This window comes from Spea bombifrons, chromosome 6 (assembly GCF_027358695.1).
Source record: "Spea bombifrons isolate aSpeBom1 chromosome 6, aSpeBom1.2.pri, whole genome shotgun sequence".
NCBI classification, from domain to species: Eukaryota; Metazoa; Chordata; class Amphibia; order Anura; family Pelobatidae; genus Spea; species Spea bombifrons.
The window spans coordinates 39,323,249-39,604,559 of NC_071092.1; the positions used below are offsets into that span (position 1 = coordinate 39,323,249).

The 281,311-nt window shown below is 41.1% G+C and overlaps 18 protein-coding genes across 21 annotated transcripts; 12 read left to right on the forward strand and 6 right to left on the reverse strand.

Moving 5' to 3' along the window:
- Positions 1–20,689: 20,689 nt before the first annotated feature.
- SSBP3 (single stranded DNA binding protein 3) lies at positions 20,690–40,862 on the forward strand. The gene is made up of 18 exons (XM_053469223.1): positions 20,690–21,121; positions 23,085–23,157; positions 24,686–24,747; positions 25,246–25,330; positions 36,027–36,116; positions 36,770–36,850; positions 37,249–37,308; positions 37,530–37,593; positions 37,674–37,750; positions 38,080–38,159; positions 38,255–38,303; positions 38,723–38,758; positions 38,942–38,996; positions 39,440–39,510; positions 39,630–39,708; positions 39,881–39,909; positions 40,056–40,157; positions 40,613–40,862. The coding sequence occupies exons 1-18, from the start codon at positions 21,066–21,068 to the stop codon at positions 40,640–40,642; spliced, it is 1,179 nt and encodes a 392-aa protein (XP_053325198.1). The 5' UTR covers positions 20,690–21,065; the 3' UTR covers positions 40,643–40,862.
- A 2,625-nt stretch (positions 40,863–43,487) lies between these two features.
- Positions 43,488–48,543, reverse strand: MRPL37 (mitochondrial ribosomal protein L37). The gene is made up of 7 exons (XM_053469489.1): positions 48,174–48,543; positions 47,294–47,477; positions 46,860–46,975; positions 46,266–46,451; positions 45,439–45,593; positions 44,222–44,425; positions 43,488–43,631 (listed from the first exon to the last, which is right to left on the reverse strand). Exons 1-7 carry the CDS (start codon positions 48,505–48,507, stop codon positions 43,554–43,556), a joined length of 1,257 nt encoding a protein of 418 aa, XP_053325464.1. The 5' UTR covers positions 48,508–48,543; the 3' UTR covers positions 43,488–43,553.
- On the forward strand, positions 48,463–55,060 carry LOC128500367 (NADH-cytochrome b5 reductase-like). The gene is made up of 7 exons (XM_053469490.1): positions 48,463–48,568; positions 50,857–51,030; positions 51,544–51,692; positions 52,989–53,076; positions 53,379–53,483; positions 54,090–54,293; positions 54,725–55,060. The coding sequence occupies exons 2-7, from the start codon at positions 50,860–50,862 to the stop codon at positions 54,926–54,928; spliced, it is 921 nt and encodes a 306-aa protein (XP_053325465.1). The 5' UTR covers positions 48,463–48,568; positions 50,857–50,859; the 3' UTR covers positions 54,929–55,060.
- Positions 55,061–55,553: 493 nt separating this feature from the next.
- Positions 55,554–60,879, reverse strand: LOC128500951 (dynein light chain Tctex-type protein 2B-like). The gene is made up of 4 exons (XM_053470324.1): positions 60,787–60,879; positions 58,562–58,678; positions 58,349–58,423; positions 55,554–55,906 (listed from the first exon to the last, which is right to left on the reverse strand). The coding sequence occupies exons 1-4, from the start codon at positions 60,877–60,879 to the stop codon at positions 55,559–55,561; spliced, it is 633 nt and encodes a 210-aa protein (XP_053326299.1). The 3' UTR covers positions 55,554–55,558.
- A 4,410-nt stretch (positions 60,880–65,289) lies between these two features.
- CDCP2 (CUB domain containing protein 2) lies at positions 65,290–71,481 on the forward strand. The gene is made up of 6 exons (XM_053470325.1): positions 65,290–65,365; positions 66,166–66,513; positions 66,796–67,137; positions 68,526–68,879; positions 70,260–70,438; positions 70,860–71,481. The coding sequence occupies exons 1-6, from the start codon at positions 65,290–65,292 to the stop codon at positions 71,172–71,174; spliced, it is 1,614 nt and encodes a 537-aa protein (XP_053326300.1). The 3' UTR covers positions 71,175–71,481.
- A 2,178-nt stretch (positions 71,482–73,659) lies between these two features.
- On the reverse strand, positions 73,660–76,253 carry TCEANC2 (transcription elongation factor A N-terminal and central domain containing 2). Its single transcript, XM_053469260.1, has 4 exons — positions 76,115–76,253; positions 75,018–75,159; positions 74,360–74,553; positions 73,660–73,910 (listed from the first exon to the last, which is right to left on the reverse strand). The coding sequence occupies exons 1-4, from the start codon at positions 76,217–76,219 to the stop codon at positions 73,722–73,724; spliced, it is 630 nt and encodes a 209-aa protein (XP_053325235.1). The 5' UTR covers positions 76,220–76,253; the 3' UTR covers positions 73,660–73,721.
- Positions 76,254–76,411: 158 nt separating this feature from the next.
- Positions 76,412–82,259, forward strand: TMEM59 (transmembrane protein 59). The gene is made up of 8 exons (XM_053469463.1): positions 76,412–76,575; positions 77,307–77,412; positions 78,322–78,416; positions 78,581–78,733; positions 79,453–79,534; positions 80,174–80,267; positions 80,546–80,654; positions 81,195–82,259. Exons 1-8 carry the CDS (start codon positions 76,438–76,440, stop codon positions 81,348–81,350), a joined length of 933 nt encoding a protein of 310 aa, XP_053325438.1. The 5' UTR covers positions 76,412–76,437; the 3' UTR covers positions 81,351–82,259.
- A 4,071-nt stretch (positions 82,260–86,330) lies between these two features.
- On the forward strand, positions 86,331–90,826 carry LDLRAD1 (low density lipoprotein receptor class A domain containing 1). The gene is made up of 6 exons (XM_053470013.1): positions 86,331–86,430; positions 88,688–88,751; positions 88,947–89,069; positions 89,222–89,359; positions 89,929–90,057; positions 90,456–90,826. The coding sequence occupies exons 1-6, from the start codon at positions 86,410–86,412 to the stop codon at positions 90,599–90,601; spliced, it is 621 nt and encodes a 206-aa protein (XP_053325988.1). The 5' UTR covers positions 86,331–86,409; the 3' UTR covers positions 90,602–90,826.
- An 871-nt stretch (positions 90,827–91,697) lies between these two features.
- On the reverse strand, positions 91,698–96,564 carry LRRC42 (leucine rich repeat containing 42). The gene is made up of 7 exons (XM_053469690.1): positions 96,119–96,564; positions 94,902–95,033; positions 94,491–94,609; positions 94,118–94,206; positions 93,356–93,463; positions 93,088–93,172; positions 91,698–92,437 (listed from the first exon to the last, which is right to left on the reverse strand). Exons 1-7 carry the CDS (start codon positions 96,562–96,564, stop codon positions 92,181–92,183), a joined length of 1,236 nt encoding a protein of 411 aa, XP_053325665.1. The 3' UTR covers positions 91,698–92,180.
- Positions 96,565–97,547: 983 nt separating this feature from the next.
- IFT25 (intraflagellar transport 25) lies at positions 97,548–100,112 on the forward strand. The gene is made up of 5 exons (XM_053468963.1): positions 97,548–97,743; positions 98,268–98,374; positions 98,856–98,924; positions 99,337–99,380; positions 99,848–100,112. The coding sequence occupies exons 1-5, from the start codon at positions 97,643–97,645 to the stop codon at positions 99,938–99,940; spliced, it is 414 nt and encodes a 137-aa protein (XP_053324938.1). The 5' UTR covers positions 97,548–97,642; the 3' UTR covers positions 99,941–100,112.
- Positions 100,113–101,073: 961 nt separating this feature from the next.
- Positions 101,074–106,158, reverse strand: DIO1 (iodothyronine deiodinase 1). The gene is made up of 4 exons (XM_053468962.1): positions 105,559–106,158; positions 104,978–105,121; positions 101,649–101,848; positions 101,074–101,369 (listed from the first exon to the last, which is right to left on the reverse strand). Exons 1-4 carry the CDS (start codon positions 105,905–105,907, stop codon positions 101,304–101,306), a joined length of 759 nt encoding a protein of 252 aa, XP_053324937.1. The 5' UTR covers positions 105,908–106,158; the 3' UTR covers positions 101,074–101,303.
- A 12,918-nt stretch (positions 106,159–119,076) lies between these two features.
- YIPF1 (Yip1 domain family member 1) lies at positions 119,077–124,996 on the forward strand. 2 transcript variants are annotated; one of them, XM_053469257.1, is made up of 9 exons: positions 119,077–119,145; positions 119,713–119,864; positions 120,451–120,531; positions 121,080–121,167; positions 121,415–121,531; positions 123,043–123,209; positions 123,533–123,715; positions 123,967–124,062; positions 124,530–124,996. In XM_053469257.1, the coding sequence occupies exons 1-8, from the start codon at positions 119,115–119,117 to the stop codon at positions 124,054–124,056; spliced, it is 909 nt and encodes a 302-aa protein (XP_053325232.1). In that variant the 5' UTR covers positions 119,077–119,114; the 3' UTR covers positions 124,057–124,062; positions 124,530–124,996. The 2 variants fall into 2 exon arrangements, with proteins under 2 accessions (XP_053325232.1, XP_053325231.1); XM_053469256.1 differs by lacking the exon at positions 119,077–119,145 and having other exon boundaries at positions 119,471–119,864.
- A 6,051-nt stretch (positions 124,997–131,047) lies between these two features.
- On the forward strand, positions 131,048–139,249 carry NDC1 (NDC1 transmembrane nucleoporin). Its single transcript, XM_053469255.1, has 18 exons — positions 131,048–131,211; positions 131,781–131,901; positions 132,049–132,150; positions 132,646–132,820; positions 133,093–133,234; positions 133,580–133,688; positions 134,003–134,054; positions 134,950–135,082; positions 135,388–135,477; positions 135,578–135,659; positions 135,906–136,064; positions 136,177–136,413; positions 136,799–136,917; positions 137,204–137,254; positions 137,394–137,457; positions 138,013–138,113; positions 138,188–138,348; positions 138,862–139,249. Exons 1-18 carry the CDS (start codon positions 131,188–131,190, stop codon positions 138,923–138,925), a joined length of 1,986 nt encoding a protein of 661 aa, XP_053325230.1. The 5' UTR covers positions 131,048–131,187; the 3' UTR covers positions 138,926–139,249.
- A 2,786-nt stretch (positions 139,250–142,035) lies between these two features.
- On the forward strand, positions 142,036–186,070 carry GLIS1 (GLIS family zinc finger 1). The gene is made up of 10 exons (XM_053469579.1): positions 142,036–142,180; positions 165,989–166,166; positions 167,606–168,569; positions 176,890–177,051; positions 177,690–177,800; positions 179,107–179,278; positions 179,633–179,771; positions 182,852–183,024; positions 183,432–183,542; positions 185,705–186,070. Exons 1-10 carry the CDS (start codon positions 142,144–142,146, stop codon positions 185,833–185,835), a joined length of 2,178 nt encoding a protein of 725 aa, XP_053325554.1. The 5' UTR covers positions 142,036–142,143; the 3' UTR covers positions 185,836–186,070.
- An 11,370-nt stretch (positions 186,071–197,440) lies between these two features.
- On the reverse strand, positions 197,441–201,287 carry DMRTB1 (DMRT like family B with proline rich C-terminal 1). Its single transcript, XM_053470326.1, has 4 exons — positions 200,978–201,287; positions 198,304–198,473; positions 197,983–198,133; positions 197,441–197,508 (listed from the first exon to the last, which is right to left on the reverse strand). The coding sequence occupies exons 1-4, from the start codon at positions 201,285–201,287 to the stop codon at positions 197,441–197,443; spliced, it is 699 nt and encodes a 232-aa protein (XP_053326301.1).
- A 12,207-nt stretch (positions 201,288–213,494) lies between these two features.
- Positions 213,495–265,708, forward strand: LRP8 (LDL receptor related protein 8). Of its 2 annotated transcripts, none has more exons than XM_053469474.1 (19): positions 213,495–213,603; positions 214,743–214,871; positions 239,065–239,193; positions 241,805–241,933; positions 250,565–250,933; positions 257,966–258,088; positions 258,186–258,311; positions 258,567–258,686; positions 259,962–260,087; positions 260,280–260,451; positions 260,815–261,042; positions 261,132–261,250; positions 261,559–261,698; positions 262,118–262,259; positions 262,838–262,990; positions 263,590–263,844; positions 264,511–264,579; positions 265,056–265,234; positions 265,655–265,708. In XM_053469474.1, the coding sequence occupies exons 1-19, from the start codon at positions 213,528–213,530 to the stop codon at positions 265,691–265,693; spliced, it is 2,823 nt and encodes a 940-aa protein (XP_053325449.1). In that variant the 5' UTR covers positions 213,495–213,527; the 3' UTR covers positions 265,694–265,708. The 2 variants fall into 2 exon arrangements, with proteins under 2 accessions (XP_053325449.1, XP_053325450.1); XM_053469475.1 differs by having other exon boundaries at positions 258,189–258,311.
- A 5,438-nt stretch (positions 265,709–271,146) lies between these two features.
- Positions 271,147–274,625, forward strand: MAGOH (mago homolog, exon junction complex subunit). The gene is made up of 5 exons (XM_053468784.1): positions 271,147–271,303; positions 272,535–272,593; positions 272,920–273,030; positions 273,678–273,760; positions 274,411–274,625. The coding sequence occupies exons 1-5, from the start codon at positions 271,216–271,218 to the stop codon at positions 274,508–274,510; spliced, it is 441 nt and encodes a 146-aa protein (XP_053324759.1). The 5' UTR covers positions 271,147–271,215; the 3' UTR covers positions 274,511–274,625.
- Positions 274,626–275,934: 1,309 nt separating this feature from the next.
- Positions 275,935–280,280, forward strand: CZIB (CXXC motif containing zinc binding protein). 2 transcript variants are annotated; one of them, XM_053468750.1, is made up of 8 exons: positions 275,935–276,044; positions 277,026–277,109; positions 277,553–277,609; positions 277,875–277,956; positions 278,456–278,487; positions 278,893–278,970; positions 279,407–279,472; positions 280,160–280,280. In XM_053468750.1, exons 1-8 carry the CDS (start codon positions 276,039–276,041, stop codon positions 280,235–280,237), a joined length of 483 nt encoding a protein of 160 aa, XP_053324725.1. In that variant the 5' UTR covers positions 275,935–276,038; the 3' UTR covers positions 280,238–280,280. The 2 variants fall into 2 exon arrangements, with proteins under 2 accessions (XP_053324725.1, XP_053324726.1); XM_053468751.1 differs by lacking the exon at positions 275,935–276,044 and having other exon boundaries at positions 277,020–277,109.
- Positions 280,281–281,311: the final 1,031 nt, after the last annotated feature.

A 281,311-nucleotide genomic window follows, 5' to 3' on the forward strand; every position in this document is an offset into this window, starting at 1 on the left:
GCTCATTTGTTCCTTGTGTGAAGCCTGGATGGACGCTCCTCACAAAAGATCTGAAAGGCTCTGCATTTATTAGCCTAAATTTAAGTGGACATAGACGGCGCACATTGCCGCCACCAGCTGTATTCACCACGCTTACCGCTAACAAAGCAGATTTCAGTGTTTGGCAGAGAGAAGTGGCTCTGTATCCATTCAGCGCCTCTTTCCATTGGTCTGAAGTTAGCGATTACGGATTTAACTCATTGTGTCTGTGAACGGTAGCCTAGACTAGTAACGCCGCTACTTATACTAACAGGTTTACTTACCACGTTACAGTTTACAATACAACGGAACAGGAGGTACAATAAGTGGGGATCTATAAGTACAGTATTCTACAGACGTGTTGATCGGGGTACAATAGATATGATTACATTAGGAAATGATGTTCCTGCCCCGTAGAGCTTGCAGTCTAATTAAGTATCCAGGACATGTGGAATATTGGGACTCTTGCCATTGCTTTGCGTCCGCTACGAGAAGCGGTAATTCAATTAAGAATAACAATGACTGACAAGTCAACATCATCTACGGACATCGTCTATGGAATCCCTAAAGGGAAATCCAGATTGATGTCATTGTGAAGAATCGGGGGCAGCGAATCACATTGCAAAGGAACGGGTTGATAATCGGTTTGCGGTGGTGCAGAATTACCCCGTAATGTACAAAATCAGGGCAGTTTGGGGTGAATTTCCTCGCTGTGTCTGCCTTTGTTAACTCGACTATCTAAACCAGGTCACCTTTGATTTAGAGCCAAAGGCTTTTTTTGGTTTTTGAGTACAGGCCCCACGACTCCAGAGAGAGAGAGACATGTCCGGTTTCTTTGTTATTCGACGTAAACGGTGTAAAGTCTTTCTCGCCGTGGAACAAAGGCTTTGTATATTAGTACAGGGCACAGAGTATATCTCGCTAGAGTACGGGGTTTTCGGATTATCACGCCTTAGCGCGTCAACCCTAGAGGCTGACGTTTTTAAAATGCCATAACGGAGAAGGACCTGATGCCTCTGGCCATCGGAGGGTTAATATGTATGTCCGGTATATAACCACAGAGCAGCATAGAAGCTCTTTAGGGCAGGAACTGTTAGCACAGCCACACGTGGAGCTCACGCAGGGGGGTATACAACAAGTCATATAATGTTACAGGCAGCAGCAGGAGGGGGGGGTCGTTCTGTCCTCCTGGGATTCTACTTTCAATCTCCTTCCTGATAATGGGGGAGTTCAGCGTCACACAGATCCCGCCGCCAATCAGCAAAAACCTCCAGCAGTTTCAAGCCCCCCATCGTAGACTCCAGCTCTAGAGGCTGGGGGCAAGTGTATGACAAAGTAACAGCTGGTGTCACCGAGTGACACTGCGAGCTGCTCAGTACTCCTATAGATCCTGCCCTGTGTGACATATGCATCTGCCACCAGGGCCATGTGGAGTCTTCTAACTAAACCTTTGTCCTCACGTCTTATTGTGTCGCACGTTATACAAATAGCGTAAAACACACATTTATTTGTGACCGGTTGCCTACAGGGCTAGGAGAGGCCTGGAAGGCCCCTTATTGACCCGGGCGGCTATTGGTTTCCTGGCCAGATATTACTCCATAGCGTACAATGCAATAAACGCCCGGAACAGCCTATGGACCCGAAATAAAAACAGCTTCTGCAGAACGTCTTGGAACGCAGACCTCCGATAAACAAGTTGAGAGTCCGGCTAAGAGCGGCGTGTCGCCGGCAACCACTAAGTCTCTGCTTACTGGAACCACTGAGTCATAGTTTGTTACTGCGGCTTGTCTGATTATGGTATCTTACAAAAGGTGGTTCTGTTGCACACGATGACGGCAGCGCGGATCCTAAAGGTCAGAGCAGAGGCGGAATAACTATTGGCACAGGTTTTTCAGAGCACCAAAGCCCAGAGACATGAAGAGGCCATGTTACATTACATTGATTTATATAGCGCCAGCAGATTCAGTAGCGCTGTTACAATCAGTAGAATAATCTAAAGTCACACACTGTAACAAACTGAGGGCCCTGCTCCTGTGAGCTTACAATCTAGTCGGTGATTGAGGGGAAGTGAAACAGTAGGAGAGGACGACTAGGACGAGTTGACAGGGTCTTGGATGATCTGTAGAGTTTGTTGGCTGAGAGTGTTAGGAAGAAAGATTGTAAAAGTTCTCGAAAAAAGTGGGCTTTCAGGGAGCTTTTGAAAGCCCTGTGCGAGGAAGGTCTGATGGGACAGGGAAGGGAGTTCCAGGGGAGCGGTACAGCGCGGGTTAAATCCTGAACCCTGGGGTGGGTGATGGCGGTAGAAGAAAGACGTGGAAGGCCATGTAAAGGCTGTCGGCTCTGGAGAGTCAATGCATTTCCAGCTAGAACTCAGATGAAAGGGGCTTCTACTGCGTTACGCGCCGGGGCTGCAGGCGAAGTCGTTCTGCCGCTGGGTGGGTGGTATATCCAGTATGAAAACAGAACGCTTATTAATGTAATAAGAAAAAAAGATGATAAGCTGCAGTATCAGCCGATAATACAGTCTGATGCAGTCGATACATAATAAGAACGTGTGCGCAAAGTGCTTTGGTGCGAAGTTTGTTATCATAGCAACCAATAGAATGGTCCAGTCAGCAAGGACATTTCATTGGTTACTATGGTGTTAAAACCACTTTTCAATTGGTCACCTTTATACTTTAACTCCCTTTACGTTCTTTAAATCTTCTTTAAAGAAAGAAAAAATCTGCAAAAATGAATTATATCCCGATATAGCGCTCAAAGTGTTAAAACAACAAGGCCTCCTCGTGATTACCCAATCAGCTTTTGGCTAACTGCTCCGCAGCCCTGATATCTGGAGATCTCCCGGCCAAGATGCGGAGAATCCGGTCGCTCAATCCTGGTGTCACCACCTGGCTACACAAATGGGTGGCCGAAAGAGTTAAGCATACTTCCCAACAGTCCCTGCTTTCAGGCTGCCAGGACTGAGCTGTCCTAACTGGCCCAGGGAGCTGTAAGATGTAATGGAGGTCTGTGCCACCAATGATATAAATGTGGCTAAAGGCTGGATATGGGAAACCAAATGCTATTTTTCTCATGCTCGGTGTGCCAGATGGGGCCCCAGAGCCACAAATTCAGGTACCAGCCGCCCTCAATCCCAAAACATACCTCAGTATTTAACTGCCCGTTACAAGGCAGTGGATTATTATGATAATCTACCTCTTTAATCTTGCGCGTTATTATTGATAGGACCTCCAGGTTTGTAATTAACTATTTGCTAAGTAACTAAACACTAATCCTTATCTGTAAACTGCACTAATAGACTCAATTACACATACACTTCCCTATCACTAAATCCCTATTATGAATCTAATCAATACTGCGCCCTTCCCAATACTCCGCAGGACTGCAAGAGAATTGCAACGGGAATTGGGGAACCCGATCCGCATGCTTTGGGGTAGGAAGGTTGCAATATCTCTAGAGCTGATCATTCTCCTTTACCGACATAAAACATGGAGCCGTCCATTATGGTTTGCACTGGCTTGTGTATTCAGATGGTCCAAAGCCACATATAGCCACATATCTAGGATGCACGGTGGTCAATCTTTCAGTACTACTAGAGCGGAATGAGTTCATGAACATACATCCGAGTCTTCTGCTTCCTACAAACAGGAACATGGTCCTACCGGTCAGAGAGACAAAGGTCCTATAGTGCTAAATGCTCACTGTTACCATACAGCCTCCTTCCATTGGGAGCATTTCAGAGATGGACAAATGTGACAGATGGGTCCTTCCCATAGTGAAGCTGATTTATTTTTTCTTTCTTTTCTCCCCCCTACTTTCCTCCAGGGATTACAGCTCTCTCTCCAAATCTTAAAGGGAGAGTTTCAGTATGAATGATTTATACGTTTTTAGTGTGGTTTTGCATTGTTGATAATTCTGAACAATTCAAGTTTTTGATGGCTTTTTGGTTTACTGCCCTTTTGACCCGATAAATCTTTCTTCGGTATCTTTGTTCTGAAGAAAAATTGGATATTAGTAGTATAACGAGCATTGTGGTGGAAATCCATTACAAAACACTTTGATTTTACATTTCTCTGTCCTAAAGTCATCTGTAGAAACAGTAAGGGGCGTTGGAAAGCAGACAATAAATACTTCTCTATGTGTAATAAATGTGTAGTTTACTTGTTTAAATGACAAAAACACTTTATCATGTTAATGATTTCCTTTGTAAGCTTCTGAAAAGTTGGGGCCAGCTGGGCCTTGTGAGATTCTACAATTAATGGTATATTGAGAAAAAAAACCTTGGTGACCTTCTAAAATTGTACATTGATGCCCTTAAAGAAACAAAAGGTTTGTGAAGAACCTCAGCATGGACATCAACAGCCAAGGTGAGCTTGAATGGTTGGATGTGTGGTGGTGGTGGTGGTGAAGTAATGGTACCTTGAAGATATCCTTGGCCATTAGGCCATCTCAGATCGGTGAAGTAATGGTACCTTGAAGATATCCTTGGCCATTCGGCCATCTCAGATCGGTGAAGTAATGGTACCTTGAAGATATCCTTGGCCATTAGGCCATCTCAGATCTTCATAAACCTCATTTTGCACCTGGCGCTTCCTGAATTCTAAAGGTAGACATCACCATGCGTCTAGCCATCATTAAGGAACATTGTCAATACACCCCCACTATGACAGATCATGTTTGGTGGGCAATAAATACTCTACTAAATGATGCAGTCCTTTCAGCTTCTGTTTATTTTCCTTGGAACTAATTACTAAGATTCCAAAGGGAAGGTCAGCACTTTCAGGTCTTTCAATTTAACATGATTGTTATTGGCATCTGAGAAATCCCCGGCACCTTCTTTTACACAATCAGGAAGCCAGTTACCTTTTTTTTTTTAAGGTCACGCAATAAGCATGACTTATTTAGGCAACAATATTCTGGTCAATTCCAGTTGCTGCTTCGTTCAAGCGGAGAGGCATAACCGGCAATGTGTATTTTGAGTTCAGCATTTGAAGGTTTGTCCACGGCTTTGTTGGAGTAACTTGTTCATTGCGTGGAGGGGGGTGCAGGGCTGCTTCTTCTCAGTGATCCTTGGATCAGATGCACTTTAATGCTTATGATTGCTAAGGGTTCCCTTTAAATGTACATGGCCCCCCCTTCTTCCATTGTCTGCATATTCCCCAATATACATTCGTCTCTTTCCCCACCCCACAGATATTTTCTGTTTAGCTGAACACATTTTCCCACACATGATATAATTAACACCAGTAGCGTCACGAGGGTGTCTAATAAGACCCACCACGTGCAAATACACGGAAAATGCATTTTAAAGTATTCACAAAGTACTTTCATACGCATTCTGCTTTGATGAGGCGGTCGGGGACATTAAACTGTCCCCTTAAGTAGAGATTGCCACAACATAAAAAATACACTCAGAAAGTGTAACGCGTGTCCACGAGTGTAATAAAAACTTTGATGCTTCCTAATTGTCCCTCTTTAGAACCGAAACTGTCCCCCTGTCCTCCGTGGATGGTGGCCTTTCCTAGAAGCTCAGAATGTTGGCTGCGTATGAATGTATCACAGTGTTGCACAACCCTAAATGTCACAATAGTGTTTATAGGAACAACAGTAAATGTGTTTATACATAGTGTGCATAAATTGTCCTTTCTTCTAATATGTCTTGGTAGAGATCTACACCCGAGCCACACATTCGAAAAAACATCCCTAAAACAAAAGTGTCCTGCTTTGGCCTTTTGAAATGTTACGATGTATGTTGCCAACCGCCTAAGGTTTTACGGGTCTGCGAGTGTGATGATTATATGTAAATATTTATTTTTGTATTTACAAAAAATGATTGTAGGACGGCTGGAGGCGCCATTAAATATACAAGCTTCAGCAGAATGATGTACGACGCTACATGTTAATGACAGATTTTCTAAATTTCATGTTTTTATTAATTTGAAGACGTCGTAGAAATACCTTTATTGGTCCCTTTACCCGCTATGTGTGGACAGTTTGCTATACGTTGTCCAGCCGTTGGTATATCTTCAGATCTAATGCAGGCACCTGGCCACAAAAACGTATGTTAATAGATACCTTAAGCTGTAACGCAGCAAAAAGCCCCAGGATGGGTGTCACATTTTGATATTTTAGTTGAAAAAATTGTTTGGTTACACCTTTCAGCAAACATCGGGTAAAAAGTTGGCTGAAGCCACTTTTTGATCCTATGCCAAGGAGAGACATACTGTTGAGAGTGGAGATATGGTGCGGAGTTGTACTGCTGTCTCAAAGAGACTGCGGAGCTGAGCGCTATCCTACTATAGGTTCTTCACATGTCACCTTTACGCTACTAGTGGACCCGGGGGGCATTATGAAAATATCTTCTTTCTTCCCCTTGTTTTTAATGTGATGCATATTAACGTCCCAACGCGAGAACCATTTATTTGATAAATAAGAAAAACACCTGGCATTTTGTTTTTGGCTGGACAGCACACACAAAAATAATGGCAATAATAGAAACTAACAGGAGAGATAAACCAGATTTAACTGGAGAACAAGGCAGGGAATGTAGGATGCAGGCACAGGTGTGTCCACGCATTCAGGTAAGAGGCTTGTGAGTAAACACGCAGCTCATCTTTCCAGTAAATCTGCTTTTTGTTTTCAGCGACTCCAATGGAATGATCAGAGAATTGGAGAAGAGAGATTAAACACATACTGGATGCAGCAGTGCTTAGAATGGACATTCTCTGCAACTACTAGATAGGAATATAGAATTTGACAAATAAGGTCTCGGCGTGCTGATCTCAAGGGGCTGGTTACAGGGGAGATCCCTGATCCCTAACCCGCTCATAGACTGGCGCAGGAGAGGGCATGGGGTGCTTCTTTGGGTCAGGCCCAGGGCCGCGTCAAAGTTAAATACCCCACTGGCTGTAAAAACGTCCATTATGAAGAATAACATTATGCATACCCCATGCATGTTTACATACAATAATAATAATACAACATAGGTTTCACTGCATAATAACATATGATTCAGCAGGCAGGGGACACACCAGGGTTCATTTAGCAGGTATCGGGCACAATTCCTTCCTGAGCTGGGCAGAGCGAAGACATGCAGAGTCTCGGGAGTAAGGAAAGGCAGGGCGCTGTGGAAGCATGGTAACAAATGTCCTGATAAAATAAATCAGATGTGGTTATATGTTGTTTTTCTTTCATACATACAAGCATGCTGGCAGCCCTATGTGTGAATCAGGCAATGAACGATTTGGAGCATCCATTGGTTGCTATAGCAACTGCACTTTTATAGGGAACTACTAGGGTCCACTGTGGCCTCGACTGCATCTGAAAGTGGCATTCTAGCCATCGTTTTCTCACAATTAAAAATGCATGGAAGAATTCTAAAGAAAGGGATTCTGCCAAAAAATATCTTCATTGGTGGTGCTGTATGGGACACTGGGCTGTCTCTTTAAGCTACTTGATAGATTTTGAATATATATATATATGCATGCCTTGAAGTCTGTACTTCATACTAAGTATCTGAGTAATCTTTAAATTACTGAGATATTTAGCCTAACAGCAGTGGCGGATAACAGTTGTATCATACCACCCAACTGTCCTCTTGTAGTAAAGACAGTCTTTCTTTGGGTCTGAACCCCCTTTGTCCAATTTACCTTGATTTACTCCTTTTCTTAGAGCCCAGAATATTTGTCGGGCATGAGTCTATCACAAGAAAGCACATAGAAACAGCAGGAACGGTGTTGATAAATTACATTTTGTAAATAAAGTGCATTATTCTTCTACTAAATGCCTTACTCATTAGACATTCAAGAACAAGCCTGAGAATTAGCAGGCAGCTGGCAGGGGAAGGTCTGCATTACCCAAACTGACCAGGTTTTTAAAATTAATAAAGTGCAGGACATCTACTTTGTATCTAATACAAGAAATTGAGACGTCTTCTGCTCTCTGGATATAAAAGTAACCTTTTATCTTTTACATTCAATATCAACAATTTGTAATTTAAGGATGTTACTAAATCTTGCTAAAGTGATCTGTTTTCTGTGTATAGATATGGCATTTAAAGGGGCAGAAGTCTTAATCTGGGGGCTAATCTTGGGTGCTGCCCTAGGCCTGACGCAAGGTAGTGCACCCCAACTACCCCCTCCGCACGAGGCAACCTGAATGCATTAAAAGGGGCTCCATTGCCTTTAAGACACACATAGCTGTAAGTTGGCTAGTTGGGGATCCCTGTAACCGGCCCATTGTGCAGCGGGACATGGGGGCTTTAATTGCCCAAGAGGGGTATGCCACCCCCCCTAAACCTGCGTCCCTAGGCCTAATTGGCCTATGCGTGGATAAATCCCTGAATTCCTGCTAAGAGAAATGGTCAGGGGAGAAAAGTGGAGAGAAAGCTATTTGGGTCCCAAAGAAGGGCTGATCCTCCAAAAAATAGGCACTTGATAAACAAAATAATATTTGCCTTTTTATATTTTTTATATTTATAAAATCATCACTTTTTTTTTGTATTCTCATTTATCTATAAATATCTGATTTGAGTCCCATGTGTATTTAGGTGTCCAGTGTCTCAGAAAAGGCCTACAATCAATATTTTCAGCTTTGGTCCTACCAGATCATTAATCTTATTTTGGCCTGTAAGCACTAAGGAAACAGCCGCTGTAACCCTTTGAATGTCTCTCCTCACCGTACTGACACTAAGAGTGTTAGATTACAGTAAGTGCTTCTTTCATTCATAACATTAATAACATGGGTTTATGAATGAAGCTGTGTAAATATACATTATTCTCAGGAGCACCCAAAATCTTCAAGTGGAAAATGTCACTAATGACATCTGCTGCTAATAAATATTATACTTATTAATAACCAAGCATGTGCAAGGTGTTTGTTATGATATCACTGGCTTGTTTATGAGCAGAACGTGACACAGATGGTTTATTAGCCCTATAATATACCTGCACGTGTGATGCAACATGTGCAGAATGACATATTCAGAGACGGGGCATTAAGATCAAGAATACGATGAATAGAGAGGCAGGGAAAGTGTCCGTACAAGGACACCAGTGTCCACGGCAAGGGTTGTGAAGGTACATAGAACATCATTAGATTGTCCACCACAGACCCCAGTAAATGTCCACCATGAGCAACGTTGGTGCCGACCCCTGGCCACTCTACCAAAACAGGGAGAAGACCCCATGTATGAATCATTGCCACCAGCAGTCAGATCTAAAAGTTCTACCTAATGCTAAAAAATGAAGTGACAATCGTACACTAGATTTTTTTACATGCAGTCCCTGGTTAAAAACATCGAGTCTTGAATGTTACTTTTTGCAGGTCCAAAATGTCCCATTTGGAATTATTAAGATCTGCTGACTGATCCTTCGAGCAAAATTGCATAGTCTTGCGTTATGGGTGGCGCATGTAATGGGGTGTTAGACGAGGACATGTGGGATTATGACTTTACGTAATGGAATGCATGTATATGAAATACAAGGTCAGCAAATCTGTCTTCTCAGGAAGAAAATTATGGTAGGAACAGAAACTGATCTTATTACAGCAAATCCGCCACCAGAACAGCTTGTTTGGTCAAAAAAGGTATTTTTCTGTTAAAGAGAAAATAATGGTGAAATACAGTCTATGTGATGTATATATACATCTCTGCAAGTGTTTAGAAGGTTGGTTATTATCAGTTTTAACCCTGCATTACTTACTAGTATGATCATTAGGAGGTAAATATAAGCCTTCAAAAGCAGTTTTGTAAATGTTTTCAGGCAGGTCCGTATTAGTCGTTTTATGTGTTGTAGATGTGTTATCTAATCTATTAGACAGATATCCGGCCTCCTTATTATTGTGCCCTGCGGTAAACTATAAAATGGCTCAGTCTCAATCACCCAGTCTGACTAATAGAAGTCTACGGTGGAATGGATTTCATTGTACAAGCAGGACTGCATTAGCTTTGCCATGAAGAATCCGCTCAGCGTGGTGTTTGAACAAGAAAAACATCCAAAAAATGACAAGCCTGACAATGGCAGCTCCCACGTCTACAGGTTAAAGAAAGTTTATCGGAGCAAAATGAAGTAAAACCAAGTTTTTGGCAAAGCTAGCCTATATTACTGTATACAACGCTTTCTTTTATGCAGATTGAGGGGAATATCTTTCCATGGGACTTCCCGTTTAATTCGTGATAATGGGGGCATTAATAAGAACGTGAAAAAGTCTCTCTACTTAATGGGATCTCCCTCTTGGGATTTCTGATCTCCACAGAAGATAGCACTGCGCGGAGCACCGGGATATGACATCATATCCCAGCGCTTCGTAGCGAGGACAATGGCGGTGGAGGTGGTGGCCGATGATCCTGCCCTGAGACGGGGTGGCCAGTGGTCCTGTCTTGGGACGGGCCTAGAGAAGTGCACAAAGTAAATATTCCACTGGCCATATTTAGAACTATTTATGTAACCAAGAGTTGACACATGGGTTTGTAGGAGTGGTGAGGCTTCAACTCACTAACATTAACGTTTGGATTATGAAAGTTCAACCTCGATGAACATTTGCTTCTAGAAAGGAGGTGATGGCTCCACATGTCTCAATAGGCGAGGTGGCCCTTCCTAATTTAACTACACATTATGCAGGACCAGCAGAAGCCATTCCAGTAGAACCACACTGGGCTCAGTTGACCCATAATGAAATCACGGAGTTAAAGCGGAACTCTCCTGCAAACTCTCGCTTTATTTAGTAAACCTTAGTATTGACTTATAGGGGTGTAGAACATTCACGTCCACCTAACATGGGAATGGAGAACAGAGATAGTTGGGTCCCAAAGAAGCATGATACAGGAGGAATGATACAGACACCATGGACATGATCACTATACCTTTTCTAAATGTGCCATTGATTCAAATGACAACATGGCCACTTGCCTTAAAGGCACAGCGCATATTTTGTGATCATTATACTGTCAGAGAAAAGTCTAATTTGTTACTTTGTTACTGTCCGAGATGAAGGTGAGACAGCAAAACAGTGATATTGTTAATAGTGCTGTGAATAACAAAGAAGTGCTGTGTTTTGACCCAGAGCTGACCTTACATTTTCATTGTAAGGTATTTGTCCACTTAAATAAATTAGCAAATCTTCTCATGCTTGAATGATGTCACCCAATCTGGTTTGTTTAATATAATCTTATCAGTTGTTGAATCTGCATTTAACTGTGTAGGGTCACATCCCACCTAGGGTAAGGGGACATGTTACTTTTCCTGAAGCATGTCCAACATCAAAGGTGAGGAGGGGAAAGGACCCTCATAAACACAGAAAACTCCCAGGACTAACCACCATAAAGGACCATTTGTCTTCACAGAATGCCCATTCTAGCCAAACATCCCACTTTTCTGAATTAGTGAACCATAAAGTCCAGTCTAGACTATCAACTCACATATTCCCACATAGTAATGTAGCACAAATCCTAATGTGATAACAGTTCTTTTTTCTCAACGTTCTTTGCACTGTTGTTTGAAATAAGTTAGCAAAATAAAAACCTTCAAGGAAAGAGCTCCATTTTTTACTTGGGTGAATCCCACAGATTCACATGTTCTGCATTCACTGGGCTGTATATAACATGGAGCGATAGGGGCACCTGCCTAGGACCCCGGCTCACCTTAGGGCCCATTGTAACTGTCCCTTTAGCCTTCTCTACGGCAACCATAGCCCGATAGAGGTCTGTGCGTCTGCCTCTCGTGATGCTTTCTTCCTCAACTCCTGTGCGGACCCAGACCAGAGAAGAAGTATTAGTGGAGAGGTTTTTAGGTGATTAATCCTAATGTCCCATGCAGTTGCACCGGAGTTTGCTATTATCCATCATATGAATATAATGTGGACCTAATCTATAAGTAAGAAACAAATGGCAGGCTAGTAGAACTTGTGTTGTAATGGGAATTTACTCCAAACATCGTCTCCCCTCTGGCAATGCTGTACACCAGTAACAGCTCACCGGAAAGCAACTCCTGGGTGGAAACAATGTGACAAGAAGAAACAAGAACATTAGCGGGAGATCCTTATGTAGCATAGCTTTGGGAAGATTTGTGTGCAAAGTTTCAGGTAATAAGGTCCGACTATGGTGCCCAAAGGTACACTTCCCTGCTTAAAGAATACATGAAATACAGAAGGATAGGGAATAGTGCCATACTTCCCAAGTACCCCTCCTCGGAACCCAAATCCTTCATTCTATCACCGATGTCCCCTTTTTGTAGGAACTCTGGCTGCGTATGAGTGTATCGCACTGTTCTACATCCCTAAAAGTGTGTTTAACAAGTCACAAATTAACATAAAAAGTTGCAGTAAAGCCCTGAATCTAGTCACACCTCAAACCGCATTCCCTAAAACAAAACTGTACAAAAAAATACAGAAAGGCAAGCATGCCCTAAAAGCCATATAAATTCAGATCCCGAGTGCTGCTGAAATGGTCAACATGTACACACAACAAAGCCAGAAATCAGTTCACACCCAGCAAATACTATTTAAAAGCACCCATCCGGGCATAAATATTGGGGATTCCATCACAGTATGTGGCCATATATTGCTTAGCTCGCCAAAGTACCCCAAGTTCAGTACATGTTGGTTAAGAGCCAATGCAGTCCCACTGATTCAGGTCCTTGGTAAGACAGGACTCACCAAACTTGGGGTACTTTGACGTAGTAGCGGGCGAAGCAATATATGGCCATGTAGTGGGCCGAAACCCCAATATTTAAAAACCATTTGCTTGGTGTGCGCTGATTCTTTGCTTTAATCTAAAACAAAATTGCTGCTCCTTGGCCTTTGGAAATGTTGGGCTCTATATATTCTGGGTAATGTCTGTTTCTTTAGGGCCAGGCGGTTTAACCGGCATCTATCTGGTTGGCATGGGTAGGAATATAATCTCTGTGGAGCAATTCAGTAAGTCAGCATAAGTGTTGGAGATGGAACGGTAGCGTATATTCAGGTCCCTCACCATCAGACCACCGGAGATTAGCCTCCTCCACCTCCAGGAATGGTAAGAAAGGGGGATGGGAGCTCAGAAATTGCTTGCGGTGGGGGGATTTTTGTGCTTAAGGCAGCAAAGATCCTTCCATCAGAATAGGCTAAACCTCCTTTACAGGCCATCCCTGCTCATGGAAACAAATGGTTCTCATTTGGAACACCCGAGTAATATTTCATGAATCAGTCTGTCTGTACAGACATTTAAACAACAATTGGATGTATACTTGCAAAAACATAATATTTTAATATATATATATACATTTTAAATTATGGGGAAACGGCTTCTTGATCCAAGGAGAGATCCGACTGCTATTCTGGGGTCAAGAAGGAATTTTTTCCCCTAGTTTGTGCAAAATTGGAAAAAGCCACAACTGGGTTTTTCTTGCCTTCTTTTGGATCAAAAGCAATTTAACTTAGTTAAATTAGAGGGAAACCAGTCATACCAGTTTGCGTGCTCTCATAGTGGTGTGGGGTATCATAGTGGTGTGTAGAAATTATAATCTGCCCCCCCCCATTTTAAAGACGCTGTTTCACCTACTTTGTCTAATTTAATACTTTTCTAACTAAAGGCAGCATTAGAAATAATAGTATTGTTAAAAATACAAACTTTTATCAGAAATAATTAACTATGTGAAAATTTCCCTCATTCATAATTTTTGTCAGGAACATTAGTCATGTGACACAGTAGCAGTTACTGATAGGTTGTTGCCATAGAACCAAAAATCTTCCTAAATTTTTCTGTGCTGCTTAAATTGTTGGTGCTATATGAAATATAATAATAATAATTATTAATAAAAGCTTAGGTTAATAGAAATAGGAGTATCTTTAGCATGAAGCTGTTCTAACATGTTCATGATTTTTCAACAACTTCTGACGCCGTTCGTTTATTACGTACAATGCCACAAAAGCACATACCCTAAATTCCATGGTCCTCGCCGCTGTGGTTCCTGATTATCAACATCTACCTGATCATGACACGTGGACTCCATCTTCGGCTCTCCTATTCAGTGAAGCCATAACATCATAAGCAGATCTGTCACTTTTCCTGCAAACCCTGTGATCTACGTTTTTGTTTTTTCGTGTAATATATTTTTATTGTGGTTACATAGATAGCGCACCATAGAAATGTACAACGCTACAGAATACAGTCAATGCGTGAAATGTTCTGCACAGGTGCCGACAATGGCATATGGTGATGGATGCAGGAGAAAACCATAACTAGACAAATAAAACAATACAAAGTGCGTGTGTGTCTGGGTACCAGCTACGCCATAGCTCCTGAACTCCGTTGCCTATACATATGCCAAGAGGGCCCATTCATATCCCTCCCAGTGAGCCAACATCTCAAGGATTTGGGGTGGCGTGAATATAACAGAAGTATAGATACTTGTAATAAGACACACTTAATATGTATATGATAGGAAGATGTATTTTAACGTCCTCTCCTTGAGATCTGCATGTGTATTCCTTGACGTGGCGGGTGAGCTTAATTATGCTTTGGCCAATTCATATAACCAAAACCTCTCATTTATATTATGTTTATGTATTTGTTGCCAACTTTATTAGGGTGAGAAGCGCAGACAGTTTTTTGCTTTTTGTATACATTGTACAGCCAATACACTGTTTTTGCAGCATGCTTACACCTGTTTGGTAGGCCTCGTATTATACATTTGTATTATTTGAGCCTGAGACTAGCTTAGCGCACCGACATTTTTTCTTTTCCCTGTTTGCACATATTTGAGGTTGTTGGCTCCTCATCAGTCTGGTTGCAGCTTGCTGTCCAGGGGTTAATAGGGAGGAGGTTTAATTGCACCTCCCCCAACACATTAATAAGGTTTTGGTAGCAGTATAAACTGCTTTGTGTGCCCACTATGTAGGAGGTGAGAGTAGGTTCTCACCCTATTGAGAGTGTGCCTTGATGTGGCGGGTGAGCTTAATTATGCTTTGGCCAATTCATATAACCAAAACCTCTCATTTATATTATGTTTATGTATTTGTTGCCAACTTTATTAGGGTAAGAAGCGCACACAGTTTTTGTTTTTTGTATACATGCGTATTCCTCCGTTGACTTGCTAAGTTGCTGAGTATTGTTCATTGATTCAGACAACCTTTGTAAGGATGGGTGAGGACCAGGGAGAGAACTTCAGGACAGCAAAGTGATAATATAATGTTGGCTATGGCGAGACCCAGATCTAAACTTCATGAGATTAACATTTAAACTCTATAAAACAGTTCTTCTCCAGCATGTATGCTTTAATTTTTGGTAAAATCCAAAACCCTCACCGAGAAGAGGCTCTTACACGGTTTACGTGACATCTGCTGCTTGAGTACTGCAGAGCACAGTTTGTACTGGAATGAAAACAAATATTCCGTCCAGATTCTGTCTACTTCCAGGAAACTCTTCACAATAGATACTTCTGTCACCATTTTGTGAGCATTCTTTTTAATAAAAAAAAGACATGCCTTCATCAAACAACCCGACAGAGAATCTCGAAAAGTTGAAGATGTATCGGTGTCGTCTCTGAACTTTTCTCTGAAATGGAAAGCAACTTGATGGTGTTTTTTTCACTAAGTGCTAAATTGATATTTTCTGAAGCTGTAGAAGAGCTAATTTGGCCCGGTTTAGGGAGTAAACTTTATAATCTATGTAAAGCTTTGCTAATTTAAGAAAAAACAAACCAGTATATCAGGTTCTGTAAGTTTCCCTCAAGTTAAACTCCTTAACCAAATCCGCTTAAAAAAACCAGTGAAGATCCAGCATAGAACGATTCTGGAACATATGAAGATACTTGTTGAGTATGAACTTCTACACTTTATCCCGTGCACAGGGCTCTTTCTAGAACCAATGGCACCAAGGTGAGTGGTAGCCCTGGTGCCATCCCATCCTTTAATCTGTGGAAGAATAGTCTATGACAAGGCTCTAGGAAGGAGAATGGAAATTTAGCCGGGTGGGTAAAATTCAGTGTGGCTAAAATACCTCCTTCCCTTTGGATCCAAACACAAAGACCTCCTGTATTGGTCTATGGTCGGGTCTGGCACGACCATGGCTTTTTTCCGGAATCCACGTGTTGGTCTACTAAGTCAGTGTGTGTCGTTTCTTGTCCCTAATAGCTGAACCATCCTCTAACTTGGCCTCCAAATAGGAACACCTCGCATATTAGTTTTTACAATGCAAAATTTAGAAATGATGGTTTATTCGCGAGGATTTCAGACCTGATGAACACTTGAGCCTGATTCACGTCGGCAAACAAGCGAGATGTGATTATTCTTGCAGGAAACTGGGTGGTAGGCATTGCTTGCAGTTGGGTTGTGGGATAGGGTTGGTAATGGTTGATTTATTTTGTTCATTCTCACAAATAGATGGTTTCTCTTTGCTTTGATGTTTCTTGGAAACACATTGTGTTCTGTCTTTAAAGGACACAATGTTCTAGTAAATTCCACTTAAATGACACTTACATGCATTAAGCAAAGTGTAGTAAATGTTTTCATAAAATAATTGTTGGCTAAATGGCGCATCTAGAAGCCGCTGCGATGTTACAAGATATATTGGCCATTGTCCTAGGATGGCGTATTGGGGGATATGTATGTATAAAAGGTGTTTCTGATCTCTCACTGGATCATTTATAGTTACATTAATAGGTAAAGTGCCAAAGCAATGGAAAAATGTTTTCATCTCCCCATGAGTAGTCAGAAAAATTCTTGGATCAACAACTTTTATATTATGATTGTACCCCTGAATATCACACCTGGGAACTTTCCTAGGTAAGCTCCGTGAAGGAGCAGGGCTAGCCGCAGACAGCTTTTAGTGGGTGGGAAGTAGGCAATGAGCAGGTGAGAAGTGGATGGGGAGCAGGGGCAAAGTGGGCAGGGAGTGGATGTGGGTTCCCCCCGCACCCAAAGGAAGAAGAAACAGATATGGAGACCTTGGAAAGCAGGGCTTTGCCCAGAGACTAAAACTGGGCGAAGACTAAACTTGATGACTTCCCAGGTAGGCTGAATACCCTCTTGCCAAAAATCAATCCAAATGTTCCTTAGAATCCTGCACAGTACCTCCATCGGTCATGCATTCCAGGACTTTACAATGTAATTCTCTGTTTAAAACGGAATCATGGCTCCTCTGACTGTAAGATTGTTCCATCCTTGGGGCAAAAATCCTGCAAGGGCCATACATGGACCTTATTTTGTTCCAAATTCTATGGCAGTGAATATACAGAGAACCCAGTAATAGACTCCACCTGGTCCTCTCTCCCTCCCTGCGCAGCACTTCACGCGGTGGCACAGCTGCTGTTTGCACACAGGAGACATCGCGGTGTTTAACCTTGGCCTGAATCTAGACTGGATAGTATTCCTCCAGCCTTCACCTGGTTACGTCCTCGACTCTGAACCTTTTATTTCTGGCATGAGATCTGCTTGTAAACAGCGATGACCTCTGATATCACTGACCTCCGACTCCCAATAACGATCAATACTTCCAACACCCACTTCAGCCTATAACAGTTTCTGCCGCCGACTCCTGCACTAGAGTTTGCTTCCCAGTTGGCGCATTATATTCTATATGTCCCAGTGAGCTAGATCCACATCTTTCCAGAAAAGTTACATATTATTCAAGCATTCACTGAGCTTTTATTAGCAGTCAACGGGGGCTACCATACAAGCAAGGTGGCCGCTGCTACTCCCTATGATTTTGAAGACAACTCGGCTCCTGTTCCCTAGAACAGGGGCTCTTTTGAGCACGCACAGGAAGTGTACTCTAGTATGCTTCCTGCTTTCAGTAGAGGCAGCCGAGAAAAAAAATCATAGACACAGAAATCACATTTGTGAACCTTCCATAACTAAAGAATACAGAAACCTTTCTGAATGCAGTAAAATGCATTGGAAAAATAAAACGATGTTGGTGATTAGACCGTGCCTTTATTGATACGCATGTGAGCATGAAGGTTGCTCTGTCATAGGTAAATCACATTTGAAATCTGTTCTTGAAAACAGGTGACTTAATACATAATATCTTTATCTTTTGACGTGTAATGGTATTTTAAAAGGAGTGTTTTTAGAACCATTTGGGCAGACCGCCACTCGCTCTACCTGCAGGGTGGGCGCTGCAGCCTGCGGCCAGCGGGTGGATGTGCCCGGACGCATGCTAGGCGGGCCACAGGTCCCTACAATATGATCTGCGTGAGGGATTCATATTTAAGGAATCTTTGGGTAGAATGCACCTTAATAAAAATCAACACCACCGACTACACACCCAGAGATTCTGCATTCTATACATCCTGAATATCCTATAAACGCATTCTATACACGTACGTTCCATGAATTAAAACGGGTCCTCTGCTTCTCCCACTTTTCCTGGGTCTCCTCAATACAGCTGGGCTTCAGACCCATTAAAGCAATTCCTCTCCACGTAATCACGAAGGCAGAATACTGGTTTGGGTGCCATTTAAATCCGCACCATACATCTGCAGATGCATACGTGTAGCTTATGGCTTCTCATAATCAAACACCCCAAGCCGTTCCATGAACCTCGGCCAGATGTGTTCTTGTAAACTGACCCATTTGCAGCCTCAGTGACTGTAGCTTTCTTTAGGTGCTATATAAAAAGTCCCTGCTTGAACACAGGTGATGCCACCATCGTTTGATATTGCTTTTTTTTTCCATGACGGATTAGTGACGGGCTTTGTGACATACATTCTGGTTGATGACGCGCTCCATTTGGTTAATATTTGTAGTGATGAGCTCATTTTAAAAGTTGCCAGGCTGTTCATAGTGTAAAGGCACAGATTTGTGTGTGATTTGTGTGTGTTGTAACTGCCCCCCCCCAGGGGCAGTGACACAGGGGTGGTGGTGGTGGGGGGGTATGATGCTTAATATGTGGGGATCCTCAGTCATATCACTCAGCAGCAAAGTGTCAGTAACTCCCAGCAATCGCTGCCAAGCCTCCCACACACTGCCAGATATTTCAAGAAAAGGATCCAGAACCTCTCTGAGGCTGGTGGGCCCCTCATCCCAATGAACCCTTCCGACACTGAAAGAGTTAAAAGCCATTCTCCCCGAGGGCAGCGCAGCCTCGCAGTCTGTCTTTCTAGCGAGCGGTCCCTCCCCCACCCTCCCCGGACAGCGCTGTGTCTGCAGGAGGAGGGAGACGCGCCGTTTCTTGGAACAGCCGCACTCAGAGTCGGGCCGGGCAAGCAGTTTCAAGACTCCCCTCTGAAACAGCCAATCGGAGGAGTCTGAACCACAGCCAATTTAAAGGGACAGGAAGCTCCAGTTTAGCTCTCTTAAAGAAACAGTAGCAAGAGAAATGAAAAACCCCACACGTTACGTTATACGGGTGCTGGGTAGGCATGCGCTGCACTGGGGAAGAATAAACGTGAATACATACATTATGGTACCCAAAACATGCAAATACACGGAAAGAATATACTCATTGCATAAAACTATACCTAAAATATACACCCCACTGCAAAGACACAAAAGGCTCTATTCACTAAAGGGAGAGTTGCCAGGAGAATTTCGGTTTCAGCTCTTTGATCTCACTATACATTATGATATTCAGGCCCAGAGCGGCCATCTGGCAAACCAGGCAGATGCCTAGTGAGCCATTGGCCAATAATGCTGCATATTTACCCAAACTGCGGCTCCAACAGACCGGGCCCCGCAGTGTGCAGTCGCATGCTCTGCGAGTATAAAATGTGCAGCCGTGTATCCAGCCTAAGGCCGAGCGCATGTCACTTGCCAGCCACTGGCCTTAAAGCGCCAATACCGCTTGGTCCTACCTGGTCCCAAACCCAGGGGGCTTCTCCCACAGGAGGCTGGCCCTGTATAATGTCTAATTAAATTAAAAGGATTCCTCCAAAGAGACTCTACATACACATTGAATTATACATTATACGGGGTCAGCCCTTCATGCTACTGAAACTAGCTAGGAGTGGCCCATTATAAGATATGAGTTAAAACCACAGCTCTCCTGCAAACTCTCCCTTTAGTGAATAAACATGAGGTGTGTTTATATATATATATATACATATATATATACACTATATATAATATACGTTTATAACGTCACAAGTCAGTAAGTGTATGAGAGCGGCATTTCCACACATAACTAAATGATCGGGCTGCGAGCCCGGCCTGTAAGACGATCCGCAGGAGCTGCCGGATCTGGGAGCAGGATATTGGGTGTTGTACACACACTGCACGGATACACGCCGCGCGGCTCAGTATAACACACAAGCCGAGTGCTGCTACATACAAACATGTTATATGTTCCATTCCTAGTTATGAACACAGGTAATGGGGCCACATACGCTACACGTGTAAGTGTATAGAATGTGAGCTGGTAAGTGGAGGGCTCCCCTATCCTTCTGCACCAGTCTTACCGTGAGTTAATGTTATTTTACATTATCTTTGTTAAATATATACGGTCCCCGTTATAACAGCGCTACGGACTCTGCTGGCGCTATACACATACATGTAATGGTATATGGGCACAGTGTAACAGTCACATGCCTACACGGTATGTGCCCAGTCCTGAACGTACACAACACATCACACAGAGTACCCAGCGCACAATATATTGTCTGCTTGTGCTGAACGCACACAATTCACAATGTAACACACAGAGCCCCCTCCCATTGGCTGGCCGGGTGGGTGAGGGGCAGCGGAAGGTCCAGGCTCCTCCTCCTCCAGGACACGTTCTGGTGAGATACACACAGTGCATGCACAGCACACAGAGACATGGAGCAGGCCCGGGACAGCTAGACTGGGACACACGCAGACTGCTACAGGAAGAGACAGACAGAGATGGGGCCGGGCCAGGCGTGCAGCGTGAGACAGACACACAGCACAATACACTGAGGGACAGACTGTGTGACCCGCAGCGCCCGGAGGGAGACGGTCCGTCAGTCCCGTGTACTCACCGCATACCCGGAATCACAGCCTACAGCCGGACCGTGCGCGGTTCCGCTCACTCGCAGCTTTACCGCCCCGGACTGTGAGTCGCCAGGTCCCCAGGCCTCGTCGGACTCGCGGCTCAGTCGGAGCAGTTCGTCATGTTCGCCAAAGGGAAGGGCTCAGCGGTGCCGTCAGACGGACAGGCTCGGGAGAAGTAAGCTGGGCCTGGGGCGTACTTAAAACTTGGGGTTCTGATTCCCGCCCTTGATCCTCGTGGTGGTCTGAACCCCCATGAGGCCCCCCCTTTACCTATGGTGGTCTGACCCCCCATGAGGCCCCCCCTTTACCTGTGGTGGTCTGGACCCCCATGAGGCCCCCCCCTTTACCTGTGGTGGTCTGGACCCCCATGAGGCCCCCCCTTTACCTGTGGTGGTCTGGACCCCCATGAGGCCCCCCCTTTACCTGTGGTGGGCTGGACCCCCATGAGCCCCCCCTTTACCTGTGGTGGGCTGGACCCCCATGAGCCCCCCCTTTACCTGTGGTGGGCTGGACCCCCATGAGTCCCCCCCTTTACCTGTGGTGGGCTGGACCCCCATGAGTCCCCCCCTTTACCTGTGGTGGGCTGGACCCCCATGAGTCCCCCCCTTTACCTGTGGTGGTCTGGACCCCCATGAGCCCCTCCTTTACCTGTGGTGGTCTGGGCCCCCATGAGCCCCCCCTTTACCTGTGGCGGTCTGGTGCCCCCCATTTACCTGTGGCGGTCTGGGGCCCCCCCTTACCTGTGGCGGTCTGGGCCCCCCCCCTTACCTGTGGCGGTCTGGGCCCCCCCCTTTACCTGTGGCGGTCTGGCCCCCCCCTTTACCTGTGGCGGTCTGGCCCCCCCCCTTTACCTGTGGCGGTCTGGCCCCCCCCCTTTACCTGTGGCGGTCTGGGCCCCCCCCTTTACCTGTGGCGGTCTGGGCCCCCCCCTTACCTGTGGCGGTCTGGCCCCCCCCTTTACCTGTGGCGGTCTGGGCCCCCCCTTTACCTGTGGCGGTCTGGGCCCCCCCCTTTACCTGTGGCGGTCTGGCCCCCCCCCTTTACCTGTGGCGGTCTGGGCCCCCCCCCTTTACCTGTGGCGGTCTGGGCCCCCCCCCCTTTACCTGTGGCGGTCTGGGCCCCCCCTTTACCTGTGGCGGTCTGGGCCCCCCCCCTTTACCTGTGGCGGTCTGGGCCCCCCCCTTTACCTGTGGCGGTCTGCTCCGCCACCCCTGTGGAACCCACCCCTTACCTGTTTGCACCCCTAAGAATTCCCATCCCTGCCCCTGCCCTCATTGTGCATTGGTTTCCCTGTCGCCTTTCTCTCTCTCCTCCCTCCACGCCGCTTTCCCCATCATTTTCTTTCTCTCCTTTCCGCCGCCAGTTTCCTTATCCTTTTCTCTCTCTCTCCCCTCTGCCACCGGTTTCCACGTCCCTTTTCTCTCTCTCTCTCTCCTCCCTTTTCTCTCTGCCCTCCCCTCCACCGGCGGTTTCCCCGTCCCTTTCTCATCCCTCCCCTCCACCTCTGGTTTTCCTGTCCCTTTCTTTCTGTCCCTTCCCTTCTGGCGCCGCCGGGCACCCCGTCCCTTCCCTTCTGGCGCCGCCGGGCACCCCGTCCCTTCCCTTCTGGCGCCGCCGGGCACCCCGTCCCTTCCCTTCTGGCGCCGCCGGGCACCCCGTCCCTTCCCTTCTGGCGCCGCCGGGCACCCCGTCCCTTCCCTTCTGGCGCCGCCGGGCACCCCGTCCCTTTTCTCCATCCGACGCCGCTTTCCCTGTCCCTTCCTCTCTGGCGCCGCCGGGCACCCCGTCCCTTTTCTCCATCCGACGCCGCTTTCCCTGTCCCTTTCTCGCTTTCCCCATCCCCTTTTTTTCCCTCCTGACACCCATTTCTCAATTCTCTCCCCTCCCCCTTCACTGCTTCCTCGCATATCTCCCACTACTCACTACCTTCCCAAGCTATTTCTGGACTCGCATTCCCCATCCTCATTCCTTTATTTTTCTGGATGTTCTGTTTTATGCTTTATAACTGTCTCCCCGTAACATCAGGTTCACCGTCACTCCTTACAGCGCAGACTTCTTGTGTTTCCTTGCATCTTCTTCTGTACTGTTCTATTGTCAACTTTTGTATTCTAAACAATCTGTTTTCTGTCCCTCCACAGGCTCGCTTTATATGTTTATGAGTATTTGCTACATGTTGGGGCCCAGAAATCCGCACAGACATTTTTATCAGAGGTAAGTTTCACTGAAAGCCATTATTTTGGGTTTGGGGGTGTTCTCTGGTCGGTATTTAGACGGTGTCTGTGTAGGGACAGGGTTGTTGTTTCCTAGGAGGGTTTTAAGAAAACTGCTGCATTTGATTTTTCTCCCGTTCCTTTCTCTTTGGCATATAGTATGGGAATATTATGTAAAATCAGATTGGTTTTCTATGTATGAAATACATTTCGGGTGCCATAACTGTTGACTTATTACAAAACCTGACGTCAGGGATACGATTGGTACTGTGACAAGGTCACGGAAGGGTTTAGTCACCAAAGGCAGAGTTCTGGTTTTAACTCTCTAACTATGAAGGACCAACACAAGGACTGAGCTGGCCCTGTATGATTCAGAGGGTGAGGATACTAAAGAGATCTTGCTGATTTAACTATGCATTATAAAGGGGAAAACTCTTCCTACAGCATACGTTCCACTTGGGTTGGCCCTTGATAATGTATAGTAAAGTCAACGAGCAAGTAAGATACGTCTCCTGTTAGTAACTAAACTTCAGCTTTGCTTATACGTTGCGTATAGATGTCAGATTGTTCCCAAAATAAAATATGGAGAATTGACCGGTTTTTGCATGGTTCGGATTGAACAAAAGCGGTGTCACTCACACCCCCATACCTCGTTTAACGTTTGTCGGCATCCGTTTTTCTTGGATGTTGTTGCCTTTTGCTGCATGCAAATATGTGCACGTGTTCTTATTCTTATCGTTACTTAGAAACCAGAAAGTGTAAGCAGGAAACTTCCTTCGCAGGCTCCCCAAAAACTTACATTGAAATGCAGAATGGACTTCAGTGTGCAGTTAACGTGTAAATAGGACTTGGGTTAATTCATGGCTATGAGAACAGTTTAGGTAGCAGCTCTCTTTTGGGTCCACCAGCTCTTCTCGGGTAACGTCAATATATTGGCTCGGCAATGCGTGCTTATATTGACAGATAAATGGGGAGAAAAATACTTCTGGATAGAGTTGTGGTCAGGCAGTTTGGGGCTCCATGGTCAGAGTTGGAGACCATTGATGAAGCGGGGCTCGGGGGTGATTATAGATGGATAACTGCTCTGTTATCGGTAGCTCAGTGGGTATGGGGACCTAAAGCATAGTTATGTTAGATGTACGATCATTTGCGTCTTTTTTTTCTGATTATTGCCCCCGCTGTTTTGGTGGAACTGATAGGAAGGGTTATTATGACATCTGGTTATCCCGGACTATGCGGCTGCCCCACAGAATGGGGTCTTCTAGGCTTGATTTCTCATTCATTTAATAAAGATGGCTTTATTTAGTAAACTGTAAGTTGAACTATTTCATCTCAGACCTGACTATTGTTTAAGAACAGAACACATCCTGGTAGGGTATAGCTAGTCTCTCTGAATTCATCATGCCTAACGCAGGGTAAGTCACTAAGGTTGGCCCATAATAATGCGCGATGAGGGCAATGAGTTGGAATGTGTTATTAAATGAAACCACGGCACATCTTACAACTCAAATTGAAATTCTTTATTACAGATCCGATGGGAGAAGAATATAACTCTGGGAGAACCTCCTGGCTTCTTACACTCCTGGTGGTGGTGAGTGAATCATGTGAAGCAGACGTCATACTCTTCTTTGACTCATGGCTATCTGGGACGCGCTGGGTTATAGTTATGTAATAACGTTACTTGCTATAAGATCAAAAATATAATCTCATTGCTTTAACGCTCCTCGGAGAAGGGCTGGAGATGAATCTTCTCACGTGACAAATGTCAGGGTCCCCGAGCTCACAGACCCTGCCAAGTGTCTCCTATGATGAGTTTGAAGCTGTCAGAGTAATTTACAATATAGTATATCTCATAGTTAAGCGGTCGAATTATTGTACATTTGTTTCTATTTCTCATTGCCCCCCCACTTTCTCTCGTTTTGTAGAGGGGCTCATAGATCTATAAACACGGGATCTGTACTATATGTAGCTTTTGTATTAAAGTTGGGCCGGTCGGAACCCCCATATCTTATCAGATGAATGGTGTAGGTCCTGTTTCTGCTCCCCGTTCTGCAGTGTTTGCTGAGCCTGCGTTCTGTTTTCGTTGTAGTGTATTCTGGGACCTGTACTGTGCTGCCCCGGAGCGGAGAGATACCTGTGAACATTCAAGCGAGGCGAAAGCGTTCCATGATTACGTAAGTGGCCGCTATCTTGTCTCATCCCTAATGATTGTTTCCAACCAATATTCTGCTTACACTGTGTGTGTTACGGGTTGTCTATAAAAACATTGGGGCGAAAAGACAAAACTATTTTTCTGCACGGTATAATTTAATAAAACTGTGAAAGTGTGAGCAACTGCTTCCTCGTGTTGTGCTATACGCGTGTTTTTGTGCACAGGCCTGCATACGCTTTCTTTTGTGTGTTTATGGTGTTTGCAGGCTTTGTGTGTAAGTATCTGCCTGCTTTGCACCTACTGAGACCCCATTTCTGATCGTTGCGTGGTGTCTGGCGCAGCCCCTCTTTGGTTTTATATCTGTTATCTTTGCATTTCGGTCCCCGCAAGGTACCTTCAGACTGTTGTGTTATGGTGTTGGTCATGATTTCGTGATTTTGTCTGGGTACGGTGACTTTGAGGTATCCATCCAGCGCTTTCATTGCATCATTTTGTAAAAAAACCTATTGTTTGCTTGAGCGAAAAGTTCTGAAATAAGACCAAAGTCTACCAGGAGTCAAAGGCTGCAGATTGCTGTCCCTTCTGCCCTTTATTCTCATTTTATCGTATTGTAGGGCAACTTTCTTTGTTGATCCTAACACGTTGTGCTCCTTTTCTAAGCTTTGTATTAATTGATCAGTGATTCAATTCAGTTGTAAAGTCATTAAGTGGAAAGCTGTATATTTCTATGTTCGCTTTATAAATTCATTCCGCTACGTGAGTAGTTTGTATAAGGGGTTGGGTAACTCTGAGACGTTTAAACGTTGCGTCCCGGATTATACGTCATATTTAATGTCCGTTAACCCTACGTTTCTTGGACTCTCCCTTAGCGCTTAGGTGCGGCTGCTAAAATAAAAACTGCTTCTTTTAAAACCTAGTCCAACCCCACAGCTGTAGCACAATGACAAGTTTGCTTTGCATAATGTTTTCACACTTTCCATATGTAAGAAGTGTTTACTCGAGAAAAGGGAGCCTAGTTGAAATGTTAATCCAAGCAGTGTATGGGGCGATTAGAGTCTCCCCCCGGGTTGTTAGTGAATAGACTGAATGTAGTCGCAGGGTTGGAGTAAATACACATCTGTGCACGGTGTTTGCCATTGTTTCTGTGAACAAATCCTTCCACGGCGTGAAACAGAACTCCAGACTGATGATTTGAAGTCTAAGAAGAATTGCATGATTGCTTAGTTTGTTGATCAGACTGTTGTCAGGAGGTATTTTGTATCGGTTCATAGTTCTTTATAGTGGTGGATCTTAACGACAGTAAAATAGAAGCTGTGCTCTAAGGCTATTTAACATGGCAGAAGGTGCGAAACAAATTTAGGGCTTTATCGCTTCAATCAGTCGGGGTAGATTACTATTTTGGGTGAAGGCCGATTCCGTAGGTTTCTATGCTCTTCCTGTGATATTTACAGTACAGTAAGGTACTGAGAAGTTGGGAAAGGATCATGGGAGTAAACGTATAGTTCTGTGCCTGAAGAGGCAAAGTTATCTGGCCGAACGGGCTCCCATAAGATGGCAAGTATGCCTGATCTGTGCCAGTCCTGATACATCCCTGATGAACTACTAGCAGCGTTACTAACTGTGTATTCTGTACTTCGCTACATAGACCGATCTGTCCTCTCGGCTCAATAATATATTCTGATATACACTGCATTCTGTTAAAGAGCAATGGATGACGCTACGGTTTTAATGACCAATCTCTGAGAGCACAAAGTAAAAAAAAAAAACATGATGGAAAGTGCTGCGTTGCTTAAAAAATACATATTAGTGACTTGGGTTTACAGTAGGGCATTCTCAATAGGGTGGGCTTTTGTGGCTGTGTGTGTTATGGGCACTCGTATAATGCTGTGTGGGAGAAAGTCGGCGGTTCTGGTTCATTATGCCGTTGTTTCTGATTGTTCCTTTTATATTTGATCGCTGTAATGCTCAACCTTCTAAGTGGCGGCAGCAGCCCTGTCGCTCCTCTGGGACTGTGTACAGGTTAAAAGCTGTAAGCACCTAATAGGAAAAGGCATTATTTGGAACCAGGGTCCATAAAATGTCTTCCTCTTGTAACAGGAGCCCTATAATCTGCCCTAACAAATCTGCCCCAGGCCACAATTTGCTTTTAAATAGTGTTACTAAAGTGTTAAATCAAAACGACAGATTTTTTAGCACATGTGACAGCAGACATATACATTGCAAGTTGGAAATGGAAAGGATCGTGTGAAATATCTATAGTTTGACGCCGCGGGTACACATGTAAGTTTTCAGGTCATCCTTAGAGTTGCGGGTTTGTGTTATACACCACCGTTCAAAAGTTTGGTAATATTATAAATGATTATTGTTGCTGGAAATGGCTGATTTTTAATGGAAATTTGTTCATAGGTGTACAGAGGCCCTTTATCACTCCCATCACTCCTGTGTTCCAATGGCACGTTGTGTCCGCTGATCCAAGTTTACGTTTAAAAGGCTGATTGATGATTAGAAAATCCCTTTGCAATTATGTTACAGCCAGGAATGTCCTTGTTTTCCTTGAGTGACGTTTAACTTTTGTATGGTGGTGTACGTGACTTTATTATGTTAGGGTGCCCATATCCCAAAGTGCTTAAGGAATGAATTAATAAAATACAGCAACCTTTTTGATACTTTTGTGGTTGTGTATATATAAAAACCCACTGTGTATAGGGGCTGAACCTGGGAAGTACGGTCTGATGGACAAACTGAAACCGCTTGGGTCCCCCCCAAGCCACTACCCTTTTATCACTTAATAGAACAAATTAATTTGGTGTTTTATTTAAACTTTTTCCTTAATTAAGCTTGTCAGACAATATTTTGTCATTTTGTGCTTTCATCTAAACCACTTCCTATTTCGTGTTTCTGCACTCATTCTAAAATCTGTAACAATAACCTAAATGTGAAGCCAGGCAACGGGTGTGTTCTGAGAGTGCGACTAAATGTATACACAAATGTTTTAAAATATTTTACACAAATACTGACCATTCTTAATGCTCTGTCGGATATTAAATCTTAATATCCTCGACTTTCTTCCGCTCGTTATTCTGAAACTTTCCTCCGTACCCAATGGACTAATTTGAGATATTTGTGCTAAATTCCGTCGGGGGCCAAGTGCCTGGTTTTTGCCCCGTCCTGCAGACGCTGGTGGATCTGTTGCTGCCCCAGGACGATTGGGCTTTCAGTTTGTATATTTTTTTGCTACTTCAACGCTTAATACATTCATTGCAAAGTCTGGTTTTGGATGTTTGATTCCTTTCTTTGTCTACATCGAGGTGGCACAAAATGCCTTGAAAATCTGCTTTGTGCCGGCTAACACTTGGATAACTGAAGGGAAGGAGTTGGATAAAACCTTCACTTGCAGGAATGATATATTTGTATGGGATGGTCATGTACAGGCAGTTTTATGTTTGCTTCTACAAATCGCATGTTGGATCTAAATGTGCGTAGCGATACATAAGTGGCATCCGGCACTAGCTGCGGATGTGCCCTGCGTCAAAGGGGTGCTTAACCCATGGATCATGCTTAACCCATGGATCGTGCGCTTTTAGGGATGCACCCAGCCTGTAAACCTCACTTATTTCCTTTCTTATTCTCAGCAAGGCAGACAAAGGCACACAAAGCCTGGTCACATTTGCAATTCTGCTTGTACAGCTTTTAGAACAAAAAGCCTCCTTTGCATGGGAGGTAACGGAACGCAATAAATCAGTAAACTAGAGTGGAACTCCCCAGCCCGCTTATCTACCCCCTCTCACAGGGAAGAAGCCCCCGGCTAATTCATAGTTCTGAGGTCACAAAACATCTCAGAATTTGATACTCTTGCTTTTGCTACAAATGGTTTCCCCTTTAACGTTGCAAGTCGCGTTAGATTTAAAATATATATATTATATAAATGACTTTGTTTGGGAAATATAACTTTTCATGCAGATGCTGTGTAGTGGATCTCGGGAAATCCCGTGTGTGTGGGATTTGTATGCGTATTCTGTTCCTCTGTTGTGCAATTTGTTTTTGGTGAGCCGCATAAACAGCTAGGATTAGGAGAAGACAAGTAACACCGTGTACTGATTTACTATGGAGCGGACGCAGGTTTGGCTTACTTCTGATATGGTGGGGATTTGCAGTGCTGCTGTCTATGCTGTTTGAGAGGTAGAAGACGGGTTTGTTACCCATTGTACAGCGCTACGGAATTTGATGGCGATATATAAAACAATAAATAATAATAATTGGCCCCTATGCCCTGGTAGACCCTATGAGCTCTTCCTACACATCAAGGAATGCAAGTGGTGAATGCTGGCAAACGGCCATGTTTTCAGAGATGGCATGTATGTAACTGTGTGTGTGTGTATGTTTATGTGTGTGTATGTATGTATATGTATATGTGTGTGTGTGTGTGTATATATATATATATATATACCCCCACCCCCACAGTGGGCTCTGCTTGTGTCTGATTATTTTTCTGCCCGTGAGAATTGCCCTGGTGGGGGGGCAGTGCGCGAGGACTTTTGTGTTGCTGCCTAAGGGTTGTGGTATTTGTACTTCATGTGATAAACCTTGCCCGTTGTATGTTGAATTCTCATACATCACATTTTAGGTGAAGGAGAGTAGAGATTCTTAAAAAAAGATAGATAAAATCACCTCCACCTATAGCAATTCCTACAATTATATTATGAGGCATTTAAAATCAGAGTAAACATTGGAGACCGTTACAGAATCCCTTCCAGACTAGCTGGGGAGTCGTATTATGGGTGAAATAAGGAGCGGATAATGAGTGCATCGCGGGATATGCCTTATCCATGCTGCTGGCCCAATAATGTCTCCGTAGTAATGTTCTCGTATTACCGCAGAAGCGTCTGTGGCGGATGGGTGTGAACATTCGTACTAATCATTTTTGGGTGATGTGCCGGCTATTTTATTGCAGAATCATAAAACTCCCAGAGATTTGCTGCCAAATGTCTACCTTCCAGCGCGTCGCTTTCTATACAATATATTTTAATTTTTTTTCACAGCATTGGTCAAGGACTGTCTCAAAACGTGCGGGACATTTAGATATTAAACGCCGTCCTAGATCACACAATTGATGTTGGTCGTGAGATGCGAAAGATGCTTTCCTGTGTTCTAAGAGCATAGATTATTCAAATATTTAGCTTTCTCCATTGTTGGTTTGAAAAATGTTTAGTATTTCCTTACCAGCAAGTTCCTCCACATTTACAAAAAAAAAAACCCGCTCTGGTGGACATCCCAGGGAAGCCCGAGGCCGGGATTATACATTAAACACACATTGTCCAGCGGGGCAGGCCCACCTGGACAGCCCCTCCCCCGTCACCAAATTCCTGTCTCCGAATACAAAGCCCTTTGCATCTGGTATGAGATCTGTGAATTCCTCCAAAAGTATGTCATAGAACATCCAATTCCCGGAGACTTCTTTATTTTAACGCTTAGACCCGAGTGTGTTTAATATATATATATATAATGTATAAATTATTCTGGTTACACCTTAGCGAAATGCGCAGGCATTATTGTATTGACTGATTTTCTTTAATTAAAAGAAATTTCTTTTAAAATGTTTCCCCCGTTTTCTGTTTTAATATAAACGTGCAAAAACGTGGGGATTTCTGTCTTGATCCTGATAATCCCCGACGATGGAGCAAATTTGGGATCTGCGCACAATTTAGGCGAATGGTGCGTTGGCGCGATGTAAATAAGCTATATCTCGTAGTTCTGATGGGGCCTGGCGGTTTTCACTAGATGTTTATTCTCAGGAGTTGGTGGTATTCAGAAGAAACCGGAAGAAGCAGAAATAAATGGGGGCTGGGTGAGCTTAACAGTGTGCGCAGAAGAGATGGCAATTGGTTACAGGGGGCAGTTTCTATATTTTAGCCCTCAGATGGTATAAGAAACTATATGGAGAAAGTGTCTGTTACAATTAACACGCGCTGCACACGATCAATAATTAATATTATCAACTATATTATTGATAATATTATTTTAATGCCAGGCTTATGAAACAGCAGTGTGTAAAATCTCCAGCATCTTCTCAAAACAGACAAGCAGTGCAGGGGTTAACGCCCTGTGGTTCAGAATAGGGTAAGCAGAAGCCACTCTGCACCGGGGAGGACCCTGACCAGATGCGGTGGGGGGAAGGGCAGTATTTGCATAACTGATTAAGTCCTGGAGGGGGGATTATAGGCAGGGGGGGAGGGTTTGGATGATGGCACAATGGATGTTACAAAAGATGTGGACACTTCTACATTCCCTTAGAATGTCCAGTGTATGAAACCAAATCTGGGCTGTTATTTACAATGCGTGACGCTACAAACGACCATTCTGATCAGAAGCTTACCCAATACAGTTTTGAATGACCTTGCTTAATGGCGATCAACAACCACTGACCCGTTCATTGTAACGCAGTTGCATAAAAGATCTGTGGTGTGTGTGTGTGTGTGTATATATGTGTATATATAATTTATACATATATTAGTGTGCACAGTTAAGCAGGTGAGGTTTAATAAACAAAATGCCCTGAACGCTGGCAAAAGGTGCCTTAGTTTTTATTGTTTGGATTTTTATAGCCTGCCTAACTTAAAAACCAGTTGTTAAGGGGTTAATGAGTGCCCTGCTTAGATATGGTTGCCATAGTAATATAACCCTGTTATTGTGCAGGTGACCTACTGGCGGAGTTCCGGCCTGGCCTCCATACTGCTGTTAACCTATGCAGTCTGCAGGGTTTAGTGCTTTTGCTGCAGAGGATAGTGACTGAACTTCTTTGTTGTGCTTTTATCTTTTATGTATCTTTTTATGATGGCTGCATACAGTGGGACCCCTTCATATGCTTTATATTTGAATCCCCACTGTACCTCGTTACACCAGAGCCCACCCTTTACCTCCTGACCGTGGCCGGTACCCCCACTCTCCAATAAAAAAAAAATTTCCTTTCCCTATATGTCTCGTAAAACTTACTTCTTGATTTGCTTGTTGGAGATGTTCTGTTTTTTTTTTTTGTGTATTGTGTTGCTACATTTTACTTGTGAAAACCCACATTTTAGTCTTCCCTTTTATACAGTATCTAAATGCCTGTGAACGCTGGGACGCTTTTAATAAAAAGGTTAGAATGTCCTGGAGTCTCTTCATCCATACAGTCTCTTTATTTCAGGATGCGATTAGGATACCTGTGGCCCTAAAGGCAGTGCTGAATTAGTGCCCCTAATCCAAGATACATTTAATTCCCAGCCGTATGTACCCTTGGCTCCCAGTTGCCTGCTGTAGCAATCTTTATACAATGCCATTGGGCTCGCGCTGTGATCTTGGTTGCTCAATGTTAAGAGGGTTCCACTTGGTTTGATTGATGGCTGTCACTTTAGAACAGATGCCCAATAACAGCGGGGAGTCCCGCGCCCCCCACCTTCAAAAGGATGTAATGACAAAGAGATGGGAGGGGCTGTCAACATGATGCATGTTGTGGTCACTCCACGCCTGTCTTACTGCTTTCCATAAACAGGACTCCCTGTTAGTTTATCAGGTTAATGTTGTTAGAAATGGATTGCCTTGTTTACATTAAAGGATGTATATGTAAACGTGTGTGCGGTGCTTGTGTACAACACAGGATGCTTCCGTTACACATAAAATCCATCACGGAAAGTATGGAGGAACTAAACCACGCTGTTCTCCAGTGGCTGGCTGAGAGTTTTTTGTAACCCTAAACACCTGTAGAGCCGATGTTGCTCACGTCATCTTTCTGAAATATTTGTAAGTGGTTAAGATGACGTGAGGTCATTGTCTTTTTTTTTTTTTCTCTCGTATGTTGACCAAAAATATGCAAGACTATATTTCCCAAAAGCTGCTGATGCGTTCCATTGACTTGCTTTGCAGGAATAGTTTGTTTCTGAATCTCGATGTTATTAAATAGACAAGTATAGCCGTGATTCTGATATTTCTGCTCGCTGGCGTCACTATGGGCCACGCTTTCCCTATATAATGAAGTTAAGTTATCTGGATCCGATGATATATTGTGCATGTCCAACCTGGGCTATGCGTTATAGAATGAGAAGTGAAGTCTGGAAGCTGACGTGTTCCAACGTGTAAAAATATCATATAAAAGGGACTCTTTGGAGCTTTGCAGTAAACACCCCCGGCTTTTGGGATTGGTACGGCTCTGAAATGGGAATGTGCTCCCAACAGAGTGATAAGTAGGGGGCTTTGTTTAGGTAAAAGGGAAGAATGTGCTGCAAAGTATTGGTGAAAAGTGAGATAATTTAAGTAAAGGCTGTCCCGGGGGAGTTACCGTGCAGGGGTGATGCCCAGACTGCCGCTAAATTCTTCTGGTTTTGTTTTAAGAAACATTTCCCGAAAAAGCCTTCTTGATAAGAGGCTGCTTGGAATAGTACGAAACTTGGAAAGCGTAGTACATCTCCACGTGAAAGCATAAAAGGGATACCGCTCTGATTATGGCCCAATGTTTTTATTTATGGGTTAATATTAGAAAGCCGCCTCAACGTTTTCATGGTGAACGGAAGCGATGCAGCTCGACCCATCCCAAACCAGGTAGTGTCGTCGTACGTAGACTGTAGCAATCTATAAACAGAGACCCCTTGCTTTGTGGATGTCTGTCTGCTCAGGTTCATTGATGTCAGTCTGTCTGCTCATGAAACAGCAGGTGTCACAGTTCTTCTCTAGTGAAGATGAGTCTGTTACTTTAATTAGATAAAAGTCTTAGCTGGAGTCCAATTAAATGCACCTGATTGCTGTGGCTCTTCTCTCAACCTGCTTTAATCCACCTCTGTTCTCCTAATGCCATGACTTGACACAGAGTCGCATTCCTGCCACCCGTGGCAACCGCTCGGATGAAGCGTGAGCCGCGTCCCCGAGGATCGCTGATTAAGTCACTGATTTGGGAGTGGACTAACAAAGCAGGTGTGGAACCTTTTGTAAGGAACAAGAACAATCAAATAACGCTTAAAAGGAAATCTGTGACCAGCAGAGCCAGGGACGTTTAATGACATTAAGCTTTAGCAGATTTTGATCATCTCCAACATCTGGCACTGCCAGGGTGCGCTCTGTATTTACCCGCTCTAGATATATCTTCCCTGATTCCAGAGACTAGGCCTCTTTATATCCTCCCCAGTGCTAGAACCTGGCCCTGCATGCCGGTACAGTCTATACAGCTTGCAGGGGACATGCCCGCTAGGCTGCAGGGCCAGTATATATGGATAATGTATACACAGGCGCTATTAAACATTTCTGCGCAAGTTTGGATATGTTGAAATATCTGGGCTAGTTACTCTCTAGCCCTGGCTCTCTACATAAATGCCACTTGACTCGCTTTGATTCCGACTGTAACCTGTAAATGCAGCCCCCCTCCAGAACCAACCCGCATTACTATGCTTTTTAAAGATATTCACGGTGGCCTCTGCTGCTGGTTTGCCAACACCCCAGAATGCGATAAGAATGTAAGAATAAGTTACCACAATATAGAGGGAGCTGCCAACAGATGCCCGGCGGCTCCACGTGTCATTACTGAGCCGGGCACCACGTCAACAGAGTGGGGTATAATTCAGGACTCCACAGACCCGGCCAAGTCAGCCTGGAACTGGTCAGGCTATACAGAACCGTTTTGGCTTCCTCCTGGCACAACTTTTTGAGCTCTTGGATTTTCTTGGAGTGTCTACTCTGTACTGTACTGTAGTCTGGCTTTGACTGCCCCGATCTAGAGGCAGGAACCCCTTAGTGTTTAAGGTTGGATACATTGTGGCGCATGTTGTGGATTCCCTGTTGGCTGGTTTATGTTGCTGTTTGCGTAGCGAATTCAAGCTAAAACCAGTTTGGCGTTAGGGATTTGGTACCAGAGCACCCTCTACTGGTTTACTGCTGCGGTAGCGGCTCTGGTACTCCATTAAATTGTCATGAAAGATCCAAGCAGTCGGGGGATTTATAGATTGGGTGTCAGAGGGACTGGTGTACTCGTTATATTTCCAAACAATTACTTGAGGCATAAACCAATGACGATAACAATAATACGCTTGCCTTGTAAAGATGTTTTGAAAAGTAGTCTAAAGCAAAGCTGGGAAATGAACCCATTCAGAGGTTTATGGGCCCCCTGTTTTCTGAGCCATGTACCCCACCTGAGAAATTTGAGTAGCAATCGGACAGTTACATCGATTTGGGCCAATGTGGCTTACTCACTATAAACCTTATGGAAGAACCAAGGCCTGTGGGAGGTGATCTCTCAATCACTGCTGAACAAGCAAAGTAATTTATTTGATACATTTGCAAAATGCGGATTTTAAGGTCATAAAGAATATTCTTCAAAAAGTTGTATAAATATTCCTATTATCGCTTTATTTGAGGCTGCTGCATTTTCAAACTTGCTGGTGTGGGTTGATCATTGGGCATCTTGGTTTCCCGTCGAATCCGACTGAAGCATAGTTTCAGCGAAAAAATAAAAAATAAAATCCAAAAAAGAAACGGTGATATTTCTAGTACAAAAAAAGTGTTTTTAATGGCTAGAAATCTGATTCTGCAGGTGTGGAATTTTTGTAAAATTGGTATCTGCCTGAAATCCAGAAGAACAGTTTTTCTTATACGATTACACATAAAATATGCAAGGAATAAAAAATTTAGAAATCCTGTGTTTCAGGTAGATTAAATATTATTTTCATCATGTAAATTAACATCTGCTTTGAAATCCACAGAGTGCAGCGGCAGCTCCAAGCCCGGTACTTGGAAACATTCCTCCAAACGACGGGATGCCAGGAGGACCCATTCCCCCAGGATTCTTCCAGGTAATAACTAGTCTAAAAACTATATTCTACAATATTATTCCTCCGGGAAACGGCATTGGACCGTGTGGCTGTCACGGTGCGGGTTAAGCCCGGTCAGAGTGCTTTGTCACGTAGCCACGGCTGTCGTCTCGCGCTGCCGCCAGACCTCTGAATGTGATTATTGGGCATACAGGTGCGAGCCAGCCCTGCCTTTGTTGCGCTGCTGCTAATTATGGGACCCGCTAAACGGCGTAATTACCAACGGAATTAATGTTTAGAAAAAGCTGTTAAACAAATGCTTGCGGAAAGGCCAATTAATGTTTGTTAATTAAGGCAACTGTTCATAGTAACTAGCTGTGCTGTGTCTAGCAACAGGTCCGTGTCGCGATAAATAACCACTCTGGCTAATTCAATATCACAACACGGCCTTTAACTCAATAGTGCTACACTCTTCTAATATAATTCACACCATGGATAACTTTGTTGCAGATTAAACCTTCCGCTCTTCTTATTTATGGGATTTTTTTTTTTTTATTTTACATGTGTGGTATATCACAGCTAGGGTTGTGGATGTGAAGTCTTAAATGACATTTGGCATATTGTCAAAGAGCATATGTGCTATGAATACAAAAAAATTGTAATTGCGTAAAACTAAATTCTTTTTTTCTTTTTAGCAGGGACCCCCAGGTTCTCAGCCATCCCCTCATTCACAGCCACCTCCACACAACCCAAACATGATGGGTCCTCACAGTCAGGTAAGAAGCGGCCAGCAGAGTGGTAGCCATAATTCCGGTTTTTGAATGAAAATGGTTATGCTGGTAGACCCCCACAAAACACTATTTGTTATTTAGATCTTTGTATTTAATGTAAGAAATCCACATGAACAAGATTGTAAGCTTGCGAGCCGGGCTCTCTCCACCTAATGTATCGGTTTGTCTTAGTCTGTCAATTCTCTTCTTGGTTGGCGCTATATAAATAAAAGAATAATAATAATGAACAGAAATTGCTTGAAACTGCAGGTTATGAGCCTTAGCTATAGATTGCATACATACTGGTACCACTAATTGACCAAATGTTATGGACTTCTGCTGTACATTTAGATAATTTATCCTCTTTTTTTTTTTTTTTTTTTTATTTCTTTTCTTAAATACAGCCTTTTATGTCACCTCGATATGGTGGTGGTCCCAGGCCGCACATACGGATGGGAAATCAGGTATGTGGAAATAAATATCCAAGGAAATACACCAAAGTTACATTTAAATATTGTGGAAACTTTGTATGGGTTCCATATGCATCAATTTGCTGCTTTGTCGCAAACCCTTCTTGCAGTCTTCCACCTTCACACAATTCTGAAGTCTCCATTGTGGCTTATATGTCCTTTACTTAGTCCTCCACCTTCACAAATCTCATTCTCCTTTCTTCTGCTTCCCCCAGCCTCCTGGTGGTGTCCCCGGATCCCAGCCTTTGTTACCAAACTCCATGGACCCAACACGACAAGGTAACTTTTTACAACACTGGAACTGCGTTAGTTTAGTATCTCAGGCAGATGCTATAACAGACTTTCTGTTTATTTCACAGGACATCCTGGCATGGGTGGTCCAATGCAAAGAATGAATCCCCCCAGAGGAATGGGCCCCATGGGTCCAGGACCTCAGGTAAGACTAAGCTTGGCTGTGCTGACGCTTGTGATGGAAGCTTTTAATAAGATATGTTACGTATGAATGTGTAAGAGTAGATCTGGCGTGTCAGCCCTTCAGTAGTTGACCAGCTGTTCAGTGTTCCATTGTATTTTCTGATTTGAACATTTTGGGCTTTTAACTCCAGCCCTTGAAATGAAAAATGGACGTTAATTGTAACCTGTGTTGCCATTAATTTACTAAACTGTTTTATTTTATCTATTTTAATTGCATCTTGCTCTCTTGGACTAACCCTCTCGTTTTCTTTTCCCTTTTTCCCCCCATGGGTTTCCGCTCGTTCCTTCTAGTCTGATCCTTGGTTATCATTGCAGAACTATGGAAGCGGAATGAGGCCACCACCAAATTCCCTCGGTCCAGGAATGAACATGTAAGATGTGGCCTTGTGTTATTAGTGACACTGAGCCTTTTGTTATTTGAGGGATGACCTTTAGTAATGATTTTGTTCTCTGTGAAATTTATTAGGGGACCTGGAGCAGGCAGACCGTGGCCAAACCCCAACAATGCTAATTCGGTAAGTGCTTGGTTGCCCGGCAAACTCTCTTCCTCTTTGTTTTCTGATTGTATCTAGATCTTGAATAGCAGTTACCTGTTCGGTGATCTTATTCACCTTTGTTGCCGGCCCTTCCAAGCTGCAGGCCTTACTGCTGAGCCATCCTAGGCCAGAATACGGCACTGCTGGTGTTGGCTTTCATTAATTTTACAGCGCTGCGGAATTTGATGGTGCTATATAAAACAATAAATAATAAATGAACATCTCGTGCATGATAAATAGCACGTGATTGATTTCTTTACAAATAAAACTTGAAACTTTGAGATGTTTATGAAGGAGATAAAGCATTGTATTTGTGCAAAACCCTGGGGGTAGTATATTTTTCTCTGCACTTGGGATGGTATTCTCTCTGGTTGATATATTTATATTTCTCTCTCTAGATTCCATACTCCTCCTCTTCACCCGGCACATACGTGGTAAGTTTAATGTGGGTTTCTAGAAATCCTAAGCTTTTGAATATACAAATACAACTAATTCTGTGAAATGGAATAAAGAGGGTACTTATACGAAATAAGTGGTCAAACCCCACAATGGGCACATTATAATAGTTCACAGATAGCGCAAGCCGTAAATGAAGAGCTTTTGTTGGTGTCTTTCAGGGGCCCCCTGGTGGTGGAGGTCCTCCAGGAACGCCGATCATGCCTAGCCCTGCAGGTATGTATCCATGTCATATGGAAAGAAGCCATTCTTATTTCTGATCTTTAGCTGGCTATTATGGCGTCCCACTGCATTTATCTGAAGTAGCCATGCGCAGACATCACAAACAGACCCAATGAAATAAATGACTGTAAAGATACATCTAAAGGATCATATGCAGCCCCTTTTCACTTAAGGATTAAATGATTAGTTATATATATATATTATGTATGTCCTTGGTAGGATCTAATAGTTATCCCTGTGTTGTGGAAAGTTTTGCTGTAGTATGTGTATGCAGTATTGTAGATACTTATTACTTGTTTCTGGTGTAATTTCCCATTTCTAGCTGTTGTGTAAAATGCATTGTAAATTCTCCCTTTTAGCTGTGTTAGGGATGAAGCGCAACCTGTTGTTTTTTTTTTGTTGAGGTATTATACATAAATATGTTTGTTTGTCTTTAGAATCAACAAATTCGAGTGACAATATTTACACAATGATAAATCCTGGACCTCCTACAGGGAACCGCTCAAATGTAAGTTTGCTAAGCTGCGATCCCGACCTTGGTTTTAAGAGAACATTTATTCCAATACGTATACAGATTGAGTCCCGTTAGTTAGGCCGCCTGCATTAACCTGTGCCTTTTCCTTATAGTTCCCAATGGGACCCGGATCAGATGGTCCTATGGGAGGGATGGGCGGAATGGAACCTCACCATATGAACGGTTCATTAGGTAAGTGCTATTCTGTATCAAAATGAGTCGGTTCATTTAAAACCCTTTTTTTTTAATTAAAAAAAAAAGTTGACTCGCCAAGCTCAATATATTCTCTAGAAAGGTTTTTAAAGTTTGTAATAAATGTGTTAAAAGTAGAGGACTCCAATAACAAACATTTTCTGGTTTGCAGGGTCAGGAGACATGGACGGCCTTCCTAAGGTGAGCAAACACTTGTGGCCTTTTACACGCTATTTATTTTACTCTAAAGGATGGGATGCTAAAATACTGTACTAAAGACCTGCCCCGCTAGGGGAATGAGCTGTAAATACAGAGTGTTAAATATGAGTTTATTATCTTTCCATCAGAATTCTCCAAACAACATAAGTGGCATAAGTAACCCCCCAGGAACGCCGAGAGACGATGGAGAATTGGGAGGGAACTTCCTTCATTCCTTCCAAAATGACAATGTAAGCATTTTGAAACGATAACACATTATTTAACCTGACCCGGACATAACACAGGCTTTCGTCTCTCAACCTTTCACGCATCTTTTATACAATGTGCCACAACGGCCCCCGACAGTCTCAAAGGATAGGAATCTGTTTTCATTTATTTGTTACTGGTTATTGTCAAGAAATGTGTGTAACGTCACACAATCGTTCACTGTTGATGTAGATACTGCTATCATAGCGGAGATTTAAACACTTGCTTAGCACTTGAAATGACTTACGAGCCCCCCCCCCCATCAGATGATGGATAGCTGATAATTATGAAAGCATCGTTTTAATATATTGTTAAGCAAACATACGAACTTTGGTAGGAAGTTGTTACATGGCTTATGTATAACATAAATACGTTGCCTTCCAAAATGACCGGAGGGCTAAGATGTTTGCTTATAAAGGTTTGTCCTCTTTTTTTCTAGTATTCTCCCAGCATGACTATGAGCGTGTGACCCCCCCACTCTTTCACCTTGAGACCATACTCAACTCAGCTGCTGCTTGGAAGGTCACAGTAATTATGGAAGATGACATGTCTGCTGTTGCAGAAGTTTGTGGGACTGCCCCCCGCTTTCTGTTTCATGCAATAAAAGGGGAAACCATTTATTCTGTCAAGCAACAGAGATGAAAACTGTCAGGACAAGGAAATCCTTTATACTTGTACAGAAAAACAAACTATTTTTCCCCTCTCTGAAGTCCCCCACTTTTCGCAACAGAAGGAAACTTCGAATAACTGATCTGATTGCTGTGTCCTTTTTTTCATTGTTTCTATGTCTGTGACGTGATATTCAAGGAGAATAGCTGAAATAGGAAACTGTGTCTTTAGTCATTTTTGTTAGTTTTTTTTCTTTTTTCAAGACATTTTTTTTTCAGTTGCCCTCCTCCCTCCAAAGAGTTTAATTGCGCAGTTCATGAAGAACTCCATAAACCTAAAGCAGTCGTATTTTATATGCTGTGCAGAGACTCTGATCAGAACTGTACTGACCACAAGACTGCGATCTTTACCTCATGGAAGACAAGACTTGATATTCTGGTTAAACACCTTTTTTTCTTCTTAATCTATACATTAACATAACGATCTAGAAACGCCCAAGAGATGATCTCATCGCGTGGAAGCAAGAGGACTCCATTGTCTGTGGTTTTAGAACTAAATGGCAATATATTTTTTTTAATGGGTATTGGAACACAGGTTTTAATCGGTAAAGCCTTGCTCTAAGAATACATTTTTTTGTTAATGTTATTTTCATTGAAGTGATGCTAGTTGGATATGAGGCACAGGCACCACAAATTCTCTTGTTTACAGGCCTGCACAGCCATAGCCACCGTCTGGATTCAGTTCCTAGTAACTTGTTCAGCCCAGAACGCCATCGGACAACATTGTATTGCAATGTTGTATTGTATTTTTTATTATTATTCAAACTGGGTCTGAATGGAAGTCGGGAAAGGAACCTACAACTTTAGATTTGTCAATGAAAAGGGACATCTCTTCCTGCACTCCTACGGGCAATATGTAAGTGTGGGATTTTTGCTCGGTTACCGATTATAAATTGAAGACTTTTTATTTTTTCTTTCTTTCCTGGAGGTGTAAACGTTATTTAATGTTGCCTTTTTTGGGGCATTATTATTGTGCATTGTCAGACGTGGCTATAAAGAGGAAAAGACAGCTCCTCTCAGGACAATGTTGCAGGAGAAATTCAGTATGTATTTGAAAAGGGATAGTTAAATTATTGTCTCTTGTAATGGGACAGCCTGGAATTTAAAAAAAAAAAACAAAACAAAAAACAATTGTTCTTTTTGCCCTCCCTCGATGCTGTATTAAATTTAATAAATTTAAACAAACACTCAAATATGATTTATGTTGCTTTGGATTTTCATTAAGCATATTAACCAGAAAAAGGTTTACTTGAATTCTCACTATAATATATATATATATATATATATTCCGTAATGTGTGTTGCAAATTGTCCTCAATTTTAATTTCTACTCCTAATATGCAACATTTAGCTTTTTTTCTTCTTAACCCCTTCACTTGAGCATTATTCCCAGATAACTCCTGTATGTGATGGCTTGCTGGTACTTCTGTGTTAGTCTCTAGTGCTGGGGGTTCTGGGTTCTGTGCAAACAGAACAGTAAGTTCTTGGCCAACAGGAGAATTCCAGTGTTATCTTCTCCGACGGGTCATGGAAAATAGAAGAGTTTGCATGAAACACCCTGGCTGTGCGTTTGATGGAAACGTATAAAAAGTCTTTGGTAGTTTTTGCTCTATTTTATCTATCGTCTCTTTAAAGGAGAACGTGCACCATTTTCTTATTACTAGGATCACATTGAAAATGTTTTCAGGCAGCTGCATGTTAGCCATTTGTGTGGATCTGTAATCTTGGCCCATTTACAAGACAAACACCGGACTCCTTATCATGCTGCCTGTGGGAAGCAGTACAATGGCTCATTGTTATCACCCAGCCCAACTCTGAGGGCTTATCTGCTAAAAGGCAGGTAGGCAGGAGCATCTGAGGCGCAGGTTCGATGTAATCAAGCTGATTAAAGGGCCGATGCTGGTAAGTTTTCTCCACTGCTGTAACTAATACACTGTACAGGGCCAAGCTCTTCCTGCAGAAGAAGCTCACTTTAGTTGAAACTAAACTATCCTGACAACTCTTCCTTAAGTGAATGTAACTTATGAAGGATTTCACTAATTAGAACAAGAACCAGGTTTGTCAGTTCTAGCCTATATTATTGCTCATATTACTATTTAATGCTGAAGCATATTCCCTTTCTACAACCATATGAGTCTTTATCTTGCTGGGATAGCTTCACAAATACACACAATGGCACATTTATAATGACAAATCTTGAGGAATGCTGTTGCTGTAGATCTATTGCCAAGACGCTTAGGATGCTTTAAATCACTTGTAAGTACGTAAAATCCACTATGATTCTAATCCAGGTTTATTAAATACGTTCAGATAGGTGACTGATGCGAAAATAATCTGCTGTTTAATGGTTACTTGTTAGGGAAGACTCCCGGGTCTTCCTGCTTTTTTTTTTATAAAGCGGTGTCATATTCCGCAGTGCTGTACAACGTGTGACCCGGACATTTACAGAAACTAAAGGTAAGGAGCGCCCGGCTCAATTGAGCTTACCCTTCTAAACCAGCATCACCGGAGTAGGTTCTGGTGGGGATGGGCAGCCACCCAACCTAGGGCATAGTCAGTAAATGGCATTTAACAGCACAGATACATTTATATTTCTTGTGGGATCTAAATATAAGTATTACGGAATCAAGGTTTTTATTACAACAAATGGTATACAACAACTTTAAATTATTTATTTAGTTCATATACAAAATGAAAACTGAGAAACATGACCTCAGACTGCTCCATGGAGGTACATTGCCCAAAACTTTCGAAATGTTTCTGGCCGTAAACCAGACACTCCAGCAGGTGCCTAATAAAGAAAAATTAACTACATAAGTTACACTGCAGAATGGATACCTTATAACAGTTCATTTAAAAAAAAAAAAAAAACCCTACCACTGTAGAAGGTATAGAATACAGTCAATCCTATCCAAGTAAGTAGCTAGAGCTCAGAATATGAATCCAGCTGGCTTTGTTAAGGTAGTGTGTGTGTGTGTGTGTGTGTGTGTGTGTGTGTACATACACATCGAACACCTGCGACAACATGAAACACCTTGGGGGTACTCTTTTTGCCTCAAGGTCATATTCACTCAGGTAAATATTCTCTGCAATTTAAGACTTTTTTTTTTTAAATCCAAAAGCTTGTCGGTATCTCAGATTTAAACCAGGAAATGGTGATCAACGTATGAGTCAGTGCCAGGAACCTCTCGTAGCAGTTGCATTTTGATAAAGGGGGTAACCTATCCTCTCTCTTTTGTTTCTCTTAATGAATGGGTACTTATAATACAGGTATTTCAAAATCAAGTATAGGCTATTTTATAGTTCTACTTGTATTACAAAATTAGTTTCAAAGTTTATAAGAATTGTATGCAGAATTGTAAAAGAAATCGCACAACTCACCAGAACAACTTTCCTCTTCATTTGTGGAACACGGAAGGCGGTATCGTATAACGGCTGGTCAGCATCAATCCAGACAAGATTTTTAACGCCATCATCAGACTCCAGATCCAGCGTGTTCAGCTGGAATGCCACGAAGTGGAAGAGCTGTCCATCAGTTGCAATACCTTGAACATAGACTGGCTGCTTCAAGACCTTTGATTCCTCCTAAAGGATGTAGATTATAAATCATGGATTAATGTTACAATTCTTTGAAGAAAAAAAATATATACATTTTTGGACATGTGTCAAAAAAAAACAGTGTCAGAAAACCCTAAAGTTAAAAAAATGAATTCAAGAACATCATTATTATTGCTTATTGGCACTTGCAGCCACACAGTAGTAGATTCCAAACCCACGGCGCAGCTGATAAGCTTATGATGCAGCAAATCATTTAAAAACATACAAACCCTGAACACTTAACAGATATACCTGATCTCCCAGAAATATAAAACCCGCAAGAAAGGAAGGCAATCGGCACGCACCGAGCAAAGAAATGCTATTTACATCATCACCATTGTACAGCGCTACAGAATTTGATGGCGCTATATAAAACAATAATAATCATAAGCATTGCAATATAGGGATTTCTTTCATATACTGTGAGGGATTTCCCAATATCTATGGGATAGTACATGCAGTGATGTGTGTACACGGTTTGTCATTTCAGCAGCAGCACAAAACTGCTATTAATAACTTTTTTCCACAGGCATTAAACACAATGCTGTATGTTTGCATTAACAAAAGTGTCATTTTATCTCCTTTTTGCTCTTATCAGCCATATGATATCTTATGGGTTACTTTCCCTTCACAACACTGAGCTGATTCTTTTTATCCATGCAATGAAGTCCGTTTCATTAAGTCAGAGTATCTGATTAACAGTAAGGCATTCTATTGCTTACCACAAGCAGCTTAATACAGAGTCGGGTTGTTTGTCTAGTAGATAACAGTGCCAGAACACATATAAAATAAATATACAGCTGTCGGAAAACATTAGGCAGAACTAGAACAGTTAATAAAATAAAATTTAAAAAAAACAGCTTAATAGTTTGAATACTTTTTTTTAACCCGATACCGGGATCAGTATTCCCCTTAAGCAACAGCAGCTTTTCGTTACCTTTTTTTTTACTCCAACATGAAAGACACGTTCATGCAGAGAACACATTAAGAATTTAACTCACCCCATTCAGAATCTTAGCTTTAGCCAAAGCGCTGCCGAATGCTAGCATGATCATCTTGGCCCGGAGCTGGTCTGGCAGGAATCTGGCTTTGGTGCTACACGGATCCATAATGAATATGGTGTGAGGGTCAGGGAACGGGTAACCCTCTTTGAACCCTGTGTGAGATGAATTTACCATAAATCAATTATTAATATAAAAGAACAGACCTTTCAGTCTATCAAAAGATAAGTTAAAATATGCTATAGCTTTAGTTTTTGATGAAAAAATTTAATGTTTTAATTTTTCACTTTTTTCCATGGTTATATGTAGCTTTTCACACGCAGCAGACATGGACCGGGTGCTACTGGGTTTAATCCTGAACCTATTGACAAGGTGACAGGCAGGACTTAAGGGGTCACTCCATTGCCCCTGTGCAGCCCCTAAAACAAAGAATGCACCTTAAAGTACTCAACTACTTACTGTTAGGGGGCAGCTTCTTCTAGGTGGGCCGGTTTTTGCACCAGATTTGGCTGGAAAGTTCTATTGAAATCCGTGGGAGCGCTTTCTGTGCAGTGGTCTCATTAGACCCCCTGGAATTCCTGCATGAGCCGCTATTTAAGCTGGCTGGCAGTGAGTACAGTGAGCGTGAATATAAAGAGGACGCTCAGCGATCATATCCATTAAAGTGCATATGATAGCTGGAGCGTCACTTCGTATTCTGTGGTAAAGCCAAGAGATTCCGTAAATCTCTGCTAATCGCAAAGTGGCTGTTACAGATTCATGGAATGTATACTACATGTAAAGCAGGGGCTCAGCGCTGGACCACCCGTCAACTAAGGAACAGATACCTAAATCATTGTGGTTCTTGTATACATTGACTTCCTGAAGGTCAATAGCAGGAGATATGGGGTACAGGGATTCCAGTTTATGGGGCACAGTGTCCTGAATCTCGCTCTCCGAGGCCAGGGGAGACAGTGGGGCTTTGGCATTTAGAAGAAAGCCGCTGATCCCTCGCACATGAAAAGTGTCAGAACCTGTAAAAGAGACAGATATTTCAGCACATGAACTCTATTGTGCATGCATGCATATCTATATAGATATATATCGTGATCTTTTGTGCATTTTATATTTTATCACATCAGAACAAACTCCTCGAGGTGAGAATTTTGGAGATGATCCCCTCACCTGCTGTACAGATCCACCCAGGGTTGGATCATCAATCAATGCATGGAATTTAATCATCTCTAGACCGACCTTAATTATGTTTAGAAGCCAGGAAGGAATATGCCAGCAGGAATTAAGAAAACATCAGTTGGGCTTAAAATAAAACCACTAAACATCACTATAATGGGACAGCGATGGCTACATTTAAGCGGTGTGTCGGATCCGTAGTATAATACAGTATTTTATCCTCTCAGGTATACTGCTGAGACGAGACCTACCCCTTTGCCAGTAAGTTGACAGACGACAGTTCTCAACCATGCTTCTTTCAGAAAGCGCCGGGAATTTACTGTTCTGCGTCCGACACAAATGCAGCAGGCCTTGTAACAGTTTAGGGCTTCAATAGGAGAAAGAAATGAGTAAAATCAGCCTGATATACATTAGCTCTATGGCTCTATACAAGATGTCAGAGTTTGCGTTCATGTATGAGACATTTTGAGCCTTATCTAACTTAACACCATATATTTTTCACTTAATAGGCATCTCCAATAAGGGAGACGAGCAGATTTTGTTATCGGGTGTTAGGTTTATGACATTAGACAAGCTTGTCCGGTTCACAGCAGCGGAGGAACTTAATTGCTGATCTGCTGATCGCGCATGGATATGGCCGACGTGCACTGCTGGCTATCACACATATATGATCGCGGACACCTACCAGTATTCCTCTCTGATGGGCTGCTCTTCAGTGTTGCTCCATAAACACGCTTGGGCTATAGTATTGTGCACCAACTCTTCATGGTTCGGGAACTGATAGTCTGGATTTTCACAAATGCTCAATATCTTCTGTGGTAAGCCTTCAATCATCTTCGTCTTGGTCAGCCATAGTGCTTGTTTTACCCCTACATGAATTAAGATAATATTTTGTGCTTCAGGCCATCATTTAGCTAGAACCCATACCTTCAAACGGTATCGAGGAGACGTTCATGCATTGCCCTATACTGCGCAGCCATTTATAACTTTCAAAAAATACTATATACATGAACATTTTTCCACCCCTCTTACTGTACAAGGGACCGTCCACAACATGCCCACCTTTCCCCCGGGCACGTCAAGGGACCGTCCACAACATGCCCACCTTTCCCCCGGGCACGTCAAGGGACCATCCACAACATGCCCACCTTTCCCCCGGGCACGTCAAGGGACCATCCACAACATGCCCACCTTTCCCCTGGGCACATCAAGGGACCGTCCACAACATGCCCACCTATCCCCAGGGCACGTAAAGGGACCGTCCACAACATGCCTACCTATCCTAGAAACACCAGCAACAGAACTCCCACCTTTCCCTGTCACAAGGCATTGCCGATAGCACTCCCGCCCTTCCGAGGCACGTCAAAACGTGACCCATAGCCGGTCTACCCTTCCCGAGTGTGGCATGGGAGCTCCACAACATCCCTTCTTGGGATATCCAAGGTGACCCAATGCACCCATCTTCAATGACACATCGCTGTGTGACATGGAGAGTGACCCTCTTCAGGAGCCCTTCTATCCTGCTGTCCTCTGTGGTAAATTAATGGATGCATCTCACTACCTACCGCCCAGCAAACGGCAGCTTCGTTGAAACACAAAGGACGGCCGCTCTTTATACAACTTCATTTCCTCCGGGGCAGGAGCCCGGTAGTGAAAAGGGTCTGACCAGTCCTTCTTAAAGTCCGGGAACCGGGGACGTGCCAGCCACGGGAGATAGTACATACGATCAGCGTACGTGATGCGCTCAAGGCCCGGGATTTCAGGGGGTTCTTTCCGGACCTGTTGCCCTTGCCGTTTGCCCCAGCCGGCAGGAGCACTCAGGCACCGGAGGCCGGTACGGCGGCGGAGACATGACAGACCGGCCCCGGACACAGCCTGAGTCAGTATGGACGCCGCCATGTTTCCGCGCAAGGCCTGATGGGTTGTAACCTTTCAACCCAGGAACTCCTCAATATCCCGGGTAAGCGGCCAAAAATGGTTTCTGGAACAGACAGAGCAAAGAAATGCCCCGGCAGTACGGCAACTCCGTCAGTGTGACCGGGGCGGGGTGTAAACGGGAATAGGGTAATAGTGTAATAGTATGTAAGGCTCAGTGGATTATCCTTTATCTTCAGAGGGGAGGTCTGTGTTTAAATGACATGGTGGAAGAGCAGAGATTTTTGTGAAAATCCTTTATTACAGCAGTTTCAGAATATGGAAAGTAGAGCGGAGAAACATAGAATTTGATTGCTAGCTTTATGCCTGTCCCGTGCGTCGTTAAATATCCTTACTGCGTTAGCCTCTCCCACGTATGCTGGGAGACTGTTCCACTTATCTACCACCTGTTCTAACCTCTAAAAGTAAAGGACATAGCATAGCTCATAAAACTAAAGCACCAGTGACAAAAATGAGTATTAATCTCTCTTTCATGATAATGTATAATTAATGACATTCATTGTATTTAAAGAAATTATATATATAATATGCTGCCATCTCATCATTTTTTGATGCCTTCAGGCCTATTAAGCTCGCTGTCTCCTCTGCTGTGTTCTCCAAAGCGCGCACACACTTTTTCACAGGTATGAGTGCGGCCCTGGACTATGTGAGATGTATAATGGTTTTATTCATCGGGTGTACAGCAGGGGGCAGCACCTTATCCAGACTGCCCAACAATATGTGTGTCCTGGAAAGCAGGGCTGATGTGGTCACCTTATCGAGTGTCGGTTTACTAGTAACTAGGGTCAGTAATTGTTAGAGGCGTAACAGAATATATGGAGAAACCCCAGAGAACAAGAAAGCATCCACATCCATAGTTATAATCAGGAGAGAACAGCACGCCGGATAGTTTACAGAGAGGGTGGTAGATATATGGAACAGCCTCTTATCAGAAGTGGTAGCTGCTAATACAGTGAGGGAATTGAAACACGCATGGGTTAGACATAAAGTTTTCCTGAATCTAAAACAAGACCAACGACTTAAGGTCTGAGTCTTTACATCATGAAAATGGGCTGAATGGTTCTTATTTGACGTGGAATTCCATGTTTATCACATCGACTCGATGAACAGTAGACTGGAAGCCATTCATGTTTTAAATACAAAGCATTGTGGGAAATAATATTAATAAGTTTGAAGATCGCAGTACGTTAACTACTTTACTGGAAGTGTGATTTCTCAGACTGGAGGAGGACAAGGACCGTTATTCATTGAGGTGAATTGTAACCCATAATTACAGTCATTAGAACCCAAATCTGTCACGGGGTTCTAAAGCCCAACAAGTCACAATAATGCAAACGGCAGAACATCTAATTATAAATCTTATTGTGTAAATAAAGTTCTATCACCGGGTCACATGGCTTCTTGGCGTTTTGGCTAAGATCGAGCGAGTACCTGTGTCGGGGGGATCTTGGACCTCTGGCCTTAAAGCCAGAAGTGCAATGAAGCCCCTCGATGTTTTTTCTGGTTGCACTCAGATGGGATCGGGGTCTGGATGGGCGCACTCGCACCAGGCACTTCTGGTCCATTCATGCACCTTTTTTTACTAGCCCCAGACGTCTTAGGCTAGGAGGCGGCATAGGAATTTTTATGGCAACTGACCTAAGAAGGCTGGGGTCTTGATTGTCACATTGTTTTGTTTTACCTTGAAATTTATCTTTATGCACTGAGCATGAAGTTTAATTTGTAATCACCAAAAATGGCCACGGCATAACCAGATCCCTAGGAATGATTGAGGTGCTTTCAGTGACTATTCTCCTTGCTGGGGAGGGTCAAGAAGATCTGGCAATCCTGCAGGGTTTTTGGCCAGAAGGGCTCTCATATGCTTTTGGGGAGTGCAACCTCTGAAGACCTGGGGGTCTGTTGGCTGCCATGACCCCTATGGGCACCAGCACCGTTTTTACACCCTGGGTCACAGTCATAAAAGAAGTCTCCAGCCACCCCACGTAAATGAACAGCAGCCCTCTTTGGCCACTGGAAATGAGATGCAGAGTAGTAGGTTTGTGGGTAGTAACAGATTTGGCGCACCAGAAATTGGCTTGAATTTTTTTACATTTCTTTCCTTTTCCCTCTTTTTTTTGGTCCAAGTACAGTTTAGCTCGCTTTCCTGAATTGAATTTTAATTGGCGCATTGACGTCTCATCTCTTTGAGTTGGCCGGTGCATATGGAGGTAAACATGTTCTGTGTAGGGTTTTAGATTCCTTGGCTTCTTTGTCCTCCCCGTCTCCCCGACCTATAGGACTCTGTTATATCCTCACACGTGTTGTGTTCTGCAGGTGATGGATGATGTCGACTGGCTGTCTCTGAGACCGGTGGAGCCTTCACCTGCGCAGTGTTGTGGCAGTGGCTGCTCCCCCTGTATATACGACATCTACCAGGCTGATCTGAGTCGTTGGGAGAAGGCCAAGGAGGCTGGAGATGCAGAACTCCTAAACAGGAGAAAATCAGAGGTACTGATATGGGACGAAATCATTACTGTCTCCGAAACGTACTGATCAGTCATCCCATACAGGAGGTGAAGGCAGGCGTGTGCATCCCGTGCCCGGGAAAGCAGTGGGTTAGTGCGGTTGTATGTCTCCTTGTGCAGGGGAGCAGTGATTTTAAGATAGCTAAACACTAGATATTGACCTTTGCGTACATTAATCCCTCAGAACCATATGTTCCCGATACATTATTCCCTAACGAGAGCGGTCAGGATTGAACCGCGCTGCTGCCGGTCCGTGCCAGTGAGACACTAACGTGATAGACATGTTTAACATACCTCAGGCTTGAGCAAACTGGTTCCGCAGAACATGGGAAGGCTGGTGGACATCTTGTGTGCCATTTAAGCAGACATAAACCAAATCAACGTGGCTAGGCATGGAAACCAGGCCACCACACGGTGGATGTTCTTATTACGCTGTGAGGCATGCGATGTATATTATGTCATTGTCTTCTCAGCTTTTTAATTCCTTGTTTCCTAGACCAATGACTTGTTCCTGAGTGCAGGGTCATTCACAGCATTTGAGCTTTTACTAGTGGAACGGGAGACGGAGGATACTAATCGCTACAGATTTAAAATCCCAAACGGGAGCAGCTTGGGACACACATTAGGACAGCATGTCATACTCAGGTAATAGTTCCTGTCAGCCGAGGAGACGCGAGACCTCAAACAGTCTCTGCCAGGCTACTAGATCGCTTGGCCATGTTTTATTTACTCCTACAATATTGTGTTTCTACATACATACATACATACATACATACATACATACATATGAAACCATCACCACAGATATAAAACACCTGGGGATTAGCTGTACCAGAAAATAAATACATAAACAGGAAATGGTGATTATTTAAGGGCTTTTTTTTTTAAAAAAAACATTTCTTAATACTATAATTCTATACTACTCTGTTTGTAACCTGTTGCATGCACATAGGATCACTAGGTATATAAACATACAATTTTCTTGCATTTATCATATATATATATATATATATATACAAACACCAATCAGCCATAAGATGATGACCACCTGCATAATATTGTGTAGGTCCCACCTTTTGCCGCCCATTGTAGGCGCTTTCGGCAGTGGACAGGGGTCAGCATGGGCACCCCACAAGAGCTGCAGTTTTGAAGATGCTCTGACCCAGTCGTCTCACAATCTCAATTTGGCCCTTGACAGAGCGGCTCAGATCCTTACACTTCCCCATCCTGCTCCTAACACATCAACTTTTGAGGATGTTCACTCGCTGCCTAATATATCCCACCCATGATAACAAGATTATCAGTGTTATTCACTTCACCTGTCAGCGGTCATAATGTTATGGCTGATCGGTGTATAATAAATAGATTATTATCTGTGGACTTTATCATCACAATGCCTATGTTGTTGGCGTTCCCTGCCAGCTTCAATCATTCTTTCAGGTTTACATATGAAAGTATGATTGTAGCCTTGATGATCCACGCCATTCAATTCCCAAGATTACAGATATATTTTGTTAATAAATCAAAGAGGAGAATAACAGGAGTGATTGGGACCGCCCCATACGAGCCCCTACCGTCTATCCAATCAGCATCAACTTAGGGACTTTTCAATTTGGCGCCTGAAGCTGGGAAATTTCTCAAAACCCCTAACTAAGCTGAGTTTCTGTTCAGTGAAATGTGTGTTGGGTTTAATTAACTTTACGTTATACTCTGCTTTTCCTTTTTCATTACACGACTCTGGGGGGAGCCTCGCGGCACCCACAGGAAAGCATCGGGTGCTGGATTCATGATGGCAGCCCTGCAAAACCCTGGGCGCCAGGAAGTGGTCGCTAGTCGCCATGGCGACCTGGCACCCGGGGTTTGTAGAGCCCTGTCCTACACCATATTCTTAACACTGTGTATTCTTTCAGTGTATGCAACTTTTTTTTTTTTTATTCTTAGAGGTACGGTCAATGGTATGGAAGTCCAAAGAGCCTACACTCCCATAAACCGTGTGGATACAAAAGGCTACTTTGAAGTTTTAATCAAGGTAAATATGTATTTCATGTCGATACAAAGGAATCTATCATCTTGAGTACAAATGAGGAGCATGCAAGAACGTTTTAAATGGCCAGGTTTGATTTTTGGTAGTAGTGAAGAAGGGAAAATCCTCAGAGAATGATGTAAAATCTATAATGACAAAATCAGATGGTGCAAATTCTTTTAAACACAACTGTTTATTTGTACAGCCCTATATCAGCGATACCTGAGCTGCGTCCTCATTATTGGATTTCAGCGACATCACACGGTGACGTTCGTTAGTATATGTCTGTGAATTCTGTTTTTGTGCAGTTATATAAACACGGCTTGATGTCACAGTATATAAAGAACTGGAAAGCAGGAGACTGGATTGAATGGCGGGGGGCTTTCGGTGGATTTTCATACAAGCCCAACCAGGTAAGGGATGTGACCTTTTTGTGGATTCTGGGAGTGATTTTTACTTACTCTTAGTAACAATAAATAATCGGGGCCTCTGCAACATTCCTTATCCGCCTGCTATTTGGCATGCAGGATCTGTGTTTAGGCAAACATATCTTCTGACACGTGATGTGATATTCTCACAGGTAAAATAGAAGGGGGATTAAAGGGACCCTCCTGCCATCACATGCATATGTAAGCTGCTTGGTCCGTGTAAATTATCATGTCTGTTTTGCATTTGCTCCTTTACACGCAGGAGATGAGTTATTTTTATATAATTATGAATTTAGAGGAACAAATAAAATAACAGATCTGCAAAGCTTTATTGCACTCTCTACTATATTATAAATATAGTAAATATTATACAACTTGCAGGATCAATCCAAGACCAAATGCATTAAAAGCAAGAATGATGTGACATTAGTACTTGGTTCAGGTGACATCATGCAATACATGCCTTGCTTGTGCAACATCTTATTCAGTGATGTTTGCCGGTGAAAGGGTTACATACATTATAACATAGCATCTGTCCTGGTGTTCTGTTCTGAAATGCGTGCTATTCTCTGAAGTCTTTACTTGTTACAGTATGGGGAGCTCCTTATGGTGTGCTCGGGTACTGGCATCGCTCCAATGCTGCCAATCCTCAGCTGTGTAACGGATAACGAAGAGGACGAAACGTTCATAACTTTGGTGATTTGCTGTCGGACGTTTGAGAATATTTATATGAAGGGCTGTCTACGGGAACAAGCGCGGTTTTGGAACGTGCGAATGTTTTATGTCCTCAGCCAGGTGACTATAATTTCTTTCCGACTGCCATGTGGAGTTAGAGACGTCTGTGCTACGGGACTTTTTGCTGGCTTCTGCTGCAGATAAAACAGGTTTTCAGAATTATTTCCTTAAGGATTTAGAAGAAAAGGCCCGTTTGCTTACCTGCTCATTTCTTCCTGTCTTTTCCGTGGTCTTCATTACACAAGCAGGCAGTAATGAGCGCTGCAGGTAAGTAAATGGGCTTTTTTCCTCTAAACAATTCTGATATCTGCTGATAACTGCTGTCGTTCACCATAGTATCTTTTTTATTGCTGCTGCTGCTGCTAATATTGCTACTGATTGTTGGCGATAACATTCATGTATTTCTCCCTCTTATTTAGCAATGACCATTCTTGCCATTCTTGTACATTATCCATTGTTCATGTCCTTGCCCTCTGTACTTTGCATTGCAGGAGCAGTCATTACTAAATCTACCCCTGAGCTATCGTGAGAACACAAAACTTGGCAGGATTGACTCCATCTTCGTGGCAGAGGTGTTGGGGACTTGCAGACGGGAACCATACGTACTTATCTGTGGCTCTTTAACATTTAATGAACATGTGAATGAGATTGTGAAACTGCTGAAAATAAAGGACAGTTCCATTTTTATTTTTTAAATCATTAAATAGGCTGGTAAGAGAATCAGTATTTTTTAAGTCATTGTAGGCCTAAAAAACAATTACATATCACATGTGGTGACTGGGTCTACAGGCTGGACAATAATGATCTAAACTACCCATTGATAAACTAAAGTTTAAATATCAACCAGAGGAAAGTTGGCCGATATGGAGTGATAAGAATCACATTTTCTTTATCAAAAGCAATAAACCTTTCCTTTTAGTCTGCAACATAGCTGGACTATGTGACACTACTATACGTTAAACATATATAAATACTTACACACTTGTGTGATATCTTTGTTATACCCCAAGGAAAGTGTAAGTCATATAAGGTCAGATATGACATTAAGGTCAAATGCACATCAGAGGTCTCATTTTCTAGCGTCAATAGCCAAAGGACACAATGACCGTCTAGACTTCAGTGTGCATTAAAAATACTTTAAAAATGGGGTGTACATGGTGTCTTTAATTTCTATAGTGCCTACGATTTCTATAGTGCAAAATGCAGCAAGTGACTCTACAGACACGGGGACAAGCCAATGCAGTGCATTATCACCTACGGGATTATCCACATAGGTTCATGTAGTATATCTCTTCAGTGCCTTTTGTGAGCTGTGAAAAAAAATATTATTCAAAGTACACCGCATACACCAAAACAACACAAAACAGCGTGCGGTTCTCATAACTGCAGGAGGTGACGTTGTCTGAGTGCGAGTCCCACAAACACTGACTGGTCACCGTAACGTCCTCTCGATGTTTGCTACCGATGGCCATGTTGCAGATCAGTTTGTATCTGGGAGGCGTTAATCTGCGTACAATTCTTTTTGCCTCTTCACACAAGTCCTTGGTAAGGCTGGCACATGTGTCAGGATCGTAAGTCACATCTCTGAGCCTTGAGGCTAAGAATTCATCAATAAGCTCCTTTGCTTGTGCATACGGGAACTTCTGCTTGGGGTTTGCAGATGACGCTGGAACCTGAGTACAGGCGTGAGATATGGCATCATATTATATGACGTTGTGTGATCCCAGTTGGATATACATACACAATAAAATGCAGAAAGGCATTGGTCATCTAAAGATATATTAGGACACTGTTGTACTGATATAGAGTGGAGAAGTCATTGACATACAGATAAACATTATCATAATTTAATGTCTTTATAAATAGTTTGGACCAGATCCTCAATGTGCTTCTACGGTCCTTGTGTTAAAGATCATTTGGTACTAATGCAGGAAACTCTGAATTTAACACCGTATGTTAAAAAAACAACCTATACTCAGGTTCTCGTGTACTAATTCAACTAAATATTGTCCCTTTTACAAAAAAAAAAAAAAAAAATAGACAACGCTTGCATTGGGCTCCTGTCCAGCCGGAGGCCTGTTAGTATTTTTTTCCTTTAAGAGTTTTTGTACACCCCTAATCTGAGAAGGCTATTCTATTTATATATATATTATTACAATAGCAAAATACCCCTGGCTTCCCGCTGGATAACAAAGGTCCAGAACACAGCACTATGTATATAACAATGATACAATGTTACCTAGTGATAGATTACATGTCTCAAGCAATATTGTTCCATAATACCTATAGGCTGTGAAGTCGCCAAGCCCATTATTCAGTAAGTATGGTCTTTATACTGGGAGAAAATAGCTCCTGTTTACATACGTCACATTAGGTACTTTTGTGGTTCACGGCAAAGAGGACACTCCTTCACAACTTATGGAGCTGTGGTGACCACAAGCCTATGCATTGTGTTACGGTTTATGTAGGACAATGCAATGTTTCAAAAGAGAATCGGACCGGCTCAGAGAACAGGAGTCCGTTAAGATGGATGTCCAGCTAATGTTATTTGTACAAGCGATAGTGGAGAACGCCACCTTGAATAAAGTGATACTGTTACAAAGAAGAAACATACAGTTTAAGAGGATGTGATCTTCAACCCCAACCACAGTGCTAGCTACATCAGAGTACCTGTCCTGAAAACATGACAAGGTTATGCTTTGTCACCTAAAGAATCCTGACATTAATCAGCTGAACAAACCTTCCATCCCGTTGTGTTAGAATTACAGGCTCGTTTGAAGATGTTGTGAAAATCTATTTCCTTTGGGAACGTTAGCACTCATCTAAACCTCCTCGACTTCCTGGTTTCTCCATTACTTATAAACCAATTAATGACATTTAGAAAGGAGCCAATCACAACGGCATGCTGGGACATATTATCTTCACAGCAGGCCTTCCTTTATTGCTCTATAGTTCCCTCGGTATGATGTCAGCACAACTTATAGAAGTTTTCAGTTGCAGATTAATTATCAGGGTTACTTTTTATTGATTACTTTTTGCCAGAACCTGTTAGGTTGCGCCTATGGTGCTATCAAATGTTTAGATGTAATGTTATTTTTTATGTTTAGCGTGTATTTTGATTTTATAAAGTTTCCCTCTTATATCTGTAGGTCATGCTAATATATGTGTATGTATTGTACTCTGGGATGATGCAAAGAGCATGGCTGGAGTCACTCTACGTAATAATATAACTTAATCTAGACTCTTGGTTCCATTTCCAGTTAATGCATGGCTTAAATTTTATTTCCTGAAGCAGTCATCCGAAGAGCTGTAGATGACAGGACCTTGCTTTGTACATCACTATTTGGACAAACGTTTTGGGACACACTTCTTAATTATTGAAATCAGAGGTTGGGCCCCTTACTTCCAGTAAAAGAAAATCTTAATGCTTCAGCATACCGAGACATTCTGGACAACGCTCTGCTTCTTGTGGGAACAGTTTGGGAAAGACCCTTTTCTATTCCAGCATGACTGAGCCCCAGCGCACAAAGCAAGGTCCGTAAAGACATGGTTGGATGAGTTTGGTGTGGGAGAACTTGACCGGCTGCACAGAGCCCTGACCTCAACCCCATCGAACATCTTTCGGAGATTGTGATCCAGGCCTTGTGGTCTAACATTAGTGCTTGACCTCACAAATGATCTACTGGATGAATGGGTGAAAAATCCTACAGAAACACTTCACAATCTAGTGGAAATCCTTCCCTGAAGAGTAGAAGCTGTTATAGCTGCAAAGGGGGTCCAACTTCATATTAATGTCTCTGTATTGAGAATACAAGGTCATAGAAGTCCCTGTTGGTGTAATGGTCAGGTGTCCTAATACTTTTGTCCATATAGTGTGCACTGCAGAACATGAAACATTAGTGAACATTTAAAAAAAAGGCTCACGAATATCTCTGTGGAAATAGTTTTTTTTTAAAATTAATACAATATTGGTCCTCAAGTATTCCCAGCAGACTCCAGGATCCCCTCATATGGTCACAGGCGGATCTGCTGTGAATAAATAAACAGTGGTTGATCCACCTGGGTGATGTCTGGAGTTCCTCAAAGCCTGCATTGTACATTCTGGAAGATCTTACCTGCTCGTTGATGATGGTCACTGCCTTCCGTTGTTGGGCACGGACTCTTGTTTTTCTCCTTAAAGCTGCTCTGTTCTAAGAGTTAAACAAAAATTAGATGCTTTCAGGAAAAAAATGCCTACCCTACATAGAATGCTAATTATAATTGAAATATAAAATTTTCCAAGGGCACAATTAATATTTTTCAGTGTGCCGTCCGCTGCAGGGTTTTACCTTTAGTTCCCTTGTAATTCGTTGAGCAGTTAAGAGACCCTTCAGGCTGATAGATGATGTAGGCTGCTTTGTGTCACTTTGCTGAGGTTTTACGGGCATTCCTTTTGTACCTGCGGACTTAAACGGGGAGAGTTTATGGTTTATCCGGGTATGCAACAGTATGGCGGGTGGTCTGCACGGATCATGGCTTGGGGTACTTTGACGTAGTTTCTGGCTAAGGAATACATAGACATAAAGTGTGACGGAATCCTAGTATTCCCTTTTTCTATCACTTTAAAGCTGCAGGTTTTGGTTCTGGTGGCACGCAGGGCACTGTGTATGATTTAGTTACATGCAGACAATATGCCATTGATATTACATGACATGGCCACAATGTCATTGTATGGCATGATTGTAGAGTTTTGAGTGTGTATTGTTCAGCACTGATTGTGTGACATGTAGCCATTGTGTAGGTCTGTATGATTATTGGATCTGTGCATTGGGCAGACAGAATGGGCTGCGTGTGTTACTCCAGCTCCCAGTATGGTCAGCCAGCCGAAAGGGTATGCCCAGCAGCTGCAATAACAGACGTCATCCATTCCAGCTTCAAAACAACAACCAGATTTAATTTGGGAACCTACCACCAGTTCATTTACTGGTGTGTTCATGTGGTCCTCCTTTATTGAGACACTCCAGCCATCAGATGCCCTTTAAAGCATATGATAGCTGAGGGGTCCCTTTAAATTTCCCCGTGGTCCTTTTGCACATGCATCCGTCCATCGGCTAGTTGGCTTGCAGTAGACGTGTTCAGCCAAACAGATCTCCTGCCATGTGGTTTACTCACGCTAGCCGGCGCCAGCTCTGCACCTCAATGTGCGCATGCGCAGAAAGTGCTCCCATTAATGTCAACCTCGGACCATGTAGCAGCCGTGGAGCTGCAGCTTCTGCTAAGGTCAGTGCTTTATTTATTAATTTAACAGAAAGCATATTACAGTATACTACAGTACTCACAGAGTATGGAACTTTAATATGCGTTCTTCAGTGGCGAGGTTGCATTGGACACTGGAGTATCCAATTAATACAATGAGAGGATGACAAAAGTTTAGTTATATTGAAATAAGGGGGCTTATCACGATCGCATGTTTTATTCAGTGTAACTAGCATATCTAACTAACCTCTCGACCAACAATAGAGCAGAAATAAGATAATGGGGAGGAATTATCATGTAGATCCTGGGAACAAGAATAACATGAAGGGTTTTGGAAGTAACAAGAAACAGATCTGCATTAACTGATTGAGCAGCAACTAAACAGATTGGTAATTATTGGTTTATAACCGCTGCAGCTTATTAAACCTAAACATTGTAAGAAGCGGCAGAAATAGCAGCTGATGTGGGAATGCATCACTGTGTCAGCTGTTAATATCTCATCACATCATGCGAAGGCAGTTATCATTTTATCACAGATACTGTATAACGCTTTGCCCGTGTAACATAATAATAGGAGTTAGTGTGTCCCTATTATATGTAACATGTAATCATAATATGTATTGATAACTCTGCGTATAACACAAAAAGAAAGCAGAGTGTCCATTAAACATAACAATAAAGCACATTGCCAAGTCTACCCCAGAAATAACAGCTTAAAGAAGAATCAAGAGCTTTCAAGACCATACAGGTCTCTTTTTTTACCATAACATAAGAAAAAATAATCCCTTAATCTATGAAAATTGGTTGAATAAGAAATATCACCAGGGCAGGAATGGAAATGACTGGGTGACTCTGGCACTTTAAGGCCAGCGGCCGCCTGGTCTAAACATGAAAGGTTACAGAAGCATATTCATCAAAATGAAACTTCCCCAATTCTTGTTCAAAGTGCCGTCCTATTAATATCTGTGATAACTCCTTGAAATATAAAAATTGGAGTAGACCCTGCTTTACCTGGGTAAATATAGAATGATTTATAACTTTTGTGCTATTCTAGGGTCATCATCTTCCAGCTAGTGACTGGGTCATTATAATGACATCATAGTCTTCAACATACAACCATTCAATGCTTAGTAAATATAATCAGACACAAGAAAGTTCCAGCATTAATCAGTATTCCATTGGGTCACTGTATGGCCAGGCGGTGCCGTTGGTCCACCATTGATATAGATACTATATATATATACCACTGATATAATCTGGAGTGGATGTTGGCTTCTCTCTCGTTTTTTTTTTAGAAAATATAATATTAGCAACTTACGTCTTTTGCTTTTGCGGTGTCACGATCTCTGATTGTCGCTCGGAAAGTTACTTGTGAAAGCTTGACATCTCCAAGTTTCCTGCTGTGATCCATTGTCTGCCTGTTCATCGAGTGGTTGTCTTTCTCCAGTGTTTGTAAATCTGGCTCTTACATATGGATCCCTGGAACCTGTGGAGATCTTCCGTTCTCTCCGTGACTCTCTCGTGTCCTGTGTGTGCGGGCAGATCCAGCCTAACCGTGAGACCGCAGAGCGTGAAGTGTTTGCACACAGGCTTCCAACACTCCGGCTAGCTATTTATTAGACCTTTTCTGTTTACTTTGTTCTTCTGAAGACTCTGTAAACATAACAACCGAACAGGCGTGTGCTACTTACTGAGAAAAAAAAAACCTTGTGCCCACATGTTCCATTATATTCCTGGAATATTTAAATGAGGTTCCCAGATCACGGGCTGGAATCTGATGCAGTTCGAGCTGTACGAGGTCATGTTAAAGTTCTACCATATCTCCATGATGGTTTGTAACATTGTGGGCATTGCTGGAACCTATAGAGTCCAGATACACAGGTATCTCACAAGCCTCCTCTGTCTCTACCATAGAGTCTGGTCTCGGATGGACGGTGGGAAGTCCAGCAAGCCTAGTATGAAATTAATAAAGAAAGGAAAAAAAGTCGTGAAAATAGATGTAGTTAAGAGATAAAAAACCTGAGGTTTTTATTACAAAAATAGAAAGGATTTCTTAACTTGAACCTGTCTGCATGGCTGGCAGCGAAAACGGTCATAACAGACTATTGTATTCCTCCCCAGGAGGTCCGCTGAGGCAGAATTATTGTAGAAGTTGTTCTACCAGTCCGGCCATAAATCCCATAAAATATATCTTGGAACCACCTTAACATATGAAGCCCAAAACAATGAGAAATTGGCGAGTCACATATAGAGCCGTGTCAGGGTTTGGACTGGGAATAGAAGCCCCAGAGCACCGGATGAACTAAGATGAAGATAGTAGTGTTTTTTTTTAATATTAAATAGCTATATTTTCACCCCATTAGCAAATGTTATGCCGACAATTAACAGCAGCTCACTGCATGCTGTCTGGCTCGGCTTCGGTTCATCATCATTAACGTCAAAGGACACGTTGATCCAGTAACTTCAACTGCACCAATGTTACTAATTGCTCAACGTGGATTGTCTTCACTGGCAGGGTGCCGATGAGTTATTATCCACAATCCTCCTATTGTTTCTCTCTGAAGTTAAAGGTGTTGTTCCACTTAGACAAAACATTAATTGCACTTTTTAGTATGTTAAGCAAATAAACCCAAATAGATCTGTCCTTTTATTCTTCCTTCTGCACGTTTAATTCCATAAAATAACAAAGACATTTTTAAGAAGGCATTTTTTTCAGTTTATTTGCCAACAGCCTATCAGTGTCTGCATTTCCTTGGCAATTTAATGTTGATATACCAAATTATGAATGGGGCATATTTTAGAGGATTAAAGAATTATTTCTGGGAAGGGTGTGGGGATTCTGTAGTACTGGGGATAAGATTTCTAATGCTGCATTTAGTTACAAAAGTGTTCAATTCACACTGAGAACCGAACAGTATCTTTAATTATGAGAATAATGGATCTACAGTAGTGTTCGACTGCCTGGTAGACTTGTTCTTTGTTATTTCGATGACTGATTCACTTTACATCATGCGCCAAGGAAATGCACTTTTTAGACACTGGCTGTGTATAACTTGTATATAACTTGTATATAACAACCCTCTTCTTGCTCAGTGTTTGTTTCTGTTTGGTTGAAACTTGATGAGATAAAATTTGTTTCTATGTATATTATATTTCCCATATAATGTAACTTGTAGAACCAGTTCTCAGTTTCTGATGCGTATTGCACAAATAGAATGATTGACACAAAATGCAATCCGTATCTGAACTCAATGATAACAAACCTTTTGCACAATACCCTGTATATCACTCCAAACCCATTACTAGATAGCATTCAACAAGATGCCAAGGATACCTCTTACTCCAAACCCATTACTAGATAGCATTCAACAAGATGCCAAGGATACCTCTTACTCAAAACCCATTACTAGATAGCATTCAACAAGATGCCAAGGATACCTCTTACTCACAACCCATTACTAGATAGCGTTCAACAAGATGCCAAGGATACCTCTTACTCCAAACCCATTACTAGATAGCATTCAACAAGATGCCAAGGATACCACTTACTCACAACCCATTACTAGATAGCGTTCAACAAGATGCCAAGGATACCTCTTACTCACAACCCATTACTAGATAGCATTCAACAAGATGCCAAGGATACCTCTTACTCAAAACCCATTACTAGATAGCATTCAACAAGATGCCAAGGATACCTCTTACTTCTTACTCCAAACCCATCACTAGATAGCATTCAACAAGATGCCAAGGATACCGCTTGGTTTTATCCAATAAGAACACACATGGAAGGAAATGTTCAGCTGGGACACTTTGTGTCTTCCTGGCAGCCACTGAGATGTTCAAAGACCACAACGTTGGACAAGAACCGTTCAATGCACCAATTAGACACCAAGTTGCATTGTGACTTCTTCTGTAACAGCTGTAACAAGACTGCCCGTATTATTTCAGGATGGTAAGAGTGATGCTAAGAAACAAAACGAAAGGTGGCCATCGTCCCAGAATGGGGATCTGGCTCAATGGATTCTGTCAAAAAGGGGATGTTGCTTATCACAGATACTGGGAAGAACCAATAGACATAATGGGACTGTTTGGTTTTTCTCCTTGTAAAATGGTTGTTTTTTGGAGCTTAAAGAGGAACTCTCATCCATGTTTATTAAAACACATGAAACATTTCAAGACCTTTGTATTGTTTTAAATACAATATTTTCAATATTTCGAAGTGAACACAATGTTTCCCGGCAGCCATGTAATAGCCATTTGTATGTGTTGGAGATCTGTTATTTTAGCCTAATTTACTACACAAACACAGACTCATTATCATGCTGCTTTTAGTAAGCAATAGAATGCCTTATTATTAATCACCCAGCCAGACACTCTGACTAATAAAAGTCTATGGAGGAATGGACTTCATTAGCATTGCCATAAAGAATCAGCTCACTGTGGTGTCTGAGTAATGAACGTCACCCAAAGAATGTCCCATGACTGAGAGGAACGACAGCCTCCAGGCGTGTAGATAAAATAATTTTATTGGAATAAATTAATTAAAACTGAGTTTCTGTGATGCTAAACTATATTTGGGGCTCAAAGAAATATACAGTATTTTTTTACTTATTTTTACATAGTTTAGAAACCCACTTGCATGAAATTTATATATATATTTTTTTTAACCAGCAAGGATGTCCAGGAAGGAGAAGACAAACAAGCAACATACCGCACAAAATGTTAATAACTTAGGCCCTGGTCATACAATCAATGAAAGGGACAGTTAGCGGCTATCAAATCAGAAACTAATCTAGTAATTATTCATGTAATTTCATTGTTAGTGGCAAGTCCGGGCACCGATCTGCAAGGCTGCAGACGCTCCCCTGTTCTGGCCAGCCAGGTTTTTAATGATATCCCATTCTAAGGCCAGCCAAGCTTTGCTTTTGGTAAATTGATTTGTTTGTTCATTCTATACCCGACGAGGGAGTCAGAAAATTATTTTGATGAAGAGACTTCATTTAGTTACTTGGCTGTTTGGACATTTGGGGGGGATCTTTGATTTTAGGAAGATAGAGGGTGCAAAAGGTGATCCCACTGGATGATACATTTAGATGTCTGTTTTATACAATAACTTTTAGTGTGGCACATCACCAGTAAATGGGCGCACGAGATGTGGCGTAGAGGTGCTTGGAGGCTTTAGGTTGCCTTCTCTATTTTCATTTGTCGGACATTATGCCTGACATCGGCTTCTAGAGGGATGTGCGGAGGTCTCGTCACTTTAAGGGCAGAATTCTGAACAGAATCCGTTAGGAGCCAATTTTATTTTCACATAAGTCAGGAAATAAGTTATATAAAGTATTTAAAACTCTTTTGGCCGTAGAATCGATGTTTCATGACTTACTGGTTGTTCTATACCCTAAGTTACAGCGACACGGTCTCCCTTCGGACCCATATACATTATCATGCATTGCCGATAAACTTTCTTGAGGTTCCACATTTGTTTAGAGGAATGCTAAAAATTGATGTGGGAATCCAGTCGTTTTCTACCTAGACGTTCAGAAGGCCCTAATCCGATCATGGATTATTTTATTTGCCCTGGCTGGGTAGTGTGAATTCATACTCCGTGTGATTTTACACAGATGGACTGAATGAGACTTTGTAAATCAGAGGATATCCGATACACATCGGGGCACCAAGGGTGGGGAACAACATGAGATCAGTTTCCTATTTAGAGAAGAGATGAATTATTTATTTCGCAGCAGCTCAGCCTCTCTGTGTCTTATCTGTACTGGAAGTTGTGAGCTGTGGATAAAGATTACGGTGTTACTGTTCCAAAATGCACAATATTCTCTGTAAGTTTATCTTGGTGATAACAGTGTTATGGAGAGAAGCCGTGATTCAGGCACGTAAAGGTAAGCACGGATTTTATTTGTGATTTCACTCTGTTTGCATTATTACTGAAATCATAAGAATTCATCATTTTTGTATTTGAAGACAGTAAGTCTACTTGTTTTGAGTCCCTTACATGGGCTTTGGCTGCCAAAAAGGTTACATTGAAAACGTAGATGACTACCGATACTGTGAACTGTTAGTAAGGTCAACGATGTAACAAAACCTACGATAAGCTGATTGACGGCGGCCCCGTTCTCCCCACTTATACCGTTAACAATTACCTAGATGTTTTCTGATGACTCAAAGAGTACCAGCTGTCTCCAAAGAGATCCTGGACTTTACTGAAGGTCACGCTGTGAACAGGCACATTAAGGGTGTAATTTAGAAATAGGAGCTTTAATGGGGCAGTTGGACAGCCAAAATGTAACAGAACAACGAGCCCCTTCTGCAGGTCGAGCAGTGATGGTAGAGACTACCCCATATGGATTGTATTTGAGATGCCCCGACTTGAAAAAGTACCCAGTGCATGCTGGTACCACAAGTAGTCATCAAGTTCAGCGTTATGAATAGGCCAGACCTGGGGAACAAAACACAGAGTTCCTTTGGGTGAAGGGCACATGACGCATCTTGGTCAATGAGACAATTCGGGCTGTACACAGTGTACTTTGTATGTACAGCCATCTATATCACATATATTTTAATTTTATGCACCCATGTTTTTATTTAGATGTACATAGTAAGGCGCTTTCTTTTCTTCCACATGTCACTTCTTATTTTTGGGGTAAAACATCACATTTTGTTTTCTTTCTTCCTGGTGTAGGTGTGAAATGTGGTGGCGTCCTCTCTTCTTCAGCTGGTAATGTCTCCAGCCCAAACTTCCCAGGGCAGTACCCACCACACACGGAGTGCTCTTGGCTCATTGTGGTCTCTGAAGGATCCACCGTCCAGCTCACGTTCCACTTCTTCAGCCTTGAACTTCATGACTCTTGTGAATTCGACTATGTCAAGATTTACAACGGGGCATCTAGGGATGAGGGAAATCTCCTGGGCCAATTCTGTGGCACCACTTTACCTCCACAGATCACATCTTCCTGGCATGTTCTGTCTGTCCTTTTTCATTCAGACAGACATGTGGGCAGCACAGGATTTTACGCCACATATAAGAAAGGTAAGGTTGTATTTTTGAGATATAATTTTTTAAGTTGAAATAATATATCACAGTTAAGCTAGAATTCTAAGTTTATGGGGATGAATAGATTGAAAACAGGGACTCTTTGGACGCATTGTCTTGGCTAACTCATTCACAGGGAGAGATATACTAAGATCTGAAAGTTGGAAGGGTTAACTAGAAAAATCTCAGAAAGTAACAATTTGTAAGTATTTTTATTGTTTGGGTACTTAATGAAAATTTGCAAAGCTCCACTTCTCACTACAATCTGGTACCTTGCAGATATCTGTGGAGGGGTCCTTACAAGCCTTTCTGGGGCAATTACAAGTCCTGATTATCCTGACAATTACCCAAACAATGCGGAATGTCACTGGCTAATCCGAGCAGCTCCGCACTCCAGGATTCGTCTCATCTTCACGGACTTCCGGATGGAAGATAATGAGGAGTGTAACTTTGATTATGTTGCCATCTTTGATGGTCCAGGTCTAGAGGACCACCAAACCAACCATTACTGTGGGACCACAAAGCCCCCGGACACCACTTCGTCTTCCAATGAGCTGCTGGTGGTATTCAAATCAGATTTCAACATTGGAGCACAAGGCTTCAAGGCATATTTCTCATCTGGTATGGCTATCAGAGTCAAAGGGTCTTCTGTGAACACACATAGAATGTCTACAGGTCCTCAGGTGTAAATAGCTCCTAAAGAAGGCTAAGCTTTTGAAACATTGCATGTGTCAGGGGCTTTTATGGTTCTGGGTAAGAATGCAGTATTGATGGAGTCTTGTACTGAATTTGTATGTTTTTTCCCTTCCAAAGAGGTTATCACGAAATAATTTAAGATAAGCAGTGAATAGGAATATATTTCTTTATCTTTTAGAATGCATTAACTTTTCATGAAATATTATTCTGTATATATATATATATATAGAGAGAGAGAGAGAGAGAGAGAGAGAGCGCTAAAATTTGTATCTAAAGTTTTCTGTATCCAGCTTTAGACCCACACTGCCTAACTTCCAAAAAATCTCTATCTATGATAAATAAATATATATATATATATATATGTATATTAAACATATATATATATAATAGATTCTATGTATTGATTATAAATTATATCAATCCACAGAAGTACGATTATTATAATCTATGATTCTTTGGGATCTAATAGAACAGGTACCTTGCTTTTTCACAATGTCCATTGATCTTTGTGTTCACATGTAAAATAACACCGGGCAAGAGCAATAACAAGCCTTGGACGTACATTTGATTAAATACCCCATATGGATATCAGCTGTCGTGCACAATAATGTCCATGTGAAGACACTTTGAACCCCTGCACAGGACTGTCTAAACCAAAGTGCTGCTTCACAACATTAGGTTCTGGATTATAAAAGCATCATTTCTGAAGCCTTCTATGAAAAACCTGGTCTAACTATTCTTTTCTGGTCCACATTTGGTGGCCCCTCTGGCTTTCATAGTTAGTCCCGGGGTAAATGAGGCTTAGCAGTAAAGTTGCCCTTCTACACCTTTGAATTCCTACTAGCATAGAACACCTGCCTTGTCCTACAGCTGTACTTCTGTTCATGTTACGGAGTACATAAATTGATAATTCTTGGATTGTTTATCTTGGGTTGAACTCAAGCCAACTCAGCACTTAGTAAACAGAGCCCTATATGAAGAGCCAGATTAACGCTTCACGGGACCATAGAGAAGGTACCACGTTAGGGCCCTCTCTCCAAAAACATACAGGGCATTTTATCCGGCTACCCCACAAGCACCTTGGGTCCTTGACAGGTATAGCTTATGACAGGTTATGGCAGGTTATAGGTTATATGGTTATAGGTTATGACAGGTATAGCTTCTGTATTATATGTTTCTCCCCATATGATGAACTCCTAGAAAGCGAAGGATCCATGCGTTATCATAATATTGAGTGATACCCAGTTTCCAGGGTCTAGCCCTGGAGAGGGGGAAAGTGTCTAGAGTTCATGCTTTCTGTATCTCTCCCCTAGGGGAATGCCAAGAAGTATTCACAGCTGTGAAGGGTAATATAACCAGTCCACGTTATCCAGACCTGTATCCCAACAACATTCATTGTCATTGGAACATTCAGTTGCCACCAGGGTTCCGCATCAAAATCTTCTTCCATGAGATGGATCTGGAAGAGAGAAGCAGCCTGACCGATAAGTGCGACTATGACCACCTGTCTGTGTACGACGGGGATAGCGAGGGCAACAGACTGCTGGGAAGGTGGTGTGGCCATGACACCCCAACACCCCTTATATCAAGCAAGAATAAACTTCTCCTAGTACTCACAACAGACAGGGACACTGCCAGCAAGGGTTTCTCTGTATCCTACATTGGGGGTAAGTAACAGACCACTGAAAATCATGATTGTGTGTCAGTTCTACCAGTATACTATATACCGTACGCTGTGTGGTGGGGCTAATATTAGTGACCTCATCATTGTAACTACAGACTATTACATTATCATTAATGTATAAGGTGTCACCATATTCTGTAACACCGTATAATATATATTATCATATTATTAGCCATATAACCGTCCGGGTGGTGCACAGAATCCGGAGTCAATGTGATCACCCCTTGCCATATTAAGCTGTGCTACCCCCTTGCATTCACAGAGACAGGTTTAAGCTATTTTGCGCCTTTTGCAAAATCTTTAGAAAGACGAGTATCCGCAAAAAGAAGAGAATATCGTATTCCAGGAGATGTTTTCAATAGAAATGGCCGGGGAGGGCAAAGGGGCAGTTCATACGGGGTGATTCTGCCCAATTTTACGAAGCGGGACATGATGTAAATTTAAAGGGATCACTCAGCTATCATACGATTTCTGGAGGGTCCCTTTAAACAGCCGTTTACTGCGGATAGGTACATGTCCCACTCAGATCCCTGGAACCGATCCCGGTATATTAAAACCTTAGACTTACGGAAATGAAATTATTCAGATGGGTGAGAGCAACTAAATAAGGAAGTGCAAAGCAGAGGAAATGTAATTTCTAGTGATTTACAATCCGCCAGTATTGGCAGGAGTATACGGTTTCTCCGTGGCTTGCAATAATGCACATTTAGTAGTTAGGAAAAGCTCTTAATGGTTTTCTAATGTACTGGGTAGCAGAAGACATCCTCGTCTCCTATTGATTGACTATAGGAATTACAGACTCAGCTTAATCTTATTTTTATTGCAAAGTGATGTTTGGACCATGTTTAACCCTTTTGCAATGAACAGCTGTAAAGATCTTATAAGGTGCGGCTTAATTAGTAGACAATAAATAGCAAACGTGTTAAGCCCACCGTGTAGCCGCGATCTGCCGCTGGAGCATATGGAGCGATGTCGGGCAGAGGACCATTGGGCATTTGCACGGTGTGCCAAATGACCAGTCCAGGCCTGGTCATTCATGGTAACCGAAAGCACCTAGCCCATGAGAAACCTTGTTCAGGTCACCTGTATTCAAGCAGGGATATGACATGCTGGTCCGAAATGTGCTGAATGGGTGCGGATATCACCAAATCGGAAACAAGAACCCTAAGACTCTCAGATGACCGAAAATTTTTGAAAGGCACTCAATTGTGAGACTTTTTTTTAGAGCCGTTACTCTTCTAGAATTTTAACAATTTTATTATTACTACGCACACTTACCCCATCTCACGTTTACCATATGTGCCAGCTGCTTTCTTAACTGTGTAAATAATTCATTCTGATTCGATTATTTTCTCCCCCTCAGTTGTCCCAATAAATGTGACCTGCACCCGTACAGATTTCCATATCCTCGTTCCAAGCCAATCTGTGCCTCAGCTCGAGAGGAGTCACATCTACCTGGGGAACCCAAGCTGTGCCGCTCAGACATCAGGCAATAATTACAAAATCCACGCTAGATTTGATACATGCGGAACACAGCCTCAGGTAATAGCTTTCAAACAACCTGGAAAATATGGTTCTAGAGATGTGGATTCAGAAATGTCAAGAGCTGCCATAAACAGAGGTGGCATATAACAAAAATACATATAACAGATATGTCATATCTATGGCAAAATATAAGAACTTTCCAAAATTCATTGTGGTGATTTCACTCTGGATCCCCGGAGATCAAAGTGGCCACTAATAGTCTAATCATTACCCGTAACGGAGAAAGAATATGGACAACCCGTTGTTGGCTAATTGTTTTTGTCTTCTCAACGTAGCGTGAACATCCTAGCAGCCTGTCCTTTAGTATGAAATAAAACCAACCACTTCATGCATAATATTTACGGAAAGGGAATATTAAATGACCAAGTTGCCTGTCATGAAATCTAATATCTCCCCATAAACTGTGCTTTGCTCGTAGAAGCGGAATAACACCTCTGTGATTGTGAGTGTCCTCTATGTGGACTTCTCCATGGGTGCCAATGAGGATGTCCATGAGTACGAGGTGCAGTGCGAACCAAAAGGGAAGGAAGCCTCCGTGCATCTCCTGTACAGATCGGATCCATCCCGACTTAAAGGATTGCAGGAAGACCCCGCGGACCCTCAGCTTCCAGAAGCAGAATCTTCGGAGAGTAGCGACCGCGTGCAGGACAGCAGCGACGTGGTGTTCATCAGTATATGCATCTTAGCTGGAGTTCTCATGCTCATAGCAGTGGTGGGACTTGTGTTACTTTGACAAAAGACCTCTTGATTGCAGGTTGCTAATAAAGTGGTAACCGATACTACTGCATTTATAATAACTGATGACATGGTTAACCAATTGGGAAGAAACTCATCGTTCATTTAATTAATGCAAATTAAACTACAAATAGTTAACACATGCTTTAGAAAAATATAAAGGCTAATTTGCAGATTTTATTTTTTTTACGTATTTATGAGGGACTGCATCTTGTTATCTTCTAACAACACGTATTGCACTTTATTCTGTAAATTGATCCCTTGTGAGAAAAAGAATATGCAGTCATTTTGTATGGAGGGGTACGAAACATTGGCACGAGTGGGTCCATCCGGGTGGCCCACACAACACTGGGATAGGGAGCGATGTATTATGGTAGAGCCAGAAAAAAAAACGTAATTTCTAGGTTTTCTGACATTTCTGAAACATCTTACATTACATTATTGCACAATTTGGAAATGCTTAACTGGAGGAGACAAAACTATAGCAGTTGCTTTACAGATATCAACATCCGGTTTCATATAAAATGTCTGAAATATCACATTGTATGCCAGATAAAGAAAACACAAAAACATTCAAAGGTTCAGCTTCAAGCACCCATTCCCTCAGTCATGTTGCTACATGGCCCTTTGGATTTGAGGTTCTCTGCATTCAGTGCGTCGTAAAGCTGTAGAAATATGGCTTGAAGTCTCGTACTTGACTTGTGTATAAGACCGTCTCCCAGTACTTTTACAAACTGTCCTGCCAAAACATGCCTCATTTATTAAAAGTAAAAGTGGCAGCTTTACACGGCGTCTGATTGATTCCTCTTTGTGCTCAAATGTATTTTAATACGTCCATTATACGGTACCAGTGAAGTGTGTCTTATAGCACATTTCTAAGTGATGTGGGTGTTCAAGCAATTCTTTGGTCTCCATCAACATGACAGAGCATGTACTGGGATTAGTTAACTGTTATTGAACCGGCATCTTTATAACCAAATCTGATGTGCCTTTCAATTGTCATTTTGATTTTACATTCCAGGCATTAAATATATTTAAATACCACGCCATAGGTTTTCTTGACAAAGTCATGTGCTTTTCTAACATATCACATCTCTTGTGTTCTGTTAATGCAGGTTATAAATAAACGTGTTATTTCTCTCTTAATCATCAGAGGAAGGGGTAGGGGACGATTTCCGTGCGGTCTGCCCTGATTTTACAATTCTTGGCCGCTATAAGAAACTTTTTTGTGTGCAGTTCCCCATAACACCACTAGCTTAATAAAGGACTTGGGTAAAAGTAACACTCACTGTATCCTTTATGTTCTTCTTTTTTAGACATAGAATTCGCTCCTTTTTGGCAAATGTGTATTCGCATCTTCATCTATACCATTATGTACCGACACATGTGACTTTGGACTGTGATTTGTAAGACAATGGAGCTGACACCCCAGTTGGGTTATATTCCTGACTGGACGCATATCGGGACATTGATTTGTGGACATACGAAATGTTTTCTATTGTTATGGGAGGTATTTAGGGATACTATGTAATTTGTATATTCAATACAGTGTATGATGCAATAAAGATATACATTTTGATCTCTACGGAATAGAAAACATGTAGATATTTTCTATTTTTTGTACCTGCACGAGCGCTGTGACACAGAACTGATGAGTTTTACTTTCAGTATATCTATATAGTTGATGTAGGGTTATAATTATATTATTTTTTTGATAAAGGAGATACCTTGCCGAAATGTTGAAGGTTGATTATCGCACAGAGGTCTTGGCTCACTTTGCTCTTTTGGCTGCTATTTGGGTTTTTATACTGTCTATTAACATTGTTTTTTTATATTATGCTTCATATATTCGAGTGCAGATCTATTTAATTGATAATTAAGCCAATATTATTACCATTTTACGTATTTTATGATGCTAAATTAAAAACAAATAATGCAGGTAAACAATATAGAATACACAATATTAACAAGTAAAATCTTTACTCAAAAATAAAGTGTTTATTATATTAGCCTATTTTGTGAGGACCGACATATCTGTCTATCTGGGTTCTGGTACTCACCCGCCAATGAATCTCAGAGCTCAGCAAGTACAACGTGATGAAGAAGATTGGGTAGCAGCCATAAACATAACATTGAAACCAGTTCTTAAAAGACAATATTTTTTTTAAAAAAAGTACAATAATCATCATTAGCAAATTATGCATTTGCCATTTGGCTTAAAAACCTAAGATCAGCTCAAGTTCAAATGTCCTACACATAGGTGTTAAGTATTTGGTGTTCTTACGCTCATTTAATAGTTTCTTCCGTGGTGTAATTCCTAGGAATGCTCCATTCCGCCCAGAACTTGATCAACCGAAGGAAAACTGGGAATCCTCCCAAGGCAACTGCACAGTTACAGTTCTGGCAAGATGTTATATTCCGATTACAAATCATAATGCAGTTTCTGAATTTGGGGTACTGATCAGCCCCTCTGTTTGGGACACTTGTTCTTTTTTGCCATTTATGTTCCCTAAGTGGTGGTTTTGCCAATGGGTGTAAACATGTGTTATTTCTTATGACTTCGCACAAGCTCTTCGACTGGCGTAGCTCCATCCCTGACTTTTGATCGAACCTCAGGCTTGTGCTTCAGAGCAAACACAAGCGCGCGAACTGTCCTCCGATAATGCACGTTTATCAGACGGGAGCTCTGGTAAAAAACTTCACGTTCGATACATTCAACCAAGGAGTCATCTGCCTAGGGATAAAAACAGATAATGAATTGGTATAGTTGGTATACTTGGGGTATTGTAAAACACATCGGACAATTACATGCAGATATTTACCATGCAAACACTCCATGGACAATAAATACAACTATATAAAAGTTTACTTATAAAATAGAAAAAGCACCAAGTCTTTAGTAAATAGGCAAGAATTGGATCATTTACTTCCATTAATATCACGCTTGGTTTAGGTAGCATCTAGGCAATATATACACTTCAGGCAAGTGACCCCAAACTTGTGAATGGTAGCGTATATAGAATGTTTTCAGACATGAAGAACATCTGATTTTTCATTTTGCTTGTGGTAGAGTTTCTATATTACTTTTCCTGAGATAGTTCTGTTTAGTATAGTATAAAAGTGTTGCTGGTTATTGGCATAATCCGTTATTCCATTTCAGAACATACAGTACAAACCACAGACCTCCACAAGCAATGACTCGGCCAGCAGACGCCTGGCATTGAGACGTAGTTTCTCTGTTGCTGCATCACTCCTCACTTCTATGTTTGGTTTGCAGCGCTTCTCCTTTATAAATGTATCCCACTGGGTATGAACTTCTCGTGCTAGGTCTGACACCTCTCCGTCACTGTGTTTTTGGAGGTTTTCCACTGCCTCACCTGGGAATAAGCAATAGAGCCTTGAAGGCACAGTAAAAATGCACAAGTCCTAAAACTGTGAACATCTAATTTCACAACCCTGCTGTGTATTTTTTTTTTTTTGGGGGGGGGGGGCATGGGTGGCATGCCCTCCCCCAAAAAAAAATACACAGCAGGGTTGTGTTTCTTTGCTACATCATTCATTAATCATCATTGAAGCACACGAGGAGGCTGAGATGTCACTATAATGGGCTTAAAGATGTTTAGACGAGAAATATTAAAGTTCTTTTCAAAAACACATTATATATATAGTAGACTGTATACACTGTATATTTAACGCTGCAAAACTAAATTAAAAAGGCTTTTCAAGAAATGAAGAGTAGATAGAAAGACACCTGGTTTTCCATCACGCTTGTTCTAACATTTGGCATGTCTACCTTTCCCATGTCCGCTACCCCTACCAGGATACACAGGATTTGCAGTACCAATTTTTGTTGATCTGATCACTTCTTCGGATGGAATTTTCTTCTGAAGTTCTTGCAGTGTTCTCAGCAGCTTTTTACTTGTCTGATTGGGAAGCTCCAGGATACATTTCCATCTCATTATATCTTCCAGAACCACAACCCTCTTTAAAGAAACAAAATAAATTAAAGTGTCCTCTTATGCAATAGTGTAACACAAACTCATACTCCATACATCTTAGGTGTCCAGATCAGGATACCTGTGATGGGGTGGTGGTGGCAAGAACAAAAGCGTGGAGGTCGCCTGCCCACCTTTCCCAAAGAGCCATCTTGCGGCACTCAGGTTCAGAGGGTCACAATGAGACCTCGTATGAGATGCAATTAATGTCTCTGCTGCGACAGCACAGACCTCCATTGGTTTAACGGCTCACTGGGCCAGTCAGGGTAGATCAGAGGATTTCTCCAGCTGGCCCACGATCCCACAAAAACAGGACATTGGGGCACCTACCCAGGACATTTAAAACAGGTCTGAGTGATATCACTCTCGATAATTATATCAAAAGCTTCCTATACATCTCATTTCTGAACTAGTTTATTGTTACAGAATCTACTGGTGCTCTCAATAAATCTTATGTAATGAACTGAAAGTTAAAAGTGTTGATAAAGTTATGTATATTATTATATACATGTGAGATACGGATAGAGGGATCCTCTCAGTTAAAGTAAAAAATATAAATAAGTCTGCAAAACAAAAAAAAAAATGTATTCACCAAGACTGAATTTTCAATAGTTTGGCTCCGTCCCATCATGTCGCGTGTGAGATCACCATAGGACATTAAAAAAAAAAAAAAAAATATATATATATATATATATATATATATATATATGGAGTACATATTCACTAACATTACATCATCCTTGCAGACATTCCTCCATTCTTCCACATACTCCTCCATTCTTCCTCATGCTCCTCCATTCTCTCCTCTCTTATGCATATTTGTAATTATTATATTTGGGTGCATTCATAAACATTTACCACGGCATTTTTTTCCATTAGCTGATTTAATGGCCCTTTTGTAAAATTAAAAGGATTGTTTACCGGCCCCAAGTTACTCTCTTACCTTCAGGGAATACAGAGTCGCCTGCCCCGCTGCCCGCTTCTCTTTACACGGAATTTTACCCCCTGGTTCCTGAAGCTTTGGGTTCCGTATAACGAACTTATCCATTTCCCTGCGCTGTATAAATGCGGAGCCTGCAAAGCGTTTCCGTATTGAGGTACAGCGTATCGTTACAGGAGAGAAACCTAACCGAGCACGGGACCGGCGCGCCGTGATGACGTAGCCAAACTCCTGACGTTCTAAGCACAGCTGTTTTGGTAACACGCGCTTGGAGAAGGCAATAAGCCCCGCCCCCGGGCATTGCGGAAGTAGTTGAGAGTAGGAAGATGGCGCTCGTACGGGCTCTTTTGATTGTGACGGTGTGTGTTTATGCGAGCGCCGGGTCCTTGGAGTCCGCTCTGGGGGACAGTGCTTCATGTCATGGAGTTTGCGAAGGGACATACCCTCTGCACACATACCCTGAGGTGAGCCGTTAGCTGCCCTGAGTAGGCCTTAGGCCCACCCCTTCGGGTGCTATTTATGTTTTCCTTGTCAACACAATGTTCCCACAGAGTGCTGTGTACCAAACGAATTAATCCGCAATTCGTCTAATTGTATCAGTTAATTGACAGTTTGGAAGTTTAAATATAAACTTTAAGGGTTAAATTCACATTTGCTCATAATGATTCTGTAGAGCATCATATCATATATTATATCAACATCAATTGTAATATTTATTACATGGCTTGATGCCTCCTAGGCCCAAATAGACATGGCCGGTACATGTTTCACTATTTTATATAGGTCTCAGGGACGTATCCCTTCCCAGCTCCTAAATAGCTCTCGCCTATATGCACAACATTCAATATGAACGTATAGAAACACTCCTGTCTGTCTCTACTCTGACATTCAGTTATAGGCAGAAGGCTAGTGAATGTAAGCCGCGTGCGCGGTCTGTCTCTACGCTTATCTGAGATTATCTTCCAGGTCAAATCCAAGATAATATGGATAGTTTGCCCTCTAGAAGGGATCTTGTCTCTCTCTTTTATTTAAATGCGGGTTTTTTTATTGCTGTTCTTCTTTACATATGTCCGCTTGTCACTCATTACTCCGTGACATCTAGATTGACAGCCTTGATTTATATTTTCTAATCGTTTCCGTTCATCGCTTTGTGTGATGCTGATCTGGAATGTAATATTCTGCGCTCTCGTTGCAGGAGGAGGAACTTTTTGCCTGTCACAGGGGCTGTCGGCTCTTTACAATCTGTCAGTTTGTGGAGGATGGCGTTGACTTGAATAAAACGAGAACGGAGTGTGAATCAGGTGATCGTGTCACACTCATCACATACAGAAAACATATTCAACGCTAGATACCCTCCCAGTGCTTTGATGTATATTCGAGCTCCATGATAAGTTAAATGATCCATAGTATACAGTTATCCTTAGCTGTGCGGAATTATTCCCTTAGTATAGTTACAAGCCATCTCTTTTAAAACGCCTGTATCTTCCAGCATTGTGAATCCACGTAATACGATGTTTATACATAATATAGATTAAATGGAGCAGAAAGCAACTTTCTTACAATGAAACAAATGCTCCGATATTTGTAAATATATTTAGCACCCCAAGAAGCCCTCCGTATAATCTGGGAACTGTTTCAGAACTTCCTTACTTTGCAACCTGATACCCAGACAGTGCTGGTAGAGAGATATAGTTCATTGTTTATTGAATACCGTGCCTTTTTAATTTCAATTAATTGATCTCTTTGTGTAATTTTAATATCAGTGATAAATTTGGCTTTAAACAAAGGTAGATGAAATATAGGAGCCAGGCAATTGGGGTTCCTAAAAATTGCCGCTGGTGCCTTATATTTAACATCGACCTCTATAGGTTCCTGTTTTTCTTCCTTTTCCCCTCTATCTGGCTCCACATTCGTTTGTTCAGCTGTGGCTTTAAACTTCCTAATCCTTTGGATACGTATACAGTCAGTGTAAAGCCGACAGGAGGCATTGCTGTAGCAGACTCTACCAATGGTATTTAAACCTGTCCATTATGAATGTTACGTGACTAGAGCCTCCCTTTTTCTTATTGTTCAAAATAAACATCGTACCTTAGTGATTTACGTAAGGTAAGGCTTTGTGTGTTTAAAGATTGATAAGCAAACAGTGCTAAGATAGTTATCTGAGTAACATTGGAAGCTATAAAACAATGGCTTCTGTTCTGTTCCTGCAGCTTGCATGGAAGCCTATCCTCAATCCAATGAGCAGTATGCCTGCAACCTGGGCTGCCAAAGCCAGATGCCTTTTGCAGAGAAGAAACAGAAAGAGGTAAGTTTGTTGGCCAATATAAGGTGATATTCTGATCTCTGGAACAGGTTTTGCTTTTCTCAGGCATATTATAAAGGGAAGAACAAGCAGCAACTTCCCATATTTTGCAGCACTCATTGTTATTTCGTTATAAAGCACTGAATTCTTTAATAATCCCTTTGCAGCTGTCCGATATGATGCCTCGCATTCATCTACTCTTCCCGTTGACTCTGGTGAGAGCCTTCTGGAGCGACATGGTGGATTCTGCACAAGACTTTGTCACGTCCTCCTGGACCTTCTACGTGCAGGCGGATAGCGGGCAGATTGTTGTAATCCAGGTATTGTTTATCGGGGTGGGATATTTTGTGTCGTTCTATAAATAGAGTGGCTCTGTAACAAGCTTTGCCTGTGTTGCACTAGTTAGATGGTAACATCTAAAAATATATATATATATTTTTTATATATTTAAATATTTATTGGAGTCTGTGTGAGGTTTTTTTTTTTTAAGTAAATCTCAGTTTATTAAGCACCAATAAAAAACAGACTGTGGTGTACTTGTACAAGCAGGACACAATGTAAACAATACAAGTTGTGTAAAGATTATATAGCACAGTGCTAAAAATATTTTTTAATCTGTTAAACAAGCTTGCGAGCCGGGCTCTCTCCACCTAATGTATCGGTTTGTCTTAGTCTGTCAATTCTTGTCTTTTCATACCCCTTGAATATATGTATTCTATAAAGCGCTGCATAAATGTGGGCGCTATATAAATAAAAGATAATAATAATAAATTGAAGTGAATGTATGCATCCAATCAATAGTTAGTGGCACCCAAGGAACTTGATTCTCAAATATACATTTAAATTTGTGTCTCAAAACTATGTTCTCTGCTGTAGTAATTGTTAGCAGATGCATGTAGCCTGTGGACGTTCGGCTCTCTTTTAGGGATTGTTCCAATCTTTTCCTGCTTTTCCTAGCTAGAACTGTAAATACCACTTTCTCTGACATAACATATATTTCACATAAATCAAACATGTGTTCTCTATTTGGTTCTTTCAGTCTCCGCCTGAAGTTCAGCACATCCCACAACTGCAGCCAGGAAGCCCACCATTGACTGACATTATGATGGATAAATCACCATGTAAGATTTGTTATTTTACCCCTATTACAGTGATGTTATAGAAAAAATTAATGTTCATACGGATGCAGAAATACTACTGTAAACACACTCTTATGCTATTATTATTATTTTTTTTTTAATGTACTTTTTTCTTCTGTTCCCTCATTTTGTATTTTAAGACCCATGGTTGCACTGATTAAGATAGCATTACAGTACGATGGCTAGGCCTGGAGCTCTAATAAGTTTAAAAAAAAAAAAAAAGTTATTTTAATGCCTGTATTAATTATCTGTATCTTTTTTTAATGGTACTTTTAAGCAACATGCTATATGCTTTATAATATATGTGGGAGGAAAAATAAGTTAAGCAGCACCTCTCCTAAAGCACATTTCATAAACACAGGTGTTCATTTGAGTCTTCAATTTCTGACACATTTTTTTGTAATTTTGGTGCTTGAAAGCTGTTTTTCACCATATCTAGTTAATTTTACAATTGTTAATCCTGTCCTTCTTGTTCATGGCCCTGATAAAAGTGGTAATAGACTGGGGTGGGGGAGACTTGGTCTTGTTTCAGTGCATGCTTCTTCTGAAACCTCTTTGTGTTTAACCCCTTCCTTCAGTACCTTGCCCGCAGGTGTAAACATTGTTCTTTTGACTTTGCAGCTGACCTTACACCAGATGGAGAAGGTCCTTGGAGCCACAGAGCAGGTTTTCTGGAGTTGGAGAGCAATGATGGCCTCATGAAATGCTTTTCTTTGTATGTCTGTGTGATAAAGACTGAACGTTTTTGTGTGTAAATATGCAATGCAATCAGGACTTTATTGATGACATGAAACTTTATCAAATTAATCCAGGGCTTTTTTTCTTAAATGAATACTACCATCATTCATAATTGAAGCGGGGGAGACACATATTTTCTGCACTTTAGCAATTACAGCCATTATGGGGACCTGTTCCGTCCAATCACATCCATGCACTACTTACACCCGAATTATTGTTGCTTACCACTTTTTTTTCCATTTCTTGTCTGCTCAGGAATTCAAACTGGCTTCTCACTGCCTCCCTGATACTTTCCGTCCTCGTGTTGCTTTGGATTTGTTGTGCGACGGTAGCTACAGCAGCTGATCAGTACATCCCTAATGAGGTAAGCGCGTCAGAAATGTGGTGATTTGGTTTTGATGAAAGGGTTGAAACAGCCCCTTTTCCATTGCAGCTTGAACAGAGTTACCAAGTGACGGCTGCATCCCTCTATCATTTGTTTGGTGGGCAAATGCACAGTATAGGGAGTTCTCATTGGCACATAAACATTTAGATTTTTATTAAAATAAAATGCGTGTGTGTGTATATATATATAAATATATATATATATTAAAAACCAATTACTAGTGCTAGTAAATCTGCAAATACATAGATTAAACTATGTATTTTTTGGCCAAAAGCACACAAGCTCACCTGCCATGTTGACACATGAGAGTCCGTATCTGTGATAAGAAATGGGGAAGACTTTATTTGCAGGATGCCCAGACTACATTGAGGGGAATTGGGACACATAGTGTGCCTTGGCATGGCAGATGAGCAGGTGTGCCAACATTAAGCACTAAGGTCCCATGCAGGTTTGAGAGCTGGTAACTTTTTTTCTTCTTTGACTGCTGTACCACTGTTACCTGCTTTCTGTGTCTTGTAGAAACTGAGTATCTATGGTGATCTGGAATACATCAATGAACATAAGCTTTGCAAATACTCGCCGGCATCTATTGTGGTTCTCCGAGGAAAACCTGAGGAAAATGAAGAAGCGGGACCATTACCAGCCAAAGTAGATCTGTCACATTCATCCATATAAGTCAGGGAAATGGCAGCCTTTTTTTCCCCCCTCTTGTCTTTAACGTCTTAAATTCTGAGGAGAGTCTGGATTTTCCTCTGTAAAGAAATAAAAAAGGAGCTGAAGATCACACCGTACTCTGAGAATCGAAGTCCCTTGGACAGTGTAAACGTCTAGTCTTAGTCCGTTTGTTCTGGTGTGGCTGTGGTTCGGATGATGCTGTGATTGTCTTTTGAGGTTAGAGATAATTATTTTCTATTATGGGTGCTTGAAATGTTTACCCTAATCTTAGGCGTTCCCGGAAACTTCTTCCAGAACTGGATTGATCGGTAGTGTCCGTGCCGTGAGTCTGATTGTTACAAAGCCTAACATGCTGCAGGTTAATATGACTGCCTGCGGTTTGTATTGCTTTTAGTTTTTATCTCGGTGATGGGGCTAAGGCCAACTATTGGTGATGCACTTGAAGCAGAATAGCGTACAGTAGTTAAACAAATTAATCATATACATTGTACAAGTGTTTTGTTTTTTGGTTATTAAATAAATCTTTAATTACATTTAAATTCTGCTTCTTTTGCTGGCAAACTTGCACAGATGCTTTGCTTCTGTAGGCTTTTTTTTGACAAACATTTTAATGTATTAAAAGCAAATCATTTAAGCCTGCTACTGTAGTATTCATTTTTCGTTGGGTGAGAAGTATATACCGTATGTGGGTGCAATATTTTTTTTTCATTTTCATCAGATTAAGCCCCTGTACGATTTATAATATCATTTTTGATAAAACGACAAGTTTTTATGGTAGAACATCATATTTCTGGCTGGTAAACATAAGTAATTTTAGTGGACAATAGAGGTGTAAGAGCGTTAATGTTTAGAAGATTACTGATGTTTAATTCCACAGATACACTTTAATAAAATGTTACTTATCAAAAATGTTTTTTTTGTGTCCTGGATTTTTTTGGGAGATTCACAATTTACAAGAATTGCATACTGTGAACAAAAATCTGTGCATCAAACCCGGATCTATATAGACACAAGTATGTGTGCGTGTGTGCAAGGTCAGTGCTGAACATTCAAATCCTAGTGATTAATATAAAAAGTCAGCAATTACTTTTCTGTGTTATAAGGCAAAAACATATATGTGCATTAGTTTTGGGCTATTCCATTGTATGGTGCAGACAAGTAGGGGTACAAGACTCAACTGTGGCCATAAAGTGCTGCCGTATCCTCACTTAATGGTACGGTTACCAGAATTTATATATACAAAAAAATAACCTTGTATTAGACATCTTCTTGTTCTAAGGGTCTGTATGGTTATTACCAGTAGCCTATTCTGGCCTGGGGGGGGGCTAGGCTCCCTGTGGCACTGCTGCTCAATTAGCTTGTTTAAAGGCAGGTCACTGATCTACCCAACCAGCCAGCGTGCTGGAGTATGGTTTAGACATGGGGAGCGCCGGAAGGTTAATATGCCCCTGATTTATTATTATTTATTGATTTATATAGCGCCATCAAGTTCCATAGCGCTGTACAATGGGTGGACAGGATATAACGAGTAGTATGAAACATAACAATTTGATAACAGGTGAAGAGGCCCTGCTCAAACGAGCTTACATCCTACTCATTGATTGCTCCAATTACGGTACTTAACCCCTTAACGTCCATTGCCGGGTCAGGCACGTCATGCAAAACGGTCACTTAACGACCTATGACGTACCTGACACGTCATGAGACTTAAACAAGCTTAGAAAGTGATCAACGATCACTTTCTAAGCTTAAACGGTGTTGCTGTAATGCCTCGATGTCGAGGCATTCAGCAACACCGAGATCGGCATGATGGGCCATGTCTGGCCCCTCCCCGGGGCGTCAACAGCCGCCATACATTGTATGGTGGCGGACGCCCGTTTTAAAAGCGTTTAGGAGGCGATCAACGATCACCTCCTAAACGTCAATGGTGTCGCTGGAATGCCTCGTTCAGGAGGCATCCAGCGACACCAAACACTTACCTCTGGGTGGGCTGTGACCGCTCCGGAGAGCGGTCGCAGCCGCAGCTGCACGTTGTCTTCGCCATCCGCAAGATGGCGGCGGCCCGGGAAAAAGAATTATAAAGTTTTAAAAGTTGGCTAGACGGTCTCCAGACCCTCTAGTGAACTCTGGCTCCACTTGCAGGTTGAATACAGGTACTGCATTCAACCATACAAGTCAATGGAGCCCAGCTTTCTAATCACTATGTGATTAGGAAAATATTAAAAAAAAAAAAAAAAAAAAAAGAAAAAGCTTAAAAAAAACATGGTAACATTTAAAAATTATTATGCTTTAGAGGAACTATCCAGTTCCAGCAAAATGTAAAAAAAAAGTCCAAAAAGAGTAAAATAAATAAAATAAAAAAATAAAGTTTATTATTATGAGCAAGTGCTAAAATTAGCACTGACATGGAAAAATTTAAATAAAAGCATTTCAAATACCCAAGGGGTGTCTAATTTAAAAAAATGAATGGTTTGATGGGGTAAATTGGAGTGGCCGGGCTCAAAGATAGGGCATAGGCACAGACTGACCGAAATGGGGGGAAAAAAAAGCGCACTTACAAAATGTGGCATTTTAACCCCAAACACCAGACAAACCCATACATGTGGGGTATGACTGAACTCGGGAGATGTTCCTGAATACATATTAGGGTGTTGTTTGATAGTGACGTATACCTGGAGCTATAAATTTATACCCAAAGTATAATTTGTGTGAAAAAAATACAAAACAAAATACTACCACAAAGTGTGGCAAAGGCTGGTGGTAGAATCTGATGCATGGAAAGGGTTAAATACTACCATTTTAAGTACCTTGGGGTGTCTAGTTTTCAAAAATATATGGTTTTATGAGGTAAATTGTAGTGGCCAGGCTCAAAGATAGGGCATAGGCACAGACTGACCAAAATAGGGGAAAAAAAGCGCACTTCCCAAATGTGGCCTTTTAACCCCAAACAGCAGTCAAACCCATGCATGGGTGGTATCACTGTACTCGAGAGATGTTGTTGAACACATATTAGGGTGTTGTTTGATAGTGACGTATACCTGGAGCTATAAATGTATACCCAAAGTACAATTTGTGTAAAAAAAAATACCAAAAAAATACTAACACAAAGTGTGGCAAAGGCTGGTGGTAGAATCTCATGCATGGAAAGGGTTAAAATACTAGCATTTGAAATACCTCGGGGTGTCTAGTTTTCAAAAATATATGGTTTGATGGGGTAAATTGAATTAGCCGGCTTCAAAGATGGTCCTATTAGGACATGGGGGCAGAATGACCAGATGTAAAAGTTCCAAGTTAAAAAATGTGCACTTCCTAAATGTGGCGTTTTACCTCCCAAACAACCCAACAAACCCATGCATGAGGGGTATGACTGTACTCGGGAGATGTTGCTGAACACATATTGGGGTGTTGTTTGAAAGTGATGTATACCAGGAGCTGTATATCCATACCTGAAGAGCAATTTTAGCGATAAAAAAACACAAAATAAATTACTACCACAAAGTTTGACAAAGGCTGATGGTAGAATTAGTGCATGGAAAGAGTTAAAATTGTAGCATTTGGAATACCTTGGGGTGTCTAGTTTTCAAAAATATATGACTTGATGGGGTAAAATGCATTGGCCGGCTTCAAAGATACCCGAAATGGTACATGGGGGGAAGAATTACCAGATTTGGAAAAAATGGTTTTGAAATAGCAAAATGCTACTTGTACTTAATGCTCCATAACGTGCAGAAAAAAGCAAAAAAACATAAAAACATTGGGTATTTCTAAACTCAGGACAAATAGTAGAATATATTTAGTAGGTTTTTTCATTAGCTTTTTTGGATGAGTAAAAGATTTTTGGGGTAAAAGTCAGAAAATGTGTTTTTTTTTTACATTTTTCATCATATTTTATTATTTTTTTTATGGGAAATTAGATAATATGATTAAAACAATGGTATCTGAAGAAAGCCCTTCTTGTGCTGAAAAAAACAACATATAATTTGTGTGGGTTCACTAAATGAGTGAAGAGAAAATTACATCTAAACACGAACACCGCAAAAGTGTTAAAACAGCCTTGGTCCCAATGGTACAAAAGGTAAAACACAGCCTGGTCCTTAAGGGGTTAAATTACAAACAAAAAAAAATGTTTCAATAAATGAATTTAGCGATGTTTAACCGTGTGTTACAAAGATTCAACATGAAATTCCACAATATACCTTTTAGGGAAAATTGGCTATAGTTTTATAGGGGAAGTCCAAAAACAAATATTTTCTTTGAGCATTAAATGCTGTTCTGTAATGAATTATCTAGATTAGCATTGAAGAAAACTGCTCAATTGTTCCAGCAAACGTCTTTTATCTACAGGCCTGGACTTTTCCCTGCTCAAGCAACGCTCAATGTCAGATAACCATTCAGTCTGCGTGTTTTTCCTGATGTAAAGACTCAAACCTTACTCTAGTCATTGATCTTAGATGTAGGATAGCTTTATGCCTCTCTCATGCATGTTTCCTCACTGTGTTACCCTCTACCACTTCTGCTGAGAGGCTGTTGAAAGCCTTCTGTGCAAAACTACCTAGATAACTCATCCAGAGATAATAAAAGAAAGAAAATAATTTATCGAAATTGCCTGGATTAGTTTTAGGACATATAGTAGGGTGAAGTGGTTATACAGAATGTGGGAAAAAGAAGTGCATTTGATGAACTATTTCCTTGATAAAATGCCCCTAGATTTCATTGATTTAGTAAATTTAACATTTTTATTCACGGGCTAGTCCTGCTTTACTATTAATTAGATTGCAGGTTTAGTTTTTAGTGAAATAGACACAACAGGCAGACTTGGAATACATAATTAGATCGCGGCGATACATTGTCCAAGCAGGTGACTAATTGTGTAAATGCCGGCGTCCCGTCCCCAGCTAGTAATTCTCTTCAGTGTTTCTTCGGTTTCCAGGTAACCTGAAGCGTAACTCTTGGTTCTTTATGTACACCTCCAGCAGGTATTCACCCAAAGAAGTGCTCAAAGGCAGAATATAACTTGATTTTGACTCTCAGAAAGCTGCTCTAAGGCTTATACCGGAAGATGAACCGAACCTATCCCAAGGTGAGACGCCATCGTGATATTTACAATATTAGTAGGCTGGATGTATAGCGGTATGCCTAAAGACCATCGAAATGTACAGATATTAATGTGTGACGTGGATTTGATAAGGACCATTGCTCAGTGACTATAATTCCCTTCCACACACATGCACCGTCTTTGACTGAGTGTGATGGGAGTTTAACAAGGAGGGCTTACACCTAGTACTGTGGTTGAAACCACATAAAAGTTTAGAGAAATACAGAGGTTTCGAGTAGGGTGATCAGACTCCCTCTCTTCTTTCCCCTCCAATGCTGTCATGCATGTGCTTTACGTAAGGAGACATCTCGTGAGTATGTATTTTTATTTATTGAGCGCTAATAGATTTACTTGTAGTCTATATGAATATATTAGCAAAGGAAGCTTACAGCCTTAAGGAGTAGTTGGGAGAGTGCAGACGCAGAGATAAGATCAGGGGTGGAATTAAGTGCAATTTACAGGAGTTCTGATAATATTATAAATCATAATATGTAAGTTTCTGTATTACTACTATGAAAAGCTGTTCTTTCAGCTTGCCTATATCGCACAATACATAATACAGTGTATTCACTAAAGAGCTAACCCTGTCAAGTTTCTCCAGCAAACGGGTGGACATCATCCTTATTAATGTATAGTTCAATCCAAGGACCTACGGGGTATAAGAATTGGCCCTGGCACTTTAAGGACAGCGCCGATAAATGATGTACATGCAGATGCTTGCTAGATACATGCAGCCGCACACTGCACTCTACCTACGCTCTGATCTTCTAAAGGTTCTTCAGTTTAGTTTGGAGCTATAACTAGCGACGGTGGTTTTTCAAGATCAAAGAAACTCAAAAAGCTTTTGTTGTTGAAACTGACAGTTTTGCCCGAGGCCAGGTTTTGGAAATGCACATTTATGCTAACAACTTGAGTAACAACAAGCAAATCTTCAGAGTTCCCACTCACTGCACGGTCATGAATGTTCTCTGAGAGTTAAAACCACCTCTTAAATCAGAGCAATCCATAACGGCGGTCTCGATTCGAGCTATGCTATAGCATGCGACGCTGGCCTCCTGGGCCAGAGCTTCTATGTCCCACACTATAAGGGACTGAAGCCTTTACAGGAAGATGGCAGCCAAAGGGACCATCTACCCCACCAAAAAGCCCAATCTGTCAGTATCCAGATCCACAGTCATGTGCACACCACATGCGCAAATAAAAATATGCAATTCACGAGTACATAAAATAAAATGAATCATAGGTCCCAGCTATGTTGACGGTGTTATAAAAATTGTCTTCCACCCACCAGCCAAAAGGCTTAGATAGGTAAAAAAAGAAAATAGGTAACAGCCTATTAGCCTGTCCTACAGTGAGTCCCTGCATGAGTCCCCTTCAGGAATCTCCTGTGGAATGGTGAGTCCAGACGTGGACCTCCTTGCTCTCTCGTATCTACAGGGATACCGGCCAGACTCTGCTGGTGATGCCCATGAAGGCTGAAAGCTTCTTGGTCTTTTGGCTAAGATCAAGCGAGTACCTGCGAGAAATTGCTTCAAAGCTTCAAGGTTTTCTGGAGCTTCCTGAGCATAGTCCAGGCCAAGGTCACAGATCAAACCCTCAGCCAGGGAGTGCATGAACGGGTGGCATATTCCTACAGAGAGCGTGCACAAAAAGTGCCACACACAGCCCCAGCTATAGATCCCACCACCAGGGCTGTAGTGCACTTATCAACCCAATCAGTGACGTTTAAAATACCCCCATACAACCAGATCACACGATGAGTGCCCCGGCAGACCAAACCGGCCTAAGGCCAGAGGACCAAGCTTCCACTACCTCACAGCTACCCACGTGAGCCCATTAGTACTTGTCTGGTTCAGGTACTGGGCTTTTGGGACAATCCACCGCCTAGAAAAAGGCCGGTAAAGTTATGGGGCTCCAATCCGGTCCCCGGGGAAGATCCAATATTACCCTTTAATCCTTTTAGAGTGAAGAAGAAGAGTTTGGTTTACCCTAAGCCCTCAAAATACAGCATCCCCAAAAGCAGTGAAAATCTGCTTTATTTGAATTTAAAACCAGGAGTCACAGAAAAAAACAACACATTTTGCACATTAATTCTTAGGTCTTCTCTGGTCTTTACGCATACACTGGGTGGCACTTCTTCCTGCCTCCACCACGAGCACGGGAAAACCACATACACCCAGACACGTCAATCTATCAATCACGTGTCATTTATCTATGTAACAATATTCCATTTTTCCTTCAGGGGAGAAACTTTGATAATAATTCATTCGGTTCTACGGAAACAATGCTTGAAAAAGAGGAAAAAGGTAATTTAAATTCTCAGACTGAATAGAACGGCATGAGACACGTTATATGTGATTGATACAATTAGGTGAGCTGTTTAAATTCAGCATTCATATAAATATTATATATAGATACAGTATATCTATAGATGACATTGGGATGGGTTTCATTTGGGGAGGATTGTGCCTAAATTACCATTCTTTCTGTTTTGATTTGAGATTGCTGTCACGGCTGCACCAGAAAATGCGTGTGCATTACAGCGCTAGTTCTGTTCATGCTGATAATTATTGCTGTTGCGATTGCGTTGGCCACCGTCTTCGCCCTTCCTGCACGCACTCCAGGTAATATTCTTCCAAATTGGAAATGGTGGTTGATTATCCGTGTTTCCTCCTCAGCAGATAAGGCGAAACATTTGGATCTGTCGCCGGTGCTTTTGCTGGTTGGCTTATATCGCAAGTAAATTACGAAATATGTTTCTGGTCTTCATCCTCAGAGAGCCGATTATGCACGACGGCAGACAACCTCACTGGGTATCTGTGTGACGATAGAATTACCTGCTTGTTGCCTTCACAAGTCTGTAATTCTGCAAATGACTGCGGCAATGGAGAGGACGAAGCTGCCTCATTATGCAGTAAGTACGTTTCCAATCATTGAAGTTATTGTAATGCAGTCTAATGACATATTTTATAGTTCTGCTGTACGTTGTTGCATTATGATGAAAAAGTCAAAAAGAATTCAGGAGCGAGTTCGGATGTGGACTGGTCCAGTCACCGTGGTGGGAGTTCAATGGGGTCACGTAACACAGCGTTACATGACCCTGCAAATCGATGGATTACCAATGGGGTAAAAGAGGCAATAGCCTCAGGACCCCTGGTGTCAGACACTCCTGTTGCTACTAGCGTGCTGCAGTGTCATCTATGAATTTGCCTGCACCGCAGATCAGGAGTAGAGTTGTGCTGGGTGAGGGCCCAGAAGTGGGTCCAATAGGTGCAGGGGCCCCTCTCATGCAGTAAGAATATTTGCAGCGAGACAGACCCCATTTCAACCAGTTAAATCAAACACATCCAGTGATCTACTTTAATCACCACAGACAGCAAATGGTGTTTGGTGGTGCTATTGGGCTGATATTACAAGGAATGCAGAAGGTCGGTTTGGTTTCAAATACGTTACTCTTACTTTGCTCTTGTTCTGTTTCCCCAGGTAACCTCCCTGACAGCCTGCCTGGAAACCTATTCTTTCGCTGTGGTAACCCATCAATCTGGATCTACAGCAACTTCAAGTGCAACGGGATTAATAACTGCGGAGACTGTTCAGACGAATCTGCGGCATGTGAGTGTCTGAAAAGTTTGGGCCAATACGGTGACCAAACAACCTCCCGGGCGGTGTTTTTTGTCCCACTACAGAACTTAATGCTAAACCAAACAAAATACACCCAACCTGATTGGATGGCAGGTTTCACCTGTGGATGCAATAATAAAACTTTTTATTAAAGTAAAAAAATAAAAAGTTTAATGGTTAAACTTTTATAACTTGCTCTGCTTCTCAGAATGTATCCATTTGTTTTCCTGTTGTGGGAGGATAGTCAGAAAAGGGACCAGGGATGGATTTTACACACATCAGGCATTTATTTAGAGTATCGTATTTGATCATTGGTGCAGGATACATGTTAGATAAGCTTACAAAGTACAAAAATAGATCCTAATTACTGTTTTCCATTCACCCATCAGTGGCGTCCTGCCCTTCTTGCGGGTCAGGCTGGTGGAACTGCAACCCGGTCCTCTTCCAGTACTGCAACTGCGTCCCTCGCAGCCTGTGTCAGAACGGAGCCCAAGACTGTTCAGACTGGTCTGACGAATACGTGTGCATCAAATAACAAGAGCCTTATGTACCGTATGGACGAATTTATGTGTGTGTAAGCCTTGTATTTCGCCGGGAAGAATGTGCTCTAATACATGAAGTTAAACCTTTAAGGCACAAAACATTTTGATAATTTCATTCAAAATCTGCATTGTAACATAAAAGAAAATATTATATTATAAGGGAGACCAGTGCTGTGGAATTGCTGTATTTTCATAATAGCTTGAACAGGTCTGTCCTCGGCAAGGTACTGCAGCTGACTTTTCAAAATCACAGGAAAACTAGCCGGGCGGCAATTTCCTCCAATTTACACGCTATAGCCCAATTACCAAATTCCTCCAATCCATGGATAACCTTCTAGCTCACCGGATGGCATCCTGAACTTAAAGCAAATCTATCGCTTTTACCATAATCTACATTTTACAATTCTATACACTAAATCAATCTATATATTAAAGTTTATATGACAATAGATTTGTATTACAAAGGTAAAAGTACCTTAAATTCATTTCCTAAAGATGTGTATGATTATACATCCCCATGATGTTCTTTTCTCTGCCATTGTTATGTTTCTGATCGCTGTTGATTGATTATGACTGCCTTTCTTATTACTTTATTTACTCTTCTTTTATTTTCATTTATACTCTGCCAATTGCCGATCTGTGCTCCAAAGCACTTGTATTTGTTGGTATCTTTTAAAGTAAAAAACTTTTTGAACTAAAAAATAGAGTCTTCATTCATGTATTTTAAATACCTTGCTATGCTACTTGTCTATTAAGGTAACGTACATATAACTTCAGAAAGGAGACATGCACACTGCTAGACTGAATCTAATAAACCAGTAATTAATAACAAGTTCTGGAAAAAAAAATGCATATCATTAAAGCACATAATTAAGGTGCGTTACCAAAAATAGTTTGAAAAAATAGCATTTTCTTGACAAAACTGGTAGTATAAAAATAATATTTATTATAAATCAAATATATAATTCAATGTAACAAATTATACTGTGTTTATTCTCTAACCGTATAAAAACATCCACCACAGACAAAAGATTGTATTTGGATAAATTGGGCTGGTTTAGAACCACTGCTGGACATTTATTACAAATTCCTTTCTTGACATTTCTTTGTATGTTCTGTGGCAAAATAATATGTATTCCAAATATATCAAAATAAGGGGAGATTTTACCATACACAATTAAGCAGATTTTCCGTTAATGGACATCAAGGTCCTGGTTGGCTTAAACCCTACAGGAATCAGGCTGTGGAATAGTAAACCCTACAGTAGCTTTAGTACTGACAGATTCAAGCTACCAAAAAACCTCTTGGATTAATTCATCTATTCTTTGACCAAAGCATGATGTTAGGGCAAGGGTTACCATTTGGTTACTAGAATATTGTAGAATATTGTAGGAATGGTGGTAAGACATCACAAGTACAAACATATGTTTTTTAAAAAAAATTGCTACAGTCCAGAGAGACTACAAAATAAAAATAACACCGACCAAATAAGATGAATATTGTCTCCAACAACTAGTGCTGTTTTATGGCCAACAATGTGCCCCATTATTATAAACATGTCTGTGTCCGACGTCAGTAACTGTTCAACAACTCCCAGTCTTGTTCACTTAGTGATAAGCACGGCCGTTTGGAGGATGGGGTGGGGCAGGCTTGGGTTTCTTCTTTATGAGGTCTTTTGATTGAGCCGTGTCCGGTGATATGGCCAGAGGGTAGCCCAACCTTCTGTTCAGTTGTCCTGTAAAACTGTAGCCTTTTGGGCTGATTTGTAAGAGGGTTCTGCACAGCACAGACATCCAAATCTTTCTCAGGTATTATCTTTTCTTTTCCATCTAGATCCACAAAGAAAACGTCAGGATTAAGCAGCTGGGTTAAATCTTTAACAACACTGTCAAACACCTTTCATAATTAAACACAAATTGCTAGACTTATTTTCTGTCTCATGCAGCTGTCCTGTAAAGTTAACACTATACTGTATAATTTACACAACCCAATGATCTACAAATTGTCGTTGGCCCGGTTAAAGAGATTTCTGAATTTACCTTATCTCATTTGCAGAGCAAATAAGAATATTGTTAGCCTCAAACTACAGTAATGGCCCCAGAAAACAGAAGACAGTCCAAATTAAAAGGTTCTCAGTGTTCAGGTTTTGCAGTCTTATTAGTAAATTCCACCATGGTGTTGTAAGGTAGCGATGAGTTTAGGGAGGATTTACTCCATGACTTGTTGTATGCTTCTTTTAGTGAATGTTTGCAGACAGGATAAATGGGCACTAAGTATGTTGCCTCCCAAATGTGTTTTAATCTGGCCACTTGGTTGGTACTGCCTGGGGGGTCCAACAACATAACAAAATGATCCAGTAATCAGCTCATCCAGGGCAGATGTTTTGAAGGGAGACAGAGGTAATAGGAAGGATGTTATGGAATCCTGAGCCGGAATGGATCACTGTATTAATTGTATCCACCCTTATATGGATACTCACAAAACTGCTGTGCTGCTGCCCGCGACTTTGGGGTCTCCTTTGGTTTAATAGCTGCTGCTAAACGACTTTCCCATTGATCAAAAAGCTGAAACAAAATGGCAGATATATCTAACCACCATAGACAGGTATACATATAGAACAATCATAACAAACCAATTGCTTGCAGACATTAGTGTACCCAGAGTGTCAGCACATATACCACGTAACCACATCTAGTGTTCCATCAATACAGTAGAGGGCTGGGAGTCAGTAGTAGTTATACTTGTACCTGCTCGGCCCAGCCCCGAGTAGTGCAGTTCACGTGGTCAAACTGAAGTAGCGGGTCTTTGGAGTGTTTTAATCCATACCTCGCTTCAATCTTTTTAACTGCAGCATCCTACAAAGGGAAACAAAGCAAAGGGACAAAAATAAAACAGGTTTGTGTTAGCCTGTCCCTAGAAAGTGATCAGGGTCACAGCATCAATATATATACAAGGCTACTGGGTTGCATGGGCACTGCCTAAAGAACTTAGTCTATAATATAAAAGCATTAATGTATAATAGTATGAGTTGACCCTAAAGGTACATTTTAGACCTTACATGCACTTTTTTTTTTGCATGCAAATGCATAAAGAGATTCTGCTCGCCAGCTCCTGTCTCTGGCAAGAGATCTTCAGCTCAGGTCTCCACAAGTGCTAGGCACACCATATGACCAAAAGCATGTTGACACAGGACTAGCACACCATGGCGATTAATATGAACTGGCTTTACACCACTCCAGCGTCCGCTTGTGTGCAGTTGCTGGGCAATGGACGTCCATTTTATGAAGTTTACCGACACACAGTGCTTGTGCGGATGTTGCTTCCAGAGACAGAATGGAACTTTGTTGTGAGTGATGCTAGAGGACAGCTGTCCTGGCTCAGTATTGCATGAAACAAAAATGCATATCTTGGCAACAAAGTCTAGTTTCTTATTGGAAGACTGTCCTTTAACAGGATAACATACTCTTTATTTTGCCTCAACGAAAGGCCAGTGCTCCCCAATATCTCACCTTTATTCCTGTTCCAGAAATATCCAAGAAGTTAAGAGTTTTAAATGCAAAAAGGAAAGTCACTCCCAAGTCAGTGACACCTGGGTTATCTGTCCAAGAAACAGAAATAGTCATCAAATCTACATAGACTTTATAAGGAGATCAGATATGTTTGGGGGCAGACCTAACTCTGCAGGGAGTGCATTCGTATGCGCATCTGTCTTGTACATATTAACATTAAAAATTCAATTAACTTTGCTGCATGACGGTAAGTTTCAGTGTTTAGTGCATAAAAATGATTCTGTAGTGATGGTGGAAAAATGGCCTTATCACTGTAAGAACCAAATGTGTGACGTGGAATAAAACTGTATTATGAGACAAACTTGTAACTCACCCGACATATCAAGCACCGTCAGACTTCCAAGTCCCCTGTGCAGGACCCGCACTGGAGCAGTCATCTTCCGGATCCCAGCGTCTGACAAACAGTTATCCTTCAGGTATAGCTCTGTCAAGCTGCAAAAGACCCAACCACATCCCATTAAAAGGCCCTTACTTTACATAACGCCAGACATGCTGAAAACACCAGAATGATGCATTTGCAATTTACAGGGTAAACCCTAAAACAAACAATACCATATCTATGTCATTTTAGGTATCATAGTGTTGCTATTCCACTGAAATAACACATTAAAGAGTATGTATAAAGACTATTATAGTGTACTTTACACATATCCTCATCTTTATATGACACTGCAATGGCATGTTAGTGATGCCATTAACAGAGAGACAGTGTACGCTCACCTACCTGCTCAATGCATCGGTGGTAAAGTGGCCAATCAGCTCATGTTCATCTCCCAATTTGCAATGTGACAAGTCCAAGCTGCGGAGGCCCTGAAAAGACATAATTTCCTCTAATTTCTCAGAGACCAGGAGATGCCTGCGGAGAAGCACAAACTTCATATGAAACGATTCTGAAATTATGCTGAAAAAAAGCTCAGAACAAAACCACCAAATAACAATCTTAAAAAAAAATAATCATCAATCCAAAATCTAAACTGTTTCAAACTAGCTAAAAACGATAGACATTAAAATCTGCGTAAAATTTAAAGATTAGCAATCCTTACCGTATAATGGAAACCATAACTTTTAATCGTTGACCAGCAATAATCGGCATACCAATGTATGTGGCCCTACCCTTCCTCTAAACTTACCACAGTATTTAATTTAATTTGGGATAAATGTTAAATGCAAGAATTCGCAGGATTCTCACTCCTGCTATTTAGTTAATTCTTGGGATGACATTTTAAACGTCAACAGAACAAATACTGTTTGACATATTCAACATTCTAAAAGAGTGAATTGCCTAAAAATAGTATTCAGTCATTTGTATTATTTCAAATAAGCATATCTGCCTTGCAGTTCTATGATCACATTAAGTGATTTAAAACTGTGTGACACAGGCGCAAGGCTAGGACATCAGACAACTCTGATTTGCAGGTATACAAACATGAAAGCTAGTCCTTTTGATGATAAATTATCATATGTAGGGGATTCTAAGGATACACACATTTAAAGTTGACATAAATAGCAGTCAGTAGAACAGTAACACGTGGGAGAATCACAGGACCGGTCCTAGACCAAGTGGCAGCCCAAGCAAGAATATCCTCTTGCCCCCATTCTTTTACATAGATTGCAATATTTTTAAGGCCCAGAAGGATGAGTAGTGAAAAACTGTATAGAGTTGGGTGCAGATAAATTATTATGCAGGGGCAGCTGAGTCAGATAGACAGGGTACATCATACCCAGGCACAGTAAGTAATTGCTCTGCCACCTACTCTGTAAAGCTTCTTCACTGCTCACTGCTCACTGCTCTGCTCCCTGCATGTCACTCCCTGCACCACCTTCTTCATTCACACACTCTAACACTACATGCAACCACACACATTAACACACATTCTATCACTAACTGCCTGGGTCGCCTGGCACTAAGGCTGCCTCTAATCACAGCATTGGGACACATACCTGCCTCGAAGACAGAGTGATGAAAGCATAAGATCCCCGTATGCCTCTGTAAATTTCTGCAGGGACGCGAGACCACTGCCAGGCGCATGGAATTTTTGCCTAACTTCTGCAGCAGCAAAAAGCTTCTCTGCAACCTGCTCTGGAAATCCAATCAGGGAATCCACATGCTGAATGTTATTAGCTATGAGATCGAGAGTCAATATGAAAAGAGGTTTGGCAGAATAGCGCAGGCTCCCCTGTTCTGTATATGTAAAGAAGTAGGGCTTCTCCCTTTGCTTGCACGCATCCCCCTGGTTCATGCACAATTCCACTGAGAAGCCTTTGGAGAAGAGACCAAAGGGCCGAGTCTTGCTCTTGGAGATCTGTGACCCAATGACAAATAGCTTCCCCTTTTCACGCACATAAACTGGTCCTGCATCCTCGCTTGTCTCTGGCCAACGTGACATCATCTTTGGAATAAGAAGAGAAGAATTGTTTACGGGACACAAATTGATAATATATACAGGTTGTACAAAGTATGCTGAAACCCATTGACCTCCAAAAAAATCGCCAATGGCTTGCAGCAAGCACAAAACTCACAATTTACTTGGATGTGACGATCTATAAGTAGTGGGTTTAAAAACCAAGACTCTCCAGGTGCAGGTGAGTTGTGGTTTTAGCTCCTTAATGTTACAATTCAATATCAAGGGCCAACACTGGCAAGTTTCTCCAGAGAGAAGGACTGAGCTGGCCCTGTATAATGCATTATTCAAAGTTTGGAGAGACTTTGAACAACTCTCACTTATTTAACTATACATTATACTGGGCCAGCCAAGCTGCTTCTGAGGCAGAAGCGCACTGGGTTTGACCTTCGTAACATATAGTGAAGTCATGGTCCTGGAACACAACTCTCCTTTTAGTGAATATGCCCCCAAATGGAGAGAACTCCTTGATAAACTTATACGTTTCATTTATTTTGTTTAAGATATTTCCATGCCTAGGACAATATGCTTCTGTACATGCGGAATAAATGACATTGAAATACATTACACATAAACCTACATAAGAAAATCCTATAGGGTGAAAGCTTTTGTTTAGGGGTTGTGCATTTGAGGTGGCTTTGTGATGTTTGCACACTTTATATATTATAAGTTTTTCCTCATAGACTGCGTAATACATGTTAAGGTAAAAACCAGCGCTTTCACATGGTATTTACACTGTAAAACTAGCAGTTCTGCCTCTTAAATGTCACAAAGGGATGCGAATGAAAACGCAGATCTTTTCCAATTCCTCACATGCTGACGGATAATTGCGCGTCAAGACGAATACAGGACCACAGACACTAAAATACCCACTCACTGAGTCCACAGTCTGTACAGGTCAGCCCGGAACCTCTGTCATTATTCATCGGGGTCCCAGGGCCGCTTAGTTGTAAGGAACTTCCGGATGCAAGTGCGCTATTTCCGGAAGATGGTTCCTGATTGCTAAGCAACGGTTTGACAACTAGTGCCGAGAGCTACGCTTGTAGAGCTTTCTTCCAGTGCCATGACCAGGGCGGGTGACTTGGGTGTGAGCTCAGCGGGGGCCCGGGTCACACTGGCGACCTCCAGCGATGAGAGGCACCCCGCGGAGCATATTTTGGATGGGTAAGGACGGCGGGGGTTCTTAAAGGGCCAGCAGGCGCACTCGGTTTTATTTACTTTAAGCAGTCGCGCATTACGCTTTTCTCGTGATTCTATCCAATATAGTGAAGTTAGGGATTCCAGATTCCATTTGGCAGAGATTAATTTAAGCCAAAACACGGTTCCCCTTTTAGCCATTTACACCATTTCAATCCATCCTGAAGACCGCTGCCAGGGTCATCTTCTTATCTCGGTGCCCACTGGGCAAGTCCCTCCATTGGTTCACAATAACCCCAGAATGACAAGTCCTTACCCCCAAGCTTTCCTAACCTTAGTTCTTCCCACTACTTGCCCCTCTCTTCTACCATTACCACCAATATTTGAGTTTGAGTTGACTAGTGTGGTGGGACTAAAATTTTACTCTGCTGCCCTAATGGTTCTACAGTTCTTCTTACCTGACGTCTGAGTATAATTAGAATTCTAGTTCATCAACAACTGGGTAACTTCAGCTCCTGACTCTAATTCCACTTTTCCCCTTTTTTTAATAGGGACCCAGAGACGTTCTGGACATCAACAGGGATGTTTCCCCAAGAATTCATCATCAGCCTGAACAGTCCTTCAAAAATCAACAAAATCACTCTCCAGAGTTCATTAAGTAAATGAATCTAGCATTGTCTGCAGAATCATGATTGTTTGGCTTCTGTATCTGAGCGGTGTGTCGCTTACCAGTAAAGTGCTGACTACATGGCAACCCTTCTAGTCAATATAAGTCTATGAAGCCATACGATTAGCTGAAATGTTTGTTACTTGATCTGCAAACTGCTTAAAACATGCAAGCATTGTAGTCTATAAAACTATTAGGTGGCTTCCTGATGTAAAACTAGTTTGTGCAGATTCATGGACAGTAGATGGCTATCCCAGCCCACCCATAGTGCATTGTTATGCCTCCTGTTATCAGTAATAGATACTGCTCAATGGCGCTGTCATACTCTATTCTTTGATTCTGTCACCTAGTTGTGCCTTTTAACTGTGACATTGTTCTGCAGCTAATTTCTTCTAATCCTTCACTTAACATTGTGTTACAAGAGCACACTGATGTTTTTTTATGTTACATTTTATGTCTATTGATTTTCTAGTACAAAGCTTACGAATTGAAACAAGCATATCTAGAGAACCCATCAATTTTGAACGCTGCATGGAAAAAGGTGAGCGTTTTGTATGGAAAATAGAAAATATGAATATTTGATTCCATTCAAGGGTAAAATACCTTCCTAGCTTTTGCGACCCAGTTGTATGTCTGCAAATGTAATTGTTATTGTATATATTGCTGTTAAATTGGTGATGTGTGTGTGTTATGAGTTATGTAAAACAGAAGAGATGACTATGAAGTATATGTTATAGACTGACCTGGTACTCTGGACATACTCTCAGACTTTAACCTACTTTGAGTTGCAGGTTTTTCTGTAAACTAGGATATATATAATATAGTACAGCAGAATGGAATTGATCCATGTATATTCTAAATTCACGTTACAATATCTTCTTTATCTGTGGAGATGATGTCTCTGAACCTATTCCTGATGAGCAGCTTGACTGTTAACCTGTGTGCTTTTTCAGATCTTGAGCATGTCGAAGGTCAGCTCCAGAATGAAGAGATTACAGTAAGTATTTGTTGGATTATTGAAATCTGGTTACGTGGGCCAGCAAAGTCCCTGCAGGTTCCATTCATAAATTATAGGGTTTTTCTGTCTGAAACAGCTCATCATACTACAGTATGTTTAGAACTTGGTTATAAAGCAGGTCTCAGGTGAAGAGAAATGTTGTTAATAGATTTGTGCAGCCAAGTACTCCTAAAATCAAATAATATCATTACATGTACATCTAAAAACAAATGCTTCCAAAATATAACTGCCAAATTGATTATGAACTGTTAGCTGGTCCCTTGAGGTATACCCAGTGTCAACAGGGTATAACAGGGTGCTATCTTGTTGATGCCCACGTGTATCATAGCCTTGTACATGTATATGGTCCATAATAATAAAAACATGCATATTATAAAGGTCTTCTATTATATGGGTAATTTTCTTCTCCCTCATCTAATAAGAAAATGTCTCGATTTCTCTTTCAGCTCCCTGGAATCCAAGCCACTCATTTACGCTTTGTGATCCTGTCTGGGTATGACCATTTTGTGGCTGTGTATAGTGTATCGGCAGAACTATGACATTTGCTGCAAAATGTAAATGAAGAGAAATCCAATGCCCTTTTCTGTTTTTGTAAATATATTGCTCTGCAAAAAAGACACTTTATATTTGGTCCTTATGTGTACTGTAAATTGTGGATATCTTTTTCAAACATTTGTATGACGTATTTCTTAATAAATCATTGATCTTCAACATCTATGTATTCATATTATTATTTAGTCTGTTATGTCTGCTATTCTTTCATTCGTGTCAGATGTAGAATGTCAAGATGCCACCAAAGATGGACAAAAACAAAAGGGGGAAATATTTTGATTGGGGAAAAGTACTATGCACAAGAAGTATACATAGAGTATATACATAAAGTTTTAAGTTACATATTATATGGGGGCATCTGGTATGTTGTTAACAAAGGCAGCTACAACAAAACACAAGTTTCTTTAGAATACTGGTATTGCAAAATGTAATATTTTAGAAAGCAACAGATCTGATTTAACTCTAGGAACAGCCTTTACTCTCCCCAAAATTCTCCAGTGAGATGTCCAATTGCCTGTACAAATGCTAGCTGGACTAAAAGCATTGTTCTTAAACATATGTCTCTGATGGTTTCTTGTTAATTTCTACAACATTATAGATGGGAGCTTATTGTGTCCTGGAAGATTTGGTAGGGGTGACAGGAAGAAAGGACAGCACAGGGGAGACGAACAAAAGGGACATGAAGGGGCTCTGCTGGAATGATCCCTTAACTAGAATCTGTAAAATAAGTATACATTTTGAAGAACTAAAAGCATATAAAGTACATTCAAATATTCAAGCTCAACACTTAGAAGTGTCATGTGCAAATGTGTGGCTACCAATGGTCTCAATTGTATCATCATGCCTTTAGCTTAGTAGAAATCAGAAGTTTTTTTTTTTTGTTTTTTTTTAAGTGCTCTTTCAAAGCTTTCCCTATGAATGGATCATAAAACATTTTACCATTAGGTGGAGTCTAACCAGGGATCCGTTTATTGCAGTCACTCCCTCTGCCTATTGCGATTACATTTTGCTAATGTACCAAGTATTACCAGAAGCGCAAATAAGAAAAGGTAGAGGCTTTCCTTTTTTGTAGGTTGCCTATAATAGTTCATTAAATAAAACGGCACACTGCATGTTCTTAGTAAAACATATTTTAATTTAATCTTCTATACTCTGAACACTGGACGCGTACAATTATTTGCAATATCAGGTAGGAGCCGGCTATGCTTTAAGCTACGACCGTCACAAACAAACTAATTGTGGAGTCAGGCTCTGAGTATTTTATGACGAGTATTAACAGTTGTGGTTCAGACAGATGATGAGTGTGGGCTCACACGGATAATTATCATCCAACGGCAAGTGGCAACTTGGCTAGTCCATTTTCTCAAGAACAAAGCGTACTTCTTCTGGCTTGTAGCCCCATGGACCCATCTGGCCCTGTAATGAACAGAAATGTTACACAGAGATACTGCGTCATGACACAAAGTGTCTTAAAACATATTGCTCTGGCAATCATCAAGGGATGTCAGCAAATATCATTTATTTTATTATGTGTAAAAGGAGCGTCATATTGATTTGTCCCCCATATATACCTTATACTCCCCTATATGCCACTCTGCATATAAGACGAGGGGTATTTTTCTGAAAAAAACCTTGTCTTATAATTGAGCAAATACGGTAAATATCGTAAACTGGTAGCACGATCAAGACTGTCACCTTGTAAATGATTTTGCCATCCTGCAGGATGTAAAGCCTCTCGGGGAGAGCGGCGTATTTGGCACTGCACAGGTTCTGCATGGTGTCTATCACCACGGGGCAGGAAGGCAGCTCTTCCAATAGGCGCTTGGCGGCGACAAGTCGATCTTGGATGCTTTGGTGCTTCTTAATATGTACATTGTTCTTTAAGGCCCATCCATCTGCAGCACAAGGGACAGCAGATTAACACAACCAGCCAGGGTATTTCATGCAAATTGGAAATGATCACGATGTGTCACGTGCTTCTCAATGGAAGTTCAGGGATTTCGGGGACTTACCATAGTTTTCTATTATATTTGGCATATTTATCTTGTACTATACGCTATGGTGAGGTTGTACAACTTTGCCTCAATAAAATTGTTACAAAAAAAAATAAATTACCGGTATAATAAAATGATCCAGTAGTTAAGAATGAATTGGAATTATATTGTCACCCCAAAGACTAAGCGTTAACATATTCCCAGGGTTTCCTAGAGGTCGTTTAACAAACAAATTGTGCACTATTAATACAAAAACTGCTGGCAGCACCAGTAAATAGGAAATTTGCTGGAGACATAAGGAGTGTCTTGGGAAATCCAAGACTGTTGGTAGCTATACTGGATCACTCCAATCTTGAAAATATGATCAATAGAAAAGCTTAGATCAATAGAAAAGCTTAGATAGTTGAGTCCACAGTCACGTGGCCCTTATCATTACAGGTGACCAAAGCATTAGGGGAATGTTAATGGAGGGGTGGTTGGAGGACCATAAGCCTACCAAACATATCCAGCCGCCTTGCAAGGTATGGAACAGAACCCAGAGGTATGGCTTCATTTCACTGTTTCAACACGAGGTGGCCATGAAGAAGCTACAAATCATGTCTATGCACAGACCTCAATCAATGCTACTGCTCAGTGGACGGTCATGTGAGATCTTCTGATCGACCTAAACAGCCCATGATCTCCACCGCCTGCAAAGGCCAGAAAGTGGAGCAACTTGGCTGGACACTGCCTGAAAATCGGGACTGTCCTACTTAAAAAGGGGGATGCTTTGGAGCTATGTTAGCACATGAAGTGCCAACTGGGTACTCTATTCATCCCCAACAAGCCGGGGACTGTGCATAGAAATAAAGGAGGGACCTGGGAACAAAGAGTAGTGTTTCTTATGGTAACAATATGCTTTACAATAGACAAACGCAGGCTTTGTTTTTATTTATTATTATAATAAACACGACATTTTACATCCCTGTTTACTTAATTGAGGTTTTAACATTTATTTCAACTGATTCACAGAAGGTGACAATGTAACATATTAAATCATATTTTGGTTCAGTTCCCGCTAAATAAATAAAAGTTTCCAAATTGAATTCTTTTTTCTCATATCAAATTACTGATAAACTCTGTGTCTGTTTCAAACCGTTCCTGAGTTGCGGGCAGCAGGGCGATTCTTTGTCGCGTGAAACCTCCAATGCCAACGTGAGGGATCATATTCTCAGTTTTAGGATTTTAGCCTCTAAATCATTACGTTGTTTTCCAACGAAGGAGACGTAATAAAGACTTCTGAGTTTGATATATGGTCCAAGCCAGGTCACTAGTCGTACGTCACACGTATGTATTGTGTTTGGTGTGGAGTGGAAGCTATTTTTTATCTGTCTTCAGATGAAGGCGTAGGTACGTTTTTATCACAGAGGATAATATGGTTGAGGTATAGAGTAGTTATGTAATCACCATGCAACTCTACACTTAAAAAATATGTTGCGGGACCTGCTGGTTTTGTAAGACTTAAAGAGAAAGTAAATAGTTTAGGGAACCCCCTCTTCAGATTTCTTTGCTTAGATATCAACTCCCAAGCTGATGATAATGAAATTATCAATTATATTTGTAAGGTGTGATCTGTATGCTAGACACCTCTTTTAGGGTTTTGGGGAAGCTAACCGGAGGTGGCACTAGATATACAGATATTAAAGTGCTGTTTTGGGTTTAAACCTTGATTTCTGGGCTCCATCAGAACTACACTTCCCAGTGTTTCTGTTCATGAGAGACAGGACCCTCTATGGGATGTAAATCCCATTTTCAGAATGTTTGCTGGGTATGACATCATATCTTGACTACTTGCCAGGCTACTGAGCAGTGGCTACTGCCTTTTGGGACCTGGTGAGGCCATAACATGACCGCTGTATGAGCGTATCCAGGGCCGGAAATGGTGGGGAGCCAGCGGTAGCCTGATGATTTCTGTATGTGCCCAGCCGCATGCTAGGTGACAGATTTACCATAATGTTTCATCACCGTAATACAATTTAATTTCTTTTGAACGGAAAAATTAAATGTGTCTCATTCCTGATTTTGGGTATAACTAAATCCACATATGAGCTTGAATGTGGGCCTCATAAATCATTATTTTTTGTGGACGCCTTGAAACCTAATTATAAATTAATTATAACAATTTAATGAATACAATAACTCAATGTTATCTGCTACTATATGTAATGTAATTTATATTATTATTCTTATTTTCTATAGGCTCTGTTCATTAGCCGTCCTGGCTGGTGTTGTGCTGCAACTCTAATAATCCTCAGGCAGCCTACCGAGCTTCATTTTCATTCTTAAAATCTCTTTCAACGTGTCACATGCCATGGAGGTTAAAAAAAATCAGTTTTACCTGTTAGGTATTGAGGAGCAAGAAACATAGATACCCCCAGGACCTAGTTGATATGTACAGTTTACCCTGAATATGGGCAAAACATTCTTGTGGGATGGCACCCCTTTGGGTGCATTTGTTTAGTTCACTCATGCCATTACAGTGTGAAAATCTATATCATTGAAATTGGGAGAGATTTCACTCTATTCCCCAGATATGTGTTTGACGACATGTTCTGATGGAATCGCAAAATGTAAAAACAAGACGGGTCTATTCACCATAGAGAGAGTTTACAGGATAGTTAAACATTTGAACTCCCTGATCTTGCTGCATTATCTCTTGCAAAAAGGGCTGAGTTAGCCCTGCATAATGCATAGGTAATTATGAAAACCCTCCTCGGTAACTTACCTATGCATTATACAGGCACAGCTCTTCTTGCAGGAGAAGTTTGGCTCTTCTTCTAGGAGAATGCCAATGGGGTTGCCCTAATGTATAGGGGCATTGAGTTGGGATGTTCAGCTCTCCTGTTGTTACCATCTTTCGTGAAAAGACCAGATAGTCACACCTGACTTATTATTTGATCTCATTTTAATAACTGCTATGCTGTGTAATTTATGATTTGCCAATACATGTTAATGCTGGAGATACCCTCGTACCTCCATGGAATATCTTACCTGCGGCATGTGCCTCATCAATATAGATGATCAGAAAGTCAGCCACATAGCCAAAATCCTGGATAAGCTTATTGAACTCATCAAGCTTGAAGAGGAATGGTGGTCAGGTACAGCTCCCAAAGTTGAGAACCAATGGGCGATGACCTAGAAGAAAAACATCACAAGTCCTTATACTTCAATGATCCAGAATGGAGTGGAGATGGAGATGGGAGACCCAACCACAATATTTCTTGCTAGGATGGCATTTGTTCTTGTAGACTATGGCACACAGATATATCAGAAAGGTCTAAGAGTCATGAAAGTCCAGCAGATTATGAGAAGGTGGACCTTCATTGAAGAGGACCAGTTGTCAGGAATATCACTATAAGCTTTGGGATAACAGGAAAGGAGAAACATTTGGTCTATGTTGAAAACTAACTCAATGTTTTTTAAAGATAAAGACCAACAACTTTTTCAGGTTCTAATCGCTAAAGTTGAAAGGAAGACCCCCCCAACAATTTTGATTTGGAAAAGATTCCCTTCCAGCCTATGCTTGCTCTACAGGAACAACAGACTTCACACCGGACATCATGGGTTCTTACCTTTTAAATAGTCCAATACATTATGTAGTTCACCATTTAGGTCCACAACTGGAGTATTGGGGGCTGCATGCCCCAGGAACGCTTCATCTTCCAGTCGAAGCCACATGATCTGTAGAATAGACCTTAAAAATTTGTAGGTGAAAAAGGTTGGTCCCCAGTCTTCATATTGAAACTTAGGAACATGGGCTCCAGTCATCTCAAAACGAGATTTTAGCACAGATGCCATGGTCCTTGGAAACAGAAGCATAAGAATTCTGCCCACAGCAACGTATAAAAATAAGGAGCAAAGGATAAGTGTCTTCTGCACATAACGAGTTGCAATTCTGATGATCTGGAACAAGCTCTCCATGCTGAGCTCCGAGCGTACCCAACAGGTAGATGTGACATTCACAGATTACCTTTGGCTCATATATCAGAGGCTCAGCCTGCTTAATGGAGAGATTCCCTGGGGGAAATATTTGCTGGCAGCTGATAGTAGGTGTTACCTTTCTATAAACACGCATGTACATACGGATATGAAGTTGTGAAAGCGAGAAGGAGAAAAATAATTTCAGTCTTATTAAAAAGAAAAAAAGAAAACTTCTCATGACAGTGGTGCACACTAAGTGGTTAATAAAAAGCTAAATCTGCTTGTTCAATAAGAGGAGTAGTATCACGAGGCTGTGTCCATAGCAAACGCAAACAGAATACTATTTCAGGAAAGGAATAAAACGGAGAGAGGTAAAAGGTACAACAATATAAGCAAATGAGTAATAAAATGTGAAAACAACATATGGTGGATACTAGTACGTAGAGTCAAAGTCTCCAGGTACCATAAATATTCAGGTATTCACCATGGTGAACAAGACTATAATAACATTTGAACCCGCCAAACAGATGCAATAAAAAAAACATACTAATCCCTACATCCACAGACAAGCTCGGTATTGCTTCATCTGGTGAAAAAAAAATTGAAATTGCAAGTAATGTTTTCTTTTGTGGAATAATAACATCTTTGAACAATCAAGTTCTGGAACAGTCCTGCCAGCTTATATTTTTTAGTGCCCGTCCAAAGAGAAATGGGCAATAATTTTAATTGATGAAAAAACCCGGAGATGATAGCAGTTGTGCCATCATTTCCACCATGTATGTCTCAGGTACTGTTTGCCATTTTATCGGTGCCCTATATTTATACAAAAAGGGACCTTGTTGGCAGGGTGAGGACTAGAGCGCAATGTCTAGCTCAGTACAGTCAGTCCAGAAGAGATGATGGCAAGCAATGTTAGAACAAGAGGTCATGGTCTAAAACTAGAGGGTCAGAGGTTTAGATGTAACGTAAGGAAGTTCTACTTCAGTGAGAGGGTGGTAGAAGTGGTGGAGACCAATACAGTGAGGGAATTTATACAGGCATGGGAAAGACGGGCAGACTAGATGGGCCGAATGGTTCTTATGCGCTGTCATATTCTATGTAAGATAGAACTGAGGGAGATATGTCTTCTTGTTCTTTATACAGCATACTGGGCTAGAGGCCTGGACTGGCCATCTAGCACACCGGGTGAATGCCAGTTGGGACGCAGCCGAGACACCCAATTAAATGATTCCCCTCAGTAGCTGGTAAACCTATAGATTAACTGATAGTTCCTTTACCTTATGCTATTTAAGTAGGGTGGCTTACCTTCCAAATGTCCCTCTTTGTTCAATTTTCCTCCCCTGATGTCCCTCTTCTCTATGAGCTCAGAATGTTTGTTCTCCATTAGAGTATCACGGGGTTCTACAGTCCTAAATATCGGATCAAATGTGTTTTAGAAATGAAAATGTATAAATAAATGTATAAATATAAACAATACACTATTGTTCTCCTTAATGGTAAAGTTCTGCCCCTAGTCACGCCTATTACTACACACGTGTAACAGTTGTTTCCATCTCTGGCTCTTTGAAATGGTCGGAAGTAGGGGAGAGGGCAGGTATACGCACGACCAGGACCTGGCCATGTATTCTACCTTTTCACCAACTTTCCGTTGGCTTTAGGGTGTAATCTGTCATAATTTATCTATATAATTGCAAACAGACATACCAATAAAATAAAGACATTACTCCTTCGTCTTCATGTCATTATATTGTAAGGCTATGATAAGCAGAGCATGGTGATATTTGCCTTGTATCCCCTTCCCAAATACCATTAAACTCCCAAAATCAAAATGAAAGTCGTAAAGGCGGAGTACAAATCTACATTACGGAAGGTATGAGACTTCACGATCAGAATACATAACTATTACTGTAAATACACTTTGAAGTCTTTGACGGCATAGCACTCATAACATTTATGATGTTAAGTCTTCATCTAATACACGTGCTTTGACTCACATGTTGCTTCCTACACCACCCATTAACAGAAACATCGGGTCTATGCCCAGATCTGTTCACGTGCAGCCTTTACAGTTTTGTCCCATAACTGAAGACCAAATCTTTATAGTATCGACGTGTCAGGATCATTATTTCACAATCATAGGGGGAATCTATTGTGCCTCACAGCGTGACAGCGCTAGGATTGTTAAAGCTGATTTACAAGATGGATTTATAGTATCTGGGATCGGCAGCTTGGACAGTTAGATCCCTATCTCAAGATTGTAAGCTTGCGAGCCGAGCTCTCTCCACCTAATGTATCGGTTTGTCTCAGTCTCTCAATTCTCGTCTTGTGACCCTGAGAGTCTGCCTATTGACCCTGACATTGGTGAAGAAACCACAGAGTGTAATCCTTAGACCACAGGGTCACTTTCTTCACTGCTCTTCACATTGATAGCAGACAAGCGCTATCAAATAGCTTGCAACAAAAAAAGGCAGACGAGATCATCCAACTGATAAAAGAAGCCTTCTACTGCTGCCTCGATAGGTGCTGTTCCACCTACTCTGCTGAACCCAACACTTGAAGAATTGGAAACATCAACTTACGTGGAGTTTTCCTTTATTCTTATAATATTTTCTAGGAACACTTAATTGCTGCGTAACACAAGTATCTGAACAAGCGATTAGCCAGAACATTGAATGTAATATTTCCCATTACCGCACAGTGAACTTTGCGTTGGTATTCTGCTGTCTGCCAGTGAAGAATGTTGCTCCTCTACCTGCATTGTTTAAAGGTGCTCTTCTTCAGACTAACATTAGAAACCCTTCCCAGAAACACCTCTTTAATCACGTTAAAAGTTGTCTTATTCATAATTTTTGCCACAAACATTTAATTGACATATAACAGAAAACCAGACATAGGTTGCTGCTAAAAATAATGAAAAATTGTTGTTTTATGTGATGTAAAGAATACAATAACGGACTGGCTGGTGTTTATTTGCTTAGCATATTAGAGAGTGGAATTAATGTTTTGTCTAAGTGGAACAACGCCGCTTAAAATATTATACAATCAATGTGCTTTCTGCAACAGGAGGTGTAAGTCAACAATCTCCTATAAAACCCTACCCAGATTGCTCTACTCAGAAATATTACAAATAGTTTGTACCTGAACATGTATGACCTGTTCGTTTTCTGGTAACTTCTTACTTCTGAAATGTTTCCGCCACGTCTGTGAAATTTCCAAACCACATGAGGCAGAAATGTGACAATACAATAACCTCACTATATTAATAAATATATATATGTCGCATTTAAATAATGCTCAATTGGTACTAAGGGGCCCAAAGTGTGCCAAGGAAATGTCCCCCACACCATCACACCACCAGCCTGAACCATTAATACAAGTTAGGATGGATCCATGCTTTCATGCCGTTTATGCCAAAGTCTGACCCTGCAATCTGAATGTCACAGCTGAAATCGAGACTCATCAGACCAGGCAACGTTCTTCCAGTCTTCCATTGTCCAATTTTGGTGATTCTGTGTGAAGTGTAGCCTTAGTTTCCTGTTCTTATCTGACAGGAGTGGCACCCGGTGTGGTCTCTGCTGCTGTAGCCCATCTGCTTCAATGTTTGACGTGTTGTGCGTCCAGAGGTGGTATTCTGCATACCTTGGTTGTAACGAGCGGTTATTTGAATTACTGTTGCCTTTCTGTCATCTCGAACCAGTCTGCCCATTCTCCTCTGCCCTCCTTGCAGCCACACACTTACTTGCCCTTAGATACACTTCTTCCCTTTCTCTCTATATTCCCAATTTCTCATAATAATCCCCATTTCTCATTATCCTCACCATTATCTCTTCATATCTCTCTCCTTTCTCTTCATCCCTCCTCATCAATACTCTCCCCCTTCTCATTCTGTCCCACCATTTCTTTTCTTTCTCCCTCTCCTTTTCTTTCTCCTTAACATAGCGGTCCCTTGGTAGGAGCACAAGGTCTGTTTATACAGACCTCTGTATCAGAGCTTCCTTATGGTACAAGCGAATTCAGTGCTGACCTCAGAGATATGACATCATATACTAGCTCTCAGCATCAATCACCACTACACAGTGTGAAGGAGCACTGGAACAGACCTCCATTTTTGGCTGGCTAGAGGGAGATCCATTATCTCCCATCCAACAGTCCAGTCTGCCTCCGGAGAGCTGGTAGGGTGGCGGACTCCCCCTGGACATCGAGTTGCGGCATGATGTATGACTGTGCTGATACCAAAACTGATCCATATACAAAATTACTGATTACCAAGGAACATGTTAAGAAATGTTTATTGAAACAATGCAGATAAACTCACTTTGTCCTGGCAAACTGCCCCTTTGGATTTTTCCTTCAAGGTATTAACAAAGGTTGGTGCCTCCTAATGAAGGTGGTTTTTGTATATTTATGCAACTATTATAAACAAACGCCGCAGCCAGAAACAGAATTTCCTAAGACTTGGAGTAGCATTCCAAACTGATTTTGCAAGACGTGCTCACATACAGGTCATAAAACTTGTAACCTTGATATATATATATATATATATATATATATATACACAGCACATAAAACACAGCACAGCAAATACTTATTACTAATGTAACAACTGAAGTGAAAGAGTGTATGTGTGAGAGAGAAATCAGATAATCTTGGGGAAGTATTCAGCAATAACAATAAATTATAATATTGTTTATATTATTTATTATTTATTGTATTATATTCCGCAGCACTGTATGCAAATAATAAGCAGAGCGGTTGAGATGTGAAATGTGTTAGAATCAGAAACGGTTGGATGCCTTACATTCGTATTTGTAGTTATAATAATTTAACTTTAGTATACTTAGTAGCATTTAAGGATGAACTTTGGCATATTTAATAGCGATCCAGTGAAAAGCTGTTTTGCCTTAGTTTTTGTTTTCTTCTTTTGTTCTTGATCATCTGATATGGGTCCTTGGAAAGGTTGCGCTTAAGTTTCTTCCAACCTGAGTAAACTGTTTCAACTTGACCCTGAAGGGTTTTTATATATTCTTTTTAGTTAATATTGTGTAGTTAGTGTAGTGGGTTTTAGTTAGTTGGTCAGCAATTAGTTAGCTAGGGTAAGGTTAAAAAAAAAAAAGAAAAAAATGTAATAAGTGAAAATTATATAGGGATATATTGTTTCCAAATCAAGGCAAATTGATGAATATATTTTTTTATATGATTTATTCTAGTTGTGTATAATTTATATACCTGTGACTGTTAAGAACCTCACTTTTTAAATTGTATTCATCCAAAATGATGCCTTACATATATCAGTATGGTTTAGAAAAAAAAATCCTACTGCCCCCCCAAAAAAAATATAATTTGTGTGGGTTCACTAAGACAAAGGGGAATAACAGTTGCAGCAGAATGCTGGTTCATTCTGGAGCACCCTTGTTTAGGTAATAATAGGTACAGCTAGTTCAGAGAAACTGTAGTATGAGCAAAGCCTACGCAGAACATTTACCCCGCGCAGGGCATTCGTAAAATGCAGGACGTTACATCATATCCATCCCCGGTAACATCTAGGCACCATCTACTCAGAGCTCTCCCTCTTCGAGATGCCGGTGGGTGTACCTGTTGAGGTCAGTGGGCGGACTGTTGCCATCAGTGGGTGGAACCAGTAATGTTACAGGTGGGGCTAGCCCCCAAACGCTTTAAATTTGTAAGGGAAGGGAGGGGAAATGGGCGGGGTGTGGGGAGTGCCTAAACACCGCTCATGCAACCTGGATTGGAGACGCAGAGAAGCGGCACTTTACCCGGAGTCTCTGGGCAAAACCTGGAGTTCCTAGGTACTGTCATATAACAGCGCTTAGCGGAGTGGGTGGCGGAGGAAAGCGGTGAGGGGTGGCTGGGATGCTGCATATTAATCATTTGTGTGTGAGTTCTTGCCCTGTTATCTTACCCAATCTACCAAACAGACCGACTCCTTATCATACTGCCTGTGCGAAACAAGGAAAGGCACAAAAAATATCACACGGCTCACAACAATGGCAGCCTCCAGGTCTGCAGATAAAAGAACTCTATTGGAACAAAATGAAATAAAGCTAGTTTTTCTGACGCGGTAACCTACATTATTGTATACAGCATGGTCATTTATGCACAAATATTATTTTTTTTGATGCGACAATGAGGACATGTGACTTCATGCGTGGATCTGCTCAATACTTACTGTATGAGAGATCTGATTCGTCTGTGCCTCTCATGAAAGATCCTATTTCTTCTACTCCTTACCTCTCTACACTTTTAGAGACTCCTGATTTATGACATAAGCATAATGGGGGCACTCTGTGTAATCATCTGGGGTAGATTAACACAAATTTATGTCATCAGAGATCTTCCTGGTCCCATTTTTTACCATCATATGGGCTGAAGACTGGCTAAGCACTAAATGCATACCCCCAACATTTCAAGTGTCCAGATTGTTACACCTGTGCTGGGGTGTGTGGCAAGAGGCACCTATGACATGGGTGGTACCTGCTACAAGTGGGTGGGGTGGGAGGCCACCGCCCCGCCTTTCCCTAATAGCCACCTCCCAATGCTAGCATCACAAGGAGGAAAAGCGGGAGCTGCTAATTTTTTCACCTCCCTGGGCTGGTCAGAGGAGGTCAGAGGATCTCCCCATCCTATGCTACCAACTGCATGCAAAACAGACACTATAGTTGAGGCAACTTGGCCTGGTTGCCTGGTTGTTTTATGTTTATCCAACCTCTGCACCGTCTTCTTGTTCAGTAAGCCTGCATGAAGGTGCTTTGAGTAAACTCAGGTGTAACAAAGATTTCCAGACAGCAATTCTTCACGTATTTTCCCCGTTTACTCAGTTTGGCCTTTATACAAACCGTCTAGGATTAAGACATTAAGTGACGCCTAATTGCATCCGACTGGTATTGTGTTCAAATCATTTAGAGAAAACAGTAGTTTACAGTCATTAGCAAATTTACTGCATGATCGAAAGCCTTAAGGCAAGATGAGTAAAGCACAGACCACAACACCGGTTATTTTTAGAACAATAACACGAGTTGGAATAAGAATTGCAGTCAAATGCCAGAATGTAACATTTTTTGATGACTAAGATGTGGGTTGGGTATAGCGAGCCTTCAGCGTGGAGCTCTGCATTGTGGAGAGCAACTTTTTTCATACCAATATGAACCAGATCACCCGTACATACACAATGTGACCATAACGTTCTGTCCTAATTACACTGGCGTTGGGGCACTATGGCATTATGTGGGTCCATGTAATTCCTACAGGACCTGGAAAAGGACAACTGGCGGTAAGCACATAAATCCCACCGTTGATAGTGTGCAACCTAATCGGGACCATTGAGTAAGCAGTTTGAATTTTAAATTGAGATGAACACGCAAAAAATATTTATGATGTTATTTCCACCAAATATAAAAATGGAACATTGAAATCGATATGGGCCGCTGTCCTTCAAGTACCAGAGTCCATTTTATGTCCTACTCCTGTCCTGTTGTAAATAAAGATGGAAGTATTCATAAAAACCTAAAATATATGTCTAGTGGCTCCGGTAAACAGAGTGACTCCAGGCATTTACCTTAGGGGGTCCAGTACTTAAGCTATTTAAGATTTGGAATATATTGTTTAGTTTGAGCTGGCTAGGGTCCAGGGATAGGCGACATCTTTTGGAAGTCAATATGAAGTTCTGGCCATTATAAAAACCGGCAATATGTTTTGAACACATCTAAGCTTTCAACCATATAGCATGTGGGGTGTTGGATGGAATCACATAATCAGAAGCACATGAGCAGAAGCTCGGGATCACTCAGTATGAACACAATGAGGTTATGTTAGCTCCCCCTTATAATTTTTCCGCAAGGTACATCATGGTTACTGCTTGAACACAGGTAACACACACAGGCAAGCATTTAATTAAGTTTAGTGAACAGCTACATAGAATATAGGTGATGGCTAGCAAAATATTTTAAAGGGCAGAGGGATAACATCCCATTTAGTAGGTCCTGCTCCTGTCCTCGTTAGCTATATTCTTTCTTTGGTGTTTATGTTCTCCAAGCAACAACTAAGAACCATGATGGTATTTTTTCCCACGGGCTCAAAAACACTACCTGAATGTGTTCCATTTAATTAACGTCTTCTTTGATTTATTACACTACTCCCAGCTTTCAAAAATATTGTGCAAATGAGGAGAAACAGATGAATATGTAGTGCCGGAGACACACCTACGGAACCTGCCCATGTATAAATAGATGTTCTCATAAAATGATCCCGTAAACATCCTGTGAACTTCTGAAATCTCTGACTGTCTCTGTTAACAGGTTGCAATAGAGGTTGACGAGTCTGCTAATGCCTGACACAAGCTGTGCCAAAGCCGGGCCAGACCCAACTCTGGCTGCTGAAGCTCCAAATGATGCTCAAAGGGCCATCTAAGGTCCCACTTAGAACCTGGTCAAGCTCCATACTGAACTCTTTCCTATACCACAGAGATCAGCCATTTAGTTTGACCCCCTGCCCCCATCTGCTCAGCCGTAAATTGCAAGCATTATATTTTCCGGAAAAAGTCCTGGGTGCTTTACCTGGCGTAAAACCATACTTCATGAAGCACACACCCCGTCTTGTAATGGTGAAACATACCTGCGATAAAACAAATCCTCCACATCACAGCCAGATATACATCTAGTGAGAGGACCCAAAAAACTAAGGCTGCACCAAGTATTACAAACAAGGGTAGCTCCAACACTGGTCATGGTGGACATGTACTGGGGTCTGTGGTGGACAACTTAACTAACCCTACCACAGACACTCCTTAGTGCCATTATTCTACTTGGATGTGACCACGGAGGGGTCTCAAAGGTAAATCCATCAAGAGATATACTTCTCTTTGGGGTTTATTAAATATAATAGGAGTTGGTAAGAGAGTTTGCCGGACAGCCTTTATTCCAACTCCCTGCATTCACTATGTGCTATAAGGGGCCATCCCTGGCAAATTAATCTGCAAATGGTTCTTATTACCCTGCATAATGTATAGTTCGATCATTGAGATGATTATCAAGAAATCACATATATTTAAATATTCTTTATACAGGGCAATCCAAGCTGTTCTTGAATCAGGGTTGGTCCTATATAATGCAACACGGAGTCAGTGAGGTGAAACTGCAACTCTGTCGCAGCTGCAGCTACGTCATTTAGCGCTCCTTTTCCTCCCCAGTGTGGTCCTGGCTAAGGTTGTTGCCGAAATTCCTCAAGAGGGTTTATTCAGAAAATCCAAAATGCACTCCAGAAGCGAAATGTCTGCTTCGGTGCCATATTGTGACTTTACAAACACAAACCAAGGTTCAGTTCGGGTGAAGCCAGCACGTGCATACAACAGGACGTGCAATTAAAAAATAATAGAATTCACCATAAACATTGTGGGTTTTTTTAATCTCTTCTTCAATCAGGGCCTGGCTGTACAAGCAAAAGGGAGACGGCACAGTAATAATTACTTATGAGATGCCACCTTGCCCCAATGAAAATATGTTTATATAATTATCAGATACTGAATCGGAATTTTCAGGGTGACTCAGTCTGCAGAAGTTGCTCTGTCCTTGTGAAATGACTGTGGGAATAGATGTATCAAATTGTCAAATGGTTATATACTATCTGTTATGTCCTGTTTACTCGTTGTACAACGCTGCGGAATATGATGGCGCTATATCAAGCAATAAATATTAAACTATTCCATGCAGCGAAACCTTATTACATTTAAGTTTTAGTCCACGACCTCTCGTGTCAGCATCCCCCCTTTCACGGCAGGACTTTGGAGACCATAATTTATTGGAATGATCATTTCCCAGCTGTCACCCAAGGTGCTGATACTCACTATCCTCCAAACTAGGGGGCATCTGCCCAGGATGGGCAATGAGGCAATTTGCCCCCTTGGCTGCTGTGATTTGAAAATGTAGGCTTTTTTTGTCTGTGTCTTAATTAAAAAGGCAATTAAGCATCATTTAACCCATGCCTGGATCCTTCCTGTGCAGTTCCTTTGTTGTGAATGTCTGTTGGAGTAGGTCTGTGTCACGCTGTTATGGGACCGTTTAAATGGTCGTGTCCTCTTAGGCTGAATTTTGAATTATCTCCTCTACTTCATAGCCCCTCCAGAGATGAGATAGTCAATGCTCTGGATGAGATGATGATCTATAATGCTGCCTGATAACCTACCTCTTTCTGTAAGTAACTCCACTTTATTTGTAAACCCAGTAGTCTGCTCGTTTTTCCCGTTATAAAGAACTACGGAATATGATGGCGCCATATAAAACAATAATTATATTTTCCACTTTATCTCAATATGTGCCAACTTTTTAACGGGACTAATGCCCCACACAGTCCCACTAATGAAGAATGCCTATTAAAGCACTTTGTACTGTGTATTCTTTCATGAGTCTGAAACAAATTAATAAAATACACTTTAGGAGAAGCTGCAGCACATCACCCCTTCTCTTGGAGCTTTTTGCAGGACTTTTGACTGCTTGAAGCTACCAATGGCAAGGAAGCACTCTCACTGAAATTAATAGGGCTTTCTGTGTGTCCACGGGGGGCTCAGACGGACCCCTTCTGGAAATGTGCAGGAGCTGGCGGTGATTATAGCGTGCATGCGCTTTGACGAGGAGTACGCATGCATTCTTTCATAAGTCTGAAAGAAATAAGAATCTGTTACCTTTAGGAGAAGCTGCAGCGCACAACACACCCCCTTCCCTGGCCTTGTTTTTTAGCTACTTTTGACTGCTTGAACCAGCCTACCAATGGCTAAAATGCAATCCTATTGAAACCAACAGTAGTGTTTCTAGTGCCAGCGCATGAGCGGAGTCAGACCCCAGACCCCCCGGGTATCCTGCAGGCCGAGGAGCCGGGGCGGACGGGGAGCAGATGCGTTAAAACCGTAACTGCCATTCCTCCAGTGCTGTATCCATTCTAGTACCTTAAATACTATACCTGCCTATATTTTTATATATATATATATATACCCCTTCCAGCTGAATAACCTGAATGGTAACAACACCTGTAACAGGGTCAGAATGGTTGGCGCTCTTTAAAACCAATCTGTAATTTACATTCCGCGGATACGTTTCTAATTCCTGGTATGTTGGGTTCCAGAATATATTCTGCTTTCGTAACACTTCCAAGCAGGGTAATTATACTAAGGAACACAAAGGAGGGCAACTGCATGCACCCGTGCCGACAGATCACGCGGGCGCAGACAGCTGGCATCTGGTTACCATAGACATTTCACGTGAAACATACTCGTTTTAGAATCTGGGTAGCCATATGTCCACCCCATGCATACATTCCCTGTTTACCACTACCACTTCTGCAGGGAGGCTGTTCCATTTATCTACCACCCTCTCAGATTTTTGCACTCATATTTATTTTGTTTATGGGGGTTATGGTAATCATTTGTGTCACTTGGTTGGAGAATAATTAGATCTCAACGTTTCAAATCATGTTTTTTAGAGAGAGGCGTAATTTGAGCACGTCACCCTGTTTACTGCATGGGGTCCACTTGATGTCGATGCCAGAGGAAATCAGCGTCAGTATATAATATATTATGTATAATATATTATGTATATTATAATATACAATGGCAGCATTAAGCCTTATTACCAACCAGCCGGGGCAACGTGAGAAGCAGCAGCTAGCTATGCAACAGGTGAATGGTCGTGGGGAAGGGGGCTAGGCGCTCGTCAGCATCCCGAACGCTGTGATTGGATCGAAGAAGTCACGTGATCATCACTGAGCCAGACTTCCGGCAACAACGCCCTAGAGTCACGTCACCCAGGTCTGCGTGAGTATTATGGTGACTGTTTGTGTGTTACCGGGGGAAATATCCCGGGACTGGTGCTCAGCTTTATATATATATAACCCATTGACAGATTGACGGGCAGCTGATCTCTAATTATAAACTGGAGTCCTGGTACTGGGGGTGATGGGAGGCACAGCACAGCATAAAGAAGAAACATTCAGATGGTGCATCCACATTCTGTAGAGAGCTCCAGTATGTGGGGAGCGATGTGCATGAAACTGTCTAAGGGTTTTGGTTGTGTAGTTTAGAAGTGACTCCTTCATAATCCAAAGAGTCTACATTGATCCGGTGATGATAGGCAAAGCCTTTCCTAGTAGTCTTGTTGCCCATTCAGCCTTATATGCCCAAATCCCAGTACACTGCGAGGCGCGTGATGTCCCCAGTGAATCTGCCTACAATACATTATTGCACCATGTCCAGCCTATGACATCATACCTTAGCCTCTTTGGATTTATTCCCTGAAGCAGGGGCTGACAGGAGAATCTATAGCTGCAGGACTACATTTCCCATAATGCTAAACTAAGGGGCTGGCTGAGGAGGATGGGAGATGTAGTCCTGCAGCAGCTGGAGGGTCGCAGGTTGGACGGCCCTGATCCATAGGAAAGTTTTGGTTTCAACTCAGATGTATTCTGCATTATGTAGGGTAATCTCTGGCAAGCTTCCCCCTGCAAGAAGGGCTAAACTGGCCCTGCATAATGCATAGAACAATCATAACAAGTAAATCACTAATAATGATTTAAAAAGTATAGTAAAGTTACAGAGTTGGAATCACAACTTTCCTACAAACCTCTGTTAAGCGAATAAATCCCTTGGTATGGGAAACTGCTAGCATAGTTACTGCTAGAAAGGTACTAATGAATGAATGAATGCATGCATGCAAGAATGACATGTCTACCAGAGAAATATGCAGCGCTGTCAAAGTTAATTTTAATGTTTAATATGTGTATAAATAAAAGGTAAATACCCCAGCAATACAAGCCGAACATCCACAAAAAGAACTCCCACCAGACAATTCAGTAAAACGCTGTTACTTTTCTCAAGGGAGGAGATTCTTCCATCTTTTGTTTCTGTGAACATATTTTTTTATGAATGCCCTCCCTTTAATTTTAGTAGTGCCAAAAATCATATTAGTATTATTTTTTTTTTTTTTTATCAAGCCAGATTATTAGGACTGCCGATGCAAACTCAGAATGGTTGGCAGCTCTAATATACATAAGAGAAATCCATTCTTGAATACAGAGTTTTAGTTGCTAAGAATTGCAACTAAATTTCATAAATGTCATAAAATTTTAACTTTATGTCTAATGCTTTGTATATTTTTTTAACATTTTTATTAAGGATTCGTGAATGAAGAGGCTCTTACACAGGGAATAAATGGCAACCGCTGATGATCTAAAATTCCAAGGTGATTCTTTAAAGGGGTGTCATGGACATTAAACTGTCTCTCTACACATGCATGGTTCAGGTATGAGGATGTCCTGAATATAAGACAAGACCATGGACAGAATAGGATTTGAGTGATTGTTGTTGGCAGCTCAGTTATAAAGTTCTCGGCTATACAAACAGATGATGACGTTTCTCAGTGTTGTGACATCTGGTATATATTTTCTGTTACGACGTCATCGGGTCATGCAGAGGATATGAACTCGGTAGGTTGTTCTCCAAACCATACAATACATTAGAGAGAATAATTTTCCAGGATATTTTAACAGGAAACTTTCAATACGGTTGAATGGATAACAAAGAAATGACATCAGGTAGTGTAATATGACGTGATCAATAATAGGGAGAGGTGGAGAAGAACCCCTGGTTGTTGTTCTTGGGGCGTTTTCAACTTTCTTTTATTATTGAACTGGAGAGATAATCCTTTGAACGCATATAATTTCTAATTGCATGAATAAAAGCAAGGTTGTGTCGCTGCTTGTATGTAGTTGCACACGTGGCGCCTGCTCATGCCTCATCTGTATTTCAGAGTTTGATGACGCAGCTAATTTGCTGGCTGCGAATCCTGGCGCCACCACCGTGAGCATCGGAGACGCCGAGGACGCGGGGGGATACAGACAGCGCCGCGGGTCTGGGGAGGAAGATGATTCGCTGGGAAATGAAGACTCTGACAAGACAGAGGTTGGTTCAGCACAGAAGTTTATCAGTAGACTAACAGTGTTTGGGCGGTCATCTGTGCCCCGTGACAGAGGCAGCAGGAGTAGCCAACAGGCAATTAAGAGCTGCTGTTGACCTGCACCTACCATGCTTGTATATTCATGCGTGAGCACAGACTGCTAGAGAATGATGGAAGTTACTCCATGACCTCTAGAAAGCTACCGCAGCCCAGGATCAAGCAGTGCATCTCACAGAGTGATCCTTCAGAGTTAAACACCTGTTGGCCACGTCATCACGTGTGGATTTTAGTGTCCATTTACTTCAGATACTTATCTATGCTCTATGGCTGTTCTGTTGAAATGATGCACTGTAGCTGAAAGTAGTGATAAGGTTCATAAATAAATGGGATCACTTGAATTTAATCCAGATTAGGCAGTTTGATGCATGGCTTTGTTTTTGGTTAACATGCCTTAGAGATTAATATTTGTACTGCTGGCTTGACTTGTATGTTTCCCTCTTGTAACTGCCAGTGATTTTCTGTGGTCAGCCTATGTTTTATGGTACAATCTAGAACGTTTGGGATTTTTTCTTAATTTCCTTTTATCTACAGCTGCTTGCTGGACAGAAGAAGTTGGCCCCCTTCTGGACATTTGATTATTATCAAACATTCTTTGATATTGACACTTATCAGGTAAATTGGAATATATACTATAGGGGGGGGGGTGGATGTAGGTTTTTAGGGGCCCTAACCAAAAGATTTGTCGGGGCCCCACCTTTAACACAGTTCGGTGTATGCACTGACAAGCTCAATGTGTCGGTGTCTTTCAATGGACCTGAACAACTGTTTAATCTGTTTTATATGGTAACCACACTACTATGCAATAAGCAGCACTACATTGCAACACAAAGGGATATAATATGGTTGAGTGAACACGGTGCATTTGCTGCAGTCAGTTCAGGAGCCTTTTTTTCCCCAACACAAGTATGGCTGAATTGTTGACTCCAGTAGAATCGCATACAGATATCATCTGCTGGTAGAAATGTTTGAGGCTCTTAAAAAAGGAACTATTAAAGTTTCATGATATCTGCCAATTTAGTTTAATGTGGGCAAAATATAGGGTTCCTATGAGGTTCGTTTCTTTCATATTAGATCTAGTCCCTGTTTTCCGAAAGTGGGTTTGAAACTTCATAATCCACTTGACTTCATTCTCTGGTTCTCTTAATTTTACATTTAAACAGGTCCTGGATCGGATAAAAGGTTCTGTTCTACCGATACCCGGACGCAACTTTGTAAGGTTGTATGTGCGAAGCAATCCAGATCTGTATGGTGAGCGATGAAGTTCTTTGACTGTTTTTGGATCCCTCCACATGAAATGGGAAATTTTGCCTTATGATGTAAAGTATCCAGCTTATTTAGTGCGTTTCAGTGGTTGCATATTCCTGTCTCTTTAAACAATGCCATCTCTTGGAATATTGAATACATCAACACATCTTGAGCTGATTCCTTTTCTACAGCACCTTGTCATACTATAACAAAATCTTTAAAACTTACATAACTGTTTTTTTTTCTTAAGGTCCCTTCTGGATTTGTGCCACTCTTGTTTTCACAATAACCATTAGCGGGAACCTGTCCAACTTCTTTCTGCACCGTGGCGAGCCGCAATATCACTACGTTCCTGAGTTTAGGAAAGGTGAGTGATTTCTAAAATTAAATGAATGCAGAAAAACAGAATGTTGCAGAATCTTGTAATACCTTTTTTATTGGACTAACAGTATTAAAAATAATAGACGAGCTTTCGGGAGTCCTCCCTTTGTCAAGTCAAAAGCATTTCTGACCAAGCAAGTGAAAAACACAGTTTAAAACAGTTTAAAACTGACCAGTACATGTTCTGATACAGGGTTAAAACAGGGGTTAAAATAACAAGATAGAGAATTTGCAGACAAAAAACTAAGAGGGTCGTAAATAGTAAATAGTGGCATATACTGCACAGATAAGGCTGGGGGGGGAGCAGGGGTGAGCATGTAGGAGAGAGAGGATACATTTTTATGATTGTAAAAACAGAGGACTTAATGTGGATTTGAGCTTCTTAGCTCATTATCAAAACTTCCTATAACCTGTGCCTTTTTTTTTTTTTTTTTTTTTTTTATTTTTTTTTTTTTTTATTTTATTTTTTTTTTTTTTCCTTCTCCCTCTCTCTCCTACATGCTCACCCCTGCTCCCCCCCAGCCTTATCTGTGCAGTATATGCCACTATTTACTATTTACGACCCTCTTAGTTTTTTGTCTGCAAATTCTCTATCTTGTTATTTTAACCCCTGTTTTAACCCTGTATCAGAACATGTACTGGTCAGTTTTAAACTGTTTTAAACTGTGTTTTTCACTTGCTTGGTCAGAAATGCTTTTGACTTGACAAAGGGAGGACTCCCGAAAGCTCGTCTATTATTTTTAATACTGTTAGTCCAATAAAAAAGGTATTACAAGATTCTGCAACATTCTGTTTTTCTGCATTCGTATACACTGGACTAATACGGCTACCCCAAACTACAGTAAAATTAAATGGTAATAGCTGAAACAATTAAATTCTGGCACAACCGTTGCCAGCGGCAAGCCCAGACTAATGACACTTAAAAGACACATGTAGAGCACACCTGAACAGGGACTAACTTGGGGTGGAATGGTTGGTCCTGGGGAACAATAATTAAATTAAAAGGCTGCATCAAAAACATACTACATACAGGAGCCTAGAGAAGGTCAAGCAAATGAAATAACTGCTTACAAAGAGGATGAATTGCCTATTTCAGGAAATTATTACCAGGAAAATGAGGGTAGATACTGATTTCAGATACCTGATACTGTGATTTATTTTCACAGCTAATGCCCTCTACTCAGAACCTATTATCATGGTGCATGAGAGACATCCTAAAATTGTTTAACTCCTTTTTGTAACTATAATAGAATAAGATCCGTTCATTTTGAATAGATAAATCTATTGAACCTCCCTTAGCGTGGCTTTTGGGGGTACCCGCTTAATTTCTTGCAAGATGTGCCTGATCCTGCAGCTGAATATCTGCTGATGCTGGTTTCCTTATGTCCAGTGTGTGTGTCGACCAACAAATTCACCCTCGCTATGTTCTTAGCGCCCATCTATCCGTAAATTCCGCTGTCCCAAGTCACACAGCGGGTCTCTGTTTGTCTGTTGCAGTGTCTATTGCTGCCACTGCAATTTATGCCTATGCCTGGCTGGTGCCATTGGCTGTCTGGGGCTTCCTATCATGGAGACACAGCAAAGTGATGAGCATGGTGTCCTACTCCTTCCTGGAAATTGTGTGCGTTTATGGATATTCTCTCTTCATCTTCATCCCCACATCTGTGAGTGTCTCCAACAGATGGCTCTGGGAAAAAAGTTTCTAAAAAAAAAAAATCAAATGCCAGGGTCCCCTAACCCGAGAAACTAGTAGATAAGGTAAACAAAAACCTGCATTTTAAGGAGGTGCAGATACAGAGGTGTGGGTGGGGAGACCATTATGTCACTCCACTTTTGTTCATCTGTGACTTGGTGACTCCAGTGAACTTATCATTTCCCCTTTAGAGTTTCTTACATTTGCTTCTGGGTGAGCCTGTTCTCTCTGGCTATAACCTCTGTTTCTCTCTCTTGTAAGTATGAGCGTCTAAATTGCTATCCCTCTGTTTAGGTGTTGTGGATTATCCACTCAGAGATACTACGCTGGGTCCTTATGGCTCTGGCAATGTGCCTTTCTGGGTCCGTCCTCATGCTCACTTTCTGGCCAGCTGTGCGTGAAGATAACCGCAAGGTTGCCATCACTACACTAGTGACCATCTTGCTACTTCATGTTCTCCTAGCTGTTGGCTTTGGGGTAAGTCTTATGTCTTAGTGATCTACCAACAGACAATTCTTATAAATTTAGCGTTAATTTCAGGTAAACTCGCCATATACAACACATGATGGGTTATAAGAAATCATGTAGAAATAATATATTTTATTTTATATTGTAGCACCCCCAAAAATAACCAATAGCCAAATATATCACTGCATTACTGTTTTATTCCAAAACCGTATTTATATATTCTTTGTTTATATATAAAATGCGTATGCGTTGTTCCCCAGGAATATTTCTTTGACCCTCCTGAGAAGGACCACGTGACACGAACGGAGACGTCTCTCAATGCAACAAAAGGAGTAGCACGGAGCCGCTGACAAAGGGTAAAGACAAGAAAGTACCTTAAATTATAAGACGTTATGTTTCCCCTTAAGTCCCATTTGTTTTGCAGACAATAATAGGATCTTGCTAATGGCATTTCCAAAACACTTTCCACGGCTGTACAAAATTCATTATTTCTACACCTCGGTGTTCCTTTGCCGATTATAATGTATTTCTATGTCTTCTTCGTTAACCCAGTAGATAATAAATTATATTTTAAGGGTCACCGTGATAAGTAAGTGAAGTCATTGCTTCAAGAAGTGATGCGATCTGTCCGTAATTATTCCATTGGTTATGTCAGATTTTGTTTAGACCTCTCCTTAAACCGCACACATTTTGTTGAGATGTTCTCTCTGAGCAAAGCAGTCTCATACCTAATGTATCTGAAATTAACTAAAACTGAATATACTATTTTTCATGTCTAAAAAATAAAACTCTCATAAAGCAAACCATTTTGATTATTTTCTAGGTACCAGCTTGCTTCCCTTGGGTGTTGGGACTGCATAAAACGGAAGACAATCCTCATAATTGCTTGGTGAATGGGACTCCTTGGAGAGTTTGCTTCTGCATCCATGATCACTCGTGCCTACAGAATTTAAATTATTTATTAACTTAAACAGGATTTTTATGTTATTTATACAGTTATATGTTGGTGTACATGGTACAGAGAAGTGCCTACATCTGTTTCATGTTCAATAGAGTCTACGTTTGTAGATAGTAAAGATGTCCTGCTGTCTGCTGGATTCTGGTGCAAACATCCATGCAACAATATATTGTTCCCTAGCGCAAGTGGATTTTTTTCCCCTCTGTTTATGTTTCAAAGGGAAACCTTAAAATATGTTTACATAGTTCCTCTGAAATTACATTTGAAAACAATGTAAATCCATGAAGTTTAACATATTTGTGTTGCTTCTTCAAGTAAAATAAGGCAAGACAAAATTTTACTCATATGGGAAATAAAATACTGATTTACATTACATTATTCATAGGAAATCAAGCTATTAAAACTCCCTACTTGTAAACCAGGGGGATTGTGGAAGGAATTTGTTTTTGTGCATGTGTGACCAAAAAGCCTCTTCATTCCTGGCTTTGTGAGTACAAACTATTTGAGTGATTGATACTTTATTGTTTGATTCAGCTTATCTGCCATGGTGGCCAAAAAAAATCATGCCAAGCCAAGTGATCATTTGGCACCCAGGTCAACATGTCTTCTGTATTAATACTCAGCTGACTTTTAAGGTCTTTGCTCATCAATTGAGCAAACGTCAATTGTACAGGTATCTAAAAGAAATCGTGTCGAGTTCTGTGTTGACTTCTTAAAATAAAAATGATTTAGAACTTTGTTTTGAGACACTGAGTGTTTTGTGTGGGCTTCCAATTTACGTGCATTATAGCTCCCGCTCTTATAAACCAACTTTACCCCTATAAGGCTAGGTTTCCACTTGGGTTTTTGTCCGGCGTTTTTTTCTTGATGAAAAACGCCAGGAAAACTGCCGCTGCATTTACCTGCGTTTTGGCGTTTTTTCTGCAGTTTTTTCTGCAGAAATGGTGTAAAATTCAATATGAACCAGTCCAGGACTTTGTTTTGTGTGAAACTGTTTGTTTTCAGCCTATTTCTCGTAGGACACACAGATACTGGGTCCATCCTCTGCATTGTAACTGTGGAAAAAACGCCATAAAAAACGCCAAGGCAATAAACCCACATGGCTTTTTCATGGCGTTTTTTCTCTCCCATAGACTTCTATTGGAGAAAAAAAGCCAAGATTTCTTGCAAAAAACGCCAGAGTGTCAACATGCTGCAGTTTTGAAAAACTGCCACAGAGCCCAAAAAAGCAGAAAAACGCCAAAGAGGACTGAAAAAACGCCAGACAGAAAAACGCCAAGTGGAAATTGCATTTTGCGATTTCCTATTGAAGAACAGCTAACATCTGGCTGCAGCCGTTTTTCACAAAAAAACGCCAGGTGGCGCTATTGGCGTTTTTATAGGCGTTTTTAGCAAAAAAAAACCAAATGGAAATCTAGCCTAAAAGTTCAGTTGCCTTTTGGTGCTGGCTCTTTTCCTCTTCTTCAGGTCCAATACCTTCTATCTTAACACAGTCTTATACAAATCACGTACATCATGGTTCATCTGGTGTAATGAGTGTCGGAATGAATTTGAATTCCAATATTCTCACTCAATACAAATAGAAGAACCAATCCTCCTTGTGCCAAGACCGTAAATCCTGAAAATGTAAGATACAGGGCCATCGCTGTTTCAACATTAAGACAAAAAATAAGTTTTCATGTAAAGGCATTTTGATGACACTTAGTAGTAGGATGCTGCAACTTCTTCCCTCGTGTGGCTCTTTACACATTGACTCCTCCTGGGAAAAGGGGTCTTCCCCAAACTGTTCCCACAAAGTTGGAAGCATTACATTGTCCAAAATGTCTTTGTATGCTGAAACATTAGGATTTCCCTTCTCTGGAAGTAAGAGGTTACCACTGACCGTGGACTGTATAGCAGGGATGAAATTTCACAAACTCATTTATTGTAAAGGTGGCTTCCCATCACAGCATCACGTTTGAATTCACCGAACTCTTCAGAACGACCAATTTTTTTCAAAAAAGTTTATAAATGCAGACTTTGCGGCTAGGTGCTTGATTTTTATACACCTGTGGCAATGGGTCTGATTGAAGCACCTGAATTCAATAATTAAGAGGTATGTCCCGATACTTTTGTCCGTGTGACGCATATCCAACATAGGCTTACTGTGATGGTGAAAATATTGTAACCTTTAAGTGCTGCTTTCATATCAGCTTCATCTGATATGACATTTTCTTCTCTTCGATGTTACATTGGAACATTTGGAGAGCTTTAGAGATGGTGTTATAGAAATACATTTAAAGCTTTTTATTTAAAACTTTCCCATATCCACACGAACAGCAGGAGTGATGTGTGAAATGTATGATTTCTGTAGCTGAGAGGTCTTAAGAAAAGTGTTAGCAGCAGCAGTGGTCATCGCAGCGCGGTGTGGCTCCAAGAAACAAGTGTATGGTAATCCTAGGCCGTGACATCTCCTATTAGGATGTAATGTTTCCATCAATTAGTAAAGACATGAATATAGTTTCTGAAGAGCATCTCCTGTAACCAAGCAGGCGTCACCTTAGTTAATGGCCGTAACTCTACCCACCCCCTGTAAATGATGATATCGGGATAGATGAAGTTTCACCGCTCTGGTACTTTTGGTGTAATTAATTAGCTAGCAGACTCCAACACCAGCAGGAAGAACAGGCGAATTGTGCAAAGCGCTATGATATGAATTCACCAGGTACCAGGTAAGATGCCAAGAACATTATCGTGATTCATTTTTCATATTCATAAAAATGTGTTCCCTGCAAAGGTATTTTCTAGCATTGTTTGATTTATCAGTTTGTATTTTATGGATTTTACAATTATGAAAATGGTTAATTTAAATATGTATACTTATACCATCTGTAAAATCAGGAAATAATTGTAAAATAACAAGCATTTTTTTGTTTTACGTGAGCTATGTGTACCAATCCTGTCTCAAAATAAGAAATAATTACTTTTTGTATTTTAAGATTATTAATTTCCAGTGCAGACATTTTACAGATCAGTGTATTCAATAATACACCTTTAAGAAACAGAATGCAGGGATATCTCTTAAAATTACAAATAAATCATGCTTTTTTAACCTGTACATAAGCAGTTTAGAGATACACAATTTGGACAAAAGTTTTGGGACACCTGACCATTACACCAAAAGGGACTTTTATGACATCACATTCTAAATAAGATGGCTATAGGGTTAGTGATAAAATACCATATTGTATTTCTCTTTCAGAGCCTCGTCTTCCACAGTGAGTCTTTCTGATCTTCCCATGTGTCCTTTACTTAAACCGTACATGTCATCATACGAAGTAAGCAGGTTCATTCAGAAATGCCAAAAAGAGAGAGATGATGCATTTCGCAGAGAAGAATCTGCCAGAGATAAACTGAAGCATCTTGAAGCCACCACCAGAAGCCATGTTCAAGATCTGAAAAAACAGTTGAAAGAAGCGACCAGTGAAAGTAAAGGTTTGCACAGAACAGTGAAGAAATTACGCACGGAGCTGGGTCTCGAGGGCAATCCAAGGTTCAAAGGCAAGATGACCAAAGATATAATAAAAGAGCTGCATGAGAATGAGGATCAGTGCTCCCGTCTGCGAGAGGATAACAACATGCTCTCTGTGCAGCTCCGAGAACTGATCCCAATCATCGCTCAGTGCCAGAAGCAGAAGGCAGGTCTGCAGGAGCAAGTTCGGAGTTTAGAAGCTAAAGTACAGGATCTCCTCAAAGAAAATAACCGGGTATCCCAGAGCCTGCAAGAAAGCCAGAGAGAGAAAGAGGATTTGGAGAAAGTTAATTTAATGCTAAAGAAGTCCATGGAGGATGGCAGGAAAGTTACAAGCCGATCAGTACAGACCATCACATCCATCCCGGTAAACTTACAGAACAACTACAAGAGGAATTCTAGGGACACGTCCAGCTCAAGTGCATCCCAAGTTACCGTAGACAGAAAGAAGGTTTCATTGGTATCTAACAACACTTCACCCGTTACTGATGGTAGCATACAAAAAGCATATGGAATGGTGCGGGATCAGACATAATCTCTAGGGGAATTTTATTTGTTTCCTTAGTTCATATTAGATGCTGCTAATTATTTTTTGTGTATTTTTAAAACTTTGACCCCTACAGCATTTACCCCAAATATATATGGACCCTTGGAGCGGCCAGCTGCGAAGATTCAATTCTGCAACCCTAACAAAGGCAGAGGTATATACAGCCTATGTGCTTCTTTATGTACCAGTTGTAATTGGCAATAAATGCATCCTTGGTCCCGGATTGAGTAAAACAGTCTTAGACACATAAACTTTACCAAAATCACCATGTGCATCGGAACCAGGTCCGGTCTGGCGAACTGTCAGATTCCCGGTGGGCTCCTAGCTGAAATGGTATTTTGAGAGGCGAAATGTTTTGGACGAGTGTATTGATCTCTGTATAGATCTGTTGCATTCATTGTTTTTGCTAACTAGTACGTCTACTGCTCTAAAGTGTGTGTTGGTAATATTCCTTAATATATTAATTTTGCAGTTAGTTTTTATTTGAAGAGGATGAAAAATATTTTTGCAAAACAATAATTAAAGTACAAAAGTTTTGACAAGCCACGGTTTAAAAAAAAGTATATGAGCCTTTGGAAAGGTGCCGGTGAAATACACATCAAACACTAAATATGCTTTCTTCAGCCACATAAGTCACTGGTCAGATGCCATCTTTGGGGGCAAATTGTATTCAAGGGGCTTCACTTGCCCCTTGGCCTTTCATTGTGGGTTGTAATGGTAATCCTTCTTGAACTCTATGTATATTAAAATGATTTTCTCAAACCCACGCTAGGTCTCTTCATTATTGAGTTTAGAAATGATCCAGAGGAGCCTGGAGGCAAGCAGATGTTCTCTTAAATTCTTAAGTCGTGTTTAATTTGGTTTGCCAGGAAAAACCCCAGATGTGAATCCAGTTTCTATTTGTGTCCCACGAAAGATCAGAAGCTGACCCCGAGGTCGAAATCAGTGACAGAGCGTTACTTAAAGCCCCGTTTGCTCTTCCTCATTTTGAACTTGACACCAGCTTGAATCTAGTCTATGTTACATTGAACTAGACATGAACACCAGGATCGTAATATGTTCCCAACTGCTGTAACATTACTGTTGACAAATTGTATCACTCTACATTTATATATGTTTATAAAAGCATCAGTAACATCCAGAATAGGTTTTGTTTACATTGTTTTCTGGAACTTTACCCAGTATTTGTTTATCAACCCCTTGGACAATGAAAAGGCATTCAGGCCAATAATACTGACCACTGCCTCAAGCGTGCTGGATCCATTGGGTGTAGTACTTATAAAGGAGTATACATAAGTGCTTAATGTTAATAATGGTTACAATTAGTGTGGTTGACCTGATGATGTTCTGACAGAGGATCACAGAAATTGTAGAACGACACAGATCATCTGTTGCAGGCTTGATTGAGGTGGAGAAGACAAATTGGGCCAAATACTTCCGAGCGATCATTATCAGGTAACAACTAGAGAATGATCACATCTGGAGTTTGTTACTTAAATCCAGATCAGCGGTTACCATGATACGATTTAATGCTATTTTAATGCATATGATGGCCCTTGCAATGCGTTGATGGATTTTTATATGCATTGTTCACTAATAAGGCTGCATGGTACCCTGGAGTTTATGAAGAATAAAGGCTCCTCATCATAGAATACTTTCAGGAGACAATCGTCAAATTCAGCCATCATATTCACTTTAATGCATATGAAAGTGGTGAGTGTCCCTTTTGTTCGGATCCCAATACGAGCACTTCTCTGCTGTTACTCGTTTTATTTTTTCTTCTGAAGGCTTAATCCCATAAAAACAACACAAAAACCTCTAAGTAGTTTCAGTGTATATGGCAACAACCTATCAGCGCCTGCTCCTGCGTCACATTGGTTGGTACACCACGGCTTGAAAAGCTTTTCTAACCAATACACTTGTGTATTCACATCAGCAACGTTCTATTAATTGATAATGAGCTAAATAATGTATATTAAATCACTCCCAAGCTTTTGTTATTCACTTCACAACTTCCTTATCTTCATGTACAATTATTACGCCCAAATCATGAAACATGCTAACAGGTAATCGCATATATCACTGTGAGGACCCCTCACATTCCGACAGGCATTGCTTGGACAGCCCTTAGCAAAGCTCCCAGTTGTTACAATGCTGACAGGCAAAAGAAGGGTGCACTAGTGTCTGTAATGGCCAATGAACGTTTATTATCATTATTGTTTAAAGGCGGCCTATATATATATATACATACATTATACAAACATTCTGCAAGCACTGCACTCAGAGCATTTCTATGCTATTCCAGTATAACGTTTGTATTTGAATGGCATTAAAGACAGGCAGCACACGGGCAGCCCATGGGGCCTGTCTGTCAATCCTGGTCAGGCATGGTCAAGGCCAGCCTAGACGGAGGGGTCCTTCTTGTCATGCCGCGCTGGTTGTTTGAATGGTGAAGCGGTAAGAAGATGAATATGCTCCGGGAGATGCAGGTAATGGGGTGTCAGCTCCGCCACCCTTTCCCAAAGCGACTGTGGGGTGAGCCTCTCGCCGGGTGCACCTCGTTTTCCGAGGGGGGGGAAATATGTAAACACACTGTGTACCTCATGAGCCTCACTGCCAATCTGACACCTACAGATCATTAAAGTCTTAATCTGCTGCTACAGTTAGCTGCCTGTTTGTATTTAGTAACTAAAATGAGCCATGTCAATTGTACACCGCCGCAGATAGGGTGGCGATATCCAAATCAATAAATAAGATTGTAAATTACTATTAATCATATCCGTGTCAGTCTATGGGATGGAAGTTACCCCCCCAGCCTTATTTGTTAGCAGCAATGAATGTCAAATATATTTTTCAATATAAGTAAATATATAGTAACTTTTTGAATGCCGGCTGACATTGAATTAAAGGTCCCGTGATATATTGTGGTTTTAGCGATCAGCCCTGAGCCGTATTCTCCTTCTTTCAGTAATTGTTACTTTCTGTATATGTTGGCTCCCGTATGCCCGTGACCGTGTAGCTTTATTCTTCTCAACAGGGGAAACCAATCTTGTTGCAGGTACTGAAATGGCGATTAGCTGTGAGCTTTGCGTGGACCGTCCTGCTGCTGCCTGTGATCTGCATGGTTTTCATCACCCTAAGCAAGATACAACTCTTACATCCAATAGATTGGTTCACAGGTGAGCGATTCCAGGGCTTAAAATCATGTGAAACATAATCCGTTCTTTAACAACGATGCAAAATTATTACTGGTAATAAAAATCTTTACTCTAAGTGTTACAACTGGATTGACCTTTAATGTTTTTTCTTCTGATTTTACCATACAGCGTCCGTTGGTGAATTTAGGAGCCCTTACACATGTTTCTGCATTCTGTTACTTTGCGTAGTATTGGGGATTCACTGTATCTTCAATGTGGAGTTCTTCACAGGTGAGCCATGTTTTTGCTACATAGAACAATAACAATATGCTGTTAAAACATCTGTGAGAAAGTAAATTTTTAATAAAGCTATTATAACTAAATTATAATAGTTCTTGATACAGACATTTGCTCAATCGACGAAGTGTTCCGTCTCTGTCATCTTTATGTCTAATGCCACGATTCGAATTCAGAGCAAATAACATTACCGGTATTTGCTGGTTTTGGGTGTTTAATGGAGGATTTTTTGAAAATATTTTAATTGTGATTTAAAGGGCGATGATGTGAGGGTTTCAAAGGGATGAAACATGCAACCGTGAGTGGGCCATATTAAAACGATCTGTTTAAAATGTTTGAGTGGGGAGGAAGAATACGTTGCCATTAGCCTGTAACTGTAATAATAAAACAATATAAATGTTATATATATATATATATATATATATATATATATATATATATATATATATTTTTTTTTAACCACCTGACCCTCATTCCTTTTGTTTCTAGTGGTTCCTTTCATCCCCTGCTCTCGAATATCCCTTATTAGACAAATACTACTTCCACAGCGTGTTCTCCATTCCTTGATTCATGCTGCTATGGGGGTGATGGTCTTCTGGTGTTGTTCAGTCCTCTCAAATCGACACTTCTGGCTCCTGGTTGCTCCATGCACATCTGCGTCTAGGTAAGTGTATGTGTGCTCTGAGAGCATTGCGACGGTCAATAATGTCTTCCCCAGAGTCCCTCACTTTCCACAGCGTATAAAATATTTTTTCTTTGTCATTTTTAATAAATAGTTGTATGGTTATATTTTTAATGCCTTCGTATTAAGTTCCTGATTAAAATGAATTCTTAGAAATGAGAAAAAAATGCCATGGTTGCGTTATGATGTTACCCCTCTTACCTCCTCTACCTGCTGTGTGTTTGTATATGTAATGTATATATTTTGTTCTCCAGTCTGGATGAAAATGCGGTCCCATCAAGCTGTCTTAATGAGCATAACCTCTTCTTGTTGCTTGCTGGAGCGTTCCTTGGCTATAGCTACAGCCTGCTGTACTTTGTGCACAATATGAACTACGTTCCCTTCCCGCCTATACAGGTAATTATTACAGAGATGATCTGCTAATGAGAACAGTGCAGGAAACATCCCAAATTATTTAATGTTAAAGTCAATCAGTTCTGTTTGGTAGCTGCCTGCAATTTTCTCAATGGAAATCTTTTTTTCTCTCATGTCTGTGTTTATTACACAGAAATATAGAGCTGTGTTTTAACTGATTATAAAACATTACAGAGGGCTTTACTTTAAACCGGTACACGAAGTTAAATGACTCTATAGAATATTCTTACACATTGTGTTGCTACTTCACTTATCTTGGAATAAAGTGCAATATGGCAGTAAAAGGGAATTTGATTAATGGATTTTCCTAACTCTTTTCTTTTGAAGCAATTCAAGTATTTGCGGTTTAGACGGTGTCTACCCCTGCTTATAAAGCACAGCTGTATCCAGTCGCTGTATCTGGTTCGGAACTATGCTGTTGTATACTTTTTCCTTGGTAAGGTTTTGTTTTGAGTTTAATCCCACACTGATTTTAGGACCATACAGGGTATTAAAGTGCACATTATCTTCTAATTTCCCAATGTGTGTTAAAGGGCAGATACTTATTCCTTATTGTGTTTCCTAGTATAGGTTTCTATGCTAGCTTCTGTGCAAATTGCTGTGATTCAAAGCTGCTCCTTCATCAGTAGTTATGGACTACGCTGAGCATAGTGATAATTACAAAGTACTCGCAAACACAAATTAAAATGCATTTTAGCGCGTAAATGGACAAGCAATTCACTGAGATAATAACCTTTCTTTTTGTTTCAGGGTACATTCCGCGGTCATGGATTCTGTCGGTAATGAATTTGCAGATTGATGGGTAAATACGCTGATGGTTGATATAACTATATAAAAAAGTTAACGTTGCATTAGATTTTTCACTCTTAAATAGGCACTACCGTTCCCTTAACTGTTTTAGCCCCCGGGACACCACAACAAGTATTTTTCTAAAAGCAAGAGGGGACCCTGATGTTCCACAACATGAGATATGTACTTGACATGCTGGGCCTCCTCTGGTAGCCGCATCTCAGATACATTGTTGGCAATGAAAGAGTTAATGATTTTAGAAGAACAAGTCCATTTACTTACCTGCCTATGCAAGCAGCCATCTTCTGCTTGTTAGTCTGCAGCTGGCCAGTTTGACCATCACTGTGTGTGTGTGTGTGTGGGGGGGGGGTAGTTTAATGGCAATTTAAATTGATAAGATGGCTTTTAAAGGGGAACACAAAAAAAATCTACTTCAGCATTAAACAAAATAATAAATAATAATAATAACAACAAAAAAATTATTCTCATTTTGTTTCAATAAACATCCTTTATCTGCAGTTTACTACAGGCAGTATCTGGCTGCTTCTCTAGTAGACTGGACTGAGATAACAGCTAGAACGCATAGTGATGACAGCTGTCCGAATTCAATATATATTGAAAAACTATAACTGTCTTTAAAAAAAACCCAAAAAAAAACAAAAAACACACAATACTTTGGAAAACATGTTTAATCTGATAGTCTTTAAAAAAAAAATAAAAAAAAAATCAGTTTTCATTTTTAAGAATCCTCCCAATATTAACAATGTGTTACCACAGGGCCAAGCTCACTGTCAAAGAGATTAGCTTGGCCCTTCATTAGCCTTTGAGTTGGAATGTGCATGCGCCTCTGTAAATGGAAATGTAACAAAAGGGAAAAAAACATTTCTGTGACATGTTCTCCTGTGCAGGCAGCAGCCATCGCTTGATACTCTGAGAGGACTCTTGAATCTCTCGTTGTTTTACCAGACCTGGCTGGGTGCTACCTTTCTGCTCACCATGTGGCACATGGTGTGGCTTCTCTTCAGAATCCATGCAACGGAGGTCAGTATTAGCACCCAAGACTGATAAATACAGATAAGAATGAAAAGTGTGGACCTTCAATTTTAGTGATTTATAATTCCCACGATCCTCCACCAGCTACATGTCTACCTTTTGGGGTTATACTTTAGCTTTTCATATAATGCGGTGTAAGCTTAGGAAATTATCTTGCTTTAGCCTTTAAATACATTTTAATGAAGACATGCCCTTAATGATAACACAGATATACTACATTTTTGCTAGCTGATAAATGTAGGTTTTGGTACATGTTGCAGAAGGGTAGCTTATAAGCTTTCCTGTTCTCACAGGCTCAACTTTTTCCAGTGCAGTCTCTCTTTGTACAAGAAGAAGAACAATGTCTTACTAATGTATTAAACAGTAATGATCCTCTTCTCAAGGTATGTTTTGGTGTTTATTTACCGAGCTGACATTTTACACTTACCGGATGTAGCATTTTAACCTTGTTATTGTATGGCTTTGTTTTTCTGTACCCTACAGTACCTGGCCTTCCAGGACCTTGTTCTTCTTGCTCAGTATTCACCATCTAGAAGACAAGAAGTCTTCAGCCTTAGTCAGCCAGGTATGGAACTTCCAGAATGTTGTACAAATATGAGCTGGAAACAAATGCCTATTTTAGCAGAGAGCCTAGGTAGTAACTCCTACCTGAAACATCCTGAGCCTGTTTTTTAAAAGAAAAAAAAAGTTTGAAGGTAAAAGAAAATATTAGGAACACAGTTAGACAGCAGATGATTTGGATTTGTACATCTAAAGTAGGCAGTATCATTCTTGCCTATATACTTAGGATTCTTTCTTTTGTTTGTGACAGGGGGTCATCCATACAACTGGGCAGCAATCTCTAAGGAATGCTTGAGTTTGCTGAATAATTTGACTGCTAGGCTTGTTGCTCATCAAGAAGCTGCTGCGGAGAACGGGCGTACAAAGCTCCTTTCCACCACAGAGTCTCAGAAGTCGTTCAGTGGCTCAGGTACTTCTTTACACCAACAATCTGTTCCTCCGGTTACTCCACATACCACTAAATTAAATTTCCCATTCATATGCTTTCTCTTTGATTGCGGCTTTATTTTGGTGGTTTGAAGGTACATCCCTTGTTGAAGAATCTATTGGCCAGACACCAAGACTGAGTGTAATGTCTCGAACTGCCATCCCTTCACTGCTGAAGAGCACCTACACGCTTAAACAACTGGCCTCTGAAAGCCCTCTTGCATCTCCAGTGGCCAGTAGAGTTTCTGCCGACATTAATTCTCCATGGCATGGCTCCATCCAAAGCCCCCATGTGATGAGGAGAGGTGCAAAACTGTGGACACATAGTCCAGGTAAGAATTGCTAAATTCTTTTCATGTAGTTCATGTACATTTCTTTAAAGTCACATATGTGTTTGAAACCTTGGTTTACAGAAGCTGAATTTTGCTATTAGCCATTAAACCCCTACTGACCGGTTGATCTCTTGCCGTGATGTTTGCATTCAAAAGCTGTATGCAACACTTCACAATATATGTTTTAATTGCAATAGTTAAATCATTTAAAATAAACTGATGTGCCTTATATAGTATGTCTGCACTAGTTCTTCTACAATATAAATTAATGTAGATGATAAAAAAAATAGTATTTTGTAAAATGTAAACTCCCTTGATTCTCCTGTAATAGTATGGAGGAGTGAACCTTTTTTCTGATGTTTTTTTTTTTTATTATTATTTTTAGATTCCCATGTAAATGGGTCAGAGGTTGGTGATATTTCTCCTGCAACAAATCCAATACCTACACCTGTCAAAGACCAACAGAACTTGTTCTACACATGGTATCAGAAAAAACAAGAGCAGGTAAAGATTGTGCTGTTAAGAGTATGATCGTGTCCGTTTCTCTGCTTAGATATGAATGGTCTTTATATTTCTGCAGCATGTAAACAGCGCTTGTAGTCAATCACCCAACTTAAAATGCTAGAGAATATTTATCTCACAATATCAAACAATATTATTTCATAAAACTATATCTATTGGAAGCCATATACTGGCAGAATGTTTTTTTTTATTTTTATATCTCTGCTCTTGTGTTTAAAATAATTAAACATTTTAAGTTATTTTTTTTTTTTTTTTTTGTATTTTGTAGATGAAAACCTACCTGTCGAAGAGAGTTCTGATCACATATCTCTTTAGCAAGGTAACGGTAGTAACAATTCGCTATAAGCAGTCTAGTGGGGGAGAGTGAAAATGGTTAATTCGTTGGCATGTAGATGGGGCTCTAGAAGGAATGTATCATGCCTTCTCTCTCTCTTTATGATCTTTATTTCCATTATCAGCTCCCAGAAGCATCTAGTCAGGATGTGTTCGCTGATGCGCAGATACATATATGGGCCCTGGAAGGTGAGTATGTGGAACTTCAAGCACCGGTTCAGTGAGATAGCAGAGATTGGGAAATAAGCTAGTTATTTTCTGCACTGACCTTTTTCAAGACAACTTTCTTTATTTGTACCAGATAAATCTCAGTACGAACATTAAAAAAAAAAAATTAATGGACAAGGAAATATACAACATATACTGGGTTACTCACTCAATCGAATGTGGATTCATGTTCATAACGATAATGATGCTACGTGTGGCTTCCATTAAATATATATGTATATATACATATTTAGATGTTAATATATTTACAAACTTTTATTTAGTCTTTAATGTTTTGTGGAAGCTTTGGTTACAAAGTTTAAATTCAGCACAGCAGGTGAAATGGCACCTTTTATTTTATTGTACATAATAAAGTGCTATTTATAATATTGGTTATGATTAGCTACATGTGAGATTTTGGTCATGCTTATCCTCCATAATCCAAAAGAATCTGTGGAATGATAAATATACTTTTTGGGGTTTTATTGAGATGGGGTACCCTATGCTTTTTAGTAATGACCCAAAAATGTTTTTCAGGGTTATCTCACCTGGTTGCAGCCTCTTTTTCGGAAGACAGAATGGGGGTGGTGCAGACCTCTCTTTCTGCCATACTTGGAACCTTCATGTCTTTGCAAGAGGTAGGTCACAAAAAGCAGCAGGGAGCCTTTTTTCTGTGCAGCTACTTTATTATTGTTCTATAAATCCTTTCTAGGCTGTGGAAAAGCATTTTAAACTCCCGCACGCTTCCAGCAAACCTGCCAAGATTAAAGAGACTTTGGTGGATTCGTCGTACAAGACGCTGAGGTTTGCTCTTCGTGCTGCTCTGAGAACTGCAATCTACAGAATAACCACAACGTTTGGGGAACATTTGCAGTAAGTGTGTTCCTGCGGGCCGTCTACTGACCATTAATACGATATAATCCAAATAAACTCCGCTGCCATCTATCCCTCTGTCTGTAAATAAAGGTCTTTGGAATCACCAATCTGTCCCAGTTAGGATTTCTAATGTTTATGAAACTAAGTCATTTTTCTCTTGATTCTGCTCTCTGTGTCAGTTTACGTTTACCATTTGCATTATGTGGGATTAAACACAAAAGAATACAGATCTTGTCTATTATATCTACCACCTTACTTGCTCTTTATAATTTTGTAGCCTAGGTCCTCCATTATTATAGTGTTTGTTGTCATGTCTGTTTTCTTTGAAGTGTAGTTTGACTATTTTTTCACAAGTTTGTTGGACGTTGAATCTCATATCGTTGTGCATTAAGGGCCAATGGTGGTGAGCGTTTTCTCCAAGAATTAGTCCTACATGATGTGTCTGAAACCGGAGTTTGAATTCTAGTCACAAAACTAAATGCTGTGTCATCTGTTCCCTTTTCTCTCTAGTGCTGTCCCAGTGTCCTCGGAGCACAGAAGAAAGCTGCAGCAATTCCTTGACTTCAATGAATGAAACTGTAACCCAAATCTGACACTGACACTTCCCTTCGTGGAGAGGATTTATGACCTATGTGAAATGGTTAAGAGAAAAAACACTTATAAACACAAACCTAAAAATACATTAAATGGAACGTTTGTGAAAGATAATTTATTGGACAATATTTGGTATAACTTTTTTTTTTTTGGAATTGCTCCCTCGTTACCTGTTGAGAGGAATTAATATTTTTGTACATTTATCTTTCATTTTTCTCCTGACTATATTTTGTATATGTATCTGTTTTTAATCAGTGCAATAGGTTGTTCCACAATATTAAAGGTAAAAGCAGAGTGTAAATTCCTGAAGGAACACGCTAGCCTTATTTTCATGGGAATGTGCAGGTATTCTTTTGTTGTTGGTGGTGTTCTGCCTCATTGGAACCAACCCCGATAACTCTACCGTGATACTCCGCAGATCTCCCAACAGTGCGAGTAGATACAACCAGGGGAGGACTTAGTCTCATTTTGTATCCAATAACTAAAGAATGTATATGTGTTTCAATCTGCATGCAGTAAAATGCATTACAGTCCATTAAAAATGACCTCAAACCTCCATTAAAAATATTTGCCTACTAGACTGTTCCTTTTAACAAAGATGTCTGAATTGCTTTTGATAAGAGCATCTGTATTTAGTTGGGATGGTTACAGGTAAGAACATTTAACTCCACCGGCAACACTATATAATACATATAGATTTTGATCTGTAGTTGTCATGACAGAATACAATAAAGAATGAGTAAACTGATAATAGAGGGTTATACCTCCTGTAATGGCATTCAATAGACATTGGTTAGTATGTAAAGTGTTACCACATGGAATGTGTAAGGATATAAATATTGATATTAATCCAGAGCGTACTAAGAAAATCTGAGTACTTTTGAAATATAAAGTGCCCCTAAAACAAAGTAATAGCTGCAAGAATACATTTTCATTGTGTTTCACAGGAAATCCTGTAAGAGAAAAAAAACGTACAAATTGACTCCACACAAGACATGGAATTAGACTAATAAAGATGTCATTTTTAAAGCTCTGTGATACGTGGCCTTATTTTTCATAAACTGTATTTTAATGTTATGACTTGTACAAAAAAAAGTAAAGATTCCATTGCTTGCTATGGTTTACACTGCGCAGGTTATATGTTCATTTAGATAGTCATAAGTAGCAATCTTGTGTTTTTAGGGAAATCATTTAAAACTTTTTAAAAAGGATGTTTTGAATACAATAAAGGAAAATGTTTCATTTTATGCTGGGAAGGATAGCGACACAGAGCTTATTTTCTGTTGTGGCTGCAATGCCGTTTGGTGTCAGCAGGTGGCGCACACAGCATGGGTACCACAGGTGAGAAACAGAATTTGACAGCACGTCTAGTCTGTCTGTTTTCCCCGATGTAAATACACAGACCTTAATCAGTCCTTACCATTATCTCGTCTCAGATTCAGGATAGCTTTATGCCTATTCTATGCCTTTTCAAATTCCCTAATTGTATTGTCCTCTACCACTGCTGCTGGGAGGCTGTTCCACTTATTTGCCACTATTTCAGCAAAGTAAAACTTCCTTACATTATAAGACAAGGTGTTCGTGTCCTTGATTCCTTTACAGTCGTCTCTACTATTATGTAGGCTGTCAGTCCTTAATTTAGTGAAGGATGGAATACAGTGTCCATGTTCAGTGCTGATATAGTTCAGGTATTTCTGTTTCATGTGAGGTAGGATGGTGAGACCCTCGTTTAGAAAAAGCCCCTGGAGCATATAACACTGAACTTTTCAGCAGAGCATCTTCATTGCCAGGCAAGCGGTGGGTAAAAGCCCTGTAACGTTTGATAAGTTATTTTCTAACTCTTTGGAACGTGGTTTCGGATTTACAGTTAATGCAATCTGCCTGAAGAGCACAAATCTGTAGATGGAACACTGATGTAGTAAGTGATGCGGGATGGAGGTGAATGAAGCGCAGCAGCGATGCCAGGAGGAATGGCTTTTTACTAACCCTTTAAAGAGATCTGATCTAAGTTAATCTCAGGATGTCCATGAAGTTGGTGCCGCTGCCATTGTAGGGCCACAGAGGAGTGGTGGGACCCTGTTCTTCTGTGGCCATGCTCCTCGAAGTGATATTTCGCTCCCTTTAATGTAAAACCAAGGCAGGGCCAGATCTTTGGGGAAGCTGAATCCCAACCCAAATCTCCCACTAAGAAAATGTCTTCGTGGACCTGGCCATTTTCAGTGAGTGCGAGTTCTGTGAGTAAAATCTCAATGCAACGTACAGGAGAAAAGCAAAAGACGAAGTGCCATTAAGGCCCCGCGAGCTGTCATACCACTGCGAGCTGTCATAGGCCAGACCAGCGTCCATCTATTCATGATGGTCTTACCAGCCCAACCAATGTGCCCAAAACTACGAGAGCGGGGAGCGCCTAACCTGGGGGCCATAAGACAACCTCGGGCTTCCCTGCAGCCTCAGCCTTCTCCTCACTCGCGGGTACCTGCTCAGTCTTAGCCAGAGAGGTGAAATTATTATTATAGTGTCAAATGAAAGCTCAATGGCCACTTAAACGGCAAGGGGAGTCAAACCTTTATACACTGCAGGGGGTCTCTCCGATTCTCATGAAACACTGGACCTTCAGAACTTTTACATAGGCAGGGAGACTTAGCCTCTCACCCCGTGCAGTCACATTTGTATAATTTATAAATATATATTATTATTTATTGTTTTATATAGCACCATCAAATCCATAGCGCTGTACAATGGGTAGACAGGACACAACAAGAAGAATGTAACAAAAATTTGACTAACAGAGACAACAGGTGAGGACCGCCCTGAGCAAACAAGCTTACAATATATATAATATGTATCTATCTATCTATATATATATGTAGACACTCTGTATGTAGTTATTTTAGGTATTTTGAGACGTTCATGATGTAAGAAGTACTGTACTATGGAGTCCCGCACACACATGAGTTGGGGTTGTGTTGTGCTGGGTGTGTTGTAGCCGGGGGTGTGTATATGACACTAATGGTGAAGAAGGACCTCCTTCATGCATTCGCTCCCTCCTTCCACAGACCCAGCTGCTTACACATGTGTCGTGCCCTCAATGTTAGCACAAAGTGTCACTCGCAGCTCTCTCCAGAGGAATGGAAATTGTCAGCTTCAGAGACAACTGTCAGCCCGCGACAGCCTGACCCGCCTCGGAGGACACCTGGAATGAAGCGCTCTTCAGCATCACAGAGCAGCATGAAGGGTATGTACCGCAGCCTGGACACTCCTGCCGTGGGTTTATGTCCGTTTATATCAGGTATATATTCTTTTTGCTACCAAAGTATACGTAGTAACCTTCATTGGAGAACAAGGCATCGTATTAATTCATTTTCCGTCTATAACTGCTTTAATGTTTTGCGTTGTTGACATCATTCTTATCGGTACTTCTTATTTATAATGCAATCTCATATCTTGGCTATTCATTCATAGACAAAACTCATATCCAAAGCCTCTCACCCGAGAGGGCCTTATCCGGTCGATTGCGCTCAATATTTTATGTTTTCTCTGCGTAACCATTTGTGCCGCATATTTCTTCCTTCAAATGTCATTAAGTAATCACTAATAAGAACTGAGTTTATATAAGAAACACTCATTATTCCAATGAGTTTCTGATGAACCTGTTTTTTAAATCCTAATTTTAGTGGAATTTCCCCTTTTTTTGCTTATCCATTATGCATTCGTTGTATGGCGACTTTTCTCGTTTCTGAGTTGACAATATAGATGCGATGGTAGCAGTCCAGACCTTTAATGTAAAGTGTTGGTTGTGCAACATTGCTTTTTGTGAAATCACATGGATACAATCAGTAACGACTGCATTTTAACTGATCGTAAACTGATTATTTGATTTTTAGTTCATCGGAATCTTGTACCAACACACAGCTGGTCAATTATATTTAAATGTAAAATTGTACAGGGTGGTAGTTAAGTAGGACAGCCTTCCAGCAGAAGTGGTAGAGGCTAATACAGTGAAGGAATTTAATCATAGGATATGCGTAAGGCTATCTTGAATCTAAGACGAGACTGAGGGACGATTAAGGTCTGAGTCTCTACATCAGGAAAAACAGGCAGCCTTATCTGACAACAAATCCTATGGATTTATGGTATATCGGTATACAATGTAAACGCTGATATATATTTTTAAATATCTCATATTATTATATTTAATTTATATAGCACCAACAATTTGCGCAGCGATAAATACAATACATATGTATTTGTAAGATTTAGTATGATTTTGAGCTCCGCCGCATCCTAAAAAAAATGTGAATTTACGAAGCTGGTACATTTTGGTCAAAGAGCCATCTTGTTGCTCAAATGGTAATTCATGAAAGGAGTCCGTCACGTCTCATTTAGATTTTATTTTCTACTGGTGACGTGTACGGAGGAAAGCGAGTTTATTTGATTGTAAAACTGTTTATTTACACTATGAGGTAACCGGGGCCAGCGGTCTCATGAGAGTCCCGGTACTCGCGCAGTCTATTCTATAAGTACTAGGAGCCGCTAGACCGGGCGACACCGTAGGGTTAAAAGCTGACGTTACCTGTGATTAGCAGATAAATGTTAATTAACCGGTACGTACCAACAAATAAAAAATAACAGCAAAAAAAGAAAGAAAAAAAAAAGAAATTTTTTTTGATTAATACCTTAAATGGTTAATGTTCCTTCACAAATAATTTTTTGTATTGTTTGTGGGAATTTATTAAAAAAGATTTTTCCCCCTGTTTTTAAGACGCATAAATGAGTTGGAAAATAACATTTTTTGGAAACACTGAAATGTTTACATTGTGTATAGTGTTTAGTGTTTCTATTTGTTTGTCTCGTTTCATGTTTCACTTTTTTAGTAAAACAATAAAGAAAAAGACCATTTAGCATGAAGGAAATGGTTCCAGATTATAAATTCCAGCTTCAGACTTGACCGCATATTAACCCTTAAAAAAATAGCAACAGATCGTATAGCTTTACTGCACTATATAGTATGGTATAGGAGATCCCTTATGTGATCTCCCCGCTTTGTATTTTTTTCTCTGTATTTAACACCCCGTATATGTTCAATGTAAACACGGCCCTGAATTATGCTGCTTTTTGCACATTTTTTCTATTCTGTTCCCAACTAAAGATCTTAGAATTTTTTTTTATTAATATTTTTTTACTTTGCACACGGAACAGGTGTCTGAACTCCAAATCGCTTGACATATATACCTAATATTTTATATGATTCATGTATTCATATTACCAGATAAGCAGGAATGTTCTTGACATTCACATTTTTATTATTTTTGGGAAAAAATTGGACAAAATGAATTTAAAAAAAATGCTTAGAACAGAAAAAAAGTGCATTTTCAAAGAAACCATCTCTGAGAAATATATGAAATTAGAAAATATGAATTGAAATATTCCATGTTCAGAAACATGAAAATAATGATTTTATGTTTGTTTGAAAGAAGAACCAGACAGAACTTTACATTAATCGTTAGAATGTTGAAATAGTCGATTTTTTTAGCTGTTTGTAGCAATATCTTTTGGAATTACGGCTGTGGAGCTCATACAAATAACTCTCTCCCGTACCCTAATCCCTTATGGTTTTATAAACAAGTATATCAAATAGTTATAAAGAAATACTAATATTAATAAGTACACAAAAAGCCAGTCATTGGACGTGGCTCGGGATAAAGCCAGTCTGGAGTCCAGCCAGTCCCTTTCCTCTGCTTTTCCAGGCTGCTCATGAAGCTAGCCGGACCCCCTCTCAGGAGGTATCCCAGGGGTACCTAAACATTTAAAAGGGTTGTTTTTTTATTTTTTTATGTACCGCTGATTCTTGTAAAATTCTCATCACCGCTATTTTCTCTTTAAGTAACCTTTATAGTTTTAACCAGAAAAATATTATTTATTCCAACTCTATGACCGAACAGCTGCTTCTCTCTAAGTCGTTTAAAATAAAAAAAAAATAAAAAAATTAAATAAAATCGAATCGCTACCCTTTAGGAACTTCAGAGCTCTGGAAAAGGGTAAATACAAGCAGCGCTATGGAGATGGCAGTAAAATAGACTGAATAGAAGAAGCTGAATGAAAGTCTGGAGTCTATATGATGCTGAAGTTTTATAGGTTATGGACGATGGTTTCACATTAAGGGACTCCGTCAATGGCACATTAGTGTTAGAGGAAGGAAAGATAAGAATTCGGTATTAGAGAGACTGGGTTTTAGGAACCGGGCGGTCGCCCATTTAGAAATAGAGGCGTTATTAAAGAAGCAAGGAGCGAGATAGATCTGTGTGCCATCAGCATGCAGGTATTTCTGTAAGCCAAACGAGGATATTAGTTAGCCAAAGAGGAGTACCGCCGGCGGGATTAGGACTCTAACACATGTTTTCTTTTTACTTTTTTTTGTCTTGATTTTAAACTTAGAGCCATAAATCATTGTCTGTAAACTCAGCGCTTCGCTTTACGGTTTTGTAATCACAGAAGCAATCGCTGAGATACGTCAAAAGTGATAACGTGGCTAATGTGAGAATCCAGACATCCAGTAAGCCCTCTTCACTAATTTATAGCCGCTTCTAAGGAGACAGACTCCTGCAGACGTAAAATAAGAAGCGATATTCAAAAGTCTAAAACTTTATTTATAGAATGGTTTACTCAAAACAGTAATCGATACGCTTTTTTTGTAGGAAATTTTGAATGTCATGTTTTTACTGGCGGCCTCTCTGACGATATTTCCATGAAAAATCCCCCACCTATTTGAAATCCCTATAGTTGTCTGTTTATAAAATAATAGTATATTATATTTATATGTGCATTTTAAAAGCAGTTTGATGAAAATGGAAACTGGCTACAATGTATTGTTTCAGATAACGCATAATAAATTGGATGTTTTCTTTTTATATAATGTGTTAATTAAAAAGAAATGTGTCAAAATAGAAAAAAGTAAGATGTGCTGTGTCAGCACTAATTAATACATATATATACTTCATCCTTATGTGGTCTTCACTCCCAATGTGGGTTGATAATAAATCCAAAGAGTCCGAGTATCCAAAACTCCCCAACATAACACGTTCGTCTTACCTGCGGGCTTCCTCAAGGTGTGTGGGGATGAAAGGAGGTTTCCAGCATGTATTTGGTCCTCTGGTATCAGCGAGAATTGCGGTAAAATCAGAATTTCTGTTTTATAGTCTTTGGATATTGGTGGCATCACCGATATTGTGTTAAGGAAGTCCCTCAAGGTGCACAGCTAGACCCCATAACAGCTGAGGAATATTATAAAAATGATTCTTATTGCATATGTAATAAAAATCCCAAAATGAAAAAATATAAAATTAACATTTCACATAAACAAGCATTCTAAAACACTAGTATTAAATAAAATGATGCTTAAAAAAGGGAAATATTATATTAGTACATATACTAAAAAAACAACATTTATTTTGATAATGAGAATAGTGCCTTTAATAATAACGGATAACAGCATATACTACAACTTCATCTGCCTTTCTATGTTCTTTTCACATTATCCAGTAGAGTCATTTGTTTAATTCATTTTTCTAAATTCATTTTTCATAACGGTTCAGCATTTTTATGTGTTTTAATAAAACATTTGCCGTTTTATTACCCATGCCCAAATGACATCAGGTAAGGTAAGCGTGTGTTGTGGCCCTGCATAATGCATAATGAAAGTGATGTGAATTTCAAGAAATATAACATTAACTATGCATTATGCAGGGGCCCGGTGAAGCTGGTTGGGGCTGGGTGGAACCTTTTAGGTATCCTGCAAACTCCCACAACTCTCAGATTAATAAATTCAGAATTTAAACCTAGTATTCCCTGTCCGGATTAATGATGTGCTTGTTGGTAGGGGTTTTCCAGCACATTTGGATCATATAGATTTGCAATATACTGTAATAGGCTCACAAGTTGTCAGCAGAAGAAGATTGGGGGCCCGCTGTCCTCTGTGGCCCTATGTGGAGATTGGCACCATCATCATCTTCACAGAAGTAGTTAAAACACGATACATCTGGCTCTTAACCTAAATCACATCAGTATTACTTTAAATATAATCACAGCTTTTTTTTTTTAAGAATTTTCTTTTTAATTAATAATACTTTTTTTGCATTGGAATGCCGGAGATTTCGGTTCTGTACTTCATTTCAGTTTGAAGTTTCAAAAAAAAATTGAGATCAGAATTTATTTACATTTTAAAAAAGCTGACCTAATGCCAAAGATGTAGATTTCCCACTAAAAAAAATCTTCAAATTAAACCAAAACTGTTGTTTTTTGCACACTAGTATGTTAAGCAAATAAACCCCTTTTTCATTTTTTTATGACATAACCCAGTGCCTACTTTTTGTCACCTGACAATTAAATATACATGTTACATGATTAAAGGATTATTATTTGAGAAGGGCTTAGGTACCCAAAAGTATTGCATTTAGTTAAAAGTGTTAAATTCAGCAGAGTAAGTGGAACAGCGCCTTTAAAGGCTATATCCTTATTGCATAATTTTTCAGTGATGTCACTGGTTTATGGTTTTGCTCCAGTTGTCTTAATGTTAATATGTTTTTACTAGGAATGTCCGGATAGGTTGTTTATACCGAGCACTCGGTTTTAGTGAATAAAAACACAGGGGCTGAAACTAGAAAGCTGAGTCCAGGATGAGCCCGAGCACTCGTTATGGTCTGGCTCTTTACATCAGGGAAAACACGCAGACTAGATGGGCCAAATGTCTCTATGTAATGAAGCTTGTCATTTACCATACAGTTTTGTGCTTGATCCCATGAAAATGTATCCATCATCTTTAAAAATATATTATTTCCTTGCATTATAAGTAACTATATGTATTTCCTGATCGCCTGATTCATCGCTGTGGGCATCATCCCTTTGGAAAACGAGGTGAAAAACACGGATATCCATCAACACTTTGGGGCTTATTCACTAAAGGGAGAGAGGTATTTCAGCTCCTTGACTTCACTGTTCATTAGGAAGGTCCAACCCTAGTGAGCTTCTGCTGCAGGAAGAGCTTGGCTGGCCCTGTATAATGTATAGGCAAACCAGTGAGATTTCTACCCCCCTTTTGACGTATGCATTATGCAGGGCCAGCTCAGCCTTTTTCCAGAGAAACTTGCCAGTGTTGGCCCTTTATAATGACTAGAGAATGAGTTGAAACCCTCCTGACTACTCTCGCTTTAGTGAATAAATCCTCTTGTCCCGTATACCTCTCCTTACATCTAGATTATGAACCCGGTGCGCCCGTGTAGCAGTCAAATATGTTCCAGGGTCCGAACACTGAATGGATCAAGATCTAATTCAGTTTGTGATAAAATGTTTTCAATTATCATCGCACTCATCGCAACAGGGAAGACTCACTGGCATCAGAACGTACAGCAAAGAGAATTACTGGATTCTTAACCTCCGTGACACTTTTATTGGAAGATTGGGACACGGGATTCCGACATCAGATGTAGACTAGAAGCCGTTGTGGATTAACAGGTGGCTGGTGGGCTCGGCATTTGTTTGATCATGGCCTATGGATCATGGCGCATGGATCAGCGCTGCGCACGGTGAAATTGGTTTGGTACACGATTGATTGTGTGCATTTGAAAAATGTTGGAATGCAGAAGATAATACCTGGAGTTCCCGTTCCGAGGCTGCTTCGGTCAGAGGCCACACGTGGTTTGATTTTCCCATGGAAGATATAATGTTTTCAAGGCACATTCGTGACACCGGGCCCGCTTATTGCCTCGTACTTCTGCGCGTGAAGTTAATGCAGAACGACAGGCAATATTCATGAGGCATGTGCTCTTGATTAGATCATTTGGGACATTAAAAGCTGATAAAAGGGGTATATTTTACAAAAGGCGGATTGGAAAGAGTACAAGGCAGCACTCAGAGAGAAGCCGGAGCAATTTGTAGAACAAAAAGAAAACACTAGAGATTGGGAATATCGTTCTGGCGCCGATGGAATATTATGCGAAAGATTTTTCTTTAATGTTGTTGCCGTTAGACACATTCTGCATTTCTGTCCGACTTTAAATGCAGATTTAGGTTCGTTAACTAAAGTATCGTAGCGTGAATTATTTGCATATGTATTGGTGAATGTTAGGTGTGCCTATGGACAATGTTTCACTCCTTAAAGTGACACTCCAGCCATCATCTGCATACGATGACAGTGTGGCCCCTTTACATTTTCATGGTGTCCCCTAGGGGTGATCCCCCTGAACCCCCAATATGTGTTTGCCTTTCCCCTCCCCCGCTATTTTCCATGCAGATACTGAACATATCTCCACGCATGTGATATACTTACAAGACAGGGGGGTCTGCGCAAGAAACGATCTCATTGATTTCAATAAGAGATCTCTCCTGCTGCTGATTGGCTGCTTCAAGCGCATTTTATATTACAGTATATATAATTTTATTTTTTAATTGAATTTCTTTTCGTTTAAATTGAACCGGCAGTGTCTCGACGACGCCTGGTTATAAAAGCCTTTTCTTGCTGCCACGTTATGTGCTGAGCCCAGCCACTAAGCATAAGGCGCTAGGCATTGGTTTAAAGTTGCTTTTCCACCTACTTCAGTGTATTTAAAGCTCTTATATCTAATTTCGGCATTAGAAATATCTTTCCTAACACCGCTGAGTGTCCAGATCCTTCCCAGAAATATAATAATAATGTAAAAATTTACTTCATTCATAATTCATAATTTTTTAGGAAATATTTAATTGTCTTTTTATGCTAAAGCAAACACTGATAGGCTCATGCTATAAAAAATTACATTAAAAAGCTTTTCTGTGCTGTTTTTATGTGATTATACCTTCAGAGGGAAGAGTAAAATGACACACGCAAGCAAATAAGTGTAATACCGGAGAACATAATTCATGTTTTGTCTGATCGGAACAGCACCTTTCTGAAGCATGTGCAATGAACCAACTGGACTGACGTAGTTCATTAGGAAGCCATGACATCAGGAGGAGAATATAAAAATGCACAAATAGAGTTTAGTGGCCTCTGGCCTTAAAGGACCAGCACCGCTTATTCATCCCCAGTCCGGCCCTGTATTTATGTACATATTGTGAAACTACAATCAAGTCAGTGAAGAAGGCTGATTGCTTTAGGCGCTGCACGCTCTATGTATTGGAAGCATTTGCAAAGATTTAAATGAGACTGCATAAAATTATACGCGCTCGTGTCACAGTTCTGATGAATCAGCTGTTTGTAATGTTTCTCTCTTAGATTTCTTCATTAATGTAGAGAATTCTTAACTCACTCATCACCTTAATTAACTGCATGAGAAGATGTGTAAATCAGGCTCATCAGACACTGATGAGTATCCGTCTGAACCATATGTGTTACTTTGTAGCTGGAATGTAAGCCTTCTTACTTTTGCCCTCTACACTTAATTCATTCTGTAACTTATCTTCCTTGCTGGGTTTGTTAGCACAAGAAGTTAGCAGAATGGCAGCCTTCATAAAGTGAGAGTTGTTGTGTATGGCGGAGCACCCTGAGTTGCTCTGAACCTGTTTACTACACTGGTTTGCTACATGAATAAAGATGCCAGAACGCTTGCCTATTATTACCAGTGTGTCCCAAACCCCATCCTGCGTTATAGCAGATTACTAAAAGAGGGCACTGAATGGCTAAATGAGGTTGTACCTATGATACAGAGAATTCGGTTTCCCGAACACAGGAAGCGTCATATCACCATTACCTCCCTACTATTTCATTCATCGGAATGGGAGCAACCTGCTGTTTCCATCTTGTTCTTTTATATCCCACGTTTGCCCCTTAGGACGACCTAAGGAGCGACATAAGGAGCCAAGCAAGAGAGCGTTTTTGATGCTAGTTTCTATGAAATTCTATGAAGGCAGAGGGGAGCTGTGAAAATCATAGGCCATAGGAGAATTGACAGCCCTTTGGCCCAAGATCATAGTCTTTGTCCTTCAATATGACAGCCACCCATTCTGTCCGACTTCAGCTTCTTCCTTCTAGCTACCCCTTTACCCCATGTAACACCTTAACCCATCCACTCTCACTATTCAGCCAACCACCACTTCCTAAAAATCGTCCGTTCTCTGTACACACGCTGCCAACTGCAACATACGTTTCCAATGAATCTATTCCACTTATATCATTTATACAGAAAACAGAACTGTACTCATTTATGTCTCTCGTATAGTTGTTGTCTCCAGCATTGACATGTCCTTGACTGCAAGCATCCTTCTTTCATGTACACAGAGTTAATTTGTAGCTGTATAATATAATAGTATTTATTAGACAGGTTTCTTTTAATAAGTACCTCTAGAAACACATCATTTTTCAATTTGAATTTATCACCACGGGGAATTGAGCATGCAATTTTCTGTTTAAAGAAAACAAAAAAAAATCTCTTTTATGAAAAGAATTTCTGCAAAACCAGAAGAATTGGAAGTGTCTCTAATCCAACACAAACAGAAAGAAGACATTTTGATTGTTAATAGTGAGAAATGTTATCCATATGCTGGTATCCAGGGGAAGGTGTATACACAGCCCTGATTCAGAAATCAGACAAAGCCAAGTTCTGGAGCTGGTGAGAGTCTTGGACACTTTATGGGCCAGCAGGAAAATTGCTGCCAAAATAAGCTGTCTTTTGGGTCCTGAAACGGATTGGTTCAAATACCGTGTGATGAGAGGTCGGATGGACCCTTAAATACACAACAATCGCTTCAAAACGAAATGCACATTAAATCAGCGGCTGTCTGTTTATCTTTCCTTAACAAATCTTTCATCATACCGTGGAGTTCCGTAGATTTCCTCTATTTTTAACCATCTGCCTCAGGACATGAAATTCACTTTTAAAGTCATTTGTTACGATGCTCATTTTATGTAATAATATCAAATACAATTAGATTCATAAATAATAGTAATAATAATAATAATAATAATAGTAATTTCAACATAAACAGGATTAGTAATTCTTTCTATTTCCCTTTTACGCAAAGGGAAACACTACTGGATTAAGTAAAGGGATACCAGTATGTTTTGTTTTTTTTTAATTTACAGCACATTTACCCTTTTGATTTCGGACAAACACGTCGGCAAACTATGGTAATTTCCTCATTTCTGATGAATGAATTTCCATGATCCTGGACCATCACGTTTAAAGCCATATTGTCATAATGTCAGACATCTGTATAGATAGATATAATTACACTCTAGGATCTGTGACACCACGTCATAATATATTATTGTTAAAAACTATGAATTTGGATGTCAACATGACAGATTTTGTTCACATTGGTAGAGTTGCTTCTGTGGAAGGATGTGTTGCTTGGTATTTTAAAGAACTTTGATTTTTTTATAGTTCAATATTGTAGGATAACCTGGAGTGAAGTGAAATCATTCTTCTATGATTGTATTTATATGTTTTTTTTAATAGCGAGTTCTAAAGGATATCCGTCATCCTGGTTTGTATGCTTATGAATCTTAAAAAAATAGCTATTTGCCCCAAGAGACACATCTCTGCTAGAGGTGGGCAAGCCAAGCATAATGACAGAGGACCTTTACAGGAGCTGGAGGTCCCTTCCCTGCCACAAAGGTCCTCGTGTGCGACCGGGAGGTCTCTTGGAGGACCATTTATAGGTGGAGAAGGCATGTACCTTGATGGTTCTACTTCCAGCTTGGGTCTAAGTCATCTTTGTAAAGTTGGAGATGTTAGTAGGATGACACTTGGGCACTCCTTTGTCCAATGCATGGAGGAATAAATCCTCAGTGCATCCTCAGCATTAGACTTCCTAATTGCAGTAGTATTGGAGGGATTCATTTTGATCTATTACAAGCCATTTCTTTGGCTCTGTTGCACATTAGTTCATTCTGTGCGGTTGCTGTGTGTTTCTTATTAATGCTGTGATTGTTTGAATTGAGCAGAGCCAGCTTGCTGGGCACCGATTCCCACTGTTTGATGCTGTGTGGCTTCAGCCAATTTTTCTCTATTAAAAACAGATTTTTTATAATCAGGTTTTATTTAACTTGAAACATTAAAGTCTCAGGACTTGTTCTTCTCCAGAGTAGAGAATGAGAAAAATCCAAGGAAACCATGTCCAAATTCTCACAGAAATGTATGGGCTTTTGAGTTGTATTTGCCCACCTCACTTTTTCTGCCCCTATGCCTTCTCATCCCCTATCTATAGTTAGTTCTATAGTTAGTTCTATAGTTAGTCGACATACATTCAGCCTTCCACTCCACACTCTATTTGAGCCTGGACCTTTCCCATTTGTGTTCAAATACGCCTCTCTGAGGGCTTTGCTTATTGCTAATACAACCTGGGACTCCCCTTTGCCAGGGGACTGGGTGGTTCAATATAGATTATTTTTGCACTGAAGAGCTTGCAATCAGGAGCTTGCAATCCCTATTTCACCATTTGCTTCCTTTTGCCCCTTCTTCTCAGGTCTATTACTTTCATACCGTCCTTCTTTCATCTGTCCTTCTACCTCAAAACTTTGCACCCAAGATTCTAGAAGATTATTAAATCAGGGTTTGCCATTGTGGAACCTATGGAGCTCACAGGCACTACAAGGCCATATCAAAATCTGTGAATCACAATAACCAGAGATTTTATATATAATAAAGGGCTAATTTAACTTATTTTTTGCTTTTGAGTTTCCTTCATTACTTTTAGTGTTCTGCATTACAAATTCATTTCACTGCACGCACTGAGCATAATCCCAAATTTAATCTACTTGTTATAGTATACGTCTATTTATATATTTTTTCAATTACTTTAATATATTTTTTTAAATATGAAATAACAAGGTAGCCCAAAACAAGTTTCATATAATGCAAAGAATAATTATATCTCAAAGCCCGAGATAAAAAATAAAGGTGACCAGTGAACTGTGCTCATGTAGAGCAACAGAGGACACCAGGTCTCAATTTTTCCCTCTTCTCTTTTCGTGTACGTAAATAAAGAAGAACAGATTTACTTATCCAAAATCAAACTCTTAACATTGGATTTGGAATTTGAATTGTTAGAAGCTATAAAAACTGTTTTCATATTTCAAAGTGATGCATTTCTGCGACAAGATTTTCTCATAAAAAAAAAATCATTCTTGCATTTTTAATGAACTGACTTCAAAGAGAAGCCATGGAACTACGAGGCAAATTCCGCATACAAAGACATTTACAAAACGGAAAAGATCTGGCAAGTGACCAGCATGCTGAACATAGACCACAACCAGTGATTCTAGCATGTAAACGAGCTCTTCTACAGAGAGCGATGCATTGAGGAGTTACTATAAGACAAAGTAATCTAAAAATAGGAGTTCCAAAGAAGTTTCTTATGGTTGTCCTGGTTTGGGGACTTTGGGCGACTAACTAGAACCTTTTGTTTGTATTTATCCTCATCACATATGGTCACCAATGTATATGGCCTATGTTGTTCCTTCTGTGTAGAACGACCATTATGTGAAGGCCCATCCATCGCCCAGTTTTGGCAGCCGTCTCCTAGGCCTACGTCTAATTCTTACCCGCTTTGAAAGGCTGTTGATCTCCATTCCTCAAGGGTCATAGAAATACCAGGCTTACCTGGTAACTCTTAATGGCTCTGTCACACAAACTGTTCCGTGATTCATTATATGTTAATTAGAGAAATCCTAAAACCCTACCAAGATTATATCACTTGAGGATCAGCTTTGACGTCCCAGATTTAGATGTTTTCATTTATTTTTTCTTAACACAAATTGAGTTTAAAAGTGTCTCGAGCACATAGTGTTGGAGTGTGAGTTTTCATTATGGATATTAAGAGCTCGTTGCGTATTTTAGTGCTGTGCTGACAGATAAAGCACAGAACCGGAGTACTTTTGGATACATCATTCAGGGCATGTGCAGAAGGCTACCAAGTTAGAAAAAAAGCCAAATTCTGCAAGGAAAATCTGAGCTCATTTGGCAGATTCTGAAACTACTTTGGGAGGTTTTTTTTTATACCTCTGTCTTTAAATGTCAATAAAGAATAAATCTTACATAATTAAACTAAGCTATACCAAAACATTTAAAAAAAAATCTTTATAAAGAGGCAGAAAGAATTAGCAGAAACATTAACCACGCTTTCCATAAAATAACAAGTTATTTTTCTCAAAAGACCAGAGACAACCAATTCAAAAATATGCTACTTTTGGTGTCATATATATATATATATATATATATATATATACGGTATATATATATATATATATATATATGTATATATATATATATATATATACATATATATATATATATATATGTATATGTATATGTATCAATATATATTTATATATATATATATATATATATATATATTGTTGTTTTTTCACATTTTTCTGTTACCCTCTCTGAGTTTATGCCGATATATATCAGTGATTGGATGCCTCTGATGTGCTGTATCTGGTATAAGGTTTCACAAAGTCTCCTGTCCTCTGTATTTAAGAGAATACAGATATTTCAGGATAGGGGTATTGGGAGGCAGACCTAATTAGCATTATTTAAAGAAATTCCTCTCCCTTTGATGTTCCAGGGGAGTCCCGAGTATGATTACAATGCTCAGAAAGAAAGCTATCGGCTTACTTTTAATTTGATTATACTCCAATGCATTCCTGTAGAAAGGTATATGATTGCAAAATATTGGGGGCTCCTCAATTCCAGAAACATCAGCAAGACAAGTGGTATCCATCTGGGAAGTTTACATAATTCCCATTTTATTGGGTTTCGAGTTCAATGGTTGGGAATTAGGAGCGCTTCTGGAATATACGTTCAGCTGGCACCAAATCAAGAGATCATCGACTCACATGGTTGTTAGACAAACAATTCTCCAAATAATATGGACAGGCCTGCTTCGGTATTAGAATGTAACATTATCACACTCAAATGTGTCAGAATTATGTTGTAGAAAACTGGAATTGGTGATGTGGGAATAATGGTTTTCATAGCTGCCGAAAAAGATCTTGCGGCTTGTCCTATCTCTTATGGTCCAGTGGTGGAGAACCGTAAACCTTTTGCCTAAAGTGAACACCAGCCATTGCTTCGATAAATTTATTATTTGTATGCTGCAGCTTAGATACTTTAGAGCGTGATGTGCGGCCTAGGTGGACATATTGTCTGTAACTCTCTATGAGGTCTCTGAGGGGTCTGAAAAATGTTGCTTCAATACCTGGCTCTGCTACTGTGAGCAGTGCGTGGACTACTTACACAGTGCATGAACACGCATGACCCTGTCCAACATGTCTGACAACGTTAGGTTTCCACTCAAGTTGCAGTTAAAGGGACACTCTAGTCATCATATGCATCATAATGAATATTATAGCTAATTGCTGCTTTTGAATAATATTTTTCCCCTTGCTAATGGGATTCTGCACAATTCACCCCCAAATGCTACTTGGCTTGCATGAGATGTGTTAGGCCAAGCGTTCTGGGGGGTCTAATGAGACCTCCCATGCACATGGTAAGAAGTGCTTCCATTGATTTCATCGGAATACCTTTTTTGCCACTGATTGGCTGTGGTGTGTAATTTTTGTCAGTTTTGAAGAAGGTCGAGTAATGCAGATTTAATGCATTCTTTGTTAGGCTGAATGGGTCCCTAAACTGTACCTCTAAGCAAAGTCAGTTTGCTTCGCTTATCACTGTCCCTTTAATCCAGCTGCAAACCAGTATATCAGCCTGTGGTTGTTGTCATGTAGGTAATTTATTGTACTCTGCTGGCTGTGAAGAAGTCGTATACAACCTTGTTTATTTAAATACCAGCGTTCCTGACGCATTCCGTCATCTTTCCATATTACCAAAGAGCCGCAGTAACTGTCACACCATGCTGCCAAGATTATTCCGAAGATCATGTTCCCTGGCCGCACAGAAATACAGAATTCTTACTTTGCAGGCAGAGAAATATAAAAACATATAGGATCACCTTTGGCAGCGGCGTTTATGTGAAAGAAATGGCATTACATTTATGGCTATTAGATCAAAATCTATATAGCTAGTAAATCAAAATAACTAGCATTTAGGGAGGTTTACGAGTCAGGATGTTAGATTAGCATAAAACAAAGTTAATGGCCATATATTCTCATGTCTGCTTTACCACCCATTCAGTACTTTTTAATCAATTGAATGTGCATTGAGCTGTGTAAGTAAATTGTCATTTTGCCTGTAGTCAGGTTGTCCACTGTCCCATCAAAATGGTTAATCTAGAAAAGCCAAGCTATATAAAATAAAAATTTTATTTTTTTTAAAAAAAATTCTGTGTGGTTTTGAGCAGATGGATAATCTTTTACATTGCAGTCCTTTACATTATGCACTTTACTGTATATGAAGAGTGTCTCTTTTGAAGTGGACTAACCAAGTTGGGACTAGTAATGGCTATAACAGGCCAGCTGGGCTTCAGTCGACACTCGTAGACCTAGAACACATAGAGAATGCCAACACATATTGATGGACAACGGAGGAAAGTGTGGGCCGAGTAAAGGTGCAATTGACAAGATGTGCAGTTTACAGATTCCGCCGTGACCTGCCAATAAGTTGTGGCAGCACGTAAATCCTTCCATGAGGGTCACAGACGAACTGCATGGGGCACTTACTGTACTTGCTGCATCAGCTGCCAAGTAAGTGGCCATCTAAACAATTGATTTCAATTTGTGCAGTAAAAAACACTCAAATGGAAAATAGATTCAATTGTGTTTTTCTTTATACAGTATAAGACAGAGGTACCTTGTGCCTTGTGGGTGGTGCTCCAAAAGTGGCAGGGCAACAGTGGAAACCAGGTCCCTAAATATCCATTCTGGGGCTACCCATCCCTTCCCTCCCTCCTTGGCCAAAGCCTACATAGATGACACATATTAATATAGTCATTTTGGAGCTGGCCAATGGATTTCAAAACAGTCTTCTTTGTGGTATCATGGGAAGGGCTGACTGGATCTCTCAATGGGCTGGCCAAAGGTCTTTGTTGAAACCTGCCCAGTTGTAATGTGGAGGACTATACAGATCAAAGGAGACTTTAAATTGCAATTCCACATTATATCATGATGTATAACTTTCTAAGGAGTTAAGAAGGCATTTAGCAATGACTGGCTCTTTTGTGTGCTCCTTCCATGCAATCTCTTTTGGTGAATGTGTGTAGTGCTGAATAGTGCCTGACGACATTGTCTGCCAAATGTTGTTTGGGATATTACAGGGCCACTCTATGGACTTACCACCCTGGGTGAATGGCCCTTTCCTGGTGCAGAATTCCATGGTATAGTTTCTGCATGAGCTAATGCATAGGATCAGAATATGGCTTCATATATTAGTGACCCAACAATCTAGGACAAATGCTTTGGCCTTTGTGGGCTTCATCAGGGAAGTTCAATAGGAATCTCTCAAGGCGTAGGTTGCAAAAAATGCTTAGCTCAGTTTTCTTTCTATGTCCTGTTCTGTGTTCTGATTTATCTGCCTGTTCCTCGCTACATTTGAAAGTATTTACTGTTCTTCCCCAGATTGTGATATCTCTCCTTGTTCTCCTGTTCTCATGTTTGGTGATATCTCACCATATCTGTGTTTACATTCTGATATTTCTTGTGTTCTTCTCTGTTTCTGTTACTTGGGTGTTTTTGCATGTTATACCTCTCTGTGTGTTACCTACAACCTTAGTGGGGGCAATTAGTCGGGGGCAGTTAGAAGTTGAAAAGGACAATTTCAGTAATCTAGATACTTCTAAATTGGACCCCACTTTCTGTCATGCTTGTGCGCAAGAATTGGAAAATGTAAGTTTTTTTTAATTTCTTCCACTGGAAAGAAAATACTCACATTAAGGAAATTTACTTCGACAGAGAAACTCCGGCACACCCAAGTATAAATGGGGAGAAATCAGACTAATGGAAGAAGTGATGTTAAATTGGAGGACAATGTGAAATTTGTTACAGAAGAAACCATTGTGTTAAAGGGGCCTGAAGATGGTCAAAAAACTTAAGAATAACTATGAAATAATTTATTACAACTGAGAATAATGATGACGTGCTTTATTTATTTACTGCCACAAGAAGAAACATAGTTACTTAGTGAAGTAGTTACTTCCAACTATCGTATCCAACATATGTCTAATTTCATGGATCCAGATGAAGAGGAAAAAAAACAATTTAAGAAGACTTTTTTTTTATCGTGTCCGTATATATGAAATACAGTATAAGTTGCTGTCCTTGGTTAGAATGTCTTGCACTATAGATGCTTATTTGTATCTGATCTCTGGGCAGTTACTGGATATGTTAATCTGTATTTGTAGGTAGTACTCATGGTCAGAGATCCAGTCACTGCCGTCCATTGCTGTTTCTTAGCTTTGGTTTATAATATGGGTTATTCTGTGCCTGGCTAGTTTTTCTGGGTTGCAGATTCTACTTCTTAGGGCGATTTTTCATTACCGAGAGGGTACCGGAGATATGGTAGAGGTTAGTACAGAGATGAAATGGAAACATACATGGTAGGCGCATAAGGCTTTCTTGAACATATGATCCAGAACAAAATACATCTTTATGTTTCACGACACATAGAATAAAGGGGGCAGACAAGATGTCCCAATATAAATAAGCTGTGCGTTCACTGAAAGCAGCTGCTTGGAGCTGTGAGTTTGATTTGCAGACTTTTCAGGCATAATGCAAGTTGCATATAGGTGTAATTTGAGGCCCACAATGCGACTTTTATGTTTCTAATGTAGAATGCAAGGGTAACGTTACCACAACAAGCTCAGCTTGGCATGGTTTCATGTCTGCATTCATAATCATGGCAGAGCTACGAGACATGCCTTCGACAAGTAAAATGTCATGTTTGCTAATGTTGTCATGCACCCAAATGCATATGTAACTTCCTCGTTAGTCCTGTTTAGCATATGAATCCCACCAGCTGTCTATGCTAATCAGTTTTTGTCACTTAGGACCCGCCAGGCTGTAGGTTTGCAGTATTACTCCGAATGTGTTTTTGTAGTGGTATTGTGCATCTATCCAAGCGTTTTACCTCTAGAGTGGTTACTGAGCATACCTTGGAGCCCTGTGAGTTTGTCTGGGAGTCTCAAAATGAAGCAGTGATTCCCCGGGTCTCCGGGTCACACTCCTCTTTCTGGGACAGGAGATTGGCCCAATTCTCCTCCCACTTCCAACCCCTTAAATGCTATCTGGAGATAGCCCCGCCCTTGTCCCTGCACCTAGTTATTACTAATCATGTCCCTCATATGGCTAGCCCCACCCTCATGTGTGGCTAACCCCACCCCCTCACAAAGTCACTTCCTGGCAAGACGGAGAGCTGGGAAGTTCCCTGGTGTGTAACCGCGTCACTGCTGTATATGTACCACTGGCTTCCCACTCCTTGTATCTCTTGTATCCTATTTACAGCCTCTAGCTGGCTAATTATGATTGAAGTCACATTTATTAAAGTATAATTATTATTATTTATTGTTTTATATAGTGCCATCATATAATAATAAATACATAAATAAATAAATAATATTCCATTGCGCTGTGCCTGTTATTTTATAGATCATGGATAAATCTCCCATTCACCCCTTTCTGTCTAGACCTTGTGACAAGTTTCAGTAAAGTATGTAACTTTATTGCCATTTTTGGTAGATATTAGAAACAAAACCCTTAGCGTGTATTAACTATTTACACACCATATCATTTACAGCCTTAAAAATGTCTCCAGTAAATAACATTGGTGGATATTTTCGGCTTCATTGCTCTTGTGGTTTGGCTGCTCTGCGAGGCCTGCCTTCAGCTGTTTGACATGTATTGTATCCGTGTCATACTCTGAAAACATGGATTGCTGTAGAAAGTTTAGTCTGGTACATCTGCTTTTAATTTCACGCATTTTCTGATGTGGAAACCTCTTTTTTTCTCCCAATTCTAGGTAGAAAGAGAACTAGGAGAATCAGCAGAGGAATGTTATTTCCCTGAAATTATAATAATAAAATTCTGCTAGTCTTCTCCTGTTTCAGTTAACAATCTTATCATCCTGCTGAGCAGGTAAATGGCCTGAATCTGTATTTTTCTTATCCGTCGGCAATATTACTGTAAATAACGTGTCTTTAGGAGAAATATAATCGCTACAAAGGAGATTATTTGTTTTAGATATTGTTACTATTCTATGCTATACTATGTTAAACATATAGAGAGTTGGAGTGTACCTTTAAAGTACAAAAACGTGCTCGGTTTTTTAATTAGGTCTCGTTCAAATAAGCGATTAGAGCATTTATCATGGTTTACATGTTTCAGTTCAGTTATGGACAATATAAGCACAATCCTTGAAAGACTCATATCATCATTTTGTCACCATCACCATTAGGGCTGCAACTAACGATTATTTTAATAATCGATTAGTTGGCCGATTATTTTTTCGATTAATCGATTAATCGGATAAAAAAAAACAATATGCAAATTTTTCGTTTATTTAAAAGAATTTAATGAACTGGATGTTAAAAAACAACTTAAAATTTACATTAACATTCTTATTTTGTTATGATGTAATAAAAAACAATATTTTCAAAGTACAAGAACCCAAACACAATATTTATGAAACAAAATAACCCCAAACATTCTGAAAAGAGGTGGACTATTACTGTTCAAGAAACTTTGCCCCAGCACTTTGCACCCAGCACTTTGCACCCAGCACTTTGCACCCAGCACTTTGCACCCAGCACTTTGCACCCAGCCCTGGCACTTTGCACCCAGCACTTTGCACCCAGCACTTTGCCCCAGCCCTGGCACTTTGCATCCAGCACTTTGCACCCAGCATTCAGCACTTTGCACCAGCACTTTGCACTTTGCACCCAGCCCTGGCACTTTGCACCCAGCACTTTGCACCCAGCCCTGGCACTTTGCACCCAGCACTGGCACTTTGCACCCAGCACTTTGCACTGTGCCCCTGCACCCAGTCTCTAACTCTGCCCTGCACCCAGCCCTGCCCCCACATTCTGCCCTGCCCCCACACTCACACTCTGCCCTGCACCCACTCTGCCCTGCACCCACACTCACACCCTGCCCTGCATCCCCACCCCCACTCTGCCCTGCACCCAGTCTCCCACTCTGCTCTGCACCCACACTCACACCCTGCATCCCCACCCCCACTCTGCCCTGCACCCAGTCTCCTGCCCTGCACCCCCCACCCCCACTCTGCCCTGCACCCCCACCCCCACTCTGCCCTGCACCCCCACCCCCACTCTGCCCTGCACCCACACTCACGAACCGCTCTGTGCGAATGGAGCCACTCGCACAGAGCGAACCGCTCTGTGCGAATGGAGCCACTCGCACAGAGCGAACCGCTCTGTGCGAATGGAGCCACTCGCACAGAGCGAACCGCTCTGTGCGAATGGAGCCACTCGCACAGAGCGAACCGCTCTGTGCGAATGGAGCCACTCGCACAGAGCGAACCGCTCTGTGCGAATGGAGCCACTCGCACAGAGCGAACCGCTCTGTGCGAATGGAGCCACTCGCACAGAGCGAACCGCTCTGTGCGAGTGGAGCCACTCGCACAGAGCGAACCGCTCTGTGCGAGTGGCTCCATTCGCACAGAGCGATTCGCTCTGTGCGAGTGGCTCTGTGCGATCCGTGCACATAGACATGAAGAATACTTACCTCCGGAACGCGTCACATCCGTCACGTAGCTAAAAGAAGGCGGAGACTGCAGAGCGTGTAGCAGAAGCGGGGAACGCTCGCGGAGGTAAGTAAAAGGAGCCGAGTGCTCCAACAACGAATTGATCACTCGATTAATCGATAACGGAAATCGTTATCGATGATTTCCGTTATCGATTATTATCGATTTTATCGATTCGTTGTTTCAGCTCTAATCACCATCATACTAGATACCCCTGAGTACAATAAGTACACTCATAAAAAAAACATATAAATGAATCAAGGGCTTTGTGGGTGGGATTGATAGGAAAGACGGACACGGAGCGATGTAATGTGTGATGCATAACATAAACCGAGAAGAGCACAAGTGAGCATCATGGAGCCGCTACTATGTGGTCAAAACAGGTACTCAACACTGAAAGGACCCAACAGAGCAGAATTAGAAATTATTAAAACTGGGATGGTACAGCAAACCGTTCTTCCTGTAAAATGCCTTCTTTAAGCTCATTGAGCACAAAGATATAATCAGGGGTATCCACAGAAAAGAGGAAGCCCGGACTTTTATCACTCCATACATCATATCATCATTTAGCTCCCCTTTCAATTCAGTCCACTTTACATCTTAAAAGTCCCCCATTTCTTTTTATTCCTCAAAGAAAATATTTCTCATTTACCTAAAACAATGAGGGAATGTACACATTGCAGATGCCCTCTTTTGCCATCGTCTGCCCTCTACTGCTTATAAGTTAAAGTTCCTTACCCTACCCCTGTTCTTTGTGGTTCTTTCGCTATATTGCTTAGTGGAGGATCGTGGGAATTGTAGTTTTTCAACATCTAGAGCAACACAAGTATCCTTCATGAACTGTCCTGAGCTGCTTGTTACATTTCTCTAATAATAAAATGCTTTTATTACACATACATATTATATACATGTTAGAGCAATACTAAATTAAAAATACTTATTAAAAACAAATGTCCACTACCGAAGCATTTTAATAACTGTATTTTTTTTCTTTTTTGCCCTAAAGAGATTGTTGATTCTTCAGCAAAGAAAGTAAAAACAGTAGACTAGACGTTCAAAGCTTTCTAATCTCTGGTATCCTTTTAACCATATGATGGAGGCTCCATTTTTTTGCTTTCAGCAAATTGCTTTCTCTTATATTGTCTTCTGAAAATGGGTCACTGAGAACCAACAAAGGGATTGTTAGAACATGAAATTGACCAGCTTGGTTATTCACTAAAGTGAATAGACACTTGTGTAATATTCACACAATAATAATTATACAGTAAAAAAAAAAGCAGATAATATGCCCACCTTCTTATAGGAATCACGTTTGTGCTGTTTCTTACCCTAGAGACTGCCTTTCCTAATGTTACCGATTGCTACCAGATCAAAATGTATGTAGACTACTGTACTTATAATATAACTGTATATATAACTTGTTTTATTTATTTATTTCACATTAAGTGTATCTCCCATTTATTATACCATAAACTGTAAAGCACTAAATAACTATACTATACATTCGTACAGACAGCAAGCTTGTTACTGAGAGTCTCTCATGGAGACAGCTAACATTATTGTTGAACGGCCATTACGTTTGACTGCTGTCAAACAGAATGCTGAGACTGTCAGTCAAAATTAGTCTTGCAAGTCAATGGTAGAATGTATAATGAGGCCGTCGGTCATGTCATCAAACCAATCTGTCAGATGAGTCAGTGGTCGTGTTCGTCATTGGGTTTGGCAGCCCTGGTGCTACAGGACACCTTATCACTGCTGTTTTGCAGCAGAAGGTTTGCCCCCCCCCCCAGACCTACCACCTTTGGTCTTTTGCTCATTGACACTTGTTTGCCATTACTCCTATTTAACAAAAATGTGTAGTGAGAATTACTTAAACATCATTTTAATCCGGAAACATACCTTTGAAACATCCACAAATCATTCATGGTTTCTTCAAGGCACAAGGTGTGCATCCATAGTACTCTCAGTTTTGTCAAAAAGATTTCTTATGCCTGGAATGGCTCTCCAGTTCTCATGTTTTTTATGGTTGAACTGTTTTAGGATGACCTTCCATAGCTACCATGGTAATTGTAATGCATTCTCACTCCTAAAATGATGTGACTGTGTATACCAGGGTCATCTGACTCTGTGACAGCTGCTATGTGGACAGAAGTCTCATAATGAGCAGGATCCTACCTTTGCCCTCACTGTCATACAAGTCACATGAAACTAAATCCGACAAACCTTCACAAGGTGAAAAGCTACAGCATGCGATCAAACGGTATTCCCTGAAATACTCTAAAAATTAACAGGGAGAGAAGGAGACACCTAGATAGGTACATGTGTGAGACCACAAAAGTATTAATTTCAGAGCAGAGAGACGTGAGTTAGCAAGCGTTGTAACAGTTTATACAATCCGAAAATCCTAATATTCTATAAATCAGGCTACAAAGGGACGGAAATCTCCTGCTTCAGGAAATAGGTCATTAGTAGCGTGGATGTGTTCTGAGCCCTGACACAGTATATATCACAAACCCCTGTTTTTTATCAAGCATGTGGTCTAGGAAAATAGTGGCCAAATGGCTATATGATTGAAGTCTCCACAGTTAAATTGTTGAATTGGATAAGAAAGGTCATTTAGGGGAAGCTAGACAATGTCGTAATGACCTACAACCAGACATTCAATTTATCCCGCAGGACAGTCTTTGGCTATATACTTACTCCATTGGCTGGGTATGGGGATCCGACTTACCCCGGCTGATGCGGACCAAGGTTACCCCTGTCTCTAATAGAAGGGATTTGCTAAACTGGATAGTTTCACTACCAGGGTTATAATTCAAAGACGGACGTGGTTTTGTATGATACATATTTGATTTCAAGTGTAACAATAACATGATTATATCCTAATGCAAGACATATGATAGTATTGTCCAACTTTTATTGATGAGGCCTGCATTCCATTCAGAATCAAAAGTCATTGTATCAACCTTATAAAAATCAAGTTAAATTAATAGAATATATGGATTTTTAAGCCATTTGAGGGCCTCTAGCTGGACAACAAGGGTTTGTAACATTCAAGCCACAGTAACCTTTCCTTTATTGTTCTTGGAACTGAAATTAATTGTAAAGGTTTGTAGAAAGACATTCTGGAGAAATGTCAGAACTGCCAGTGGTTGCTTTAAGAGAGAATCTGTGGGTTGCATACCTTCTTCACATTCAGAATATTAACATGTATACAGAGGTTGTGACAGTTATGTGTATGGAGATCCGTGGGGAAAAAGCCCGAGGTAGGTAATACCCACCTTTCTGACCAAAGATGGATGATCATCTGCAGGTTTGCTTCTACCCTGTTAGACCAACCACTAAAATTCCAGGAGGAAAACATATTTACATTGATACAAGAGGAGTTTACCTTCCTTATTTTGCTTTTTTTTTTTTTACAGTAAATGAAGGATATACTCAGTATAACACAAATAAGGGCATGATGGGAATTGAAGGGATGATCGCTGAGGTCTTGGAGGCCAGAGAGAGTATCCTTTGCCCACTTGGGGAATGTGAACCATCTGAAGACCATAGAGATGCCTGTGAAAGTATGACGAACACAGAACAAAATGACGCCAGGTAAAGGGGGCTCTTGGTTTTATGAAACACCAGAAAAAAAATTGTGATAAAGCCAAGCCTTTTATATTGCAGTGAATAAACATACCAAACACCAAAATATAAAAATAATAACATTTTATAATTTATCAGTGAATTTGTTGAGTAAGACAAGCAGAAGGTAAACATAAGGAGCTCAGAGAGTATAATGAGAAAGGATGTTTTTCTCTTGAAGGTAAAACATAGAAATTCAATGAGTGATTATTTTAATTCAACTTTCTAGACCAATAAAAGCAGAACTTTACTAATTTGTCCATTTATTTCATTTCGATTAAATAGGTTATTGTAGAGAGATGGAGAGAGACATGGGACCCTGGGCCAGTATTTAATTTGAATGTCCCTGACATGGAATAGGTTAATAAGCTGACTCCCCTTCCCTTTCCATGATGTGATGAGTGTTAATAAGGAGTGTCATCTTCTGTCAGTGAGTGTAATTATAAGACAAAGGTAATTAGGATGAGCAGCACAAAGCAGGGCCAGGGCTCAGCGTGGATATTTGTTACTGTATTGTGATTCCGATAATGAAGGGATGAGAGATCCTCGTACATCAGAAATCTGAACCCTCTCCATCCTGTTTTTCCCAGGAAACATATTAATTGGGAATGTATCTAAATCCATTGTCAGAGGCTTTTTTCTACTTTCCAATAGTGGCGATTTCTTGGCCATTGTTCTTACCAGAGCCTCACCACATTGTTCTGTTCTGACCCATCTGGGCTGGGGGCCGAGAGGTATAGCACAGACAGGTTCTATACTGTTCTACTGGTTCCCCTTCTTGATGATACAGAGAGTGTGATACATTGATCTATATGTACTAAATGATTTCATAGTTATCTCACAATATATATTCTTCTTTGTCTGGCTCCATACCGGGAAAGTTTAATAATATGCAGTGTGAATAGCCATATAGTGAATGGAGGTTCAGTGGAGAAATGTTACAATCCTGTTCACATTTGTGGCATCTAACGGTTGGAAACTAGATACTGGGAATTTTCTTATGGATGGGCCGGTACCATATGGGATTAGATTAGATAGCTGTTCTGTTTTGTATCTGCAAGTTTGAGATACTAAATGTGTTTTTGGGGATGTTAATTGTGTGATGTTAAGGTCTTATACAAAGTAGTATAGCTACTACTATTGATTACTGGTAGTAGTAGAAGTAGTAGTAATGTAATACTCACTCCAATAAGAGAAGCCTCTCCAGTTCATGTTTTAATCTATAAAGTTCATGCACCACATATTAAATGTCCCCAACTACAGCGTGTAAACGCTACAGAATAACTTATATTTATTAAAGGGCAAAAAGATAGATATTCAGAAATACATGTTTTCCCTACAGTAAAACTATTTACTTGAGACATTCACACCTATTAAAATGTCATTTTTTTGTCTGATTCTTCATACAGGTCTGCTCAATGCGACGCCTCGTATGCTATGTGTCTGAATAGAGCTCATCCTACAGACCAAATCAAACAAGAGAGACCCTGTGAGCTCTCGCACCTATCAAACCCACCTTGCCAGAGCCTTTCAGGTAGTCAAGAGCCCAGGGCAGCCGCGCTCTCTGACACAGCAGTGCCACACAATGGATTCAAAAACTGTCTTTCATCATGGCTATTAGACTCTATGCACACCCCCTTCCCTGGGACTCAGGCAGCCAGCAGTAATCATACCTCTGCCCGATTCCAGTCGAGTAACGGAAAGAAGAGATGTTCTGCTTCATCTGATGGAATTGAGACTGTGGGAATTCTGAACAGCACAAGCAGGTTGCTTCCTCTCTATGTTAATGGTCTGCATTTGTCACCCCCTAGAATACTCTCTCACACAGGTGGCGTCCCTAACTCAAGTCCTCCAAAGGCTTCCCAGCCAGAAGATCACTGTAGTCTGCCCTCTTCTGCCCTCTCTTTTCCACCCCTTCCAGATGAATGTGGAGACAGTCCTCTAGAGCAAGTGAACATACCTTGTGCAGAAAGCAGTGCCAGTCACCTTCTGGGTATCGCTTCCAATGATTGCAATAAGCTCAGCTTCCTAAAAGAAGAACCTCAAGACAATTTGCAGCAAGACCTACATTCCCCCTATCCTCTCTGCCTCCCAACCACCATGTCGCCCAAGCCACTGCCCATTGAAGAACAGGATGAGCTTGGCATGGGAGTAAGGAAGCAGTTTTGCCGCTGGATAGATTGCAGTGCCTTGTATGAGCAACAGGAGGAGCTAGTCAGACACATCGAGAAGACCCATATTGACCAGCGCACCGGGGAGGATTTTACATGTTTTTGGGCTGGCTGTGCAAGGAGATACAAACCTTTCAATGCACGGTACAAACTGCTCATTCACATGAGGGTACACTCTGGGGAGAAGCCAAATAAATGTATGGTGAGTGGTTACTTGTAATACTTGCATGCAAATGTGATATTTGTTTTCTTGGATCCCTAACTTGCTTCGAACTCATGAAACAGGTACAGATATACACAACTCGGTCTATTCAATGGAAAGCCAAGTGATCAGTCAAGTTAATACTTCTGTAATCATTAATATTCAGTTTGCGTGGAAATAGGTCTGGAAGAGCAAGATGGATTGTGTTAAACATATTTTACCGAAAGGTAGAACTTGTGTGATTTAGAAATGGAGAATGAAACTTTTCATTTCCAACTTATTTCATGTAGAAGTATTATTAAACACTCATCTACAGACACAAGACAAGCCAGAAGGCTTGTTGTTCCCTCAGAAATCTCACAGTGCTGCCACAGCCACAAGGGATTCTGGGTAGGCACATGCAAATAAGGTCAACAATTATCACCTTTTGCTTCTATATCCACAACAAGCCTTCTGGCTTGTCTGGTGTCTGTAGATGAGTGTTTAATAATCCTTCTACATACCCCTAAATTTTAGTGGAAGGGTTTTCCATCACCTTTACCCACCATAACTTATGTAATGGTATTTCTTGGCTACCCCATACCTCGTATATTAAGTTACCATCATGATTTCATGCTAATGAGTCTTGTTAAGGAGGAAAAGGCTGTCCATGCTGGTGCTTCTTGGTATTTTGGCTAAGATCAAGTGCAGTATCCTACTGGTGGTGATGAAAAACTTGATCCTCTGGCCTTAAGGATGGTATAGAGCCTGAGGTGTGCACTAAAGCCCCAGCTTGCAGTTGCCTGGGTCACTTTCCATGGTTTGCATCTTCCAGTGTGGTTGTGATTTGCATAAGAAGTGCTGATGGCTTTGCTACTTGAGCACCTCCCCCTTTTTTTTTACATTTTGGACAATGATGGCTGATCGCCTTATTTATTTTCACGATTTTCACTGATATGTGCATGCGTGCCAATTAATTGGGTTTCTGAATCATGGCTTTTGAACACGGTGAATTGATTTTGTTTTTGGATCACAAACTTAGCACTTTGTATTTTGAGCGGTGGAACTGGACTTTTCGCCCTGGCATGTAGTGTGATGCCTTGTGGCTCCCTACCTCTTCCGTACAGTGGTCCTCCTTTTCGGAGGTGGACCAGAAGATCCAGCCCTCCCGCAGGTCTTATGGCAGAGGAGGGAAGGAACTGGGTCTGACATGTCCCTACAGGGAATGCCAGATGAAGACATGAAAAAGTATCAGGCTTCTGTTGCTTTTAAGCACAGAGCACGCACAGAGAAGCACGACACCTCGGGCTTCCAAAAACTAATTTAAAAAAAAAAAAGAAGCTGTCCATGAGTGGTGAACTGAGTTTTGTCTAAAGGCTGTCCTGTACAGCAGACAATTACTTTCAAGGGATCCATGTAGGAAGTGGATATAGAGACAAAAGGTAATAATTATTTACCTTATTTGCATGTGCCTACCCAGAATCCCTTGTGGTTGTGGCAGCACTATGAGATTTCTGAGGGAAAAACAAGCCTTCTGGCTTGTCTGGTGTCTGTAGATAAGTGTTTAATAATGCTTCTACTACCCCTACATTTTAGTGAAAGGGTTTTCCATCACCTTTACCCACCATAACTTATGTAATGGTACAACTTATTTCAAAAACAGAACATAGCATTTTTGCAAGAAGGGCTGTAAATCTGTGGAATGTCTATGGCAGTGGTGACTGAGGTTGTAGTCCCTGATTGCTACCAGCAGGGCCTTCTAAGGGATTGCTGTGTTCAGCTCTTCAGCCATGCCTTCTGGCTGGTGCTCTGTGGTAAAGCTGGGCCTAGTAACTCTTCAGCCAGGCTGTATTTTCTTGGCTGGGATGATGAAAGGCTAGCAGGGCTTGGAAGGATCCATTGCACACAGCTTTCTCACTTGGATGAATAGTAAAGAAAGCTGGGGTCCTGAGCCTTCTTGGTGTAAAATAAGAAGTGTGAAAAGAGATTACAAAAAAAACTAAATCAGCTGTCCATGAGTGGTGATCCGGCTACTGCACCTCTTCCTGAGTTTTGTCTAAAGGCTGTCCAGTAGTCCCTGTTGTCAGTGATGCCTTTGGTATATCTACCTAAGGTAATTTCAGAACTGAATACAGCCATGAGAAGGACAGGCAGACAAGTTATCTCATCTTTGAGGAATGTATCAATATTGGCATAAATAATGAGATGATTTGGTTTATTTGAGAATAAAAGTTGGTGAAAAGGTGTTTACTTAGCCCTTGGTATGGAAGCATAAATAGTTTTACCATCTAGGGAGTTCTTAGGATGGGTATTTAAAAGAACACACATCAAAGAGTAAAAGTCAGGCCATCATTAGAAGAAAGTGTAGCTCAAACATCCAATCATGCTTATTTTGCGCAATTCCTCATTACATATGCGGATACCATGCACTTTAATAGACAATGGCATTCTCTAATCTGGGCTACTCACAAACAGGAAATAAATGAGACATTGTCTTTGATGGTAAAATGCTGGTAAATCCATAAATGATCGTTCCGTAAACTCATAATGAGTGGAGTCCAGTGGTAACCAGCTCATCCTTCCATCTGTTCTCAATTACAGTATTACTTTTCGGAAGCACAAACAGGGGAATCCTCATTCGTTCATATCTACCAAGATCCTCTACTCGTCGTTCTCGAACTATTGCCATTAAGCCGTGTCTGTCTTCATTGTGTGCTCCCATTCATCTGTGTTTTTCGGTAGTGAGAGGAAACCGCCTAATCTTTCTCCAATATCCTGTTATGCTTCATACTTAGCTTGTGTTATTTTAGTTTTATTACATTTGAGATTTATCTGCATTATAATCAGAAGCATATCCAAGTAAAATAATGATGCAATGCCTTCAAGACCTTTATGTTTGAATATTAATTTTCCTGCTTTCTTGGATTCATTGTTCCAGACAATTGGACGTTTGATTGTCTGAGACAGCACAAATTAGCAAAGTTAAATGTTCTTGCATAAAGCTATAATAATCTCTCATTCTAGCCTTTGCTTCCTGCTATCAGTTCAGTCTGTGTAGTAAGTGAATGCAATCTCAAAATGTGTCACATATGTATTGGCAATAACAGCCCAAAAATAACATCAGGGTATTTTTGTTTAAATTGGCCTTTCTAGGCCAAAGTATAGCTCTTCTTATAACATAAGTATTTGGTTATACAACATTTAATGCGGGGCCGGACTGGCGATGATGAAGCTCTTTAACCCCTTAATGACAATGGGCGGTCCCTAAACCCATTGAAAACAATGCATTTTGAGCCCGTACATGTACGGGCTTTGTCATTAAGGGGTTAAGGCCATCTGATGATGTAAGTGTGGTTGACAGCTGGATATGCGCGACCACATGCTATATTTTTATGCCCAGTGTGCCAAATGGCCAGTCCGGGTCTGATTTGATGGAACATGTAGACATAACAGAGAGATAACACATACACAGTATTCTACATCAAGAACAAGAAGTTACATCAGATATTAAGCTGGTCACCAACCCTTTGGTAAACCTCTAGAACATTTCAGGTTCAACAAAGGGCCTGTGAGCCCCATGACTGGTCAATTCTTCTGTTCTTCATCTTCAGTTCTGCTGCCATGATCACTTTCTACATTTTGAACATTTTTCTCCAGTTACACAGTGAAAACCGTTTGGTGAATATAGGCACGATAGAAATACACAAAGCTCGGTGTTTCAGCAAAGCTACGATTCTCATATACTCCAAGACACAGAGACCGAGAGATGGCCCGAGTTAACCCCATTAAAGAAGCTCATTTTAAGGAAATTTTGTTACCTCAAGGCTTAGCTCGGAACAACTAAGCTTTAAATGTCATCACCTATTACAGAATAAAAATGGTTTCACTTGGTAGGGCAAGAAATTGTTCATTAAAGTATTTTAATACACCATTTGCTATTAAATACATGAAAAGTTATACCTAGCAGTAATATGTATGCCAGTCCCATACAGTTAAATAATCAACAAATTATATGTACGTTCTTTGAACCCGACATCCTAGCAAAAAAACTGTAAAGGGACTGTAATTTTCTAATATGACTATTCCCTATACATAAAAATGAGAGTGCCTGCACTCTCTTTGCACCCTGCAGAGCGTTTACTCTCTCTTTCTGCTTGGCCCCAGGGATGCTGCTACCTTATAAGAAGATTAAGCAGCTGCTTATGGCCTCCACTCGTCTTAGGGGCCCTCTGGAAGGACCGAGACCTATACAGGCGTGACGCAAATACTTCAAACCACTGATGTAACTTTATGACCATAAATATTATGTTAATTCATCCATAACCAAACTGTTAAAGATGGGGCCCCAATATATGTCTTTGCTTAGGTAGGGAAGCCTCCGGACAGGGGGTCATTTAATTATACGTCTGTAATTTCCATGAACGAGAAATGACAGCTAAATGCCAGATACGTACGTTTTAATGTATCCACTGCGTAAGCACGGAAAGACTCCTTCATTTCTATTATTTTCTTTTCCAGAACACAATTGCACTTCTGTATAATTAAATACATCCCTTGTTACATTCCCATATGTAAGCAATCGCTTACACATATGTGGCTACGCAATCACGTACACATACCTGGCTATATAGGTTCTCAGCATACAACTGATACATACGGAAGATTAGTCAGAAAATACATTTAAACAAATACATTTATGGTCTTATTTTATTTTAAAAAGCAATCCTTGAAATTTGGGTATGTGCTATGATGATAAAACTGCTTCTTAAAGTCTTGAATTGCTTTTTCTTTTTAAATAATCCCATATGTGCCATATAAGGCTTTCCGTGATTCGGAGAAAGAGAAAGAACGCTATATGCAAAGAATGCTGTGTCTATAGAACAGAAAATATTATCAATATGGGGACATCCGTTGTGGATTTAGGGGTTTATTTGGTAAGCACTGTGTTGCGGGGGAGCTGTGATGAGAAACATTCATGGTTTGGCCTATTAGTTAATGTGGTGATCATAATTTACAACTCATTGTTTGGTAAAGAATAAACTTTGTATTTTTTTATAGCAAAACTTTGGCAGACAAGTTAGAATGTTTCAGTTTTTAACAATTGACTAACACCCCAAATTATAAGCAATACGTAGGCATTTTTTTCTCAGCGCTGCGTATAGGACCAGATCCATTTCTCCTGCATACCAGAGCACTGCAACCCCTATCATGCCCTGGGAGCAGCAAGCCTCAGCTCCCTGCTCAGGACATTTCAGGGTTTAGAGTTGCATCCACATACTTATGGTCTTAGGGTGTATGTACAGTGCTGTAAGGTAGATGGGCCCAGTAGGGTGACCACATCGGCCATGTTTTCCAGGACATATTTTACATATTGCTGACCAGCCCAGATAAAATGCAGCCCTGCAATATGTGGGATGTATAGCCTTATAGGAGTGAACCAATCAGTCAGTTATACATCCCCCATACTGCAGGGCAGCATTTTATCGAGGCTGGTCAGCAATATGCAAAAAGTATACGTGTCCAGGAAAACATGGCCGATGTGGTCACCCTAGGCCAGTGCTCACGCCATGACAGTGCCCACTTCTGGGACCATCCTTGCCACATCCCCGAACATAAGTGACCTGATTTGGGTTACAGCATAGCCTCCAGGGCAATTCCAGTGAATTCTCACCCAAAACGGCCATGAACTTGAGCTTAAACAAGTGACAAGTGACTAAATGCATTCCCTGAAACTGGTTGCCAGAAACAGATTTAGCCTTTCTGTGCGTCTCATTTCACGAGGACACCGTTTGATGGCAGCTAATTCCCCTTTAGTAATTACTACCCTTGCGTTAGAGGAATCCCTGCTCACAGATACACCCAACACACACATTTGGGTTGAAAGCATTTGGGTTGCCATTAATTGGACGTAATGCAGACAGATCTCCACAAATTGCTTAATCTGACCTTAGGGGAAATACTTGTACTTTCTTCAATTATTTATACAAGTGTAATGAGCTAATGGCAGCAGAATTACCGTCTGGGAACACGCTTAGGTTTTCCCTTATGTGCTAAGCTGCAGACCCTTTTCCAAACTTTTGTTTTTCTTTAAAATTGTTATCAAATGTAAAAAAAAATTATATTGACATTGGCTACCGTGTAACGTGACAATTAAGTGTTCCTGGCACCAAAAAATACGAGTGAGGCAATGATTTGGGCATGGAACGGGACTAAGATGTTTCTAATACTGTGTTTAACTACAAAACTAGAACATTTAGATTAAACTAAGCAATTGTTCTTTAGGCATTCGCCAACACACCGTATAAAACCTGACAGCTGCATCCCCGTTCACGCTGCTTTGTCATTTCCACTGGATGCCGGTGATGGGAGTTTTATTCCAACTGTTCTTCATCGACTCAAATTCCTGTTCAATAATTACATGGTATTCATATGTAGCTAAAGTTTTTAAGACTGCAATAAATCAAATTTTATCAGTAAATGTTATTTGTTGTTTTATATGGCGCCATCATATTCCGTAGCGCTGTACAGTAGGATAGAGGATTTTTTGGGGTGAGTGACATTCACTCACTCTGCACCAGTAACCCCAGCTGAACACCCGACTACTTAGGGTACAGGAAAAATAATCTCCAAATTCCAGAATTAAACCCACGCAAACTGCAAGAGGTTTCTGCATGGCCTTGCACTCAATGGAACCTTTGTTTGGAGCTGATGTAATGTATACACTCATTGTATATCTTGTATTAGGTCTGTCATGGCCAAAGCTGCATCGCTTAATCAAAACATAAACTGGGGGCTCGACGTTTAATTAGTGGCTTCAACTGAAGAGCTGCTGGTTAAATATTATGATTAGATTAATTAGAAAGTATTATATTCTGCTTTCCTGCTTCTCTCTGTGCTGAATATTGGCCGGTGGTCTTGTGTGTCTTTATATATATATATATATATATATATATATATTAACCCACTCATTGCTGGTAAAAATCCAGCCCCATCCTGAGCCAATATGTTGAATAGAGAGCACTTCTGTATAACTGGTAATATACTTTAAAAGAATATTAAATATTTTGAGATTTAACATTTTGAGGGGATGCCAAAATCCCAAGACAAGGAATGTCCCCATAAATAACCTAAAGTAATCTATGCCTATTTATCACACTTAACATGATGAAGACTCCACTTCTCTGGTTCCTGTTGAGACCATGTTTTGCTTGTTTGCCTGTAGCCCTGATCTCTGAGAGTATTTACTGGTGTACAAAGTGTGCCTATAGAAAAGTATATGAAGCATAAAACCAAAGCATGCGATTCATAATGCGCTTTTATATGTCTGTTATGTGCATGCTGTTCATGCAGCATTTAATCACAATTTACTCTACATAGATTCTAAATAATATTACTGTCATATATTAGCAGAGAAGTAATGATGTTTCCTTTTAAGGATATTTTACTAATTCCCCGAATTCCCACATGGGATTAATTAAATGGCTCTTGACACAACTCGTGTTGATGTGCCAGGCATCTCTCTGTAGAATGTTGGTATTTACAGTTATATATGTGGTTAAAGTGACAGAGCTTAAACGAGAATGGAGGCAGTCAGCTTCCTGATTTCACTTGTGTTTCTATCTGGATAATTCTTGAACTCACCAAATACATTAGCTTCCCAGCTCTGCTGGAAGCCCATTCTCTGCATCCGTTCTCCCTCAGACTACTGTCTTCTAGCCATTCTCCATTTACTAAGACCTGCCATGGTAGTGGTTTCACCGATGGTTTATCTACACCTGTACCAAATAATAATAGCAAAGTTGCTATGTTCTGGGAAAGCTGCCTTTGGACTCATACCAGCTATGCGCCCTAGACAGTCACCTAGTTTTCTTATATGGTTACCTATCTAGAATGTTATCTTTATTTCTAATTAGCAGATGTTACAATAACCCTTCTAGCTTGTAAGCACGTTTGAGCAGGGCCCTTGCTACCTTCGGCTTCTGTAAGTCCAAGTTGTTTCTACAGGACTGGGAAATATAAGGGGACCAATAAATAATAATAACCGAGACTTGGCATTGACTGTCCGGTAAAACAGGCAACCAACAAAAGAATAGGTATACTGCACACCTTAATTCCCCTTTATATTATCATTCATTGAATTACCGGTATGTAGCGGAACATATTCTGTACATCCATCCCATTCTCTCATGCACACCATCCATGCACACATCCATGCACACCATCCATGCACACATCCATGCACACGTCCATGCACACGTCCATGCACACTAACATACCTTCCCCTTAATACTTTTACTCCTCCACACTGCATTCATGTTGGTCTCCTGTGATTTTGTTACAGTTTGAAGGCTGCAACAAGGCATTTTCGAGACTTGAAAACTTGAAGATTCATTTAAGGAGTCACACTGGGGAGAGGCCGTACCTTTGTCAGCACCCGGGGTGTCAGAAAGCATTCAGTAATTCCAGTGACAGAGCCAAGCACCAGAGGACACACCAAGACACGGTAAGAGAGGGACAATAAAAGCATAAGGCTGCAACAATGCATGTAAAGTGTTTCCCTATAGCATGTGGGACATGAAACTGTAGCATATTTTTTCTTTCATGTACTAATACGTATCTGTCTATTCCTCTCTCTTTTTTTATCTCTGTCTGAAATAAGCATTAACTTCAGAAAGGTAAAGTAAAAGAATTCTTATTTCATGTCTCATTGGTTTGAAAGACCATTTGTGTTAATGCAAAGGAAACATTCAGCGCTGCCAGCTCCATGGGATTTCAGTAGAGGGTTCAGATACAGTGGGGTTACATAGAATTCTGATAATAACCATTTAGCCCACCTAGTCTGCCCATTTTTCTATTTGTAATGACTCAGACCTTAATGAGTCCTTGGTCTTGTCTTAGAATCCGTATAGCTTTATGCCTATCTAATGCATGTTTAAATTCCATCACTGTATTAGCCTCTACCACTTCTGATGGGAGGCTGTTCCATATCTCTCACCCTCTCTGTAAAAGAAAACCATAATACAAGGGCACTAGAGACTGGGGTATGGGCTATGTGCACAGCTTGCAGATATGTCGGACTTCACCTTACTTCATACCTAAGATCTCTGCTGGACTTTCTGATTTTTGTCCCTTTCCGAACAGAAGCCATATGCCTGTCAGATGCCTGGTTGCTGCAAGCGTTACACAGACCCCAGCTCGTTGCGGAAGCATGTGAAAGCACACATGGCTAAGGAACAGCACATGCGGACTACGGTAAAAACACTGATTTCACTGCATTATAGAGGGCTGGATTTCTACCAATGAAGCTCACTGGGGCTGGACCTTCATAATGTTAAAGAGTTGAAACTTTCTCTCTAGTGAACAGACCCCAATAAGGTTTCTTGAGATGTGATTTAAGTTAAAAACCTGAGGGGTCATGCTTTAACCACATCAGTAAAAGTACTATAGTAAGGCCACAGAGGACTCCGGGTCCCCAGTCTTCTCCTTCTGGGGCTACACTTTCTGAAGGGCTATATAGCCCCTTCCTTCCCTCCGTGGAAAAACAAGGATGGGCCAAAACGTTTTGGCATCCCTCTCAAGAGGAGAACCACAGAAGTCTTCAAGAAGATGTGAGAGCCAAAGGTCAACCCATATCTCCACCAAAAAGCAGAGTCTTCAGGGACCCGGCTCTACCGTGGTATTTCCAATGCATGCAAGTTGTGTGATCAGTTCAATCAAACCTTACAAAATGGGGTAACACACGTGCACAAAAAACAATAAGTGCAGCATGTGCGTGTTATTGTACTCCACACCCAAAACAACACTAGTGCTGAGTGCCCAGGTGGACACAGAGACACCTCGGGCTTCCCTGCGTCCTCAGCTTTAATGCCAGAGGATCAAGCTTTCCCTTTCTTACACACTCACTTGCCTGAGGCTGAGAAGGCATACTGCAAACTCATGATAGGAGCAATTATTACAATCCCAGTTACAGCCTTATAACATGTGGAGATGGAATTACCAGCCTCTAGACATAGTCGTGGTGGTGACGCCTCCACTTTGGATGTGGCAATGAATTCTGTCTAGGTTTTTTGTATTCAAAAGATCCATCAGAGGGCCTGTGAAGTTCTTTCCTATGTTAACAAGCACAAGAAGGCAATGATGCTATAAAACCTAGGGCTAGTTCTGAACATACTGAAATGTGTTTACAGATAAACTAAATTTACACACCCAAAAGGCTGGTACTAGAACAGACCCTAAAGTATTCCACATATTTCAAGCAAACTTATCTATGGAGCTGTAAGAACACAGAATAGAGGTAGAAGACTAACAAAAGCAAATAGAGGAGCTTCCTTTAGCCACGTTCTGATGGCACAGAATATCATGCAATATACCAGCGCTAATGGTGGCAAAGACAGTGGCCCATGAAGGTGTAAACCATCTGCTCCCTCCCATGATTGGGTCCTGACTTTATAAAAATTACGTTAATTATGAATTTTATTTTTAATACCCAGTACATCATTAAAGCGGACATTGGCTACATTATGTTATATTTGCTATTGCTTTATATCTCCTTTCATAGCTTCTCTCCAAGACGGTTCCAGTGAGGGATTCTCCCAGTGACTGCTTGTTCTTGCAGAAACACCGTACACTGGATGGGAAATGGGCAAAAGAGATCACGCATGAGCATCTCACCAGCACTAGATCCCGAGACATGCGGACATGTACAACCATGAAAGGTACAACCGTGAAAGGTACAACCGTGAAAGGTACAACCATGAAAGGTACAACCAAAGTGTAGTGGTATAAAAAAAGGGCAGATCTCTGAAACGTCTGACCATTTGAAGTTGCTACTTTTACAAGCTGGCTTTATAATGTAATGGGTTACACAGTTAGGGTAACAGGTAGGAAATAAATGAGGATTGTGTGGTTTCATTATTTTCTTCCCATGTCTCGAGCTGCTTTTTCTTCTCAGTTCTGTCACTTGCCAATAAAATATCTTTCAGAAAACATTTATGAATTACTTTCCACAGCTGTCCACCTCCCAAACATTCTGCTCCCACCTCTCTCGTTATATATTCTAACGCATCCCTCTACTTTTATCCTAGGGTTGTACGCTTTCGGTTCCAGTACACAAAACATCTCAGACTCAAGGTTATTGTCTCCAGCTCCAGCCGCTCGCTCTCGGTGTCCTGGGTTGGGTCCTCCTTCCACATCAGAGCCTGCCGGTGAAAGCTCTTTGGACGAGTAAGTGCCTGTGATCTTTACCATAACAATGCAGGTTTTATAACCCGTTATGTATATATCAAGGCATCGCACCCTTTCTGGAACTATTGTGCTGCTCCACATTCAAATTAAATGCTATAAACGACAAGATTTGTGTAGGTGGCTGCATGTCAGAGATGGCAGCATTATTTTTTACCTAATTATTTAACCAGAGTGTGGGACTTGTAAAGATTGGTTTACAATAAAACACAATAATTTGTTCGTTCTTGATGCCAGAGGGTTATTGCCATCATGTTTGGAAAGTCAATGTACCCCAGTGCTCCCTGGTACTTCTCCCCCAACTATGGATAAATGTTTTTTCATTTTGTTCTTTGTTTTCTTTTTAATTTTATTGAATGTAGTGGATGTTAGCACCAAGGATAGGTGGGGATCATGCATTTCAAAACACATAGAGGATTATAATTATGAGTTGATCAGTATTCACAGTATTTATGTGTTGGTGGTTGGTCTGAGTATTTTACCTCTCTGCTTCATCAGAGATACTGTATACAGAATGGTTATGAGTGAATCTCTAGCCCTTTAATTATATGATCGTCAGATGTTAATATTAATTTTTCAATGCTTATGGGAATGTATACCAGAGACCTATAACTAAAATATTTACTACAAAATCATTTCATTACCTCGTTTGCACTGAAGTCTGATTATCCTCACCCAGGTCAGCCTTAGACAGGCACAGGCCACCACCACAGAAGATCAGTAGATACATTATAACCATTTCAGGCTTACAAGTGCATACGAAAAAGGCGAGACTACCTCAGCTAAGAACAGACGGCACTGAAATAGCCTGCTCCCCATGGGAGCGTCTCAAATTTTAGCTCATGTCTGTCATTACAGAAAAAATGTTTCCACCAGCATTTCAGACTAATCCTTCCCACGAGGAAGCCGCCCCAGACATAGAAATATAGATTTTTGACAGCAGGTAATAACCAGCCCTATCTACTCTGCTGTAGACTTGAACTTTAATCGGTACTTGGCACAGTTCGGCTGTCACGGACCACGTCAGGGGCATCCACATTTTGGGAAAACAATTCTAGGGGTTAATAAGCTGTGTACCAAAGCGTGTGCCAACATCAGCAAGCCCTTCTTCTCCATCTTTCATGACATTTTGAAATATTTTGACCAAATTATTTTCTAATTTACTTGCAAATGCTCAGACAGGATGTGACTGCATCGGGACCGTGTTTACTCTGTGAACGAGCGTGTAGGGGCCAAAAGCTTGAAGAGTAGTCAGTTTGTCAAATTTTAAGTCTTCATGATTGGAGACGCTGATGCACGATATGTCCAGGAGACTCCATTAATGGACACATTAAATGATTAATGTCTGAGGACTCTGTATAATAACCGCCTTTTCTTCCTACACTAGCGCTCACTGTTAGTCCTTGTAGTATCTGAGTGGTAGGGCTTCTACTTGGAGGTCATGACGAATGATTTGTTTGGTATTGGTTAACAGGGAGGCAGCCATTAAATCCGAATCACATAAAAAAATCAGGTATAAAGCCGCACGCAGAAGCTAGCAAATTGTTGATCTTATGATCCCAGACCTTTTTTGTGGGATAATGATTAAATTTTTTTAGAATTTTTAGCAGGTGGCCACTAAGAAATAATTTAGCAATTCTTTTATACAGCGGACAAAGTCAATAAAGTTAACAGAATACCTATCAGAAGTAAGATAATTACACTTTTGTATCCAAAAATGTAAAAAAGGGTAATCCATAATAATTTCGTAATAATTTTTTTTTACGTTTAGCATGACCACAATTTCAATTATAACAAAACATTTCTACACATCATCAGTGTCCAACTCTACATATTTTCACTGATGTGTCCTTCTTGGAATCAGACAAACTATTATGTAACACTTGATTCAATCTCAACCCAAATATGTAAGAATTTTGTTATTACAACTCATCTCATAAAAAGATGAGATTGTTATTCCATTAGAGTTGCCTTTAGCAAATGTCTTTAGCACCCATTTTATGTTTTATTTAATATAAACATTTTATTTAATTATAAGCATAATGACATTATCAGATTACCATTAAAGTTTTTTTTAAAAAAAAGTCTAGTCGATAATCTTTTTTTTTTTTTGGAAGCCTGCTTCCACCGACTATGTGAAAAATAGAAAGGTGCCAGGTGCTCCAAGTGGATTTGATGCCACAGGGAAACCAGGTCCCCAATGTTCTTCTTCTGAGGCTGCTCTCCCCGTAAAGGGATATCCAGACCGAAGTCACGGGAGGGCCAGATCTTCTAGGGTCTCCCCTAAGAGGACACCCACTGAAGTCTTCAAGGAGAGATGATGGCCAAAAGGCTCAACCATCCCTTCCACCAAAGAGCCCAGTCTTCACTTTTGGTGAAATAAAGGTTATCACTTTAGATAATCTAAATTGAAACTGGTTCAGGTGTATATACAATACATGACCACATTTCAGAAGAATGTAGATGGTATCCAGGAAGCCAAAGTCCAAATATAAACCATACGTATATGGTCTCTTGGTGTTCTGTGGAAGCCCCTGCATTGAATCCACATTAAGGATTTTTAACTGGTAACACGACTAGAATCATAATACATTCCAGTAAATGCAGTGTCCACAAGTAATCTGCTCAGTTGAAAATGGGTGTACTATGGAATAGTGTGTCTCATAGCAAAACACCATTTTGCTGAAAAGGTTGGAAATCGTTGAACCTTGGTATTTCCAATCATTTAACTAATCTGTAATTAGGTTTTTACTCAGTCACAGTAATTTGTCCTCTCTTTCATGGTTTCGGAAATAATTACCAACTAGGTAACTTACAGTACATTAATTATTATTCTCTTTCCATGTGATATTTTGGTAAATTTCACTGCCATGCCTTCCTGATAGGAATGTAGGGCTGCTGGTTCTGATGCTAATAATTGACCATAAGTCTAGGTGCACCTACTGAAACAGAGAAATATCCATTGCAGTTGTCAATTGCAGTCTGTTTATTGAAGATATACAGTATATTCTATAATTTCAGACAAGATGTAATGAGAATGTCTCTGTGGTATCTATTTGTAGGATATCCTCACATGTCCGCTCTCATGTCACTGGTCCCATGAAGATGGTGGCTTCCTCTCTGAATGAAAACAGAGGTTCCTCCCCAAGATCCCAACACAAATCTATTCCTCGGGGGCCGTACATTGCAGGAAAACATTACCCTCCATTCAGTGCAGCTTCACCTCACTCCCAAGGTACACAGTCTATTTCCAACCTCCCATAGTTGTGTAATGTGGGGCAACATGACAAGAAATAGGCAACAATTGAAAGAGTTACATTATGGGTTGTATGTTAGGAGGGATCTCAACATTACACACAATAAGCCCCATGGCAAGCGTGGCTGCCATAAGATTCGTAGTTGAGTTGAGATGTTGTCACTGTTGCAGTCACATTGATTGTAGCTAATAAGTATTTTACTCATAATAGTTTGAGTTTCTCAAGCAACAACCATTAATGAATGGACCAGGAAATGGTTGCTTTTAAGGAATTATACACTTACATAGAGCTTCTTAATATCTGTCCTCTGGTGGGTGGTTACAGGATCAATCCATTTCTGTATGTATTAATGACCATCTTGAAACTAATGACTTGATTTCTCCAGGGTTCCAGGGTAGCTTCGTACACTATCCGGAATTCTACAGAGAAACCAACTGCTTGAGCAGAGAGCCCCCGCATCCAAATCGGTACCATATCCCCAGCAGCCAGACCACAGGTACAAACGCTGCAGTTACTAAATGATACCAGCCTGTTTAACTAGATTCCGAACCTGACTATTAGCAACTATTGCCACTCTCACAGGATGGCCGTTTACAGCAGTGGTTCTCAACTCATGGGTCGTGACCCACTTTTGGGTCTTCAGTGGGTCGCGGAGGGTCAGGGCCGGACTGGAGGCATACCGGGAAAATGTCACTTTCCTGAGGCTGCCTTACACATTCTAGCGTCAATCTGCGAGCAGCAGGCTGTCAGGACCGCGGCTGCAACAATCAGGGCTATCAGACAGCCTCCGGTCCGGCATGTACTTTATTATTACTCCCCGACCGCAAAGCAAGTTGCTTGATTGGTTTGCGGTCGCTGTCTGTTCCTAGTGGGAGCTGAATAAAGTTTTTCTCTGATTGCTCCTCCCCTCTTCCTGCTGCAGCCCGCGGACAGCCTTTCCACTCCCTCATCTTTTCTGAGGTTATTTTTGGGTCGCGACTTAATGACCAAAGACAAATGTGGGTCCTGAGGATACACGGGTTGAGAACCACTAGTTTACAGGATGGTGTTTACAGATTAAAATATGCAATATGTATGTATTAGTAACCACTGTACGTGGACATCACCAGGAGCCATGATCCTAACTTCATGCTCTCGAAACCTACATGACTATCGTTCCACATTTATAAGAAGTAGAAGTGAGAACAAAGAAGAAAGAAAAGAAGTCCAGGAAATAAATTATGAGATAATATAGATCTGCATATATTTCACTGAATTTATTTGCATTTCTTACTACACAGAGTGATGTATCTCTAGAACCAAAAAAGTGAAGAAGAATGCCAGCCTTGTGGCAGCCATAGTAAAAATATTCTCTAAATCCTTAGAAACGAGCATGGATATACCTGTTAACTATACCCATTATATATTCTGTGCTGCACTGATTGCACGTGTGACTTAACGGAATAAAACGTGTCCCAGGGCAGCTGTTTGTTGAATAACGTCAGCAGTTAATGCATGTTTCCCTTCATGGGTCTCTGAATGGGCAAGGAATGGTATGCCGGTTTGGTTCATTAGCTTGCCGGCTCATTCTGTAATCTGTCATGTAATTATAAAAACTTTTTCGTACATTATGAATAATAGCATATTGTGCGGGAAGATATGAGAAATTGCAATCAATTACGTTTCCATCATGTAGATGAATTAAAATCAAGTTTAATTGACACACGTCATTAACAAGGAAGTGCGTCAAATAAATTGCCACTCTAAACGAAGGAGAGACTTAATTGTACCAGTGTATATAATGTTGTACTGCTTTTAAAGAGATAGTAAACCGCTGATTCTTTCCACTCCCGAGTACATGGTGGGTTCAATGCCAATATGGTCAATAAATAATGTTAAAAAAACACACAGAGGCATTTGGTATAAAAATACCAAACTGTTACTGAACACCGCGACAATTTAAGGCAAAGTCATAAAATATATGAAGCAACTTAACACACTTGTTAGCCTAAACTTGTTAACTGATGTGATCTTGATGACTGGCTGGGGTCCCTGAGACTGCCGACATAGGGGTAGCGCGGGCGTAACATCCCCTACATGGTGGACACAGCGCTGGCCACTCATCAGGCATCAGCTCACAGTGAGTTCTGCGCTTGGTTCCTTGTGCTTGTGCCACCCAAATTAGCTGTATCTCCAACAGCTAAGCTTCACTCCGATGCCAGCCATTAGGGACCCCCTGCCAGCACTGATCTTGACTTGAAACAAAGTAAAAAAAAGGGGGACAGGGAAATAAATCCTTGTGACCGATTTATCCGAAGGGGTCTAAGGTCGGTAAAGAATGGAGCTTGGGTGATCAGGCTTTTTTGCTGGATTGAACCCTATGGTGTAGTTACAGTAACTTAACAGTCAAGTCACTAAAATTATTTATTTTCACTTCAAAAAATATTTTTGTGTGTTTAAATAGGTCAAATAGGTTAAATCAAGGTTTAAACAGTAAATATTAGAAGAGACATCACCTTATTCATGGCACTTTGTTATTTTTTATTAATTTAGCATTTTTGTTTTATCTTTACTTCTTATTTAAATATGCATATCATTACAAATATTTATACTATTAAATTCTATGTACATATTGATATTTTTTTTTTGTGATAACTAAGTATACATTTATTCCTGCAGGATACGAGTTGCAATCTGCAGACACGCACTACGTTAATGAAGAAGTTGGTTCAGAACAAAGGGATTTTTTCCCCGACACGGCTTTTGATCACTGCCTCGTCCCAATACCGTCCATCTATACTGACACCTAGAACGGGATCTGGGTGGATTTGTTTTTGTCCTGCCCTCTTTGGTTTATACAGCGTATTAAAATGCAATTTTACTACACTTGTTTTGTCTAAATGTCCCATTTTCACAATGAAAATTTTATGTATCACAATCATCAGCAGCTTTAATACAAATAAATGGTTATTGAGTAACTAACGCAAAACCCAGACAATTCTTGGGCCAAATGTTTGCTTTAGCCAGTAGAAATTAGTGAAACACGTTTTTATAGATTTCACACCTTGCATAAATAACATATAGATTAAATGCTAAAACTTTTTATAATATGGAACAACCATTTGCCCTAGAACTGCACCTGTTTTGATCCACTTAATGGGATATGAATGAATTATAAAGCACTTTTTTAAAATTATACTTTTTGTAGTATATATTTGTTCCATTTTAAGTATGTAAGTTATGAACGTGTAAATATTGGTTATCACTTGAGGGAGTTCTACCCTACAAATCACTCCGCTTAGGTGTTTGTGGCATTTTCGAGTACAGACCTCATGTGTATATGTGTTAATACCAATAATGTCTTTTGTTATATATTATTGAATTGCAGATAAAACATTAAAAACTGGACATATTGTAAATAATTGACTTGCCTGTCATTTTTTTATACTAAAGCATCTGAAAAGTCTATCCAAGTTGTTGATATTTGTTGCAAGGGTATTGTGTGATGCTTATCTACCACTTTACAACATTCCCATGGATGGGACCTAGGGTCACCTCTCCCTCTGGCTGAAGATCCTCTGTGCAGAGTGCTGGGACATGACTTCATATCACGGTGCTCTGCAATGACCTCTGTAGTATAAGTGGGTTGTTGATGGATTCCATGATGTTTTATCTCACAGAGTTGGCAATACTTGGCAAGAACTTTAATTCTTACACGGAAGAACCAACTTAGGTATGTAAACGCCTTGTCATTGATTAAAGCTTCTGACAAATTCTGCTGGATACGGTTTAATTTGCCTTTCTGGCTCTACAAAATGAGAATGGCAGTGAATGAATCCGTTGATGATTTGTTACTACAGACCTATGCAAGGAAGTTGATTTTCCGTTTGAGAATATAAGAAATGTTTCTCAAGTGCCAACGGAATATGATGTAAATGTGACTTCTTAAATTACATGTCCCAAAATCTTGGAATTGTGACAGCTTATAATTTTGAAGCCTCTCAAGAACAAAAATTCTGGAAATGTGATAATTGGTGGATTAGTAAACTCGGACATTGTCTGACATTTAGAGTCACAAAATGTCCTAAACTCTGTCCTTGGAAATTGCTGGCAGAAGAATCTCTTTGGGATTGAAAGAAAATTGTAAATTTTGGAACACTGAGTTTCAGTTCTGTCTTTGAAATTACTAGAATCAGTAGAGTGTGTTTTGTGAGTGTGAGTTTGAAAAGGACACGCATTCTCAGGAGGTCTTAGGGCTTGTCGGGTGAAATGGAGAAAAACCGAAGTCCGGAGGAATCAAGGATGCAAATGTTCTGTTCTACACAAGAGCTGTAACCTGCACAGCAAAGCATATTGTATCAATTACAAGCTGTTATTGTATGTCCCCTGACCTGTATGAGCCAAGTGACGGAGACAGGAGGCAGCTGCTCAAATGACTTCATGTATCGAGATTACACCCACAATTCATCCCAATTCAAGAATATGGGGGCTTTGGGACCATAGAAACAAACAACTCTGTGTGGCCTTATGTTTGTATTACACTATAAGTCATGTAGCTCCGTAAAGCAAGTCATTAACTAATTGCTAGTTTTAATCAACACCTTTAAAAAGGAACCATGTAAAACATATTGGGTATTAGGTTTTTGTTTCTTTGTATTAAACCACAAGCATATCATGGTAAACGTAAGGCAATTTATCTCTTTAAATGCTGTCCTCTAACAGCTCCATTAACTCCACTTATTGTTTCAGATCATTTTTGCCCAATAAGTTGCAACATACGGCTCTCCATCTGTTTTTTTGAAGGTGAAAACCATAATTAGTTTTAACATAATACTGTCCAGACGCTCAGCCATCTCTTTCTAATATTACATTGCCTTTTACGTTAAACATATGGGACAACATATTTTAATATAATCTTTCCAATAGTCTCCATGCCTCAAGACCTTTGGGGAATCAGGATTTCTCCTGGGTGCTGCTCAACGGGCCAGCTTGGGAGATCAGCAATCTCCGCTTGTAACCAACCCAGTCACACTAAACCTATATTACTGCGCCTAGTGAGCACAGCTTCCGTAGTAGACTTATGTAGCTCCGGGCATCTTTCCGAGGCCAAATGCGAGTATATGACATTATGGGTGAAGCTTATGGCAACACCTAACTGAAATAGCAACCAAAAAAATACAAAACTGCCTATTGAACTATTTACCTGTGGGCTACCAGAGAGCGTGATTACCCAAATGTCATGGTTTCACAGCCACACCTGAGATTTCTCTAGTGTTGTGAGCTCTCTGCCTTTTCACTGCGTACTGTGGGCGGTTCTTTGAAACTCCGCCTTGCTCTGGCCTATATAAGCCTGCAGGATTCCATTGCCCTTGTGTTTTGCTCTGACTACCAAGTGCGTTCCGGCGTTCCTGATTTTCCTGAGTATGACCTGGATTTGTGTGACTTCCCTTCGGGCTCCTGATTCCTGGCTATTGTACCCTGACTCCGTATTCCTGACTCCAGCTCCTCTTACTATACGTTCTGTTTCCTGACCCCGGCTTTGTTTATCGGACTACGATTTTGCATTTTGTTTATTCAATAAAGGCTTTTTTTGTTTTATATTTTTTTGCGTCAGTCTGGTTCCTGGTCCCTTACATCACACAAGGGACATGGAATCCTGCAGGCTTATATAGGCCAGAGCAAGACGGAGTCTCAAAGAGCCGCCCACAGGACTCAGTGAAAAGGCAGAGAGCTCGCAACACTAGAGAAATCTCAAATGTGGCCAAAAAGGCGATCCGCTCCTGAGACCCCTGTCATCCTAGACCTAGTGAGCCTTGACCAGAATATGCCGCAGTTTTTTAAAAAAAACTGTTGGAGAATTAGGGCACCAAGTACTAGTCACATCTACACACACTCAGTTACACTACAAAAGCTCAACTTACATAACTTTTACTGTTGGCATATTTTTCTGTTGTATTATAAAGTTTTATACTATTTCAGTGTTGAAATTGTAGCACTGTGCTGGGAATACTACATTTGTTACCGTAACAGCTCTTGGGTTTGGAATACAGTTAAGTTCGGATGAGGGGTCAAGGAGGACTGAACCCTGGGGATCTCTGGGAAGACGTTCAACCCAACAAACCAATGACTCTAGGTTTGCACAGCCGCTGAATCTTGTTGCGCACAAACTGTGAAAATCAGGAATGTAAGGGTCAACGCTAGACAGCTAGAGGGGTAAATCATAGAAGAACCGGAGTGAAGAATCAGTAATATAAAGATGAATAAATTATAAAGGATTAAAGAAAGCAGGAAAGAAGTAAAGTAGAATGAAGAGCGGGTTACTAACAAAGTAAAATAGCCATTAGAGGGGCTATCCCCATCCAGTATACCAGCCTGAGCTCATCCACAAGCACCCTGCAGAATCGTAATCTGTGCATACGGGAACCAACAACCGCAGACATATTATTTCACCCTCCATGGTCCTTATCAGTAGTTTTTGGTTGGTATCCCACTAAGCGCTACTCTACTGGAAAAAAAAACACAAAAAGATTGCAAGACTTGATTTAGTAACTCAGATCTTTGACTTTATTCTTAAAAGTAAACAGCCATGCAGCTTCCACTCATATGCCTGTACACAAATAGTAGTCAGCATAAGATAGTAGCACAAGTACATCAACACAGAGTGAAGGGAATAATGGTAGACATGGTGGTCAGAATGTTCCAAAAATGTTGAAGAAAATATTCCAGCTGCTGAAGAAGCTAAAGCACGTGCTGCATCTGATTATGATAGTATTAATGCCACTGACTCGAGTGACAAGATTCAACTTCAGTCACATGTTCTCACATAACACTCGCAAATAAACTTGTATACTCACCAACATAAAGAACATATGTATACGAGTGAATGGGAGTGCATGCAAGTTTGCAAGTTTCGGACAAGGCGTTCTCGCCTAAAAACACTGAAAACTGTTACAACCACTCAACATAATAAATATTATACATATTGAGTTTCAAAAACAACACTTACTGTAGATCCATAAGACCCTGGCATCAGCATAATTGCTGATGCTCCTTACTACAGGTGCTACTGTTGGAGTCATGGCCACAAGTCAGCTGATAAGGTAGCTATTAACAGGGTAAAAAATCTGGCCTGCATCAATAGAAACCACCATGGGAATCATATGCTGCCCCCAGTATTAGAGAGCGTGTGGAGTACTGAGATCCTAACTTTCTTAAAGATGCCTAAAAATCGTGTCGTTCTGAGTGGAAGCCAGGGTAGAGACAGCACTGCAGAATGTAAAGATGCTATATAAAACAATAATAATAATGACTAGTGAATTGTTTTGAACCTTGATATTCAATAAGGCCTCTCAAACATAGCCAAGACTACAATCCATCCTAATTCTGAGGCATCATCAGTCTGTAGGATTACTATTATTATTCTGTGTAAGCCTCATCACCCTGTGGACGCCCATGGGAATCACTTGACTACTGTTTAATTTCTTAGAATTTTTGCTATTTCTAACCAACCAAGCTTGGGTCGTATAATTTGTTCTTTTTGGAACACACCGTGAAACTATTTCAAACTGTTCCAATTTTGCAGATGAAATTGTGCAATTTTGTCTCCTTAACAAAGCATATTTAGTTTTTTGTCCACATTTGCCAGCGACCCTTGATGTATATTTCAGCCTTTGCAGGCATCAGCAGTGAGGTATAGTTGGAACCATGTACAAGTAACGTAGGGTGACCAGATATCCCCCAGAACCAGGGGCACATTAGAACCAGCTTGAAGAGGAAACCTGTTTAAAAGTATTAAGGGTCAGATGGAAAAACAAACAGCAGGCCACAAACAAAAGGATACAACTGAAAGAAGAAGACACCCAATCCACAGAAGGATTAGGGACCTGGTTTCTGACACAGGGGTCAGTAGTCACTGAGTTTTAAGATGCTCAGACAAGATAATGAATAGTAAAGCGGGAAAACATGATAATCATCAAGTGAAAATATAATAAAAAAGATAATCAAAATACTACTAAAAACATGCAAGCAGATCAGGGTAAAACACCAGTGATATACCAAGCGCAGGCCTGTCTTTGACTACATTGCTGATTGAAGAAATAAGATACATGTGTCAGAATGCATCGATAAACAGAAGCAAGGAGAAGAATCAGGAGCAGGTATGACTGTGGCTCAGCATAAAAGCTACTGGGCTGCCACAAAACAGGCCCTGGATAAAATCTTACAAGGTGGTCACATACCTGGGAACTTGTCATACCTGGCGTCTCCAGGTGAGGCTCTCCTTGCCAGGTTACCTATTTCAATGTCTTGGAAGAGACATTTAGATAGCTAACCTGTAAGTAACATAGTCTTTTACCTTCTGTCCAGGATCGTGTATATTTTATTCCGGTTGTGGTGCTATTTCCAATGGCAGCCTCTAATGACCACTCTTCTGGATTTGGGAACTCTGGCTATTTTAGTATTTTCGGCTGGGCCTTGTTATGTAGTGCAGCCCTACTTCTTAAATATCTGCTGCTTTCTCTATTCAGGGCCCTTGCATTTATTGAGTTGCAGCCTTTGGCTGTGATGCTGTCATTGGCCTCTGTTCTGTTGCTTTAAGCAGCGCCCTGTCCGAGGGCTATCTTGCCCTGTGCCCAGTGCCATGTATGAGGGCTATCCTGCACTGTGCCCAGTACCCTGTCTGAGGGCTATCCTGCATTGCGCCCAGTGCCCTGTCTTGAGGCTATCCTGCTATGTGCCCAGCGCCCTGTCCAAGGGCGATCATCTCTTACGCATTTTTCTGTGGACTTTCCAGCTCCAGCCCTGTCCGTGAGCTTGGTCCTGTCTTTACTAACCAGTCCTGTTTCACATCAGTCCTGCCAGTACTTTTCTATCCAGCCCTGTGTGTTTCATCTAGCCTGTCTGTTCCTACCATTTATTTGGTATGCATTGTGGGGTACAGACAGAGTCCATCATATCCCCTGCATCTAGTATCCTAGTATCCATGCGGGACCATGTGATCTAGCGACGGGTGCATGCGCATGACATCAATGACACCTGGATGTCCTTGTGTAACGGTGATTTTCTCTTTTGACTTGGCTTTTTCTGACCCAGTCTCTAGTTGTCAGTTTCACTTGACGATATTGATCCTGGTTTGCCCCGGCTAACTTTGTGACTTTGCCTTCTGCGATTGTGATATGGATATAGTGACTTTGACCACTGCTTGAGACCCCGGCTTGACCCAATCTGCATCTACGGATTCCACTGATGTTGTTCCAAGTGGTCTGACTCTTAACATACCTCACCCCCCCCACACCTCATACCCTTACCTTGCCCGGAGCTCTATCTAATAGCAAGCATCCGTGCTTTTACCCTGGAATCATGATACGAGAGCCCTCCAAGTGTGTCCAGCCCTTTTTAAAAAAGCAATCTTCCCCAGCTTACCCCTGGTAGCCAGATCCTAAAGCATTATACCTCCCATGATTCCAATTAGCACTTACTACAAGATCTTGGAGATGATACACACTGTGGATTTAGAACCAAGGTAGAACCAAGGTCACAAAGAAAATTTACCTAGAGTCATATGTCATCTACTTTTTATATTTTGTTAACCACGACCTAAGTGCTTTATACTTGATTGGGTAATTGATTTCCTTCTGCGGAGTTATACATCCCATGGCAGCGCTACGAGTGATAGTCGGCAACATGTAACATCTGTCCTAGAGAAAAATGGCTGATCCGGCAAACCTAAGGCCACTGCGGGCAACAAGAGAGACCTCTCAGCTGCTGTAAGACTAAATCTCCAACGATTCTTAGCAAGTCAGCCAGGTCATAGAAGCTGTAGTTTGACAAAAGCTGTAGACAGTATATAGTCCAGTCATACTCTAGGGGGGCCACTTAAGAAATGGGTCTCCACCAGTTACTCCCTTCTGTGCAACTCTAATTATTTCTTGTAACCGCTCCTAATAACTCCTAACTTAATTTTAGATCATGTTCACACGCCAAAATCAAAATAAAGATCTGCCTTTTTTCATCCGCAGCTTGTCAGATAGACATATATAACTGCAAAACATTGAGTATTCACAAACATTTTGACGATTCTCAGGCATTTGAAAACACATTAAAACACTGATACATTTTGTTCTGTCTGAAGCTGCATTTAATTACAGGGACCATAAAAACAGTGAAACGCTTTTAGCCCAAAAACTGCTCCGGGCAGAACACTAAATCTTATTGTTAACACTGTAATAGCATTCAAATAAGAATAATTGAGTTAATAATTAAATGTAACGGGAAAATTAAATAAAAGCAGAAGGGCTCTACAGATGGATCTCATTACAGATCATCCTAGGAAAAGCTTCTCTTTCACATAATACGTTGTGTAACGGAGGATTTACAGTCTTTAAAAAAATCTTGTCTTTCTTGGGTTCCGATCAACTGCAGTATTTTAAAGGCTGAACATGTTTACAAAAATAAGGCTATGGGGACACAATTATGTTTTTTCTTTGTTACATTTTACAGGGAATGAAATCACCAGTACATAGGATATTATAAAAGAGGACGCTGACAACTTTTCAGTGACCTCCCATACAAATCTGCCAGGGGTTCTGGTTATCTGAACACGAAAGAGAGCTTTTAGGGGTATGTCCGCTAAGCCCCGTGGGGAACTTTATTAGTTAGGTTATTGCAAGATCAGGTCATATGGACCTAAGAGCCACTTAGCTGTGAGCGCAGTCATTATTTTCCAAGTCGAATTCAAGCTGTCAGGTCTTGATTCTTCAATGACATTAATGGGGGACAGGAGACGTACATACGGGTAATTCATTGCAACAGACTTGGAGCTGAGTTTGGTTCTACTACAGTAATTTTATACTCAAATGTAATTTATTTAAGTGGTATAGGAATAGTCTATTGAGTAGCTGGAGTAGCATGGAGTGAAATAAATTATTCTAAAAGATGCATTGTAATAGCGGTCATAATGTTTGAACTGAAGTTTCAGTTTATCATTTGGGCTATCCCATACTGCATTTCTAGAGGGACACCGGAGAGGCCCGATCCCCCAAAAGTTTTAAATTTAACTTTTTAGATAAAACACATAAAACATAGACTTTGATGGCAGATAACCATTTGGCCCATCTACGCTACCCATTAAGGCTTTAACCGGGCGTTGGCGTCGTCTTAGATTTAGGATAGCTTTAGGTCTATCCAATGCATTTTTTGAATCCCTCACCACTTTTGAATGCCTCTACCACTTCTGATGGGAGGCTGTTCCATTTATCAACCACCCTGCCTGTAAAGTAAAACATCCTTACATTACATCTAAACCTCTGGCCTCCTAGTTTGACATGAGGATGCTGTATAGGGACAATTATCGTATACATCTGAAGGTTTGTCTGGCACTAATATAGAGGACCTTGTACACAAGTTTTATGGCTATTATGTTTTTTATATTTTAACGACAGAAAACAGGTCGCTAAGCAATCGATATTATAAGTGGTTTACTTGCATCTTGAGAAAAGTACATTCTAAAGTTCCGACAGTGTTGCAGTCCTTGTTGAAGTTTTTTGTCTATGTCAAAAAAAACAGCAATAATTTCAAATATGACTGAATTGACCAAATGTAGGGAACAGAGAAATAGGGATAAATATACTGAATCGGAGTCATTATACTAATAAACTAAAAACTCCCCAAACTATTAACTTTTGGATAGATATGTGACAGCTTGCCATAATACTACCACTAAAGTCAGCAGAGACCAAGCTAAGGCACGCATATTCATTCTTACAGTCTGTTAGCTTGGTAATTGACACCATGATGCAGAAAGCATTAGGAATACAAGTGATATATATATATATAATTTATATATGCTTACATTTAAGTGAAAGAACTGAAGCCATATTGTAGCTCAACAGTGTGAAGGATTATTCTCTAATGGCATTGAATGCTCTTTCTTATAAAGTATTTAAATGTTACTACTATCCACACTATGTGAAACACAGACCACAAATGAACAAGCATGGATACGGGTAAAAGAAAAGAACATTGCATTATAAATGTTTTCAATCCTAGCGCTATCCTTTCGAGGCAGGGCTGGCAACCTTCTGCCCCCCTTCCCATACTACCGGTAATATACACACTAGTACACACACAGTCGCTTTCACACTAACACACACTCACTCTAGCATAACTACATACTGTATATACAGTAACACATACTCACACTAAAACATCCTCACTCATCATACCACATGACACCTCACATCCTTACCTTGCCCGAGGTATATTTTTATATCTGCTCACACTGGGCAGTTAAGAGACCATCCAGGAGAAAGTTCTAGTTCTGACTACAATCAATTAAGCTATCACCTGGAAAGCAGATTCAAGCACTCTCAAGCCACAGAAGAGGCTGTTTGGACTAACTCGCATGGAGGATGCCATTTAGAAGCCTAGTGTTTCATGTTAATTAAGCTTTGTGGTTTCGAGGAACCACTCAGGTCACTGTTTGAGGCCGTTGCAGGTCGATCCCCAGGTTGCTTAAAGACTGCGGCATCTATGGCAGTCTCGAGAATGAGGAGGCAGACTAATCCCAGCCTCTTCTCTTCTGGTCCCACCAGCCCTTGGGCTTTTGCATTTTGTATTTGTTTGTATTATGTTTCACTTCAGTGTAGTATTGATTGTTGGTGCTATGCTGCTGTTTTTATGTCTTAAGTGTACTGTTATTATTGACTGTACATACATTAAGCCTGTCTGTGATTCGTATGTTCTGTCTCTGCGTAAATGTATTCGAGCTAACTGCGCCTTCTGGGCCTTTTACCAAGATCAAGTGAGTACTACTGAAATACAAAAAATACCGAAAGGGAAGCACGCCCTAAAAAACATTCACATTCAGATTCCAGGGTGCTGCTGAAATAAATGACCAAGATGTACACACAACAAAGCAAGAAATCAGGGCACACCCAGTAAACATTATTTAAAACCAACTATCTAAGGCATAAATATTGGGGATATATTGCTTAACTGGCCACTACGTATAAGTACCCCACATATGCTATCCTAAGTAACATTATATAATAGCCCTACACTATACTATACATACTATTTACTGTATGTATCCTATAGCACTGGAGTCATGACTGTCTATATTATTACAGAACAGGAAAGTGTGATGTGCCTTTACAATTAATATATGGGACATGACGCCACACACTAATGCAACCGTAAACAAATTCTTACCTTATATAACCCGATAATTGGCATTAGATACGAAATAGGTAATATATAGCATTAATCGCACTGCAAACGCTCAACTGTTTCTCCTGTATAATGTTTAACCTATAAAGAAGTTACAGCAGTAATGAAAGGGTATAATATATACAGTCAATCGGATGTCGGCTCTCACTGTATAGATGAGACACACACGGTGACAAATTAACATACAAACTTTATTTTATATTCTCTTATCTGCAATTTGCTGTAAAACAACTTAGGGTAATAATAGCGACTGCATAACATTTTAGGCTATGTAGCTTCAAAATGTACTGTGACAAAAAATAAAATCCAATTTGTTTTGTTATCTAATAATATGAACAAAGTAAACATATTCTTAAAGTAACATTTATAAAACAACAAACAATGAAATCACGTCTTATTCGAATTTATATGTATATATTTTCGTTTTGTAACCTAGTAAGTAATATTACTATTATTAGTTGAGGCATTAGGTGTGCTATCGCCCCCTGCAGTTTGTTCAGTGGAAGCAAGAAAAACGAAGAGCGGAAAGACTCATTTGTGAAATATACAAACTTTAAAGTAGGAAAGCATTCTATACATTTCCAGGGGAAAAAGGCAAGAAACTGGAGGTTTTGTTCTACTCTACTGTGAATATTCTTCTTTAAATTTAGTTTTTTTTTTGCCCCATTGTTATACAAAACCACCCGGGGCTATCTTTAAAAATCACGGTTCCCAGGACAAGCTTCGCCTTGCCTCGCCAGCCCAATTGTACCTTAGTTGACAGCACAGATCTCTCCACTGAATACTTCCTCCGAGGTCTGCGAACCATCTGATGCTGGGTGCCGGGATATGCCATCATATCCAAGCTCTCTCAGGCAGCAGCCGGTTTGAAGGCCTTTACAGGGTAGCGTTAGTGGGGAGGTCTATGACAGCAACTACACAGACCTCTGTACTATGGCGGCTATTGAGAGGACCCAAGGAACAGGTGAGCCTTCAGCAGGTTCTAAGGTGGGCCTTGACCTAGGGCACATGCCTCTTTTACCCCGCGCTAAAGACAGCCCTGAGTGCACCCGAGAAGTCATAGAAGGTAGATATGTTGGTTGGAATTCATTTCTTTCTGATAAATGAGTATCTGGTAGATCTCCCTGGCGTCTGCAGTGGTGTGGAGTGTGTAGGGTATCGCTGGCCATATGTTAGATTAGCTGTCTTTTAGGTGCTTGGTTCCTTGGTTCTCTCTTGGGTAGGCTTGAAACTTGGGTTCTCTCTGGAGCTTTGGCCTAAAACAAAAATACGTTATGAACATTTTTGTAAGATGTTTCGTCTTAGGGGTAGCTCTCTTTCTTTGAACTGAATCATTATATCACTGGGAGTAGAGAAGCAGTTAAGACATCAGTCCTGAGCATATTTACAAATGTATGATTTAATTAATTAATAGGTGCTCTCATGAGACAATGAAAGGGATTACATTTAGAGGGAGCACTGAGATTCTACCCAAATTATTGTTTTTTCCCTCTCATCGAGGTTAATACAGTATCCAGGAAATACACAAGTCACCTACTAATACACACGTATAGTTTTATTTGCAATCCATGCTGATTAATATGATTTATTCCAGTTGGACCAGTTGCATACAGCACATTGTAATGCAATGGGATAATGGTCCCAACAAAATACTATGAGCAAGGGTACTTGGGTCTCGTGAGTAATGATCACCTGATAATTGCCCCTGAAAGGTCGCGCTTTTCACTCACCTAACATATCCTTACTGGGCTCAGCCATGATGTTGACGCTCATTGGCAATGGAGGAGGTAGGTAGTGTAATCCTGGGACGAAGCCAGGTGGAATAAACTGGGGTACAGAATGGTAATAAGCGGGTCGGAATTCCCCTCCTCCATCCTGAAGCTGCGCAAACAACAGAAAGCACAACTTCACAAAATACTTTCAGAAGCCTTTTCACTTTTCAGACAAATTATGAGTTATAATAAACTTTGCATAAAGTACGCCTTTATTATCTAAGACTGAGTGTCCCCCTTACTCACACTCAATGGATGGAAATGCCTTATCCCTCTTACTGCAATTCCGGCAGGAGGGGCAGCTCCTTGGAACCTTGGCGGAGCGACAGCAAGGCCCATAGGGAATGGAGAGTAATGGTACATGGGTGGACAGCCAATATACATCTTGGATGGATCCCTCTCAAAATATTCAGGGCCTGGGGCAGACTCCAATGGGAGCAAAGCAGGGCCTGCAATATAGATTCATTGGATATTTCATTCATAAGTGGCCTAACTTTTCACTTACAGAATTATTACTAATAACGTTTAACAATCAGACCTTACAAATAAAATTTTAAATAAAAAAAAAACAATATTTATCACTAACAGGGCTAGACAAGTCTCACGGCCCAGGCAGCAAACACTACTGTTAAGACGCCGGTGCCTAACAGTCAGTGGGTGACTTTAACATTCCTTTAGATATCTCTAACAACTCTGCTAGTGCCAAACTCCTCTCCCTGACATCCTCTTCTGGTCTCTCTCGGTGGACTAATTCCCCAACGCACACTGAGGGACACTCACTTGATCTGGGTTTTCTCCAGATCACGCTCCCTTTCAGATTTCTCCATCTCTAGATTTCTCCATCTCTCCCTTCCCTCTGTCTGACCACCACCTTCTAACCTTTTCTCCAGTGCTAACCCCTAACAAAACAAACTTACAGCCGCTCACCTCATATTTGTAGGCCATTACCAGATAATACCATTACCCAACTGCCTCACTAGAACCTCTCTTACCTTCCATTTTAACCCTTTCCTGCCCAGACTCAGCAGCCTCTTTTTATAACAATACACTTGCCTCATCTCTCGACAGCATTGCTCCAATTGTTACCCCCGACAATTGAAATGCCGGTTTCTTCAGAAGTGCTGCCGCACGGCTGAACGCTTCACACCTACAACTCTGCCCTCCCTCTCGCTAAACAGCTCTACTTTTCCACTCTCATATCCTCCCTTTCTTCCAGCCCGCGATGCCTTTTTTCTACCTTCAACTCCCTTCTCTGTCCCTCCATACCCACACAAACCTCTCTCACTGCCCAAAATCTTGCTACCCACTTCAAAGATTGAGGCTAATAGACAAGACCTCTCTTCTTTACAGCCCCCTCCTACACCACCCACCACCACTATCTCCACTGATCCCGTACTGTATTTTCCCCTACAACTGAAGAAGAGATAGCCACTCTTCTTTCTTCTTCTCACCCAACAACCTGTCCCCTTGACCCCATCCCACCACACCTCACAATGTCCATCGCTTGGTCCATCACTTACCCACCTATTTAATCTTTCTCTATCATCTGGAACTGTACCAACAGCCTTCAAGCATGCGCTAATCACACTCTAAAAAATCCTTCCTCAGATCCCGTCTGTTTGACTAACTACTGCCCTATCTCTCTGCTTCCTTTTACCTCTAAGTTGCTTGAAGAGACCAAAGAGACATACGACAGACACTTAAACTTTAACGGCCAAGAAGTGATAGACCTTCAAAAATCCTAAAGATTGTGTTCCAGTCCCTACACCAGCATACAATTTATTCTGTTGTGTGTTTCTGTTTTACTTATTGTTGCACTCTATGTCATAGCCGCCATCTTGCTGCCGAGTCACATTAGGTCGCTGTCTTTGCAGGCTTTACAGAGGGGCACAGAGCGTGTGAAGTCTGTTAGGGCCGGTGGTCTGGTTTCCGCGCAGTCCGTGCTGGAGGATTATGGGAAATGACGAGATATTTGTATAAACTACATCATGGCACAAGCAGAATCCGAATATCTTAAAAGAGTATGGAGTGTTGGGTTCAATAATTATTTGATCTCATTCCGTGACCGTCCTCCATGAATGTAAAATGCTTCGGGTGACAAACAGGCGGCTCCATTCTGTAGCGATCACGGAACTGCATGTTCGCACTAATCTTTACCCAAAATTCTGGAAACTAAACTTCTGTGCGGCCCCCGGAGCTAGCATGGGCTGGCGAAACTTACTTTTATTTGTTGTGATGATGTCATCCTCAGAAAGACACCTTGACGCACACAACATCTTTTATCTCTCCTATAATATCATACGTGGGGCGGCCATCTTATAACTACGGTAACCGAGTGTTACCGACACGCCTTACAAAGAAAAACTAGTGTTAACAAAAATCTATATTAACATATTTAATTTTCTGGAGTTATTAAAAAGCACATTTCTTACAAATACGCCTCAAAATAATACAGGAATTACCCGCGTCTTTGGTAACGATGATTAATGAACGGCGGGAGAAATAAAAATGAAAATAAAATTTCTAATCTGTATGAAATGGATATCAGAGAAATGGTCTGTCAGATCATGAGATCCGAGACTGCCTCCAATCCACTAAAACCAGATAAATACAGCCGGTTAGAGAGTCCTGTATCCCGACACTTCTCTAACGTGACAGTCACTGGGGAAACCAGAAACTCACTTCGTATGAGACAGTCCACGAATCCCTGTAATCTGACAGGCATTTGAGATTATAGACTGTCTCTGAATCCCGGTAATCTCTGAGATCAGACACTGTCTCTGAATCTCTGTAATCTCTGAGATCAGACACTGTCTCTGTAATCTGAGACGCATTTTATAATTGAGACTGTCTCTGAATCCCTGTAATCTGACATGTTTTAGATTGGTGTCTGTCTCGGAATCCGTGCATTTTACTAGATATTAGACAGGGGTCTCTCCCCCCCCCATTATACCGGTCTCGGGGTGCCTCTCTGCCGATTGCATTGCCTCTGAATGCGTCTCTCCTGTTACCACCTCTGCCGGGACGCTCTCCTCCGGGGTGTCCCCTCGGGGCCCCGATTTGCGCAGCTCTTTGTCGGCGGTGAGGATCTTGTGCCTCTCGGCGATGAGGGAGCACTTGGAGCAGGTGCACATCTTCCAGGCACAGCGGCCCGAGTGGCCCCTGACCGGCACCACCAGCCCGTGATTTCGGCACCGGGAACACTTCGGGGTCCGAGTAGCTCGGATCGGCCCCGGCGCGTCTCCTGCCGCTGGTTGGGACATTGGATGAGCCCGTTAGGCGGTAGTTGGCGGGGACTACTAACTTCTGGAGCGGGGTTAGAGAGTAATGGCGTGATCCCGCGGGTGACCCGAATGGGGCTCCGAGGCGGGGAGCTGGTAGGGTGTGCTGGGGTGTCACTGACCGTGAGGATGGGCGGGTCTCCGAGGAATACCCAATAACTGCCGCGGATACACACATACCGAGTATCCCGATCATACTACCGGGGGCAGAAACATCGTTACTTCTATAATAATAATAATCATTACTGACACATGTATATATATACGGTATATAACAATAAATATATATAATAACATTCTGATTTATTATTATTATCATCATCCTACCATATTACAATAAGTATAATTATAGGGTTCCATAAATGTATATTTGTAAATTCTCATAACAATGTTTGTTTTTAATGTGTTTTTCTACCTGTCCCTGAAATGGCGTCACCCTGACTCCCTTCCAGAAACTTTATCTTCTTTACATTTTTATATCTTTTGAGCCGTTCAGCCCTAAATACTTTCCGCAGGCCTAATGCTTTTATTTTTGCCTTTCTCTCATCTCCCTGAGTTACAGTTTATATATTATATACTATTATATATATATTATATATAATAGTATATTATAAATATTATATATTTTCACCATATTCATATGGAATACGGGTAATCGAGAATGGTGACAACAGCAACCCACAACGACAAGTTCTGCCAAGCCATGGAAAAAACTCTATAGAACCTGAAAATGGTGCTGTATGGTGTGACAGGTACTTTCAACAGCGCTACGGAATTTGATGGCGCTATGTAAAACAATAAATAATAATAATATTATAGTTAATATATTTTTTTACATTAAATCAACCGATTCCATAAACGAGACATAGATCTCAACCACGTGAATCTAAGTATATAAGTGGCCCACGCCGAGTAATAATGGCCACCCTGCTGCTAGGAATTGGTTAGAAATCTTTACACGTAAGCCATCTGCAGAGCCTTGGGCAGTTATTATTAAGTATCGCTTTATGCACCTGCTTCTCTCTGTAACAACCGATAAACCTGCCTCTTTAGCATTTCTTAGAAACTCATCAAAATATCTCCCACTTTGTTTAAAAATATTCCAATGACTCGCCCAATCCCATCACCCAGATTCCCCGGTTTGAATAATTTTAGCAATTATCTGATACTGTGAGAATGGAAACACAATTCTGAATTCAGATTCTAGAGGTGACAGCTACAGTTGCTTTGGATTCAGAATAAACTAATAAAAAACACTTTCAGATCTACTGAATTTCAGCAGCATATTCTCCTGCAAATTACTAAACATGGCAGTTTTTTTTTAGATGTTTGATCATACAAATGAGAAAAGCATGGCTACTATATTGGTTAGATTTAAAACAAAATCCTGAAAGTGAACAAAAGTAATAGGTTGTGTATTAGATAGATATATATAGATCCATGCATTTAGAATGTTAAATAAAATAAAAAATCTGTACCCCCCCCCTTTTTTGTTATATTGGCCATAAAGGACATTGAAGAAGGAATGCAAGGGTAGAACTGGCCATTAATGGGACACTTTAATGCATAGGGAGCCCCTTATAAAGTAGATCCCAAAATAGTACTTAAATATAGGTAAATTAGTTCATAAATGTATTCAATACATAAAAAATCGTAAGAAAACGGCATCAGTGTGAATCACCCCATAAATACATTTGGTCAAACATAAATAAATTATCAATAAATAACCACAGAAACATAATAATTAGAGCATCAATAAATAAATAAATACTAATATATATATAATAAATATGAATATAAATATTGCTTCATTGCCATACAAAATGTAAAGGATTTATGTCCTTTAAATTGTTGTGTTGCCACCCTACACCCTTGCTATCCCCTCAAACGCATTTTGATTTCATTTCATTCATTTCAGTGAAGTGAAATGTCGGACCACAGATAAAGTGTTAACCAAAAAAGAAACAAAAAAATAATTTAATATAACCTTTATTAACGAGCCAGCACTGGAGCTGCAGAACCTCTTCGCCACGCATTTGCATGGAGGACATCACAAAAATGTTAAGGGAATGAGTGAAGGATATGGTATTCTGGCTTAGGTCATATCCCATCGCTCCACACCGAGGATGGCAACCTTGGATGGGGTTGCTAGATAGCGCTGCTCTGGCTCTGCCCCCCGAGGTGAATACTCTGATTTATGTATAAATATATAGTAATAATAGTTGTAGATTTTATGGGTCAAACACATGGAGGCAGACAACGCTTCAATTCACATTTTGTCTGCAACATTTACAGGGCTGAAATACGAGTTCTTCTAACTTTTAAATGCCCCTTTTCTGAGATTTCTTGCTATTAACTCTCTCATCTGTGCAGAATCCTAATAACATACGCTTTAATCTGTACTCTGTGTATATACAAAAGTGTATTTTTTGCCTCGTAAGTTTCCACTTCATGTAACTGAAAATTGTTTAAAAAAGGGCCAGGGAGTGAGTGGCTACTTTGTGGGAAAAAGCGTTAAGAAGAAAAAGTGAGCCCAATAAACCGATCATAATCCAGTTTTGCTTTCAAATTTTTTTCTCTGTTACATTTGTCATTTGATTTGCTTATTTGGGGCAATAAAAAGGCAGAACAATCAAGTCCTGTGGATTTGAAAATATTATTCAACGTCTCTCAGCATACTACTTGAAACTATGGAAAAGGAATATTCAGGAAAGTGACAGTTCCTCTCAAAGGAGCCTAGACCCAGCGGTGTATCTACCCAGCCGCCATCTTTAACACGGGCCGCCGGGATATCACGGTGCTCGGAGTCTTAAAGCCACACAGCACCTTTTACTGCAGTCTATGGAGGCTGTGCTGGAGAAGTACACCGGAGGCCCCTGATTACCCAAGGGCTTTTCAGGAGGGGGGCTTCCACCCCCTGGACCCACCACCCTAGGCCTAGTCAGATACGTCACTGCCTACGCCTCTATAACACAAGCTTTCCTATTGGCCCAGTCTGACGTTTACATTTTGGACTTTAATATTTGACATACCTTCATAAATAACGCTTTTCAAAGCTGCTTAAAAATATAAATGTGCAGAATATCTGATTATAAATTATATTAACCCTGCAGAACGTATTGCACCTATGATTTATATACATAATGTGTATTATACTACAAATGTTATTATACAACGACTAAATAATCTGTCATTTTGTCATTTAATCACAACACCTAGAGGTTAATGCATCACGCAAATAAAATTACCCCGGGCAGATTAATGAACCACACATTTTAAAATAAACATTCTGCCTAAAGTAACAGTAAGAATGGAGTCTGGAGGAAAAACATGCCTCCTGACCCGTGTGTATTATTATTGTACACTCTTATTGTGTTCTATGGGGCAATTGTCATCTGTTTTAGATCACGTGAGTGCCTGCGAGAGAGGGAAAGTCGGCACATTAGTGATGTGTAGGGGTATATTTTTTCACTCCAGGAGCATGGGTTGGTGAGCACACTGTATGTGTTGGACTCTTCATTTTGCACTTTACCTCTCACTTAAATTGCCCTGGCCTATGGCTTACCAGCCATGAGTCGGGGCAGGAAGGCACTATTCACACTGTCCACAGGCACCTTTTTGTTGTTTTTTGAGCATGTGTGTTTTTTTTAAATGGGTTTTTGACAGTGGAAGTCCCTTAAGACTTGGCTTTTTGGCGGGGGGAGTTTTGCTGCCACCTTCCTTGAAGATTTCAGTGGGTCCTTTGAGGAGAGCCCCAGAATATCCGGTCCTCCTTAGGCTCCGGCCTAGAAGGAAAGGAAGGGGCTGCATACACACCCCCCCCCCGCACGGGGAGTGCAGTCCCAGAAGAGGAAGACTAGGGAGCCGTTGCTCTATCACGTTGAAGCATCAACCACAAGTTTTTTTACAGGAGTGTGAAGAAAGTACCACAAGGTTTTGTATGGACCCTTCCCAGAAACTCACACATAAATTGCCACTGAAGAAGCCTAACGTGTTGTGTTAAGGTTGTGTTAACTACCTAATCCCGAGTAGGGAGCAGGCCATTGTGCGAGACTATAGCGGGCTGATCCTCTGCTTGCTGAAAGTCTACTCCAGTACTGAGGAGGAAGATTACTCCCCAATACTCACCTGGTTCCTCTGTATAGCACTTTTGCTACATCATACCTCCCAACAGTCACGTTTTTCACTGGACACTGTCCTGCTCTTGCATGCAGTTGGAAGTATGGGCCCGTTGGGGACATCCTCTGATCTCTTATGACAGGACCAGGAATGTGAAAAAGCAATGGAAATCTGTTAAAAACTTTTGGGTTGGTGTGGGCAAGTATTTTTTTTATTTTATAATCGTAGTGTAGAGTACAAGGTATTTAAAACATTTCCTATTCTTTAACATTTCTTACATTTTTCATTATTATAATTTTTTTTTTTGCACTACTCGCACCATCATCAGTGCTCGTGGAGAGTCATTATACAGCCGAGACGGAGACATGCATATAAAGGCGTATGGTATATCACCTTTTGATTCTTTAACCCGTGTTACAAGCGCTCCCTCATTTGCATGTACCTGTGCAATTATACATAGTTTGGAACACAGCACGGGGTTGAAATTGCCCGGGCCAGAAAGTTCCCTCTACAGTTTGTTAGTGTTTTTTTTTATATTGAAATACTTTTATCAAATTTCTGGCAGTGTATATTGAATTTTTTTAATCACCAAAAATGGAGACGGTGGAACCGGATCCCCAAATTATTTTTCCGTGGTCCTTTCACCTCTGTGTCCCTCCTGCAGGCCTTTTGGCCAAGGGGGTCACATATTCCTTTGGTTATCTTGTGTCACTGCCTAGAATGCAAAGAGAACTGTTTGTAGATGCGCCTGTATTGACATACATGTATTTTATTTACCTTGCTGCATTCTTTATGTAGTTCGCTGTAACTTTACTGAATCTGATCACATTTTGAATTGCAGCGATGTGACCGGTTGTCACAAGATGGCAGCAGCGGTCTCTAAAGCATTTCTATAGGTTACCTCTCTCCCTTTTGGCTAAGATCAAGTGAGTACCTGTGGATACTGTATCATAGTGGACACTTAATGAAGGTAAGAGACACTTAACAGTTAAGAAACAAATATTCAATATTTTCCTTGGAGTCCGGGTAAAATGTGTTTCTGCCATCTGATGTGAAGAACAGTGAAGATGTGCTCCAAGCTCTGTCTTAACTATGGGAATAACATAAGAAATAAGCAAATAATACCTAAATACAAAATATTACACATGGAATATGTAAATCTCAAAATGTGACATCACCATATTGACAATGGTCCTTTATGCAATACTGTATAATAATGGAACACCATGGGGCCAAAGGTAACAAAGTAAACCCAGATTTATTTTCTTGAAGTATACTTTTATAAGTAATATTTAAGTAATAATACCATTCATTTTTCTTTTTTAATCATATACTCTCCATGAAAAATGATCAAACTTCCCATGTATCACCCCCACCAAGCCGTCCTTATTTGTTTAACATGATGGGAGTGGAACAAGTATTGATTACATGCTATATATAATATGTATCTAAATATTTAGATCCCATACATTGCTCTGTATGGCTTTGCAGTATGCACTTTTTCTAATTTATTACACATGGACAGCTTTCCAGTAATAAGTCCTAAAGCAAAATGCACATTTGGAGTACGCCTGGCTGCAGTGCTAACCATTACTTATCCATCGGGCAGTCATGCTACCACCAGCTGGGATTTCTATGTGTCACTGCATGCTATTATCATTACAGAACAGAGGCTGCGAGTGAGGTTTGTGTGTTTCGGTGTGTGGTAACACAACATAATATATATTTGGTAAGGGTACAGGTCCGCACTGGGAAAGAAAAGCACCCCTGGAAACATTTGGAGACCAGCCCCCATATAGTTTATCTCGCGGTCGAGCTCTCATACCCACACGCACCCCCTAATACATACCCGAGTCACACTATTTTTTCATATTTAATAAAAGCTGTGATTGAGAAAATTTTTTTTTTTTGTTTTTATTTCCTTTTATGTGCCAACCTGCCCCCCCAGTTATGCACATCTGCCCCCAGGCTTGCCACTCTGCCTCCCTGATATGCCTTATACCCTCCTATATGCCACTCTGCCCTATGATATGCCTTTTAACCCCTATATGCCACTCTGCCCCATGATATGCCTTTTAACCCCCTTTATGCCACTCTGCCTCCAGAAATGCCTTTTAACCCCCTATATGCCACTCTGGCATATAGGGGTTAAAAGGCATATCATGGGACAGGTGCTACAGGTGAAAGAAAAAGTGCAGTGTGCATAAAAAAACATTCTAAAATGAAACGGTTACCAGGCAGCCATAGTATCAGTGGAGTGTATAGTGGAACCCTCACCCAAACAACCACATGCAGCGAGCGCCTGGGTGGACCTTAACTGGAAGATCCCTTGACTTCTAAAGCACCCACAGTCTTAAGTCCAAAAGACCAATCTTTCCTTCTCTCACACTCACTGGAGCAGTCAGTCCACAGCAGATGCCCTGCCCTTAAGGGGTTAATGATTGGTGATGCTTCTTTGTACTATGTTTCTTGTCAATGCATGATTGATTGTCTCAGGTGTACTGGTTCAATTATTGACGGTACACAAATGCTGTGTCTGTATATTCTTGGGTCGGCTGTCGACGGTTGTGTGCTGCTCTGCATCACATTCTACTATACATATATGCATATGATCTGAAAAAACTCACTCAAGCAGTTGATCATGTTCCTTAGGGGGCCACAATTATATAGGATTGATACTCATTCTTTAAATATAATGGTATCTCGCAGGCCTTTGCAGATGCTGGGTGGAAAGTCACATAGTCTACATTTTGTCAAAACGCCCTACAAACATTTACATATAGCAGCTTCACCTAAGCTGTGCAAACCATAAGGTCCGCCGTGTAGATAAACCATGCGTCCAACTTCTGCGATATGGGCTACCAGGGTCATCAGACAGGGCTAGCTGTCAGCATTCCAAAGGTGAACATGAGGATGTTTTTTCAGATGTTTTTTTCAGCTCTCTACATACAGCACCGTGACACAGCTTGCGGGCACTACAATAATTACATAGTGAACGTGTGGTTTTGTTTCATCTGACTTAATTTTAACCCCACATTAAGAAACTGAAACAAATAGCCTCCAGGGTGTGAGACATCCTCATTATTAGAAAAAATCATGTTTGACTTCTTTGGGTAGCCTGGTAAATATTTAATGGAGTCAAAATAAAAGCCCCATGGCACCAATGCCAAGGCTAGTATTTTTTCCTTAAGAAAAGGTAGAAGTCGTAATCGTATTGCTTTCAGAGACTCAGAGTCCCTAATGAGTATGTCTCCGGTGGGCCGGATGGCTGGCCTGAGACTGAGATTTTAGAAAAGACTTATTAGACGCACGGAGAGTAGGCCTGAGCCTACACAAAATGGCGGCAGCGTGTCTTGTATTGTAAGAATAAAGTGGAGGGGACTTCATTTGCCACGGTCTTATGTTTCACTCTGTTATTGATTGATTAAATGTGCTTAAAAGGTAATTTATGGGTAAAAGACCCATGCTCAGGAGTGCATCATGGGGCGAATGCACCTTATCCTAATGGAGGGGATGACTGTTGTTTATGAAAGCTTTCTGCAGTTTCACAAGATATAGTTTTGTACCAATAACCCCTGGTGCTAAACTTTCTATCTTTTTTTTTAATCTCCTCTAGCGGTTATTTAGTGGCAATAGTTTATGTCTATTAAACCAAATGTCCAGACATCTAAATGTGGTTGAGGGAAATTTTCACAGTGACATGATTGCACCTTGAATTAGTGTGGCAGGTACCTTTAAAAGTAACACAAGGTGATATGATAAGCATAAATATGCCTTATTATTAAACCAAACTTAAATCGTATGGATAGACAACAAAGGGTAACAACAAATAATCAGAACGAGCCCAAGAAAATAACCAAGTATTATCAAGGAGGGGATGAGTTCTGGATGGTTTTTGGAACTCACGTGTGTGGAAAGGAACAGACCGCCTGCCTCTCAACTCTTAATGCTTATGGCACCCTGGGCTCCTTTTTCCACACGCAGGAAATTATGTAACTCCCAGACCTCATCGGCCTTCATGAAGGAAGCCGTTGTACTTAAGAGTCAATGGTTGGCATTCTTTCCACCACTTACTACCACACCATGTCTGAAATGCTACGTGGTCCAGATCACCTGCACCCATTAAAAATATGTATTCTACTCACAGCAACATCTTGATTTCTCTATTAGGAATTATTTCATATGGAAGTCTTCTTCTAAAGCATAAAGTGGGGTTCTTTACATTAAAGATGTAGTTGATTGACATACACTATGATCACAAATAATATTCCCTTAGCCGCATTCCCAAATCCTAGGGCAGTTTTATCTGAAACCTTTTGGACTCTTAGGGTTTTCTCAGCTACTTTTTCTCACTTGTTTCCCCACTCCAATCCTTTTTTTTATTTCCCAGTTTAAGCTTATTTCCTTGTTTTGCTGCAATATATTTTCCCATATATCGCTATACAGCTTTTGTAACCACCAAATCTTCATGCTAACATGGTCCTCATTAGCAGACTCAAAGCTCATGCCCTCCCATACATGGTCTTTAATGAAGAATGCCAGAATGGACAATACAAGGAACCTTTTCCAGGGTCAGTATAATATGATCAATATTCAAGGGCACTTAATTTTGTTAAAGTGATATATCCAGTGCCACTGATGTGAGCGATCTAGAATAGTGGTGCCTCCATGTACCGATGATCTTCCAGCCAAACACCCTTTCTATAAATCGGTCTCAGTTTTAAAGTGGATCTGTCACCTTTCTCACTAAATCCAGAGGATGAATTCAAGGTTCCAGTTGATGCTTTCCTTTAGGCTTTCAGGTATGACAATAGATATTATTGTAACTTATTGATTTATAAAGCACAATCACATTCCGCAGAGCTGTACTATAGAGTACATACGCAGTTGTCTGGATTTTCTACCCATGGTTTTAAATTACCCCAATTGACAATCAGCTGTAGCTTTGGTCTACGTGTTGCAAAGACTATCTAGACCTCAACTGCATTTTCTTGATTTAATATTTAAAGCCAGAAAAAAATCTCTAAAACCTGAACTTGTTTTCCTTTGAAGATTGCGTAGCTGGCTTACCTGTAAATATTTTGAGATATTTCTGAACAAAAATGTGGTATTTAAGTCACAACGCACAGCATATCAACGTCACCTATGTATAACCGGGGGCCAGTATCATACAGGTTATAGGTATAGATGGGTGGAATGTATACATCTAGAATACAGGTTAATGACACATAATGACTTGGCTCTTATGGTTTAATGTGGCATCAGTGTTAATTTGCCATATACCGAGATTTATGCTGGAATTAAAAGGAATTAAGCAAATCTTTAGATAATAAGAAATGTAATCTTTAGCAACCAGAGAGAAGCAAACACAAGACTTATTGTGGTGCAAACAGAGAATGAATTGTTGCGGCTAAGCAGCTTATGGTCTGCTGGGGGCCAAAGCTGGTGCTCTCCTGGTTTGAGTGTTTACGGGTAGGAAGTGGGTTCTCCTGGAATTTTCAGGAACAAAGATGTCCACAGACACAATGCCTCGTCCAATATCTGCTGATGCATGTATCTGCGAGAACTGACTCTGCTATCACTGATAATAAATTATGGGAATTGACTTTCCAATGTTACTCTGGAGAAAGCAGGGACTTGCCATCAAATTAACCTGATGCCTATTTCCTTGTTACATCATATGTTGTCAGAGGCAATAGTGTAACAAGAAAATACTCCATATAGCAAATGCCACGTCAACCGCAGCACACTTCCTCTATCCTCTGATGAAATATAAGTGGCAGATTCCTGAGCTACTGCTCACACTCCCTTATTCTACAGGCACATTACACAACACGCACATTACCTTTGCGTGCTTATGTGTATGTTCTGTATCACACACACTTTAACAAACATCAGAAATAAACTACACATACTCTTTAAATCTAAAGAGTAGTCTTTTTCCTATTTGACACCCATGAATCACATATGTGTTGGACACAAAGATTACACGTCCCCCTTCCTATAATGAAGTCTAAGCACTCACATGGAGGTTTCTTAATTAAGATGATACTTGAGTTGAACTCAATGTAATTGTGATGTGAAAGCAAGTCAGCTCACACCGGATCAGCACTCAGTTTGTCAAGTGCAGATGGAGAAAAAGTGTAGCTCTAAGACTCACATCGCCTAGGTCCTTATTGACCATCCATGTAAGGTCAAAGGGTTAAATAATGTTACTGAATGACATCCACAATAAAAGGTTAAAACATGATTCCTTAGTGCAGTAAGATGTGCTCACTATATGTAATCTGTTCTATAAAACCTCTCCCTTACTTCCTAGATTGTTCTCTAGAATTTATGATCAAGGCTACCAGCCCCTTAAGTACACTGACCTGCCGATGTCTGGGATTTCTCCGGTTTGTTAGTAATTAGCCAGTTCTCCTCCAAGGGCATATTTGGCATTTAGGGCAGCCCTCCCATTTTACAATATGAAATTAATATTCTGGTTCAATGCATTTGGTCATAGATGGTCACTACTGCTCCCCCGAAACGATCTCAAATGCAGCTGAGCAGTAAGTGCATTTTACCAGGTCATCAATATCTTCTACCAGATAACATCATTACTTTACTTTACTTTACTGCACCCCGGCATGGCATGGAGAGAAGCAGAAGAAGACAGAAGAACAAGAAGAGGCAAGAAAAAAAGAAGCTGAGGACAAGAGCACAGGGACACAGAAGTGGTCGACAGAAGATAGGGAGACATTGAGAGGAAATTTCTGGGAGATGTGGGGCGTGGCATTCGGGAGACTTGGGTGTGGCACTTGGGTGTGGCATCCGGGATGGCATACCCCTCCCCCCAAGTACGCAAGTGTCTTCTGCTTATATTTAGCTGTGTATATTATTATTATTTATTGTTTTATATAGCACCATCAAATTCCGTAGCGCTGTACTCCAAGATAAGGCAAAGTAGCATTTTTCTGTGCCAATTTAGACTGATGCGTGAGCCACAATGTTTCTTAACCCAAACGCACAAACTTGTTTAAGTTGAAGTACAACAGTAATAGAGACAAAAGAAAATAAAGAAAACACCTACATGTATTACAAGAGAGGTTACAAGGTAAGTTCCAGTTAAGGTCAGTAGATACTCACTGAGGGTCCCAGACATCTAGCCTCTTTCACAAATATTATTTTTTCGCTTTGCTGACATACATAGGGATGTTATATCCGTACTGTATGCTGACAGCGTAGCGCGGCTTTAACAATAGCGCAGGGCTGGCTAAGACCGTAACCAGGCCACTGATCATTCATTTACTTGATTTCAGTAAAGGATGCGCAAAGCCCTGCCAAGCATCAGGTGCCATTGGGGTTAATGTGATGGAGCATGGGACAGGTGCGATGTGACGGGGACACGCAAGCTTCCTGTTCCCAACATAAAAAGTGTGATGAGCCAACTGTTTTTGACTGTAAGGGTTCACACAGTATAGATCAAAAATATTTGGCGTATTACACATTTATATTGGAACTATATATACATATATATATATTAATGCCTGGTTTTTCAAAAAATATAGCCAGTTAACAATTCTGGCTTTATAATTTTTCTGGATTTGCGATTTAAATTCAGGTGAGTTATTCCACTCACCTCGTCGTTTGGTTTCCAATGAAAATTAAAGGGTTAACTTTTGGAATCATGCTGTTGGCTCACGTGTAATGCTCTCTCGCATAGGCCAATCCCACGAAGCGTGCCTGCTATACAGCGATCTGATTTACTGTACATACAATTACACGGAACATAAGCGCTTTAACGTTCACCTACACTCAGGAAATCTTACCGGCATGGAAGAGGTTAAAAATGTATTACGATAGTTGTTTGATCTTAGACCCGCCCCTTCCAGCACCTCCCAAAACAGCGTGTTCCCAACGGCGTTTGACAGGAGACGCCGCCCATCAAACGGGACTCCTCCCAATAAGGGCGCTCTAATCCGCTGTCAATCCGTACGTGTAAATGCCAACGAATCCTCCTGTAGGAACCGCCCATTTCCCAGTCACGCCCAGTGGGCGGAGTGCTGTCAGTCAGGATTCGGGCTACCGGCTCCATGCGCCCCGGGATCTGGCGGAGGCAACATGAGGAGCGGCTGCGGCAGCAGGGCTGTCCCTACTCTGCTCCTCCTGCTGGCATTGGGGGCCCGAGCGGGCAGAGGTGAGTACGTGGGAAGGCGCCAGACACGGGTGATAGGGCCCCGGAACCTCCATCATCACCTCCTACATCCATCACCTTCAGGGCCGGAGTACCACCTCCATCATCCGAGTCCTCCAGCCTCGCACCCATTATATCCCTACCGGAACCACTTTGTGCAGGTTCTGTTCTGGTCCGGGCTCCAGCACAGTGCACCTGCTGACACAATCTCTATGATCTCTCACTAACCTCTCCTTCTCTGGGCTTCTTCGTGGTGTTTCCGGTCACTTGCACCGCGGGTTCGATTCTTCTTTATCACCTTCACAGACTTCATCCCCACCTTCAGCACCTACTTCCCTATCGGCCATCATCTCCCCAGGCGGCAGTAGCACCCGTTCTGTGGGCTGCATCATAATGACCGTCCCAAGTCTCAGCACCCCTGTCAAGGCTCTGTTGTGTTCCTGGACTTCCTCTTACTTCTGTAGGCTCAGTCATCCCCACTTTGCTGGGTTCCTTATTAACCCCCATGCACCACCACCATCATCATCATCCTCCATGCTTCAGCGCTCGTTTTCTGTGCTCTGTCGGGTTAAGGCTCCAGCACTTCATTCCCTTCAGTGCCCATTCTTAAGGCTCATTGTGGCCCTGACCTCCAGCACCCCGTTATCTAGGCTCCATCACAGTCCTGGTCTGTGGTTCCCTTTTCTGTGTACATCATGATGGTTCTAGACGCCAGCACATCCTTCGCTCTATTGTAGCACCAGACTCTGTTTACTAGCGTCCATAATTGTCCAAGGCTCTGGTTCCCATGTTTCTGTGCCATATGTTAGTGGCAAGCTCTGTTTTGGGTGTTATCATGACCACATGGTCCATCACCCTCGTTTCTATATCTCATCATTTTGGGCTCCAACATCATTCCAGTACTCCGTCATCATAGCGGGTCCCCCAGCACCATGCTCCTGCTATCACCTTCTCACCCACCCACCTGTCCGTTCGTCCGTCTTTATCATAGCGTGATGAGTACTGACTCTCCACCTGCAATAGAATGCATCTTTAACTATGCTTGGTGAACCGTCATGAGAGTTGCATTCTGCTGCTCATTGATTGCAATAATATCTACGCTATCCCACCAGCCTTTATTAACTGCGCAGCTCTCCTCACAGGCCCGACACTGTCCCCCACAGACTGCGAGGAGAACCAGTTTCAGTGCAAGAACCTCAGATGTATCCCATCCCTGTGGAGATGTGACGAAGATGATGATTGCTCTGATAACAGCGATGAGGAAGGCTGCCGTGAGTGCTCTTTTAATTAGAAGTTCCAATATGGAATCTTTTCCACACTTACGCCGCTTGTATTTATGTATCTGAGCCAGGACAACCCTGGTGAAGGTATCTCAGCTTCTTTAGAGACTTGTGGGACTCTTTACCGTCCCACACCATGCGGTTCCATTCCCGTGACTCATTGGTCCCAGCAATAACTTTGACACGGGGCTCTCTGGCACAGCGTGGCTTTCTACACCTTTGACATTTGTCGCTATTGTGTAATGTAGTCTGATATGTAATTGCCGCAGTTGGGTGTGCAGAATCCGTGTGCACGCCACAGGGCCTCCGCTTCACCTAACTGCCACGTCTGATCATCAGCCGATATGTAATGGGCATTGAAACCTCTACAGCGGCGCTGGCTGCCGAGCACATATAATGTATATAACATATATAATGTATTTAATATTGGGTGGCAGTCACAGGGTGACACTTGTATGAGGATGTGTTTTTTTTATTTATTTATATATGTACAGTGTCTTTATGTATAACCATTTCAGAGCTGTTTTGTGGCTTAAAGAATATAATGGCGGTACAAATCTAAATAATAGTAATAATTATTTTGCGCATTTTGTCAATTATTGTGGAGAGGAGTAAACGTTCATAGCATAGTGGCTTATATGTTGAGGCCCTTTATCACTCCATCTATTTGATAGGTCTCTCTATACATTGTGACAGCTATAGGAAGAGGCTTGTTATTGGTCTTTTATCTCGCTCTGTCTGTGGCTCCGCCTCTCTCTTTCTTCCTGTCTCTATATGTTGATCGTATACACTGGATCCAGCTGATCTTATGAAGACCTCGTTACTTAGCCTCCTGGCTGCGGCAGAGCATCAGAGGTAGTCACGTGTGTCCGAGGTGGCCACTCAGAAGACTAAGATGGTGTGCACACCCCTCGGTCTGTGTGCGAGTGGGAAGGGTCAGCATTAACCCCTGCGTCGCTCTAATCACATGGCTATACTAGCCTGTCTGCTGATGAACATTCCTTACTATATAATATAGTTTGTGTAAACCACACGGCTAAACATTCTAGGGCACAAACACGTAACATTCTGATATGTCGGTCCCTCTCTGTTTCCGGCGCTGATTGATTATTTTGGAGGTTGGTGTTTCCTGTGGCGCATGATCCCCTGTGATTTTGTTTATAGCGATGCTAATACTGGCTATTAATCTGTGTCCATGATCCTTACGAGCAGCGGCTACATTGTAGGATCAGTCTCTCTCCTGCTTTGTCATGCTGTCCAAGCATTGTTACTTGCCACTCCCCCCGGTGACATGAAAGTCATTAAACGTTGCCAAATCATTGCTGTGTACAAAAGACGTGACTTTCAGTTAAGAGGAAATTGATGCTGTTTTATTAGAACTTTCTTAGTCATTGAATGTGGGTGTATTTGTGTAAGCGGCGGCTCGTTATAGTACTATAGTTCCCTTTACACAATCAACATTCATGGGAGGCATATGCGAGGACAAAAAAATTTCAAGTTGAGCAGTCGGTTCTTGATGAGACATTAGGGATGAAAAGTAAGAGGAAAAAAAGTCTGAACAGAGCAATTAGTCCTCCCCAGCTCTGCTAGCCAGATGTTGGCTCTTACTGATAACCGACTAACGCTATCCAAAAGGAAAACGAGCCCATTGGCTGTAAATGTGTTTTTTTCTATTTTATATAGTCTATGCATATAAAACTGTGTTTTGATGTATCCCCTCGCGTAAGGGTGGGTAGAATTTAATTGACCCGCCTGTAGTAGTTTGTTGAATGTTGGGTAAGAACCCCTAAAATAGCAAAAATGGTGAGGAAAAGTCATTCCTTGAGGCAAAAGTAGTTTGGGGACCCCAAACGCCTTCAGAATGAGAAAACTTCACCTGTTTCACACAGCAACACACTCATTACAGACTCTTAACTGATTTAGGTGTAAAATTATAAAACAATGCCCCCCCCCCCGAAAGGATGATTCTTTGCAGTTTGCAGCAGTGTAGCAGGTAAAGCACGTTGTGTGCTTCCACGTCCTGCATCATAGAGAGCCCCAGAAGACCTCATGCAGCTCTGATTCCTCTCTATGGTCCTCTCTGTAAGGAGCTCTCTATCTGCCCTACTGGAGATAAACCCCAGCTCTCCATGATGATAGAAGAAGCAGCATCTGCTAGACTGTAGCAGCCAGAACCAGCATGAAAGGAAAGTGCAGATCATATAATATGATTATTTAAGCTTTGGAAGCTCAGATGTCTTGTAAAGTGAAAATAGGGAAGAGACGGCACGTGGTGTTAAAAGTTGGGCTGCTCATCCGACTGTAGGGTTCCCGAAGTGATTGACAGCTGGTTAGGTGAAAATGATTAGTAATTCCCAGGGAATCCACGCATGGTGAGACTGGTGCCGTGGGGGGGAGACATGACGTTGCTGGTAAATGTGATGGTAGGGTATGGGGGTTACGTGGCCTGCTGGGTGGTAGCGGCTGGATTCCTGCGGTAACCACGGTTCAGTGTCTCGGCAGCGATTTAATCAGGTTAAATAAGAATAATATTACACTGTAGGTGCTTGTCACTGACTGGATAAGTACATATTCCTATGTTTTATCTGGAGCAGAGACAGTGGGAATCTTCCCCATATACGATCTATAGAGAGGCACTTATATTCTGTAGGTATACCCTTGAAATGTTCACATAGCTATATTATTGTGCACTGAATTAAAGATGCGGTTCCTTTAATGGCTCTGTCTAGCATGGTAAACAACCTAAAGGGGACAGCAGTCATCATACGCACTTAAATGAGTTTTTCTTAATGCTTTTCCACTAAAAACTTTGTCTTTCAGCTCATTGGAGGCAAAAGCTCCGCCAGCTCCGGCTCAAGTTTGTTGTTTTAACAACTTTCCTGCCGCTGGTTGGCTTCTTCGAGTAAGACTCGGACAGTAAGCTGTCCCTTTAATATCTGAGCCATAAATATTGGGGATTTCGTCACTCTGTATATTGCGTCGCCCGCCACTTCAAAGCACCCCAAGTTTGGCGAGTAATCTCTACTTTTTTTCCAACCTTTCTGTTTGATATTTTTGAGCTACCGAAGTCAATCATCATCGTGGCGAATTGAAGCTGACAGAATAAGTCATTTCGTTGCTTTTCCCTTTCATGTTAGAAGCTCTTTGCTTCGATGTCATTTCATTTGGTCGCAGTATTTGGGAATCTCGGCGGTGCTGCTGCTTGTCGGGTGATGAAGTGAGACCGTCCTGTCTCATATATCCACCCGAGGCCCTGATATGTGAGAGGGCACTTTTTTAATTTTCATTAGAGTGCCCTGCTTGTATATCTTTGTCATTATCCCATAATCTACATTCTGCGCGATCTAACTATAAAACTCGGCATTAATAATTTAAACTCCTGGAAACACGCGCATGATATTTTATTTCTAAAAGACCTTTCGGAAACAGCATAATCAGCATTTAAGGTTTGATTTATATATTTTATTATTACAGGCAATATTAATACATCTTATTAATGCTATTGGCTGTGTTTTAAAATCTTTGGTTGTACATCAAGTGGACTCCTCCTGTTGGTGAACTTTGCGGTACAAAACTATATTGAGATGTCTCAGTGGACCATTCCTCGTAGGACTAGATGTTCTCCTTAATATATTTTAGTCTCGGGTGACAGATCCTTAAAGGCGGCTGACTTTAATACGCTAGGGTACTGAATGTGACAAACCTGAAACATGTCACTGCCATTAACACATGGCCATGCCATTAACCGGTGGCCGGCTCGGTCAGTCGTAGACCTTGGTGTGATCTCTTGAACAAGTCGGTGCCATTTGCACACTTAAGTCCCCTAGTTGTAGGTGTGAATTAGGACCAGCTCAGCACTTATCACGGAGGAACCACAGCAGGGTTTATCATTCATAATGCCCTATTGCCCTTGATAATATCCAGTAATTCCTATTTGAAAGAATTAATTCTCGTCTTCAGAAGAGGTGATGCACACTTACCTTTTATGTGGCATGGTCAAGATGTGTATTGAAATAATTCTGTAATCGTTCTAAATTCCTACCACCTTAATATTTTCATAGGGGATGCTTAATTCTAACCAGTAATTTACCATATACCTGATCGGGGCACTGATAGGTTGGAAAGTTGGGTTGCCATAGTAGCAGAAAAATCTTCCTCAAAATAATGGAATACTATGATCCGTATACTTAAAGGAGCTCCAAACTGCAGGTCTGATCTAATAATTTTGTGCATTGACTTTCAAACTTGTTGGGCTAATTACTATTCTTCCAGCGCCAGGCTATAGATTCAAAAAGAATACAAAATGACACTGCAGAAACATTCACCCTGGAATCAGAAGAAAAGGTTCATCTTTTGTTTGCAAGGATTGTTATTTGGAAGGGAAAATAACTAGTTGTGAGAGTTCCGCCTCGTATCTGCTGGACTTTTGGGGTAATAATAGTTCCCATGCTTATCCTACAGAGATCCAGGAATACCCAACTGTGAAAAATAAGGAGCACAGGAGATGTCTCAGCAGGTGCCCCAACAAATCATTACTACTGAATGTGTTCAGGGAGAATAGATGTTATAATTCCTGCGCAGGGACAGTTCAAAATGATTGAGAGCTGAGAATTCTACGAATGCCTCTAACTAGTGAAAACATCCATCTCTTTGTCGGATCTGTGCTAGAGTCCTGTTTCCCCCTAGCCATAACACTTAAATAACCCGTATGTGATCTACTATACGACATGGACTTGTTGGACCAGGCAAGCAGTTCCAAGATAGCATCCCAACAAGTTGTCTCTCCGCAATAAGGTTAACGACTCGTTGTAGACCAGGCAGCTATAAAACAATACATCTGGAATCTGGAACGGTACTTAACTTCCATCAACCAGACTCTGGGAGAGGAGGAAGCCTTGCTTAACTTGCTTAACAGGACCTCCTGAATTCTTTTGTGAATTCAGTGGTCCATGGGTGCTTCTCAACATCCAGTCTTCAAAGAGGTTCATTCATCTGGTCATCACGCAGGCTCTTCTAAAATGATTGTGTGGCGTTGAGACGGTTCCTAAAAACAAGGAGAACATGTCCTGTGAGAAGTTGGAAAAAATAAAACGCACGCTAAATCCTACAAACACTTTATTTATAATGTAATATAAATGGAAATTATTTGTAATGTCCCTGCATGCCCAGGATGCTTCCTCACAGATAGTGATCACTTTGATGTCTTGTCTTGGTGTCCTATTAATTTCTGTGTCCACCCGCCTTCCTTTCTGCTGAATATGTTCTCTGTTGCAGAACGCGGCTTGGATAATCAATAGAACTTGGCACATTACAACCTAAAGCGTCTCCTCTTCAGGGTTTGTTTTCGGATTGGGTTGGCAAGCTGAATTCACAAATAAGATAAATGATTATTTTGTATGGTTTAATTTAAACGTATATTGGAACTCCTACCGTTCTCTCTGTCAGCCTTAGGTCTCTGGACATCTTCTGGCTCCCTTAATTTCTTGTGAGAATCCTTTTTTTTTTTTTTAAATTTATTTATTTAGTTTTTTTACCTTTCCTGACACTTGGTCTCAAGAGACTGGCTGAAGAGACGACTTTACTTTCCAATTTCGAACAGTGTGTGCTCTCCCGCTGAGCTAATAACAAATAATAAAGGGGGAAAACAAGCACAAAACCTTGTAGAAATTCCAATAAAGTATTTACTGAAAATGCATTGTCCTCCAAGTGTATTGCTGGAAGTCTGCGTGGAGCCAAGATTCAGTATGATCGCCTTAAATCGCATAAATCTAACCCCGATTCATGTGCTCCCCTTCCCCCAATGTATGAGCCATGTGACTGTTATATGCATATGCATATATGTTATATGTATATGCATATATTTGCGTACCTTCCAACAGTTCTGATTTTGGGGCACTGCTCCCCTAACTAGCCCTGTAATCTGTAAAATCTATGGAGGCCTCTGCTGTTGCTCCTCAGGCAAATTGGGGTGGCTGGCCTCCTTCTAGCACGGCTTGTACCTCTTTGCCACAGCTTCTAATACAGGTGTCCTGATCTTGCAGGGGTATTCATTTGTGGACGTTTTAAATAATGTTAAGATAGTATATTTAAAAAGTGCTTTTCTTCTGTAAGAATGTTATGTATATAATGCTCTTAGTTTACACGTTTGTCTTGAAATGTTTTTTTAGGGGCTATTGAGCACTTTTTGGGAAAATTGTTGCATTATTCTCAGTGCGGATGTCAATGTATAGGGGACGGGTAATGGTTGAGGGTGGGTAACATTTGCTTTTTGTTGCCCTAATACATTAACTCATGAGTTTACCGACCCCATCTGCACTTAAAGATCTGATTAACGCCCCCCGTGTTAAACCTGGGATCTTTAGGGCACACCTGTCGAGCTCCTAGTAATGCTGTAACTCGCTTCGCTCCTACCTACACTTTCTTTGAACTATTTATGTCCGGCGGGCCACCTGCCCACAGCAGAATGGACTTTAAGCGCAATAATACAGGTAAATCCTGTCCATTCATAATCCGTTTGTTTTCTGAAAATCCTTATGAATCCTCTAAAAGGAAAAAAAAGAAATGTTTCTCATGCTAAATCCGCTTTAATCTGAAGTGATTGTCTTTATTTGTTAATACTGTGATGTTGGTATTTCTTAAACCCCGTGATAATCGGTGCTGTGGTTACCCGTGGCGGTGCAGTGTTGACAGTTGAGGTCTGTACTTTTTGTCGCAGATCCCTCTATTAGCGTTTCTTCGCCCTTCAGGCCGCTGGGGTATGATGTCATATTCTAGCATTCTGTATCAAAGAACCGGCCCTGATTTCCCACCAGTCCCAGTTGGATCAGTGAACACAACGTGCCATTGGAACACAGGAGTGATGGGAGTGATAAAGGAGTCTATGCCTATGAAGAGACTCCATTAAAAGTCATTTACAACATTAACCCGGTCAGCACTGTATTTCTGATCCATTTAGTTGCTTTTCTATCAAAAGCAATTACATTTGTAAGTGACCCCAAACCTTTGAAGGGTAGTGTGTATAGATCATACCCGTTTCACCATTAAGGTGTACTTCTATATGTAGCGTGATGAAGGTATCCATGCGCGTGTATATCCTTCATCTTTGTTTGCTGGATCCGTGGCAGCAGGTTGCATGTCCCCCCTTATAAGACACGCTGGAGATACCAGGCTGGGAACGAAGCGGACAAAGGATGTGAACGTTTGAGCAGCTCCGGAACGCGATCGGACTGCTGAGTGTGGAGTGAACCGGGGGCTTTGTGCACGGGGGCCATGTAGGCCAGGAGAGATGATGTGGGGGTGGGGAAGCAGAGAACAGGGGAGAGAAGAAGTTTAAAACTGTGACTGATTGTGGGAGAAAATGGAGACCCATTCGGTGATTTAGGGGCCCATTAAAACTTAAGGGTTTCTATACTACCGTACATGTATCGTAGCTACACGGAAGAGGTATTATTAGTATGTTAGTAAAATGCCAGCATATTCTGTAGCACTTTACAGCGATCTCAGCACATGGATCATGCTTTTCAGTAGAGGTGAATGTTTTAGCGTTTTACAGAGTATTTGGTAACTGGACATTTTCAGAATGATTGTCTCGGGTTTTATCTTCCCAAATCTCAGGCCTTTGTGAAGAAGTACCTTAGAAGCAGACGAGAACCCGTTTCTAAAGTTGCGGTTGCTTTGTTTTGTGTGCTCTTATCTGTTATGTAGGAAAGTCAAATTAGTGCTTTCCGGTCGTGTACCTGTCTGAAGTGGATATTTTTTTTTTTTTTTTGTGGTTACAGAAGAACAAAGTAAATAATAGATCACCGTACATAGACGAGAGGAAGGTATCAAAACACTATTCTCCTCGGAGCCAGGATAGAAGCCAAAATTGGCCATATGCCACATGAAAATCCTTTTTTTGTAACACTTAATGAGCTAGTCAGTTTAAAAAGCAATGAATTAATTTACAGCAGTGGGTAAAAAATAGCCCAACAAACCGAAGCGAAGACTTGTGGTCTTACGAGAATTCCTATTAAACAAATCAATACAAGAACAACATTCTGGTACAGAACTAAAGAATATTAACAAACTGAAATGAGATCACAAAATGGATTAACATAAAAAGGGCCGCTGAAATAGATTTGAGTGTCTAGATCATATTGATCTAAAATGAGAATATTTTACCCGTTGTTTAAAGGGTTACAAACTATTTTTCTGAAAAGCAGAGGGGGGGTCTTGTTGGGCATTTTTCCAGATTTGTGAGACCATTCACTATTTCTAAAAATATAATTTTTATATATATATATATATATATAATATAATTTTTTTTTTTTTTTGTATCGTGATCTTACATCAAAGTCCTGTTTTCTATGCATTAAAAGTTTCCTTTTTTTTTTCTGGGGGCATTAACCTATCTCTGTGACTTTTTCTCTCGTGAGCATCAGGGCTAATTGGAAACACTTACAAGCAGCTATCCGCAAATCACTGACAACTAAAATCAGGTCAAATGCCTAGGGGATCACCCCGCAGAGTCTCTTTCTTTTCCTGGTTATGCTGACATTCATAGGCCAGATGGTATGAAATGTTTCCCCGGTCTAACAGGCTGAATATTTCTAAATGAGGAGCTGCCGTCTTTAAAGGGACGTTGACATCTAATCACTGCTTACAGCCGGGGTGGAACGTATTTGATTTTTGCTGACCGAATTGGAAGACATAACGGGTCATGGATCGGTTTCTACTTGTCGTGATTTGACATCACCACGTGACGCCGTATGCAAATTAGTGCAAAAGAAAAAACATTTCACGAATGGCTATACATTTCCTATTGTCTGCGTTTACATTGTAAACCCTTAAGGGAAACGCCAGCCATCGTATGAGCCTTAATGCATATGATTTGATAACACATGGGGGTGATTCAGCCGAATGCCCCCATATGCGTTTTCCATTTTCCCCATTGGCCATGCTATTTTTTATGCAAGAGATGTGTTCAGCCATGTGATTGGCTACGCCGAAAGCACTCCCGTTGATAAACATTGGACCAAGGACGTGGGGGAGAGATGCGGCGCTATGTATATTAAAGTACTAATATGCGTTCCTTCTTGATGAGGCTGTCTGGCCCTTTAAATTTCCGAGCGCTGGGAGCGTTACCTGCGCGTTTAGGAATGTAATCAATCGCTGGGTTCTTTCTCCGGCTGAAACGGTCCAGGCAGGTCCTGGGTTTCAGTGAGCAGGTGTCAGCTTCACTGTTGTGCATTTATTAAATCTGATGTCTAATCAATAGTGTTGACCGATAACACTTGTTACTGCGGGACGTTCCTGTATGTCCCTCGCACCGCGACGCGTGACGGCCTGGCTGCTAGAACAGTATAGTGAATTAAGTATAAATGCACGGGGATGTAGACTTTCTGTGCCCCGGGCAGTGTATTTCATTCATATGGTAAAGTGGCATTTGGCCAGGGTTTGGTAATAAGTCGTTGTAGGATTCGGACCGGTAACAGAGCAGCACGGTTTTGCTAGCCAAATAGCACTTGTCATTGTAAGCCCCTGTTATCCAATATACATGTGAATTAACTCGGCTCCTTGATTTTGGATCTGGCACCTGCTTTATCCGTAGTATTGTACCTCCTTTTGGCTCCTAAACATATCACACTGGCTTTCAGATCTCTGTCTGGCTCCAAACTTAGGACTTTGTCTCGTTGACATAAAGAAGATCCAGCTTCATTGAGGTGAACTGTTTTACATATAGATAAATATGTGAGATTTCTTATTTATAAACCCCCCCCCCACAAAAAAAGGCGCCTATCTGAGGCATAAAATTTGGGGATTCCGTCACACTATATGGTGATATATTGCTTGTCCCGCCGTTACTATCTACGCATTATAGTATTTTTTGAATGGTAAGCTGCATATTTACAGGTTCTGACCTAACCTTAGTGTCGAGCCGCTCCTCCCGCCACACAGGATCTGCGTTAATGGTGTCCAGAGAGGGCTTTAAATTGCTTGAGAGTCTCTTTTTGGGTTAACAGGCGATGCAGTCCTACTGGTTCAGCTACTTGGTAGCCGAAATAACCATGAGAAATTAGATAGGACTCTCCAAACCTGGGGTACTTCGAAGTGGCGGGTGACGCAATATACGGCCCTATAGAGTGACGGAATCCCCAATATTTATGCCCTAGATGTTTTTTGATTGGAATTCCCTGGGCATGCGCTACATTCTTATTTGGTGCAAATGCTGAATTGCATATATATATATATATATATATATCTCATATCCATCGAGCATAGGAAGATGTGATTTTCAGTTATTTATACACATACACAACTCCCAGGCAGTCAGGGGTAATAAGCTCCGGCTAGAGGGTTAAAAGGACAGCCTTTCTTCCCCTAGAGAGATTTTTATCAGTCTTGGAAACCGACCGCGGCTGACAGGTTTGGCAAGTGTTTTTGCTGAACGGCTTGTTTGTTCCTTACCCGTGAGACAGGCTGTATTTTATTCCCTTTTAGCTTGAGGCGCTGTTTAAATATTTAAAATTGGTTTACGTATTTCAGAATATTGCCATCGCTTTTCCATTGAGCTTGTTTAAAGGGGGCAGTTTAATATTACTGACACCCCCAAGTGTGGTCTTCACTTTCCTGACCTAGAAGCTGCAGCAATGTGGCTGCAGCTGCCGCCCTGCTCCGTGGTCAGATATTCAAAGTTAATGGGAGAGTTCACTGACCCGGCTCTGGGAGATATGCATGTTACCAGCAAGGAGGCAAAATTCCCCCTATATATCTAACGAAAGACATTGCCCGGTCAGCATAGAATTCTTCAAACTGTGTTATTATATGAATTATTATTTTTTTATTTTATTTTTTTTAGTGGTCGATCTAGCAATCCTAAATATTTGCTTTATAGAACCTGGCGTGCTAACGCTTTAATCATCGCTCTAAGTTCTGGCTTAATGCCGTTTTAATCATTCCTGTGAAATCAGCCATGCTGCCTGGTTTATCTAGAAATCCCGGCGCTTTTATAATGCCCTGATAAAAACCTAATTATTACTCTTATCTTACGGTACCTGAAAGGAGCGCTGATAAATCCCGCTAAATCTATAACCTCTATTATCTGGAGATTAGTTTCCGGAACACACACCTATCTCATGCAAAACCAGAAGAAGAAATGAATCCTATACCGTGTATCAGCCGGATTAATACCGAGTGCTCAGAAATGGGGTTTCTAGGCAATTTTTCCTAATTATTTCTGGATGCTTTTAACGTAATATGAACTAAATTATATGCTTATGAGTGTTCTGCGCTTCTGAATACAGAATGTATATATGCAAGCATTTTTTATTTAACATTTTTTTTTTTGTTCTCCTAATTTCAACCATCTTTGAAAAACTGCTAAAAAAAGTATTAGTTTTAAATTATTTCCTTTCTACTGATTTCAGTCTTTTCGTTCTCTATACAGTATGTTAAAAAAATAATAATAAAAATGAAAAATTTATTTAAAAAAATCCTTAATTTTATTTCAGTGTCTATATCTGTATTATAGGGAGCGTGGTGGATAAATGGAACAGCCTCTACCACTTCTGATGGGAGGCTGATACAGAGAGGGAATTTAAACGCGCATCGGATAGACCTAAAACTATCCTTTTATCTAAGATGAGATCAAGCGCCGACTAAGGAAAAATGGACAGGCCGGACGGGCCGGTTCTTATCTGCCATCAAATTCTAGGTCTCTATGCGTACACAAAAGCCCACAGTAATTTTTTTTTTATTATTATTTTTTGCTGCATTTTTTCTTATTATTTTTCCCTTTTTCTGTGTTATTATTCCACCCTGTCTGTTACAGTTTGACCATCTTCTTCGGTCTTTTATTACGCTTAGCAGAACATTATGTTTTTCCATCGCCATTTTCTATTCCTGTATTTATGGTTTAAATACAACGATGTCCTGGAGCGCCATTCAATTCCAGCGGGGGCTTCTGCAGAAAACTGTAAACCTCTTTCTCCGTTCTGTTCCTCGCGGGAAACGATTCCTCGTTCGAATATTAATCCTTATTCAAAAATGCCATTTTGTTGGTTTAGTGCTTGGCGCGCGTGGGGAACGTGCGGTTTTTCCCGTCGGGGCTTATTCTTTGAACCTGTGACGTCGGGGGGGGAGAAGTATTTTTTCGCAGAAAATGGAAAAGTAAAGGAAGTCATTTGTGTTTGCTTCAGTTTCCATGTAAAAGTAAATAACCGTCCCGCAAACATTAAATGCAAACCTGAAATTTTACTGTGTTTTCCAGGGAACTCTTGATCTGTGACAAAAAGGACAGAAGCTTAAAAGATCTGCCTAGGTTTATTTGTTGAACATAAGAGAGCTTGCTTAGTGATGTGTCCAAGTGGAACTGCACCTTTAATTGCCTGTGCAGGACAAGAAAGTTTAAATGCCTCTCGTATACATAAAGTGCATATGATAGCTGGAGTGTCCCTTTAAAACCACAACTCTCCTTTTAGTAGATAAGTCCCTATGTTGCAGGAAAGTCTGGCTTGGCTTGCACATGGCTCAACGGCCCAAGTTGGCCTTGTGCCGCTCGACTAGCTTGATCGCTCACACACAAGAAATGTGTTTACAGGAGGAATTATTTCATTTAAATTAAATAACGCTGTTTACATTTTATGTAGAAAAATGAAAGGAACATTTTGAGTTAGTAGACTTCTTAATACGGACGCTTATCATGGGAATATAATTTAATATATAATGGGAAAACATTCCTAGCAAGGTTGGATAGTCAAGCTGCACATTGAAGAAGGACATATAATAACCAAACTTTTTTTTTTTTTTTCACATTTACCTTGATAAATATTCAGTGACCTTTTAATGATCCGTTCATTGCATAAAAAAAGTGTGAAAGTGATGAAGACGTGGGGGTTTTGGAAACGGGATACATTTTTTTTCTTTAAAGGTAGGTCATTAATTGTGTCGGAAGTTAACGGCATAGCGGAGCTGAGTTTATATATTTTCCTTTATAAATGAATTTTATAGGATTTCTACTAAGTCCCCCCCCCCCCTTATTTTCAGAAACGACCATTATTGGTAATTATATTACTGAACGCAAATATTAAAAATGTTAGAAATATCTGACTTTTGAAATGTTAAACTTTCACCCCTAGGTGAAATTACAGCTGGCTTTTATGAGACTCCCTTGGATCGCAGGAACTTGCATAGCACAATACGTGAAGTGTATGAATGTCATTGTTACCCGGATCAACCCCTGACCTGTGTCAAATCAGTTCTCCACTACTCCCACCAACCTAAGTGTTCTTAGTCCCCACAATCCTCTTATTCTGCCCGAATAGGTTTTGACATTTCCCATCCATCTTGGGTTAGACATTTTCTGCTTTTTACTTTGAGATTTAACTTTTTTCGCTAACAAAAGAGCTCCTTTTTTATTTATTTTTTTTGTAGTCAAATTCCTGCCTTTTTGGCCCCGATCACCAAGGGTTCCTATTGACGGTAAAACAAACAGCTCTTAATGTCCTGTCTAGACTCTTACAAGAGTGTCATGAGAGGGGCTTGTCTTAAGGTTTGTCAGAACCAGAGACCGAGGCGGAAATAGGACATCCGTCTTCAGAGAACAAAGGTCCGGCTTTATCTGCAGTAGATCCCAGGACAAAATCAGCTCATTATTAATAGAGAATTGGTGTATAAGAGAGCAGGGGGAGGTGAGGTGTGAGAACAGAGGAGGGCATAGAGAAACCCATGACCACAATACAGGCCCCTCTCGTACCCCCTTTCATCTGCCGAGGGATCATGGGAGTTGAAGTCTAATGAATCAGGAAAGTCCCAGTCTTCATAGGTCTTCTGTATTGTATTGTTAAAGGGGAACAGTCACCAACAGGGTTCCCATTAAATTAATTTATCAAGGAGCCCTGTAACTCTTGGTACATGGTGGAACCGTTATATATTTATCTCATGGGTGCAGGGATATGCCCTTTCTGCCACTGTTTTCCTTCACTTATACTTACAAGGCTGTCGTAACCAGTTGCCCCCTAAGAGACAGTAACACAAGGGGAGAAATAATCAGATCCAATATGGCTGCCATCACAGAATGCCCACAATGAGGTTATCCTGCTTATTTTTGTCTTTAAGTACTATTTAATAGGTTTATCTGGTGTATTGAGCTGCAGCAAGGTTTTAGAAAAAGACCGATCCACTTTAATTTCTTGTGATGCTTTCCAGCCACTTCCAATAATCTCTTTAGAATTCACGTTCGGTGACCCAAATCTAGCCGCGCAGCAGAAATTTAGTATAGATTCGCTGTAGAGGCATCATTAGCTATTAGTAGGTGCCTTACACACCAAGAACGTTATCCGCCGAAATGTTAACTTCTCGAATGTCCGATGATAACAAAGTAATCCGTGTGATTACCGGTGCTGGCAATTCTCCTCGCTTTTCCGAGAGTCTTACGGCAATTCTGTTCCGGCCGCCAGGACGTCTAGAATAAAGAGGGCTTTTCCATCATTGCGGTGTCCTCTTCTCTTTCTTTCTGTGAATGTGTTTTGGATGGGACTGGATAGAGCCGTGCAACTTGTCCTCTGCCAGATGGTCTTGTGCTGCCGTACAGTAGGCCACTTGGCTGGTCTTGGCTTGGACCACATCTCTAGCCATCAATAATGGTTACACGGATTTGTAAATGTCTGTTGGATTTCTTGAGATGTGTTTGATAAAGTATACATGACCTTCTGGTTTTTGTGCCCGTGGCTACAAAATAAAAAGGTGGAACCGTGCTTGCAGCCCACATACCACGTTTTTCATAGGCCAGAATGTCGCTATTGAGACAGGAGATCATTTTATTTTATTTTTTTCTGTTCTTCACAGCTGACTATGGCTTATATTAATTATGGTGAAGTGGGAAGGAAAACAAGACTGGAAATTGTGCTTTACAATAAGTGGACCTGTATCAATTATGCATTGAAAAAAACTTAATCTACACGTTTCTGGAAATTAACAAGAAATGTGTAGATTAAAAAATGTCATAACTTTTAATGTAAAAATGATGTCAGCAGCAATAACGTGATACAGAAGGAACGCGCACATAAAAAAAAGAATTGGCTTGATTTGCAGCAGATCCTAATTTCGTCATGTACCCGATTTAGACATGATCTCTAGTTACATCATGGGTGGGAATCTCAGGGTAGCATCATATGATTTTCTTTATGTCCTAATGTTTGACCACATGTACAGAAGCTCGCTAAAGGCAACTTTATAGTTGATTAAACATTAAAAAGCATTGCTATAAGAAGTCGGATATGAGACGTTTGGTCAGGAATGTAACGTATGTGTGTATATGTATGTTTGTGTGTGTATATGTATATATATGTGTGTGTGTATATATATATATATATATATATATATATATATATCTATATCTATATATATATATATATATATATATATATATATATATATATATCCATGCATCTCTAACTCCGCTTAGTATACTTTGACAGTGGAGGACTGCTGGAGAGCATATTCTAGACTATTTGTGATCAGACTGTTTCGGAGATCTCAGTTTGACCAGATCCTGCTGTTTTCTAGAGAAATAATAATAATAAAAATAGTTATATGGACTTTCTGTGGCTCTGCGGGTATGTTGCACTTGCTGTTCAGATGCACTTCAGGAACTTTGCTGTGGCTCTCAATGACTCCTGGTGCCTAATCTGTGTCAGACGGGAGAGTCGCAGCCACTCTTGATCTCCTGGCGTTCCAGTTGATCGCCAGTCACTTAATCCCCGGGATAACCCTCCCGTTCTGGGCTTGTTGCAGCAGGAATTAAAGTGTTTGATTGCAGTTTGCTAATCCTGATCATCTCCTTTAAATCATATCCAGCAGATCCCACACTGAGGCCCGACTCCAACAGACAGATGGAAGAAGGTTACATAAACTGCCAGCTTGCGTGACGGCCGACATGCTGCAATCTCCCAAGTGCCGAATTAAGGTGGCAATGGCCATATTAATGTCTGAGTTATAAATAAAGGCATAAATAAGGCGACATTTTTAAGTAGCTTAATTAGCTATGAAGTTCAGGATGGACTTGGGTCTGAGCAAGAAGAGCCAAGTTAATTCTGATAACGATGGTTATCATCTGAAGATGAAACCGATCATATTGGGTCTGTTCTGGGACAACCTCGGCAAACACACTCAATATATACCTGATAAGTATAATTTAAAGGTACAGTTTACTGCTCCATCCATTCATCTCAATAAAGTATCATACCTGTTGGAAGGAAAGTGCTCCCATTAAAAGTAGTGGGAGAGCGTGCGTGTGGGAGGTCATCAGACCCCCTGGGTCATGAGTATAGCGAATGCGTTCGGCCAAACACATCTCCTGCAAGCCAAGGAACTGGGGAAAATCTGATGAATTCCATGCATTTACAAGGGATCAAAAATAATATGCTATACATATGAGGGCTGGTGTCCCTTTAACAATTTATTTTCCAGACAGAACCTTTTACCTTTTTACGGTGTTTCTTTAACAAACCCGATGACCCTAAACCACTTGCCGGGGCTGATGTTGACTCCTGCCGTGGAGGCATCTGTGTTCTTGTGCTGTACCCATCAGCAAGGGTTACCTGCACCAGGAGGTTGGGAACATCGTCTCATCGACCAAGTTCTTTGAAGAATGGAGGCAGCTTTATGCTGAAATTCTGTTCGGAGGGCCAGAGACTGAAACGCAGATTATTTTCTTTTTAAACTAATCCCTGGACAAAATAGGCATTAAATAGCGTGCTCGCTCCTTGCAAGGTAGCTGATAAATCTTCATTATATCGAAGCAGGTCCTTGGTATTTTTTTTCCCTGTGCATTATTCCGAGTCATTATCTTTTTATATGGTATAGTGACAAATCATTCATCGTTTGTCTGTTATTGTAAATGTATTTATAAAGCATAAAAACATTATTTGTGCAGGTTGAGGCATGAGAGACCCCGGGGTGACGGGAGTCACTTAGTCACTGTAACAGATGGCCCAACACTTTCATTCTGCACCAGCTGGCATCTGTTTCGTGGTGTGGCCCTATGTGAGAGGTGCCGGCTTGTGTCAAAGCTGTCCGGATAACATTCCTCCAGGGCCGGACTCACTTGGTGTTTTCAAGGTGATTCCAGACACATTACTCAACGATGCACAACGTTAATTACATGCTGATTAAGGAGAGAGTAAAACTCTACCTAAAAGAGCCATTTATTAAAAACGGACTGTAGATCATTCATAACTGGTTGAGTTACGTGAAGATGAGCCTACAAATAGGAGGTAAGTATATGTAAGTGTGTGCATGTATAAGTGTCAGCGTGTGTGAGTATATGTGAATGAGATAAAGTGATATCATTGGAATAAGACAAAAAAACAGTAAGTATCCATTTATTTTTTTTTTACTTTTTTTATATAACCAGTCTCTTATTTAATAAATAGTATGATACCATACAAATACTATTACCATTATTATAGCATTATTATTTTCCCAGCAATGTATGCATTTTGTAACGTAAGAATACTTTTTCCAGCTATTTTTTATATTGAATAATTCCTAATATCTCTGCACTGCAGCCTGAATGTACTTTCTTTTAAATCCCGTTCTGTGATTGATTTATATGGTATAAAATCACATGGGTGCGGTGAGAGAATGATTAAATTCTGTGCTAAATCGAAATTTTCCATAACATAAAAATGTTTTAACCGCCACATCCTTAAACCTTTAAGCCGATGTATGCACGTATTGTTTGTTAAACACGAGCTACATCACGGGGGAGACGCATCTTGTATGTAGACGGGTTCTGTGACTCATTGAAGAGAATAGAAGAAACCATGATTCCTCAAATATACTTTAAAGCGATTGTTTGTAATTATCTGCATCAATTTTTATAGAAACTTTGTGGAGGAGAGTTGTAAGGGCTTGAGTTTTCCTTAAGAGCACATCTGTCTTGGTTAGAAATCAAGAATAACATACTATAGTTGGTATGAACAGCTTTATTCTGAAGACCTTACGGGGCTATAGATAAATGGAACAGCCTCCCATCAGAAGGGGTAGAGGCTTATACAGTCGGGGAATTTAAACATGCACTTGGTGTATATGTGAAGATCGAGGCATAAGTGTTTCTAAACAGAACGCTTTGTGGGTCCTTGGAGGATTTAGACCAAGCTGAACGTAGTGCTTGTTTTCCGATGTAATTATAGGACTCAAGTCCCCGTAGTGACTTACTTGGCATTTTATACAACCCTATGCTCGTTGTCTAATTGACTAACCACAGTGTTTGTGTCTAAGTTCACGCCATCTGTGTTTTAAGAGATGTACAAGTTTCCAGTAGTTCAGCAGTCAAATATTCTATAAATTATTCGCAAAAAAAACTGTGCTTTTAGTCATAAAGAAAGTATATATTCCCCTTGTTTGCTGTAAATTCTGGAACACTCTGTTTTATAGGGAAAAAAGTTATTGTGTATAATATGTACCCATAACTCCAGCTTCATATATTGTTTCTGCAGCCTCTACATTTACATATACTCACACATACTGACACTTTTATACATGCACACACTCACACATCTCTTAAGTCCCCCTCCCAGCTTACCTTTTTTGTAGGCTTAGAAGGCTTGCCTTGTGGTCCAGCAGCTGGTGACAGGTCTGTTCTTCTGCTCACGCGCAGTCCTCACTGGCTTCCTGCGTCTGAGGACTGGAAAATTACATCATATCCTGGCGCTCAGACTGTCGGCCTACTGAGACTTGGGGGAAGCCAATGGAGAGTGCTTTGCCGCCAGCTATGGCAACCACTATGGCTCAATGGAGTGAGGCATTGCAGCATGCCGACCATCATTACTGTACTCTAACCAAGAAAAACGCAATAGATGTCCGGCATTAACATTTAGTCCCTGTCTGAGGACTGATCGTAAAGATTCAAGCTGTGTCAAGCCGAGTTGGTCTGGCAGATTTTGCTCCCTTAAATTCGGTCCAGAGGACCTAAAATGATATAAAATGCCATGCCTTGATACACGAGTCAATTATAATATCTGCTGAGGAGCCTGATGGCGTCTCTTGTGACAGTGTTACCCCAGGGCCCGCTGCTCTCTAGTTGCCAGGTTTTGTTACTGCCAGTTATAGATTGAGATGTTTAAGACCATCCAGGCCTGGAAGGAAACGAGTTATGACTGGTAATAAACAACAAGGCTCGATGTATATTTTAGCGGTAAATCTGTATCTCTTGACTGCAGCTTTTCAGAAATGTGGCTTATTCTAGGATGAGATTAGGTATGTAAACCGAGCAATATCGTTCTATTTGTATTTATGTTGGTTTTGGTTCAAATGTATTATTTGTAAGCAAAATCGCCATCGTCTTTGTAACGTTGAAACATTTATTGTGCGCTCCCTTTTAGTGTATGGTGTTGGCGTGTGTGTGGAAATATTTCTTAAGGTGTTAATATTTGTGAGCGTATAATGTTGGTGTGTGTCACTATATGCTGTTAGCGTGTGCTATTGTATGGTGTTAGCATGAACAGAACTTAGCACAAAAGTATCCGGCACAGTGAGCTCCATCTCGGGTAGATTCATCTTGCTTCATTTATGTTTAATATTATACTAATGCATTCATCAACTTTTTATAATGAACATTGAATTGATTTTCCCCCAATCATTTAACATGTATCAATTTATTTAGCAATGTTATAATTATCAATTAATTTGATTTACCAATTATTTAATGTATTAGTTTTCAAGTGTTTTCAATGATTTATTTATACATTGATTATCATTGTTTTATATTGGCCAAATGTTTAAGAGTTAATCAATACTTAAATACTTTTTTCCTATTATTTCTTACATATATATAGGGAAATATCTTTATCCTTAAAGTAGGATTTTTTTTTTTTCTTAATTGTGATTATATATATATATGAATTCTTTATAACGGAGTGTACAAAAACCTGCACATGGGCTCTCTTACATTAGAACAGACATTGTAGACAAACTGTAACCCCTGGGGTCGACAAATTGTGTTCAAAGGGCAGCTTGCTAAGGATATTTGTCTCCAAAATCAGCTTGTGGTGCACGATATTAGATTCCATCGCTAACGGTTCTACCGACAAGTAATTAAATTCAGCTCTGTGAATTCCACAACACAAAGGGTGGCTATTGCTGTACAGAAAATTACTGTAGAATAGAATGGTGTTGATGGCGACACGTTGGGATTTGACAGAATAAGATTTGTCGCATTAGATCAGCTCCTCGCTGTCCCATTGTGACCTCTCCCAAGGTTATTTTCTTTGAGAGAAGGAGAAAGTACATTTTCTTGGATGCTCATGTACTGATTATTACACTCGGTCTGGGCGCTTTAGTCCTCTTTCTCCGCGGTGGTGTCTTGTTATGTCTGAACTCTTGTCTCACCCTGTACATGTTGTGTTTATGCGACGAGTAGAAGGACACAGCTTGACCCAGTAAAATAGCCATGGCTGATACAATTGGCAGCACTTATGAAGAAAAGCAAATTCATTACCCATCTCCCTGCTGAGAAGGCCTTTTGGTGCTTGAATGTTGGTGGCAGAAATAAGGTAGTTTGGAATTGTACCAAATTTTTGTAGTTTTTTTATTTATTTAATTTTTTTTAATCATAAATGGCGAATTATCAAAAGCATATGATATAATATAAATCTTCTACTTGTTCTTAAACATGATTGGAACTCCCAATATTTAGAGAAGATCATCCCTATGACCTTTGGGGCTATTGGGAACACTGAGAATGACCGTATAATAGTCTAGTTGACTACCTACAGAGGCTGTAGAACTACAAAGTGACTTCTCCGGCACTGTGGGGCCGTGCAGCATACGAAATTCGAGGCCATCGGTAACTGTTTTGTTCTAGTAAGAGTCTTAATAGGGTTTCTGGTGGTTCTGAGATGTAAGAGAAGTACATAAAGTGTGACTTAGAGGGAGTGATGCTGTGACTGTGTGTATGTGAGACTCCATCTCTGAGACCTGGGTTATTAAAGATAACATTCGGACCTACGTAATGATTACCTAACCATTCCAACTATAAACACTAATTGGTGGGTCAAAAAAAAAATACCACCTGCAACTCACTAATGGTACTTAATCATACAGAACTCTCTAGAAGGCTTTTTGGATACAGGTTAATGGACCTTGTTCCCTGACCTTGTGTAGTACGGTAGGTTATGGAGTTTGAGAAGCTGTAACTTCATAGAAGCGGCTGTGCCGTGTCTCACGTCCAGCAGTCTGCCTGACTTGACACGGCTTCTATCGGCTTCTGAGCAACAATGGGACATAATTCTAACCACGGACGTTCAGGAGGGTTTTCGGATGCATCCGGCTTCCCGCAGAGGCACACAGACCATGGTCTCTCTCCCACGCTGGGATCTGCTATTGACTTGATGATTATAAAATATGCTCTAGATGATATGAGTGTTTAGAAAGGAAACACGGGGATTAGGAAACAGACGGTGTGCCAGGTCATCTGAACATAGAAATATGAAGAAAAAATTAAAAGAACGTCTACATGACCAAATAGGAGGTGCTACTTTCATCCATCACAAATAGCATAACGATTTATTTAGAACCATTATACAGTTATGGGAGGAGTAGCATGTATCTGCTTTATGGGACGATAATAACGGGGGACTATTTAAAATACACTAAATGACATAGTGGATTTTTAGATTAGGAGTTACTGATGGTGCTGGAGTGGGTGTAGTTCACCACATCCTCAATGCGTTAACCTGTCCTCAATGTGTATAATTTAATGCACAAGATTTGGAGAGGGTTTCTCTTTAATTTCAGTATATAGACCCATTGACCACTTTTTTTTTTGTAGAGTATTTTGTTGAGTATGAAAGCCTCTGATGGCTTTCTTATGTTTCACTGTTGCTGGTGAATGTGGCTCGATAAACCAAGCTCAGGGTCCGGCTGTAACCTTGGCATGTCTTGTGCAACCAGCCAGCTTGCCCATCTTCAACCATTGGTCATCCCCTGGCACGCCATGAGAAATTTTCTGTATATATATATATATATATATATATATATATATATATATATATATATCTCTATCATCCTGGGAGAAAAGGTTTTTTCACGGTCAGCCATGGTTGAGGCATATTTATGTCATATCACTTGCTTATTTGCTGTTTTAGCCAGCGTTCCGTGTCTTTTTGTACTAGCAGGGGCATGAAGCTGGGGAAAATAAAAGCGTGGGCTATTATTTCTACGTAGTTTGAACACCTACGCAATCTACTACAAAGTACAGCTAGAGAACACAATTGCTGCTGTGTGTATTGTCGCAGTATAGCCGAGACCCGCATACACTTTCGCATTGTATTCAGCTCTATAGAAACCTGAAGCTCTTAAGCATAATAGCATCTGGCAGCCATTGGACCTCCGGTTCCATCTCTGCGGTCTTCAACAGCCCTACACAGAGGCGGATTCATAAATAGCGGGATATCTCCCAGCATACTTTGGGATTAAAGCACTAGAAATGGGGTCACGCTGTGACCCTGGTGACTTCTGCCCGGCATAGAACAAAGGGACGAACTGTGATCACACAAGTGATAATGTGTTGATCCCCTCGGACAATGGTAGATGGATTGTGGTTCCCGTGGAAGGGAGCGGCAGAGCGGGGACATTAATAACACTGTGTTTTGTACTTTGTTTGTCTTCCGTGACCCCGCTGACTCTCTGTTTACTCAGTCGCCCCACGCATTTGCATGCAGCATTGGTACTTGCTGCAGCAGAGGTGATTTGTATTCGAATGGCGTTCGTCGTCTTGGTAACTCACAGAAGACTAGAAAACTTGCACAAAAAGGAAGTTTTTTTGTAAAGGCTTTAGTTGCTGATATCCCAAGTTAAATGGGAAACATGTTCTGTGCTGGTGCGTTTTACCGTTCCCTAAGCATCCAGAACTCGGTGTCATCGGCTGTTCATTTTCTCCTTTGTGTTTGCATATCTGGGTAATCTCCTCCCGACTTTACCCATTATTAAATAAAATCCTGTTCTTCTTCAGCAGACACGGTGCGCATGTGGTTCCTATTCCGTTACAGCTGCTGATTGATGTTCCATCTACCTGTCCCTCTGCTGGAGAGCGATGGCTGCTTAAATTGCATTGGGATTTCAGAATTCGCAACCCTGTTGTGTGCGAAGAGGCGCAGGCAGCACTATTTTATTAATTCATCTTGAAATCAGGGGGTTAATGCAGTTCCATACGCCCTGGCTGCCTAAATGTCTGCCCTTTAAGGGAATCAATATGGATTCCTACAGGGAATGACGGACTGTCACGTAATACTTAAGTGCGCCATTCTGTATAATCAGTTTGATTTGAAGTGACCAGCAGGGTCCACCAGGGTCACCTCTATGTGATAAGGCCCACCTTGTACCTGTTGTTTCTTTGTCCTTCTGTGCCAGTCTTTTTAAATAGTTGGTAGATGTGTCGAGGTTCTGCTTGTAGTCTCTTTAGTAATTTTGTATTAGTGTCCGCTCCATGCTTGCTCATTAGTAGCCAAGATCTCATAAGATGTGGATTACTTATGGATTTTCTACTTTCTGCTAGGAGTAATTAGAAAATGGAAATAATAAGGCGTGGTGCCTTATTGTATCTTGCACTAAATCCATCCAACGTATTAATCGCAAGCCAAGCCACTTCTTGCCAGCAAGTCTTGAAAGGACCCGTAAAGGGAGGCAATCTGTGACTTAGTGGCTGAAATATAATTTCCATTCGAGAAGTAGAGCTTTAGAGGTCACTTGGAGAGCGGTAACCTTCTGGCTGTAGAAGAAGACAGAAGATGTGTCATATATCCTTCTCCAGCCACCTAGATCTAGAAATCCTGTATATTATTATATGGCGGTGGAAGGGAATCCAGCTTCTTCTTCTCCTGAGTGATAGATGGGAAGAGCTCTGTAGGACATAGCAGGGCAAACTATTTTGAATATTATATATTTTCATTAAAATACCCTAAATATTAAAATATCAAAAATCTTTATTATCTTGCAAGAGTTTGAATCTGTTTCCCGTGAAATAACTTTTGTGATAACTGTTTCTGGCTTATAGACCCGTTGGGTATCCTGTTACAGAAGCAGTTCCTACAAAGAATAAAACTTTTTTTTTTTTTTTTTTTTAAATAAAAAAAAACCTAAAAGCTGTGATTTTAGTCCTCATCTGGTACGCTGTAACACTGGTCTTTCATTCACTTTGCAGCTAAAAAATCCTGCGCCGAGACGGACTTCACCTGTAACAGCGGCCATTGCGTCCCCGAGCACTGGAAATGCGACGGGGAAGAGGAGTGTCCCGATGGAAGCGACGAGGCGGAAGCTACTTGCAGCGGATGTAAGTGCGCAAAAAAAAACTAATTGCACCGTCACGCGTCCTACGCAGGGTAACGCATTACACCGGCGCAATGCAATTATGTAATGTAATTGCTTGACTTTGGCAATGTGAAGATAGAAACCCGTTATGCGACAGCTCTTTGTTTACCTCCCGTTATCCTAAGTAAAACCTAAACCGATCAGCTTCTCATTTTGTCACAAAGGTTGGGAATAGTCAATAGAAAATGCAGCACCATATATATCCTATAAACACCAACCTGTTCTATACCGATCCGGTGACCTGTGCAGAATACACGCGGCGAGCGTGTCTCTGATCACAAGCAGCAAATTATCCCCTGGTCGGGTGCGTTACGAGCTGACGGCTTTCCAGGCTTTGCACCGAATTCATGCAGTGTTCCCTTATGAATTGAATACAGATAATGTATGTGCCAATTAAGCGGGACTGGCTAATAAAAGCAGTCTTGTAAATTAATCTAATAATAATTCTAGAGGTTGTGGAGGTGACGGTTCTGCATTAAGTGAAGATCAGACATGTAATGCAGAGTTTCGGTTCCATATTGCTGCAGAGCCGCAGGACGGAGCCCGACGTGGCCCACGGATAATCCCCCATCGTTTCACGCATCAGCCGTTTGTCCGGTTTCCCATCCATCAGACAATCTGCAGATTCCTCTCGTCTGATCTAAAAGATCATTTTTTCTTCCATAAAGCTTTTATTTCTTCAATTACAATGACAGAATTTTCATTATCGGCTTGAAGAGAAGGTCAGGTTGCTTCTGAGCCTGTAATTAATCTGACACATGTGTCTGGGACACGCATCCAATCATACACCCGTCATCTAAACCCTCTTGAGATAATGGGGGGGGTCACTTTATTTAGAAATATCTGTAGTGGGGTAAGATTTTGGTATTAATAAAATATCAACATCGAGAGGAAGTATAACCTGTCATTTACACACTAGTTCTTCCCTTAGAGAATCCGGTAGAAACAAAAATGGGTTGAAATCTACCCCCCCTCAAAGGGTATTGTATCTTACAAAGTGCTAGCCTTTATGACTAGAATATTGAATTTATAATGCGAAGCTAAGGCGAATGAAGTACATGTTTTTGGCATAATTCTAACCAGTACGGAAATCACAGCAAAATGGTAACATGCTGTATGACATCATAATGCAAGTTAACCAGCGCAGCGGTTAATTTGCAAAGGGGGGGCTCTTCATCCATAGTTGCCAACGCTGACATTTTGAGGTCGTGATCTGTTGAACCATTTAGCTGGAACAATGTATGTTTCCGGCAGTCCTAGGAATGACCAAGTACTCAGTCCACCCTGGGAGCCACATCCAAAATATCTTCCAACCAGACCAACACGGTTGAATTTTTCATTGAGGGGCTCTGCTGTCCGTATTTAACCATAGAAACAAAAGAAAATGCGACCATTTATGTACGAGTTTGGCTTCTCATGGCCGAAGATGTGTAGGACGGGAGAATCTCGGTGATTAGGTCAAGCCGGACACTTTGTTTCCAGCACGGTAATTCTGTGTTAGGAATGTCATTCAGATTCTCGTTGCAGAGGGTCCCCGGGCTTTTTGTGTTTTGTCCCAGGGTCCCAAAAGGTTTTGAAAAGGGTTCTGCGTATTAAGACGTCCCGTTTCCGTGGAGAAGGGGTTTCCTTACTAGGACCTGTTTGCAGAAGAAAATCAATCTGTATTTTATATTTAGGGAGGTGTACAAATATAGAACTAATTAAATCCCAAGTCGCGCAGGGGGAAGAAGCTGTTTAATTCAGGGTTTGTGATAGGCACTGGTGCAATTAGCGAAATGCATATTCATTAAAAGCCCAGCTGGGGATCGGAGAAGCGTGTTTAGGCAGCGAGGGGGTAGCTTTGGCAGCATCCCAGCACCCATCTGACACCAGCATTTTCATCCGTAGCCTGTTATACTTTCTTACGTAGCCTCGATCACCTCTTTAGTATAACGCTTTTTGATTTGCTAGCACACGGTTTAACCCATCGTTGGCCCCGAACAGACGTCTGGAATTTTGCCGTTGAGCTTGTTGGGCGGTTTGAGGATGTGAAGCAGACAGAGACAAATGTAAGGAAGGTCGTCTGGTACAAAATATGTTAATGTGGATAGGATGGAGCAAGGAGAGAACCAGATAAAATAAAAGAGGGCATCAAGGTTGGGGACACAGCGATTTATCGTGTTGATCTTTGGCTTTGCCAATCTCCTACCCGGATAAAAACGCGGATGGTGATGTTTCCACCCGCGACGTTACTCAAAATCAGAAAAGTAACGGAGGTTTCTCTGTGTAGTGTTATATCACAAAGTTACCGGTTTCAGAAATGCAACAGGACCTTTAATTGTGCAGTTTTGCCCTATTATATGGATATAACGTCACAATAAAGCGCGACGCGTCACTGGGAATGTTGTCTTGGTTTGGTTTGGCCCACCAACAGGGGTGGTGTGCTGCAGCTTCTTCTAAAGGTGTCTGTGTGTGTTTCCCCCTTCCTGGTAAGGAATAGGTGTTAACGTACTTGCAGAACACTTTCACGTGAATTCTTTGTTGTATCGGACACAAGACTGCTCCTTTTAATATGCTGCCGTTCTCTCTTTCAGTGAAGAGCATGTGTTCTGCGCAGAAGTTTAGCTGCGGTGGATCCAGCAATAAATGCATCCCACTGTCCTGGAGATGTGATGGAGAGCAGGACTGTGAGAGCGGCATCGATGAAAGGGGCTGCCTCGTTGGTAAGTGTCATTATTTCGGGTGCAGGTCTCTTGCTTAAACTCTTGTGTATAGGATTATAATGCCAGTCTCGGGAATTTAGTGCCAGTCGTCTGTATTCAGGGGTTATGATGCCAGTCTCATGGCTTCTGTGCCTGTAGTAGCCAGCAGAATGTCCTTGCTAGTCCCTTTACTTTTACAGCACTAGGACTGTTTAGATCCTTGATATAGACAGGGTTAATGAGAAGAACGCATAGACATAGACCGTACCATTCAACAGTTTGGGGTCGCTTAGCGGTTTTCATTGAAAACAAGGACATTTCTATCTGAAACGTAATTGCAAAAGGGTTTCCTTACTTTGATTGGTCAATACAACATACCATTGGAACACAGGAGTGATGGGAGTGATAAAAGTCCTCTGTGCTCCTGAGAGGATATTCCAGCTACAATATATACCAATATATAACATTAACACTGTCTGCGATGGATTTATGATCCATTTCATGTTATTTTAATGGACAAAATTTGCTTTTCTTCCACAAATAAGGACATTTCTAAGCGACCCCAAACTTTTGAATGGTAGTGTATGTAAAACCAGCCAGTTTCACAGCATGCTGCAGCATTGGGGTTAAAGGAGCTGCTCTCGCCTTTCATCTATTTGAGCATTAGATAGTAAATGGTTCGCGTGTGGAGCTGTCTGTATGTTCCTGGCACTTTGCCGGCGTAAGATCACTTCTTCCGCAGGAGCCTTTGTATAATACATCACAAGCTCGGCTCATACATGTTTCATGGACGTTTGGCTGCAATATCTTCTGTATACGAGCTGACTGCAAATCATCTGGCGGGTGCCCGTGTAACACAGGATCAAACGTCTGGGCTTTTCCTTAATGAAAGGTGATCTCCGGACTACAGGTTATCAGACGCGCTGGGGTTCGGGCTGAATGTGATCGCGACGTTCGTTATCGGCACAGGCAGGGTCCATGTGTTTAAATGTGATTGCGTTGGGTATTATCGGACCGTCCTGGATAATTGGACGTGATTCGATTGTAAATTATCAGGAGAAATAATACAAAATATTTTAATGGTTGTTTTTTATTTTTATTTTTTGAGGGATTCATTGTTTTTCGCTGTCCGCTTTTTAATTTCCTTGACTTGAAAGTCCATGGAAAGTGGTTAATGGGATTGGTAAAGCGACTAGATATAACCTGGTTTTATCTCGTTTCCTTCTGATAAACGGCCTTTATCTGGGCGCTACCGTTGTTATCAGTCGTGATAATCCGATGATCCAACACCACACTCAGCTCATCTTTATGGCAACGCTAATAAACTACTCCATAGACTTTCATTCGTCAGTTATTCCAGCTGGGGTGATTAAGACTGAGCCGTTCTATTTACCAAAAAGCAGCCAGGGTGTGTTTGTCCAGTAGATTGGTTACGGAGAACAGAGCGAGAACATACACGTGGCTGAAGTGCAGCAGAACACAGATTTTACAGATTACAATTTGTGCGAAAATTCAGTATTTTTCTAAACGTATCTCCTTAATGTCTGTACACGACACTTGGGTACCATCTTTGGGAGAAGGCATAGGAGCTATGACCTAGAATTTCTCTTGTAGGAATCTGTGTATAAGGAAAAGTCAATATTTATTGCAATTAATCTAAAAAAATAAAAAAAAATTACATTAACACCTACATACATGGCTGGATATAATAGTGGGGGGCCTCTCGTTCTGTTTGCTTAGGCTTTAAATGGAATTAGGGCTTTCCTATCCGTCGGCCGTTTGTTTTCATCCCCAAGGCTTCTACATCCTGGTTTCCATGGCGACGGCCAATGATTGGGGATGGACCCCATGCACGTGTCTCTTTGTCTACTGGCGGATTTAATGACTGAGCGGACTGGGTTGTGTGACACGTTCTGTACTCAGTTTAACCTCCTCGCTCACCGGAGGGAGCCTCCTACCTTTACGGCTGACATTCTGCCTAATGTTCTTTCTCACATCGATTTGTGTCCAAAGCTTGAAATATCTCTCGCCCTACAGAATAAAGTTCTCTATTCTATGAATAAATTTTGTCACAGTATAACGAATAACCGCACAGTGGGACACTGCCTCGAATAACCAGGAACGTATGAAGAAGAAAATGGAAAGCGATTTGCGTTAATACTTCTACCTAATGCTTTTACCTACAATAGTGAGAGGAGCTCTCAGACTTTTTATGCGAGTGATGTTTTTATTCCATAAGTCATGCTTTGCATTATTTGAATACATTTTTTCCACATCTTGTTTCTAAAGAGCTTACACATTAATAAATTCACTGTACAAATTAATTACTTTACAGAGAGGGTGGTAGGAAGTAGGGCAGCCTCCCAGCAGAAGTGGTAGAGGCTAATACAGTGAGGGAATTTTAACGTGTATGGGCATAAAGCGATCCTGAATCTGAGACGAGACCAAAGACTGATGAAGGCCCGAGTCTTTACATCATCTGTGTGTAGTAGTGAGCCCTCTAGTGGCTGCTCGTAGACTTGCAGAGATGCCTATTCAGGTTTAATGATGTTCTCTCGCTTCCTTGGTCCTCAAAATGGATTTCAAGGACCGTCTAGAGTCGTTCTGCAGACGTTGTGGACTAGGATGTGTGTGAGCCCACCTATAGGCGGCCAGGGCATTCTGGGACCTCCAGTTGTGGAGGTGCCTGCAGGGTTTTTTTTTTTTACTCACCTCCAAGCTTTAGACTCCATTGAACACTCAGAGCTAATGACAACGGTTCTCTATGTTGGCACTAAAGAATCTGCTGGGGTTCCATAAGCAATAATTCATATAATGTGGCCATGGAGGACAGCTCTTCCTTTGTTCATCTGAACCCAGAGCCTGTAGGAACTTAGTTGGGTCCAAGGTAATACTCACACGATAAGTTTTTTTGTGTTTTAATTGGGAACTTTTAATCTCCTTGCGTGCTCTCAGCTTTCAATATTCTGTATTCTGTATCATTGGGAATTTTTAATGAATTGGGAAATATGCATTGTTCATGTATGATGAAGCTTGTAGATTTTATTGATTTGATAAAAGCATCTATCCGTTTCTACTAATTGTGCTTCCTTAGAGAGATAATAAAAATAAAAAAATAAAAATTGCGTTGACAGGAGGCATCCGAAAAAGTTTATAGTATAATGATCTTGCAGTCCGTTCTGGACAGAAAGCTTAGGTCCACTGTTACGTCCGTTGGATTTTCCAGATAGTCCTTTATTGAGGGACTTGTGACTTCAAATGTCACTCGTCTATCATCTAAAATATCCGTATTTTCATTATAAACCCTTTTAATTGCAGTCAGCTCCCTGTGGGGGAATGCTTGCCTCATCTGCTTGTACGTGAAAAACCCGCCACAGCATTTATATGGCTTCCTCCTGCTGTTTAAGATCTCTGCCGTCCAGTCTTCGTCGTCCACCCAAATTTCCACTATGAGGCTCTCTTCCTCTTCTATCCTATTAATTGACAGCCGGTTTCGGAGAACTTGGTCTGTTAAGGTTCTCAGAGCGACCTCCTCTTTGTTCCTCCATCTCCACGCAGTGTTTTTTCTCAATAATACGAGCAGGGGTTCTCTTAATTTGTTATACCCCGGGGTAAGCGTCGCAGCATCGTTCAACAAACCGAGTATTTTTCTCAAGTCCTGTACGTCCTCCGGAGACTGGATGTTTTTTACTTTCCACAAATAACCTCTTGTAAGTTTGATGCCTTTCTGTAGGACACGTCTTCCTAGAAAGTCTACGCTGGTTCTGCACATCTGCTTGTTGTCTCGTTGTATCTCAAATCCCTCTTCCTCGAGACGTCTCATCAGTTTTTTAGTGAGCGCGTAACATTTGGCCCTCGTATCTGCGCTTACCAACATCACGTCCGCGTAGTGCGTCACCCGTGTCCTGATACCTTGGGGTAGTTTATCTAATATCTGCCCCAGTGTCTCATGGAGTATGATGGTTGTATTCTTAAATCCTTCCGGTAACCTGTTCCAGACGTACTGCTGACCTCTAAACGTAAACGCGGTCTTGTAGTTTGTTTCTTCATCCAGCGGGATGTTCCAGTTTCCATAGAAGAGCTTTAGAACAGAATAATATTTTCCTAGGGTTATGTCGGCTATGGCCTTTGCTCTGCTCTGCCCATTCGCTGGCGCAAGGTCTGTCCGGTCATTTAATTTGTGGAAGTTGAATAGGATCCAGACCTTCCCGTTAGGTTGTCTTTTCAACGTAATTGGTGAGTTACAAGGACTGTCTGCTCTTTCGATGAGTCCTTGTCTTTCCCAGCGTGAGATCACTTGGCTGGCCTTTCCCATCAGCGCTCTCTTTAGATAAGGTTGGTGTGTTCTTGGAGGATCCCCACCTTCAATTGTTACGGGTGCCGTGTTCACAATGGGCTTCTGCCATCTTTGAAGCACATTTCCGTCCCTCACCGGTGTAAATCTACTTTTATATATTGGATAAAGTGGTCCGCGGCTGAATTGTCTTTGAACTGGTCTTCCGTCCATGAAGCTGTTGAGTTGGTTGGTGTTGTGACCTCTCTGCAAAGTTACCACCTTTACTTTGTCCTAAAAAGTAAGCAGACGTTTATTTTTTATATTAGTAACCCTTTTCGGATGGCTGAATGATTCATGGTAACCTGTTGCTCTATCATCAGTGTATTTAGGGGTTTTCATTGTCAGCCACCTTGGTTCTCCTGTTTTGGTTATATAATAAAAAGATATATATATTTTTTTTTTTTTTTTTTTGTATTCCAAAATAATTTTCTTCGTCTCACTTGCGATCCGGGCTCTCTCTACCTAATGTATCGGTTTGTCTTAGTCTGTCAATTGTCGTCTTGTCATACCCCTTGAATATATGTATTGTATTAAGCACTGCGTAGATTGTTGGCACTATATAAATAAAAGATAATAATTGTATGGAAATGTTAAATATATTGGGAGAATAAAGTAACTGTTGCTGCTTTACCATGTCCAGCCACTAGGTGGAAACATAGAGCCATTTCGAGTACTTTAGTCTGCCCTGTGATAGGCAATAATATATTAACAATCGCTAATATTGTGTCCCAAAACGCATGTAACACAGGCTATCATAGCGATTATAGGCTACACAAAAAGAAAGGTTGGAATGCAGCACTCAGTAGTGAGATGGTGCACGAGTCAGGGTACCACCAAGTCCTTCAATAAATCCAAAATAAAGAAGCAGAGGCTCAGCACTCAAATGGTAAGGTGAGTTTATTTCACGCAGGCAACGTTTCGTTTCTGAGAAAGACCTGTGCCTCGAAACGTTGCCTGCGTGAAATAAACTCACCTTATCATTTGAGTGCTGAGCCTCTGCTTCTTTATATTAGCGATTTATAGGCTGTCTTGTGCATATTTTTAAATAATGGACTAGAAATGCAGACAACCAACAGTGGTCCAAAACATGATACAATATATAGCCGATGAGCTAAAGTATATCTCATATCTGTTATTTTGGCGAATTCATTCCTAGTGGTTAAGCCAACAGGTCCTGGTAACATAAAAATGTAGGTCTGCTTTCTCACCACGTATTTGTTGCCGTGGGCTTCTGTCTGTATCTCGCTCTCTTTCTGTGACAAACGGAATCTCTCTGCTGAGTGAGCCACCGACACGGCACTTTGGGCTGCAGAATCCTTTCGGAGATCAGAAGCTTTTTTTAGGCAGACTATCTGCAGGTTACCCCGATAGCCCTCTGAGTAGATGAGGCCCCGCGGTGTGCGGAAGAACTTACAGAGCGCTTGTCGGCTCAGAGCGGCCCCCTCCAGATAGACCGATGCTTCCAGCGTTCGTCTGCCCAAAACTTCAGAAAAACAAAGCGGAACTATGACTTGCGGCTTTTAGTTTTCTACAGAGGCGGAAACACCTGCAAGTGTACCCATCACCGACTAAACCGAAGACGACGGAGATCCGTGGCCACACCTCGCTGCATGCTAACCTTAGCCTGCCGTTATACACCAGTTAGTCCTCCCCGTGGGAGGGCACTGTCCTGGCTTGCTAAGAATTCTGGTGAAGCTGGCACATTAAGTATTGTTTCTGCACACAGACTTTATACAGCATGGTGCAAGATAACTAATACTAACGCTGCCATGGGCACTGCCGGGTATCTCGCCAGCGTTTGTACAATTAGAACTGCCATGATGCTTAGTTAGCCTTTGGCTGGCTGAGAGTTATGAGAGATGCAGCTCTACAACAGGGGGAGAGGTACTTGCCGGCTACACGTGTTTTTAGAGGTTTTTGATTTATATTTCACGCTCACCGTCCATTTACTCAATTTATCCTGGCTGAGGATTGTGGGAGTTGTATTTACCCAACATCCATACAGCATTTACCCGGCTGCACCCGCTCTAGCATGGAAGTAGAAGAGGTTAATACAATAAGAGAAATGGTGCTTATCTGCCATCAAACGATCTGTTTCTATCATTCTCCCGTATTTTTTTTTTCTACCATTCATACCAAACCTCGTGTTTGTTGAGCCAGACCACAATATAAGATTCATATAGCTGTACCTTTTGTACACGGTGTACTGTGTAATACTCCGTCGCAACAAATAAATCCTCTGCTCCAGCAATAAGAACCATCATCCATCTATTTTATTAAAGTTTTTTTTTTTTTTTTCTGGATTTTTTATAATTTTTTGTAACACGATTAACGTGGAAAATATTTCCTATAGTGAAATTGTACGTATCCTATAATTTGAATAATATATTTACAGCCTTAATCTATTGCTTTGCGGGCCGACTTCTACAGATTCCGTTAAAGCCACCAAATGGTTCCTTTAAAGTCTAATTAATTTACCTTTAAGGGTGTGTTTTATTTTTTGGTCATCAGCTCGTTGCAAACATTTCACACGGTGTATACCCTGAGCCTAGACATCTGCTCCAGACTGCTTTTCTGTCCAGTAACCTTGAAATTCCTGCGTCCGGATAACTTTATCTTCTTTAACTCCTTCCAAGGGTTGAGCAACTTGGTACGTGCCTCATCAAGCCTTTTATTCTTGCTCCGTGCTGTGGTATCAACCATCTCCGTGCCCCCCCCTCCTGAATAAAATGTGCAGAAAAGGATTATTTGTGATGCTTATATCTGAAACGGAGGTCTGCAGCTGTTTTTGAAGCTTTAGTGTGTCTTAAATTATTTAAAAATATGATTATTGATGATTTCTGGATATCTACAGGAGGCTTTACTGCTATACATTTAGAACCAAGAACATATATTAATATTTTGTTTATAAATATACACATTCACACACATTCATACACACACACACATTCATACACACACATACATATATATATATATATATATATATATAAAAAATAATGTAATTACCCGTCTTTTCTTGTAAAGCACTGGTGATAATGGTAAGAAAAAGTGTAAGAAAATATCTCATATATAATTTACCTACCAAATGAAGATTTAATAAATCCCGAAGGCTTCTGTTTTAATGCAAGCGTTTCCCTTAAGATTAGAAACGTCCTGAACCGTAGGTTATAAGAGATGTTTTTTTAATAGATTTAAAATGTTTTGCCGTCTTTTGGCTGTATCATATCTCGTGGGAGTTTAGTTCTTTAATAATTTAGCTTTTGCTTTAGACTTTACTCCTTTTTTTTTGTGTTCTGCTTTATTTCTAATTAAAAAAACCGATTCCATTAGAAGAACAAACTAATCCTTCAGGGTTACTGTTAAACATTTATATCCTTATAGCCCATCGGCCCAACTCATGTTTGTTTAAGGAATTCGTAAATGTTAAAAATTCTCTATGAATTCCATTGCCCTCGGCCAAGACTTTATCCACGACGCTTGGTTCTACAGTCTTGCGTTTGGCTGTTGTGTTGTGTGTACGGCGCTGTACAGCACCGTGGAGTATGTTGGTGCTATGTAAATACCGAATCTTGCAGAAGTGATGCAGGTGAATCAGGATCCAGCACTCCAAGTGAGAAAAGTCACCTAGGAGATAGTATTCTGGAAAGTGAGATGCAGCAGATTATTAGAAATACCCAGGATCGGTTACTTTATTAAAGTTTATAAACCACTTAAAGGGATGGTCTGCTGCCTCTGACTCCCCCTTTGGTGCAGAATAAAGAACTCCGAGCGCTTCAATATACGTTCTTACAAAATAAAAAAGCACTTACCTGCTGCAGCAGCTGCCCTCCTCCGACAATCAGCGTCAGGAAAGTGCTCCCATTGAAATGAATGGGCACGCTTTCTGCACATGCGCCACTCCCCGCGTTCACCAAGCCGGAGCTGGCCAGAGGTCGGAATATCTTATGCGAGGGCCGATCGCATCTCCTGCATGCAAAGGAGTTGGAAATGGGTATTCTACACGGGCCAGTCATGCATTTGTAAAGGTTAAAATGTTAAGGGCCCCAGCAGCTATCCTATGCATTAAAATGGATAGGATCACTGGGGGTCTCCCATTAAAAGGTGGTGGTCCGGGGAAAAAAGCCTGATGTTACATATATACACACTTATGGTTGTCATAAGACCGATTGACTCGGTGGGCTGAATGCCTGTGATCTGCATTCATATTCTGTGATCCCGTATGGCTCATCTAGCTTCCTGTTTATGTCCGTCTGCTTGTTTTTGCGGTAGATCACGGTAGCTTTTTTTAAATTATTTTTTATTCCTCCCCGCAGGCTGCTCGCGCACAGAGTTCCAGTGCGGTAACAAGTCTTGCATCTCCTCGCTCTTTGTTTGTGACGGCACCGCGAACTGCCCCGATGGCAGCGACGAGAAGGACTGCTCCCCCTTGACTTGCAAACCAGGAGAATTCCGATGCGGGAAGGCCGACTGCATCTCGGAGAAGTGGGTGTGCGATGGGCAGCCGGACTGCGCCGACGAGTCCGACGAGTCTGAGGTTATCTGCGGCCTGAAGATCCAGCCGCAGACCGTTACGCAGTGCGGGGCGCACGAGTTCCGCTGCGATAACGGCGCATGCATTCAGCTGAGCTGGAGATGCGATGGGGACGAGGACTGCAAAGACAAATCTGATGAGCTGAATTGCCGTGAGTAGAATGGAAACGTATTATGAACTTGGGCATCTCGTAATGCTATGGAACCAAATATATATATATATTTTGGCTAGAAATGTTTATGGTTTTAATGAATATAAGCTGGCTTCGGCCAGTATAAAGGGTCACGCCTCACGCAGATATGCGGGAGATGCAAGTAACAGAATATTAGTACATTCAATATCAGTTAACAGATATTTCATCTATGTTTTACTAACCACAAAGATATCCCGGCTAGCATCTCGCACCTAGTTACAGGAAATTGCCTAACATTAGTTTGTAACGGTTTTCTGCCTATTTCCGCATGGTTTTGAGATTAACCAATTAATGTGATTTACGTAGTCTGACGTCCCTCTTTCCGGACACTATATAATCTATAATATAAATGTACGTGCACGGAGAGAGAAGTAAGACACACGACACACTCTGGGTCAGGTCCAAAATCACTCTGCTTTATTATATTTATATTATAGATTATTCACCAATGGACTGGATTCACCAGTCCAACTACCTTCTAATCTGGTGCGCAGTTTCATGTCCCCACATAGCCAATAGATGTCTCCCAGAGAATATACTTGATTCTGTGTGGGGGAACCGGTCAGGTTGCTGTATTCGGCACAACTACCGTAAGAGAAATTACCAAGAAATTTGCCAGTTCCTTTGGTGTTTGAAATACAAGTGTAAATACCAGAGAATATATAGTAATTCCTTCATTGAGCTTGGGAGCCTTGATTAATAGGGGATATTCTCTCTTCCACTTTTCACATTCGGTGAATTTGTTACTGGTATTGGTATAAAGACTCAATAGGCATAGCGGTGACTGATAGGGCAACTGTAGAGGTACTGTTCCAAGATGTGGACGGGCTCTGCCACACACATAGTAATTGGACTTATTGTGCTTAATGGCAGAATATCTCATCCATTCAAGCCATAGATTAATATCATTATATCTGGTTTCTATGGCTACAGTATCGGCATAAATGGGATTTGCAATAGCTATCATACGTTGGATGGCGAGCAGGGCATTGAATGGAATTTCTGGTTGTTTTGAGACTGGTTGGTTTGAGGGGTTACTTTGCGGCTCTTTCCATTCTAAACTATTGTACATATCTTTAAGATAGAAGGGGGCCCTGCCGCTGATGGCACCAACACCATTTTTGTAAATCCCGAAAATATATTTTCGAGCATCAGTTGGCCGTGGATTTTCTATAGTAAAAGTGTACCGTTGGTTATTACCCGTGCCGGTGGATAAAAGAGTCATTCGTGTGAACAATGACTTACCATATTGATCTTTGAGAGCTAGGGCTTCAGGGGGCTTATATCCCCATTTGGTACCTGAGTTGGTTATGACAGAGCCCCAATACCCGCAGTCCCCCCCCCCATTGCCCTCCTGCATAACATATGTACCCAACACATTCGCCATAGCTTTCTACCTCAACACTACAATATCCGGGGTCAAAATTGTAGATAATATCCCCTTCTTGTGTTTCCACGCCGGTGTATACACTGGTGTAGCGTCTAGAAACACAATCTATAATATGGCAGTGTTGAAATGAGAATGTGGCTACTGTTGTGCTACTGGAGTTGTACCAAAAAGTGGGAGGACCTGCTTGTCGTGCGTCTCTTGTAATAGCTACCCGACCCCCCTGATAACTGATAGCTTGAGCTGCAGACCCTGTATGCCCGTGAGATCTAATCATTTTTCCCCATGTATACTGTAATATGAACCATAATAGCGGGATGCCCACTCTCTTGTAAAGGATATGCATTCTAGGAGTCACTGGTTGGAGGATCGTATCCTTTGACTCTCTTGGAGTGCGATGCGTGTATCCAGGTGGGCTTCCCTTCAACTTTTATTGAGGTAGGAGCAGGCCCGGACTGGCCATCGGGCACACCGGGCATTTGCCCGGTGGGCCGGGCCACGGCAGGGCCGCATTGACTTAGGGGCTGATGGAGCTGCAGCTCCAGGCCCCTACCCTACCTACCGGGTCCGCCACTCTAAGGGGCCGGGAAGTCCCCACCAAGGCCGGCCTTACGGGTCTGCGGCCGCACAGGGTATAAATTAAAACATCGGGTTTTTTTTTTTTACTTTATTTAACATCCTCCATGTTAAATAAAGTTTTTTTTAACTTTATTTAACATGGAGGATGTTAAATAAAGTTGGAAAAAAAACCCGATGTTATAATTTAAACCCTGTGCGGCCGCAGACCCCTAAGGCCGGCCCTGGTGGGGGCTTCCCGGCCCCTTAGAGCAGGACCGGCCTTTGGGGTGTGCGACCGCACAGGGCGTCACACTCTAGGGGGCGGGGGGCGGTCCGCACCGGGTGCCGCTCATCAGGGGGTGCCAACTTGCGGCACCCGGCACCCCTCCAGAGACGGACAGTAATGTCCGCCGCTGGAGGAGCAGGTTCGCAAGGGAGCGGTATCGGAGGTCTTTAACAGACCTCCGGTTCCCTTGAGTGATTTTAAGCCGGGTTCGACCCGGCTTAAAATCACTCAAGGGAGCCGGAGGTCTGTTAAAGACCTCCGATACCGCTCCCTTGTGATCTGCACGGCAACAGCTGCTGTGCGCCGGGATCTGACAACAAACCCCGGCGCACAGCAGCTGTTGCCCTCTGAACCGGAAGAAGACAGAAGAACTGAAGAAGAGGAGCGAAGAGGAGGAAAAGGAGCTGTAAGGAGAAAAGAGGAAAGGTAGGAAAATATTCAGTGAGAGTGGATTAGTATATATGTGTGGATTGGTGTATGTGTGGATTGGTATATATGTGTGGATTGGTATATATGTGGGGATTGGTATATATGTGTGGATTGGCATACGTGTGGATTGGCATACGTGTGGATTGGGATACGTGTGGATTGGCATACGTGTGGATTGGGATACGTGTGGATTGGTATATGTGTGTGGATTGGTATATGTGTGTGGATTGGTATACGTGTGGATTGGTATACGTGTGGATTGGTATATATGTGTGGATTGGTATATATGTGTGGATTGGTATAGGTGTGGATTGGTATACGTGTGGATTGGTATATATGTGTGGATTGGTATATATGTGTGGATTGGTATATGTGTGGATTGGTTAGTGTGTGAGAGTGATGGGTGTTATGCTGTACCATTTCCAATGTCTTTTTCATGATCTAATTATGCTCTAAAAGTACATCATAACTCCCATCACTCTATACTGTTCCATACAGTGGCAGAGCTGGGAGGCAGAGGCCTTGCACCCCCACCGCAGGACTCCTGAAAGGTAAGTGAACTTCAAAGAGGGAGAGGGTAGATAGTTAGGAGGGGGTAGATAGGGAAAAGGGCGTGAGACGGGGGAAAGAGGGTAGATAGGGAGAAGGGAGTGAGAAGGGGTAGATGGGGGAGAAGGGAGTCAGAAGGGGTAGATAGGGCAATCATACTCCTATCATGCCAAGTCTGCGAGTACATCCTGGAATCTGGGTATGTCTGGGCATGATAGGAATGTGATTGCTGTTAACAATCATATATATATACATATAATATTGTTTTTTAATTGTTTTGTCCTATTTTGGTGTGTTACTTACTTTAAATAAAAGTGTTAGATTTTTTTATGGTGTGGGGAGGTCATATTCGGTTTCGGACAGGTAAATGCTGCATTTTCGGTTTCAGTCCAGAATTAGTTTCGGTGCATCCCTACTACTAAGCCAGACAATGAAGTGGTAGGCCTACACCACATCAATGTTTGGCGTAGTATATAGTGATTGGTGTTATGCTGCACTATTGTCAATGTCTGGCTCAATGTATAGTGATAGGGATTACGCTGTACCACTGTCAATGTGTGCCTCAGTATATAGTGATAGGTGTTATGCTGTACCACCGTCATTGTCTGCCTCAGTATATAGTGGTAGGTGTTATGCTGTACCACCGTCAATTTCAGCCTCAGTATATAGTGATAAGTATTATGCTGTACCACCGTCAATGTCTGCCTCAGTATATAATGATAACAGTGAGAAGAGGCAGAGGTGGTAGATAGTGATACAGGGGGATAGATAGTGAGAAAGGGGAGTTTTGTTACAAATTTTTATTCCTTTCTTTTTTTGGGATGGGGGGCACCAGAGGAGTAGTCCGCACAGGGCGCCAGAACACCTAAGGCCGGCTCTGCCTTAGAGTGGCGGACCCGGTTGCAGTTGCGGCGGGCTTAAGGGGCTCTGCCTTAATGCGGCCATATTTTAAGGTACTAGCCTGGAGCTGCAGCTCCATCAGCCCCTAAGTCAATCCTGCCCTGCCACAGGCGCGGTCGCAGTTGCTGCTTGCTCTGGCAACAAGGTAAGTAGGGTGAGGGAGGGGGCTGCAGTGAGAAGGGGCAGAGGGGGGTTAGGTAGTGAGAAAGGGGGAGAGGGGATAGATAGAGGCGGTACATATTGATAAGTGGGGAAGGGGGTTACATAGTGAAAAGGGGGAACATAGTGAGAAGGGGCAGATAAGATGATGAGAGGGGGTAGTGTGAATGCGTATGAGAATGAATGAATAAATGTGTGGATGAATTGTGTGAATGCGTATGACAATTAATGAATTCATGTGTGGATGAATTGCTTGAATGATTTGTGAGACTGCATTAATGAATGTGTTAATGATTTGTGTGAATGATTAAATGCAAAGATGGTACATGAAGGGTGGGCTTTAACAATAAATAAATAAATAAATATGGGCTGCTCAGGCTTAAATGCCCGGGCCTATTTTTTGTCCCAGTCCGGGCCTGGGTAGGAGTCGTTAGTAGCACTTGAAAAGGGCCCTCGAATCTCGGTTCCAGAGTAGATCGGACGTGTTTCTTCACGACCACCCGCTCTCCAGGCAATAGAGAATAAGTACCTTCGAGGGTATTGGGATCTGGAATAGAAGAGAAAACTTGGGCATGTATATTAGATAATTGAGTAGTCAAAGCAATAACATATTTTGCCATTGTTTCATAATTCATTTGCAACTGTTGTGGGAAATACTGTCCTAGCCTAGGGCTACTTCCAAAAAGTATTTCGTGTGGGGTCAGTTTGTGTGATGCCTATGGCGTATGTCTGATAGCAAAAAGGACAATGGGTAGGCACTGTACCCAATTTAGGCCAGTCTCTTGAGTCATTTTTAGCATTTTTGACTTGATTATGCCATTTAGTCTTTCCACTTTCCCGCTACTCTGCGGTCTTTAGGGAGTATGGAAAGCAAGATGTGAACCTATAATTTTCCACACTTCTTGAGTGATATTTGCCGTAAATGCAGATCCTTGATCGCTTTCTATAACTTCTGGGACACTGAACTTCTTTGCGGTAGTGGGTGCGGTTTGGTTTCGTACTGGATAGGCTTCTGGCCATCCAGAAAACACATCTACCACTACCAGTACATACTGAAATGTCTGACACATCGGCATTTGAATGTGGTCAATTTGAATCCTTTGGAAAGGGTATTGAGCATTCGGTAAACATTTAGATGGTGTAGGTTCTGTCCTTCCGATATTGCACTGAGCACAGATTAAAAATGATTCGGTGGTTCGTGCTAGCATCGGGGTGATTCCTGGTGCGATCCAGATTTTGTCGATAATCTCCTTCATAATGGTTTTAGACTGATGTGTCGGTCCCTGAGCTAGTGATGCGACTAAAGGATATAACGTCCGGGGTAAACAAAAATATTGGCCTCTGGCCCAGGCTCCCCGCTCATCCTTAGATGCTCCTTCTTGTATCCATTGATTTTGTTCCTTGGTTGAAGCTTGTTGTTGTAATTGAATTAGAATATCCCAGTCTAATTCCTTTGGTGCTTCCTTGGTCACGGTCATTAGAGGGACCGTTGAGTCTTCATTGAGGGCTGCTTGCTTGGCTGCACTGTCCGCTAAGGCGTTTCCTTTTGCTTCCATAGTGTCAGCCCGTGAGTGTGCCTTGATTTTGATCACTGCAACTTGTTTCGGGAGTAGGGCCGCAGTCATCAAAACTTCAACTGCTTTCCCGTTCTTGATTGGAGTCCCTGCTGCAGTGATATAATCTCTTGCCTTCCAGATGACTCCAAAATCATGTACAACTCCGAAGACGTACCGGGAATCCGTATAGATATTTGCGGTAGAATCTTTAGCCATAATGCAGGCCTCGGTGAGGGCAGCTAATTCAGCCTCCTGAGCCGACTGATCCGGTCGTAGAGCTTTTGCACAGAGTACAGTGGTGTCAGTCGTAACCGCCATTCCCGTATGGAAGCGACCCTTGTCATCAGCATATCTGGCGCCGTCCACAAAGAGGGTCCATTCTGGGTTCGAGAGTGGGGTATCCTGTATATTCGGAGGCGAACCGGCTTCCGCTTGCATCATGGTCAGACAATCATGTGGATCGTCCTCGGGTGATACATCTGGAAAATCGACATTTGATAATTGTGTATGCCACAATAGCTGTTCCTGAAGATCCTCTTCTGTGGCTAGATCAATAAAATCCGTAGACGGAATATCAGTATACTCCCCCCTTGGAAGTGGAAGGAGGGCAGCCGGATTGAGAACATTGCATCGTTGAATAGTAACAATGTCGGGCAACAACAGACTCCCTTGGAGACGAAAATAACGCTGAGCAGTGCGATGCCTGGGTTGAGTCTGTTGTAGAATAGCTGAGATATCATATGGAGCTAGAATGGTTCGGATGGCTTAAAGGATGGAAACAAGTTTTGGTCCAGCTGGGAATTATTTTACTAATTATTGTGATTATTGTTGCCTTTATGCTTTTGTGTGTGGTTCCATGTTTTCGATGTTTGTGTGACAAGATGCTTGCTGTAGGCGAAACAACCCCATTGATGTTTATGTACGATGATATTGAGCCAAGCAGTCTTGCACCTTTTTATGAAACGGTATTCGACATAATTTGGAGCAGTTCAACAATTGAAGAAAGGTTTTATTGGAAAGCATCCAAAATGGTAACGTCCCTAATAAGAGGGTTTATTTCGCCTGTTATTTAATGTATGTAATGTTTAGATCCTTGCTGGTATGTCCCGTACGGTGGTGACCTTTTTGTACATGTAAAATAAGATATATTCGTTTGATGCCCTCAGCCCTGGTGACGTGCCGCCCAGATGAATTCCAGTGTGGAGACGGATCGTGCATCCACGGCATGAAACAGTGTAACGGAATCCGAGACTGTCCGGACAGCAGCGACGAGGCCGGGTGTTTGAGTGGTAGGTACTTACGGGAACGTACAGGGGACCCCGCCGTCGTGTTATTCTCTGGCTGGTGACTTTGTATGAACGCTTCTTGCGTGTGTTTTCTCTCCAGCAGCCGAATCTCCCTGTGACACAGCGTTAAGGTTTCGCTGTAAGAGTGGGGAGTGTATCGACAGCATTAAAGTGTGCGATACCCACAAAGATTGCCGAGACTGGTCTGATGAGCCAAGTGAATGCGGTGAGTTATGCTCCCCAATGCTTATTACTTTTACTTTCAAAGCAATATCGCTGTTTAGTTTGCCGGTATGTATACAGCAGACACGCGTGTGATGCATGCGGTCACCCCCTGATCCTGCTGTCTGATCCCGTGTCTGTGAGATGCAGTGCGCATGCACAGCTCCACTATCTGCCGTGGCTCCGTAGGGCTCAGGAGCTTTGGCCACACAAGATGTTTCACTTTTTCTCATGAATTTCTTCTCCATCTCTCTTGCAGATATAAATGAGTGTTTAGTTAATAACGGGGGCTGTTCGCATGTCTGCAAAGACCTGAAAGTGGGGTATGAGTGCGACTGCCCCTTGGGGTACAAGCTCATCGACAAGAAGACCTGTGGAGGTAACATATGCACCTTCCTAAATCTGTACCCCCTTCCCAGTCCCGTTACTGAGACCCCCACCCTGGCCACATAGTTCTCTAGACACAATTCACTTAACCTTGGCTGTTTCAAAGCATGACTGGAATGTTTTTGATAAAAGGCTGGGGGAGAAAGGCTTAAAATTGTCTGCAGCCAACAAATAAATAGGCGAGTTTATCAATTCATCAGTTACAGGCATCATGAAAGGCTGTAGATTAATATAATGGTATAAACTGAAGCACCCGGTGGGTCTGTAGTATCTGATCATTAAAACACAACTCCCTAAAAAACCCACAGAACCTCAGAACGCTCAAACATCTGCAGCGAGAGGGGGAGTGAGGGTCTGAGAGGGGCAGTGAGGGTCCGGCTCAAGCCCTTATCTTATTTCCCTTAGCAAGTATAACAACAAAAGTTCTTAACACATGCATGGGTTCCAGCTTAACGAACTAATCTTTCCACGTATAATATAAGCAATGCATATTCTTTGTCCAGCATCTCATACATACTATTATTACGCAGACACTCCGTGTGTCTTGGCTCCCAATTTTAATTTTCTAAGTTAAACCAAGCCTTGTGCTCGAGCAGATAGGATAGATCATACTTCAGTGTTACTGCGTGTGTTATTTCTAGACAGTAGGAAGTGTAACAGGGCTGAGGGGGTATAACGGCACAATAAATAATAATACCTGTGAAATCTAGTGTTGGGGGAGCCTTCACATTCTAATCCCCTTCCATTTGCACTTAATATCCAGCCTTTGGATGAATTTATCTAAATTACACCTAAAACATTTCTCTTTTTTTTTTTTTTTTTTTTTATTATTAAATCCTACACACGGCTCCCCACCTACATTTTGTGCGATGTCTTTGATGGAAACATACGTTTTTCTCTCACCCGCAAACCCCTCTTTTTAACCCAGGGCCTTGGAAACCTGGGTGGGTGGGTGGGTAGGCAGGGGTTAACCGGAATAAAAGAATAAAAAAAATAATATGCTTATGTCCCTTCCTGCCCTAGAACATTCTACATGACATCACTTTGATTTAAAATTCCTGTTTTTAATCCTAATAATGTGATGCCTTCATCACACTATTAACCCTTTCGAGTCACATTTCTCTTTTGGGTACTACTCCCTCCCACATGCCGCACTTATCTTTATCACTCAGACTTGTTCTTCACATTTCCTTTGTTCCTTCTGCTATTACTTGTAAGAATGCGTTTTCTTGGGGGGGTTTCTCTTACCCACCTTGTCTTCTTTCAGATATTGATGAGTGTGAAAACCCAGATACCTGCAGCCAAATCTGTATCAACTATAAGGGCTATTACAAGTGTGAATGTTACGAGGGCTACGAGATGGACAGCGTATCCAAGACCTGCAAAGTGGAGGGTGAGTTCTGCACCCACGGAGCAATGGATAAGGGAGTTTAGATGGGAGTGATTTGGGAACGAGTGAAGGAGAACAAAAGAAGAGTGGAGACGGGCAGTGTGCTTTGGATATATGGTGTGTGTGTGTGTGTGTGTGTGTGTGTGTGTGTGTGTGTATAAATAGATATAATATATATAGCCTCTTTTCTGACAGGTCAAAGCCCATACCTCATCTTCACAAATCGCCATGAACTACGCCAGATTGACCTGGTGCGCAGAGACTACTCCCGCCTGGCCTCTCAACTTAAAAACGTTGTATCTTTAGATGTAGACGTGATCAGGAAAAGGATATACTGGTGCGACCTTTTCTACCGGAGGATATACAGGTACAGGGCTAATTGTTGGTCTGTATAGATACTACCATCTGCTTGTCGAGTACTGGCATGCACACTCATGAAACACTGGCTCGCCACTGTTATGGCCGTGTGTCCCAAAATATAATATGGTCGGTGGCGGCTCGGTGGGCCAACCGGCTTATAAACACTTAAAAGAGCCCAATTATGATGTCATAGTCTGGCGCTGAGCGTTAAGGACCGTAAAGTGAAGAGCGCTGGGTCAGGCTTTGGGCAGCACCAAAGATAAATATGAATGTTGTAGTTGCAGTGGTTTAGTTAAGGTTGCTTAACTTGCATACAGGAATGAGGAGGTTGCCTTTATCCTCTTCTCCATAATGATTTTGTACTTTGCAGTGCTCCCCTGGATCGTGCTATGGACCCATCAGAGCATGTGGTGTTGATCAACACCCAGCTGCACTCCCCTGAGGGCCTGGCTGTGGACTGGATCCATAAGAACATTTACTGGACTGACTCCGGGAATAAGACCATCTCTGTGGCAACTACGGATGGTTGCAAACGGAAGACGTTGTTTAACCATGGCCTGGGTGAACCTAGAGCCATCACCGTGGACCCTGCGCAAGGGTGAGTGAAGACAGTCTCCGTAGATACCCAGTGAAACAATAACAATAAAGTGAATCTATAGAAAAAATGAGTTCACTGTGTCTTTGTAGGTTCATGTTCTGGTCGGATTGGGGGGACCCTGCCAAGATTGAGAAGGCTGGACTGAATGGAGGGGACCGTCAGGTGCTGGTATCTGACGGGATAGAGTGGCCCAATGGAATAACGTTAGGTGAGTGGGGAAGCTTGGGACAGCCTTTGGCGTGCGCAACCTTGCCTGCTCTAAAACATGGCTGAATCATGATGGTATATCAGGAATGAACATGCTTTAACAATATAGTGTCTAAACAAATTGCATGGACTCTTACTGGTCTTTTTGTATATAATATGTATCCGTTTTTTGGGGGGTAATTAAATCAGATTTAATAAAGTAATAGTTGATGGGAGAAAATGAGCCTCTAGATGCCAGTAAACTTAGGACAATCCCTTAAAGTGGATCAGGGAGCCATAAACACCGCCTCGTCCTCATGTCCCCTTCAGATCTGATGAACCGCCGCCTGTACTGGGTAGACTCCAAGCTCCACACGCTCTCCAGTGTCGACTTCAATGGCACCAACAGAAAACTTCTCATTGCCTCAGAAAATGAATTGAGCCACCCTTTTGGCCTGGCAGTGTTTGAGGTGAGAGACTGTGGGCTTAAAAGTGACGAATATATATATGACTAATGTCTCTAGCTACAAGATGTGTGTGTGTGTGTGTGTCTCTCGGAGCAAATAAGCAGAATCATGCCTGAGTCGCAAGGTTGATAGATTGCACAAGACGACCCTCTTTAGTCTGCATTTATATAGCAGAAGCTGGATATATACTCCTGTTGCCTTTGGTCTTTAAAAACTAGGTGGAACATGATGAGAAATAAAAGAAGCATGATTGTAGTAGCCCACCTTGCCAAGCTTGGAAGTCCATCCTATTGGTGATTTTTCTAGTTTTACATGCATTGGTTGTATTTGTTTCTCTATCTTCAAACTACTTTATTCACCTACGTTCTCACAATAGTGTAAGAAACGGTAGCACCCCTCTTATACGTCCATGCTTATTCTAGGACAAGGTGTTTTGGACTGATCTGGAGAATGAAGCCATCTTCAGTGCGAACCGACTGACTGGGCGAGAGATCTCCATCCTTACAGAGAACCTGAACAATCCTCACGATCTTGTAGTTGTCCATCAGCTCAAACAACCAAAAGGTTAGTGGTGGAACACCTGTTATTTTCTGATCTTATTGTCCCCCACAAGGAGTAGATATCGCCAAAGCGATTAGTACTTGGAGAGAGGTTTGTTCTTGGCTGAAGAATGTTGAAGTAGAGAACCATTTACTACGTGGTCAGTGCTCAGATGGGGTAGATTTAATCCACATGAATGAACTCTTGTACAGGCGGTGAAGTCTGCTTGCATTTTTGCCACTTAATGATTTTTCTAAAGCTGGTTTCTTCTAAAACTACTGTATGATAAAAAAATAACATTATATGTGAATTTCTGTGCTATACAAATATGAGAAAAAAATGTATATTTTTAATCTACGTCTCCTGGCAGTGATTATATACTAAAACTGCTAGTTCCCGAACTATTTAGAAAGCAAAATGTTGTTAAATGTGAAAAACACTAAGTAGGTAATATACAATCAGTTTAATTTTTGAAACTATTTAGTATGTTCTTGTAGCAGGTTAGCTAAATTATGATATAAATTATTCACGTGACTCGTTGTACAGAGAATATGTGGTATTATGTGGAAATGGATAGTAAGTATGACTGCTTTTGTGTTCAGCCGTTGATGCCTGTAACCAGGGTCCACTTCCGAATGGAGGCTGTGAATACCTGTGCCTTCCTGCCCCTCAGATCTCCATTCACTCACCCAAATACACATGCTCCTGTCCAGATGGAGTCGAGCTGGGACCAGACATGAGAAGCTGTGGAAAAGGTACGACTGGGTCTGTAGGCGAAGAAGAGGGCCAGCAGTGGAGTCTGATGTGAGGGGAGTAAAAATAAAAAGGGGTACATTGGGTTTATTCAGTAAAGTAGAGTTATGTTACAAACTTCACTGTCCATTATAAAGGGCCAACCCCTGTGAGCTGCTACTGCAAACAAAAAGCTTGTCTGGCCCTATTTAAATGTATAGTTAAATAGGCGAATAATTGAATTATGCGTTATACAGGCCCAGCTCAGCCCATCTAGCTGGAGAAATTTGCTCAGTTTTAATAGAAGTGAGGTGGTTGAAACAATTCTCTTCCCAACTCTCCTAATTGAGTATGTGGGTAGAAATATGTTAAATGTAAGTTTTTTGGGGTTTTTTTTGCAACTATGTTTATTTTAACATTTATAAGAAGTTATAGAATTGCCACGCTATAGTATTTTTGTGCTTTTGTTTTCCGGGGTCTTATTTTGGAGAAGGGTTTCTGCCTGGCAGTTTGGGGTTGTGTCCTTGACATAGACCTCTCATGATAATGTCTAGTCTCTCATCCTGCTGCTGTCTCATTGATTGAAATTCTCCCCATTATTCATAAAAAAAATATGTTTTAGTCATTGCAGCAACTCCTGTTGCGACTCTACCTCCTTTTACGGCTGAGAGGGAATCTCCCACTGCAGACTCCACTCCATCTCAGGTGACCAGTTCTCCTGCTCCATCAACGATTGCACTTGCCACCACTACCATAGACACTACCGAGGCTACAAGTAATCACTCCCTTGGGACCAGCAGCCACCAAACTACCTCTACATTCAGCCACGTGGACGTGAAGATTAAAGCCACAGAGAACAGCAACATGTCCAAGCACTGTAAGAAACTCAGTAACGCGTTAATTATAAAACTGTTGGGACACCTGAACATTACACCAACAGTGACTTTTATGACCTTGTATAATAAATACATAGACATTAATATGTAGTTGGTCCCCCTTTGCAGCTATAACAGCTTCCACTCTTCTGGGAAGGCTTTCCACAAGAATTTGAAGGGTTTCTGTAGGATTTTTTTCCATTCATGCAGTAGAGCGTTGGTGAGGTCGGGCACTGATGTTGGATGAGAAGGCCCGGCTCGCAATCTCTTTTCCAGTTCATCACAAAGATGTTCGATGGGGTTGAGGTCAGGGCTCTGTGCGGCCGGTCAAGTTCTTCCACGCCAAACTCATCCAACCATGTCTTTATGGACCTTGCTTTGTGCGCTGGGGCTCAGTCATGCTGGAATAGAAAAGGGCCTTCCCTAAACTGTTCTGACAAAGTTGGAAGCAGAGCATTGTCCAAAATGGCTTGGTATGCTGAAGAGGACATGTCATAAAAAGTCCCTGTTGGTGTAATGGTCAAGTGTCCCCATACCTTTGTCCATATAGTGTATATCGTTATTCAGACGGACATGCTGGAAGTATCATTGGAGTGTCCCCAGTAGCTGGAACGGCAGGGCAACCTGATTTAGTCACTGACCCTTCGCTCTTTTTTTTTTTTTTGCAGATGAAAACAGTGCCTCTGATCTCGGGTCCACCCTGACTGCTGCAGTGATTGGCGTAGCTGTGCCTGTTGGTGAGTATCCTATGTATGTTGTCTCCCATACACTAAGCTTGTGAAGTGTCCAACAATCACTTTGGGAATAATAAATCCACAAGGTGCTTCAAAAACTTGTAACTTTTTTTCTCCTGTTTCTTGGTGGCGATGCTGCTTTGGGTCTGTGTATTGTTTGAGAAACGCTCTCATTCATCCACATCCATGTCTTAGAGGCTCAGGCTTTTATGTTGCCCAAAGTACCTTCTTCTACCACACAGAACAAACTGCAATGAAGTTTAAAAATCACCGTCAGATCTTCACAGGCTTACATGTTTCGCACACCAAGGTGCTTAATAGGTACATGAACTACTGACGCTTATGGACCTTTATACCGGTGTGAGGTCCGCACGGTCTGCGCTCATAATACACACTATATATCCAGTGTGTGCTGTCTTAGCCATGATTATTTCATGTACTTCCAATGTGGTAACTATGTAATCCCTCTTTTCTCCAAGCTGTGCTTGCCCTCCTCTGTCTTTCGGGATTCCTCATCTGGAGAAATTGGAAACGAAAGAACACAAAGAGTATGAATTTCGACAATCCGGTTTACCGGAAGACCACGGAGGAGGAGGAAGAGGAAGAAGAGGAGATACACATCGGGCGGTCTTCACAGATTGGCCACGTCTATCCTGCTGTGAGTAGTAAAATTTGGCAAATAATAGAAAGCAAAAAATAGTAGTCTCATTAAAAAATAAATAAAAGCATTTTGGAGACTAGACTGACCATTCAAGCGGGTGGCAAATTAAAGCAAGGCATTAAAACATGCTTCTTATCTTAATGGATTGAATTATTTTCTCGAGGGGACATTCTTGTAGTTCATTAATAGTGATGTCACACCTGTAAATCAAAGCAAAAGTAACACAAAGGAAAATATTAGAAAATATATTACATGCTAACAAACGCTGGATCTGGCTGCCGGGAGCTGGTTAGTCCGTTAGTAGATCTCAGAAGCGTAGGATCTACATCTACGTAGCGTTCCGTTTAATATCCACCTACATGAGCAGATTATACATTATGGCAGTTTCATCATTGTTTTATATTTTTGTTTTTGCAGAGAGTGGCGTTGAGTCTGGAAGATGATGGCTTACCATGACGACGACAACAAAAATTACACAGGGAAAGTCTCAGTAAAAGTATAACTAATCATACCTGTCACAGGGCATTGTTTAAAAGGTGTGGCACGTGCGCCGCTGCGTGACCTGCTACAAGGAAGTGCTATTAGACACGTCACACTATTCCTTTTACACGTGTTGCAAATACCGGGGCTACACGCATAGCTGCATAACATGTCACGGATCTTCGGTTACACGCTGCGCAGTAACAGGTGTGTGACGTGTCGCAGGTCATCCCCTGAGACATAGTACAGGCCCTGCTTTACATTCAGTGCTGCAAGATGGTGTTTGGACCCCACGTTAAAGCATGGGAGGACATTCACTATACTGTATATCTATCTGCAACAAACACTTTCTTATTTATTTTACTGATGGGAAACCACAAAGATTTCATGTTTCAAACATCCAAAGGATGTGAGACGTTCTATGTATAATCTTTTATACGGATTTTTACTTGATCCCTGGCCGAGGCGCTCCCTGCTGTGTCTGTATATAACTGCCTCCCGGGACAATCTACGTTTTAAGATATTATATTTATAGAGGTGTTTTTTTTGTACATACCTTTAACACAACTTTGTGGTTCTCTATCGACCTATTCATTAAATTAATAACGGAATTTAGGATTTTGTAGCTTATTTATTAACCTTAGCAGGGTGATTGGTCTTGGGGGGGGGGTTGGTCTGCTGTAAATACGACAGTGGTGAGAGTATTTATTTTTTGTATGTTTTGGGTTTATACATTTTATTAGGGCCCCTTTATAGTGACATGGTTTGGGATCTCTTACTGGATGTGTGTTCCTTTTAATCATTAGGTCATATGCTTCAGCATTCATTAACGAGCAGCTAATTGTTAAGAAATGTTAAAGAAATAGGAGATTTTTATATAAATGCAGCGTTTAGTTACAGGAGGAAATCCTTGTGTTATTCTGACGAGGCTTCTTTGTGTAGCTGGGGCCGGTACTGGTCAAATCCCAGAATCAGGTAGCCAGAGCTCTGATCACCATCTGACTCCTAACGTTTCAAGCTATTTTACATTAATCTCAATACCTGCATCCCTTCCCGGCTTCATAAAGAGATCACGCCGTCGCCTTCATTGATCTGTCTGCCTCGTAACTTCTCATGTGGCTGCCCATTCTGGAGCTCTCATTTCCCGGTGCTTATACCCATAAATCTATTGTATACAGAAAACACCTTCTTATAATATTATTGGGAAAAAAATGCTGAAACGGTGAAGCGGGTAGTTACGCTTTATTTTTATTTTTTTTGCATATAAGCTGCAAATCGATGTCTCACGCCTAATAAATTCTATTGCTTTTTCTTACATAAAGATCTTTATCACTTAAATGGGAAGTCAGGTCCATCTTTTTCTCTAAGATCAGTGATTTATTTGCAGAACAGTGTATCTTCAGGTACGCCATAATTCCTGTAAGGCATATCGGTAAAGACAGCTATGGTACATAAGGAAAAGTGTGTGTGTGTGTGTGTGTGTGTGTGTATATATATATATATATATATATATATATATATAATTACTCCTTACATGCAAACACACACACACACATATATATATATATATTACTCCTTGTTCCACTGTTATCGCTACAAAGGGCTTTATTTGTAACCAAACCGTTGCACCTCTGGCAGAAGCAGCACGGAGGGGTACTTGGCTTTTAGCGCCCCCTATGGTGAAAAGTCTGTCCCTCTGATGACATCATAGCAGTGGTTTCAGAAAACAGAAATTTCTGGGTTACTGACATCATATCAAACTTGGTGTCAAACATTCTGCTTCCTTGCACCATACTTCACAACACACGAGTGGTGAAAAGTATTCACTAGTGGTTTTGCATGGCGTTGTCTGATGTAATCTAATAGTATAGTGGGTATAAGTCATTTTTTTTTTAATTACCTGGCACTCTACATCCGATGACTATATATTGATTTCACGCAGTCATGCCACCTTCATAGATTAAAGCGGCATTATTTTATTAAAACTACCTATAGCTTGTGCTTTTTTTTCTTCTAGTAAATGTGATTGCTCCAGAGATACCGAGTTTAAAAGTAAAGGACTTTTTATTAAGTTAAGTTAAATGACATGTAGGGCAAAAGTTCAATATCTAATATTTCCATGTTCTGACCCGTATTACCATCCTTTCCACAAAAAAGGGTAATTGGGGAAAATCCTGCTCTGACTGCTCACATGACCAAATAGTTAAGTATACTTGCTAATATATTTTAATAATTTATTGAAATACACAATTACATAGGTTTATTAAGTACACTAAACCATGAAATGTAGGATTTGGGAAATAACAGGTCCGCATCAGTGCAGTATGTTTATAAACTGATGAAAGATAAGAGATTATTAGTAATGTGGACCTACAATTTCTTAAGCAAGACTCAAGTGGAACCTTATTTAAAGGGACAGAATCTGGCATTTTCTTTAAAATACAGCTATTTTATTTGCGGAGGTTAATACGGCCCTTCAATAGCACCCATGTCCCCATAGAGACCTTCTATGTATCACGTATCGATACATGTGCTATGCAACTGAAGCTTCCTGAACCGGAAATGCCTGGATGCGATTAAGGCATGTAGCGTTGGCTTTGTTGATAACGACCATCTTTAGGTTTTTGTCCAGAAAGAGAGCGTTCTGTCTTTTTATATTTCCTAGGGCTAAATAGACTTGGAACATTCTCTATATCAAAGCTGAGAATAATTCAATGTATACGGCAATATTCGAGGATGTTGGGGCTACAGCCGTGTCGACGAATTTTTTTGTCTTATGAGAAACCATTGTTTGTCTTATGAGAAACCAAGAATTTGTTCTTCAAAAGAGTCTCACTTCACAATTTCAATCAGGGGTGTCTACAATTCATTATAGGTGTAGGGCAATTAAAATGTATAGATCAAAGCTTTCTTATTAAAACTGCTGGGGCACCCTCCACTTAATGCAGTGGCTCATTATACATTTTAATTCCTTTATCCTAATCAGTGTGAAATAAAATATTAAGGTTATAAAAAGCCATAGCAGCTCAGATTTTGATATATCTAATATATATATATATATATAATTTTAATGGCCACACATGCCTGTCCACAGCTGAATAGAGATAGAATGGAGGTACAGAGACTTTCAGCAGATATCCATGGACATTTACCTCCATGAAATTCTTACATGTATACGGTTACAGTTTGTTTTTTCTGATGTGGTTGGGATGTTTGAGAACCAACTTTTTATTTAAATTCTAGAATTTCCATCATGTCGAAAACTGTAATAAATGAAACCAATGCCATCGCTGCTAATGTACCATTCAAGCTGAGGCTACTCGGATAGCGAGCATGTTGGTGTCATCATCACTCGGAGCACAACCGTTATCTGAACTATGTATATTTATGGGTTTTTGTGTGCGTGGATACATAGTCGTGTGTATTTGTATTTGGAGTATCCACTCACATAAATGTACAACACCTGTGTGAATGTATTGCAGGCTGGCCTGGAATTGTATGGGGGCAATTTACACTGTCCTAACCGACATAGACTAAAAATATCAACCAAAGCTGTTCATATTTTTTAAATAAAGGTTGAATTTCTGGTGTGTGTTTTTATAACTCTTCCCCCTGACGTTTGCCCCTCCGGCTCACTGACTTCTTTTACCCTTTATAGCAAGGAGACAATTTAAACCCTTTTATATCCACCAGCGTTCCTCCACCGCGGTGTGAGTTTATGGTGTGGTGCAGGCCACTGGCGATGGAGTCAGTGGTGTTATTCTGTAAATAAGTACCATGTCTTAACCCATATTTTTAACTTGCTGTACAATGAGGATCTGTTTCTACATAGACAAAAAATAAACTTTTTTTTATCTGATGAGCTGTCTTTGGCTTTTGTGTTACATGTGAAGTGTTGTCGTGATCTCACACAGAGAATCTATTGTGTAAATGGAGAATTGCACTCATGAGTAAAGGGAAGCTGGCTTCTCCAGTTAGATTTCACTTCTTGCTATATGGATAAGGCAGTCTACAACCTATACACTGCGTATACCGTGTGGACCAATTCTCACTCCCACTCAGATTTACTAATATACCAGCATTACAAGTTCTGCTTGCACACAGGTGACCTAATTCAGAATACCTTTACCTCCTGGCAAGTAATGGACGGTTACTAGAACCATTTGGTGGCTTCTCTCACGATAGTAGACTATTTGAGATGAACTGGTAAAGATTTATAAGAATCTCAGGGGGAGTTTTTTTTTTGCAAGATATTTATATCACTGATAGTCCAGATCATAAACTCTAGTCACAACAGTGTTATACATGCAGTTATGTAGTATTAAGCAGTAGATAACGGTAGGGAAGTACAGACAGCTGCGGATACGGGGGGGGGCAACACGACCAGTAGACAAGATGATAGCGCATGTTCTCGTATATTGGACCAAGCCATGAGTGCCTGGCCAGCATCCAAAGGTGCGTCCGACCACGACTATCTGCGCCAACAAACAGAAGCAATGACGAGATAACGCCAAGCGGCGTCCGGAGCTGAAGCCCCTCCTAGGTGTCGGGACGCGGACTCGGGCAGCCCAGGGTCGGATCCAGGGATCCTCGCATCCAAGAGCGAGCTGCTCTGCGAAGACTTCCCAGTCCCTGCTGACTTGCGAGTTGATCAGATAGGAGAGTGATAAATTCTTGGCTCAGTGATGTAATACTGTACTATTACTTGATTAATTAACTTGCTCATACATATAATTGCGTTCCATCTGCTGTAGTAAGAATTCTGTTACATTTTTTGCTTGATCAAACATTACATAAGTCAATAATAAAAGAGCTGCTGGCTGGGGGTGTACATACACAATGGGGAAGGCTAGGGACGATGCACAAGGGTGTGGGACATCACTTAATTACAAAAAGGGGATCTGGCTGCTGGTGGCAATACAAAAGGGGATGGGGGTATCACATAAATCAATGTTAAAGGCAGGGGCTGGATGGGGCGATCCACAAGAGGCAAAAACACAAAAGGGTGAACAACAAAGCAGTGTCAAAAGAAAAATATAGAGAGCGAGCGCGAGAGAAGGTTCATTATGGCCATTTAACTCTCTCGCAGTGGCCGTTTCTCCCTGAAATGAATTTTTTCATGTTGGGATGTATATATATATGGATAAACTAGAAAAGTTCAGAAAAGTTTGGGGGGGGGGTAAAGAGCTCTAATCACCAGAGATACGGAAAGAGCTTCGGTTGTGTGATTATAGCTGTGATAATGGTCGTTTTCCTAGTGACCCAGTCTGAATAAGGTTACGGAGCAAGACAAATAATAACGTCGGAACTCTAGTGCTGGGAGCTCAAAAAAAAAAACAACAACACTGGAAGCATTCGCTCTTCATTGTCATTGGTTAGCGTCCGCCAATCACACACGTTCGATTGCCTGGCGCTTGTAAAGTACGTAAATCTATGTAGTGACGCTTGTAGTCGTTGCCCCACACGAGGTGTCGTCACTGTGGAGCGCAGCCGCCGAGATGGGGAGTGATTTTTATTTGCGGTATTATGTCGGTCACAAGGGCAAGTTCGGGCATGAGTTTCTGGAGTTCGAGTTTCGGCCGGATGGTGAGAACCGGGGCTCTGCGGGGCGGGAGGCTGATGGCTTTCAGAATGGGAAATACCGTAGAGAGGCCTAGTCCTAAGTATAGGCGGGAGTTTCCCACACGGTGAGAGTCTTAACCCGGCATCTCACCGTGTGGGAAAGCCTATAGTCTCATCTAGTAGCATGTACTGTTATACCGCGACCGTGCAGATCTCGGGTTGCGGAGGGCTCATTAACCCCTGCATGCCCTGTTTTTGATGACCGTTAAAAGGCGCTCTCATGGTTTGCCCCGGGGTCTCAGGAACTTTGCTTCGATCTCAGGGTCGCACAGTCCGTTCTGGTGATACTTGAGACTCCCGATAAGTGCTTTTAGTACCAGTATGTCACTGTTTATATCCAGTGGCGCCTCTATCTGTGGTGCAGCCCTAGGCCTAACCCAGGGCAGCGCCACTAGTTGGCCCCTCAGTGCTGGACGCGAGCTAACTATGGTGGATTTGCCTCCTCGGTGTGGTTATCCATAGTGTTAGTGGGCTGGCTGCGAGGTCACTTATCTTTTGTTAACTGGCCTGCTGAGCAGTGTTGCTACTGGGTGCCTGTTTGCCCGAAAGGGCTCAGCTCCGCTGGAAAGTTCCCAGGTGTGTTAATAACCACTTTTGGCACGAGTATAAAAGCCCCTTTTGTTTCCTACTGGCATAGTGTTATATATCCCGGTGCTATATCTGTGCCCACTGCAATGTAGTCTATAATGTTTATTTAATGCAGTCTAGTGTATAATAGGATAATGTGGCTACTGGCATTCTAAGATTAACACTCTCTTTGCTCCATGCTACACTCTGTCCCAGGAATATTTCAGATAATTTAAAACCCTTATTTTCCTTTGTTTGATCCCAATAAAAATAAACCATCGCCCTCAAGTTTGATGCAGTGATCTGTTATAAAATGGCTTATTTCCCTCCAAAGCAGCCTGGCTTCAAGTAGGGTGCCCTGGAGTTAGCCATATGGTTGTTGCTGCCGTGGCCTGTAGTTTCTGCATCGCTAGAAGTTATGCTGTTTGTTCGATTTTAAATCTCACTACTCACATTCTGAGCGTACAGATTTGTTCCTCTGACTTGCTGGGGCGCATGAAACCCATTTTATCAGCGTTTATTTCATTTGCATGTATGTGGAGAGGGGGAGATCATTGTATTACGCCTTGTGATTGCACTTTATATAATAATCTCAACAAAGCTGTCTTTCTCCCCTTTCTTTAAACAGGAAAACTCCGTTATGCAAACAACAGTAATTACAAGAATGACGTAATGATCAGAAAAGAGGTATGTCTGTTCCACGGTGTGGTCTTTGGTCTGTCCTTTTTTAATATAGGTTACCTGAATGTGTCGGCATATCTTAATGTTCTTGGCTTTGAGCTAAAATAGCATTTCGCGTTATGGAGCTGGTCATGTATAATGTCCAGTCTCAGGTGAGCATAATCCTGAAAATGTTTTCGGTTTCACCAGGGTGTGTTATAATCTGCTGTCTGTCTGTTTGGCTGAAGCAGACATGCAAACTACTGTATTTCCCACCCTGGTAGAACATTTGATGAATGAATAAAAATGTGAGCCGGTTTCAGACTGTAAATATACAATTTCATGTCTTTCAGGCATACGTACACAAGAGTGTGATGGAGGAACTGAAGAGGATTATTGATGACAGTGAAATCACAAAAGAAGATGATGCTCTGTGGCCCCCTCCAGACAGAGTAGGACGACAGGTGTGTTTTCTCAATCTTTGTGCTGCATTTTGAATAATGCTCATTTGCAAAATGGTTCTTTGTTTCGTTAACCTCTTCAGGCCCAGCAGTTTTCATAACCAAAGCACCAAAATTTTTTTTTTTTGTTTTTTTTAACCATGATTCCCCTTTTCCATATTTGATGAACCCACATAAATTACACAATTTTATTCAGAAGTAGTGCCTTCTTGTAAAATCAAAGAAATGATAATCATATGTGTGCAATCCTGCTTAAAATTTCTGCTATACTGTAAGTGGTGAACAATGACCCAATTTATGTTCAGCAAAATCTCCTGATGCGTACATATTTCCCACATACATATTTGTATTATTCTGGAGGGCTACATCCATGCTTTACATATTATTTAATACTATTGGTATTGGGGGTAGTGGTTTTTTTAATGTGTTTATAGTAGAAGGGCTACTGGGCACTCTCCATCTGATCTATTCAAATATGTCTAGAAAGACCCTGCTGAGGCCCTCCTATCCTCAAGTAAACTTCTGGTGGGTGGCAGATTAAATTATTAATTTTGCAGTTTGGTAAATGATCCCCCACTACTGCACACAATGTGATATTAATCTGTATTAATACAGCCAGTAACAAAGTTGTCTTTCTACTTTTAACACAGGAGCTGGAAATCGTTATAGGTGACGAACACATTTCATTTACCACATCAAAAATCGGTTCCCTTATAGATGTGAATCAGTCAAAGTAAGTTTTATATTTCTACTGAAGCTCAATCTGTACAGAAAACAAACTAGTCAAATTGTGTAGATTCTTCAGAGGCTCTATTGGATTTTGGATCACCCTTTCAGCTAGTGAAAGAATATATATTTTTAGCCAGGGGTTTAAGCATATCAGATAAAGAGATAAACAATTACATTCTATTTATAGTGTGCAAGCAGAATCTGCAGCCTTTATTACAATCTGTTTACCATATAATTGTGAAAATGGTACTGTAACGCCCACTGCTGTTCTCAGATTAGCCAATTGGCACAGTGGCCAACTTGCCTCCAAAGCCAGAGGTAGCTCTGTCACAATCGGATGTCTGTGGCATAGTCACCCGGAATCCTCCTGGTGTACCATTAGGTACTGAGGGAAGTTTGTGTCTCTAACAGGAGTTGGAGGCAAGCTTAGCCCACCATAGGTTTGCCTACCTACATGCGGTAACATATGATCAGTACAGGGCAGTCCCAGGGTCTTCTGGTAATTTTCTTTCTCATAGAATGTGGGTGTTGATGTTCCTACTGACTACTCCCTCAACAGATGAAACTGTAAACAATGACTATGAAAATGAATCTGACTTGTTTGCATGTTTTTTTTATGTGATTGTAATTATAGTCAACTTGTTTATTTTGCAGAGATCCAGAAGGACTCAGAGTTTTTTACTACCTGGTGCAGGACCTGAAATGTCTGGTCTTCAGTCTTATTGGACTACACTTCAAAATCAAGCCCATTTAGCTCTATGTGTGGGGGGCAGTCTATTTTATGTTCATTCTGGATGCGACACTGAGGGTTTTTTATGTCTAGTATCTTTTATTTTTATGGTTCTTACGCTAATAAAATGTTGACAAAACTATGGTCTATCTGTTTTGTGATGGCCCAAGCTATTGTGTAATGAATGGGGCGATGGGAGTCTCCCTTTATACTGCACTGTGGAATGTGATGGCACTATGTAAATGAATACTGCACAGCATAAGACTGAAACGTTCAAGCATTAAATCTCATTTATTTGTAGGGTGCCAGCACATTCCTTAACACTAACAATAGGGGGCAGTAAAGTGTAACATTAAAATTGTTGCACAATCAAACATTCTGAGGGAGAGGCAGGCCCTGCTCTTGTGAGCTTACAATCTATTAGATGTGCATTATTTTGTTGTTAGTGAATAGGTGTATGGCTGTAAATTAAATTTGAGTTGATAAATAAGTTGGCTATTTTGCATTCATCAATCTATTCTATTTTTCACATTTTTTTTCATAATTGTCAAGATTTTAAAGCAAATCTATACTGTAGCTGACATTAGTATTTTGTTTTATCTGCTTTAACAAAATCATGTGACCTTGCATATTTGTGTTACACCGTATAATGCCCCCTCATATTTGTGACCTATTGTGTGTGTGTGTGTGTGTGTGTGTGTATATACCATATACGGTATCTGTTTCATATGGGGAAGCAAACTCAATTTCTACTATTTTAAAATGTATGAGTTTGATAAATCATCAGATATTTTCATCTAATCTGTAACTGCTGTGTGCCTGGAGGCCTTAGTATTATGTTTTTGTGTAGGGAGTCTACGTAACCTCCTATGCTGCAAAACATATACGTTGGTGTCTACGGTACTAAATGAATCTGGGCTATTGAGTCACTTGAGATCAGCTAAGGAAGATCTGCTCGTGGCATTTCATTTATATAGCGCCAACAATCTCTGCTGCGCTTCTTACAGTCCATACATTCAAAAGCTCTGACCAAACTACACCTGGCAGACTGAGACGGGTAACTGAATAGAGGGCCCTGCTGCAATCTTACAAATGTGCAGCACTTTCTGCTGGAGAATCTTCCTAATAAAATATATTAACAACATGCAAGTTTACATCCCAGCAGGACGCACCCTTTAATGACTAAATCTAAACGGAAAGTCCCGAGCTGAGCTCTGGTATATACAGAGTTAAGTATTCTCTGTAACGCCTATTGCCCCAAGATCCAGCAGCACACTGTAACAAACCGGAAGAAAGCACACGGATCTGATTCTTATTCCTCGCTTCACCCGTTTCCTGATCCGTATCCAAAAACCAACCAACCCATAACACCCGTTGGGCGACAGGAAACGTTACATGCGCCTGGCTCCCGCCCATAGCAAAACAATAGACGACACTTCCGCTCCCTTCCCTGCTCGTCGTGCCCTGGTCTGATGCGTTGTTGATCACGTGACCTTACGTTGCGCGTGCCGAAGCTGCACGCCAGGCAGCAAAGGAGGCGCGCCCTGACGTCATGGTGGTAGGTGTACTGAGGGTTTGCTGGCAGGAGCTGGCTGTATGTGTGCCGTCAAATGTCACGCATGGTATCTATACTGTATTGTGCACGGAAATAGGTTATCCTTAATGCATCGTGCGCAATGCTACTGATAGCAGAGCACTTGCTATGCCTTATGAGCGTATGACGTATTTTCCATACAATACGTTCAAACGCACATATTCAAGTTCGAGGCTATCCTGTGCAAATCAAACTGCTTTCTGTTCGTGCCTGTCCTGTGTATTCATAACCACATTGCACACTTTATTGTGTGGCTGGAGGACGGTTATTCTCAAAGCATAAGATGTTGCTCAATTAAAGATGTAACCCAATTCCCTTGCCTGCTACAGAAGTGGCCCACCTCATATCCTACAACATACTGAAGGGGTTGAGTCAGTGTGTTGGAGGTGAATATGGCCATTATATATAAAGCTATTGCCTTGACCCTACTTTATTGTAAACCCGAGCATATCAACAAAACCTAAAAATACTTGGAGCCTCGACGCCGTTACCCAACAAAACATTATTCTGCTGCAATGCTTAGGAAGTTGTCGTCTAACGGCCGCTGGAACGGTGATGCAATCACTTTTTATGCAAAAATGGCACCTGCTCCTTAGCGTCTAGTGATATTTTACATAGACTCATAAACCCACTCTCAGACGTGGGACATGGTTATTATTCTATTAGATGCTCAGATCTCTGTATACGCGTTATTTGTTTTAATATATGTTGGCTGGTCTCCCCACAGCTTGAGTTTTCTCTGACGTTGATCGTTTCTGCACCTCAGAAATGAAATCTTTGGGTTCTTTCTGTCCCAGTCCTGATGACCAAATAACATTTCTGTAAAGTTGGTCTTGGCTTTCCCTACGTACCGTTGCTGCTCATATCCTCTTGTTCCGTGTATTCCAAGTACCCGTGTTAGTACAGAGATGTGCCCATACATGCCTCTCTTTTTGTTACATGCAGAAGTTTGCTCTACAGTTGAAGGCCTCTTTGGAGAATATTACTCGGCTTCGGCCGCTTGGCGATGATTTCCGTTGGTTCTTGAAGGTGAGAGAAGTCATAATGTTTTATCTGTTCAGATCACATATATACAGCTTCTTATACACTAAATTCTGCGAATGACCCGGTTTGCGTACAGAGATAAGGTTCTGTAACAGAGCCATTGATCCAAATAGTTGCTAAATTCACCCTGTGTTGAGGGTAAATACAGATGCAAGCGGTAGAGCCAGGGCCATGGTCAATCGCTTTTAGGGCTAGGGTCCTCCAGCACTGCAGGAACTGCCTATGCCAGTTTTCACCACCTGTCCTAAACACAAATATGTCACTTCATCAAACGCAGGGGACATCTACTGATTTATCAGTTGGTATGTACTATATTTTAATAGGACATGCACCCAAAAATGGAATGATACTCCCAATGATAGATCTGGGCTTTGTGGCATGAACATGTGCAAATTGTTTTTGATAAAACTCTCTTGGTCTTCTTCTAGCTAAAATGTGGAAACTGCGGAGAAGTTCCAGACAAGTGGCAATACATCACGCTGCTGGTGAGCTTTAGTGAATCTTGTACCTTTTTACTGTACAATCCTTGGTTACATCTAGAATAAATATTTCAATTCATTTTTACTCTCGCTATAGAGGATAACCCTCTGAATGCTGTGACCTCACGATGAGGAGGATTTTGAGTGAATATAATGTATCTAATTTGCATAGATAGAATATAGTGTGTTTGGTTTTCATGTGCCAAAAGATTACTGTAAACGTCTCTTTGTTGCCCCAACTGTTCCCACGTCTTGCTTTCCCCACATGCAGGACAGTGTACCCCTAAAGGGAGGCAGAGGCAGCGCCAGCATGGTGCAGAAATGCAAGTTATGCTCCCGAGAAAATTCCATCGGTGAGTCAATACAAGGGGTGGCACGCATGCAAAACCTGTATATTTTGACAATTGCAAAATGACAATTTTAGGTGATATCCCACATATATGAAACCTTTTGTACAATGCTTGCTATTTCATAAATACAGTAAAATGGTTAGACGTTGTTTCTCCTGGACCTAAGTGTACATGGGAGAAATTATTCCGACTTGTCTACCCTTGGATTCACCTGGTAGAGGTTCGTTACTAAAGCAGGTAGTGTGGCTCCATGCTGAAGTCTTCACTACGCAATCAAGTTATCTTAATAACTCCCTGACTCCTGTCTCTGTAATATTGTCTAAAATGTTTAATATGTCCTCCATCTGTTTTTGATGAGAATTGTACAGGTATATTGTGTCCCCCAAGTAAAATAAAACGGTACTCAAAAAGAAATTAAACTTTAAATCTTCCTCTATCTTTACAATAAATCAAAGTGAATTAAGGCTCTTCAAATAAACTTTTTTTTCTTCTATCTTTGCAGATATTTTGCAGCCTTCCCTGCAGCCATACAATGTAAGTTTAATGTTCATGGGAGTGTGTGTGGCTTTATGTCAAGGAGAGAGAGGTTCAGATTATCCCCAGTATCATGTTTTTTTCCATTGTTTAAATGTAAAAAAAATAGACTTCTAATGTGCGGTACTCAAGAGCCTTCATCTTACTTCATTACAAATTGAAATTGCTGCTCTGCCCTCCGATAGGAATTGCAAGGAGGCAGATAACCCTGTATATATACTAAAGCATGTGGTCGGATTTCAGTGCTGGATTAATGTACAATTTATATAATATAATTATATATTTATTCCTAATATACGGTATATATAATGTAAGAAATGTGATCATTTCCCGTTGACTGGCAGATACGTAGATGAATAAAGGCATTGCGGATTTTGTTTGATTGACTGGAGCCATTTTTTTCAGGCTGAAGATAGTGACACTTTTAAAACAATTGTAGAATTTGAGTGCCGGGGTATGGAACCTGTTGACTTTCAGCCTCAGGTGAGTGTATGGTTTTCTATAAACTAAGTCATATATGCCAGAGCTGTGCATATCTCCAGCATCAATGATTGCTGGAGCCTTTAGTAACCCTGTGCTTATATAAAGGGTGCCGGTGACTATATACCTATATGAGTTACTAATATGAACAATTTTCACTTCAACAATTTTTAAAAAAAATATTTTATACAACATATAGAAAACTTTAATATGTCCCTTTGAAAAATGCATATTAAATAAGAGAACTTACCTGAGGTAGAAGCTGAAGCTCTGCAGCTGCCCTCCTCCTCTGTGGTTTGACAATCGTTGCCAGTGATTGAAATGAATGGGAGTGCTTCCCGTGAATGCTGCAGAATCCCCCCCATTCAGGGACCTCTCAGCTATTGTATGCATTAAAGTGTAACTAGTGAGTGTCTCATCATGTGTGATTTCTTCACAGGCTGGATTTGCTGCTGAGGGTGCAGAAACTGGGACTCCCTTTAATGAAATTAATTTGCAGGAGAAGGTTTGTATAATGTATGGATGTATTTTGTAGGCAAGAACTTGCACCGAGTAGCATCCCTATAGTATAACAATAGTAAAGTATGAAAATCTTTTTTGATAGTGTCAACATTTCCACAATTGCTACAATTTTCCTTAAGATTAAATCACTTTATTTAGAGCAGTAAAAAGAAGTTGGTACAATGCTTTTCTTCATGTGCCAATGAAATTCTATCAAATGCAATGTGCTTATTATTAGTTACCCATGGTGGGGTTAACTCACATAGCCAGCTCAGTCAGGTAGTGCAGGTATCTGCGCATGCACGCATGATGTGACAGCCACATGAAATTCTAATGCGTTTTGCCCAGATAGCTATGTTTAGGACAAGTACAGTAAATACAAACTCTTCACTAACAAAGGCCATTAATGTTTGGTACTAAGCTGCTTCTCTGCCCCAAGATGTATACATGAGACATATTAACAATTATAGGGCAGAGGAACCTTCCAAAGAACCATTCTTTATAACCCCCACCCTTTTGCATTGGATTGCAAAAAAAACAAAAATATTTCTTTGGTAATTTAATAAGAAACTCCACAGATCAACTAACATGGGCTGTTAAAGACAAAGACAGTTGTATGAGCAGTGATTGATTGTCTTAGGTGTTAAAATTGAATCTGTTCCTCTGAGTGTTGTCTGTGCTCACTTTTTAGGACTGGACTGATTATGATGAAAAGGCGAAAGAATCTGTGGGAATCTACGAAGTGACGCATCAATTTAAAAAATGCTAAACAGTCGTCAGTGCCAATAAATACAGAATATTTATATACTACAGTTACGAAGAGCCCTTATTTATCATTTATAAACCACTCATTGAATACCGGGGAGTGGATCAGTTTGTAAAGTTTGGCTTCGTTCCAGTCTGCTACATAGAATCTGTTATAAACTTCAGTGTATTATATCCTGGCAGCTGAGACATCAATGTCTGTCTCCAAAAAAAAAAAATATATATATATATATATATATATATATATATATATATATATATATATATATATATATATATATATATATATTAATAATGGACAGAGAACATTTGAGTAGCATTGTCCAAAATGTCTTGGAATGTCCCTTTCAGCATACCGAGACATTTTGGGGAAGGCTCTTTTCTATTCTAGCATGACTATGCCCCAGTGCACAAAACAAGGTCCGTAAAGACATGGTTGGATGCGTTTGGTGTGATAGTATTTGACCAGCCACACAGAGCCCTGACCTCAACCCCATCGAACACCTTTGGGATGAACTGGAATGGAGATTGCAAGCTGGGCCTTCTCATCCAACATCAGTGCCGACCTCACAAATACTTTACTGCATGAATGGAAAAATCCTACATAAACCCTCCAAAATATAGTTTGAAAGTCTTCCCAGAAGAATGGAAGATGTTATAGCTGCAAAGGGGGGACCAACTACATATTAATGTCTCTGTATTTAGAATGCAATGCATAAAAGTCCCTTTTATGTAATAGCCCGGTGTCCCAATACTTTTGTCCATATAGTGTACATCAGGCTATTGCAAGGTCATTGGGAGCATCAGTCATAAGCACCTAAGCCAGCTATAGGCTGGATACATGACTTTCCTGTTCACCAGAAGCCCAGAAAGATCCAATAGCTTTCTCTGTCAGTCGATAATAAATGCACTGAAATAAACCTTCTATTACCCTGAGATCTTCATCCATGCATTGTGAGTTACTGAAGCATATTCAAGACCTTGCATTATCTCAGAAAACATTAACCCAGAGCTAGAACAAATCCATTCCAGTGCCAGCAGAATATAAAAAATATATCTAAATAATCTCTTAGCCAAA

What these genes read in the sequence shown, in the direction of transcription:
- LRP8 (XM_053469474.1), top strand. Translation starts at nt 213,528, where the DNA reads ATGAGGAGCGGCTGCGGCAGCAGGGCTGTCCCTACTCTGCTCCTCCTG. An exon ending in CAAGACCTGCAAAGTGGAGG is followed by an intron (nt 260,088 to 260,279) that starts GTGAGTTCTGCA and finishes CTTTTCTGACAG; the next exon opens with GTCAAAGCCCATACCTCATC. An exon ending in TCAGCTCAAACAACCAAAAG is followed by an intron (nt 262,260 to 262,837) that starts GTTAGTGGTGGA and finishes TTTTGTGTTCAG; the next exon opens with CCGTTGATGCCTGTAACCAG.
- LOC128500951 (XM_053470324.1), bottom strand. Translation starts at nt 60,879, where the DNA reads ATGGATCACAGCAGGAAACTTGGAGATGTCAAGCTTTCACAAGTAACT. An exon ending in ACACCGCAAAAGCAAAAGAC is followed by an intron (nt 58,679 to 60,786) that starts GTAAGTTGCTAA and finishes TCCCCGTTTAAG; the next exon opens with TCCGCAGGTACAAAAGGAAT. An exon ending in TGACCATCATCAACGAGCAG is followed by an intron (nt 55,907 to 58,348) that starts GTAAGATCTTCC and finishes GCCTGTACTCAG; the next exon opens with GTTCCAGCGTCATCTGCAAA.
- DMRTB1 (XM_053470326.1), bottom strand. Translation starts at nt 201,287, where the DNA reads ATGTCCCAACCAGCGGCAGGAGACGCGCCGGGGCCGATCCGAGCTACT. An exon ending in CCCCTCCTGCCGGAATTGCA is followed by an intron (nt 198,134 to 198,303) that starts GTAAGAGGGATA and finishes TTGTTTGCGCAG; the next exon opens with CTTCAGGATGGAGGAGGGGA. An exon ending in GCCCAGTAAGGATATGTTAG is followed by an intron (nt 197,509 to 197,982) that starts GTGAGTGAAAAG and finishes TTTTTGTTTTAG; the next exon opens with GCCAAAGCTCCAGAGAGAAC.
- CZIB (XM_053468750.1), top strand. An exon ending in ATTTCCGTTGGTTCTTGAAG is followed by an intron (nt 277,110 to 277,552) that starts GTGAGAGAAGTC and finishes GTCTTCTTCTAG; the next exon opens with CTAAAATGTGGAAACTGCGG. An exon ending in CTTCCCTGCAGCCATACAAT is followed by an intron (nt 278,488 to 278,892) that starts GTAAGTTTAATG and finishes CATTTTTTTCAG; the next exon opens with GCTGAAGATAGTGACACTTT.
- LRRC42 (XM_053469690.1), bottom strand. Translation starts at nt 96,564, where the DNA reads ATGTCACGTTGGCCAGAGACAAGCGAGGATGCAGGACCAGTTTATGTG. An exon ending in TCACTCTGTCTTCGAGGCAG is followed by an intron (nt 95,034 to 96,118) that starts GTATGTGTCCCA and finishes GCTTCTCCGCAG; the next exon opens with GCATCTCCTGGTCTCTGAGA. An exon ending in GACGGTGCTTGATATGTCGG is followed by an intron (nt 94,207 to 94,490) that starts GTGAGTTACAAG and finishes TTTCTTGGACAG; the next exon opens with ATAACCCAGGTGTCACTGAC.
- LOC128500367 (XM_053469490.1), top strand. Translation starts at nt 50,860, where the DNA reads ATGGATGATGTCGACTGGCTGTCTCTGAGACCGGTGGAGCCTTCACCT. An exon ending in GGACAGCATGTCATACTCAG is followed by an intron (nt 51,693 to 52,988) that starts GTAATAGTTCCT and finishes TTTTATTCTTAG; the next exon opens with AGGTACGGTCAATGGTATGG. An exon ending in ACTTTGAAGTTTTAATCAAG is followed by an intron (nt 53,077 to 53,378) that starts GTAAATATGTAT and finishes GTTTTTGTGCAG; the next exon opens with TTATATAAACACGGCTTGAT.
- MAGOH (XM_053468784.1), top strand. Translation starts at nt 271,216, where the DNA reads ATGGGGAGTGATTTTTATTTGCGGTATTATGTCGGTCACAAGGGCAAG. An exon ending in ACGTAATGATCAGAAAAGAG is followed by an intron (nt 272,594 to 272,919) that starts GTATGTCTGTTC and finishes CATGTCTTTCAG; the next exon opens with GCATACGTACACAAGAGTGT. An exon ending in ATAGATGTGAATCAGTCAAA is followed by an intron (nt 273,761 to 274,410) that starts GTAAGTTTTATA and finishes TTTATTTTGCAG; the next exon opens with AGATCCAGAAGGACTCAGAG.
- TMEM59 (XM_053469463.1), top strand. Translation starts at nt 76,438, where the DNA reads ATGGCGCTCGTACGGGCTCTTTTGATTGTGACGGTGTGTGTTTATGCG. An exon ending in GAGAACGGAGTGTGAATCAG is followed by an intron (nt 77,413 to 78,321) that starts GTGATCGTGTCA and finishes CTGTTCCTGCAG; the next exon opens with CTTGCATGGAAGCCTATCCT. An exon ending in TATGATGGATAAATCACCAT is followed by an intron (nt 79,535 to 80,173) that starts GTAAGATTTGTT and finishes TTGACTTTGCAG; the next exon opens with CTGACCTTACACCAGATGGA.
- GLIS1 (XM_053469579.1), top strand. Translation starts at nt 142,144, where the DNA reads ATGAAGCGCTCTTCAGCATCACAGAGCAGCATGAAGG. An exon ending in AGAAGCCAAATAAATGTATG is followed by an intron (nt 168,570 to 176,889) that starts GTGAGTGGTTAC and finishes ATTTTGTTACAG; the next exon opens with TTTGAAGGCTGCAACAAGGC. An exon ending in GAAAGGTACAACCGTGAAAG is followed by an intron (nt 179,279 to 179,632) that starts GTACAACCGTGA and finishes CTTTTATCCTAG; the next exon opens with GGTTGTACGCTTTCGGTTCC.
- CDCP2 (XM_053470325.1), top strand. Translation starts at nt 65,290, where the DNA reads ATGCACAATATTCTCTGTAAGTTTATCTTGGTGATAACAGTGTTATGG. An exon ending in TTACGCCACATATAAGAAAG is followed by an intron (nt 66,514 to 66,795) that starts GTAAGGTTGTAT and finishes GGTACCTTGCAG; the next exon opens with ATATCTGTGGAGGGGTCCTT. An exon ending in CTCTGTATCCTACATTGGGG is followed by an intron (nt 68,880 to 70,259) that starts GTAAGTAACAGA and finishes TCTCCCCCTCAG; the next exon opens with TTGTCCCAATAAATGTGACC.
- MRPL37 (XM_053469489.1), bottom strand. Translation starts at nt 48,507, where the DNA reads ATGGCGGCGTCCATACTGACTCAGGCTGTGTCCGGGGCCGGTCTGTCA. An exon ending in AAGCTGCCGTTTGCTGGGCG is followed by an intron (nt 47,478 to 48,173) that starts GTAGGTAGTGAG and finishes TAATTCATGTAG; the next exon opens with GGGTAAAACAAGCACTATGG. An exon ending in GTCAACTTACTGGCAAAGGG is followed by an intron (nt 46,452 to 46,859) that starts GTAGGTCTCGTC and finishes TCTCTTTTACAG; the next exon opens with GTTCTGACACTTTTCATGTG.
- IFT25 (XM_053468963.1), top strand. Translation starts at nt 97,643, where the DNA reads ATGACCAGGGCGGGTGACTTGGGTGTGAGCTCAGCGGGGGCCCGGGTC. An exon ending in GCGGAGCATATTTTGGATGG is followed by an intron (nt 97,744 to 98,267) that starts GTAAGGACGGCG and finishes TTTTTTTAATAG; the next exon opens with GGACCCAGAGACGTTCTGGA. An exon ending in TCCAGAATGAAGAGATTACA is followed by an intron (nt 99,381 to 99,847) that starts GTAAGTATTTGT and finishes TTTCTCTTTCAG; the next exon opens with CTCCCTGGAATCCAAGCCAC.
- YIPF1 (XM_053469256.1), top strand. Translation starts at nt 119,634, where the DNA reads ATGAATAAAAGCAAGGTTGTGTCGCTGCTTGTATGTAGTTGCACACGT. An exon ending in TTGATATTGACACTTATCAG is followed by an intron (nt 120,532 to 121,079) that starts GTAAATTGGAAT and finishes ACATTTAAACAG; the next exon opens with GTCCTGGATCGGATAAAAGG. An exon ending in TCATCTTCATCCCCACATCT is followed by an intron (nt 123,210 to 123,532) that starts GTGAGTGTCTCC and finishes CCCTCTGTTTAG; the next exon opens with GTGTTGTGGATTATCCACTC.
- LDLRAD1 (XM_053470013.1), top strand. Translation starts at nt 86,410, where the DNA reads ATGAACCGAACCTATCCCAAG. An exon ending in GCTTGAAAAAGAGGAAAAAG is followed by an intron (nt 88,752 to 88,946) that starts GTAATTTAAATT and finishes TTTTGATTTGAG; the next exon opens with ATTGCTGTCACGGCTGCACC. An exon ending in CGAAGCTGCCTCATTATGCA is followed by an intron (nt 89,360 to 89,928) that starts GTAAGTACGTTT and finishes CTGTTTCCCCAG; the next exon opens with GTAACCTCCCTGACAGCCTG.
- TCEANC2 (XM_053469260.1), bottom strand. Translation starts at nt 76,219, where the DNA reads ATGGATAAGTTCGTTATACGGAACCCAAAGCTTCAGGAACCAGGGGGT. An exon ending in CGACTCTGTATTCCCTGAAG is followed by an intron (nt 75,160 to 76,114) that starts GTAAGAGAGTAA and finishes GTTTCTTTAAAG; the next exon opens with AGGGTTGTGGTTCTGGAAGA. An exon ending in CCGAGTCATTGCTTGTGGAG is followed by an intron (nt 73,911 to 74,359) that starts GTCTGTGGTTTG and finishes TTTTATCCCTAG; the next exon opens with GCAGATGACTCCTTGGTTGA.
- SSBP3 (XM_053469223.1), top strand. Translation starts at nt 21,066, where the DNA reads ATGTTCGCCAAAGGGAAGGGCTCAGCGGTGCCGTCAGACGGACAGGCT. An exon ending in ACATACGGATGGGAAATCAG is followed by an intron (nt 37,309 to 37,529) that starts GTATGTGGAAAT and finishes TGCTTCCCCCAG; the next exon opens with CCTCCTGGTGGTGTCCCCGG. An exon ending in CCATGGGTCCAGGACCTCAG is followed by an intron (nt 37,751 to 38,079) that starts GTAAGACTAAGC and finishes CGTTCCTTCTAG; the next exon opens with TCTGATCCTTGGTTATCATT.
- NDC1 (XM_053469255.1), top strand. Translation starts at nt 131,188, where the DNA reads ATGAATATGCTCCGGGAGATGCAG. An exon ending in GTAATGATCCTCTTCTCAAG is followed by an intron (nt 135,478 to 135,577) that starts GTATGTTTTGGT and finishes TGTACCCTACAG; the next exon opens with TACCTGGCCTTCCAGGACCT. An exon ending in ACTGTGGACACATAGTCCAG is followed by an intron (nt 136,414 to 136,798) that starts GTAAGAATTGCT and finishes TATTATTTTTAG; the next exon opens with ATTCCCATGTAAATGGGTCA.